Source organism: Salmo trutta, chromosome 12, assembly GCF_901001165.1.
Source record: "Salmo trutta chromosome 12, fSalTru1.1, whole genome shotgun sequence".
NCBI classification, from domain to species: Eukaryota; Metazoa; Chordata; class Actinopteri; order Salmoniformes; family Salmonidae; genus Salmo; species Salmo trutta.
In genome coordinates this window covers 4,345,990-4,590,556 of record NC_042968.1, presented here as the reverse complement: position 1 = coordinate 4,590,556, position 244,567 = coordinate 4,345,990, and the positions used below count along the sequence as shown (strand labels likewise).

General features: G+C 40.4%; 2 protein-coding genes across 5 annotated transcripts; both read right to left on the bottom strand.

The window, feature by feature from the left end:
* Positions 1–1,530: 1,530 nt before the first annotated feature.
* LOC115203843 (uncharacterized) lies at positions 1,531–55,454 on the bottom strand. Its single transcript, XM_029768874.1, has 6 exons — positions 55,142–55,454; positions 46,025–46,084; positions 24,843–24,954; positions 17,832–18,086; positions 1,695–1,943; positions 1,531–1,605 (listed from the first exon to the last, which is right to left on the bottom strand). The coding sequence occupies exons 1-6, from the start codon at positions 55,282–55,284 to the stop codon at positions 1,531–1,533; spliced, it is 894 nt and encodes a 297-aa protein (XP_029624734.1). The 5' UTR covers positions 55,285–55,454.
* A 9,966-nt stretch (positions 55,455–65,420) lies between these two features.
* Positions 65,421–241,686, bottom strand: si:ch211-266g18.10 (axoneme-associated protein mst101(2)). Of its 4 annotated transcripts, XM_029766872.1 has the most exons (86): positions 241,282–241,686; positions 233,932–234,141; positions 233,691–233,774; positions 233,505–233,597; positions 232,797–232,940; positions 232,570–232,668; positions 232,360–232,479; positions 231,729–231,848; positions 230,594–230,644; positions 230,378–230,404; positions 223,239–223,508; positions 221,787–223,085; positions 218,121–218,807; positions 209,980–210,048; positions 209,487–209,630; positions 190,955–191,056; positions 190,634–190,714; positions 189,330–189,413; positions 180,133–180,213; positions 179,962–180,009; positions 177,637–177,684; positions 177,501–177,548; positions 177,050–177,094; positions 175,003–175,050; positions 163,289–163,336; positions 160,854–160,901; positions 160,431–160,475; positions 160,259–160,288; positions 160,090–160,137; positions 158,642–158,689; positions 158,219–158,263; positions 158,047–158,076; positions 157,878–157,925; positions 156,430–156,477; positions 156,007–156,051; positions 155,835–155,864; positions 155,666–155,713; positions 154,218–154,265; positions 153,795–153,839; positions 153,623–153,652; positions 153,454–153,501; positions 152,007–152,054; positions 151,584–151,628; positions 151,413–151,442; positions 151,244–151,291; positions 149,798–149,845; positions 149,375–149,419; positions 149,203–149,232; positions 149,034–149,081; positions 147,886–147,933; positions 147,715–147,792; positions 146,594–146,629; positions 146,376–146,423; positions 145,945–145,989; positions 141,350–141,391; positions 141,225–141,272; positions 140,927–141,010; positions 136,048–136,092; positions 135,739–135,786; positions 133,908–133,955; positions 133,744–133,791; positions 127,758–127,799; positions 126,029–126,073; positions 121,757–121,798; positions 121,632–121,679; positions 121,334–121,417; positions 110,402–110,449; positions 108,470–108,517; positions 108,308–108,355; positions 101,916–101,957; positions 100,273–100,317; positions 96,462–96,506; positions 96,153–96,200; positions 94,334–94,381; positions 94,170–94,217; positions 86,969–87,010; positions 85,333–85,374; positions 81,425–81,469; positions 81,116–81,163; positions 79,512–79,559; positions 79,348–79,395; positions 75,337–75,378; positions 74,785–74,826; positions 70,898–70,942; positions 70,129–70,164; positions 65,421–69,908 (listed from the first exon to the last, which is right to left on the bottom strand). In XM_029766872.1, the coding sequence occupies exons 1-86, from the start codon at positions 241,301–241,303 to the stop codon at positions 69,823–69,825; spliced, it is 6,921 nt and encodes a 2,306-aa protein (XP_029622732.1). In that variant the 5' UTR covers positions 241,304–241,686; the 3' UTR covers positions 65,421–69,822. The 4 variants fall into 4 exon arrangements, with proteins under 4 accessions (XP_029622732.1, XP_029622733.1, XP_029622734.1 ...); XM_029766873.1 differs by lacking the exon at positions 218,121–218,807 and having other exon boundaries at positions 74,785–74,829; XM_029766874.1 differs by lacking the exons at positions 218,121–218,807; positions 221,787–223,085; positions 223,239–223,508 and having other exon boundaries at positions 74,785–74,829.
* Positions 241,687–244,567: the final 2,881 nt, after the last annotated feature.

The following is a 244,567-nucleotide window of genomic DNA, read 5'->3' as shown; positions in this document are numbered from 1 at the left end:
TTTTCTATCCAAAGCCAATAATTATATGCATATTCTAGTTTCTGGGTAGTAGTAATAACCAGAATAAATTGGGTATGTTTTTTATCCGGCCGTGCAAATACTGCCCCCTACCCTAGAGAGGTTAAAATGGAGTAAAATAGTCATATGTTTGAGAAATTGAAGTTATAGCATTTTTGAGGTATTTGTATTTCGCGCCACGCTATACCATTGGATATTGGTGAGGCATTCCGCTAGCGGAACATCTGCCCCTATTAAGAAGGCAGAGCATTGCTTATTATAGACAGACTTCTCCCCATCTTAGCTACTACTGCATCAATATGTTTTGACCATGACAGTTTCCAATCTAGAGTTACTCCAAGCAGTTTAGTCATCTCAACTTGCTCAATTTCTACATTATTTATTATAAGATTTAGTTGAGGTTTAGGGTTTAGTGAGTGTTTTGTTCCAAATACAATGCTTTTAGATTTAGAAATATTTAGGGCTAACTTATTCCTTGCCACCCACTCTGAAACTAGCTGCAGCTCTTTGTTGAGTGTTGCAGTCATTTCAGTTGCTGTAGTAGCTTACTTGTATAATGTTGAGTCATCCACATACATAGGCACCCTGGCTTTACTCAAAGTCAGTGTTATGTTGTTAGTAAAAATTGAAAAAGCAAGGGGCCTAAACAGGTATCCTGGGGAATTGCTGGTTCTAACTGGATTATATTTGAGAGGCTTCCATTAAAGAACACCCTCTGTGTTCTGTTAGACAAGTAACTCTTTATCCACATTATAGCAGGGGGTGAAAAGCAATAACACATACGTTTTTCCAGCAGCAGACTATGATCAATAATGTCAAAAGCTGCACTGAAGTCTAACAAGATCACCCCCACAATCATTTTATCATCAATTTCTCTCAGCCAATCATCAGTCATTTGTGTAAGTGCTGTGCTTATAAGCGTGCTGAAATTCTGTTGTCAATTTGTTTACTGTGAAATAGCATTGTGTCTGGTCAAACACCATTTTTTTCAGAAGTTTACTAAGGGTTGGTAACAGGCTGATTGGTCGGCTATTTGAGCCAGTAAAGGGGGCTTTACTATTCTTGGGTAGATGTCATGATCGTCAAATTGATTGGATCAAGGCACAGCGTGAGTTGCGTTCCACATCTTTATTTTAACTTGAAACTTTAGCGAAATACAAAAAAAACAATAAATGAATCAAACGAAATGTGAAGCTACTGCAGTGCTCACAGGCACTTACACATAAACAAGATCCCACAAACAGGTGGGAAAAATAACTACTTAAATATGATCCCCAATTAGAGACAATGATTACCAGCTGCCTCTAATTGAAATCATACAAAACACCAACATAGAAACTAGAACACAACTTAGAAATAAATAACATAGAACACCCCCAGTCATGCCCTGACCTACTATACCATAGAGATCCAAGGGCTCTCTATGGTCAGGGTGTGACAGTACCCCTCCAAAGGTGCGGACTCCAGCCGCAAAACCTGAAACCAAATAGGGAGGGTGGGTGGGGGGGGTGATCAGTGTAGGTGGCGGCTCTGGTGTGGGATGAAGTACCCGCTCATCCCGCGGATCCGCCAGCATCGGGGGCGGCTCTGGTGTGGAACAAAGAACCCACTCAGCTCGCGGATCCACCATCTTTGGTGGTGGCTCTGGTGTGGGCCGAAGAACCCGCTCAGCTCACGGATCCAGCCATGGACCCGGGCTGAACACTGTGCCTGGACAGGACCTCGGTGTCAAGGAAGGCTCCTGCCATGGAGCGGGACTGGACACCAGCCCTGGCCTGGACATCGGTGCCAATGAAGGCTCCTTCCATGGAGCGGGACTGGAAGCTGTATCTGAACTGAGCACCGGCACAGAAGAAGGCTCCGGCCATAGAGCAGGACTGGACGCCATGCTTGGACTGGGCAACGGTGCAGGGGAAGGCTCCGGCCTTGGAGTTGGACTGGACACCGTGTCTGGACTGGGCACCGGCGCAGAGGGAGGCTCCTGCCCTGGAGCAGGACTGGACGCCTTGTCTTGACTGGGCATCGGCGCAGAGGAGAGCTCCTGCCATGGAGCTGGACTGGACGCCGTGTTTGGAAGCCCCGGACCGTTGATCCTCGCTGAAAGTTCCGGACCGTTGACCGTCGCTGGAGGTTCCGGACCGTGGAACATCGCCGGAAGTTCCGGGTTGTGGACCGTCTCAGGAGGTTGTGGACCGTCTCAGGAGGTTCCGGACTGGGAACTGTCGCCGGAAGCTCTGGACTGGGGACCGTTGCCAGAAGCCCTGGACTGGGAACTGTCACCGGAAGCTCTGGACTGGTAACCGTCGCCGGAAGCTCTGAACTTTGAACTGTCACCGGAAGCTCTGGACTGTGAAGGCGCACTAGCATAATTCTAGCTAGTTTTCTGTCTGTTGATGCCCTTCTTTGAATTGGCTAAACATTACACGCAGCTATTGTCAATGTACTCTCCTCACATAACCTAACTTTATGCATTCTCCGTAATGCCTCTGAAAATCGGACAGCGTGGTTAGATTTAGGAGATATATCTTTCAAATGGAGGAAAATAGTTGATTATTTGATTTTTTGAAATGATTACTCTTGCAGTTTTGAATTCCCCGCCATGGTCACATGACAATGAATCCCAATACCGGGATAAGATCGGGATAAGATCCTCAACAGGTTTTAATATATATGGCAATACCTCCACCTCCACCCTCTCTGTCTGCTCTGTAGACATTATACCCAGCTAACAGAACATCTGAGTCTGGAACAGAGACACAGAGCCAGGATTCAGATACAATCATTATGTCAGCATGTGATTGTGCGACCAGTATTTCAATCAAATCTAGCATTTGGATCAAGCTTCTAGCATTCAAATGAATAATTCCTAGGCCACTATTTCGAGAGCTCATATCAGATGGAGCATTCAAGGTAATATTAGATGAGCGACGCTTCCTTGTGTAACTACTGACAGGCCTGAGTTGGATGGAGATAAGATTACTTCTAACAATATCCCTCTGCCTGGGCAAGGAAGTGGCAACACAGTACCTTGACAGTAGTGTAACAATAACATAAAGTCCATCAAAAGTTTCATCCATATTAGCAGCACCTGTAGAGCTATTTAAAGCTATGGGGGGAGCAGTAAGTATAGCCTGATGGAGAATCGACCAATTCCGAGTATCAACCCCCATGGCTATATATTGTCAATTCTCATATGCCCTGTATGAGGCTATAGTCAGAGCCAGGTTTGAGGAGAGAATGCTTGTACCATACCTATTCAGATGTAATCCATCCCGGAGAAATACATTTGGTCGATGTAGAAAAGCTGTAAAATTGTCCATATATTGTATGCTTATTGAACAACAATAACCTTTAAGCCAGATGTGTAGCTGGCGTATACGACTGAAATTATTATCCGTAGAGTGTGGAGACGGGAATGGACCTGAAATAATGCATTGTTTACCTGATTTAAGTACAGTATGAATCAGTGATTTAAAGTCGTTTTTAAGTTGCTCAGATTCCTGTAGTTTAATATCATTTGACCCTACATGGACAGTGATAGCTGAAGCAGTCGGGTGTTTACTAATGAGCAGCGGGATCATACAGTCAATGTCCTGGATCCGGGCACCTGGGTAACAGATGGTCTCTGCTATCCTAATAGAAACATTTTGGATCATAGATGAGCACACAATAAGGACAGTGGGACTGCTGCATCTCTCTTGAGTTATCTTCCTCCTAGAAGGTTGTTTGGGGCTAGTTATAGAGCTGTTTCGTTGTAAATTGTTTAGATGGCAGGGGTCCACTTGCTTCCGGGCAAAATTGTTTGTTCCTTTGGGGCCAGCGGCAGAACTCTTCTAATACCCGGTATCTGTTTCCCAGTTCCAAGGCATCACTTTGCCTTGGCGTTTTCCTGCCAAGGTTTTTTGGTTTCCGTACAGTAATCCATGGCTGCTGAGGTGGACCAGAGGGAGTGGAGCAGACCGGGTGCTCGAGCACAGCTCCCGGTAATGGCCAAGGCTCTTCCAGCGGGACCAAAGCACTTCTCACAGCCGAAGGATCCTCCGAGGCTGCGGTGACAAGCCATGGGCAAGTGACTTCGTTCACCACATTTTTGGCGGACTCAAGCAAAGAGTCAATCAGCTGTTCATCTTCATTAATCTGATGAAGAGTAGACACTCTACCCTCCAATTCAGCAATTTTCTGGGTCAGTTGTTGACAATTGACACATCCAGGGGTAAGTTTGGTCATTATTCTGAGTTGTTAGCTAGCAACGCTAACTAGCCTTGGTGTGGGGGTAGGCCCAAAATGAGCTAACACGCTAGCCAGCGTTACGGCGCTACCGCGAGTCCAATACAATTTTCTTTGCAGATAGTCTGTAACTTTAAGATTGTGACTTGATAATAGTTATCACGCCAAGTTTAAAAGCAGAAGCAACGCTTCCATATGACCTTACAGAAGTAGCGTTAATAGTTCCTTTGGCAACTGAGGCAGCGCCAGCAGCAACAGCAGCAGCAGAGGTAGTAACACAAAGGATGCAAAAACAACAAAGGCCATTGGTGGTCAAGGTGAAAATGTAAGACCTATGGCAAGATAACAAACGTAACAGTGCTTTCAACCTACTGTCATGACGTTGCCCTCTTTGGGTACAGCAAGCACCATCCCCCACTCCCTCTCTATACCCCTTTCACCCAGGCTGCTGTGGTCAGAGAGGTCGTAAATTCCCGGAGGAGACTATCTCCTCATGGCCACAGTATAGAGAGAGAGTGAGTTTCAAAGAGAAGACAAAGGAATTTCTTCCACCTCACAGAACTGGAGAACCGAATGACATTTATGTTCTGGAGAAGGTATAAAAGATCGGTGAAGAATCCAGCTACGAACTGGTCCATTTGGTACAATTTTGTGAAACTCATGAGAGACAATACGGCCACATTACCATAACGCTGTTTATCCTGTTGGGGGTAGGGGGCAGTACTTGCACGGCCGGATAAAAAACGTAACCAATTTAATCTGGTTATTACTACTGCCCAGAAACTAGAATATGCATATAATTATTGTCTTTGGATAGAAAACACCCTAAAGTTTCTAAAACTGTTTGAATGGTGTCTGTGAGTATAACAGAACTCATATGGCAGGCAAAAACCTGAGAAGATTCCTTACAGGAAGTGGCCTGTCTGACAATTTCTTGGGCTTTTTCACTCTCTTTATTGAAAACTGAGGATCTCTGCTGTAACGTGACACTTCCTACGGCTCCCATAGGCTCTCAGAAGGCGGGAAAAAGCTGAATGATGTCTTTGGAGCCCCTGGCTGAAAAACATTAGCGCCTTTGGTAAGTGGTCGATCAGAGTACAATGAGACTGAGGCGCGTGCACGAGGCGACACCATGTTTTTATTTTCTCTGTCTTTGAACTAAAACAGGGTTTCCCGGTCGGAATATTATCGCTTTTTTTACGAGAAAAATTGCATAAAAATAGATATTAAACAGCGATTGACATGCTTCGAAGTACGGTAATGGAATATTTAGAATATTTTTGTCACGAAACGCGTCGGGCGCGTCACCCTTCTTTACCCTTCGGATAGTGTCTTGAACGCACGAACAAAACAGAGGATATTTGAACATAACTATGGATTATTTTGAACCAAACCAACATTTGTTATTGAAGTAGAAGTCCTGGGAGTGCATTCTGACAAAGAACAGCAAAGGTAATCACATTTTTCTTATAGTAAATCTGACTTTGGTGAGGGCTAAACTTGGTGTGGTGTCTAAATAGCTAGCCCGTGATGGCTGGGCTATCTACTCAGAATATTGCAAAATGTGCTTTCACCGAAAAGCTATTTTAAAATCGGACATAGTGATTGCATAAAGGAGGTCTGTATCTATAATTCTTAAAATAATTGTTATGTATTTTGTCAACGTTTATCGTGAGTAATTTAGTAAATTCACCGGAAGTTTTCGGTGGGTATGCTAGTTCTGAACATCACATGCTAATGTAAAAAGCTGGCTTTTGATATAAATATGAACTTGATTGAACAAAACATGCATGTATTGTATAACATAATGTCCTAGGAGTGTTATCTGATGAAGATCATCAAAGGTTAGTGCTGCATTTAGCTGTGTTTTGGGTATTTCTGATGCATGCTAGTTGCTTGGAAATGGCTGTGTGGTTTTTTGTGTCTATGTACTCTCCTAACATAATCTAATGTTTTGCTTTCGCTGTAAATCCTTTTGGAAATCGGACAACGTGGTTCGATTCAGGAGAAGTGTATCTATAAAATGGTGTAAAATAGTCCTATTTTTGAGAACTTTGAATTATGACATTTTGTGGTTTTAAATTTGGCGCTCTGATTTGTCACTGGCTGTTGAATGGTTTGGGACGATTTCGTCCCACCTCCCCTGGATAGGTTAATATTAGACATTGCTCACCAGCTGTTATTGACAAATTGACACACCCCTTGTCTTACCAAACGTAGCTTCTCTGTCCTGCCGATGCATAGAAAATTCCACCAGCTCTATATTATCCGTATCGTCGTTCAGCCACAACTCGGGGAAACTAAATAGTGTATTACAGTTTTTAATGTCCCGTTGGTAGGATAGTCTTGATCGTATATATCATCCATTTTGTTTTTCAACGATTGCATAGAACGGATGGTATTGGAAGTTTACTCACTCGCCTACGAATTCTCAGAAGGCAGCTCGACCTCGGCCCCCTTTTTCTCTGTATTTTCTTCACGCAAATGACGGGGATTTGGGCCCGTTCCCGAGAAAGCAGTATATCTTTCACCTCGAACTCGTTAAAGAAAAAATATTCGGCCATTTCGAGGTGAGTAACTGCTGTTCTGATGTCCAGAAGTTATTTCCGGTCATAAGAGATGGTAGCAGCAACATTATGTACTAAATAAGTAAAAAAATAAGTCAAACAACACGAAAAAAAGAACAAAATAGCACAGTTGGTTTGGAGCATGTAAAATGGCAGCTTTCCCCTTTGGCGCCATTCTTATAAATGCCCAAAAGATGATTTTCGCAATGTCACTAAGCAAAAAACAAACAAACAAAACAGCAAAAGCAACTACACTGTCAAAACATGATTCAATTCAGTACCTTTTGCTTGTTTTTACGGGCCCACGACTGATGTATCGTCATTAGCTAGCTAGCTAAGATTAGCATGCTAGCGATGCCAGGATTATCTACCTAGCTAGCAAGCTCTAGTCTAGACCTGTCATGTCCTGACCAGTAAAAGGGGTTGTTCGTTATTGTAGTTTGGTCAGGGCGTGGCAGGGGGTGTTTGTTTAGTGTGTTTCGGGTTTTTGGGGCAATGTTCTATGTTAGTCTATTTCTATGTCTGTGTCTATGTATTCTATTTCTATGCTTAGTTTATTGGGTTGACCTTCAATTGGAGGCAGCTGTTCCTCGTTGCCTCTAATTGAAGGTCCTATTTAATAGGGGTGTTTTTCATTGGGATTTGTGGGTAGTTGTTTTTCCGTATAGTCATTTGTCCTTACGGGACTGTTTTTTGTCGTTGTTTTGTTCAAGTGTTTTGTTTTGTTTCTTTAATAAATAAGAAGATGAGCATACACATTCCCGCTGCGTTTTGGTCTACTCCATACGACGAACGTGACAAGACCAATGGAAATCGATGCAACCCTGCTGGCTACATGCCTAGCTAGATAACCAGTGGTGACAGTGAGGTCCATATAAGATTCATAGCTTTAAAAGTGGCATCGTGCAGAAATAAAAAATAAAATACTGTTTCATGAGCTAAGTTAGCTAGCAAGGTACAGTGCATTCAGAAAGTATTCAGACCCCTTGACTTTCACATTTTGTACGTTACAGCCTTATTCTAAAATTGATTACATAAAACAATGTCTCATCCATCTAAACACAATACCCCATAATGACAAAGCGAAAACAGCTTTTTATAAATTCCTGCAAGTGTATTGAAAAACCCCCAGAAATACCTTATTTACATAAGTAATCAGATCTTTTGCTAAATAATGGTTTTCTTCAATAATCTATAAGCAATACCCAATAATGACAAAGCAAAAACAGGTTGTGTAAATGTGTAAAGAAATATAAAAATGAAATATCACATTTACATAAGTATTCAGACCATGTTGAAGCACCTTAAGCAGCGATTACCGCCTTGAGTCTTCTTGGGTATGACGCTACAAGTTTGGCACACATGTATTTGGGGAGTTTCTCCGATTCTCTCTGCAGATCGTCTCTGAAGCTCTGTCAGGTTGGATGGAGGGAGTCGCTGCACAGCTATTTTCAGGTCTCTCCAGAGATCGGGTTCAAGTCCGGGCTCTGGCTGGGCCCCTCAAGGACATTCAGAGACTTGCCCCGAAGCCACTCCTGCGCTGTCTTGGCTGTGTGCTTAGGGTCGTTGTCCTATTGGAAGGTAAACCTTCTCCCCAGTCTGCGGTTCTGAGCGCTGTGGAGAAGCTTTTCATCAAGGATCTCTCTAAACTGTGCTCCGTTCATCTTTCCCATGATCCTGGCTAATCTCCCAGTCCTTGTGGCTGACAAATATTGTAATGGCGCAGGAGAGGATGGCTGCTGTTTTATTGGCTCTTAACCAACCATGCTAATTTGACAGTTTTTTCACATTGTTTGTACCTTATTTAATACATAATGTTGCTGCTACCATCTCTTATGACCGAAATCAGAACAGCGATTACTCACCTCAAATTGGAAGAATAATTTTTCTTTAATGAGTCGGACAAGAGAGATTTACTCCAGACACCCGAACAGGCCCTCATCCCTGTCATTCACAGGAGATGCAGACTGAGATTTTGCAGAAGGAGATCGGGGTGCCTTGTGAGGCTCAGGCCTCTGCCATCCATGCTATTGGCCAAAATACAATCGCTGGAAAATAAATTAGACTAACTAAAAGCACATATATCCTACCAACGGGACATTAAAAACGGTAATATCTTATGTTTCACTGAGTCGTGGCTGAATGACAAAATTAATAACATACAGCTTGCTTACACTGCATCGGCAGGATAGAACAGCAGCCTTTGGTAAGACAAGGGGTGGCAGTCTATGTATATTTGTAAACAACACCTGGTGCACGATATCTAAAGAAGTCTCAAGGTTTAGCTTGCCTGAGGTGGAGTATTTCATGGTAAGCTGTAAACCACACTATCTACCTAGAGAGTTTATTTGTATTTTTTGTAGCTGTCTACATACCACCACAGTCCGATGCTGGCACTAAGACCGCACTTAATGAGCTGTATACCGCCATAAGCAAACAGGAAAATGCTCATCCCGAGGCGGCGCTCCTAGTGGCCGCGGACTTTAATGCAGGGAAACTTAAATCCGTTTTACCTAGGATGTTAAAACCAGAGGGAAAAAAAACTCTAGACCACCTTTACGCCACACAAAGAGACGCGTACAAAGCTCTCCCTCACCCTCCATTTGACAAATCTGACCATATTCTCCTGATTCCTGCTTACAGGCTAAAATTTAAGCCGGAAGCACCAGTGACTCGGTCAATCAAAAAGTGATAAGATGAAGCAGATGCTAAGCTACAGGACTGTTTTGCTAGCACAGATTGGAATATGTTCCGGGATTCTTCCGATGGCATTGGGGAGTACACTACATCAGTCACTGGCTTCATCAATAAGTGCATCGATGACATTGTCCCCACAGCGACAGTACGTACATACCCCAACCAGAAGCCGAGGATTACAGGCAACATCCACACTGAGCTAAAGGGTAGAGCTGCTGCTTTCAAGGAGCGGGACTCTAACCCGGAAGCTTATAAGAAATCCTGCTATGCCTTCCCACAAACCATCAAACAGGCAAAGCATCAATACAGGACTAAGATCAAATCATACGACACCGGCTCTGACGCTCATCGGATGTGGCAGGGCTTGCAAACTATTACAGACTACAAGCAGAAGCACAGCCGAGAGCTGCCCAGTGACACGAGCCTACCAGGCGAGCTAAATTACTTCTATGCTCACTTTGTGGCAAACAATACTGAATCATACACGAGAGCATCAGCTGTTCTGGACAACTGTGGGATCATGCTCTCCGCAGCCGATGTGAGTAAGACATTTAAACAGGTCAACATTCACAAGGCCGCAGGGCCAGATGGATTACTCCGAGCACTCACTGACCAACTGGCAAGTATCTTCACTGACATTTTCAACCTCTCCCTATCTGAGTCTGTAATACCAACATGTTTCAAGCAGACCACCATAGTCCCTGTGCCCAAGAACACTAAGGTAACCTGCCTAAATGACTACCGACCCGTAGCACTCACATCTGTAGCCATGAAGTGCTTTGAAATGCTGGCCATGGCTCACATCAACACCATTATCCCAGAAACCATAGACCCACTCCAATTTGCATACTGCCCCAACAGATCCACAGACGATGCAATCTCTATTGCACTCCACACTGCCCTTTCACACCTGGATCAAAGGAACACCTGTGTTAGAATGCTATTCATAGACTACAGCTCAGCGTTCAACACCATAGCGCCCTCAAAGCTCATTACTAAGCTAAGGACCCTGGGTCTAAACACCTCCCTCTGCAACTGGATCTTGGACTTCCTGACGGGCCACCCCCAGGTGGTAAGGATAGAAAACAACACATCCACCACACTGATCTGCAACACGGGTGTCCCTCAGGGGTGCGTGCTCAGTCCCCTCATGTACTCCCTGTTCTCACTCATGATTGTACGGCCAGGCACGACTCCAACACCATCATTAAGTTTGTCGACGACACAACAGTGGTAGGGCTGATCATCGACAATAATGAGACAGCCTATAGGGAGGAGGTCAGAGACCTAACCGTGTGGATCAAGGACAACAACATCTCCCTCAATGTGATCAAGACAAAAGACATGATTGTGGACTACAGGAAAAGGCGGATCGAGCACGCCCCCATTCTCAATGATGGGACTGTAGTAGTGGCAGGTTGAGAGCTTCAAGTTCCTTGGCGTCCACATCACCAACAAACTAACATGTTCCAAGCACATGAAGAAGTCACGACAAAACCTAATACCCCTCCCTGACCAAGGTCCTTCTGACCAAGGTCCTTCTCCCCCAATTGCTCAGTTTGGCCAGGCAGCCAGCTTTAGGAAGGGTCCCGGTGGTTCCAAACTTCTTCCATTTAAGAATGATGGAGGCCACTGTGTTCTTGTGACCTTCAATGCTGCAGAAATGTTTTGATGCCCTTCCCCAGATCTGTGCCTCGACACAATCCTGTCTCGGAGCTCTACGGACAATTTCTTCAACCTTATGGCTTGGTTTTTGCTCTGACATGCACTGTCAACTGTGGAACCTTATAGATATAGACAGGTGTGTGCCTTTCCAAATCATGTCCAATCAATTTAATTTACCACAGGTGGACTCCAATCAAGTTGTACAAACATCTTAAGGATGATCAATGGAAACAGGATAGACCTGAGCTCAACTTCGAGTCTCAAAGGGTCTGACTACTTATGTAAATAAGCTTTTTCTGTTTTCGATTTGTCATTCTGGGTTATTGTGTGTAGATTGCTGAGGAAATTGTTTTATTTAATCCATTTTAGAATAAGGCTGTTAAGTAACAAAATTTGGGAAAAGTCAAGGGGTCTGAATACTTTCCGAAGGCATTGTATTTCAATATGATTGAAATAGGCCTAAAGCTTACTGTTTATATTTTAATGCAGTCATCTCGGCTTTCGTTTTAAGCATATTTCTATGTGTTGCTTGTTTGTATCAATTGCAAAAACATTGGCAACTTAGTCTTTGTAGTCAACTTTATTCTGAAGTTATTGAGATCACAGAGAGAAGGATAACCCATGTGAATCTTTGTTTAGCGGAGATCTTCTGTGTATAATGTGACGTGGGAGGGCAAAAAAACATCTAACGACGCACTTAGCTGTTCTATGAGTGGTTTTAGGCAGCTGTTAGATTACGAGCATTTTCAAGTGCAACTTTAATAATAATGGTTTTGGGAAACAGCTCAGAGATTTAAAGATGCTCCTACGAAGGTTATAAGGATGAAGTTATTATTAAAGTATAAAAATATATTCACGTCAATAAACAAATGGTTAAAACACACTGTTTTGCAATGAAGGTCTACAATAACCTCAACAGCACTCTGTAGGGTAGCATCATGGTGTAGCCGGAGGACAGCTAGTTTCCGTCCTCCTCTGGGTGCATTGGCTTCAATACAAAACATAGGAAGGAAACTCATGGTTCTCACCCCCTTTCATAGACTTACACAGTAATTATGACAACTTCAGAGCTTTTGCAGCATGAACTGACATGTTGTCCAATCAAAGGATCAGAGAACGAATCTACACTGAACAAAAATATAAATGCACAATTTCAAAGATTTTATTGAGTTCATATCAGTAAATCAGTAAATTTAAATAAATTCATTAGGTCGTAATTTATGGATTTCACATGAATGGGAATACAGATATGCATATTTTGGTCACAGATACCTGAATAAAAGTTAGGGACGTGGATCAGAAAACCAGTCAGTATCTGGTGTGACCACAATTTGCATCATGCAGCGCTACACATGTATTTCACATAGAGTTGATCAGGCTGTTGATTGCGACCTGTGGAATATTGTCGCACTCCTCTTCAATAGCTGTGCGATGTTGCTGGATATTGGCGGGAACTGGAACATGCCGGTGTAACTTGCTGACTGTATACTGTACATGATTGTAGCGGGTTTACTAACGCATTAGTTTTAATAACTAATGTTGACTATGATGCTAGCTAATATGGTGACAATGATGTAGGCTGTATTTAGAGGTTAGAAGTTATAATATGAAGGTTTGGCTTGGAAAGGTATTTTCGCCTGGTCACAGACAGTTGATGTGTTATACACTGAAGTCCACAAGCGAAGGGAAAAGGTGGAGAAGAGTCCCTAGATGCAAGAAGGAATTATACAATGAGCAAAGTGATCATGCTGTTTCTATGTGGCTGCTATGAAAGTGAACTGTGTTTGTGTTTGATTTGGGGTTGAATTCATTCCACCGATTCTGTTGAAAAACGTTTCTTAAACGGAAGCAAACGGAACGAAATGGGGATAAACATATCTGGATTTGTCCAATAGAAACTCTCGTTTGCAACTGTTGGACTAATGATTACACCCTAGATCATCTAAATGCAGGCAAGGCGGTGTTGAATGTGTCTCTGTTTGTCACCTAGATTACTAAAAATGTTCTCTCGATCTATGCACTGTCTACATTGTAAACTTTCATTCATAGGCTAGGTCAGTGTTTCCCAACTGAGGGTAGACGTACCCCCTAGGGGTACGTGGGAAGTCCCCAGGGGTACATGGGTGGATTTTCAAAAATGTGGAGAAAAAAATATTGGGAAAAATGTTAATATTAATATAAATTAATATTAAAGTTATTTCAATCTTAATAGGTAAGGAAACATTTATTGAGGTCACTGGTGTGAAACGCTACCCTCTTGGAGTATGACAAAATGCACCTAAAGGACTCGCAGACCATGAGGAACAAGATTCTCTGGTCTGAAGAAACCAAGATTGAACTCTTACTCTCTTGGTCTAAATGCCAAGTGTCACTTCTGGAGAAGACCTGGCACCATGCCTAAGGTGAAGCATGGTGGTGGCAGAATCATGCTGTGGGGATGTTTTTCAGCGGTGGGGACTGGGTGACTAGCCAAGATTGAGAGAAAGATGAACAGAGCAAAGAACAGAGAAATCATTGATGAAAACCTGCTCCAGAGGGATTTTTCTATTTTAATTAAACCTCTATTTAACTAGCGATCAGGTCCTCAGACTGGGGCAAATGTTCACCTTCCAACAGGACAAAGACCCTAAGCACAGCCAAAACAATGCAGGAGTGGCTTCTGGACAAGTCTCTGAATGTCCTTGAGTGGCACAGCCAGAGCACGGACTTGAACCCGATTGAACATCTCTGGAGAGACCTGAAAATAGCTGTGCATTGACGCTCCCCATCCAACCTGACAGAGCTTAAGAGGACTCCCCAAATACAAGTGTGCAAGCTTGTAGCGTCATACCCAAGAAGTCTGTAATCGCTGCCAAAGGTGCTTCAACAAAGTACTGAGTAAAGGGTCTGAGTACTTATGTAAATGTAATATTTCTTTTTTTATACATTTGCAAATATTTCTAAAAATCTGTTTTTGCTGTGTCATTAAGGGATGTTGTGTGTAGATTGATGAGGGAAAAAAGCAATTTAATCCATATTAGAATAAGTCTGTAACGTAACAGAATCTGGAAAATGTCAAGGGGTCTGAATACTTTCCAAATGCACTGCACATACTTATGTGAAGTGACATTTTCATTCATGACCCTAATCAAGACCAAGCACAGGAACTTGTCACCTTGTCATCACTTGTCACACCCTGATCTGATTCACCTGTCCTTGTAATTGTCTCCACCCCCCTCCAGGTGTCGCCCATCTTCCCCATTATCCCCTGTGTATTTATACCTGTGTTTTCTGTCTGTCTGTGCCAGTTTGTCTTGTTTGCCAAGTCAACCAGCAGTTATCTCCTAGCTCCTGTTTTTCCCGAGTTTTTCTCGTCCTCCTGGTTCTCACCCTTGCCTGTCCTGACTCTGAGCCCGCCTGCCTGACCATTCTGCCTGCCGCTGACCTCGAACATGCCTGCCTCCCTGTACAGTTTTGGACCCTGACCTGGTTATGAACTCTTGCCTGTCCACGATCTGCCTTTTGCCTACCCCTTGGACTATAATAAATATCAGAGCTCAAACCATCTGCCTCCCGTGTCTGCATCTGGGTCTCGCCTTCTGTCGTTATGTCACTGCTGTTGCCACCCTGCCCCCAAAGACTGACAAATCTTATGAGTGAGAGACATGGTCAAGATTCTGATTGATTGGTGAGTCCTTATGTGTCGTACACAAGCCTAGAAATATGGGTGTAGTCGGAGAATGTTGACAACATTTGATCTTTGTTTTTGTATAATTTGGCTGGACACTGAAGATGTGAACAAATCCTATAAGAAAGATTAAACTGATGTTTGTATTTGTATTTATTATGGATCCCCATTAGCTGCTGCCAAGGCAGCAACTACTCTTCCTGGGGTCCAGCAAAATTAAGGCAGTTATACATTTTTTTTAACATTACAATATTACAGATTTCACAACATACAGTGGCTTGTGAAAGTACTCACCCCCCTTGGCATTTTTCCTATTTTGTTGCCTTACAACCCTGGAATTAAAATAATTTTGGGGGGGTTGTATCATTTGATTTACACCACATGCCTACCACTTTGAAGATGCAAAATATTTTTTATTGTGAAACAAACGAAATAAGACAAAAAAAACTGAACTTGATCGTGCATAACTATTCACCCCATGTCACGTCCTGACCAGTAAAAGGGGTTATTTGTTATTGTAGTTTGGTCAGGGCAGCTAGTGGTTGTTGTCTCTAATTGGAGGCCATATTTAGTGTGTTCATTTTAACTTGTGTTTGGTTGTTTCCGGTTTAGTCTGTGCACCTTACTGGACTGTTATCGTCGTTATTTTGTTTAAGTGTGTTTACCTTCAATAATAAAGAAGATAAATATACCCGCTGCGTTTTGGTCCACCTACAACGACGCTTATGACACCCCACCAAAGTCAATACTTTGTAGAGCCACCTTTTGCAGCAATTACAGCTGCAAGTATCTTGGGGTGTGTCTCTATAAGCTTGGCACATCTAGCCACTGGGAGTTTTGCCCATTCTTCAAGGCAAAACTGCTCCAGCTCCTTCAAGTTGGATGGGTTCCGCTGGTGTACAGCAATCGTTATGTCATACCACAGATTCTCAATTGGATTGAGGTCTGGGCTTTGACTAGGCCATTCCAAGACATTTAAATGTTTCCCCTTAAGCCACTCAAGTGTTGCTTTAACAGTATGCTTAGGGTCATTGTCCTGCTGGAAGGTGAATCTCCGTCCCAGTCTCAAATCTCTGGAAGACTGAAACAGATTTCCCTCAAGAAGTTCCCTGTATTTAGCGGCATCCATAATTCCTTCCATTCTGACCAGTTTCCCAGTCCCTGCCGATGAAAACATCCCCCACAGCGTGATGCTGCCACCATGCTTCACTGTGAGGATGGTGTCCTCTGGTCATGAGAGGTGTTGGGTTTGCGCCAGACATAGCATTTTCCTTTGATGGCCAAAAAGCTCAATTGTAGTCTCATCTGAACAGAGTACCTTCTTCCATATGTTTGGGGAGTCTTCCACCTACCTTTTGGCAAACACCAAACGTGTTTGCTTATTTTTTTTTTTAGGCAATTGCTTTTTTCTGGCCACTCTTCTGTAAAGCCCAGCTCTGGAGTGTATGGCTTAAAGTGGTCCTATGGACAGATACGCCAATCTCCGCTGTGGAGCTTTGCAGCTCCTTCAGGGTTATCTTTGGTCTCTTTGTTGCCTCTCTGATTAAAGCCCTCCTTGCCTGGTCTGTGGGTTTTGGTGGTTTCTCTTGGCAGGTTTGTTGTGGTGCCATATTCTTTCAATTTTTTAATAATGGATGTAATGGTGCTCTGTGGGATGTTCAAAGTTTCTGATCTTTTTTATAACCCAACCCTGATCTGTACTTCTCCACAACTTTGTCCCTGACTTGTTTGGAGAGCTCCTTGGTCTTCATGGTGCCGCTTGCTTAGTGGTGCCCCTTGCTTAGTGATGTTGCAGATTCTGGGGTCTTTCAGAACAGGTGTGTTTATATACTGAAATCATGTGACACTTAGATTGCACACAGGTGGACTTTATTTAACTAATTATGTGACTTCTGAAGGTAATTGGTTGCACCAGATCTTATTTAGGGGCGTCATAGCAAAGGGGTGAATACATATGCACGCACCACTTTTCTGTTTTAAATTGTTTAGACATTTTTTAAACAAGTTTTTCACTTCACCAATTTGGAATATTTTGTGTATGTCCATTACATTAAATCCAAATAAAAATACATTTAAATTACAGGTTGTAATGCAACAAAATATGAAAAACGCCAAGGGGATGAACACTTTTGCAAGGCACTGTATTAAGTGTGTGCCCTCAGGCCCCTACTCTACTACCACATATCCACAACACAAAATCTGTGTTCACGTGTGTGTATAGTGCATATGTTATTGTGTCTTTGCCTATGTTTGTTGCTTCACAGTACCCGCTGTTCCATTAGGTGTATTTGTATCTGTTTTTTTATCTAATTTTACTGCTTGCATGTTAAGTGTACATGAGTGTTATTATAGTAATACATTATAATTGTTTTGCAGTTAAATAACATAGACAAATAATATTAATTTACACCTAATCTAGTAATCACATCAGTACCCAAAAAAGGTTGGGAACCACTGTGCTAGATTATAGGGAAAAATGTTGTATAATGTAGTAGCCAAACCTATCGATGTTACATTGAGCTGGGGGAATGGAATATGAATGACATTAAATGGCACCGACTACCACTGATGCACAGTCAGAAGCCTCAGTCACACACATACACAGTTGTCACACAAAAGGAGATGGGTACCAAAACAACACACTCTCTCCTGACAATCCCAGCCATTGTTTCGACCAGCACAACGCACTCACAGAGAAAAACAGACATGGTGTCTAGGGGGGTGATATCATCACAGGTTTTCCCCGCTGATTTTATACACACATATAGACTAGATACAGTAAAGAATTTCAGCTTTATCCTCACATTCTCATCCATATAAATCTATAATTTCATTCTTCCACCCCTCCATCCTTCCAGCTATCAGTATTCACTCAGCTGTGATTAACAGAGGTTAAAAACTAATAAATAAAAGGGGACAGTGAGTGCAGTCAGCCAGCGAAAGGATGGGAAGAATACTGAAGGGATAGCGGAGGGTTCATTTGGACTCACCTGAGTGTGTGGCACCATGGGGAAAAGGTTAAGGGTTGTGGGTCTCTTAGGGCGGTATATATCCATGGTTTCTAGAGTGGGGTCCTCGGTTACTGGCAAGGGTGCTGTGGAAGATGGCTTAGATGACTCCTTGTCGTCGTGGTAACCATCGGCCCCGTCAATCAGATCCAAATGGAGCATCTCGGCCTGGAGCTGGCCGACAGCACCCAGCTCCGCCTTCCCCACCACACTATTGTGGCCCCGCCTCACACAGCCCTGCAGGGATTGGACGATACGTCAGTCAGTCCAGAGAGAGAGAAAGGCAACTGAAGATACAAGCAGAGACACACAAAGGGAGATAAAGAATGAGAGAGAGAGACAGAGGAAATGGAACAAGATGAGAAGGTAGAGAGAGGGATGGAGGAAGGAGAAAATAGGGGGGATGGGGGATTGAGTTGGCCAATTAGAGGCTGATCTGACATCAGCTTGCACACTGTCACTGCCGACGCTGAGCCACTTATATCAGGGAGAGAAAAATAGAGCGGGAATAGCCAAATGGAGAGATCAAGGCAGAGAGACTATTCATAGCAGCAGTTTGTTTACTGACTGTATCTACATAAATGGATTGATGGACATGAATGCCACTACTTGTAGAGCTCAACATTACTCTTTCTCTGAGGTGCTGGAAATAACTGAAAGTACGCACACACACAAACCATACTGTAAAGTATTGTGCATTGTGGGAAAATGTTGTGGACAAGGAAATAATTGTATTTTTAATGATATTGTAATTCCACCCCACAGAATACAATACTTTTGCATGATATTATTGTTTCTGGCTCATTTACATATTTTGAGACATGCCTTGAAAAAGGCTATATTTGTTGCATCTGTTAGTCAGAGTGCAGTATCAATTTAACTGATAGGAGTGCCTCATCAATTTAAAATGTATAGGGGACTGATTGGAGTGGCAGCAAGTCATGGTTGAGCATTTTGCCATGTCCTTTTTGTATGTTGCCGTTTAGTCACTGCCAGTTTGGAAGCCTTTGCTAAAATCTCAATGCAGTCAAAATTCAGTTTTTAATGTGTTTTGTATCATATTGTACAACAGCTGATGAAACTAACACTGTAAAAAGTGTAAACATGTTATCAGTGTTATTTCCTGATAGTTGCTGATTGATATTAGTTGCACTCTACACCGGACCTTCTAATCAGCAGGTTTGCATGGGCAGGAGTTCCAGCTTACCATTGTGACATCACCATGCTGTAAATTGGTTTATAGACCAAAAACAGAGTTCCAAACCTCTCTGCCAATAACAGCAAGTTTTCAGTTTTCACGTCCCACTCAGATCACTCCCAGAATGTCCTAGGAAAATTATTGCTTGAATTTTTTTTTGGGGGGGGGAAATCTATTACAGTAAGGTACTTAATTGTTACCCAGAAACGATTATATATTGATAGAAAAACGTCTGCATTGGGCCTTTAAGGCCTCTAGAAGTGCAAGGGATATAAAAAAACAAAATATGAATTTATATATTGACCAACTCAGTGGTCTTGTGGTTTGAATGTCCGCCCTGAGATTGGAAGATTGGGAGTTTGATCCCTGGCCGTATTATACCAAAGACTGTAAAAATGGGACCCAGTGCATCTCTGCATGGCACTCAGCTTTAAGGAGCTATATTGGGGGTAAGGCCCTGCGATATGCTAGCATCCTGTCCAGGGGGTGTACTTGTAAACCAAGCTACATCACTACAGAAACAGGAGATAGGCTCCTGCTCCTGTGAGCCGGAACGGCTCACACAAGCCAAGGCTAGTGCAAGGCCTGACCCTGGTACGGGATCAAACTTATTCATTGATATGCTGTTTTGCAAGTTTTTCACTTCACCAATTTGGAATATTTTGTGTATGTCCATTACATTAAACCCAAATAAAAATCAATTTAAATTACAGGTTGTAATGCAACAAAATATGAAAAACGCCAAGGGGATGAACACTTTTGCAAGGCACTGTATTAAGTGTGTGCCCTCAGGCCCCTACTCTACTACCACATATCCACAACACAAAATCTGTGTTCACATGTGTGTATAGTGCATATGTTATTGTGTTATGCTGTAATTAATATGTAAAAACCTTACCTACCAGCCGCCAACCTGCTTGCACCAATCATGCATAATTACAGTAAAATACAAACCCCATCTCCCCTTAATGAATTGAATTAATCTATTCATGAATTACAATTACAGAAGCATTAACTATTTTACAGTACAATACAGTCAATTTGACAGTTTTGGATTGTGTGTAGTTGCTCTGATATTACAGTAACTTACAGGCAGTTAATGGCAAGTAAATTACTGTGAATATTACAGTAACCCCTTTACAGTGTACGTCAACATTATTCTTCAGTATACACATTTGCATACAAATAATAATCTAGCATACTGTTGATAAATGATAAACAGATTGGGACGGTTGCGGTAGTGTGCCCTTAAGCAGAGCATGCAGTTATCAGGAGTACCGGTAAGTAAAAAAGAAAGAGATTGTGATAGTACTGTATAACGTTTGGGTTTGCAATTACCTGGAAGTGCAGTTGACAGGCGTTGACTGTAAACCTAAAGGGCAGTCTGTATATATGTATGCCTCAGTGTTGTTTTGAAAAACAACAAAACGTGGTTCCCAACACGTTTTGGTATACAGTTGAGGGATAGGGAAATATATCCCCTCTTAAATTCATAGAAAGTGCTCCAGATGCAAGGACTGAGAATCAACTATATCCAAGAGATGTAACCATATTTTGAAGCTATACAATGTTCATTTAATTATTGTTGTTTGTTACAATGAAGTTATAAAACCTTATATTCTAGGTTATGATAAAAACAGGTGTTAGAGTAACGTCTGCTTCCAATTCACACCTAGATCCCCTGAACTCAGCTCACTCTACAGATCCCAATCACCTGAATTCTAATCACCTGTTCAAACACCTGTATGTCATTATCACACACTATTTAGTTCAGTTCTTTGCACCTCATCACTGTGAGGTATTGTTTGTTCTGTGACACACATCTTTCAGAGCGCTGTCTGTCCTGTGATTTACGCCTCTTTTATGTGATAGTTTTTGCCTGCCTCACTAACGACGCCTTTTGCCTATTCCCTGCCTGTACTTTAGCCTATCGGATTTCCTGTTATCTACCTATTGCCTGATCTCCCGGATTACGTTACTAGCCGTTTCCCTGCCTGTACTGTTGCCCTTTTGGACCCCCTGTGTATGACCTTCTACCTGCCCCTGGACCCAGCTACCTGCCTCCTCCTGTGGTCCTTTGCAATAAACACCTGCTGCGCTCTGCGCTTGAAACCAACTCTGTCTCCCCTCGTGTTCATTACAGGTAGGGTAACCTCGAGGCATTTATAGGTTATATTCTTCAATTATTGATGGGAAAATATTAAGAATTTAAATGACCACTGAACAGCTGTGCAAATCCCAGACTAGCTTTAATGGTACCCTGAAAAGAGACACCCAGCGCAGGTGTAATATGTTATGGTGTGGACGCTATTCTGCACCTACAATATATACTCCTATCTCGGAGCTATATAATCAGTCAATTGGACAGCTGGTGCTTCTGAATAGACACCTCCATCTTCAAAAAAATTGGTGATTACAATATTCAATGTCCATAGTCCAATATCGAACATTTCTGCTTTAAAATGTATAGGGTCGTGTTTTTTTTATTATTACATTTTTGGTATTTTTTACCCCTTTTTGTGATTATCGAATTGGTAGTTACAGTCTTGTCCCATCGCAGCAACTCCCGTATGGACCCAGGAGAGGTGAAGGTCGAGAGCCATTCGTCCTCCGAAACACGACCCCGCCAAGCCGCACTGCTTCTTGACACACTGTGTGCTTAACCCAGAAGCCTGCCACACCAATGTATCAGAGGAAACACCGTACAGTTTGATCCCGTACAGTGCGCCCGGCCCACCACAAGGAATCGCTAGAGCCCGATGGAACAAGGACATCCCAGCCGGCCAAACCCTCCACTAAACCCGGATGATGCTGTGCCAATTGTGCAGCGCCTCATGGGTCTCCCAGTCGCGGCCGGCTGCGACACAGCCTGGGATCAAACCAGGGTCAGTAGTGATGCCTCTAGAGCTGCTGTGCTGTAGACCGCTGCACCACTTGGGAGGCCTGTATAGGGTCCTATTGAATTACAGCAAATGACTGTCTACTCTACTCTCACAACCACCCCTCAACCCTAGTTCCCTCACCTTGTAATACCCATAAACAATTGTACTCTGTCTCAATCGGGGGAGCGTCAGACTTTTCCCTCTCTCCATCCTCCTCTCCCCACAGTGGTGATCGATATGCCCTCAGGCAGTCTAACCTTCCCCCTTGTTTTATAGTATAAATGATGTGTTGCCCCTTGTTAAAAGCTTTGTTGCTAGGAGACCAGGAGCCTTAGAAACAGGGCAGGCAGTAGTTGGTATTTGGTGGTGTTCCTGCCTGACTAGATGCGCAGGCAACCATTGGTTGATGCAAAAACAGATTGCTATATCATATGTGGTTAACTGACATCCTGCCGTTGTGAGATCTGGCATGTGTCTGCAATGTAGTTGGGCAGGAACATCACCACAGCCGGAGGATCTTGATGCCTGGCATTGCATTGGCCAATCACCAGTTTTTTGACAAAGACATAATAGTGGACTTGCTTCCATTCAGCCAGAAGAGCTTTAGTGAGGTCGGGCACTGATATTGGGCGATTAGGCCTGGCTCTCAGTCTGCATTCCAATTCATCCCAAAGGTATTGGATGGAGTTGAGGTTCAGAGCTCTGTGCAGGCCAGTCAAGTTCTTCCACACTGATCTCGACAAACCATTTCCTTATGGATCTTGCTTTGTGCACAGGGGCAATGTCATTCAGAAACAGGAAAGGGCCTTCCCCAAACTGTTGCCACAAAGTTGGAACCACAGAATCGTCTAGAATGTAATTGTATGCTGTAGCGTTAAGATTTCCCTTCACTGGAACTAAGGGGCCTAGCCCAAACCATGAAAAACAGCCCCAGACCATTATTCTTCCTCCACCAAAATTTACAGTTGGCACTATGCATTGGGGAAGGTAGCGTTCTCCTGGCATCCGCCAAACCCAAATTCATCCATCGGACTGCCAGATGGTGAAGCGTGATTCATCACTCCAGAGAATGTGTTTCTAGTGCTCCAGAGTCCAATGGTGGTGAGCTTCACACCACTCCAGACAATGCTTGGCATTGCGCAATGGTGATCTTAGGCTTATGTGCGGCTGCTCGGCCATGGAAACCAATTCCATTAAGCTCCTGACGAAAAGTTATTGTACTGACGATGCTTCCAGAGGCAGCTTCAGCACTGGCTTCGTGGCTAAGCCATTGTTTCTCCTAGACCTTTCCAATTAACAATAGCACAACAGCTTTTACATTTGACCGGGGCAGCTCAAGCAGGGCAGAAATTTGATGGAAAGGTGGTATCCTATGACGGTTCCACGTTGAAAGTCACTGATCTCTTCAGCAAGGTAATTCTACTGACAACGTTTGTACTATGGAGATTGCATGGCTGTATGCCCGATTTTAAACACCTGTCAGCAACTGGTGTGGCTGAAATAGCCGAATCCACCAATTTGAAGGGGTGTCCACATACTTTTTGCCACGTAGTGCATCCTGTATGTGTATGACCAAACACAAGCTACATAAGGAAGGTTTATCTTCATAATGCTAGAAGGTTTTTGAAATAGAAGATACCAGTTCTATTAGGAACTGGGTGGTTCGAGTCCTAAATGCTGATTGGCTGACAGCCATGGTATATCAGACATCAACACATTTCTTTGCTCTAATTACATTGGTAACCAGTTTATAATAGCAATAAGGCATCTTGGGGGTTAGTGGTATATGGCCAATATACCACTAATATACCAATATACCACGGCTAAAGACTGTATCCAAGCTAGCGGAACGCCTAGATGTAAGAAGTTAAGTGTCCACGGACCCTTCCCACATTCTCACAAGTGGACATATAGTTTCATTTTCCCATTTTGGGGATTTAGGAGTTCGGCCACGTGAAATCCTTTGTACACTCTGTGGTCTCTCTCTGCATGAAAATGAGGAGAGAGTCTCCGCCAGGAATTTACAACCTGAGATAACATAACCTGGGTGTAGGAGAGAGTGAGCGAGGGGGAATCCCCAATCTACACCGAGAAAGGGCCACATCATGACAGTGGTCTGTATATTGCCTACCTAAATCCTCCGTTAATACATTTGAAGTCCTTCAAAATATAAACTACATATCCTATGTTAAAAAGTAGAATATAAATTAGATATAGGCTACTGTTGGTGTGGTAGGCTAAATAATTACAAGTGAATTGGCCTAATTAAAAGAATAGTGATAAAGGAAATGAAAACGCTTGGCAGATCATGCCCAGAGCTTGTGGCTGAGCATTTGCAGAGCGCAATTGGAGCGGGAGAGAAGGCTGACACAATTTTTTCAATCTGCCCAATTACATTCTACCCTCACTTCACACTCACCCACTTACATGCTCTGACATTCAAAAGCAACCCTGCTTTAAGCTATCAAGAACTGTCAATTAATAATCATATCAATTGGATGGAATCAGTGGATGAATGGCTACAGCAACCATTACATGGTCTGACAAGCTGCATAACAAATGAGGCCTAATTAGACAAAATAACAATTAAGTTGTTCAAGTGAGAGTCTACTTTTTTTGCCTGGGGCTTCAGGGCCTGTGTAGCTTTCTTTACATTTCATAATTTATTAAAATGTTCTAAATATGTCAACATTTAAGACTGTAATGCAACAAAGTGTGAACATTGTTCAGTGGTTCACATACTTTTCTTGCATTGTACATGTATCACTGTTCTGATGATCTTAGAAATAGGTGGCAATACTTGCTAATACTTGCCCCGTCTGCTATTTTAGTGGTGTTCTAACTTAATCTCCAGACCATTGTGTGTGTGTGCGACTGTCATAAAGCAACTGCAGGTTTGAAGTGCTACCTTACCTTAATCTCCAGGCCATTGCAGTTGAGGCTCATCCCACACTCATCTGTGATCTCAGTGATCTCAGACAGGTCCTCATCTTCAAACTCATTCAGGCTGATGTCATGGGTCAACCTGGGGGGGGGGGGGGGGATTGGTTAGGGGGTGGGATAAAGTGAGCAGACACAGGGAAAGGAAATGTTAAACTGTCTGAACCCTCCAAAGCGCAGTATACACTGCTCAAAAAAATAAAGGGAACACTAAAATAACACATCCTAGATCTGAATGAATGAAATAATCGTATTAAATACTTTTTTCTTTACATAGTTGAATGTGCTGACAACAAAATCACACAAAAATAATCAATGGAAATCCAATTTATCAACCCATGAAGGTCTGGATTTGGAGTCACACTCAATATTAAAGTGGAAAACCACACTACAGGCTGATCCAACTTTGATGTAATGTCCTTAAAACAAGTCAAAATGAGGCTCAGTAGTGTGTGTGGCCTCCACGTGCCTGTATGACCTCCCTACAACGCCTGGGCATGCTCCTGATGAGGTGGCGGATGGTCTCCTGAGGGATCTCCTCCCAGACCTGGACTAAACTCCTGGACAGTCTGTGGTGCAACGTGGCATTGGTGGATGGAACGAGACATGATGTCCCAGATGTGCTCAATTGGATTCAGGTCTGGGGAACGGGCGGGCCAGTCCATAGCATCAATGCCTTCCTCTTGCAGGAACTGCTGACACACTCCAGCCACATGAGGTCTAGCATTGTCTTGCATTCGGAGGAACCCAGGGCCAACTGCACCAGCATATGGTCTCACAAAGGGTCTGAGGATCTCATCTCGGTACCCAATGGCAGTCAGGCTACCTCTGGCGAGCACATGGAGGGCTGTGCGGCCCCCCAAAGAAATACCACCCCACACCATGACTGACCCACCGCCAAACCGGTCATGCTGGAGGATGTTGCAGGCAGCAGAACGTTCTCCACAGCGTCTTCAGACTCTGTCACATCTGTCACATGTGCTCAGTGTGAACCTGCTTTCATCTGTGAAGAGCACAGTGCGTCAGTGGCGAATTTGCCAATCTTGGTGTTCTCTGGCAAATGCCAAACGTCCTTCACGGTGTTGGGCTGTAAGCACAACCCCCACCTGTGGACGTCGGGCCCTCATACCACCCTCATGGAGTCTGTTTCTGACCGTTTGAGCGGACACATGCACATTTGTGGCCTGCTGGAGGTCATTTTGCAGGGCTCTGGCAGTGCTCCTCCTGCTCCTCCTTGCACAAAGGTGGAGGTAGCGGTCCTGCTGCTGGGTTGTTGCCCTCCTACGGCCTCCTCCACGTCTCCTGATGTACTGGCCTGTCTCCTGGTAGCGCCTCCATGCTCTGGACACTACGCTGACAGACACAGCAAACCTTCTTGCCACAGCTCGCATTGATGTGCCATCCTGGATGAGCTGCACTACCTGAGCCACTTGTGTGGGTTGTAGACTCCGTCTCATGCTACCACTAGAGTGAAAGCACCGCCAGCATTCAAAAGTGACCAAAACATCAGCCAGGAAGCATAGGAACTGAGAAGTGGTCTGTGGTCACCACCTGCAGAACCACTCCTTTATTGGGGGTGTCTTGCTAATTGCCTATAATTTCCACCTGTTGTCTATTCCATTTGCACAACAGCATGTGAAATGTATTTTCAATCAGTGTTGCTTCCTTAGTGGACAGTTTGATTTCACAGAAGTGTGATTGACTTGGAGTTACATTGTGTTGTTTAAGTGTTCCCTTTATTTTTTTGAGCAGTGTATTTTCCCCTCTAAGACTGTACAATCTGTCTGATCAATCTAACTGGCCCTTTTAAAATATATTACTGTTGGCAACGAAACCAGATTGTTCTGACTGTGACTTTTTCTAAATATGGGATATTGTTAGAAACTAAATAACACACACTTTTACCCAGTTCATTTTGAGCACTATAATGCAACAATGCGAATGGGGCATATATACAGTCAGCAAGATGTTGATTACATTTTGCACACATTTTGATTACGTTTACATATTTTACTTACATATTACATTTTTAATAGAGTAAAAAAAAATGGAATATGACATCATACAATACGAGAAAAGAAATTGCTTGGATGTGGATATTCAGTAAACTCGTGTTTTTGCCCATTCTTATAACCAAACATACTGTAACTTAGGACACTTGTAAAACATTTAGGTAACCAGTCTGTGGAAAATATGCACAGTGAGTTTGGGAGAATTTGTGTTGACTGTGTTGACCGTTTATATGGTGCGAAGTGGCTATTGCAAAAAACAAAAACTTTTGCCTACTCATGCACCATGCATAGGGCCTTGCGTTTTGCTTGAGTTCTTTTCTACTCGGCATTTTGATCATCCAACCTCAAGATGGCGATATAGCACATTCTCACATCATGTGTGAACTAATTGTCACGTGTGCATACCATAATCATCTAAATTAATTATCCAATTAGTCCAAAATAACTTCCCAATCATGTGGATTGACTTAAAAATATGTCTGACGACACTCACAGCACCATCGTCATCAGCAGCCTACGCTTTAATGCACCAAATTATTAGGCCATCTCAAAGACATTATCAACACAAGTATTTCACTACTAATTCATTGTGTGTTTTTGTTTTGCAAGGTATACCGAACCTTCTGTACTTTTTTTATACTAGAACATTTCTGTCAAATGTGTCTCAAAAATCAACTCTGTCTATCTGCGCAGCAAATGTCCCCCTTATAGTGCGAAAGCACTGGAGTCTGGGCTGCAACATGTTAGCTTCCACTCATGCTGCACAGAAGTTAACACACTTGAATAATAAGGCATGTAGAAATGTTTAAACTGTTAATGACTGTTTGCAAAAAACAATGTCCATACAGGCTAGAACACTTTACAATGCAAGAAGATACTGGTAGCTTCCAGCTTTGTAGGTTAACTTTTCTGTTTAGCTTACAGCTGAAGCTATCATCAATTCACTACCTAGGTACTATGTTTCTGATAATATGCAAACCATAAAGCAAAATATGCTGATTTCAAAGCTGATTGCCGCTAAAACTTTATTCTTTCAGTTTCTATCTCACGTCTATTGCCTCAGTAAAGTGACTCAAGGCACCCCCACTCTTGCCTCATGAATTATGTAATTACTAATTAACACTAGAACAGCCACTGACGTGCTTACAAGCAGAAAGGTATTTAGAGCCATATTTTTAAGGAAAAAGATAAAATGGGTATTCCAGAATTACTTTTCCATTGTTCCTCAGATGCAGTGTATGGTATACAATTTTGTAGCTCTTTGTCTTTTCTTTTATCCAATGCAAAAAACACAATTTCAAATTTTGCTACATAAGACTGAATCAAGGCGGTTGGTCACATATGTGACCCGTTTCAGGAAGCTAGGCGTATGTCGCACGCCAGGACTTCACAGGAGAGAAATTAAAACTTTTTTTTAATCAAAATTCCTTTTTTGGCCAGAAATGCCTTCAGGAACGTGACATTTCATGTGCCTTAATAACAAACTTGTATTCCATCTGTAAATATGAATAAAACTGTTAAATTAAGAGCCTAGTTGGTTTAGACATGGAAAAAGACATGGAACCTTCATGCTAGTCATGATTGGCTGAGAAAATGGGTGGGCTCGACATGCCGGGAGATGAGTTTGGAATGGTCTGCCATTTAGCATGCTTCTGTCTATAACGTGAGCTGCTTAGTAAGTGTTGATAATCCTTTCTACCGTGGCTTTTTTAAAGTTATAATGTTAGCCATCGAGAACTACAAAAGTTTTCCTACTTTTCTCAAAAGCATTGATCCCTTGAATTTAGCAGGCGCTATTGACGTATCTGACAACCTGGATGGTTAAAGAATTTCTTTCACATGACCCATCAATTTAGACAGGTGTGTCTGGGTAAGCGCCATCTAATCATTATAAAATATTTTTATCTGGACCCTTTCTGTTTTTGATATTGCTACTATGCAAATATGCAAGTAACCATTTCTATGTACCATTTACACCTTCTGAATCCTGTATATGTGACAAATAAACTTAGATTTTATTTGATATAGTGTGTGTTTACCAGAGACTGTAATGTGAAGAACAACATGACCTGCACCAAAGTCAGATTAGGATATAGGCCAAGGACTAGATAAAGTGTATTTTTACCTGGAGTTTTTCCTTATCGTAAGCTACTACTTTTAGTCTTTAACTCTTTGGTTGTTTACTTCACTACTCACTCTGTTTAGCACATGGGCTTACATGTGGGTCCTTATAGAGATGGGTGTGAATGATGCTGAATGGATGAAGACAAAGAAGAGCTCTCCAGTAGATGTACCAAAACATTCAAGGTCCATTTTCTCAAAAGTGGGGTAACACGTTTGTATGATATACCATTTTGTAGCTCTGAGTCTGTACTTTTATCAAATGTAAAAAAAAAAATATTAAACATTTTGCTACATTGGACCGAATCCAGGTGGTGGGTCACATATTTTCATGAATATTTCTTCATACAATTAATCCTTTACAATAGTTTATGAACTATTTATCAAGGGTTCTATGCAAATGTTGTTAATCAGTACAATAAAATATGTCCCAAATGGAAGGGAAAACGATAGTTTTGTCATCTGTATCACCATTAAATCAGCCAAAACAAGCTCACTAACTAGATGCATGGACACTCTTATTGATTTCATGGGAATAAGCTGGGTAAATCTTGATTCGCCCAGTTTATCAATAGAGATTTACCATTCAAATAAATGATTACCATTATGTTGCTATGTAGTTGGATTGGTAAAAACAAAACAAATCAAATTGATTGTATGATTGTATAATTGATTCATTAATGCGTTCATGGCAGTCACTAAAATATGTTGAAGTAAAGAATGTAAAATGCAATGATATTAAATTTAACATAAAATGCCAAACGATTGATCAAAGCAGTACCTGAGTTTATCTGTCTGGATCAAGTGCCACTCTGTGACTTTGGTTAATATGCCTTCTTTTTTTTGCAGTGGTATCATTTTGGAATTGAGTATCGTGATGGTATTGAGAAACGTGATACTAAACCTGGTATCGTGACTTTTCCCACATTTTGTTACGTTACAGCCAGCCTTATTCTAAAATGTATTAAAAAAAATGATCATCCTCAGTAATCTACACACAATAACCCACAATAATGAAGTGAAAACAGGTTTTAAGAAATGTTTGCAAATGTCTTAAAAATAAAGAAAACATACCTTATTTACATAATTGTTCAGACCCTTTGCTCTGAGACTCGAAATTGAGCTCAGCTGCATCCTGTTTCCATTGATCATCCTTGAGATGTTTATGCAACTTGATTGGAGTTGAACATGATTTAGTAAGGCACACACCTGTCTATATAAGGTCCCACGATTGACAGTGCATGTCAGAGCAAAAACCATACCACCGGGTCAAAGGAATTGTCCGTAAAGCTCCAAGACAGGATCGTGTCATGGCACAGATCTGGGGAAGGGCACCAAACAATTTCGGCAGCATTGAAGGACTCCAGGAACACAGTTGCCTCCATCATTCTTAAATTGAAGAAGTTTGGAACCACCTAGACTTCCTAGAGCTGGCCGCCCGGCCAAACTGAGCATTTGGGGGAGAAGGGCCTTGGTCAAGAACCCGATGGTCACTCTGACAGAGCTCTAGAGTTCCTCTGTGGAGATGGGAATACCTTCCAGAAGGACAACCATCTCTGCAGCACTCCACAATCAGGCCTTTATGGTAGAGTGGCCAGACAGAAGCCACTCTTCAGTAAAAGGCACATGAGAGCCCGCTTGGAGTTTGCCAAAGGGCACCTAAATGACCCTCAGACCATGTGAACCAAGATTCTCTGGTCTGATGAAACCAAGATTGAACTCTTTGGCCTGAATGCCAAGCGTCATGTCTGGAGGAAACCTGGCACCATGCCTACCTTCCCTATGGTGAAGCATGGTAGTGGCAGCATCATGCTTTGGGGATGTTTTTCAGTGGCAGGGACTGGGAGACTAGTCAGGATTGAGGGAAAGATGAATGGAGCAAAGTACAGAGAGATCGTTGATGAAAACCTGCTCAGGACCTCAGGCTTGGGCGAAGGTTCACCTTCCAACAGGAGAATGAGCCTAAACACACAGCCAAGAAAACACAGGAGTGGCTTTGGGACAAGTCCTTGAGTGGCCCAGCAAGAGCCCGGACTTGAACCCGATCGAACATCTCTGGAGAGACCTGAAAATACTGTAACTGTACAGCGGTGCTTCCCATCCAACCTGACAGAGCTTGAGAGAATCTGCAGAGAAGAATGGGAGAAACTCCCCAAATACAGGTGTGCCAAGCTTGTAGCGTCATATCCAAGAAGACTAAAGGCTGTAATTGCTGCCAAAGGTGCTTTAATTAACAAAGTAGTGAGTAAAGGGTCTGAATACTTATGATATGAATTTTATTTTTATTTTATACATTTGCAAACATTTCTAACAACCTGTTTTTGCTTTGTCATTGCAGGGTATTGTGTGTAGATTGATAAAGACATGTTTTAATCCATTTTAGAATAAGACTGTAATGAAACAAAATGAGGAAAAAGTCAAGGGGACTGAATACCTTCTGAATGCACATAGGTTCTAAACAATGTTCCAAAATCAAGTAACTTTCTGTCCTTGTCCATAATGTCATTTAGAAAATACATTTGTTTTTCAATGAAATGTTGCCAAAAAAACATGTCCATCAATTTCAATATTTGTGTTGTACAAACTTCAAAAGGCACTCGCACATCTGAGCTATCTTTGTTGCGGGTGCATGGTGACAATCAAATAACATGAGAAAAAAGAAAAAGAGCAACAAGAGCAGTGTGCGGGTTTTCTTATTTTTTTCTAATATTACTAAAAAATTTTCAAAAATCAGGGTTTTCAGGTGCATAGAATTGGAAGTGTAACCATGATTTTATTGCCTCTTGAAGGAATGGAGATGTATTACTGAAAAGACTGTCATTTTAGTAGAGACATTTTTATGTTCAAGAAAAGGGAGTAGGTTTTGTGTAGAGATCAGAAAGGCACATTTAGTTAATTTAGCTGAAATCCAGTTTGGATTGGAATATCGTTTCTGTATCCAGAATGCTTTCAATATTTTTATTCAGGGCCTTTAAATTAGTCAATCTTATCCCACCTTCTTGAAATTAGTTATACCGATATATGTAAATGTTCAAATGTTTATATTGTTTGAAAAGTATTATCTGGTAAGGAAGAGACATAAGAAGATAATTGAATTCAGAGAGAGCTAAAGACTTTATTAAATGTGACTTTACCATGGATGAAAAGATGATTGCCTTTCCATGATTGCAATATTTTGTCAAACTTTATACATTTTGCTTCAAAATGTATTTTAACAAGGTCGTTCATATTTTCAATATATTTATTCCAATAACATTTACCGGCATGTCTGTCCATGGTAATACAAATTTGGAGTGCTTTATTGATCCCAGTCTGAGTACTTTTCACTTGTCAGAATTTGGTTTGAGACTCGATAGTCTAAATCTTTGGTGAGGGCACTTATGATGGAAGCTCGAGGACGGAGAAGGTTGTGTTTGTTATGGATCCCCATTAGCTGCTGCCAAAGCAGCAGCTACTGTTCCTGGGGTCCAGCAAAATTAAGGCAGTTAATACAATTTTTAAAACATTACAATACATTCACATATTTCAGAACACACTGTGTGCCCACAGGCCACTACTCCACCACTACCATATCTACAGTACTAAATCCAGTGTGTATGTTATTGTGTGTATATATGCCAATGTTTGTGTTGCTTCACAGTCACCGCTGTTCCATAAGGTGTTTTTTATCTGTTTTTTAAATCTAATTTTACTGCTTGCATCAGTTACTTGATGTGGAATAGAGTTCCATGTAGTCATGGCTCTCTGTAGTACTGTGTGCCTCCCATAGTCTGTTCTGAACTTGGGGAATGTGAAGAGACCTCTTGTGGCATGTCTTGCGGGGTATGCATGGGTGTCCGAGATGTGTGCCAGTAGTTTAGACAGACAGTATGGTGCATTCAACATGTCAATACCTTTCATGAATAAAAGTAGTGATGAAGTCAATCTCTCCTTCACTTTCAGCCAGGAGAGATTGACATGCATATTATTAATATTAGCTCTCTGTGTACTGTACATCCAAGGGCCAGCCTGACCGCACAATTGAACAGTAGTCAAGGTGCGACAAAACTAGGGCCTGTAGGACCTGCCTTGTTGATAGTGTTGTTAACCTGTTCGGGATAGGGGGCAGTATTTTCACGGCCGGATAAAAAACGTACCCGATTTAATCTGGTTACTACTCCTGCCCAGAAACTAGAATAGATTGGATAGAGTAGATTTGGATAGAAAACACTCTAAAGTTTCTAAAACTGTTTGAATGGTGTCTGTGAGTATAACAGAACTCATATGGCAGGCCAAAACCTGAGAAGATTCAAAACAGGAAGTGCCCTGTCTGACAATTTGTTCTCCTTCTAGGGCATCTCTATCAAAAATACAGCATCTCTGCTGTAACGTGACATTTTCTAAGGCTTCCATTGGCTCTCAGAAGGCGCCAGAAAGTGGAATGACTTCTCTGCAGTCTCTGGGCGAAAAACAGGAGGAGTTTTTGTGAGTGATCAGGCAGGGAACAATGACAATGGAGTGCGCATGCACGAGACGACTCCATGTTTTTCTTTCAGTCTATGAATGAATATAACGTCGCCCGGTTGGAAAATTATCGCTATTTTACGAGAAAAATTGCAATTTTTTTTATTTTAAACAGCGTTTGACATGCTTCGAAGTACGGTAATGGAATATTTTGAATTTTTTTGTCACGAAATGCGCCTGCGCATCACCCTTCGTATAGTGACCTCACCACACGAACAAAACGGAGCTATTTCAATATAACTATTGATTATTTCGAACCAAAACAACATTTGTTGTTGAAGTAGAAGTCCTGGGGGTGCATTCTGACGAAGAACGGGAAAGGTAATCCAATTTTTCTTATAGTAATTCTGAGTTTAGTGAGCACCAAACTTGGTGGGTGTCAAATTAGCTAGCCTGTGATGGCCGAGCTATCTACTCAGAATATTGCAAAATGTGCTTTCGCCGAAAAGCTATTTTAAAATCTGACACCGCGATTGCATAAAGGAGTTCTGTATCTATAATTCTTAAATTAATTGTTATGTTTAGGAAGTGTCACGTTACAGCAGAGATCCTCAGTTTTCAATAAAGAGAGTGTAGAAGCCCAAGAAATGGTCAGACAGGCCACTTCCTGTAAGGAATTTTCTCAGGTTTTTGCCTGCCATATGAGTTCTGTTATACTCACAGACACCATTCAAACAGTTTTAGAAACTTTAGGGTGTTTTCTATCCAAAGCCAATAATTATATGCATATTCTAGTTTCTGGGTAGTAGTAATAACCAGAATAAATTGGGTATGTTTTTTATCCGGCCGTGCAAATACTGCCCCCTACCCTAGAGAGGTTAAAATGGAGTAAAATAGTCATATGTTTGAGAAATTGAAGTTATAGCATTTTTGAGGTATTTGTATTTCGCGCCACGCTATACCATTGGATATTGGTGAGGCATTCCGCTAGCGGAACATCTGCCCCTATTAAGAAGGCAGAGCATTGCTTATTATAGACAGACTTCTCCCCATCTTAGCTACTACTGCATCAATATGTTTTGACCATGACAGTTTCCAATCTAGAGTTACTCCAAGCAGTTTAGTCATCTCAACTTGCTCAATTTCTACATTATTTATTATAAGATTTAGTTGAGGTTTAGGGTTTAGTGAGTGTTTTGTTCCAAATACAATGCTTTTAGATTTAGAAATATTTAGGGCTAACTTATTCCTTGCCACCCACTCTGAAACTAGCTGCAGCTCTTTGTTGAGTGTTGCAGTCATTTCAGTTGCTGTAGTAGCTTACTTGTATAATGTTGAGTCATCCACATACATAGGCACCCTGGCTTTACTCAAAGTCAGTGTTATGTTGTTAGTAAAAATTGAAAAAGCAAGGGGCCTAAACAGGTATCCTGGGGAATTGCTGGTTCTAACTGGATTATATTTGAGAGGCTTCCATTAAAGAACACCCTCTGTGTTCTGTTAGACAAGTAACTCTTTATCCACATTATAGCAGGGGGTGAAAAGCAATAACACATACGTTTTTCCAGCAGCAGACTATGATCAATAATGTCAAAAGCTGCACTGAAGTCTAACAAGATCACCCCCACAATCATTTTATCATCAATTTCTCTCAGCCAATCATCAGTCATTTGTGTAAGTGCTGTGCTTATAAGCGTGCTGAAATTCTGTTGTCAATTTGTTTACTGTGAAATAGCATTGTGTCTGGTCAAACACCATTTTTTTCAGAAGTTTACTAAGGGTTGGTAACAGGCTGATTGGTCGGCTATTTGAGCCAGTAAAGGGGGCTTTACTATTCTTGGGTAGATGTCATGATCGTCAAATTGATTGGATCAAGGCACAGCGTGAGTTGCGTTCCACATCTTTATTTTAACTTGAAACTTTAGCGAAATACAAAAAAAACAATAAATGAATCAAACGAAATGTGAAGCTACTGCAGTGCTCACAGGCACTTACACATAAACAAGATCCCACAAACAGGTGGGAAAAATAACTACTTAAATATGATCCCCAATTAGAGACAATGATTACCAGCTGCCTCTAATTGAAATCATACAAAACACCAACATAGAAACTAGAACACAACTTAGAAATAAATAACATAGAACACCCCCAGTCATGCCCTGACCTACTATACCATAGAGATCCAAGGGCTCTCTATGGTCAGGGTGTGACAGTACCCCTCCAAAGGTGCGGACTCCAGCCGCAAAACCTGAAACCAAATAGGGAGGGTGGGTGGGGGGGGTGATCAGTGTAGGTGGCGGCTCTGGTGTGGGATGAAGTACCCGCTCATCCCGCGGATCCGCCAGCATCGGGGGCGGCTCTGGTGTGGAACAAAGAACCCACTCAGCTCGCGGATCCACCATCTTTGGTGGTGGCTCTGGTGTGGGCCGAAGAACCCGCTCAGCTCACGGATCCAGCCATGGACCCGGGCTGAACACTGTGCCTGGACAGGACCTCGGTGTCAAGGAAGGCTCCTGCCATGGAGCGGGACTGGACACCAGCCCTGGCCTGGACATCGGTGCCAATGAAGGCTCCTTCCATGGAGCGGGACTGGAAGCTGTATCTGAACTGAGCACCGGCACAGAAGAAGGCTCCGGCCATAGAGCAGGACTGGACGCCATGCTTGGACTGGGCAACGGTGCAGGGGAAGGCTCCGGCCTTGGAGTTGGACTGGACACCGTGTCTGGACTGGGCACCGGCGCAGAGGGAGGCTCCTGCCCTGGAGCAGGACTGGACGCCTTGTCTTGACTGGGCATCGGCGCAGAGGAGAGCTCCTGCCATGGAGCTGGACTGGACGCCGTGTTTGGAAGCCCCGGACCGTTGATCCTCGCTGAAAGTTCCGGACCGTTGACCGTCGCTGGAGGTTCCGGACCGTGGAACATCGCCGGAAGTTCCGGGTTGTGGACCGTCTCAGGAGGTTGTGGACCGTCTCAGGAGGTTCCGGACTGGGAACTGTCGCCGGAAGCTCTGGACTGGGGACCGTTGCCAGAAGCCCTGGACTGGGAACTGTCACCGGAAGCTCTGGACTGGTAACCGTCGCCGGAAGCTCTGAACTTTGAACTGTCACCGGAAGCTCTGGACTGTGAAGGCGCACTGGAGGCCTAATGTGTGGGGCCGACACAGGATGTACCGGACTGGGAAGGCGCACTGGAGGCCTGGTGAGTGGAGCTGGCACAGGTGGCACCGGACTGGTGACACACACCTCAGGGCGAGTGCGAGGAGCAGGCACAGGACGCACCAGACTGGGGAGACGCACTTCAGGGCGAGTGCGAGGAGCTGGCACAGGACGTACTGGCCTGTGGAGGCGCACTGGAGTCCTGGTGCGTCGAACCGGCATCAATTGTACCGGACTGGTGACACACACTTCAGGGCGAGTGCGAGGAGCAGGCACAGGACGTACCGGACTGGGAACACGCACTTCAAGGAGAGTGCGAGGAGCAGGCACAGGACGTACCGGACTGGGAACATGCACTTCAGGGAGAGTGCGAGGAGGGGTCACAGGACGTACCGGACTGGGGAGGCGCACTGGAGGCCTGATGCGTGGGACCAGCACAAGTTGCACCGGACTGGTGACATGCTCCTCCAAAAGCCTGCGTTGCCGCATACTCCTAGCCAACTCCATTCTCCGGTATCCCTCCTCGCATTGCTCCATTGACTCCCAGGCGGGCTCTGGTACTCTCATTGGGTCGACCGACCACCTCTCTATCTCCTCCCAGGTTGTCACTGGCTCACTCCCCAGCTCCGCTGACCACCCCGTGTGCCCCCCCCCAAAAGAAATGTGACTTTCTTTTGGGTTTTCTACGTGGCCGTGAACCCCAGGGAGGGTAGGGGGGGTGATCAGTGTCGGTGGCGGCTCTGGTGCGGGATGAAGTACCCGCTCATCCCGCGGATCTGCCAGCATCGGGGGCGGTTCTGGTGCGGAATGAAGAACCCGCTCAGCTCGCGGATCCACCATCTTTGGTGGTGACTCTGGTGCGGGCCGAAAAACCCGCTCTAGAACACAACATAGAAATAAACAACATAGAACACCCCCAGTCACGCCCTGACCTACTATACCATAGAGAACCAAGGGCTCTATATGGTCAGGGGGTGACAGTAGCGGAATGACTTTAGCTTCCCATCAGGCCAGAGGGAACACGCTCTCTGTAGGCTTAGATTGAAGATGTGGCAAAATTGTCAGTTATTATCCTGTCATTTTCCATCCAGATTGTCAGACCACAGTGGCTTGTCATTGTTGATAGACAACAATAATTTTTTCACCTCTTCCAAACTGACTTTACGGAATTCAAAAGTACAATTCTTATCTTTCATAATTTGGTCCGATATACTTGGCTGTGTAGTGTCAGCATTTGTCATCCCTAAGTCATCCCTAATTTTTCTTATCTTGCCAATGAAAAAGTAATTAAAGTATACATTTATTGTTCAAGCACTCAGTTACAAATGACAGTGGGAATAGTGACGTCAACAAGAAAAACTGTCCTCTATAGCAGTGGGCAATAGCAGTGGGCTTTGTGATGAATGAGCCATCTGATTCAATTAAAAGAAGGAGCCGAGTTGGCTTTTTTTCCCCAACATTTCAATGAACGTGCTTCAAAGCTTTTTACTGTCATTCTTTTCTCATTTATCTTTGTTTCATTCGTTCATTTCTTTTTATTTAGTTTAGTCACATGATTTCTTAATTTGCAGTACGTTTGCCAATCAGTTGGGCTGCCAGACTTAATTGCCATCCCTTTTGCCTCATCCTTCTCAACCATACCATTTTTCAATTCCTCATCAATCCAAGGGAATTCAACAGTTTTACTGTCATTTTCGTAAATGGGTGCGTGCTTATTAGTAACTGGAATAAGTAGTTTCAGAAATGCGTCAAGTGCAGCATCTGGTCGCTCCTCATTACACACCACAGACCAGCAAATATTATTTACATCATCAACATATGAATCACTACAAAAGTTATTGTATGACCTCTTATACAATATATTAGGCCCAGCATTTGGAACTTTGGTTTTCCTAGATATGGCTATTATATTGTGATCACTACATCCTATGGATTTGGATACTGCTTTAAAGCAAATTTCTAATGCTGCAGTAAAGATGTGATCAATACATGTTTATGATTTAATTCCTGTGCTGTTTGTAACTACCCTGGTAGGTTGACTGACAACCTGATCCAGGTTGCAGACACTGGTTACAGTTTGACATGTTTTCTTGAGTGGGCAGCTAGATGATAGCCAGTCAATATTTAAATCACCCAGAAAATATACTCTGTTGATATCACATACATTATCAAGCATTTCACACATATTATCCAGATACTGACTGTTAGCACTTAGTGGTCTATAGCAGCTTCCCACAAGAATGGGCTTTAGGTGAGGCAGATGAACCTGTAGCCATATTACTTCTACAGTATTTATCATTAGATCGTCACATACAAAGCCCTCCACAACTTGGCACCCACATACCTCTATGCCCCCTCCTGCTCCCATCTCTCTCTTCTGGTCTCCTTGTTTCCCTCCCTTCAGCTGCTCTGCACCCAGATACCGGAATGTACTCCCTCGACACATACAACATGCAGACACAGTCATCTCATTCAAAATGTTAACTTTCACTGCTATGCGGATGACACACAGCTGTACATTTCAATGAAACATGGTGAAGCCCCAAAATTGCCCTCGCTGGAAGCCTGTGTTTCAGACATAAGGAAGTGGATGGCTGCAAACGTTCTGCTTTTAAACTCGGACAAAACAGAGATCCTTGTTCTAGGTCCCAAGAAACAAAGAGATCTTCTGTTGAATCTGACAATTAATCTTGATGGTTGTACAGTCGTCTCAAATAAAACTGTGAAGGACCTCGGCATTACTCTGGACCCTGATCTCTCTTTTGATGAATATATCAAGATTGTTTCAAGGACAGCTTTTTTCTATCTGCGTAACATTGCAAACATCAGAAATCTTCTGTCCAAAATTGATGCAGAAAAATCAATCCATGCTTTTGTTACTTCTAGGTTAGACTACTGCAATGCTCTACTTTCCGGCTACCTGGATAAAGCACTAAATAAACTCCAGTTAGTGCTAAATACGGCTGCTAGAATCCTGACTAGAACCAACCATATTAGTCCAGTGCTAGCCTGTCTGGGCTAGGGGGCAGTATTGAGATATTTGGAAAAAATATGTTCCCATTTTTAACTGCCTCCTACACCAACTCAGAAGCTAGAATATGCATATTATTGTTCAGGTTTGGATAGAAAACACTCTGAATTTTCTAAAACTGTTTGAATGGTGTCTGTGAGTATAACAGAACTCCTATGGCAGGCAAAAACCTGACAAGGTTTCAAGCAGGAAGTACCCTGTCTGACAAGGAGTCGTGCGTCTTGCATCTTTTTATTGAAAAGTAAGGATCTTAGCTGTAACGTGACAATTCCCAGGGCTCCAATAGGCTCTCAGAGCCCGCGAAAAACCTGAAGGTTTACGAGGGAGCCTCAGGTTGAAACAGATTATCGCCTTTTGTAAGTGGATGCTCAGAGGACCTTTGAATGATGCGCGTGCATGAGTCGCTCCCGAGGAGAAATTTTATTCGGCTGTTTAGGCTCAATGCATACTCCCGGTCGGAATATTATCACTTCTCTACGACATAAATGGCATAAAAATTGGTTTTAAACAGCGGTTGACATGCTTCGAAGTACGGTAATGGAATATTTAGACATTTTTGACACGCCAATGCGCCATGCGCGGGACCGTGAAGAAGCATTCTAGAACTCACGAACAAAACGTCGCTGTTTGGATATAACGATGGATTATTTGGGACCAAACCAACATTTGTTATTGAAGTAGAAGTCCTGGCAGTGTATTCTGATGAAGAACAAGCAAGGTAAGAACATTTTTCTTATAGGAAATGTGATTTTGGTGGATGCTGACCTGGGTGGGTATCTAAATAGCTAGCCCTGTAATGCCGGGCTATGTACTTAGATTATTGCAAAATGTGCTTCATCCGAAAAGCTATTTTAAAATCGGACATATCGAGTGCATAGAGGAGTAATGTATCTATAATTCTTAAAATAATTGTTATGCTTTTTGTGAACGTTTATCGTGAGTAATTTAGCAAACTGTTAGTAAATTCAACGGAAGTTTGCCGGGGGTTATGCGTTTTCTGAACGTCACATGCTAATGCAAAAAGCTGTTTTTTGATATAAATATGAACTTGATTGAACAGACATGCATGTATTGTATAACACAATGTCCTAGGTGTGTCATCTGATGAAGATCATCAAAGGTTAGTGCTGCATTTAGCTGTGGTTTGGGTTTATGTGACATGATATGCTAGCTTGAAAAATGGCTGTCTGATTTTTTCTGGCTGGGCACTCTGCTGACATAATCTAATGTTTTGCTTTCGTTGTAAAGCCTTTTTGAAATCGGACAGTGGGGTTAGATTAACGAGATTCTTGTCTTTAAATAGCTGTAAAATAGTCATATGTTTGAGAAATTGAAGTAATAGTATTTCTAACGATTCAAAAATCGCGCCACTGGAATTTCAGTAGCTGTTACGTAGGTGGGACGAAATCGTCCCACATACCCCAGAGAGGCTAGCTTCCCTACACTGGCTTCCTGTTAAGGCAAGGGCTGATTTCAAGGTTTTACTGCTAACCTACAAAGCATTTCATGGGCTTGCTCCTACCTATCTTTCCGATTTGGTCCTGCCATACATACCTACACGTACGCTACGGTCACGAGACGCAGGCCTCCTAATTGTCCCTAGAATTTCTAAGCAAACAGCTGGAGGCAGGGCTTTCTCCTATAGAGCTCCATTTTTATGGAATGGTCTGCCTACCCATGTGAGAGACGCAGACTCAGTCTCAACCTTTAAGTCTTTATTGAAGACTCATCTCTTCAGTAGGTCCTATGATTGAGTGTAGTCTGGCCCAGGAGTGTGAAGGTGAACGGAAAGGCACTGGAGCAACGAACCGCACTTGCTGTCACTGCCTAGCCGGTTCCCCTCTCTCCACTGGGATTCTCTGCCTCTAACCCTATTACAGGGGCCGAGTCACTGGCTTACTGGTGCTAATCCATGCCGTCCCTAGGAGGGGTGCGTCACTTGAGTGGGTTGAGTCAGTGACGTGGTCTTCCTGTCTGGGATGGCGCCCCCCCTTGGGTTTTGTCGTGGCGGAGATCTTTGTGGGCTATACTCGGTCTCAGGATGGTAAATTGGTGGTTGAAGATATCCCTCTAGTGGTGTGTGGGCTGTGCTTTGGCAAAGTGGGTGGTGTTATATCCTACCTGTTTGGCCCTGTCCGGGAGTATAATTGGATGGGGCCACAGTGTCTCTTGACTTCTCCTGTCTCAGCCTCCTGTGTTTATGCTGCAGTAGTTTATGTGTCGGGGGGCTAGGGTCAGTCTGTTATATCTGGAGTATTTCTCCTGTCTTATCTGGTGTCCTGTGTGAATTTAAGTATGCTCCCTCTAATTCTCTCTTTCTTTCTTTCTTTCTTTCTTTCTTTCTTTCTTTCTTTCTTTCTTTCTTTCGCTCTCTCAGTGGACCTGAGCCCTAGGACCATGCCTCAGGACTACCTGGCATGATGACTCCTTGTTGTCCCCAGTCCACCTGGCTGTGCTGCTGCTCCAGTTTCAACTGTTCTGCCTGCGGCTATGGAACCAAGACCTGTTCACTGTGATTATTATTATTTGACCATGCTGGTCATTTATGAACATTTGAACATCTTGGCCATGTTCTGTTATAATCTCCACCCGGCACAGCCAGAAAAGGACTGGCCACCCCTCATAGCCTGGTTCCTCTCTTGGTTTCTTCATAGGTTTTGGCCTTTTTATGGAGTTTTCCCTAGCCACCGTGCTTCTACACCTGCATTGCTTGCTGTTTGGGGTTTTAGGCTGGGTTTCTGTACAGCACTTTGATATATCAGCTGATGTAAGAAGGGCTATATAAATACATTTGATTTGATTTGAAAATCCTAAAAAAAACACCTCTTCAAGGATGCCTATACTGTAACATCGATAGGTTTAGGCTACTACATGATACTTACATTTTCCCTTCACCCATCATGAGGTTGCTGCAACCTAGCCTACGAATGAAAGTCTACAACGTAGGTGCACAGGTTGAGAGAAACATTTGAGTAATCAAGGTGACAGGCAGTGACACATTCAATACCCCTTTGCACACTTTTGCCTGCATCTAGCTGATCTAGGGTGTAATCATGAGGTCAGCAGTCGCTCAACCGACCCATTGCCCAGCCGCTCAACCCACTGTTGCACCACAAGACATTTGCTTCCGTTTAAGATTTTTTTTCAACAGAATCGGCAGAATGAAAACATCCCTGTTCACACACAAACACAGCTTACTTTCATAGCAGCCACATACAAACAGCATTACCACTTTGCTAGTTGTATAATTCCTTCTCGCATCTACGGGCTCTCCTCTTCTCTCCTTTTCCCTTCGCTTGTGGACTTCAGTGCAATTACACATCAGCTGTCTGTGACCAGGCAAAAAAAACGTTCCAAGCCAAACCTTCAGATCATAACCTCTACATACAGCCTACATCGGTGTCACCATATTAGCTAACATCATAGTCAACATTGCTACTAGAACTAACATGTTAGTAAACCCGCTACAATCATGCAGTACAGTGTACAGTCAAGCAAAACATTTATAAAACCAAAAGCTTACCTTGACTTGGAAGCATTCCAGTGTTGGATAGCCATAGCCAGCTAGCTAATATAGCATCCCTCTGTTTGAGCCTGGTGTTTGAGTAGGCTAAACTAGCTATCTGCATTCACTAGCTAAGTAAGTGAAAGTGAAAATAATACAACGAAATATAGCTTGCTCTCTCTCTTGCTGCTTAATTTTTCAAGGAATGAATTTGTTCAAAACTGCAACTATTGTCTTTCTCTCTCTTTGAGTCAACTACTCACCACATTTTATACATTGCAGTGCTAGCTATCTGTAACTCATGCTTTCAGTACTAGATCCATTCTCGGATCCTTTGATTGGGTGGACAGCTTGTCAGTTCATGCTGCAAGAGCTCTGATAGGTTGGACGTCACCCTCCGGAAGTTGTTAAAATGACTGTGTATGTCCTTGGAAGGGGGTGAGAACCATGAGCCTCCTATGTTTTGTATTGAAGTCAATGTAGCCAGAGGAGGACGTAAACTAGCTGTCTCTCCAGCTACACATTGGTGCTATTGTACAGAGTGCTGTTGAGGCTATTGTAGACTTTCATTGCAAAACAGTGTGTTTTAATACATTATTTACTATAGTTTTATCTAAAAAGCATAGCTTTTGTAATGTTTCACTATTTACATTTTTATGAAATTCACTGAGGTGGATGGTCTTGCTGTTACTCCTCTGAGGAGCCTCCACTGATGTACATATAACTAGCAATAAAAACTGGGTCAATGCAGATAACCAAATAGCTACCTAGACTAACTGTTTAACTAACTATTTAGCAGTCTTATGGCTTGGGAGTAGAAGCTGTTCAGGATCCTTTGGGTCCCAGACTTGGCACTGCGGTACTGCTTGCTGTGCGGTAGATGAAAGAACAGTCTTTGATTTAAATGTCTGGAGTCTTTGACAATTTTGAAGGCCATCCTCTGACACCACCTGGTATAGAGGTCCTAGATGGCTGGGTCCCAGTCCCAGTTATGTACTGAGCCGTGCGCAGTACCCTCTGCCGAGCAGTTGCCATACCAAGCTATGATGCAGCCAGTCAAAATGCTCTCAATGGTGCAGCTGGAACCCAAGCCAGTAGCACACAGTTGCTGTTCCTGATGACTTGTTAACTCCTTCCCTTTGTGTGTGTGTGTGTGTGTGTGTGTGTGTGTGTGTGTGTGTGTGTGTGTGTGTGTGTGTGTGTGTGTGTGTGTGTGAGAGAGAGAGAGTGAATGTTTTGTTTCTGCAATTCAATGTGCCATCATTATGCAGTTTTACATATTCAAAAACTTGGTCAAGTTGTCAGGTTTTCTTTTAATTTTCTACTTCAAAACATTTTCTTCATAACAATTATCAGATTATCTTGAACCATCATCATAACATGGCCTATGCATTGTTCCACAATTGAACCCTCACTTCATGGCTACCCTCACATTATTATTATTGTCAAGTTAATCATTTTTACTGATAAAAGTCCTTACAGTATAGAGTAGAATAACTTTGCCTGTAACAAAAACATCCTGCTCCTCTCTACCTAAATTTCCCTCACAGTCCCGATAGTTTGCCTGCATAGCCTACCTAAATTATCCCTCACCCATCATCTTCCTACCATTCCCAACCAATCAAAGAACTTGAAAATGCACATCTGGACATGTTTCTGAAGACTTTTTATTGTTGTCAGCAACACGAATGTCTGAATTTAATTTGCAGGGGGGGAGGGGGGGTTATATGCTGTGTAATAATAGAACTAGAACAATAAGATTCCAAGTCATTCGGATTACCACAATTATATAAACATCCTCAAATAGAAGCAGCTGTGTCTGTGTGTGTGGTGGGGACTTTTACGTGGTCTTTCTTGACGATTTAGTGACCAAGAGTTTTTTTACATGGTCCGTCATTTCTCCGGATTTAGCGACCAATAGTTTTTACATGGTCCTTGGAGATGATGGATTCTAATCTGCTATATTTGAGATGTTGAAGTACCCATAAAAGGAGTTGTTTCCACGCCGTAGGATACAGAAGAGTTATCCTGCATCCCTAAGACATATGAGATGCCTGTCACCACCCACCTCTGAGCCAACCACCACACAAAGCCATCATGCACCTGAGGAAGATGAGTTGCGAGGCCCTACACACATCTCTCATCTAAGAGACTACCACCCCTGCTCCAAAACTCCTCAGTTGGGAGCTTATGAGGGAATACGAGTACCTGCATCACATGCAGCAAGAGATCTGCCCTGCTTATTTCTCAGTCCCCTGCCTTAGTTGTTAGACAGTGGTCTATCCCACCAGGTTTATAGCCTACTGCTTTACTAGGCCCCAAATTCGTTGTACTTGGCTCGCAGTCTCCAGACATAGTTAGCCCACAGCTCTGAGGACGTTTTATTGTCGTCAGTAACACGAATGTCAATGTTGTGCGTGCATCAAAATTTAAGTTGCAGGGGAGTTTTATTCATTTTTTACATGCTGTGTAATAATAGAACCACAACAATAAGATTCCAAGTTATTCAGATTACCACAATCATATAAACATTCTCAAATAGGAGCACGTGTGTGTGTGTGTGTGTGTGTGTGTGTGTGTGTGTGTGTGTGTGTGTGTGTGTGTGTGTGTGTGTGTGTGTGTGTGTGTGTGTGTGTGTGTGTGAGGGCATTCACACCATCCAAGGATGAGGGCATACCAGCCAAACGTTTTTACGTGGTACTTTAATAATACAGAGAGGGATTGAACTGACAGTAATCATGGAATGTATTCACTAGGAAACAACATATTAATAAATGTAGCTAAGGAAGCGCAACAAATTACTTGGCTAGCTAGCAAGCACGCCTAAATGGAGCAAAAAACAGATTTTCAACAAAAGAATTAACAGACAATGTTACAATTTCTTACCTCCACACCGAATGGGAAAGAGTGATTTGTTCTGCCAAAGCATCAATTGCCATGTTTGTCCTGAAAGAAAACAGGTTGAAAAAGATCATTTCAAATCAAATCAAAATAAAATGTTATTTGTCACGTGTGCCTTACTTTGAAATGCTTACTTACAAGTACAAAAAAAAAAAAAAATGCATGAAACGTGGCCTTCCCTGTGGCTCAGTTGGTAGAGTATGGTGTGTGCAACGCCAGGGTTGTGGGTTCGTTTCCCATGGGGGGCCAGTACAATAAAAAAATGCATGAAATGTATGCATTCACTACTGTAAGTCGTTCTGGATAAGAGCGTCTGCTAAATGACTAAATTGTAAATTGTAAGCCCTTAACCAACCATGCAGTTCAAGAAATGGAGTTAAGAAAATATTTACTAAATAAACTAAAGTGAAAAAAGTAACACAATAAAATTACATAACAATGTGCAGGGGTACAGGTTAGTCGAGGTCATTTGTAAAGTGACTATGCATAGACTATGCAAGTCTTATGGCTTGGGGGTAGAAGCCGTTAAGAAACCTTTTGGTCCTAGACTTGGCGCTCTGGTACCGCTTGCCATGCAATAGCAGAGAGAACAGTCTATTACTTGGGTAACTGGACTCTTTGAGAATTTTTGGGGCCTTCCTCTGACACCACCTAATATATACTGCTTAAAAAAATAAAGGGAACACTAAAATAACACATCCTAGATCTGAATGAATGAAATAATCTTATTAAATACTTTTTTCTTTACATAGTTGAATGTGCTGACAACAAAATCACACAAAAATAATCAATGGAAATCCAATTTATCAACCCATGGAGGTCTGGATTTGGAGTCACACTCAAAATTAAAGTGGAAAACCACACTACAGGCTGATCCAACTTTGATGTAATGTCCATAAAACAAGTCAAAATGAGGCTCAGTAGTGTGTGTGGCCTCCACGTGCCTGTATGACCTCCCTACAACGCCTGGGCATGCTCCTGATGAGGTGGCGGATGGTCTCCTGAGGGATCTCGTCCCAGGCCTGGACTAAAGCATCCGCCAACTCCTGGACAGTCTGTGGTGCAACGTGGCGTTGGTGGATGGAGCGAGACATGATGTCCCAGATGTGCTCAATTGGATTCAGGTCTGGGGAACGGGCGGGCCAGTCCATAGAATCAAAGCCTTCCTATTGCAGGAACTGCTGACACACTCCAGCCACATGAGGTCTAGCATTGTCTTGCAATAGGAGGAACCCAGGGCCAACCGCACCAGCATATGGTCTCACAAGGGGTCTGAGGATCTCATCTCGGTACCTAATGGCAGTCAGGCTACCTCTGGCGAGTATATGGAGGGCTGTGCGGCCCCCCAAAGAAATACCACCCCACACCCTGACTGACCCATCGCCAAACCGGTCATGCTGGAGGATGTTGCAGGCAACAGAATGTTCTCTACGGCGTCTCCAGACTCTGTCACATCTGTCACATGTTCAGTGTGAACCTGCTTTCATCTGTGAAGAGCACAGGGCGCCAGTGGCGAATTTGCCAATCTTGGTGTTCTCTGGCAAATGCCAAACGTCCTGCACGGTGTTGGGCTGTAAGCACAACCCCCACCTGTGGACGTCGGGCCCTCATACCACCTTCATGGAGTCTGTTTCTGACCATTTGAGCAGACACATGCACATTTGTGGCCTGCTGGAGGTCATTTTGCAGGGCTCTGGCAGTGCTCCTCCTGCTCCTCCTTGCACAAAGGTGGAGGTAGCGGTCCTGCTGCTGGGTTGTTGCCCTCCTACAGCCTCCTCCATGTCTCCTGATGTACTGGCCTGTCTCCTGGTAGCGCCTCCATGCTCTGGACACTACGCTGACAGACACAGCAAACCTTCTTGCCACAGCTCGCATTGATGTGCCATCCTGGATGAGCTGCACTACCTGAGCCACTTGTGTGGGTTGTAGACTCCGTCTCATGCTACCACTAGAGTGAAAGCACCGCCAGCATTCAAAAGTGACCAAAACATCAGCCAGGAAGCATAGGAACTGAGAAGTGGTCTGTGGTACCCACCTGCAGAACCACTCCTTTATTGGGGGTGTCTTGCTAATTGCCTATAATTTCCACCTGTTGTCTATTCCATTTGCACAACAGCATGTGAAATTTATTGTCAATCAGTGTTGCTTCCTAAGTGGACAGTTTGATTTCACAGAAGTGTGATTGACTTGGAGTTACATTGTGTTGTTTAAGTGTTCCCTTTATTTTTTTGAGCAGTGTATATTGGACCATCCTCTGACACCGCCAAGTATATATTGGACCTTCCTCTGACACCGCCTAGTATATGTCAGGAAGCTTGGCCCCAGTGTTGTACTGGGCCATATGCACTACCCCCTGCAGCACCTTATGGTCAGATGCCAAGAGGTTGCCATACCAGGCGGTGATGCAACCAGTCAGGATGCATCACCGCTGCACAGCTGTAGAACATTTTGAGGATCTGGAGAGATTGTTGTCCTGGCACCGCACTTCCAGGTCTCTGACCTCCTCCCTATAGTCTGTCTCATCATTGATGAGACAATGATGAGACAGCCTATTTGCAACGTTTCTCATTAGAGTGCTAGCCAGATCACCAATTCAATATTTTAAAACTGAGCAATTCTTCCTAATTGACACATTCCTGAATTAACTAGTAAGTTAAACTTTGGTTGTGTATCTAAACAACGGACGAGATCGCATTCTAGCTATTGGTAGTGTCCAAGTTAGCTAGTTAGCTAGCTTGGCTAGTGGGCTGATGTCGAAAGCACACACTCGACGTTGCATGCCCCAATAGTTAAATTTAAATCTACTGAACTTTTAAAAATAATTTGTTTAATAAATAAAAGTGAACACTCACATTTCATGAAGTTGTTCTTTCTTCTACTAGCTAGAAAGGTGTTCTCCCAAAAAGGACACAGCCATGATGTCATCACTCTGCGCGTGAAATGACACAAATATTACCCCAATGAATGGAGATAATAGAGGACAGGACATCGACAGGAAGGATTATTTGTTGTATTCTGTAAGCACCTAAACAGATCCACAATCACTTTTTGAATGCGCAAATACACATTCCACAGTTGTAAATGTTAGGGATTTCTGAAAAGTTGCTCACAAATCATTCTACATTTGTTCAAATTGTAGATTTATTTGTGAGCTTTGTTGAGTGCTCATTGTCCTCACCAGGATCTTGACCTGACTGCAGTTTGGCGTTGTAACAGACTTCAATTGGAAAATGCTCACCTTCGACGGCCGCTGGCATGTTGGAGAAGTGTGCTCTTCATGGATGAATCCCGGTTTCAACTGATGGCAGACAGTGTGTATGGTGTTGTGTGGGCGAGTGGTTTGCTGATGTCAAAAGCATCCCAGAGTCACCTCTTCACTGTTGACGTTGAGACTGGTGTTTTGCAGGTACTATTTAATGAAGCTGCCAGTTGAGGACTTGTGAGGCATCTGTTTCTCAACCTAGACACTCTAATGTACTTGTCCTCTTGCTCAGTTGTGCACCGGGGCCTCCCACTCCTCTTTCTATTCTGGTTAGAGCCAGTTTGCGCTGTTCTGTGAACACAGCTTTGTACAAGATCTTCAGTTTCTTGGCAATTGCTCGCATGGAATAGCCTTCATTTCTCAGAACAAGAATAGACTGACGAGTTTCAGAAGAAAGGTCTTTGTTTCTGGCCATTTTGAGCCTGAAATCGAACCCACAAATGCTGATGCTCCAGACACTCAACTAGTCTAAAGAAGGCCAGTTTTATTGTTTTTTTAATCAGGACAACCGTTTTCAGCTGTGCTAACATAATTGCAAAAGGGTTTTCTAATGATAAATTAGCCTTTTAAAATGATAAACTTGGATTAGCTAACACAACGTGCCATTGGAACACAGGAGTGATGTTTGCTGATAATGGGCCTCTGTACGCCTATGTAGATATTCCATAAACAATCTGCTGTTTCCAGCTACAATAGTCATTTACAACATTAACAATGTATACACTTTATTTCTTATCAATTTTATGTTATTTTAATGGACAAATGTTTTTTCTAAGTGACCCCAAACTTTTGAACGATAGTTGTATGTAGCCTCGGAAACAAGGTTCATGAAATAGATAACAGATGACATTCAAATTCTGACTCACTTAGATAACACCTTTGATGATACAGTGGTAACAATACAAGGTTATAGCATCTACAGAAAATACAGAAATGCCCATGGGGGGCGGTGTTGCGGTCTATATTCAGAAGCACATTCCTGTAAAGCTTACAGAGGATTGCATGTGAAATATTGTTGGCTACAGGTTCATCTGCCTCACCTAAAGTCCATGATTGTGGGGTGCTGCTATAGACAACCAAGTGATAACAGTCAGTATCTGGATAATATGTATGAAATGCTTGATAATGTATGTGTTGCCACTCAAGAAAAAGCTTCAAATAGCAACCATTGCCTGCAACCTAGTTCAAGTTAGCAGTCAACATACCAGGGTATTTACAAACAGCACATGAATGAAATCATCCCCATGTATTAATCACATCTTTACTAATGCTGCAGAAATCTGCTTTAAAGCAGTATTCAAATCCAATTGGATGTAGTGATCACAATACAGTAGCCATATCTAGAAAAACATTGGCTTCAGAAACTGTCAGACACCACTCCATTCATACCGCTAGCTTCTGTTAACCCTGGACCAGAGCTATAATATGTAACTACCTCTGATCCAGGGTGTTAGTGAGATGCGCACATGCCTGTCTGTGCACAAGCTCTTGTCCAGGGCATTGCTCTGGTCCAGGGTGTTGCTCTGGTCCAGGGTGTAGCTCAGATTCAGGGCGTGAGTGCACTGTGCATATACCCATCTGCACACTAGCTCTGGTCCAGAGCATAGCTAATAGCTAGATAGCTCTCGTATTCACTAACTAGCTCTGGTCCAGGGTGTAGCTAGTAGCTAGCTATGGTCCACACTAGTTCTGGTCTAGCTTTGGCACTTACTCTGGTTATCGCATAGATAGCTAGCTCTAGTCCACACTAGTTTTGGTCAAGGGCATAGCTTGTCGCTAACTAGCTCTGATCCACGGCGTAACTAGAAGGAGTAGCTTGTAGCGTAGCTATTTCTATGTAATTTCACCACCTGTGCTGTTAAATACATACACACACAGACACGTCTGCATAGAAATGCATGTATGCAAACTCAGGCCAAAAAAAAACAAGCGCGCAAACGAAGACACACACACACACAGCTATCAACACTCGCTGACTCAGCACATCAAGAGCCAGGCAGGAGATTTTCCTAAACAGTTATAGGAAAGAGGGGAAAGTAACAAAAAGGACAAAATAATGGTGTTTGTGTATATTATTCTTCAACGCAGAGCCCTACAGTATGAAGGACAAAATGTCCTAAATCAATGCACTGGATTAAAAACGATGTGCAACCAGAGGAAAAAAAACTCTAGAACACCTTTACTACACACACAGAGACTCAAAGAAATCTCTCCCTCGCCCTCCATTTGGCAAATCTGACCATAACTCTATCCTCCAAGATTCCTGCTTACAACCAAAAACTAAAGCAGGAAGTACCAGTGAATCGCTCAATACGGAAGTGGTCAGATGACGCGGATGCTACACTACAGGACTGTTTTGCTAGCACAGACTGGAATATGTTCCGGGATTCTTATGATGGCATTGGAGTACATCACATCAGTCACTGGCTTCATCAATAAGTGCATTGACGACGTCGTCCCAACAGTGACCGTACGTACGTACATACTCCAACCGGAAGACATGGATTACAGGCAACATCTGCACCGAGCTAAAGAGCTGCCGCTTTCAAGGAACGGGACACTAATACGGTCGCTTACATGAAATCCCGCTATGCTCTTAAACAAACCATCAAACAGGCAAAGTGTCAATGCACGATTAAAATGGAATCCAACTACACTGACGCTCGTCGGATGTGGCAGGGTTTGAAAAATATTATGGATTACAAAGGGAAACCCAGCCGCGAGCTGCCCAGTGACACGAGCCTCCCAGACGAGCTCAATGCCTTTTATGCTCACTTTGAAGCAAGCAACACTGAAGCATGCATGAGAGCACCAGCTGTTCCAGACGACTGTGTGATCAAGCCACAGGACCTGATGGATTACTAGGATTTGTACTCAAAGCATGCATGGACCAAGTGTCTTCACTGACATTTTCAACCTCTCCCTGACCGAGTCTGTAATACCTACATGTTTCAAACAGGCCACTATTGTCCCTGTGCCCAAGAAAGCGAAGGTAACCTTCCTAAATGACTACCGACCTGTAACAGTCACGTCGGTAGCCATGAAGTGCTTTGAAAGGCTGGTCATGGCTCACATCAACACCATCATGCCAGAAACCCTAGACCCACTACAAGTTGCATACCGCCCAAACCGATCTACAGATGATGCATTCTCAATCCCATTCCACACTGCCGTTTACCACCTGGACAAAAGGAACACCTATGTGAGAATGCTGTTCATTGACTACAACTCAGCGTTCAACACCATAGTGCCCACAAAGCTCATCATGAAGCTAAGGATCCTGGGACTAAACACCTCCCTCTGCAACTGGATCCTGGACTTCCTGATGGGCCCCCCCAGGTGGTAAGGGTAGGCAACAAACACATCTGCCGGGCCTCCCAAATGGTGCTGTGGTCTAAGGCACTGCATCGCAGTGCTAGCTGTGCCACTAAAGAATCTGGGTTCAAGTCCAGGCTCTCGGAGACCGATGGGGCGGCGCAAAATTGTCCAAGCGTCGTCTGGTTAGGGGAGAGTTTGGCCGGCAGAGATGTCCTTGTCCTATTGCGCACTAGGGACTCCTGTGGCGGTCCGGGCGCAGTGCACACTGACACGGTCGCCAGGTGTACAGTGTTTCCTCCGACACATTGGTGTGGATGGCTTCCGGGTTACGTGTGCATTGTGTCAAGAAGCAGTGTGGATTGGTTTGGTTGTGTTTCGGAGGACATACGGCTCTCGACCTTCACCTCTCCCTAGTCCGTACGGGAGTTGCAGCTATGAGACAAGACACTAACTACCAATTGGATACCACAGAATTGGGGAGAAAAAACAACACCTGCCACACTGATCTTCAACACTGGGGCCCCTCAGGGGTGCGTGGTTAGTCCAGTTCTGTACTCCCGGTTCAACCACAGTTGCGTGGCCAAGCACGACTCCAACACCATCATCAAGATTTCTGACAACACAACAGTGGTAGGCCTGATCACTGACAACGATGAGACAGTCTATAGTGAGGAGGTCAGAGACCTGCTAGTGTGGTGCCAGGACAACAAAGGAGCTGATCGTGGACTATAGGAAAAGGAGTGCCGGACAGGCCCCATTACCATTGACGGGGCTGAAGTGGAGCTCATCGAGAGTTTCAAGTTACTTGTTGTCCACATCACCAACAAACTATCATCGTCCTAACACACCAAGACAGTTGTGAAGAGGGCACAACAACACCTTTTCCCCCTCAGAAGACTGAAAAGATTTGTCATGGGTCCCCAGATCTTCATAAAGTTCTACAGCTGCACCATCGAGAGCACCCTCACCAGTTGCATCATCGCCCGGTATGGCAACTGCTCTGCATCTGACCATAAGGCGCTACAGAGGGTAGTGCATACGGCCCAGTACATCACTGGGGCCAAGTTCCTGACATCCAAGACCTATATACAGAACGGTGTCAGAGGAAGGCCTCAAAAATTGTCAAAGACTCCAGTCACCTAAGTCATAGACTGTTCTATCTGCTACTGCACAGCAAGCGGTACCGGAGCGCCAAGTCTAGGACCAAAAGACTCTTTTAACAGCTTCTACCCCCAAGTCATAAGACTGCTGAACAATTAATCAAATGGCCAGCCGGACTATTTACATTGACACCCCCCCCCCCCCCCCCCCCCCCCGTTGACACCCCCTACTCGCTGTTTATTATCTATGCATAGTCACTTTACAAATTACCTCGACTAACCTGTATCCCTGCACATTGACTGATTACTGGTACCTCCTGTATATTGCCTTGTTACTGTTATTGACTCATTACTGGTACCTCCTGTATATTGCCTTGTTACTGTTATGTAATTTTTTTGTTACTTTTATACTTTTTTAATACTTTTTTTCCCTGGTTTATTTAGTAAATCTTGTTTGTAACTCTATTCAAATCAAATTGTATTTGTCACATACACATGTTTATCAGATGTTATTGCGGGTGTAGCGAAATGCTTTTTTCTTGAACTGCATTGTTGATTAAGGGCTTGTGACTAAGCATTTCACAGTTGTATTCGTCGCATGTGACAAATAACATTTATTTTGATTGATTTGATTTTAACGAGGATAATTCTAATCAGGGCCAGCCACACCCAAACAGAACCAACCTCGAAATCGAACATTTTATCGAACACGAATTTGAGCAAAACTCCAAACTCTGTAACACTCATAATAAACCATAACACAATGAATCTGTTTATGGTGATTTATTGAATTAACCAATTACTGACATATATATATTCTTCCTTCATTTGCTGATTAAATTATCACACTTCTGGCTTCTCCATGTTAAGCATTAGACCCATGATTGAATCATTAATACAGCCACATCTGCCTGACTCTCTCTCTTGCTAATTTACCTCTTAATCCCAAATCAGGCATATTAATAGGCTGCATTCAAGATTACCATTAATTCATCAATCTCGGCTGCTCACATTTGTTTTGCATCGTAAGGACAGTGCCATCTAATGGGTCACCTTACATCCAACACCGTACGACAACAAACACAGAGTCAGCAAGTCTGTGCTTTCAACATACCAGCATCCTGGTGATATCATCATATTCTGTATTCTTCTCCCAAGTATATTACATGTGTCCAAATGATAAAAGCTCTAGTCCTCTACCTCCACTATCTCACTGTCTTCTCTCTCTGCCTCTCTCCTACGCATCCTCTCTACTTCAAGGGCATCCCTGTCCTATGCTATAACACTGAGTGAAGCATAAGGAGCGACATATTTTCAGCAGTTACATACACACACACGCACAAGGTCACCCAGCCCTCCACTAGATTTCTGCCAGTGTGGTAAACACCTAGGATACGAAAGATAGATGCAGTATTGCCCTACCATTTCTCCCACTGGTCTTCCATCCACCCTTCCTCTCTTTCCCCTCCGGAGTCCATGCTGCAAGTGAGGGCATCCACAGAGGAGAGGAGAAGGAGAAAAGGGGGAGGAGGAGGGGTGCTCAGCTGGGTCGATAGGATAGGCATACGATTCAAAGCCCTACTCTGGTTATCCCTCCTTCCTCCTGTCGCCCTAAATGTTCCTGAGCCCAGAATGGGAATATAGGAGTATCGTCGTTAGCAGCGGCAGGAGTAGCCAGCGCAAAGTGCTATTAGGTAACCGACTCCTCTCTTCTCCTCTCCCACCGAGAGCCTTTTTTCGAATCATCAATGTTTACACTGTCCCGGATGTGCATCAGATGTACTATACGAGAGTAGAAAGAGAGAAATCATTGTAGGATGGCTTGGCTGGGCTGAGAAGAGACCTCTCCAAAACACATCCCTCTTCAATTATTCATGGAGCAGATTGATCATGCTCGGGTTATTCTCATCCTCCCTTTCTCATTATCCCTTTCCTCTTTTCCTCCTCTCTCCCTTTTTCTCTAAACAAGATGAATGAAAGGAGACAGGAGGATCTGTTTCATCTCCAGAAGGGGGGGGTGTACACGCCATTAACCCTGACCTTCATGCCACCTTCATGCCTTCTACAAAACTGTGTGTGTGTTCGTCATATTCTATTGAACACAGAAGGCGTACCAAGCACCATGTATATTGTTGAAATATTACATGTGTATAATATACCTGGTCATTGATTTAATATTTTGGTTATTAATGTGCCTTAGTGTACCTTAGTATATGGCTCCCACTTTTTCCCATTCATTGCACTGTGGCAAGTACAGAATAAATGGAGGAAGTTAGGCCTTGTGTAGGAGTCCTAGCTAGACGCAGGAGCAGCAAATTCTTTTGAAAATATAATTTCACATAATCTATGATCTATATTAATCAGAGAATACTTTTGTTTGGTTATTTAAAGGAATACAAATCTTATTTTGTTGCATCATATCCCTGGATCTCTGTGCTCTTTTCGTTTTGGGAACTTTGTAGACTGTATGCGTCAGAAACAACTTTGCTTCAGCTTGGGCAGTGACTATGTCAGCAAGGTAAAGAAGTCACTACAATCAAGTCAAAATAATCCGAAAAGGATCTTTATCGGAAGGAAGCTCCGCTACGGACACACGCTGGATACAGTTCTAACTTTCTTTTTCATTCGGAACGCAAGGACAGCTCAATGGAAAGACTTCAACTCCTAGAATTCGCTTGCCAGAAAATACCTATCCTACTGTTATGATTGTTTACACTGAGCTGCACTGGGGTTGAAACGCATGGTTACATTAAGACAGCGTGGAGCCTGCACGAGATATGGGTCGGAAACATGCCTCAATGCCAGGGTTTTTTCTGCCATTTAAACTCTTGGGCGGCCACCTAAGCATTTTTTGGGGCCGCCCAAATAAAAAAATGCTGAAAATCCGCCCACAAAAACCATATTAACTCCGTCAGAAATGATGCATAAAATGTCTTTGCAATACAGTAATCTCCCTAGCAGAAGGCGGTGCTGGTGCGCACATCATCTATGGAAAAGATTGGAAGCTACGGTAAGGTGACCATGAATACATTTGTGAATATAATGTTTATCTAAACTTCTACTTCCTTCTAATAACCCCCTGTAACTACTTTATACAATGTAAGAATTTATTATGTTTGGAAAATGAAGAGATGCTAGGAACAATATGGACAATTTTCAGCAAGTTGCAACCATGAAATATAGTTATAAACAGTTTTCAATAAACAAGGTCTAAAACATGTTTGATGCAATTGGTAGGTAAAATCTACTGCAGTACTGGGTCGTCGGGATAATAGGAACACTATGGACAATTTTCATCACTTTGCAAACATGGAATATAGTTATAAACATGGTCTAAAACATGTTTGATGCACTTTGTATGTAAAAATTAATGCAGTACTGGGTAGTCGAGATAATAGGAACACTATGGACAATTTTCAGCAAGTTGCAAATGTGAAAAATAGTTATAATCAGTTTTCCATAAACCAGGTCTAAAACATGTTTGATGCAATTGGTAAGTAAAATCTACTGAAGTACTGGGTAGTCAAGATGATAGGACCACTATGGACAATTTTCAGCAAGGTTCAACAATGAAATACAGTTATAATTAGTTTTCCATAAACAAGGCCTAAAATATGTTTGATGCAATTGGTAAGTAAAATTGACTGCAGTACTGGGTTGTCGGGACGAAAGGAGCTCTATGGACAATATTCAGCAAGTTGCAACCATAAAATACAGTTATAAGCAGTTTTCCATAAACAAGGTCTAAAACATGTTTGATGCAATTGGTAAGTAAAATCTACTGCAGCACTGGGTAGTCGAGATGGAAGGAACACTATGGACAATATTCAGCAAGTTGCAACCATAAAATACAGTTATAAACAGTTTCCATAAACAAAGTCTAAAACATGTTTGATGGACTTTGGAAGTAAAAATGAATGCAGTACTGGGGATTCGGGATAAAAGGAACACTATGGACAATTTTCAGCAAGTTGCAACCATGAAATACAGTTATAAACAGTTTTCCATAAACAAGGTCTAAAACATGTTTTATGCAATTGATAAGTAAAATCTACTGCAGTTCTGGGAAGTCGGGATGAAAGAAACACTATGGACAATATTCAGCAAATTTCAACCATAAAATACAGTTATAAACAGTTTACCATAAACAAGGTCTAAAACATGTTTGATGCAATTGGAAAGTAAAATCTACTGCAATACTGGGTAGTCGGGATAATAGGAACGCTATTGACAATTTTCAGCACGTTGCAAACATGAAATACAGTTATACATTTTTTTCTATAAACAAGGTCTAAAACATGTTTGATGGAATTGGTAAGTAAAATCTACTGCAGCACTGGCTAGTCGAGATGACCGGAACACTACAGACAATTTTCAGCAAGTTGCAACCATGAAATATAGTTATAAACAGTTTTCCATAAACAAGGTCTAAAACATGTTTGATGCACTTTGTAAGTAAATATGAATGCAGTACTGGGTATTCGGGATAATAGGAACACTATGGTCAATTTTCAGCAAGTTGCAACCATGAAATACAGTTATAAACAGTTTTCCATAAACAAGGTCTAAAACATGTTTGATGCACTTTGTATGTACAAATGAATGCACTGCTGGGTAGTCGAGATGCTAGGAACAAAATGGACAATTCAGCAAGTTGCAACCGTGAAATATAGCTATAATCAGTTTTCCATAAACAAGGTCTAAAACATGTTTGATGCAAGTGGTAAGTAAAATCTACTGCAGTACTGGGTAGTCAGGATGATAGGAACACTATGGACAATTTTCAGGAAGGTTCAACCATGAAATACAGTTATAATTAGTTGCCATAAACAAGGCCTAAAACATGTTTGATGCAATTGGTAAGTAAAATTTACAGCAGTACTGGGTAGTCGGGACGAAAGGAAAATTATGGACAATTTTCAGCAAGTTGCAACCATGAAATACAGTTATAAACAGTTTTCCATAAACAAGGTCTAAAACAAGTTTGATGCACTTTGTAAGTATAACAATGAATTCAGTGCTGGGTAGTCGAGATGCTAGGAACAATATGGACAATTTTCAGCAAGTTGCAACCATGAAATATAGTTATAAACAGTTTTCCATAAACAAGGTCTAAAACATGTTTGATGCAATTGGTAAGTAAAATCTGCTGCAGTACTGGGTAGTCGGGATAATAGGAACACTATGGACAATTTTCAGCACGTTGCAAACATGAAATATAGTTATAAACATTTTTCCATAAACAAGGTCTAAAACATGTTTGATGCACTTTGTAAGTAAAAATGAATGCAGTGCTGGGTAGTCGAGATGCTAGGTACAATATGGACAATTTTCACCAAGTTGCAAGCATGAAATATAGTTATAAACAGTTTTCCATAAACAAGTTCTAAAACATGTTTGATGCAATTGGTAAGTAAAATCTACTGCAGTACTGGGTAGTCGGGATAATAGGAACACTATGGACAATTTTCAGCACGTTGCAAACATGAAATATAGTTATAAACATTTTTCCATAAACAAAGTCTAAAACATGTTTGATGCACTTTGTAAGTAAATATGAATGCAGTACTGGGTATTCGGGATAATAGGAACACTATGGTCAATTTTCAGCAAGTTGCAATCATGAAATACAGTTATAAACAGTTTTCCATTAACAAGGTCTAAAACATGTTTGATGCACTTTGTATGTACAAATGAATGCACTGCTGGGTAGTCGAGATGCTAGGAACAAAATTGACAATTTTCAGCAAGTTGCAACCGTGAAATATAGCTATAATCAGTTTTCCTTAATTAAACAAGGTCTAAAACATGTTTGATGCAATTGGTAAGTAAAATCTACTGCAGCCTGGGTAGTCGAATTGACAGGAACACTATGAACAATTTTCAGCAAGTTGCAACCATGATATACAGTTATAAACAGTTTTCCATAAACAAGGTCTAAAACATGTTTGATGCAATTGATAAGTAAAATCTACTGCAGAAATGAGTACTCGAGATGATAGGAAGAATATGGACAATTTTCAGCTAGTTGCAACCATGAAATATAGCTATAATCAGTTTTCCATAAACAAGGTCTAAAACATGTTTGATGGAATTGGTAAGTAAAATCTACTGCAGTACTGGTTAGTCGGGATAATAGGAACACTATGGACAATTTTCAACATCTTGCAAACATGAAATATAGTTAAACAGTTTTCCATAAACAAGGTCTAAAACATGTTTGATGCACTTTGTAAGTATAAATGAATGCAGTACTGGGTATTCGTGATAATAGGAACACTATGGACAATTTTCAGCAAGTTGCAACCCTGAAATATAGTTATAAACAGTTTTCCATAAACAAGGTCTAAAACATGTTTGATGCAATTGCTAAGTAAAATCTACTGCTGCACTCCCCCGGCCGGTCCTGGCAATATGACCACAGAAACCTACGCACATCCTGGTTTACGCTCTCCACCTGCCCGTTACTCTCACGGTGAAAACCTGAGGTGAGGCTGACCGAGGCCCCCAGACGTTCCATGAACGCCCTCCAGACCCTGGACGTGAACTGGGGACCCCGATTTGAGACTATATCCTCAGGCACCCCGTAGTGCCGGAGACGTGAGTGAACAGGGCCTCCGCAGTCTGTAGGGCCGTAGGGAGACCGGGCAAAGGGAGGAGACGGCAGGACTTAGAAAACCGATCCACAACGACCAGAATTGTGGTGTTGCCCTGTGAGGGAGGAAGATCTGTCAGGAAGTCCACCGACATGTGCGACCACGGCCGTTGTGTAATGGGTAGGGGTTGTAACTTCCCTCTGGGCAGGTGCCTGGGAGCCTTGCACTGGGCACACACCGAGCAGGAGGAAACATAAACCCTCACGTCCTTGGCAAAGGTGGACCACCAGTACTTCCCACTAAGGCAACGCACCGTCCGACCGATGCCTGGATGACCAGAGGAGGGTGACGTGTGGGCCCAATAGATCAAACGGTCGCAGACAGCAGACGGAACATACAGGCGCCCAGATGGAGTGGGCTCTGTGCGTAACGCCCACTCGATGTCCGCGTCCAGCTCCCACACCACCGGTGCCACCAGGCAAGAGGCCGGAAGTATGGGAGTGTGATCCATGGACCGCTCCTCTATGTCATACATCCGGGACAGTGCGTCTGCCTTAGCATTCTGGGAACCTGGTCTGTAGGACAGAGTGAAAACAAAATGGGTGAAGAACATGGCCCACCTTGCTGGAGAGGGTTCAGTCTCCTCGCCGCCTGGATGTACTCCAGATTGCGGTGGTCAGTCCAGATGAGAAAAGGGTGTTTAGCCCCCTCAAGCCAATGTCTCCACGCCTTCAGAGCCTTGACAACAGCCAACAGCTCCCGGTCTCCCACATCATAGTTTTGGAGGCCAGGCTGAGCTTCTTCGAAAAGAAAGCACAGGGGCAGAGCTTTGGTGGCGTGCCCGAGCGCTGAGAGAGCACGGCTCCTATCCCAGCCTCAGACGCGTCCACCTCCACTGTGAACGCCAAGGAGGGATCCGGATGAGCCAGCAAGGGAGCCGAGATAAACAGAGCTTTCAGGTGACCAAAAGCCCTGTCCGCCTCAGCCGACCACTGCAGTTGCACCGGTCCCCCCTTCAGTAGTGAGGTAATGGGAGCCGCTACCTGACCAAGCCCCGGATAAACCTCCGGTAGTAGTTGGCAAACCCTAGGAACCGCTGCACTTCCTTTAACGTGGTGCGAGTCGGCCAATTACGCACGGCTGAAACACGGTCACTTTCCATCTCCACCCCTGACATCGCAGACCATGGTGGACAAGAGTAGAGATGGAAAGATCTCTTTTGTAGTAAAGGAGATATTTCCTATGTGTTCATCTTATCATATTTCTCCAATGTCAAGTCAGAGTCTGGTTAGCAATGAAACTGTCCCTGTTAGCAGATTAAATCTGAGCATGGTACTTTTAAAAGTTAGGCCTACTCCTTTCCATCCCAGACAGAGTAGTGGTTTAAACATCTTACATCAAACAGAACGTGAATAGCTTATGTAATTGTGACCATCTGCCTTGATTCAGTCTTATGTAGCAACATTTGAAATTGTATGATTTACATTAGATAACTGCAGAGATACAAAATGGTATATCATACACTGCATTTGAGAAATGTGATGAACTTGTAACCTCACTTTTGAGAAAATAGCTATTGAATATTTTGGTACCAACTTGAGAGCTCTTCTTTGTCTACACCCATTCCGCATCGTTCACACCCTCTTAAGCTTTAGCCCGACCTATCTCTTTAAGGGTTGATCTGAGAGTTCTGTACTAACAACAGCAGTCAAGCACCCAAGCTAACTGGCTAACTTGCTAGCTACTTCCAGACACAAATGAGAGAACATTACTCGCCCTAGCAAAGCTGGTTAGGCTGTTTTCAAGTTATCTAGAGCATTGGTGACGGCAACTGTCAGATTGTCCATTATGAAATTCAGAGTGTTTTGCTCTCGGAGCATTCAGAGCACACACTGGACTCTCTGGCCAATAAGTAGGGTTGATCCAAGGGTTCTGACCTCAACGGCAGTCAAGCATCCAAGCTTACTGGCTAACATTGGTTAACTTGCTAGCTACTTCCAGACACAAAGGGGAGAACACCCCACTGACCATTTTACTCACCCTAGCTGTTTTCATGTTATCCAGAGTGTTGGTGAATGTAACTGTGCTGCTGGCAACCATTTAATGATGCTTTTTTGCCGACGTTTACTGACACCGGCCATATTCAACAGGTGTTGAGCATTTGTAAATTCATCAGTTATTCTGCGCTCTGGCACACTCAGATGAGAGTGCTCTGAAATCGGAGTAGATGGCCAGACTGAATTTACGAACGCACCCGACATGGTTAACTGCATAGTGGAGTCTTTTGTTAAGACATGTAGATAGCTAGCTAGCTAGGTAAATAATTGACCATAATTTCAACTCATGACGTTACTACCCTGCATGAATCTGCAGATAGCTAACCAACCAGGTTCAATGTTAGCTAGCTAAAATTAGGCTATAACTAGCCAAGCAAATGGCTCTGAGATAAGAAAAATAAGATCATACACGTAACGTTAGCTAGAGAGCCAGCCAGCCAGCCAACGTTAGCTAGTTAGCTAACAGTACACTTTAACTTGAAATGAAAATGACTTAGTCAAAATTAGAAACGTCTAATATCTGAAAATGTAGCTAGCTAGACTATCTTACCCGCATACATCCTGGTTGGACACTTCTCCCTGTCATGGATGCCATGGTTGCCCTGAGTTTGAAGATGTAATCCGGAGACAGGTGTTTTTTCCATCTCCTTAGCTATCATACTCTAATTCCACTGATTTCAAAACTCGGTCCTCCAGAAAGTGGAGAGCAACACTTATACAGTTGTACAAAGCAATAGATTTTTTTTAAAGCGTTTAACAGGATTACCTACACATACTAACCAGCTCAAATAGACAGAAGCGTGCTAAATGGCAGACCAATCCGAACTCATCTCTCGGCATGTCCAGCCCACTCATTATCTCAGCCAATCATGGCTAGCGGGACGGTGCTGTCTTTTTCTGTGGCTAAACCAACTAGGCTCGTAATTTAACAATTGTGTTCATATTTACAGATGGCATACAGGTTTGTTATTATAAGACACATGAAAGTTCACATGTTCCAGAAGGCATTTCCTTAAATAAAAGGTAGGCCTATGGCATACACTCTCATACCCCCTCAATCCGAGTCCATTCAACAGCCGTTCAATGACATGAAGGAAGGCTATTTAAAAAGTGCATGGTGGGTGGAAGAATTGACCTACAATTCTATGGATATAGCAGCATATAGCCTAATTTTGTCTGTCAAATAGGTAGGTCTATCTCTTATTTTTTAAATAGGAAGAAATAGGCTCCAACACAAAGACCTCTTGTTGTTAGTTAAGTCTAATTAAAATGAAGATGTTTTAAATGAATTATGCCAACTCTAATTTGCCTACTTTCAGCACTATGATCTGTCCATTTCTGATTGATTGTGCCATGGCTGCTGCCTCAAGTTTCAGCACCACAATGTAAATGACTCTAATCTGTCTTATTGTGAGGTCAATAACTCTTATAAAACAGAACATCGGCAATAGGCTAGTCCATGTGCAAGATAGGGAATTTTTGGGATTAGGCCTGATCAAAAACCTTAGACTCTTCTCCTGAACTGCCACCATAGCCCTACACAGCACCGCCCTTGGTTTAGCAGCACACAACGTTTTGATCAGCAAAAGCAGAACAGGCCCAGGCTCAGAGTTGGAAAATCAATTGCAGTGTGTAATGCAGCCTAGTTTTAGTTACACCATCCCAGCAGCTAGCTTAGAAATATAACTTTGCTCTGTGCTTCTCAGAGCATCCACTTCATAGCCTATAGCCTATGGATCATTTGATTGAGACAACACTAAATATCATATAGGCGGATTTCATATTGTGCGCCCAGCGGAGAATCAGAGATGAGGGGCGGCATCGGGCACACTTTGGTATATAGCCTAATAAGCAACTAATTCTAAAACACTGAGAAAGATAGACATTTCATCAATTACAAATGACATGACCTTCCCCTGGACTAGATTAAAAAAATACTAAACCCTGCCCTTGACTGAAATTGAAAAAGCAATGACCCTCCCCCATTTTCCTCCAGGTAACCATTATGTAGATTTCGATCTGTCCCTTAGTAACCACAGAGAACTTCGTTCACCCCAGTCAATAAGGGACATAGGCTACCTCAGGAGTAGGAGTGCTAAGGGTGCTGCAGCACCCCTTAAAAAAATCTGAATTTGTATTTATTTATAATAAAAAATATGGCACCTGGCTACATTTTTGACTGTGATTGGTCCTATTTTCCCTGCCTTGGCTCTGCAACTTCCACAGGGACGAGCACCGCAAACCACGCCGCCCGGATAGAATCCATCTGCACTAGTGTTCTATGTGTTCAATTATGAAAATGCATTTACTTTCTGGCAAATGGCCACCAAGTTCTGTGTCTGTGATCATTGTTTAGAAAATGTACATTGTTAAAAAAATGACTTGTACGCAATTGAGAAGAACTGTAAATCACGGCTTATATTATACCTAACATAATGTGTCCCATTTTGAAAACAAAAACATAGGCCATGCTTCAGATCTCACTATGAGCTGATTGTGCACCGGACCTCTCCATTGTGGACCAAGCATCCGGAGAGAGACAGAAAAGAGCCATTTGGAAGTTTGGGAAAGTGTGGAGGTACTCCATGCCTTCCATGGGAGCTAAGAATGGAGAGAGAAAAAAGAATACAAAACACATTTTTGCTAACATAAGGCAGGTTCAGGTATGGCATAAACCATCCCATGGTTTATGGTGATGACCAACAGAGGGAGAGATTTCCTTTGATTTTTGGCCAAGTAAATGACAAGTAGGACCACGATGGTGGTTAGTGGCAAGTGGAAAGTGGCAATTAAATTGTAGTGTCCTGGACAGAGGTTAACAGTATTACTAGGAGTGTGTCATGTTGGCTCAGAGCTTACCAAACACACTATATTATTAATAATAAAGTACAGTGTAATGGCTATTGAATGTAGAATGTAAAGGGCAAACAATTATTGACACATTGCGTTGGCTATGAGATGGATTGTCAAAACTTGAATAATACTGGCTGTCCTGGATGCATTGAGAGAAATCAGAATCAGTTCCAATATTGAAATGAAAAAGATATCTTGGGCAATATCAACACAATTTATTATGAGTTGTAAAACCTGACATATTACAAAATCAAGACACTGGCATTTCACAAGCATGGGAACTGCCATCAACATTACATTCAAGATTATTAATATAACTGATAGTGATGAACATCTCATTCTTTTTCACACCATTTCAATATTCCACCACACTTGACCCCTGAACATGGCAACATTCAATAATTGAATTACCTAATTGTCTTTCCCAGAGTTCATGATCTGGGTTCATTTTTTTATTAAAGGGATACAGATGTGTAGTATAAAAACGTTTATTTGAAATGTTAGAAAATAGACCACTCTATAATGCCATCATCTGATCATATGTGTGTATTACAACTCAAATAGTGTGGACTGTTCAATAGCCTACCTGGAAAGGGAAAGAGGGATACCTAGTCAGTTGTCCAACTGAATGTATTCAACTGAAATGTGTCTTTCGCATTTAACCCAACCCCTCTGAATCAGAGAGGGGCTGCCTAAATCGACATCCACATCTTCGGCGCCTTTGCTCAGGGGCAGAACGACCTTCCGGTTACTGGCCCAACGCTCTAACCACTAGGCTAACTACTGGCATCAACACACAAGGAACAAGGTGAAAAGGAAAGAATACCACACATAAACTGTTACGTTTACTAATCCAATATGTATGACAAGTTGCATTAGTTAGGTTAAGCATAGGACAATACATACATTTGTTAATCTGTGGTCAAACTATTCAGGTTTAAGATCATTTTCAGCATTTGATATGATCAAATCTGTCCCGTTATCCCTTGCATCAGTGGCCTTATTATTTCCTTTCACAATGTACATTCCTGAACCAGTCAGCTCAAATACAACTTACAATGAATTATTGATGCCATACACATAATTCCAATTGAAATAGATCTGGCACTGTCATATTGATGCTCCAGCAGATCAATATATTGTTGTTAAACACCAGACAATGAACATTTGAAAGCAGAGAACATTTAAAATACTTCATGCACAATGCTTCAAAACGTTGGTGGGCCATCAGAGTACCATCCTGTCTCTGTATGGCCGCACATGTTATAAGCTTACAGTGGTTACTACTAATAATAGTACAGAACCTAACTGTCAAGATGACACCATTATGTATTCTACTAATTGTATTCTACAGTAACACTACCATTGCAGTCTATGCTAGCGACAAAATGTATTGTGGCAAATATTGTATTAATTAACTACTTTGGTAGTGAACAGATACAATCATATGCCCTTGAATAGCAAATAAGGTAGTATTTGCTCGTAAAAATTACATTTGGGAGTCTGTTCAGTCAAAACATTTAACACAAAGATTAGGAGCATTAACATGATTAGTGGAATCAGCATAAATGCACTATTTTCCAATCAGTCTTATCTTTTGCTCTCCACAAAAATATACGTGTTAACAACATTTTGTACAGGCTAAATGAGAATTTAAAGGCATTTCATGTACCAAAGTATCACATTCTTCTGCAACAAATACATGTTTTGTGCAGAGGTACCAAAACTAAAAGATGGAACAGTATCAATATTTGGCTACACTGGTACTTCACTGTCAAAATTCAAGTTGTCACTTTAATTAAAAACATAAAATTAGCCAAGACGCAATTTAACTTAAGTAGAAGTAGGTTTATGTGTTGACTGCTATCCCAACTTGTCTTTCAGAGATTATAAAGTAATCAATCTGAAATGTTATACATCTGTTCATAACATAGCACAAAAATAAATACAAGTGTCATACATGCATTATTATTACCACTATTGTTGATAATATTATAATTCTATAAATATCATAATATATTGTTTATATTACTATATTACTTGATTATATATGATTCATAAGTCACTATACGCATAACATAATGGTAAACTGGATTTGTTTATTTTTCCCACACCTTATTTCAACCAGTTTGCCAGTTGTGTAAACCCTACCAAAAGGACACTACTCTGTGACACTCATGAGCTATGCAGCTGTTCCTTTTGGTCTATCAATAAATAGATACGAGATACAAACATTGATTTTGATCATTAATATATGTATTCTCCTCTCATGTTCCAGTTAGTTTAAGGTCCTTGATGGTGTAATCCAGTGCAAGAAATGATGTCTAACTTATGTTGATACAAATGGACAACACCAACTTTAAATGAGTTCAAAATGGATTATCACACAAAATGAAATATTTCAAAGACCCTTGATTGCAACAAGTGCATTCCAATTGATGTGTTACCCATTAAAACTTATTCTTCAACCTCATTCTGAAAGATCAGACAATGGAATGCTTAGAATCAGCACCCTTATCAAAATGAGGAGCATTTTGTAGAAGTATAGATGGTTGATAAGACTTCAGAACACCATGACTGAATCTGCCACTTGTCACCTGTGGTGCAGTCAGAGGGTGTTTTATCTAGTTGATCAGAATTTGGGACCTGGGAGCTCTCATGGACATATAGGTTATGGTTATTCCTTTCCAGACATATAGTACATACAATACAAAAACAACTTCACAAACTTCGAGGCACCAGCAGAATTTCTTTTAATGTGAGTATGTCCCTACAAATTTGATGAAAAGCTTTATGCTTCCTCAAAGTTAACAAATGCAGACTGATGAAGAAGAATAGAAGAAAATTATATGATTCATATAATATTCAATAATTATACTACCTAAGATCCGATTTGGACCAAACTTTTTTCCATCAACGAGTAAGACATGAGGAATCGAAAGAATCAAAAGCCACCCACAGACACCACACACACCCTAATAAAGAGTATACAGTATTAGTTCTCTATGTCTGACGAATAGTATGGAGCTGTGACTCAGAGTATTGTTTCTTCATCCTATGTAATGTATTCTCAGTGAATTTGGTGACGTTTTTTTCTTCCTGTTCAGAGAAATTAATAATTTAAGTTAGGTCAATGTCCCATCCTACATCTTGATATTACAATGTTCTGACCACTAGATGGTGCTGTTCCTACTTGTAGTTATTTTTTTCAGAATCCCCCCTCATTGTTAAAGGGATTGTTCACCCAAATTACATATTGGTTTCCTTACCCTGTAAGCAGTTTAGGGACAAGGTATGACAGCAACCCATGTTTCGGTTTTGTTTATCTGGCCGGTGTTTGAAATTCTAACTTTTTAGCATTTGTGGCACAAATCCAACGCAAGTCAATGGTACCTATATTAGCATTCCCAAGCTTCATATCTAAATCATCTGTCAGTAACATTACAGCTTTAGATACTTCAGAATGATTTGTACATGAAGCATGAAAATGCTAATACAGGTACCATTGACTTGCATCGGAGTTGTGTCACAAATGCAAAAAAGTTTGCATTTGAATCAGTGGACAACAAAACCAACACATGGACTGGTGAATTTATTTTTTCAAAGACTGCTTACAGGTAAGGAAAGCAAAAGTAATTTCATAATTTAGGTGAACTGTCCCTTTAACATGAAGTGGTGGAGGAATTCTTTAAAAAAAGCAATCCTGGAGGTTAGGGTCTATATTAATTGAATAAAATGGCCAATTTGGGTGGAATCAATTAGCTTAATTTCCCAGAGATCAAATTATATTTCAACAAAATATTTTTGCAGGAACGCTAATCTTATCTGTTCCCTAACAGAAACAATTTCAGTATAATCTGAGATGGTGGGTGTCGAAATCCTCTTTCTTGTGCTTCTTGAGATGGAACGACCCACTGATGTCTTAGCAATGATATAGAGCCCATGTTCATGTAAATAAAGCGTAATTCAGAGTCCACAGCATCAGAGCAGCAGTCTGTAGTCAAGCCCAACCGAGCTCTTCCCCCACATTCTAGACCAACACTGCTCAGCTCCCATATGCAGCTCCCATTCAACTGACTGTGACGACAGACAGATTAATTGCTTGAGCTGCGCTGAGAATTTGAAAAGTATGAAAGCCAACGGTACAATCTGTGTTGCAGTTTGTTTAAATGTGCCATTCAATTGAGAAAACTGACAACTATCAAAGCGGGAATTGAATCAAGCAAATTAACATGGCCCTAAAAAAGGCTCACCTGCAGCAACTGATGTAAACACAGTATGCATTGATTCATTCAAATACTGATATCCTGATATAGATCAACTCATGCCATATCAGCTATCAAAAACAAAATATAACACAAACACATTTGGAAAGGAATGATGTTGGCTATCCATGAGAGCTCAATGAATTCCCTCAAAGTGCTTTGCTGTCCTAGGTTTCTGTTGAAGACCAGCTCGGGACGCTAGGCTGCAACATGGCAGTAGTGGATTCCATGGCTTGGTTTTATTAATGTTTTATTATTAACTCCACACTAAAGGTGTCGCCCATCTCATCCCATTTCTTTCTAGACTCTGTGCTCTTCACTGGGCAGGGCTCTCACATCTGGAGGGGTGAGAAAGGGTAGAAGGGATACTGGGCCTCATCTTCATCCACAAAAAAGCACTGGAAGTAGGGCATCTCATCTGAAAAGTATCCAGAGTATAATAAAAAAAGAGACAGTCCACTTCCCATCATTAACTTATAAATCATGTGTGAAGCATTTATGTTGGCCGTATACTGCACAGGGCTTATGAATGCCTTATAAGTTATACTTGGTTAAAAGTGTAACTGGTATGCGATCCATAGATGGACTGCTCTTAAAATATAATATTTGGAGTGCTACTGTGTGAAAATAATATTTACCTTCTGTGGCGAAGGGGTCTGTTATAACAGGCTCTGCTGTTGAAGAAAGAGGTCATGATTTTAATGTCACGATGATCAATGTTTCAATGAGTCTAGACGTTCATGAGTAACACAGACTTGAGCTAATTGTTTTGAGAATGGAAACTTCTGTAAGTTACGTTTTGGAAAGAAGAGGTGTGGAAAGAATGAAAAGGTAGTCAGGGTTGGCATAACTTGCAGGACTGGTATGCTGCAAGTGTCTTTGTTTTGGCATGTTTATTTTCTCTAACTTTGCCCTAATCCTAACCTTAACCACCCGCTAGCATGCTTAAACCAAACCCTAGTCTCACGTGGCTATCTTTTACAAATCTCGTCTTGTTGACACAACTATTGGAAGTTTGGACAACCCTTGCGTTTGATTGCGAGCTAGATTGTTGCAAGTCAGAATTGTTTTCAGAAACACCGCTTCTGTTTGCAGCTCCACCCATGATACATTTCTGATTGGTTTGATAGGTGGCAACGGGTCACTATCCCTTTTGACTATCTTTCTGCCAACAAATGGGTGTCAGAGGCTACGCCAACCCATAACCACTCGCTAGCATACTCAACTTAACCTCTCGTGCATGCATGTAAATTACGAATCACACAATGTTTAAGTTTCTTGTGAGATGAAATTGCTTCAGAATCACGGAGTGCCTTTAGATTTCAGTTGCTGAATAGGATAGAATAGAAATAGAATAAAATAGAGAAGACTAGAATGGAATGGAATATAAAAGAATAGGGGTATTACCCTTTGCTTTCTCTTCTTTGGCAGGCTTCTTCTCAACAGATTTTTCTATGTTAGAAAGGAATACCAATAAAACAATTGTTATGTGTTTCTGAAAATCTTCTAAACATTTTTGTGCCATTAACCAGGTTTCCATCCAAACTTGTCACGACAGAGCTGATGTAAAGAGCAAATTTGTTGGTAAAATTGGTTGGTAAACTATGTCGACAAAACAAAATACGTTAGACAAGGTGGGATCTTTTTGAGTCTGTAAAATGAATGTGAGAAATAGCAGTGGAAACGTCTTTATGCGCAAATATTGATATAATAACCATCATATTAAAGTTGGAGTCACGTGATGATATCTTGTGATACCACTACAACTACAAACATTTTTAAAGTGGCATTATTTAAGTGACTAGTGTTCCATTTATTAAAGTGGCCAATGATTTCAAGTCTGAATGTAGGCAGCAGCCTCTCTGTGCTAGTGATGGCTGTTTAACAGTCTGATGGCCTTGAGTCTATCGGTCCCAGCTTTGATGCACCTGTACTGACCTCGCCTTGTGGATGGTAGCTGGGTGAACAGGCACTGGCTCGGGCGGTTGTTGCCCTTGATGATCTTTTTGGCCTTCCTGTGACATCGGGTGCTGTAGGTGTGCTGGAGGGCAGGTAGTTTGCTCCCGGTCATGCGTTGTGCAGACCGCACCACCCTCTGGGGAGTCCTGTGGTTGTGGGTGGTGCAGTGGCCGTACCAGGCAGAGATACAGCCCGACAGGATGCTCTCAATTGTGCATCTGTAAATGTTTTTGAGGGTTTTTGGTGATAAGCTAAATTACTTCAGCTTCCTGAGGTTGAAGAGGTGCTGTTGCGCTGTCTTCACCACACTGTCTGTGTGGGTGGACCATTTCAGTTTGTCAGTGATATGTACGCCGAGGAACGTAAAACTTTCCACATTCTGTCCCGTCGATGTGGATAGGGGGGTGCTCCCTCTGCTGTTTCCTGAAGTCCACGATCATCTCCTTTGTTTTGTTGACATTGAGTGAGAGGTTATTTTCCTGACACCACACTCCAAGAGCCCTCACCTCCTCCCTGTAGGCTGTCTCATCGTTGTTGGTAATCAAGCCTAGCATTGTTGTGTTGTCAGCAAACTTGATGATTGAGTTGGAGGCGTGCATGGCCACCCAGTCATGGAAGAACAGGGAGTACAGGAGGGGGCTGAGCACGCAACCTTGTGGGGCCCCAGTGTTGAGGATCAGTGAAGTGGAGATGTTGTTTCCGACCTTCACCACCTGGGGGCGACCCGTCAGGAAATCCAGGACCCAATTGCACAGGGTGGGGTTGAGACCCAGGGCCTCGAGCTTAATAATGAGCTTAGTGGGTACTATAGTGTTGAATGTTGAGCTATACTCAATGAACATTCTTACATAGCTTTTCCTCTTGTCCAGATGGGATAGGGCAGAGTGATGGCGATTGTATTTTCTGTGGACCTATTGGGGCGGTAAGCAAATTGAAGTGGGTCTAGGGTGACAGGTAAGGTGGAGGTGATATGATCCATGACTAGCCTCTCAAAGCACTTCATGATGACAGAAGTGAGTGCTATGGGGCGATAGTAATTTATTTCAGTTACCTTTGCATTCTTGGGTACAGGAACAATGGTGACCATCTTGAAGCATGTGGAGACAGCAGACTGGGATAGGGAGAGATTGAATAAACACACCAGCCAGATTGAGGACGAGGCTAGGGATGAGCCCTGCGAGGGTTGACACATTTAAATGACTTACTCACGTTGGCTACGAAGAAGGAGAGCCCACAGTCCTTGGTAGAGGGCTGCATCAATGGCACTGTATTATCCTCGAAACAGGCAAAGAAGGTGTTTAGTTTGTCTGGAAGCAAGATGTCGGTGTCCACGGCATGGCTGGTTTTTCCTTTTGTAGTCCGTGATTGTAGGTAGACGCTGCTACATACGTCTTGTGTCTGAGCCATTTAATTGTGACTCCACTTTGTCTCTATATTGACATTTAGCTTGTTTGATTGCCTTGCGGATGGAATGACTACTGTGTTTGTATTCTGCCATATTCCCAGTCGCCTTGCCATGGTTAAATGCTACAGTCTATATGCTGATAGAATTTAGGTAGTTTTTTTCTCAAATTTGCTTTGTTACAATCCCCAGCTACAATAAATTGAGACTCAGGATATATGGTTTCCAGTTTGTATAAAGTCCAGTGAAGTTCCTTGAGGGCCGTTGTGGTATCGCCTTGAGGGGGGATATACATGGCTGTGACAATAACCGAAGATAGTTATCTTGGAAGATAATGCGGTTGGCATTTTATTGTGAGGAATTCTAGGTCAGGTGAACAAAAGGACTTGAGTTCCTGTATGTTGTTACAATTACACCATGAGTCGTTAATCATGAAACATACACCCCTGCCCTTCTTCCCAGAGAGAGGTTTATATTCCTGTCTGCGCGATGCACTGAGAATCCAGGTGGCTGTACTGACAGCATATCCCGAGAGAGCCATGTTTCTGTGAAACAGAGTACATTGCAATCCCTGATGTCTCCCTGGAAAGCAACCCTTCCCCAATTTCGTCAACTTTGTTATCTATGGACTGGACATTAGCAGGTAATATACTCGGAAGCGGTGGGTGGTGTGCACGCCTCCGAAGTCTGACTAGAAGACCGCTCCGACTCCTCCGGTGGCGTTGTTTTGGGTCGGCCTCTGGAACCAGTTTAAATGCCCTGGACAAAGGATCCACTTCGGGAAAATCATAGTGCTGGTAAGTTGACGCCGCTCTGATATCCAATAGTTCTTCCCGGCTGTATGTAATAACACTTAAGATTTTCTGGGCTAACAATGTAAGAAATAATACATAAAAAAGAAAATACTGCAAAGTTTCCTAAGGACTAGAAGCGAGGCAGCCCTCTCTGTCGGCGCCATTTTTTGTGCTATTGAAAAGCAACAGGGTAGCTATCATTTGGTAGATTCAGACCGGGTTTCAGACAAACAGAAATAAATGGCTAACTGCACTTGACTTAGCACTACAATCCTGATTAGGAGGTGTAATAGAGGAAGAAAATTCTATTCGATCAGGCCACACAAAACTATATCAATCTACTGTTCTTTAAATATCACTTTGATTCCAACTATATATGTTGTGTTAAGTTCAAAGATTCAAAATACTGATAGAAATGTTGAAAAACCTGTATAAATCACTTCATTCAAATATAAACAGAACACTTTACATTAAGTTATGGTACCCTTTAAGTGGGTTGTATAGGGTGTATTGTAGTTTTAAACAGTTAAAACTCAAACCTAAAACTCATTCAAATTGTGGATTTGTAATTTTGGTGCTTGTCCAATAGCAAGTTTATATGTCTATGTATGACTCCCTTTTGAAATGAATGTGAAATAAAATGTACTATTATTAAAGAGAGAAAAGAGAGATCCATGCGATGTCTTGTAAAAGCGGAAAATACTCTATAACTAAAGTGTGGTGAGCTTTCAGCGCCTGCCGGCTGCAGTAGCATCACCCAAGTGGGTGCTGCACAAAGTTATTGGAGTTTGCTATACGGAAAGGTGGGCAGGACGTCAGAGATGGTGAAATATACAGTACGTCCAGCGGCTCCCGACTTGTCCATGTCTGACTGACACACTCTCCGAGCAGCTACCGCAGTGCTCTCTCCGCTCAGTGACCAACGATGCACCCTTCAATTCACCTTTTATTTCCCTAAATCTAGACATATACTAATTTTAATTTAATTTTAGTCTGTATACTGCAATTAAGCTTTTAGTTTGAGAATGTGAACAAGATCAAATAAACCTTACTATGTATTTAATAAAAGCAATAATTGATTACAGTATAAACCCGTTATTTTACAGTGAAAGAAATGTGAATGACAATGCAGTAGCTACCTTTCCTGGCAGGGGCTTCCTTAGTTTCCTTAGATTCAGGTTCTGCTTAAGATAAGACAGGGAAATGATTGGCAATACAAAAGCATGTTTGTCAGTCATTGCAAAGAGACAACTGAGGTTAAAAAAGAGCACATAATACAATGAGTTGGTTTACTTCAGAAACTGCAAAATAAACCAAAGAGTGATTCATGGCTTTATAGCGAGCAAAATGTATTAAAGCACAAACTTCAACTCAAATTGCACTACCCTGAAAGTATTCCAAAAAGGCAGTCTAGAATTGATCAAACAAGTTGGCTTTGCAACGACATTCTGGAATTTCTACAGCTGCCAAACAATACATGAATACCTTTCATTACAGGGACTGATTTGGAAGCCTCTGCATTGACAGGAGAGAAAACAATCTAAAGAAATAGGACTACTCCTCGATCTTCAGACATTTCAGACTGTTCATAAACAGCATTCAGTAAAGGTAAGGATGTTATTTAGACACTGTCAATGTGTGATAATTATAATAATTAACATTGTTGCTGTGTTAATACTGGAATTACCTACCATTTTTCACAGGTCTGACCTTCTCCTTTGGAGCATCAGGCTCTTATGAAAAAAAGAGAGGCATACAGTGCCTTCAGAAAGTATTCATACCCCTTAACTTATTTACATTTTGTTGTGTGTGCTACAGCCTGAATATAAAATGAATTAAATGTTTTTTTCTCACCCATCTACACATAATACCCCATAATGACAAAGTGAAAACATGTTTTGAGAATTTTTTGCATATTTATAAAAAATGTAATACAGAAATATAGTATATCATTTACATACGTATTCACAACCCTGAGTCAATACTTTAAAGAAGCACTTTTGGCAACAATTACAGCTGTGAGTCTTTTTGGGTATGTCTCTAAGAGCTTTGCACTCTAGATTGTACAATATTTGCCAATTATTCTTTTAAAAGTTCTGTCAAGTTGATTGTTGATCATTGCTAGACAGCCATTTTCAAGTCTTGCCATAGATTTTCAAAACAATTTAAGTAAAAACTGTAACTAGGCCACTCAGGAACATTCAATTTCGTCTTGGTATGCAGCCAGCCTGAATCAGGTTTTCATCTAGGATTTTGCCTGTGCTTATAGCTGTATTCTGTTTATTTTTATCATAAAAAACTCTTTAGTCCTTGCCGATGATAAGCATACCTATAACATGATGCAGCCACCACCATGCTTGAAAATATGATGAGTGATACTCAGTGATGTATCATGTAGGATTTGCCCCAAACTTAACACTTTGTATTCAGACAAAAAGTGAATTTATTTGCAACAATTCTAGCAGTATTACTTAAGTGCCTTGCTGCAAACAGGATGCATGTTTTGGAATATTTGTATTCTGTACAGGATTACTTCTGTCAGTTGGGTTAGTATTGTGGAGTATCTTCAAAGTTGATGATCCATACTCAGTTTTCTCCTAACACAGCCATTCAACTCTGCCTCACCTAAAGCCCATTCTTGTGGGAAGCTGCTATAAACCACCAAGTGCTAACAGTCAGTATCTGGATAATATGTGTGAAATGCTTGATAATGTATGTGATATCAACAGAGAAGTATATTTTCTGGGTGATTTAAATATTGACTGACTATCATCAAGCTGCCCACTCAAGAAAAAGCTTCAAACTGTAACCAGGGCTTGCAACCTGGTTCAGGTTATCAGTCAACCTACCAGGGTAGTTACAAACAGCACAGGAATTAAATCATCATTAATTATTGATCACATCTTCACGAATGCTGCAGAAATGTTCTTGAAAGCAGTTTCAAGATCCATCGGATGTAGTGATCACAATATAGTAGCCATATCAAGGAAAACCAAAGTTCTAAAGTCTGGGCCTAATATAGTGTATAAGAGGTCATACAATACGTTTTGTAGTGATTCCTATGTTATTAATGTAAAGAATATCTGTTGGTCTGTGTGTAATGAGGAGCAAACAGACATTGCACTTGACACATTTATGAAATTGCTTATTCCAGTTGCTAGTAAGTATGCACCTATTAAGAAAATGACTGTAAAACGGTTAAATCCCCGTGGATTAATGAGTAATTGAAAAATTGTATGGTTGAGAGGGATGAGGCAAAAGGAATGGCAAATAAGTCTGGCTGCACAACCGATTGGCAAACTTATTGCAGAAATCATTGAGAAATCATGTGACTTAACTGAATAAAAAGAAGAAGAAACTACACTATGAAACCAAGATAAATTAAATAAAGAATGATAGTAAAATGTTTTCGAGCGCCTTAAGTGAAATTCTGGGAAAAAAGGCAATCTCAGCTCCATCATTCATTGAAACAGATGGCTTATTCATCACAACAACTGATATTGCCAATTACTTTAATGATTTTTTCATTGGCAAGATTAGCAAAATTAGATATAACATGCCAGCAACAGACGCTGACAATACACATCCAAGTATATCTGACCAAATTATGAGAGACAAGCATTGAACTTATAAATTCCGTAAAGTTAGTGTGGAAGAGGTGAAAAAAATTATTGTTGTCTATTAACGATGACAAGCCACCGCGGTCTGACAACTTGGATGGAAGATAATAGCGGACGATATTGCCACTCCTATTTGCCACATCTTCAGTTAAAGAATACTAGAAAGTGTGTGCCCTCAGGCTTGGAGGGAAGCTAAATTAATTCCTCTACCTAAGAATAGTAAAGCTGGCTCAAATAGCCGACCAATCAGCCTGTTATTAACCCTGAGTAAACTTTTGGAAAAAATGGTTTGACCAGATACAATGCTATTTTACAGTAAACAAATTCACAACTCACTTTCAGCATGCTTATAGAGAAGGACATTCAACAAGCACAGCACATACACAAATTGGCTAAGTGAAATGTATGATAAAAAGATGGTGGTTTCTGTTTTGTTAGATTTCAGTGCAGCCTTTGACATTATCGATCATAGTCTGCTGCTGGCAAAACGTATGTGTTATGGCTTTACACCCCCTGCTATATTGTGGATAAAGAGTTACCTGTCTAACAGAACACAGAGGGTGTTCTTTAATGGAAGCCTCTCCAACATAATCAACGTAGAATCAGGAATTCTCCAAGACAGCTGTCTAGGCCCTTTGAGGAAAGCCAGAGTTTCTATGTATGCGGATGACTCAAGACTATACATCTACTACAACGATTGAAATGACTGCAACACTCAATAAAGAGTTGCAGTTAGTTTCAGAGTGGATGGCAAGTAATAAGTTGAATAAATATTTCTAAAACTAAATGCATTGTATTTGGGACAAATCATTCACTAAACCCTAAACCTCAACTAAAGCTTGTAATAAATCATGTGTAAATTGAACAAGTTGAGGTGACCAAACAGCTTGGAGATTCCCTGGATTGTAAACTGTCATGGTCAAACATATTGACACAACAGTAGCTAAGATGGGGAGAAGTATGTCTATGATAAGGCGCTGTTCTACCTTCTTGTCAGCACTTGTCAACAAGGCAGGTCCTACAGGCCCTAGTTTTGTCGCACCTAGACTACTGTTCAGTCGTGTGGTCAGGTGCCACAAAAAAGGACTTAGGAAAATTGCAATTGGTTCAGAACAGGGCAGCACGGCTGGCATTTGGATGTACACAGAGAGCAAATATTAATAATATGCATGTCAATCTCACCTAGCTCAAAGTGGAGGAGAGATTGACTTCTTCACTGCTTGTGTTTATGAGAGGTATTGACATGCTGAATGCACCGAGCTGTCTGTTTGAACTACTGGGACACCCATGCATACCCCACAAGACATGCCACAAGAGGTCTCTTCACAGTCCCCAAGTCCAGAACAGACTATGGAAGGTGCACAGTACTAAATAGAGCCATGATTACATGGAACTCTACTCCACATCAAGTAACACATGCAAGCAGTAAAATTTGATTTAAAAAACAGATTAATAAAACACCTTATGGAACAGTGGGGACTGTGACGCAACACAAACACAGGCGCATACACACACACACACGATGGCATACGCACTATACATACTTGTACATATGGATTTTGTACTGTATATATGTGGTAGTGGTGGAGTAGAGGCCTGAGGGCACACAATCTGAATGTATTGTAATGTTTTTAAAATTGTATAAACTGCCTTAATTTTGCTGAACCCCAGGAAGAGTAGCTGCTGCCTTGGCAGCAGCTAATGGGGATCCATAATATATACGAATACAAAATACCACGAAAGACTCACAGCTGTAATTGCTGCCAAAGGTGATTCTTCAAGATATGTTAGTGAGTTGTGTTTCATATTGTTTTAGCAAATGTTAGAATTTTTCTTCCACTTTGATATTACAGCGTATTTTGTGTAGATCGTTGACAAAGAAATGACAATTAGATCTATTTTAATCTCACTTTGTAACACAACAAAGTGTGGAAAAAGTTAAGGGGTGTGGATACTTTCTGAAGGCGCTGTGCATATAGAAATCTAAGCTATATCCAGGTGTCATCAGATCCGGAGGACATGAAAACAGAGAACTAACAGAGATCCAACAGTGATTAAAATGAACAAAAACGACACCTGTACCTTTCGTTACAGTTGCTGGGTTAGCCTTCTTTTTTGTAGCTTCAGGTTCTAGGTCAAATACAGAACAGTTTTGAATGAGACCCTATCTAAATAACAGTCGAAGGGTATTGAGTTGACAGAAGACATGAATGGGTGAGCATGGAAACTAAATCCATATACTGTACCTTTCTTAAGAAGGTCTGGTTTGTCCATCTCTTTCACACCCTCAGGTTCTGAATCAAGTAGGAACAAGAAATGACATAGCATTATTACAGCACGGCTCTTAACTGAAGGTGTGATAAAAACATCAGCTTTAGGAAAAGATGATTTTGCTTGTCCTAAAGCTGATTATTTCACAAGTTTTTGTGAAATGACAAAACATTACAAAGTCATGCAAACATTACATTTGAGTTGAATATTGTGTAGTGTTGATTGACAATGTAGGCTGTGAGGGGAGGATAGCGGTTGTATATTGAAGGGAAAATATATAATTTCTCAGTATATATAAACCATATGCAATTTTCTGTACATAGTATGTACATGTAAAAACAGACCGAACACTTTCACAAAAACGTTACTTTGTAAAAAAAAAAGAAGATGAATCTGAAATAAATCAATACCTTTTGAAGGGGATTCCTGGTTTTGATTCTATTAACGCCTATTAACGTTACTTAGGGGTGGCAGGTAGCCTAGTGGTTAGAGCATTGGATTAGTAATCGAAAGGTTGCAAGATCGAATCCTTGAGCTGACAAGGTAAAAATCTGTTGTTCTTGCCCCTGAACAAGGCAGTTAACCCACTGTTCCTAGGCCTTCATTTAAAATAAGAATTTGTTCTTAACTGACTTGCCTACTTAAATAAAGGTCAAATAAAAACATTTTAAAAAATGACCGTCGAGTAGGATTGCGGCTTGCTAGGTGGATGGGCCTTCAAACTGCAGACTCCCACTCCGAGGGTCACGTATTCAATCCCAGTGCTAGGCACTATTGGTGCGCTGGTCAGCTGTTTGTTCATCTCTGCACTCTCTCGCAATTGCTAATAACCCATCTGCATCCGCCTGACTATAGTTGATAAAGTGAAAACCTGTGACCCGCACCCGACACTTACCTGCTAATATAGAAAATGTGCTGTAGGCTACAGTCAGAGACTTTATTTAAATAGGTTTCTAGGCTAGGGATCAGGGATCAAATGCATAACATTTTTATAAAAAACTGGATTTTCTGTGCAAAATCTCCAAATGACATCAGTTTAACTGGTTGTAAGGAAATTGAAAGCTGTGAAAACAACCCAAACTGTTTCTGATAAGATTTCAGTTCGGCTTGGATGCACATTTTATGTGGCTGAAATACTATCAGCTTTCATGATGCTGATAAAGACAGCAACTCCACAGTCATTTTGCATTCTCTCTGAAACAAATAAATCCTATTTCTCCGCTCCCTAGTCAAAACGTGTCCTGTGTATACTTTCACTGCAAGAAATGCTTAATTCAGTAGGAGTTCATGTTAAGACTATCAAATCAAATTTTATTTGTCACATGCGCCGAATACAACAGGTAGACCTTACCGTGAAATGCTTACAAGCCCTTAACCAACAATGCAGCTCAAGAAATAGAGTTAAGAAAATATTAATACTAAATTAACTAAAGTTAAAAAAAAATAAAGTAACACAATAAATTACGCAAATATACATATTTCACCACAACTGAATCAAAATAAATGAAAATACATGTAAATCTATCTTCTGCTAAAAAAACGTTTCCCTGAAAAACAAAACCTTGAATTGAATCAGTACCTTTCTTATGAGATACTGGTTTGGCCTTTTGGTTGGGAGCCTCACGTTCTAAACAAAGACACAAATTTAAGTACTATGTTAATAGTTATAATGGAGGTTAGGGCAGACATGAAGTACAACTAACAATTTCTATTAAAAAGGTTTCCCAAATTCAGACATCTGGGAATTGGTAATCTAATGTACTGTGTATACTGTAGACATGAATTACATGCTACCGTTACATAATAAACAACAATGAAATACAAAGGATGATAGGATTGTTATCAAATAAACTTATTAAATAAGAAAAATGGGAGTAAGTTCTATTACCTTTCTTTGCAGGGGCTGGCATGGCCTTCTCTTTCAGAGCAGGTTCTGAATCAAATGAAAAAACAATATTTTTACTGCATCCCATTAAGTTATATTATGCGTGAGGAACTGAATGGGAAAGATATTGCAATAAGAACATCAATATTTTGCTATAGCTGCTACTTTGGCTTTCCCTTTATAAGCTTTAGACTCTAAATCAAACAAGAATTTAAAACAATGAGAAGCCATGATAAGTGGAGCAGTACTCTACTAACAAACACAGCTAACAAACAAAAGATGACCATAAGTATCTAGGTATTCTACAAAAGCCCAAAACTTTTGTAGATATGGAACATCAATACCTTTCTGTATACGGACTGGTTTGATCTTGTCTTTGGAAGTATATGATTTAGCAGGAGAGGTCTGAATAAAATCTGTTTGTGTAATTCAATTTCAACATTTTCATTATGCATTACATTTCTTAAGCACCTCTATCTTCACAGTCCCCAAGTCCAGAACAGACTATAGGAGGCACACAGTACTACATAGAGCCATGACTGCATGGAACTCTGTTCCACATCAAGTAACTGACTCAAGATGTACAATTAGATTTAAGAAACAGATGAAAAAAACACCTTATGGAACAGTGGTGACTGTGAAGCAACACAAGCATTGGCACACACACACACACACACACACACACACACACACACACACACACACACACACACACACACACACACACACACACGATAACATACACACTATATACATACACATGGATTTAGTACTGGAGATATGTGGTATTGGTGGAGTAGGGGCCTGAGGGCACGCAGTGTATGTATTGTAATCTTTATAAACTGCCTTAAATTCGCTGGACCCCAGGAAGAGTACCTGCTGCTTTGGGAGCAGCTAATGGGAATGCATAATAAATACAAATACAAACTATGAAACTCCTATAAAATCCCCATTGGCCTCATGGTGAAATCCCTGAGCATTTTCCTTCCTCTCTGGCAACTGAGTTAGGAAAAATGCCTATATCGTTGTAGTGACCGGGTGTATTTATACACCATCCAAAGTGTAATTAATAACTTCACCTGCTCAAAGGGATATTCAGCATCTGCTTTTTTTATTTTTACATATTTACCAATCGGTGTCCTTCTTTGCAAGGCATTGAAAAACCTTTTTGACTTTGTGGTTGAATCTGTGCTTGAAATTCACTACTTGATTGAGGAATGAGTCCATGCAAATTATGTGATTTGTTAAGCATATTTTTACTCCTGAACTTATTTAGGCGTACCATAAGAAATTGGTTAATTTTTGTTAATTTATTTTAAAAAATTATACAAACAAAATTCCACTTTGACATTATGGGCTTTTGTATTGTATTGTTTTGTATTTATTATGGATCCCCATTAGCTGTTGCTTTGGCAGCAGCTACTCTTCCTGGGGTCCAGCAAAATTAAGGCAGTTGTGTGCAAATCAGTGACACAAAATCTAAATGGAATACATTTAAAATTCAGGCTGTAACACAACAAAATGTGGAAAACGAAAGGGGTGTGAATACTTTCTATAGACACTGTATTTCATTTTATATGAAGAGTCACTCATTCAGTGTTGGGAGCTACGTAACGTTTAAAATACATTCATTATTTGTGTGGACCCCAAGAAGAGTAGCTGCTGCTTTTGCAACAGCTAATGGGGATCCTAATAAAATACCAAAATACCAAGTTAGAGGAAGCAAGGAAGCAGACAATTTGGCCCCGACTTACAAATGCAAATGAATTGCCATTGTAAAACTTTCTCCCACATCGTTTTGCTAATTTTCAGATGCATCGAATTGTTCTAATTGGAAGCTAATAATTCACAAAATATATTTAGCATTAGTAAATCTTATGTACGTCCAAACACTACTGTACATGGATACCTTTTTTTACAGAGACTGGTTGGGCCATTCCTTTGGGATTATCTGCTTCAATAAGAGAGAGCACCATCTAACCAATCTCATTTGCTGACTAGTTTTAAACATTTCAACACTTCATGATGTAAGGAATTAATTTATAAACATATGAAACAAAACATACCGTCGCTATCTGATGAAAACCTTGTAACTCAATTTGAGCAAATCTTATTTTTTTGGACATTTTTGAAAGCAGTAACTCCCCTCAATGTACTCTGAACATTATAACTCTAGGACCAAGAACATTTATTCAAAAAAGCTTCTGAAGTTTCATAATTGTGTGTTCGTTTCCATTTCCTGAAAAGTTTCTGTTTTGGAAATAAACTAAGAGATTTTCATCAGACGTCGAGGAAATCTTGATTGTGTACAAGGTGATGCACATTTTGACAAATATAACATAGCTAAGGAGTTGTTGGTGCTGGTTCGGCCTACTCAGACTCTAGATTTGAGTATTTTCCAGTGAAACACAAATTGGATTGGTTTAATTTACAGACAGATCAGTTGAGAAATTATTTCTCAACCTTTCCTCAGAGCTGTTGGTTTGACATTGTCTTTTGTAGCTTCAGTCTCTGTGTTGTCCGTAAAAATACAAAACATTTAGAGCACAAAAATAAGAATTACACTGCAAGAATAAAATGCCAAAATCCCTTTGAGCATGTTTGAGATGCTCTGAATTGACGTGTACAACAGGGTGTTCTAGTTCCCGCCAATTTCGCACAGCCATTGAAGAGGAGTGGGACAACATTCCACAGGCTACAATCTGTTGATCAACTCTATTCAAAGGAGATGTGTCGCACTGCATGAGGCACACCAGACAATGACTGGTTTAATGATCCACAGCCCTACCTTTTTTTAAGGTATCTGTGACCAAGAGATGCATATCCCAGTCATGTGAACCCCATAGATTAGGGCCTAATGAATTTATTTCAATTGACTGATTTCCTTACATGAACTGTAACTCAGTAAAATCTTTTCAAATCTTGCATGTTGAGTTTATTTTTATTTAGTGTACGTTTCAATTATAATACTTGAATTCACTCATGAAATGGTGAATTTAAATTGTACTCAATTTGAAATGCAACAACCTGCAAGTTATGGGTTTGGAATTGTATTGATATTCGACTGTTTGAATAGGAATTCATTTGGGATTCTAAAATAATGGGATTCAATATTTGTGCATTTCCCAGTTAATAGAAAAATAACATTTAGTATAAGAAAATGTACTACAGGATTTGTTTTAAATCATTTCAACTTGTTTCCCTATATGTCCAGTATAGCTGGACAAACTGAACAGTGACATGATCAGTCTGACAGCCTGAGGGAATTGAATTCCAAATTGGAATGTGTGGAATTGCTTGGGACAATATTGAATTTGGAATTACATTTTTGGAATGTACCTTACGTTGTAATGAAGAGGAATTGAATTATTTCTTTAAGACTGACCTGGAATTTGAAATGAATTGATGGAATTTACAGGGAGATGGAATATAATTAGAATATGTGGAATTAAAACCAGCCCTAGCTACAGTGATTTTTGAAAGGGCGTAACAACTATATAACATTTGTCTTTCTTTTCAGGCACATCTTTAGCCTCTTTCCATGCCACAGGCTCTACACTCCAAGAAAACAATTGCTTATTTGGCCACCTGAAAGGGTAAAGGTCAAAGGAAATTTAAATCAAGAGGGCTGTTAGGATATGATAGTAAACCCCATAAAAACCAACGAGTCAATTGCAACCAACGGGCCGAATGTAGACCTATGCTACGCAATAAAGCTGGATTTCTTGAAACACTACTAACAGGAGATTACATGCATCGGCATGCTAAGCTAAGCTTGATTGCAATAAAAAATCCACGAGGATAAACCAGCAGATCAGTTGTTACCGTGTTGCTGCTAAAGAAGCCTAAGAAGCACTGTTGAGCATTAGAAAATTCTAAAGCATTCTTAAGAGGCCAAACACTATCAGTACCTTTCTTAACAGCTACTGGTTTGTCCTTTTCTTTGGGAGTATCTGCTTTGACAGGAGATAATAACATCTGAACAATGTACCTAATAACTTTACATTCAAACAATGTGCTGTTCATCAACATACGTGGTAGAGCATGTATTACATTACTTGCTGTAAGCATGTACAGTATATTCGGAAAGTATTCAGACCCCTTGACTTTTTCCACATTTTGTTACCTTACAGTCTTGTTCTAAAATTAAATACATTGTTTTTCCCCCCTCATCAATATACACACAATATCCCATAATGACAAAGCAAAAAGCATAGAATTGTCTTGGGTATGACGCTACAAGCTTGGCAAACTGTAGTTGGGGAGTTTCTCCCATTCCTCACAAGCTCTATCAGGGTGGATGGGGAACGTTGCTGCACAGCTATTTTCAGGTCTCTCCAGAGATGTTAGATCGGGTACAAGTCCAGCCTCTGGCTGGGCCTCTCATGCACATTCAGAAACTTTTCCCAAAGCCACTACTGCATTGTCATGGCTGTGTGCTTGGCTGTGTGCTTAGGGTCGTTGGCCTGTTGGAAGGTGAACCTTCGCACCAGTCCTGAGCGCTCTGGAGCAGGTTTTCATCAAAGATCTCTCTGAACATTGCTCTGTTCATCTTTCCCTCGATCCTGACTAGTCTCCCAGTCCCTGCCACTGAAAAACATCCCAGCAGTATAATGCTGCCACCACCATGCTTCACCGTAGGGATGGTGCCAGGTTTCCTTCAGACGTGACACTTGGCATTGAGACCAAATAGTTCACTCTCCCATAAATGCTTGATTGGTTAGTGCTGCAGAAATGGTTGTCCTTCTGAAAGTTTATTCCATCTCCACATAGGAACTCTAGAGCTCTGTCAGAGTGACCATCGGGTTCTTGGTCACCTCCCTGACCAAGGCCTTTCTTCCCCGATTGCTCAATTTGGCCGGGCAGCGAGCTCTAACGAGAGTCTTGGTAGTTCCAAACTTCTTCCATTTAAGAATGATGGAGGCCACTGTTCTTGGGGACCTTCAATGCTGCAGAATTTTTTTTGTATTCTTCACCAGATCTGTGCCTCGACAGAATCCTGTCATTGAGCTCTACAGATCATTACTTCGACCTCATGGCTTGGTTTTTGCTCTGACATGCACTTTCAACTGTGGGACCTTTATATAGACAGGTGTGTACCTTTCCAAATCATGTCCAATCAATTTAATTTACCACAGGTGGACTCCAATCAAGGATGATCAATGGAAACAAGATGCACCTGAGCTCAATTTCAAGTCTCATAGCAAAGGGTCTAAATAAGGTATTTATTTTTTGCAAAAATGTCTAAAAACCTGTTTTCACTTTGTCACTATGGGGTTTTGTGAGTAGATTGCTGAGGCAATGTATTTATTTAATCCATTTTAGAATAAGGCTGTAATGTAACAAAATGTGCAAAATGTAAAGGGGTCTGAATACTTTCCAAATGCACTGTATATATACACACACACAAACAGGAAATCACATTTTTGACTGCACTGGGCCTTTTAAGAAATTATCAAATTTTGGCAGCCCCTCAGAAAAATTGCTTTGTTACATGAAAAAGCTTAAACGCAGCTTAACGTCAGCAGTTGAACACTACGTAAATACCTGTCTTTACAGGGACATGTTTGGCCGTGTCTTTGGAAACCACTGGTAGTATAGGAAATAAATGTTAGCATACATTTCAGTCAGTGGAGGCTGCTGAGGGGTGGACGGCTCATAATAATGTCTGCAATAGAGTCAATGGAATGACATCAAACACTTCAAACATGTGGTTTCCATGTGGTTGATACTATTCCATTGATTCCCATTACAGCCATTATTATGAGCTGTCCTCCGCTCAGCAGACTCCACAGACTTCAGTGTTTGTCAAAGTTCTGTAAAGTTAGAGTTCTGCAAAGTTATCAAAAGGGGTGTGAATCTATTATGTATATTGTTTTTTTACGTTACAAAAATTGATTTCACAGTATTAAAAAACATACACAGAGAACATGCAGAACCTTCAGAAAGAATTCGCACCCCTTGACTTTTTCCACATTTTTGTTGTGTTACAATGTGAATTTAAAATGGATTAAATGTAGGTTTTTTGTCACTGGCCTACACACAATAACCCATAATGTCAAAGTGGAATTATGTTTTTTGGAATTATTATTAATTAAAAATGGAATGCTGAAATGTCTTGAGTCAATAAGTATTCAACCTCTTTGTTATGGCAATTCTAATTAAGTTCAGGAGTGAACACTTGCTTAACAAGTCACATAAGTTGCATGGACTCTGTGCAATAATAGTGTCTAACATAATTTTTTATGACTACCTTATCTCTGGGCCCCACACATACAATTATCTGTAAGGTCCCTCAGTCGAACAGCTAATTTCAAACACCGCCCCACTAGATCCACAGACCATCGCACTGCACACTGCCCTATCCCATCTGGGCAAGAGGAATACCTATGTAAGAATGCTGTTCATTGACTATAGCTCAGCATTCAACACCATATTACCCTCCAAGCTCATCATTAACCTCGAGGCCCTGGGTCTGAACCCCGCCCTACGCAACTAGGTCCTGGACTTCCTGACAGGCCACCCCCAGGTGGTGAAGATAGGAAACAACACCTCCACTTTGCTGATTCTCAACACTGGGGCGTGCCTAGCCCCCTCCTGTACTCCCTGTTCACCCATGACTGCATGGCCATGCACGCCTCCAACTCAATCATCAAGTTTGCAGACAACACAACAGTGCTAGGCCTGATTACCAACAATAACAAGACAGCCTACAAGGAGGAGGTGAGGGCTCTGGGAGTGTGGTGCCAGGAAAATAACCTCTCACTCAACGTCAACAAAACAAAAGAGCTGATCGCGGACTTCAGAAAAGAGGCAGAGGGAGCACCCCCCTATCCACTTCGACGGGACCGCAGTGGAGAAAGTGGAAAGCTTCAAGTTCCTAGGCGTACACATCACTGACAAACTGAAATGGTCCACCCACACAGACAGTGTGGTGAAGAAGGCGCAACAGCAATAGGTGCAACAGATGGCGCAACAAATGATGTATCAATACCCTCAATAACTACAAAGATACAGGTGTCTTTCCTAACTCAGTTGCCCGAGAGGAAGGAAACCGCTCAGAGATTTCACCATGAGGCCAATGGTGACTTTAAAACAGTTACAGAGTTTAATGGTTACTAATGTAATACTGCAAAGAATGTGGCAAAGCAATTTTTACTTTTTGTTCTGAATACAAAGTGTTATGTTTGGGGCAAATACGACATATTACTGAGTACCACTCCCCATATTTTTAAATATAGTAGTGGCTGTATCATGTTATGGGTATGCTTGTAATCGGACCGGGGAGTTTTTCAGGATAAAAAATAAACAGAATGGAGCTAAGCACAGGCAAAATCGTAGAGGGAAACCTGGTTCAGTCTGCTTTCCACCAGACACTTGGGGATTAATTCACCTTTCATTAGGACAATAACCTAAAATACAAGGCCAAATCTACACTGGAGTTGCTTTACAATAAGACAGTGAATGTTCCTGAGTTCCTTAAATCTGATTGAAAATCTATGGCAAGACCTGAAAATGGTTGTCTAGCAAAGATCAACAGAGCTTGAAGAATTTTGTAAAGAATAATGGGCAAATGTTGCACAATCCAGGTGTGGAAAGCATTTAGAGACTTACTGCCTGAGATACCTTCGCAATGCAAATTCACGTCACGTCATCAGAGTGCGCAGCTGAACATTGTAAACTGGAAAACACTTGGTTTGTTAATTTTGATTGAAACAAAACCGATATTCAATAAATACAAATACAGAACTAGGTTTTGATGGATTCCACGACGTGGTTAGCTTTTAACAGCAAGGGCCGCTATTTCTTGTCCTGGAATGCCTCTTAACAGACAGGTTTATGCCTGATTGACGGACACGCTAAGCTGTTAGCCATCAAGCTAACAAAGTTGGTATCAGATGAGTTTTGCAATGGAGCCCCCTTTGTCTGGAGAAATGTTTTTATGGTTCCAGCGCGGTAGGAGCTGTATCTATTTGGCACTGTTTCGGGGTAAACCGGACAACTTGGAGTTCCAATGCGGCAATTGTTTACATGCAGAGGATTTTAGGCTTGGGGTGGCTTCATTGATCATGCAGGTCGCCAGCCTAAGTAAGAAACTGGGGAAAACGTAGAGTGATAAATGTTAACATTTTCAACGCCATTGGCTGGGCTGCGTTTGCGCTTGTTGGATGCATCTCTGCCTGTTCACTGGCCGGTGTTGCCCGGAGCTCTCCCATCTGATAGCGGAGTAGAAGGAGCTCAGCAAGAGGAGCAAGACAATCAACAATGGTTGCATGTCACGAGCCGTGGAAGCCGAAGACGGCGACTTCCCACAAAGCAGTATACACTCCCAACGAGAGGCCTGGAGAGGATACAAACAGTGAATAGTTTTGCCGTCCTGGAGCCTGATCTTCCTGCACCTTCGTCGCTGGGGGTGCCTGTGTCTGCGACCGCAATGCCTACAACTACTAAGTCGACAACCTTCTGTCCCTGGATGTGGCAGGCCTCAAAGTTATCCTGCCTATCTCCTGTCCATAAAGGGTTCTCCGAATCCTGAGAAGCTTGGGAGTGGACGGATTTGCTCGTCCTTCTCGCCAGCCGTAATTCTGGGTTGCTCCATGATAAGAAATGTGACCGTTCCTTGTGCAAAAACAATGTCTTATCCCGGAGCTCGAGCAAATTACATTAGTAAGCTGCTCCCGAAAGTACTACGCCAGGACAAGGAAATCGATTCTATCGTAGTCCATGTGGGTTTTAATGACATTATGAAGGGCAATTCTGAACAGTTGAAACTGGATTTTAAAGAGTTGATTGACTATCTGCTAAACACTAACAAAAGACCCATCATATTTGGCCCTCTGCCATCTCTGAATCGCGGCATTGAAGGCTTTAGCAGGATTCTTTCTCTTCACAATTGGCTACGTGATTATTGCAGCTCAATGGGTGTAGCTTTTGTTGACAACTTCAACACCTTTTGGAAACAAAACATGTTTTATAAGGATGGAATCCACCCAAATCATTTGGGATCCTGGATCCTTTCACAGCACTATAAGGCTACGTTGAGACAATGACTTATCAATGTCTCAAACCCAGCTCAACTAATCCCTACTGTTGTGACACATAGCTGTCATAATGCTTCAGCAATTGTACATTACACTAGAGGCATCAGTAGACACAATATAAGTAAACTAATTGATGTCCCTTTACCTGCCCTGAATGCCTCTACTAATCATACAACTATTAAATGCAGTAATCATGTGCATATGAACCACATTTATACTGTTAGCACTAAGCCGGTGTGCCCTAGGAGGAAGTCCACTGTGAGCAGCTCATCCGGCACTAACATAAAGAACATGAGCACATCTACTGCTGCTAAGCTTCCCAGTAAAGCAATGAAAGCAAGTAAGCATCCCAGAAGAAAAGTGCTCAAAATAGCCCACATTAATATATGTATTTTAAGAAACAAGGTTCATGAAATCAATAATTTGTTAGCGACAGATTACATTCATATTCTGACTATTTCTGAAACTCACTTAGATAATACCTTTGACGATACAGTGGTAGCAATACAAGGTTATAACGTTTACAGAAAAGACAGAAATGGCAATGGTGGAGGTTTTGCTGTTTATATTCAGAATCACATTCCTGTAAAGGTTAGAGAGGATCTCATGTCAAATGCTGCTGAAGTTATATGGCTAACCTTAACCTTAAGCCCATTCTGGTTGGAAGCTGCTATAGACCACTAAGTGCTAACAGTCAGTATCTGGATAACATGTGTGAAATGCTTGATAATGTATGTGATATCAACAGAGAGGTATATTTTCTGGGTGATTTAAATATTGACTGGCTTTCATCAAGCTGCCCACTCAAGAAAAAGCTTCAAACTGTAACCAGTGCTTGCAACCTGGTTCAGGTTATCAGTCAACCTACCAGGGTAGTTACAAACAGCACAGGAATTAAATCATCATTAATTATTGATCACATCTTCACGAATGCTGCAGAAATGTTCTTGAAAGCAGTTTCAAGATCCATCGGATGTAGTGATCACAATATAGTAGCCATATCAAGGAAAACCAAAGTTCCAAAGTCTGGGCCTAATATAGTGTATAAGTGGTCATACAATACGTTTTGTAGTGATTCCTATGTTATTAATGTAAAGAATATCTGTTGGTCCGTGTGTAATGAGGAGCAAACAGACATTGCACTTGACACATTTATGAAATTGCTTATTCCAGTTGCTTGCAACTGGAATATGCACCTATTAAGAAAATTACTAAAACGGTTAAATCCCCGTGGATTAATGAGGAATTGAAAAATTGTATGGTTGAGAGGGATGAGGCAAAAGGAATGGCAAATAAGTCTGGCTGCACAACCGATTGGCAAACTTATTGCAGAAATCATTGAGAAATCATGTGACTTAACTGAATAAAAAGAAGAAGAAACTACACTATGAAACCAAGGTAAATTAAATAAAGAATGATAGTATAACGTTTTTGAGCGCCTTAAATGAAATTCTGGGAAAAAAGGCAAACTCAGCTCCATCATTCATTGAAACAGATGGCTTATTCATCAAAACAACTGATATTGCCAATTACTTTAATGATTTTTTCATTGGCAAGATTAGCAAAATTAGATATAACATGCCAGCAACAGACGCTGACAATACACATCCAAGTATATCTGACCAAATTATGAGAGACAAGCATTGAACTTATAAATTCCGTAAAGTTAGTGTGGAAGAGGTGAAAAAAATTATTGTTGTCTATTAACGATGACAAGCCACCGCGGTCTGACAACTTGGATGGAAGATAATAGCGGACGATATTGCCACTCCTATTTGCCACATCTTCAGTTAAAGAATACTAGAAAGTGTGTGCCCTCAGGCTTGGAGGGAAGCTAAATTAATTCCTCTACCTAAGAATAGTAAAGCTGGCTCAAATAGCCGACCAATCAGCCTGTTATTAACCCTGAGTAAACTTTTGGAAAAAATGGTTTGACCAGATACAATGCTATTTTACAGTAAACAAATTCACAACTCACTTTCAGCATGCTTATAGAGAAGGACATTCAACAAGCACAGCACATACACAAATTGGCTAAGTGAAATGTATGATAAAAAGATGGTGGTTTCTGTTTTGTTAGATTTCAGTGCAGCCTTTGACATTATCGATCATAGTCTGCTGCTGGCAAAACGTATGTGTTATGGCTTTACACACGCTGCTATATTGTGGATAAAGAGTTACCTGTCTAACAGAACACAAAGGGTGTTCTTTAATGGAAGCCTCTCCAACATAATCCACGTAGAATCAGGAATTCTCCAAGACAGCTGTCTAGGCCCTTTGAGGAAAGCCAGAGTTTCTATGTATGCGGATGACTCAAGACCATAAATCTACTACAACAATTGAAATGACTGCAACACTCAATATAGAGTTGCAGTTAGTTTCAGAGTGGATGGCAAGTAATAAGTTGAATAAATATTTCTAAAACTAAATGCATTGTATTTGGGACAAATCATTCACTAAACCTCAACTAAATCTTGTAATAAATAATGTGTAAATTGAACAAGTTGAGGTGACCAAACAGCTTGGAGATTCCCTGGATTGTAAACTGTCATGGTCAAACATATTGACACAGCAGTAGCTAAGATGGGGAGAAGTTTGTCTATGATAAGGCGCTGCTCCACCTTCTTGTCAACAAGGCAGGTCCTACAGGCCCTAGTTTTGTCGCACCTAGACTACTGTTCAGTCGTGTGGTCAGGTGCCACAAAAAAGGACTTAGGAAAATTGCAATTGGTTCAGAACAGGGCAGCACGGCTGGCATTTGGATGTACACAGAGAGCAAATATGAATAATATGCATGTCAATCTCACCTAGCACAAAGTGGAGGAGAGATTGACTTCCTCACTGCTTGTGTTCATGAGAGGTATTGACATGTTGAATGCACCGAGCTGTCTGTTTGAACTACTGGGACACACATGCATACCCTACAAGACATGCCACAAGAGGTCTCTTCACAGTCCCCAAGTCCAGAACAGACTATGGAAGGTGCACAGTACTAAATAGAGCCATGATTACATGGAACTCTACTCCACATCAAGTAACACATGCAAGCAGTAAAATTTGATTTAAAAAACAGATTAATAAAACACCTTATGGAACAGTGGGGACTGTGACGCAACACAAACACAGGCGCATACACACACACACACGATGGCATACGCACTATCCATACTTGTACATATGGATTTTGTACAGTATATATGTGGTAGTGGTGGAGTAGAGGCCTGAGGGCACACAGTCTGAATGTATTGTAATGTTTTTAAAATTGTATAAACTGCCTTAATTTTGCTGAACCCCAGGAAGAGTAGTTGCTGCCTTGGCAGCAGCTAATGGGGATCCATAATATATACGAATACAAAATACCACGAAAGACTCACAGCTGTAATTGCTGCCAAAGGTGATTCTTCGAGATATGTTAGTGAGTTGTGTTTCATATTGTTTTCACAAATGTTAGAATTTTTCTTCCACTTTGAAATTACAGCGTATTTTGTGTAGATCGTTGACAAAGAAATGACAATTAGATCTATTTTAATCTCACTTTGTAACACAACAAAATGTGGAAAAAGTTAAGGGGTGTGGATACTTTCTGAAGGCGCTGTACATATAGAAAACTAAGCTATATCCAGGTGTCATCAGATCCGGAGGACATGAAAACAGAGAACTGACAGAGATCCAACAGTGATTAAAATGAACAAAAACGACACCTGTACCTTTCGTTACAGTTGCTGGGTAAGCCTTCTTTTTTGTAGCTTCAGGTTCTAGGTCAAATACAGAACAGTTTTGAATGAGACCCTATCTAAATAACAGTCGAAGGGTATTGAGTTGACAGAAGACATGAATGGGTGAACATGGAAACTAAATCTATATACTGTACCTTTCTTAAGAAGGTCTGGTTTGTCCATCTCTTTCACACCCTCAAGTTCTGAATCAAGTAGGAACAAGAAATGACATAGCATTATTACAGCACGGCTCTTAACTGAAGGTGTGATAAAAACATCAGCTTTAGGACAAGATGATTTTGCTTGTCCTAAAGATGATTGTTTCACAAATGTTTGTGAAATGACAAAACATTACAAAGTCATGCAAACATTACATTTGAGTCGAATATTGTGTAGTGTTGATTGACAATGTAGGCTGTGAGGGGAGGATAGCGGTTGTATATTGAAGGGAAAATATATAATTTCTCAGTATATATAAACCATACGCAATCTACTGTACATAGTATGTACATGTAAAAACAGACCGAACACTTTCACAAAAACGTTACTTTGTAAAAAAAAAAAGAAGATGAATCTGAAATAAATCAATACCTTTTGAAGGGGATTCCTGGTTCTGATTCTGGTTATTACAATTAACTAAAACAAATGGTGTTTATATAAAACTATATTGATCACAGCTCTCTTGTTTGTAGGGGACTCTGATTTAATGAAACATAAAACCAGCCCATTCTCTTATGGAATACACCAGAAGGTGCCGATTCTGCAGGTACCAGATTACATTTGGACCTGGCGAAATGTGGAAGCTATACAGTCCACTAGGGGCAATGTGAGCTCCTATTAACGTTACTTAGGGGCGGCAGGTAGCCTAGTGGTTAGAGCATTGGATTAGTAACCGAAAGGTTGCAAGATCGAATCCTTGAGCTGACAAGGTAAAAATCTGTTGTTCTTGCCCCTGAACAAGGCAGTTAACCCACTGTTCCTAGGCCTTCATTGAAAATAAGAATTTGTTCTTAACTGACTTGCCTACTTAAATAAAGGTAAAATAAAAACATTTAAAAAAATGACCGTTGAGTAGGATTGCGGCTTGCTAGAGGATTGTGGATGGGCCTTTAAACTGCAGACTCCCACTCCGAGGGTCACGTATTCAATCCCAGTGCTAGGCACTATTGGTGCGCTGGTCAGCTGTTTGTTCATCTCTGCACTCTCTCGCAATTGCTAATAACCCATCTGCATCCGCCTGACTATAGTTGATAAAGTGAAAACCTGTGGCCCGCACCCGACACTTACCTGCTAATATAGAAAATGTGCTGTAGGCTACAGTCAGAGACTTTATTTAAATAGGTTTCTAGGCTAGGGATCAGGGATCAAATGCATAACATTTTTATAAAAAACTGGATTTTCTGTTCAAAATCTCCAAATGACATGAGTTTGACTGGTTGTAAGGAAATTGAAAGCTATGAAATCAACCCAAACTGTTTCTGATAAGATTTCAGTTCGGCTTGGATGCACATTTTATGTGGTTGAAATACTATCAGCTTTCATGATGCTGATAAAGACAGCAACTCCACAGTCATTTTGCATTCTCTCTGAAACAAATAAATCCTATTTCTCCGCTCCCTAGTCAAAACGTGTCCTGTGTATAATTTCACTGCAAGAAATGCTTAATTCAGTAGGAGTTCATGTTAAGACTATCAAATCAAATTTTATTTGTCACATGCGCCGAATACAACAGGTAGACCTTACCGTGAAATGCTTACTTACAAGCCCTTAACCAACAATTCAGCTCAAGAAATGGAGTTAAGAAAATATTAATACTAAATTAACTAAAGTTTAAAAAAATAAAGTAACACAGTAAATTACGCAAATATACATATTTCACCACAACTGAATCAAAATAAATGAAAATACATGTAAATCTATCTTCTGCTAAATTAACGTTTCCCTGAAAAACAAAACCTTGAATTGAATCAGTACCTTTCTTATGAGATACTGGTTTGGCCTTTTGGTTGGGAGCCTCACGTTCTAAACAAAGACACAAATGTAAGTACTTTGATAATAGTTATAATGGAGGTTAGGGCAGACATAAAGTACAACTAACAATTTCTATTAAAAAAGTTTCCCAAATTCAGACATCTGGGAATTGGTAATCTAATGTACTGTATATACTGTAGGCATGAATTACATGCTACCGTTACATAATAAACAACAATGAAATACCAAGGATGATAGGATTGTTATCAAATAAACTTATTAAATAAGAAAAATGGGAGTAAGTTCTATTACCTTTCTTTGCAGGGGCTGGCATGGCCTTCTCTTTCAGAACAGGTCCTGAATCAAATGAAAAAACAATATTTTTACTGCATCCCATTAAGTTATATTATGTGTGAGGAACTGAATGGGAAAGATATTGCAATAAGAGCATCAATATTTTGCTATAGCTGCTACTTTGGCTTTCCCTTTATAAGCTTCAGACTCTAAATCAAACCAGAATTAAAAACAATGAGATGCCATGATAAGTGGAGCAGTACTCTACTAACAAACACAGCTAACAAACAAAAGATGACCATAAGTATCTAGGTATTCTACAAAAGCCCAAAACTTTTGTAGATATGGAACATCAATACCTTTCTGTATACGGACTGGTTTGATCTTGTCTTTGGAAGTATATGATTTAGCAGGAGAGGTCTGAATAATATCTGTTTGTGTAATTCAATTTCAACATTTTCATTATGCATTACATTTCTTAAGCTCCTCTATCTTCACAGTCTCCAAGTCCAGAACAGACTATCGGAGGCACACAGTGCTACATAGAGCCATGACTGCATGGAACTCTGTTCCACATCAAGTAACTGACTCAAGATGTACAATTAGATTTAAGAAACAGATGAAAAAAACACCTTATGGAACAGTGGGGACTGTGAAGCAACACAAGCATTGGCACACACACACACAAACACACACACGATAACATGCACACTATATACATACACATGGATTTAGTACTGGAGATATGTGGTATTGGTGGAGTAGGGGCCTGAGGGCACGTAGTGTGTGTATTGTAATCTTTATAAACTGCCTTAATTTTGCTGGACCCCAGGAAGAGTACCTGCTGCTTTGGGAGCAGCTAATGGGAATGCATAATAAATACAAATACAAACTATGAAACTCCTATAAAATCACCATTGGCCTCATGGTGAAATCCCTGAGCATTTTCCTTCCTCTCTGGCAACTGAGTTAGGAAAAATGCCTATATCGTTGTAGTGACCAGGTGTATTTATACACCATCCAAAGTGTAATTAATAACTTCACCTGCTCTAAGGGAGATTCAGCATCTGCTTTTTTTATTTTTACATATTTACCAATCGGCGTCCTTCTTTGCAAGGCATTGAAAAACCTTTTTGACTTTGTGCTTGAATCTGTGCTTGAAATTCACTACTTGATTGAGGAATGAGTCCATGCAAATTATGTGATTTGTTAAGCACATTTTTACTCCTGAACTTATTTAGGCGTACCATAAGAAATGGGTTAATTTTTGTTAATTTATTTAAAAAAAAAATATACAAACAAAATTCCACTTTGACATTATTGCTTTGGCAGCAGCTACTCTTCCTGGGGTCCAGCAAAATTAAAGCAGTTGTGTGCAAATCAGTGACACAAAATCTAAATGGAATACATTTAAAATTCAGGCTGTAACACAACATAATGTGGAAAACGAAAGGGGTGTGAATACTTTCTAAAGGCACTGTATTTCATTTTATATGAAGAGGCACTCATTCAGTGTTGGGAGCTACGTAACGTTTAAAATACATTCATTATTTGTGTGGACCCCAAGAAGAGTAGCTGCTGCTTTTGCAACAGCTAATGGGGATCCTAATAAAATACCAAAATACCAAGTTAGAGGAAGCAAGGAAGCAGACAATTTGGCCACGACTTACAATATGCAATGAATTGCCATTGTAAAACTTTCTCCCACATCGTTTTGCTAATTTTCAGATGCATCGAATTGTTCTAATTGGAAGCTAATAATTCACAAAATATATTTAGCATTAGTAAATCTTATGTACGTCCAAACACTACTGTACATGGATACCTTTTTTTACAGAGACTGGTTGGGCCATTCCTTTGGGATTATCTGCTTCAATAAGAGAGAGCACCATCTAACCAATCTCATTTGCTGACTAGTTTTAAACATTTCAACACTTCATGATGTAAGGAATTAATTTATAAACATATGAAACAAAACATACCGTCGCTATCTGATGAAAACCTTGTAACTCAATTTGAGCAAATCTTATTTTTTTGGCCATTTATTGAAAGCAGTAACTCCCCTCAATGTACTCTGAACATTTTATAACTCTAGGACCAAGAAAATGCATTCAAAAAAGCTTCTGAAGTTTCATAATTGTGTATTCGTTTCCATTTCCTGAAAAGTTTCTGTTTTGGAAATAAACTAAGAGATTTTCATCAGACGTCGAGGAAATCTTGATTGTGTGCAAGGTGATGCACATTTTGACAAATATTACATAGCTAAGGAGTTGTTGGTGCTGGTTCGGCCTACTCAGACTAGATTTGAGTATTTTCCAGTGAAACACAAATTGGATTGGTTTAATTTACAGACAGATCAGTTGAGAAATTATTTCTCAACCTTTCCTCAGAGCTGTTGGTTTGACATTGTCTTTTGTAGCTTCAGTCTCTGTGTTGTCCGTAAAACTACAAAACATTTAGAGCACAAAAATAAGAATTACACTGCAAGAATAAAATGCCAAAATCCCTTTGAGCATGTTTGAGATGCTCTGGATCGACGTGTACAACAGGGTGTTCTAGTTCCCGCCAATTTCGCACAGCCATTGAAGAGGAGTGGGACAACATTCCACAGGCTACAATCTGTTGATCAACTCTATTCAAAGGAGATGTGTCGCACTGCATGAGGCACACCAGACAATGACTGGTTTAATGATCCACAGCCCTACCTTTTTTTAAGGTATCTGTGACCAAGAGATGCATATCCCAGTCATGTGAACCCCATAGATTAGGGCCTAATGAATTTATTTCAATTGACTGATTTCCTTACATGAACTGTAACTCAGTAAAATCTTTTAAATTGTTGCATGTTGAGTTTATTTTTATTTAGTGTACGTTTCAATTATAATACTTGAATTCACTCATGAAATGGTGAATTTAAATTGTACTCAATTTGAAATGCAACAACCTTCAAGTTATGGGTTTGGAATTGTATTGATATTTGACTGTTTGAATAGGAATTCATTTGGGATTGTAAAATAATGGGATTCAATATTTGTGCATTTCCCAGTTTAATAGAAAAATAACATTTAGTATAAGAAAATGTACTACAGGATTTGTTTTAAATCATTTCAACTTGTTTCCCTATATGTCCAGTATAGCTGGACAACCTGAACAGTGACATGATCAGTCTGACAGCCTGAGGGAATTGAATTCCAAATTGGAATGTGTGGAATTGCTTGGGATAATATTGAATTTGGAATTACATTTTTGGAATGTACCTTACGTTGTAATGAAGAGGAATTGAATTCTTTCTTTAAGACTGACCTGGAATTTGAAATGAATTGATGGAATTTACAGGGAGATGGAATATAATTAGAATATGTGGAATTAAAACCAGCCCTAGCTACAGTGATTTTTGAAAGGGCGTAACAACTATATAACATTTGTCTTTCTTTTCAGGCACAGCTTTAGCCTCTTTCCATGCCACAGGCTCTACACTCCAAGAAAACAGTTGCTTATTTGGGCATCTGAAAGGGTAAAGGTCAAAAGAAATTTAAAACAAGAGGGCTGTTAGGATATGATAGTAAACCCCATAAAAACCAACGAGTCAATTGCAACCAACGGGCCGAATGTAGACCTATGCTACGCAATACAGCTGGATTTCTTAAAACACTACTAACAGGAGATTACATGCACCGGCCTGCTATGCTAAGCTTGATTGCAATAAAAAATCCACGAGGATAAACCAGCAGATCAGTTGTTACCGTGTTGCTGCTAAAGAAGCCTAGGAAGCACTGTTGAGCATTAGAAAATTCTAAAGCATTCTTAAGAGGCCAAACACTATCAGTACCTTTCTTAACAGCTACTGGTTTGTCCTTTTCTTTGGGAGTATCTGCTTTGACAGGAGATAATAACATCTGAACAATGTACCTAATAACTTTACATTCAAACAATGTGCTGTTCATCAACATACGTGGCAGAGCATGTATTACATTACTTGCTGTAAGCATGTACAGTATATTCGGAAAGTATTCAGACCCCTTGACTTTTTCCACATTTTGTTACCTTACAGTCTTGTTCTAAAATTAATTACATAGTTTTTCCCCCCTCATCAATATACACACAATATCCCATAATGACAAAGCAAAAAGCATAGAATTGTCTTGGGTATGACGCTACAAGCTTGGCAAACTGAAGTTGGGGAGTTTCTCCCATTCCTCACAAGCTCTATCAGGGTGGATGGGGAACGTTGCTGCACAGCAATTTTCAGGTCTCTCCAGAGATGTTAGATCGGGTTCAAGTCCAGCCTCTGGCTGGGCCTCTCATGCACATTCAGAAACTTGTCCTGAAGCCACTACTGCATTGTCATGGCTGTGTGCTTGGCTGCGTGCTTAGGGTCATTGTCCTGTTGGAAGGTGAACCTTCGCACCAGTCCTGAGCGCTCTGGAGCAGGTTTTCATCAAAGATCTCTCTGTACATTGCTCTGTTCATCTTTATCCTCGATCCTGACTAGTCTCCCAGTCCCTGCCACTGAAAAACATCCCAGCAGTGTAATGCTGCCACCACCATGCTTCACCGTAGAGATGGTGCCAGGTTTCCTTCAGACGTGACACTTGGCATTGAGACCAAAGAGTTCACTCTACCATACATGCCTGATTGGTTAGTGCTGCAGAGATGGTTGTCCTTCTGGAAGTTTATTCCATCTCCACATAGGAACACTAGAGCTCTGTCAGAGTGACCATCGGGTTCTTGGTCACCTCCATGACCAAGGCCCTTCTTCCCCGATTGCTCAATTTGGTTGGGCAGCCAACTCTAACGAGAGTCTTGGTAGTTCCAAACTTCTTCCATTTAAGAATGGTGGAGGCCACTGTTCTTGGGGACCTTCAATGCTGCAGAATTTTATTTGTATCCTTCCCCAGATCTGTGCCTCGATAGAATCCTGTCATGGAGCTCTACAGATCATTACTTCGACCTCATGGCTTGGTTTTTGCTCTGACATGCACTGTCAACTGTGGGACCTTATATAGACAGGTGTGTACCTTTCCAAATCATGACCAATCAATTTAATTTACCACAGGTGGACTCCAATCAAGGATGATCATGGGAAACAAGATGCACCTGAGCTCAATTTCAAGTCTCATAGCAAAGGTTCTAAATAAGGTATTTATTTTTTGCAAAAATGTCTAAAAACCTGTTTTCACTTTGTCACTATGGGGTTTTGTGAGTAGATTGCTGAGGAAATGTTTTTATTTAATCAATTTTAGAATAAGGCTGTAATGTAACAAAATGTGCAAAATGTAAAGGGGTCTGAATACTTTCCAAATGCACTGTATATATACACACACACACAAACAAACATGATAATCACATTTTTGACTGCACTGGGCCTTTTAGGAAATTATCAAATTTTGGCAGCCCCTCAGAAAAAATGCTTTGTTACATGAAAAAGCTTAAATGCATCTTAACGTCAGCAGTTGAACAATACGTAAATACCTGTCTTTACAGGGACATGTTTGGCTGTCTCTTTGGAAACCACTGGTAGTATAGGAAATAAATGTTAGCGTACATTTCAGTCAGTGGAGGCTGCTGAGGGGTGGACGGCTCATAATAATATCTGGAATAGAGTCAATGGAATGACATCAAACACTTCAAACACGTGGTTTCCATGTGGTTGATACCATTCCATTGATTCCCATTTCAGCCATTATTATGAGCTGTCCTCCGCTCAGCAGTATAGTTCTTTAAAGTTATCAAAAGGGGTGTGAATCTATTATGTATATTGTTTTTTTACGTTACAAAAAATGATTTCACAGTATTAAAAAACATACACAGAGAACATGCAGAGCCTTCAGAAAGAATTCACACCCCTTGACGTTTTCCACATTTTTGTTGTGTTACAACGTGAACTTAAAATGGATTAAATTTAGGTTTTTTGTCACTGGCCTACACACAATAACCCATAATGTCAAAGTGGAATTATGTTTTTTGGAATTGTTATTAATTAAAAATGATATCTGAAATGTCTTGAGTCAATAAGTATTCAACCTCTTTGTTATGGAAATCCTAATTAAGTTCAGGAGTGAACACTTGCTTAACAAGTCACATAAGTTGCATGGACTCTGTGCAATAATAGTGTCTAACATAATTTTTTATGACTACCTTATCTCTGGGCCCCACACATACAATTATCTGTAAGGTCCCTCAGTCGAACAGCTAATTTCAAACACCGCCCCACTAGATCCACAAACCATCGCACTGCACACTGCCCTATCCCATCTGGGCAAGAGGAATACCTATGTAAGAATGCTGTTCATTGACTATAGCTCAGCATTCAACACCATATTACCCTCCAAGCTCATCATTAAGCTCGAGGCCCTGGGTCTGAACCCCGCCCTGCGCAACTAGGTCCTGGACCTCCTGACGGGCCACCCACAGGTGGTGAAGGTAGGAAACAACACCTCCACTTTGCTGATTCTCAACACTGGGGCGTGCCTAGCCCCCTCCTGTACTCCCTGTACACCCATGACTGCATGGCCATGCACGCCTCCAACTCAATCATCAAGGTTGCAGACAACAACAGTGCTAGGCCTGATTACCAACAATAACAAGACAGCTTTCAAGGAGGAGGTGATGGCTCTGGGAGTGTGGTGCCAAGAAAATAACCTCTCACTCAACGTCAACAAAACAAAGGAGCTGATTGCGGACTTCAGGAAAGAGGCAGAGGGAGCACCCCCCTATCCACTTCAACGGGACCGCAGTGGAGACAGTGGAAAGCTTCAAGTTCCTGGGCGAACACATCACTGACAAACTGAAATGGTCCACCCACACAGACAGTGTGGTGAAGAAGGGGCAACAGCAATAGGTGCAACAGATGGCGCAACAAATTATGTATCAATACCCTCAATAACTACAAAGATACAGGTGTCTTTCCTAACTCAGTTGCCCGAGAGGAAGGAAACCGCTCAGAGATTTCACCATGAGGCCAATGGTGACTTTAAAACAGTTACAGAGTTTAATGGTTGTGATGGGAGAAAACAGGATGGATCAAATACATTGTAGTTACTGCACAATACTAACCTAATTGACAGAGTGAAAAGAAGGAAGCCTACACTGAATATAAATATTCCAAAGTATGCATCCTGTTTACAAAAAGGCACTAATGTAATACTGCAAAGAATGTGGCAAAGCAATTTTTACTTTTTGTTCTGAATACAAAGTGTTATGTTTGGGGCAAATACGACATATTACTGAGTACCACTCCCCATATTTTTAAACTTGGTAGTGGCTGTATCATGTTACGGGTATGCTTGTAATCGGACCATGGAGTTTTTCAGGATAAAAAATAAACAGAATGGAGCTAAGCACAGGCAAAATCGTAGAGGGAAACCTGGTTCAGTCTGCTTTCCACCAGACACTGGGGGATTAATTCACCTTTCATAGGACAATAACCTAAAATACAAGGCCAAATCTACACTGGAGTTGCTTTACAATAAGAGAGTGAATGTTCCTGAGTTTCTTAAATCTGATTGAAAATCTATGGCAAGACCTGGAAATGGTTGTCTAGCAATGATCAACAGAGCTTGAAGAATTTTGTAAAGAATAATGGGCAAATGTTGCACAATCCAGGTGTGGAAAGCATTTAGAGACTTACTGCCTGAGATACTTTCGCAAAGCAAATTCACGTCACGTTATCAGAGTGCGCAGCTGAACATTGTAAACTGGAAAACACTTGGTTTGTTAATTTTGATTGAAACAAAACCGATATTCAATAAATACAAATACAGAACTAAGTTTTGCGTGGATTCCACGACGTGGTTAGCTTTTAACAGCAAGGACCGCTATTTCTTGTCCTGGAATGCCCCTTAACAGACAGGTTAATTGATTGACGGACACGTTAAGCTGTTAGCCATCAAGCTAACAAAGTTGGTATCAGATGAGTTTTGTAATGGAGCCCTCTTTGTCTGGAGAAATAAATTAATGGTTCCAGCGCTGTAGGAGCTGTATCTATTAGGCACTGTTTCGGGATAAACCGGACAACTTGGAGTTCCAATGCGGCAATTGTTTACATGCAGAGGATTTTAGGCTTGGGGTGGCTTCATTGATCATGCAGGTCGCCAGCCTATGTAAGAAACTGGGGAAAACGTAGAGTGATAAATGTTAACATTTTCTACGTCAGCGGCTGGGCTGCGTTTGCGCTTGTTGGATGCATCTCTGCCTGTTCACTGGCCGGTGTTTCCCGGAGCTCTCCCATCTGATAGCGGAGTAGAAGGAGCTCAGCAAGAGGAGCAAGACAATCAACAATGGTTGCATGTCACGAGCCATGGAAGCCGAAGACGGCGACTTCCCACAAAGCAGTATACACTCCCAACGAGAGGCCCGGAGAGGATACAAACAGTGAATAGTTTTGCCGTCCTAGAGCCTGATCTTCCTGCACCTTCGTCGCTGGGGGTGCCTGTGTCGACAACCTTCTGTCCCTGGATGTGGCAGGCCTAAAAGTTATCCTGCATATCTCCCGTCCATAAGATGTTCTCCAAATCCTGAGAAGCGTGGGAGTCGGTGGATTTGCTCGTCCTTCTCGCAAGCCGTAATTCTGGGTTGCTCCATGGTAAGAAATGTGACTGTTCCTTGTGAAAAAACAATGTCTTATCCCGGAGCTCGAGCAAATTACATTACTAAGCTGCTCCCGAAAGTACTACGCCAGGACAAGGAAATCGATTCTATCGAAGTCCATGTGGGTTTTAATGACATTATGAAGGGCAGTTCTGAACAGTTGAAATTGGATTTTAAAGAGTTGATTGACTATCTGCTAAACACTAACAAAAGACCCATCATATCTGGCCCTCTGCCATCTCTGAATCGCGGCATTGAAGGCTTTAGCAGGATTCTTTCTCTTCACAATTGGTTACGTGATTATTGCAGCTCAATGGGTGTAGCTTTTGTTGACAACTTAAACACCTTTTGGAAACAAAACATGTTTTATAAGGAGGATGGAATCCACCCAAATCATTTGGGATCCTGGACCCTTTCACAGCACTATAAGGCTACGTTGAGACAATGACTTATCAATGACAAACAGCACAGGAATGAAATCATCATTAATTATTGATCACATCTTCACGAATGCTGCAGAAATTTTCTTGAAAGCAGTTTCAAGATCCATCGGATGTAGTGATCACAACATAGTAGCCATATCAAGGAAAACCAAAGTTCCAAAGTCTGGGCCTAATATAGTGTATAAGTGGTCATACAATACGTTTCGTAGTGATTCCTATGTTATTAATGTAAAGAATATCTGTTGGTCCGTGTGTAATGAGGAGCAAACAGACATTGCACTTGACACATTTATGAAATTGCTTATTCCAGTTGCTAGTAAGCATGCACCTATTAAGAAAATGACTGTAAAATGGTTAAATCCCTGTGGATTGATGAGGAATTGAAAAATTGTATGGTTGTGAGGGATGAGGCAAAAGGAATGACAAGTAAATCTGGCTGCACAACCGATTGGCAAACATTGCAGAAATCATTGAGAAATCATGTGACTTAACTGAATAAAAAGAAGAAGAAACTACACTATGAAACCAAGATAAATGAAATAAAGAATGATAGTAAAATGTTTTTGAGCGCCTTAAATGAAATTCTGGGGGAAAAGGCAAACTCAGCTCCATCATTCATTGAAACAGATGGCTTATTCATCACAACAACTGATATTGCCAATTACTTTAATGATTTTTTCATTGGCAAGATTAGCAAAATTAGATATAAACATGCCAGCAACAGATGCTGACAATACACATCCAAGTATATCTGATGAAATTATGAGAGACAAGCATTGAACTTATAAATTCCGTAAAGTTAGTGTGGAAGAGGTGAAAAAAATTATTGTTGTCTATTAACGATGACAAGCCACCGCGCGGTCTGACAACTTGGATGGAAGATAATAGCGGACGATATTGCCACTCCTATATGCCACATCTTCAATTGAAGAATACTAGAAAGTGTGTGCCCTCAGGCTTGGAGGGAAGCTAAATTAATTCCGCTACCTAAGAATAGTAAAGCTGGCTCAAATAGCCGACCAATCAACCTGTTATTAACCCTTAGTAAACTTTTGGAAAAAATTGTTTGACCAGATACAGTGCTATTTTACAGTAAACAAATTCACAACTCACTTTCAGCATGCTTATAGAGAAGGACGTTCAACAAGCACAGCACTTACACAAATTGGCTAAGTGAAATTTATGATAAAAAATGGTGGTTTCTGTTTTGTTAGATTTCAATGCAGCCTTTGACATTATCGATCATAGTCTGCTGCTGGCAAAACTTATGTGTTATGGCTTTACACACGCTGCTATATTGTGGATAAAGAGTTACCTGTCTAACAGAACACAGAGGGTGTTATTTAATGGAAGCCTCTCCAACATAATCCACGTAGAATCAGGAATTCTCCAAGATGGCTGCCTAGGCCCTTTGAGGAAAGCCAGAGTTTCTATGTATGCGGATGACTCAAGACTATACATCTACTACAGCAACTGAAATGACTGCAACACTCAATAAAGAGTTGCAGTTAGTTTCAGAGTGGATGGCAAGGAATAAGTTAAATAAATATTTCTAAAACTAAATGCATTGTATTTGGGACAAATCATTCACTAAACCCTAAACCTCAACTAAATCTTGTAATAAATAATGTGTAAATTGAGCAAGTTGCAGCTTGGAGATTCCCTGGATTGTAAACTGTCATGGTCAAACATATTGACACAACAGTAGCTAAGATGGGGAGAAGTATGTCTATGATAAGGCGCTGCTCTACCTTCTTGTCAGCACTTGTCAACAAGGCAGGTCCTACAGGCCCTAGTTTTGTCGCACCTAGACTACTGTTCAGTCGTGTGGTCAGGTGCCACAAAAAAGGACTTAGGAAAATTGCAATTGGTTCAGAACAGGGCAGCACGGCTGGCATTTGGATGTACACAGAGAGCAAATATTAATAATATGCATGTCAATCTCACCTAGCTCAAAGTGGAGGAGAGATTGACTTCTTCACTGCTTGTGTTTATGAGAGGTATTGACATGTTGAATGCACCGAGCTGTCTGTTTGAACTACTGGGGCACCCATGCATACCCCACAAGACATGCCACAAGAGGTCTCTTCACAGTCCCCAAGTCCAGAACAGACTATGGAAGGTGCACAGTACTAAATAGAGCCATGATTACATGGAACTCTACTCCACATCAAGTAACACATGCAAGCAGTAAAATTTGATTTAAAAAACAGATTAATAAAACACCTTATGGAACAGTGGGGACTGTGACGCAACACAAACACAGGCGCATACACACACACACACGATGGCATACGCACTATACATACTTGTACATATGGATTTTGTACTGTATATATGTGGTAGTGGTGGAGTAGAGGCCTGAGGGCACACAGTCTGAATGTATTGTAATGTTTTTAAAATTGTATAAACTGCCTGAATTTTGCTGAACCCCAGGAAGAGTAGCAGCTAATGGGGATCCATAATATATACGAATACAAAATACCACGAAAGACTCTCAGCTGTAATTGCTGCCAAAGGTGATTCTTCAAGATATGTTAGTGTGTTGTGTTTCATATTGTTTTCACAAATGTTAGAATTTTTCTTCCACTTTGATATTACAGCGTATTTTGTGTAGATCGTTGACAAAGAAATGACAATTAGATCTATTTTAATCTCACTTTGTAACACAACAAAATGTGGAAAAAGTTAAGGGGTGTGGATACTTTCTGAAGGCGCTGTACATATAGAAAACTAAGCTATATCCAGGTGTCATCAGATCCGGAGGACATGAAAACAGAGAACTAACAGAGTTCCAACAGTGATTAAAATGAACAAAAACGACACCTGTACCTTTCGTTACAGTTGCTGGGTTAGCCTTCTTTTTTGTAGCTTCATGTTCTAGGTCAAATACAGAACAGTTTTGAATGAGACCCTATCTAAATAAGTCGAAGGGTATTGAGTTGACAGAAGACATGAATGGGTGAACATGGAAACTAAATCCATATACTGTACCTTTCTTAAGAAGGTCTGGTTTGTCCATCTCTTTCACACCCTCAAGTTCTGAATCAAGTAGGAACAAGAAATGACATAGCATTATTACAGCACGGCTCTTAACTGAAGGTGTGATAAAAACATCAGCTTTAGGACAAGATGATTTTGCTTGTCCTAAAGCTGATTATTTCACAAATTTTTGTGAAATGAAAAAACATTACAAAGTCATGCAAACATTACATTTGAGTCGAATATTGTGTAGTGTTGATTGACAATGTAGGCTGTGAGGGGAGGATAGCGGTTGTATATTGAAGGGAAAATATATAATTTCTCAGTATATATAAACCATACGCAATCTACTGTACATTGTATGTAGATGTAAAAACAGACCGAACACTTTCACAAAAACGTTACTTTGTTAAAAAAAAAGATGAATCTGAAATAAATCACTACCCTTTGAAGGGGATTCCTGGTTCTGATTCTGGTTATTACAATTAACTAAAACAAATGGTGTTTATATTAAACTATATTGATTTAATGAAACATAAAACCAGCCCATTCTCTTATGTAATATGCCAGAAGGTGCCGATTCTGCAGGTTCCAGATTACATTTGGACCTGGCGAAATGTGGAAGCTATACAGTCCACTAAGGGCAATGTGAGCGCCTATTAGGGGCGGCAGGTAGCCTAGTGGTTAGAGCATTGGATTAGTAACCGAAAGGTTGCAAGATCGAATCCTTGAGCTGACAAGGTAAAAATCTGTTGCTCTTGCCCCTGAACAAGGCAGTTAACCCACTGTTCCTAGGCCTTCATTGAAAATAAGAATTTGTTCTTAACTGACTTGCCTACGTAAAATAAAAACATTAAAAAAATGACCGTCGAGTAGGATTGCGGCTTGCTAGGGGATGGTGGATGGGCCTTTAAACTGCAGACTCCCACTCTGAGTGTCACGTATTCAATCCCAGTGCTAGGCACTAGTGGTGCGCTGGTCAGCTGTTTGTTCATCTCTGCACTCTCCCGCAATTGCTAATAACCCATCTGCATCCGCCTGACTATAGTTGATAAAGTGAAAATCTGTGGCCCGCACCCGACATTAACCTGCTAATATAGAAAATGCGCTGTAGGCTACAGTCAGACTTTATTTAAATAGGTTTCTAAGCTACATGCTGCTTCTCTTCTGTCATTTGCCTATATGTTGCCCTAGAAGACTAAATAGAGCTCACCAGAATGTCATAAATCGTCAGAATGAATGATTCAATCTAGTTGACATTGGTAAAGTTTTCTCTTTCATCTCTGCTTCTTTCGAGAAGAAAAGCCGTTTGGGGACCAGGGATCAAATGCATAACATTTTCATTAAAAAAATGATTTTTTTGTGCAAAATGTCCAAATGAAATCAGTTTGACTGGTTGTAAGGAAATTGAAAGATGTGAAAACAACCCAAACTGTTTCTGATAAGATTTCAGTTCGGCTTGGATGCACATTTTATGTGGTTGAAATACTATCAGTTTTCATGATGCTGATGAAGACAGCACCTCCACAGACATTTTGCATTCTGTCTGAAATAAATAAATCTTATTTCTCCGCTCCCTAGTCAAAACGTGTCCTGTGTATAATTTCACTGCAAGAAATGCTTAATTCAGTAGGAGTTCATGTTAAGGCTATCAAATCAAATGTTATTTGTCACATGCGCCGAATACAACAGGTAGACCTTTCCGTGAAATGCTTACTTACAAGCCCTTAACCAACAATGCAGTTCAAGAAATAGAGTTAAGAAAATATTAATACTAATTAATTAATATTAATAAAAGTTAAAAAATAAATAAATAACACAATAAATTACACAAATATACATATTTCACCACAACTGAATCAAAATAAATGAAGAGACATGTAATTCTATCTTCTGCTAAATGAACGTTTCCCTGAAAAACAAAACCTTTAATTGAATCAGTACCTTTCTTATGAGATACTGGTTTGGCCTTCGGGTTGGGAGCCTCACGTTCTAAACAAAGACACAAATGTAAGTACAATGATAATAGTTATAATGGAGGTTAGGGCAGACATAAAGTACAACTAACAATTTCTATTAAAAAAGTTTCCCAAAGTCAGACATCCGGGAATTGGTAATCTAATGTACTGTATATACTGTAGACATGAATTACATGCTACCGTTACATAGTAAACAACAATGAAATACCAAGGATGCTTTGATTGTTATCAAATAAACATATTAAATAAGAAAAATGGGAGTAAGTTCTATTAGCCTTCTTTGCAGGGGCTGGCATGGCCTTCTCTTTCAGAGCAGGTTCTGAATCAAATGAAAAACCAACATATTTACTGCATCCCATTAAGTTATATTATGTGTGAGGAACTGAATGGGACAGATATTGCAATAAGAGCCATCCATATTTTGCTATAGCTGCTTTCTTTGGCTTTCCCTTTATAAGCTTCAGACTCTAAATCAAACAAGAATAAAAAACAATAAGCCATGATAAGTGGAGCAGTACTCTACTAACAAACACAGCTAACAAACGGACTGGTTTGATCTCGTCTTTGGAAGTATATGATTTAGCAGGAGAGGTCTGAATAATATCTGTTTGTGTAATTCAATTTTAACATTTTCATTATGCTTTACATTTCTTAAGCACCTCTCACCCTATAAATTATATTTACGATAATTATCTAAATTTGTGCATGCTTTAGCCAGATATACACTACCGGTCAAAAGTTTTAGAACACCAACTTATTCAAGGGTTTTTCTTTATTTTTACTATTTTATGCATTGTAGAAGACATTAAAAATGATGAAATAACACATATGGAATCATGAAGTAAGCAAAAAAGTGTTAAACAAATCACAATATATTTTATTGTTGAGATTCTTCAGATTGCCAACATTTGCCTTGATGACAGCCTTCTCCGAACAGTGCAAACTGGCTATAACCAAAATAGAAAGAGGAGTGGGAGGCCTCGGTGCACTTCTGAGCAAGAGGACAAGTACATTAGAGTGTCTGGTTTGAGAAACAGACACCTCACATGTCCTCAACTGGCAGCTTCATTAAATAGTACCCACAAAACACTCGTCTCAACGTCAGCAGTGAAGAGGCGACTCCGGGATGCTGGCCTTCTAGGCAGAGTTCCTCTGTCCAGTGGCTGTGTTCTTTTGCCTATCTTAATCTTTTATTTTTATTGACTAGTCTGAGATATGTCTTTTTCTTTGCAACTCTACCTAGAAGGCCAGCATCCCGTAGTCGCCTCTTCACTGTTGATGTTGAGACCGGTGTTTTGCGGGTACTATTTAATGAAGCTGCCAGTTGAGGACTTGTGAGGCGTCTGTTTCAAACAGTCTTGATCGGTGCTTAGTTACTTGTCTTGGCCAGACGATGTACATCCGTCACTGTTATCTTTGGCAGCTCTTGCAAGCACCTTGTTTAAAACAGTGTCATGGTTGGTAAGGGAGGGGGGTGTTGGCTAATTGCTAGCCACCTTACTAGTTAGTGTGTTAATAGCTAGCTAGCTAAGAGACAAAAAAAGACACAGAACACATTCATCGAATTACAAAAATCACTAACAGAACGGATAAACACAATTTTCAACAAGAATGATAAAATAATGCGATAGAAATATGATTATATTAATTTACTGAGGTAATGATAAAATGAGCGACTTCGAGGCTAGTATGGCTACAATCATGCTGACAGGACGCGATCCGGACAGGAAGCTATGTATCGGGTTTGGCATGCTTACTGGCATGCTTACTGCTTACTGGCATTCTTATTGGCATGCTTACTGCAGGAATGTCAACCAGAACTGTTGCCAGATAATTTAATGTTAATTTCTCTACCATGAGCTGCCTCCAACGTCATTTTTGAGAATTTGGCAGGACATCCAACCCATCTCACAACCGCTGACCACGTGTAACCCTGCCACCCCAGGACCTCCACATCCGGCTTCACCTGCGGGATCGTCTGAGGGGAGGGGATGGGGGGGTTCTGAGGAATATGTCTGTCTGCAATGAAACCATTTTGTGGGAAAACTAATTCTGATTGGCTGGGCCTGGCTGCCAAGTGGGTGGGCCTATGCCCTCCAAGGCCCACCCATGTCTGCACCCTTGCCCAGTTATGTGAAATCCATAGATTAGTCCCCAATTTATTGATTTGCTTTTAACTCAGTAAAATCTTTGAAATTGTTGCATTTATATTTATATTTTTGTTTAGTATATTTGCCATATATTTTCAACTGTGCTGTTGTACTTCACAAAAGTTCTGAACCTATATACAGTACCACCCAAAAGTTTGGACGCACCTACTCATTCAAGGGTTTTTCTTTATTTTTACTATTTTCTACATTGTAGAATAATAGAGAAGACATCAAAACTATGAAATAACACACATGGAATCATGTAGTAACCAACAAAGTGTTAAACAAATCTAAATATATTTTAGATTTGAGATTCTTCAAAGTAGCCACCCTTTGCGTTGATGACAGATTTGCACACTCTTGGCATTCTCTCAACCAGCTTCATGAGGTAGTCACCTGGAAAGCATTTTCAATTAACAGGTGTGACTTGTTAAAAGTTCATTTGTGGAATGTCTTTCCTTCTTAATGCGTTTGAGCCAAGCCAATCAGTTGTGTTGTGACAAGGTAGGGGTGATATACAGAAGATAGCCCTATTTGGTAAAAGACCAAGTTCATATTATGGCAAGAACAGCTCAAACAAGTAAAGAGAAATGACAGTCCATCATTTCTTTAAGACATGAAGGTCAGTCAATTAGGAAAATGTCAAGAACTTTTAAAGTTTCTTCAAGTGCTGTCACAAAAATCATCAATCGTTATGATGAGAACCGTGGAAGGAAAGGAATACCCAGAGTTACCTCTGCTGCAGATGATAAGTTCTTTAGAATTACCAGCCTCAGAAATTGCAGCCAAATAAATGCTACACAGAGCTCAAGTAACAGACACATCTCAACATCAACTGTCCAGAGGAGACTGCGTGAACCAGGCCTTCATAGTGAAATTGCTGCAAAGAAACCACTACTAAAGGACAACAATAATAAGAAGAGACTTGCTTGGACCAAGACACGAGCAATGGACATTAGACCGGTGAAAATCTGTCCTTTGGTCTGATGAGTCCAAATTTGCGATTTTTTTGTTCCAACCGGTGTGTCTTTGTGAGACGCAGAGTAGGTGAATGGATGATCTCCGCATCTGTAGTTCCTACTGTGAAGCGTGGAGGAGGAAGTGTGATTGTGTGGGGGTGCTTTGCTGGTGACACTGTCTGTGATTTATTTAGAATTCAAGGCACACTTAACCAGCATGGCTAACACAGCATTCTGCAGCAATATGCCATCCCATCTGGTTTGCGTATAGTGGGACTATCATTTGTTTTTCAATAGAACAATGAACCAACACACCTCCAGGCTATGTAAGGGCTATTTGACCAAGAGGGAGAGTGATGGAGTGCGGCATCAGATGACCTGGCCTCTACAATCACCTGACCTCAACCCAATTGAGATGGTTTGGGAAGAGTTGGACCCCAGAGTGAATAATTGTTTCCTCATTAATCTACACACAATACCCCATAATTACAAAGTGAAAACAGGTTTCCAGATTTTTTTTCAAATGTATTAAAAATAAAAAACAGATACCTTATTTATATAAGTATTCAGAATCTTTGCTATGGGACTTGAAATTGAGCTCAGGTGCGTCCTGTTTCCATTGATCCTCCTTGAGATGTTTCTACAACTTGATTGGAACCCCCCTGTGGTAAATTCACTTGATTGGAGATGATTTTGAAAGGCACACACCTGTCTACATAGGGTCTCAAAGTTGATAGTGCATGTCAGAGTAAGAACCAAGCCATCGGAGGTCGAAGGAATTGTCCGTTGAGCTCCAAGAAAGGATTGTGCCGAGGCAGAGATCTGGGGAAGGGTACGAAAAAAATGTCAGCACTTTTGAAGGTCCCCAAGAACACAGTGGCCTCCATCATTCTTAAATGGAAGAAGTTTGTAACCACCAAGTGTCTTCCTTGTGCTGGCCGCCCTGCCAAACTGAGCAATCGAGGGAGAAGGGCCGTGGTCTGGGAGGTGACCTAGAACCCGATGGTCACTCTGACAGAGCTCCTGAGTTCCTCTGTGGAGATGGGAGAACCTTCCAGAAGGACAACCATCTCTGCAGCACTCCACCAATCAGGCCTTTATGGTAGAGTGGTCAGACAGAGGCCACTCCTCATTAAAAGGCACATGACAGCCCACTTGGAGTTTGCCAAAAGGCACCTAAAGGACTCTGACCATGAGAAACAAGATTCTCTGGTCTGATGAAACCAAGATTGAACTCTTTGGTCTGAATGCAAAGAGTCACGTCAGGAGGAAAGCAGGTACCACTCATCATCTGGTCAATACCATCCCCACAGTGAAGAATGGTGGTGGCAGCATCATCCTGTGGGGATGTTGTTCGGCGGCAGGGACTGGGAGACTAGTCAGGATCAAGGGAAAAATGAACGGAGCAAAGTACAGAGAGATCCTTGATAAAAACCTGCTCCAGAGCATTCAGGACCTCAGACTGGGGAGAATGTTCACCTTCCAACAGGACAACAACACTAAGCACACAGCCAAGACAAGGCAGGAGTGGCTTCGGGACAAGTCTCTGAATGTCCTTGAGTGGCCCAGCCAGAGCCAGACCCAATCGAACATCTCTGGAGAGACCTGAAAATAGCTGTGCAGCGACGCTCCCCATTCAACCCGACAGAGCTTGAGAGGATCTGCAGAGATGAATGGAGTTTCTGTGTAGATTGCTGAGGGGGGAAAACTATTTTAGAATAAGGCTGCAATATAACAAAATGTGGAAAAAGTGAAAGGGTCTGAATACTTTCAGAATACACTGTATAGACAATACCAAATCAAATGATCTAATGATTTTGTCTCTTTGTAGAATCTCTTGTGTCCCCCATACAGAAAGCATTCTAGTGGTAGCAAAACATTTTGTATAATCATTTAAATTGGAAAACTCAGAGTTTTGAATCCGCCGTTGTTTTGTGTATTAGTTCATAAACCATGTGCTATTTTTATTTATTTATTTCACCTTTATTTAACCAGGTAGGCAAGTTGAGAACAAGTTCTCATTTACAATTGCGACCTGGCCAAGATAAAGCAAAGTAGTTCGACAACATACAACAACACAGAGTTACACATGAAGTAAAACAACATACAATCAATGATGCAGTAGAAAAAAATAAGACTATATACAATGTGAGCAAATGATGTGAGATAAGGGAGGTAAAGGCAAAAAAATGCCATGGTGGCAAAGTAAATAAAGTATAGCAAGAAAAACACTGGAATGGTAGATTTGTAGTTTGAAGAAAGTTCAAAGTTAAAATATAAATAATATGGTGCAAAATAAATAAAATAAATAAATACAGTAGGGGAAGAGGTAGTAGTTTGGGCTAAATTATAGATGGGCTATGTACAGGTGCAGTGATCTGTGAGCTGCTCTGACAGCTGGTGCTTAAAGCTAGTGAGGGAGATAAGTGTTTCCAGTTTCAGAGATTTTTGTAGTTCGTTCCAGTCATTGGCAGCAGAGAACTGGAAGGAGAGACGACCAAAGGAGGAGTTGGCTTTAGGGGTGACCAGAGAGATATACCTGCTGGAGCGCGTGCTACAGGTGGGTGCTGCTATGGTGACCAGTGAGCGGAGATAAGGGGGGACTTTACCTAGCAGGGTCTTGTAGATGACCTGGAGCCAATGTGTTTGGCGACGATTATGAAGCGAAGGCCAGCCAACGAGAGCGTACAGGTCGCAGTGGTGGGTAGTATATGGGGCTTTGGTGACAAAACGGATGGCACTGTGATAGACTGCATCCAGCTTGTTGAGTAGGGTATTGGAGGCTATTTTGTAAATGACATTGCCGAAGTCGAGGATTGGTAGGATGGTCAGTTATAAGAGGGAATGTTTGGCAGCATGAGTGAAGGATGCTTTGTTGCGAAATAGGAAGCCAATTCTAGATTTCACTTTGGATTGGAGATGATTGATGTGAGTCTGGAAGGAGAGTTTACAGTCTAACCAGACACCTAGGTATTTGTAGTTGTCCACAAATTCTAAGTTTGAACCGTCCAGAGAAGTTATGCTGGACGGGCGGGCAAGGTGCAGGCAGCGATCGGTTGAAGAGCATGCATTTAGTTTTACTTGTGTTTAGGAGCAGTTGGAGACCACGGAAGGAGAGTTGAATGGCATTGAAGCTCGTCTGGAGGGTTGTTAACACAGTGTCCAAAGAAGGGCCAGAAGTATACAGAATGGTGTCGTCTGCGTAGAGGTGGATCAGAGATTCACCAGCAGCAAGAGCGACATCATTTATGTATGCAGAGAAAAGAGTTGGCCCAAGAATTGAACCCTGTGGTACCCCCATAGAGACTGCCAGAGGTCCAGACAGTAGGCCCTCCGATTTGACACACTGAACTCTGTCAGAGAAGTAGTTGGTGAACCAGGCGACGCAATCGTTTGAGAAACCAAGGCTACTGAGTCTGCCGATGAGGATGTGGTGATTAACAGAGTCAAAAGCTTTGGCCAGGTCAATGAATACGGCAGCACAGTATTGTTTCTTATCGATGGCGGTTACGATGTCGTTTAGGACCTTGAGCGTGGCTGAGGTGCACCCATGACCAGCTCTGAAACCAGATTGCATAGCGGAGAGGGTGCGGTGGGATTCGAAATAGTCGGTAATCTGTTTGTTGACTTGGCTTTCGAAGACCTTAGAAAGGCAGGGTAGGATGGATATAGGTCGGTAGCAATTTGGGTCAAGAGTGTCACCTCCTTTGAAGAGGGGGATGACAGCAGCTGCTTTCCAATCTATGGGAATCTCAGACAACACGAAAGAGAGGTTGAACAGGCTAGTAATAGGGGTTGCAATAATTTCGGCAGATAATTTTAGAAAGAAAGGGTCCAGATTGTCAAGCCCAGCTGATTTGTAGGGGTCCAGATTTTGCAGCTCTTTCAGAACATCAGCTGAATGGATTTGGGAGAAGGAGAAATGGGGGAGGCTTGGGCGAGTAGCTGTGGGGGGTGCAGTGCTGTTGAATGCAGTAGGGGTAGTTAGGTGGAAAGCATGGCCAGCCGTAGAAAAATGCTTATTGAAATTCTCAATTATAGTGGGCTTATCGGTGGTGACAGAGTTTCCTATCCTCAGTGCAGTGGGCAGTTGGGAGGAGGTGTTCTTATTCTCCATGGACTTTACAATGTCCCAGAACTTTTTAGAGTTGGAGTTGCACGAAGCAAATTTCTGTTTGAAAAATCTAGCCTTGGCGTTTCTAACTGCCTGTGTGTATTGGTTTCTAACTTCCCTAAAAAGTTGCATATCGCGGGGGCAGTTCGATGTTAATGCAGAACGCCATAGGATATTTTTGTGTTGGTTAAGGGCAGTCAGGTCTGGGGAGAACCAAGGGCTATATCTGTTCCTGGTTCTAAATTTCTTGAAAGGGGCATGCTTATTTAAGATGGAGAGGAAGGCATTTTAAAAAAATAACCAGGCATCCTCTACTGACGGGATGAGGTCAATATCCTTCCAGGATACCAGGGCCAGGTCGATTAGAAAGGCTTGCTCGTTGAAATGTTTCAGGGAGCGTTTGACAGTGATGAGTGGAGGTCGTTTGACCGCTGACCCATTACGGGTGCAGGCAATGAGGCAGTGATCGCTGAGATCTTGGTTGAAAACAGCAGAGGTGTATTTAGAGGGCACGTTGGTTAGGATGATATCTATGAGGGTGCCAGTGTTTGCGGCTTTGGGGTTGTACCTGGTGGGTTCATTAATAATTTGTGTGAGATTGCGGGCATCAAGCTTGGATTGTAGAATGGCTGGGGTGTTAAGCATGTCCCAGTTTAGGTCACCTAGTAGCACGAGCTCTGAAGATAGATGGGGGGCAATCAGTTCACATATGGTGTCCAGAGCACAGCTAGGGGCCGAGGGGGGTCTATAGCAGGCGGCAACGGTGAGAGACTTGTTTTTGGAGAGGTGGATTTTTAAAAGTAGAAGTTCAAATTGTTTGGGTACAGACCTGGATAGCAGGACAGAACTCTGCAGGCTATCTCTGCAGTAGATTGCAACACCGCCCCCTTTGGTCGTTCTATCTTGTCTGAAAACGTTGTAGTTAGGGATGAAGATTTCACAGTTTTTGGTGGACTTCCTAAGCCAAGATTCAGACACAGCTAGGACATCCGGGTTGGCAGAGTGTGCTAAAGCAGTGAATAAAACAAACTTAGGGAGGAGGCTTCTAATGTTAACATGCATGAAACCAAGGTTATTACGGTTACAGAAGTCATCAAAAGAGAGCGCCTGGGGAGTAGGAGTGGAGCCAGGCACTGCAGGGCCTGGATTCACCTCTACATCCCCAGAGGAGCAGAGAAGAATAAGTATGAGGGTACGGCTAAAAGCTATAAGAATTGGTCGTCTGTGACGTCCAGAATAGAGAGAAAAAGGAGCAGGTTTCTGGGGGCGATAAAATAGCTTCAAGGTATAATGTACAGACAAAGGTATGGTGGGATGTGAGTACAGAGGAGGTAAACCTAGGCATTTAGTGATTATGAGAGAGATATTGTCTCTAGAAACATCATTGAAACCAGAAGATATAGCCTTCCCTGTAGCTCAGTTGGTAGAGCATGGTGTTTGCAACACCAGGGTTGTGGGTTCGATTCCCCCGGGGGGCCAGCACAGAAAAATAAATAAATAAATAATGTATGAAATGTATGCATTCACTACTGTAAGTCGCTCTGGATAAGAGCGTCTGCTAAATGACGTAAATGTAAATGTAAGATGTCATAGCGTGGGTGGAGGAACTGAGAGGTTGGATAAGGTATAATGAGCAGGGCTAGAGGCTCTACAGTGAAATAAGCCAATAAACACTAACCAGAACAGCAATGGACAATGCATATTGACATTAAGGAGAGGCATGCTTAGCCGAGTGATCAAAGGGTCCAGTGAGATTCAGACAGCTAGCCGGGCCATAGGTAGCAAGCTGGTGGAAGATGGGAGGGAGGTCTGTTTTTAGCCACCTTGTGCGTTTCCGTCTGTGGGTTAGTGGGGTTCCGTGTGGAAGGGGGGACCTGTCCAAGTTGGCAAAATAGTTAGTTATAGTGGCCCAAGAAAAGTGTCCGATAGACCTATTCAGATCGCAGCCGAAAAGACAGCTAACGATTAGCCGGCCGCAGATGGGCGATCAGGTTACGTCGCGACGGAGGGGCCAGTTGGATAACTCCCTCGGGCAGATAACGTCGGTGGTCCAGTCGTGAAGACCCGATGGGGCTCCGCGTCGGCAGTAAAACGGGTCAGGATAGGTGAGTTGTAGCCCAGGAGACACTTCAGCTGGCTAGCTCAGGAATAGCCCAGAATAGCCTATTGAATCGGTATATCGAAAATCTCTTCCCAACTATTTTGGAATCTGTATGGCAAAGCTGTCCATTTTTTGGTCCTTAAATGTCGTCTTGGTAAGCAACTCCAGTGTATATTTGTCCTTGTGTTTTAGGTTATTGTCCCGCTGAAAGGTGAATTTGTCTCCCAGTGTCTGTTGGAAAGCAGACAGAACCAGGTTTTCCTCTACGATTTTGCCAGTGGTTAGCTCTATTCCGTTTCTTTTTATCCTAAAAAAAAATCCCTAGTCTTGGCCAATGACAAACATACCCATAACATGATGCAGCCACCACCATGCATGAACATATGAAGAGTGGTACTCAGTGATGTGTTGTGTTGGATTTGCCACGAACGTAACACTTTAAATTCAGGACATAAAGTTAATTTCTTTGCCACATTTTTTGCAGTTTTACTTTAGTGCCTTCAATGTTGTTGATTCTTTCTCAGATTCCTCCTATCACAGCCAGTTACAGATATTAATCTCTGTAACGTTTGAAAATAACCATTGGCCTCATGGTGAAATCCCTGAGTGGTTTCCTTCCTCTCCGGCTACTGAGTTAGGAAGGACGCCTATATATTTGTAGTTACTGGCTGTATTGACACAACATCCAAAGTGTGATTAATAAATTCACCATGCTCAAACGGATATTCAATGTCTGCTTTTTATTTTATTTTTACCCATCTACCAATAGGTGCCCTTCTTTGTGAGGCATTGGCAAACATCCCTAGTCTTTGTGGTTGAATCTGTGATTGAAATTCATTGCTCGACTGAGGGACTTTACAGATAATTATATGTGTGGGGTACAGAGATGAGGTAGTCATTTAAGAATCATGTTAAACACGTATTGCACACAGTGATTCCATTCAACTTATTATTTGACTTGTTAAGCCCATTTATACTCCTGAACTTATTTTGGCTTGCCGTAACAAAGTGGTTTAATACTTACTGACTCAAGACATTTCAGCTTTTCATTTTTAATTAATTTGTAAAAATGTCTAAAAATCTAATTCCACTTTGACATTATGGGGTATTGTTTCTAGGCCAGTGACACAAAATCTCAATTTAACCCATTTTTTTTATTCAGTGTAACACAACAAAATGTGTAAGAAGTCAAGAGGTGTGAATACTTTATGAAGACACTGTAGGTACCGTGTAAATATGTATAGGTATTAGGGACACTTGCTGGAAAGTGGGATCGTAATATCTACTTACTAATGTAAGAATTTTATATGGTTAGTAAAGAATTTTGGATATGAAAATTGTAAGAATCTCTCTGGCTCTGATTTTTAAAAAGAAAATCAGATAATCAAATAATCTTCATATTCGGTGTATAAATATTGTTGGTTTTGCCTTATCATTGTGCATTACAAGGTCTAAACAAAACAGAAACATTAAAAATATATGTTTTAGGTCTTTTCAGTCAGAAGGACAAACGTTTAAATAATGAATACAGTGGGCATAAACATGGATACTATGTTTAAGTGATGCCACTTACCATTCTTCACAAGTACAACTTTAACTCTCTCCTTTGTAAGAGAAGCATTTATGTGACTGTGATTTCTGCGACTGACTTCAGGTTCTGTCAAAAAAAGACCATTACAATCCACATAAGAATCTTTCAAGTCTTAGGATGCAAATCAAGGTAGTGAAAACGTGTCAATTTGTATTAACCCTGTTATCTCAAAGTTGTTTTATGTATTAATTCAAATACAATCTAACAATGGGTTCACTTCCCAAATTATGAAAACATTAAATGTAAAAAGAACAATGAAAAAAATGGGGGACGTTACTACCTTTGATTCCAATGTTTGGTCGTGCTTTCCCCAGTGGTGCAACAAGTTCTAAACAAATAAAACAATTTAGTATACCTTATTTATCATAGTAAATGAACAACTCCAATATCTTTGCATTGCTTTACCTTTCTTTACTGGTGTTGACTTGATATTCTCTTCTTTAGGAACTTCAGGTATTAAAAACAAAAAAGAATCAAGAAGGAAGAATTGGGTTCAAATCAAATCATTTAAGTTAAATAAAATTCTAATTTCAAAAATCTTCAAGTTATGGAACGGTAATAGAAAAAAAATAGTTTTTACTGTTTGAATTGGAATGTATTATATTTAGAATTTTATTAGGATCCCAATTATATATATAATGTACCAGTCAAAAGTTTGGACACACCTACTCATTCAAGGGTTTTTCTTTATTTTTACTATTTTCTACATTGCAGAATAGTAGTGAAGACATCAAATCTATGAAATAACACACATGGAATCATGCAGTAACCAAAAAAGTGTTAAACAAATCAAAATATATTTTAGATTTGAGATTCTTCAAAGTAGCCAACTTTTGCCTTGATGACAGCTTTGCACACTCTTGGCATTCTCTCAACCAGCTTCATGAGGTAGTCACCTGGAATGCATTTCGATTAACAGGTGTGCCTTGTTAATTTGTGGAATTTTTTCCTTCTTAATGTGTTTGAGCCAATCAGTTGTGCTGTGACAAGGTAGGGCTATCTTCTGTATGCCACCCTTATCTGGTAAAAGACCAAGTCCATATTAAGAACAGAAAAAAAAATGTACCCTTAATTTAACTAGGCAAGTCAGTGAAGAACACATTTTTATTTAACAATGACGGCCTACCGCGGCCAAACCCTAACCCGGACGACGCTGGGCCAATTGTGCACCGCCCTGTGAGACTCCCAATCACGGCCGGTTGTGATACAGCTTGGAATCAAACCAAGGTCTGTAGTGACCCCTCTAGCACTGAGATGCAGTGCCTTAGATCGCTGCGCCACTCGGGAGCCCAAATAAACAAAGAGAAACGACAGTCCATCATTACTTTAAGACATGAAGGTCAGTCAATCCGGAAAATTTCAAGAACTTTTAAAGTTTCTTCAAGAGCAGTAGCAAAAACCATCAAGCGCTATGATGAAACTGGCTCTCATAAGGACCGCCACAAGAAAGGAATACCCAGAGTTACCTCTGCTGCAGAGGATAAGTTCGTTAGAGTTAACTGCACATCAGAAATTGCAGCCCAAATAATTACTTCACAGAAACAAACCCACTGGCTCCAGGTCATCTATAAGTCTTTGCTAGGTAAAGCCCTACCTTATCTCAGCTATTGTTATTTATCCTTTTGCTCTTTTGCACCCCAGTATTTCTACTTGCCCATCATCATCTGCACATCGATCACTCCAATGTTAATGCTAAATTGTAATTATTTAGCCTCTATGGCCAATTTATTGCCTTACTTCCCTACTTTTCTACATTTGCACACACTGTACGTAAATTTTTCTATTGTGTTATTGACTATACGTTTGCTTATGTCTAACTCTGTATTTATGTGTAACTCGGTGAAATGTGCTACCTGTCCCAGACCTGCTGTTTTCAACTCGCTAGGGAGATACTCTGAATGATCGGCTATGAAAAGCCAACTGACATTTACTCCTGAGGTGCTGACCTGTTGCACCCTCCACAACCACTGTGATTATTATTATTTGACCCTGCTGGTCATCTATGAACATTTTAACATCTTGGCCATGTTCTGTATGATCTCCACCCGGCACAGCTAGATCTCCACCCGGCATAGCCTGGTTCCGCTCTAGGTTTCTTCCTAGGTTCTGGCCTTTCTAGGGAGTTTTTCCTAGCTACCGTGCTTCTACACCTGCATTGCTTGCTGTTTAAGGTTTTAGGCTGGGTTCCTGTGCAGCATTTTGTGACATCAGCTGATGTAAAAAGGGCTTTATAAATACATTTGATTGATTGTTGTTTATGTCGCACTGCTTTGCTTTATCTTGGCCAGGTTGCAGTTGTAAATGAGAACATGTTCTCAACTAGCGTACCTGGTTAAATAAAGGTGAAATAAAATTAAACTGTCTGGGCTAGGGGGCAGTATTTTCACGGCTGGATGAAAAACGTACCCAATTTAAACAGGTTACGAATCTGGCAGAGAAACTAGAATATGCATATTATTAGTATGTTTGGATAGAAAACAACTGTTTGAATGGTGTCTGTGAGTATAACAGAACTCATATGGCAGGCAAAACCGTGAGAAAAATCCAAGCAGGAAGTGGAAAGTCTGAGAATTGTAGTTCTTCTTTTGATTCTCTATCGAAATTACAGTGTCTGTGGGGTGACGTTGCACTTCCTAAGGCTTCCATTGGCTGTCAACAGCCTTCAGAAAGTGGTTTGAGCATTCTCCTGTCACTGGGCAGATAATAGGAGCTCAGTTTCTGAGTGGACTGCCTGGCAACAAAGGGATTGGATATGCGCGGTCATGCGAGCACGCCGTTCCTTCTTTTTCTTCTTGAATGAATATGCTATTGTCCGGTTGGAATATTATCGCAATTTTACGTAGAAAATACCATAAAGATTGATTTTAAACAGCGTTTGACATGCTACTAAGTACGGTAATGGAACATTTTGACTTTTCGTGTCTGGTTCCGTGCTCGTGCGTTATGCCTTTGGATAAGTGATCTGTACGCACGAACAAAGCGGAGGTATTTGTACATAAATATGGATTATTTCGAACAAAAACAATATTTCTTGTGGAAGTAGCAGTCCTGGGAGTGCATTCTGACGAAGATCAGCAAAGGTAAGAGAATATTTCTAATACTAGTTTAGGTTGCCCCGAACTTGGCGGGTGTCTGTATAGCTCGCCGTGATGGCTGACATACGTACTCAGAATATTGAAAAATGTGATTTCTCCGTAAAGCTATTTTAAAATCTGACACAGCGGTTGCATCCAGGAGTAGTCTATCTAAAATTCTTTAAATAATTGTTATATATTTTGTCAACGTTTATGATGAGTATTTTTGTAAATTGATATGCACATTCACTGGACGTTTTGGTGGGAATACATTTTCTGAACATTACGCGCCAATGTAAAATGCTTTTTTTGGATATAAATATGAACTTTATCGAACAAAACATACATGTATTGTGTAACATAATGTCCTAGGAGTGTCATCTGATGAAGATCGTCAAAGGTTAGTGTTTCATTTAGCTGTGTTTTGGGTTTTATTGACACATGTCCTTGCTTGGAAAATGGCTGTGTGATTATTTTATGTTTTGCTTTCGCTGTAAAGCCTTTTTGAAATCGGACAATGTGGTTACATCAAGGAGAAGTGTATCTTTAAAATGGTGTAAAATAGTTGTATGTTTGAGAAAGTTGAATTATGACATTTTGTTGTTTTTGAATTTGCTGCCCTGATATTTCACTGGCTGGTTCCCGCAGGTGGGACGCCCATAGAAATTAAAGGAGGTGTGATGGTGTGGGGGTGCTTTGCTGGTGACACTGGTGACACTGGATTTATTTAGAATTCAAGGCACACTTAACCAGCATGGCTACCACAGGATTCTGCAGCAATACTCCATCCTATCTGGTTTGCACATAGTGGGACGATGATTTTTTTTCAACAGGACACCACCAGGCTATGTAAGTGTTATTTGACCAAGAAGGGGAGTGATGGAGTGCTGCATCAGATGACCTGGCCTCCACATTTACTCGACCTCAACCGAATTGAGATGGTTTGGGATGAGTTGGACCGCAGAGTGAAGTCCTTCAAGACTGTTGTAAAAGCTTTCCTCATGAATCTGGTTGAGAGACTAGTCAAGGATCATATCACCTCCACCCTACGTGTTACCCTAGACCCACTCCAATTTGCTTACAGCTCCAATAGGTCCACAGACGATGCAATTGCCATTACACTGCACAATCTCATCTGGACAAGAGGAGCACCTATGTAAGAATGCTGTTCATTGACTACAGCTCAGCATTCAACACCATAGTACCCTCCAAACTCCTCATTAAGCTAGTAACCTTTCGGTTACAAGTCCAATGCTCTAACCACTATGCTACGCTGCCGCCCCATAGGGTAAAGGTCAAAGAAAATTTAAAACAAGAGGGCTGTTAGGATATGATAGTAAACCCCATAAAAACCAACGAGTCAATTGCAACCAACGGGCCGAATGTAGACCTATGCTACGCAATACAGCTGGATTTCTTAAAACACTACTAACAGGAGATTACATGCACCGGCATGCTAAGCTAAGCTTGATTGCAATAAAAAATCCACAACGATAAACCAGCAGAACAGTTGTTACCGTGTTGCTGCTAAAGAAGCCTAGGAAGCACTGTTGAGCATTAGAAAATTCTAAAGCATTCTTAAGAGGCCAAACACTATCAGTACCTTTCTTAACAGCTACTGGTTTGTCCTTTTCTTTGGGAGTATCTGCTTTGACAGGAGATAATAACATCTGAACAATGTACCTAATTCCTTTACATTCAAACAATGTGCTGTTCATCAACATACGTGGTAGAGCATTACTTGCTGTAGAGCATTACTTGGTAGAGCATTACTTGCTGTAAGCATGTACAGTATATTCGGAAAGTATTCAGACCCCTTGACTTTTTCCACATTTTGTTACCTTACAGTCTTGTTCTAAAATTGATTACATCGTTTTTTCCCCCTCAACAATATACACACAATATCCCATAATGACAAAGCAAAAAGCATAGAATTATCTTGGGTATGACACTACAAGCTTGGCAAACTGTAGTTGGGGAGTTTCTCCCATTCCTCACAAGCTCTATCAGGGTGGATGGGGAACGTCGCTGCACAGCTATTTTCAGGTCTCTCCAGAGATGTTAGATCGGGTTCAAGTCCAGCCTCTGGCTGGGCCTCTCATGCACATTCAGAAACTTGTCCCGAAGCCACTCCTGCATTGTCATGGCTGTGTGCTTGGCTGTGTGCTAAGGGTCGTTGTCCTGTTGGAAGGTGAACCTTCGCACCAGTCCTGAGCGCTCTGGAGCAGGTTTTCATCAAAGATCTCTCTGTACATTGCTCTGTTCATCTTTCCCTCGATCCTGACTAGTCTCCCAGTCCCTGCCACTGAAAAACATCCCAGCAGTATAATGCTGCCACCACCATGCTTCACCGTAGAGATGGTGCCAGGTTTCCTTCAGACGTGACACTTGGCATTGAGACCAAAGAGTTCACTCTACCATAAATGCCTGATTGGTTAGTGCTGCAGAGATGGTTGTCCTTCTGGAAGTTTATTCCATCTCCACATAGGAACTCTAGAGCTCTGTCAGAGTGACCATCGGGTTCTTGGTCACCTCCATGACCAAGGCCCTTCTTCCCCGATTGCTCAATGTGGTCGGGCAGACAGCTCTAACGAGAGTCTTGGTAGTTCCAAACTTCTTCCATTTAAGAATGGTGGAGGCCACTGTTCTTGGGGACCTTCAATGCTGCAGAATTTTATTTGTATCCTTCTCCAGATCTGTGCCTCGATAGAATCCTGTCATGGAGCTCTACAGATCATTACTTCGACCTCATGGCTTGGTTTTTGCTCTGACATGCACTGTCAACTGTGGGACCTTATATAGACAGGTGTGTACCTTTCCAAATCATGACCAATCAATTTAATTTACCACAGGTGGACTCCAATCAAGGATGATCAATGGAAACAAGATGCACCTGAGCTCAATTTCAAGTCTCATAGCAAAGGGTCTAAATAAGGTATTTATTTTTTGCAAAAATGTCTAAAAACCTATTTTCACTTTGTCACTATGGGGTTTTGTGAGTAGATTGCTGAGGAAATGTTTTTATTTAATCCATTTTAAAATAAGGCTGTAATGTAACAAAATGTGGAAAATGTAAAGGGGTCTGAATACTTTCCAAATGCACTGTATATACACACACACACACACACACACACACACACACACACACACACACACACACACACACACACACACACACACACACACACACACAAACAGGATAATCACATTTTTGACTGCACCAGGCCTTTTAGGAAATTATCAAATTTTGGCAGCCCCTCAGAAAAAATGCTTTGTTACATGAAAAAGCTTAAATGCAGCTTAACGTCAGCAGTTGAACACTACGTAAATACCTGTCTTTACAGGGACATGTTTGGCTGTCTCTTTGGAAACCACTGGTAGTATAGGAAATAAATGTTAGCGTACATTTCAGTCAGTGGAGGCTGCTGAGGGGTGGACGGCTCATAATAATGTCTGGAATAGAGTCAATGGAATGACATCAAACACTTCAAACACGTGATTTCCATGTGCTTGATACCATTCCATTGATTCCCATTTCAGCCATTATTATGAGCTGTCCTCCGCTCAGCAGTATAGTTCTTTAAAGTTATCAAAAGGGGTGTGAATCTATTATGTATATTGTTTTTTTACGTTACAAAAAATTATTTCACAGTATTAAAAAACATACACAGAGAACATGCAGAGCCTTCAGAAAGAATTCACACCCCTTGACTTTTCCACATTTTTGTTGTGTTACAACGTGAATTTAAAATGGATTAAATTTAGGTTTTTTGTCACTGGCCTACACACAATAACCCATAATGTCAAAGTGGAATTATGTTTTTTGGAATTGTTATTAATTAAAAATGATATCTGAAATGTCTTGAGTCAATAAGTATTCAACCTCTTTGTTATGGAAATCCTAATTAAGTTCAGGAGTGAACACTTGCTTAACAAGTCACATAAGTTGCATGGACTCTGTGCAATAATAGTGTCTGACATAATTTTTTATGACTACCTTATCTCTGGGCCCCACACATACAATTATCTGTAAGGTCCCTCAGTCGAACAGCTAATTTCAAACACCGCCCCACTAGATCCACAAACCATCGCACTGCACACTGCCCTATCCCATCTGGGCAAGAGGAATACCTATGTAAGAATGCTGTTCATTGACTATAGCTCAGCATTCAACACCATATTACCCTCCAAGCTCATCATTAAGCTCGAGGCCCTGGGTCTGAACCCCGCCCTGCGCAACTAGGTCCTGGACTTCCTGACGGGCCACCCACAGGTGGTGAAGGTAGGAAACAACACCTCCACTTTGCTGATTCTCAACACTGGGGCGTGCCTAGCCCCCTCCTGTACTCCCTGTACACCCATGACTGCATGGCCATGCACGCCTCCAACTCAATCATCAAGGTTGCAGACAACAACAGTGCTAGGCCTGATTACCAACAATAACAAGACAGCTTTCAAGGAGGAGGTGATGGCTCTGGGAGTGTGGTGCCAAGAAAATAACCTCTCACTCAACGTCAACAAAACAAAGGAGCTGATTGCGGACTTCAGGAAAGAGGCAGAGGGAGCACCCCCCTATCCACTTCAACGGGACCGCAGTGGAGACAGTGGAAAGCTTCAAGTTCCTGGGCGAACACATCACTGACAAACCGAAATGGTCCACCCACACAGACAGTGGGGTGAAGAAGGGGCAACAGCAATAGGTGCCACAGATGGCGCAACAAATTATGTATCAATACCCTCAATAACTACAAAGATACAGGTGTCTTTCCTAACTCAGTTGCCCGAGAGGAAGGAAACCGCTCAGAGATTTCACCATGAGGCCAATGGTGACTTTAAAACAGTTACAGAGTTTAATGGTTGTGATGGGAGAAAACAGGATGGATCAAATACATTGTAGTTACTGCACAATACTAACCTAATTGACAGAGTGAAAAGAAGGAAGCTAGTTTTGCCGTCCTAGAGCCTGATCTTCCTGCACCTTCGTCGCTGGGGGTGCCTGTGTCTGCGACCGCAGTGTCTACAACTACGTAGTCGACAACGTTCTGTCCCTGGATGTGGCAGGCCTAAAAGTTATCCTGCATATCTCCCGTCCATAAGATGTTCTCCAAATCCTGAGAAGCGTGGGAGTCGGTGGATTTGCTCGTCCTTCTCGCTAGCCGTAATTCTGGGTTGCTCCATGGTAAGAAATGTGACTGTTCCTTGTGCAAAAACAATGTCTTATCCCGAAGCTCGAGCAAATTACATTACTAAGCTGCTCCTGAAAGTACTACGCCAGGACAAGGAAATCGATTCTATCGTAGTCCATGTGGGTTTTAATGACATTATGAAGGGCAGTTCTGAACAGTTGAAATTGGATTTTAAAGAGTTGATTGACTATCTGCTAAACACTAACAAAAGACCCATCATATCTGGCCCTCTGCCATCTCTGAATCGCGGCATTGAAGGCTTTAGCAGGATTCTTTCTCTTCACAATTGGTTACGTGATTATTGCAGCTCAATGGGTGTAGCTTTTGTTGACAACTTCAACACCTTTTGGAAACAAAACATGTTTTATAAGGAGGATGGAATCCACCCAAATCATTTGGGATCCTGGATCCTTTCACAGCACTATAAGGCTACGTTGAGACAATGACTTATCAATGACTCAAGCCCAGCTCAGCGAATCCCTACTGTTGTGACACATAGTTGTCATAATGCTTCAGCAATTGTACATTACACCAGGGGCATCAGTAGACACAATATAAGTAAACTAATTGATGTCCCTTTAACCGCCCTGAATGCCTCTACTAATCATACAACTATTATATGCAGTAATCATGTGCATATGAACCACATTTATACTTTTAGCACTAAGCCGGTGTGTCCTAGGAGGAAGTCCACTGTGAGCAGCTCATCCTGCGCTAACATAAAGAACATGAGCACATCCACCGCTGCTAAGCTTCCCAGTAAAGCAATGAAAGCAAGTAAGCATCCCAGAAGAAAAGTGCTCAAAATAGCCCACATTAATATATGTATTTTAAGAAACAAGGTTCATGAAATCAATAATTTGTTAGCAACAGATTACATTCATATTCTGACTATCTCTGAAACTCACTTAGATAATACCTTTGACGATACAGTGGTAGCAATACAAGGTTATAACGTTTACAGAAAATACAGAAATAGCAATGGTGGAGGTTTTGCTGTTAATATTCAGAACCACATTCCTGTAAAGGTTAGAGAGGATCTCATGTCAAATACTGCTGATGTAATATGGCTCACCTTAACATTAAGCCCATTCTGGTGGGAAGCTGCTATAGACCACTAAGTGCTAACAGTCAGTATCTGGATAACGTGTGAAATGCTTGATAATGTATGTGATATCAACAGAGAGGTATATTTTCTGGGTTATTTAAATATTGACGGGCTTTCATCAAGCTGCCCACTCAAGAAAAAGCTTCAAACTGTAACCAGTGCTTGCAACCTGGTTCAGGTTATCAGTCAACCTACCAGGGTAGTTACAAACAGCACAGGAATGAAATCATCATTAATTATTGATCACATCTTCATGAATGCTGCAGAAATTTTCTTGAAAGCAGTTTCAAGATCCATCGGATGTAGTGATCACAACATAGTAGCCATATCAAGGAAAACCAAAGTTCCAAAGTCTGGGCCTAATATAGTGTATAAGAGGTCATACAATACGTTTTGTAGTGATTCCTATGTTATTAATGTAAAGAATATCTGTTGGTCCGTGTGTAATGAGGAGCAAACAGACATTGCACTTGACACATTTATGAAATTGCTTATTCCAGTTGCTAGTAAGCATGCACCTATTAAGAAAATGACTGTAAAATGGTTAAATCCCTGTGGATTGATGAGGAATTGAAAAATTGTATGGTTGTGAGGGATGAGGCAAAAGGAATGACAAGTAAATCTGGCTGCACAACCGATTGGCAAACTTATTGCAGAAATCATTGAGAAATCATGTGACTTAACTGAATAAAAAGAAGAAGAAACTACACTATGAAACCAAGATAAATGAAATAAAGAATGATAGTAAAATGTTTTTGAGCACCTTAAATGAAATTCTGGGGGAAAAGGCAAACTCAGCTCCATCATTCATTGAAACAGATGGCTTATTCATCACAACAACTGATATTGCCAATTACTTTAATGATTTTTTCATTGGCAAGATTAGCAAAATTAGATATAAACATGCCAGCAACAGACGCTGACAATACACATCCAAGTATATCTGATGAAATTATGAGAGACAAGCATTGAACTTATGAATTCCGTAAAGTTAGTGTGGAAGAGGTGAAAAAAATTATTGTTGTCTATTAACGATGACAAGCCACCGCGCGGTCAGACAACTTGGATGGAAGATAATAGCGGACGATATTGCCACTCCTATATGCCACATCTTCAATTGAAGAATACTTGAAAGTGTGTGCCCACAGGCTTGGAGGGAAGCTAAATTAATTCCGCTACCTAAGAATAGTAATGCTGGCTATAATAGCCGACCAATCAGCCTGTTATTAACCCTTAGTAAACTTTTGGAAAAAATTGTTTGACCAGATACAGTGCTATTTTACAGTAAACAAATTCACAACTCACTTTCAGCATGCTTATAGAGAAGGACGTTCAACAAGCACAGCACATACACAAATTGGCTAAGTGAAATTTATGATAAAAAGATGGTGGTTTCTGTTTTGTTAGACTTTAGTGCAGCCTTTGACATTATCGATCATAGTCTGCTGCTGGCAAAACTTATGTGTTATGGCTTTACACACGCTGCTATATTGTGGATAAAGAGTTACCTGTCTAACAGAACACAGAGGGTGTTATTTAATGGAAGCCTCTCCAACATAATCCACGTAGAATCAGGAATTCTCCAAGACGGCTGTCTAGGCCCTTTGAGGAAAGCCAGAGTTTCTATGTATGCGGATGACTCAAGACTATACATCTACTACAGCGACTGAAATGACTGCAACACTCAATAAAGAGTTGCAGTTAGTTTCAGAGTGGATGGCAAGGAATAAGTTAAATAAATATTTCTAAAACTAAATGCATTGTATTTGGGACAAATCATTCACTAAACCCTAAACCTCAACTAAATCTTGTAATAAATAATGTGTAAATTGAGCAAGTTGAGGTGACTAAACAGCTTGGAGATTCCCTGGATTGTAAACTGTCATGGTCAAACATATTGACACAACAGTAGCTAAGATGGGGAGAATGTCTATGATAAGGCGCTGCTCTACCTTCTTGTCAGCACTTGTCAACAAGGCAGGTCCTACAGGCCCTAGTTTTGTCGCACCTAGACTATTGTTCAGTCGTGTGGTCAGGTGCCACAAAAAAGGACTTAGGAAAATTGCAATTGGTTCAGAACAGGGCAGCACGCCTGGCATTTGGATGTACACAGAGAGCGAATATTAATAATATGCATGTTAATCTCACCTAGCTCAAAGTGGAGGAGAGATTGACTTCTTCATTGCTTGTGTTTACGAGAGGTATTGACATGTTGAATGCACCGAGCTGTCTGTTTGAACTACTGGGACACCCATGCATACCACACAAGACATGCCACAAGAGGTCTCTTCACAGTCCCCAAGTCCAGAACAGACTATGGAAGGCGCACAGTACTAAATAGAGCAATGATTACATGGAACTCTACTCCACATAAAGTAACTCATGCAAGCAGTAAAATTTGATTTGAAAAACAGATTAATAAAACACCTTATGGAATAGTGGGGACTGTGATGCAACACAAAAACAGGTGCATACACACACACACGATAGCATACGCACTATACATACTTGTACATATGGATTTTGTACTGTATATATGTGGTAGTGGTGGAGTAGAGGCCTGAGGGCACACAATCTGAATGTATTGTAATGTTTTTAAAATTGTATAAACTGCCTTAATTTTGCTGAACCCCAGGAAGAGTAGCTGCTGCCAATGGGGATCCATAATATATACGAATACAAAATACCACGATAGACTCACAGCTGTAATTGCTGCCAAAGGTGATTCTTCAAGATATGTTAGTGAGTTGTGTTTCATATTGTTTTCACAAATGTTAGAATTTTTCTTCCACTTTGATATTACAGCATATTTTGTGTAGATCGTTAGACAATTAGATCTATTTTAATCTCACTTTGTAACACAACAAAATGTGGAAAAAGTTAAGGGGTGTGGATACTTTCTGAAGGCGCTGTACATATAGAAAACTAAGCTATATCCAGGTGTCATCAGATCCGGAGGACATGAAAACAGAGAACTAACAGAGATCCAACAGTGATTAAAATGAACAAAAACGACACCTGTACCTTTCGTTACAGTTGCTGGGTTAGACTTCTTTTTTGTAGCTTCAGGTTCTAGGTCAAATACAGAACAGTTTTGAATGAGACCCTATCTAAATAACAGTCGAAGGGTATTGAGTTGGCAGAAGACATGAATGGGTGAGCATGGAAACTAAATCTATATACTGTACCTTTCTTAAGAAGGTCTGGTTTGTCCATCTCTTTCACACCCTCAAGTACTGAATCAAGTAGGAACAAGAAATGACATAGCATTATTACAGCACGGCTCTTAACTGAAGGTGTGATAAAAACATCAGCTTTAGGACAAGATGATTTTGCTTGTCCTAAAGCTGATTGTTTCACAAATGTTTGTGAAATGACAAAACATTACAAAGTCATGCAAACATTACATTTGAGTCGAATATTGTGTAGTGTTGATTGACAATGTAGGCTGTGAGGGGAGGATAGCGGTTGTATATTGAAGGGAAAATATATAATTTCTCAGTTTATATAAACCATACGCAATCTACTGTACATAGTATGTACATGTAAAAACAGACCGAACACTTTCACAAAAATGTTACTTTGTAAAAAAAAAAATGAAGATGAATCTGAAATAAATCAATACCTTTTGAAGGGGAATCCCGGTTCTGATTCTGGTTATTACAATTAACTAAAACAAATGTTGTTTATATAAAACTATATTGATCACAGCTCTCTTGTTTGTAGGGGACCTTGATTTTATGAAACATAAAACCAGCCCATTGTCTTATGGAATACGCCAGAAGGTGCCGATTCTGCAGGTACCAGATTACATTTGGACCTGGCGAAATGTGGAAGCTATACAGTCCACTAGGGGCAATGTGAGCTCCTATTAACTTTTCTTAGGGGCGGCAGGTAGCCTAGTGGTTAGAACATTGGATTAGTAACCGAAAGGTTGCAAGATCGAATCCTTGAGCTGACAAGGTAAAAATCTGTTGTTCTTGCCCCTGAACAAGGCAGTTAACCCACTGTTCCTAGGCCTTCATTGAAAATAAGAATTTGTTCTTAACTGACTTGCCTACTTAAATAAAGGTAAAATAAAAACATTTAAAAAAATGACCGTCGATTAGGATTGCGGCTTGCTAGGGGATGGTGGATGGGCCTTTAAACTGCAGACTCCCACTCCGAGGGTCAAGTATTCAATCCCAGTGCTAGGCACTATTGGTGCGCTGGTCAGCTGTTTGTTCATCTCTGCACTCTCCCGCAATTGCTAATAACCCATCTGCATCCGCCTGACTATAGTTGATAAAGTGAAAATCTGTGGCCCGCACCCGACACTGACCTGCTAATATAGAAAATGCGCTGTAGGCTACAGTCAGAGGCTTTATTTAAATAGGTTTCTAGGCTAGGGATCAGGGATCAAATGCATAATATTTTTATTAAAAAAAAGATTTTTTTGGTGCAAAATTTCCAAATGAAATCAGTTTGACTGGTTGTAAGGAAATTGAAAGCTGTGAAAACAACCCAAACTGTTTCTGATAAGATTTCAGTTCGGCTTGGATGCACATTTTATGTGGTTGAAATACTATCAGTTTTCATGATGCTGATAAAGACAGCACCTCCACACACATTTTGCATTCTCTCTGAAATAAATAAATCCTATTTCTCCGCTCCCTAGTCAAAACGTGTCCTGTGTATAATTTCACTGCAAGAAATGCTTAATTCAGTAGGAGTTCATGTTAAGGCTATCAAATCAAATTTTATTTGTCACATGTGCCGAATACAACAGGTAGACCTTACCGTGAAATGCTTACTTACAAGCCCTTAACCAACAATGCAGTTCAAGAAATAGAGTTATGAAAATATTAATACTAATAAATTAATATTAATAAAAGTTTAAAAGAAATAAGTAACACAAGAAATTTCACAAATATACATATTTCACCACAACTGAATCAAAATAAATGAAAAGACATGTAATTCTATCTTCTGCTAAATGAACGTTTCCCTGAAAAACAAAACCTTGAATTGAATCAGTACCTTTCTTATGAGATACTGGTTTGGTCTTCGGGTTGGGAGCCTCACGTTCTAAACAAAGACACAAATGTAAGTACAATGATAATAGTTATAATGGAGGTTAGGGCAGACATAAAGTACAACTAACAATTTCTATTAAAAAAGTTTCCCAAAGTCAGACATACGGGAATTGGTAATCTAATGTACTGTATATACTGTAGACATGAATTACATGCTACCGTTACATAGTAAACAACAATGAAATTCCAAGAATGCTTTGATTGTTATCAAATAAATTTATTAAATAAGAAAAATGGGAGTAAGTTCTATTACCCTTCTTTGCAGGGGCTGGCATGGCCTTCTCTTTCAGAGCAGGTCCTGAATCAAATGAAAAACCAACATTTTTACTGCATCCCATTAAGTTATATTATGTGTGAGGAACTGAATGGGACAGATATTGCAATAAGAGCCATCCATATTTTGCTATAGCTGCTTTCTTTGGCTTTCCCTTTATAAGCTTCAGACTCTAAATCAAACAAGAATAAAAAACAATGAGAAGCCATAATAAGTGGAGCAGTACTCTACTAACAATCACAGCTAACAAACAAAAGATGAGCATAAGTATCTAGGTATTCTACAAAAGCCCAAAACTTTTGTAGATATGGAACATCAATACCTTTCTGTATACGGACTGGTTTTATCTCGACTTTGGAAGTATATGATTTAGCAGGAGAGGTCTGAATAATATCTGTTTATGTAATTACATTTTAACATTTTCATTATGCATTACATTTCTTAAGCACCTCTCAACCTATAAATTATATTTAAGATAATTATCTCAATTTGTGCATGCCTTAGCCAGATATACACTACCGGTCAAAAGTTTTAGAACACCAACTTATTCAAGGGTTTTACTTTATTTTTACTATTTTATACATTGTAGAAGACATTAAAAATGATGAAATAACACATATGGAATCATGAAGTAAGCAAAAAAGTGTTAAACAAATCACAATATATTTTATTGTTGAGATTCTTCAGTAGCCAACATTTGCCTTGATGACAGCCTTCTCCGAACAGTGCAAACTGGCTATAACCAAAATAGAAAGAGGAGTGGGAGGCCTCGGTGCACAACTGAGCAAGAGGACAAGTACATTAGAGTGTCTGGTTTGAGAAACAGACACCTCACATGTCCTCAACTGGCAGCTTCATTAAATAGTACCCACAAAACACACGTCTCAATATCAGCAGTGAAGAGGTGACTCCGGGATGCTGGCCTTCTAGGCAGAGTTCCTCTGTCCAGTGTCTGTGTTCTTTTGCCCATCTTAATCTTTTATTTTATTGACCAGTCTGAGATATGTATTTTTCTTTGCAACTCTACCTAGAAGGCCAGCATCCCGTAGTCGCCTCTTCACTTTTGATGTTGAGACTGGTGTTTTGCGGGTACTATTTAATGAAGCTGCCTGTTGAGGACTTGTGAGGCGTCTGTTTCAAACAGTCCTGATCGGTGCTTCGTTACTTGTCTTGGCCAGACGATGTACATCCATCACTGTTATCTTTGGCAGCTCTTGCAAGCACCTTGTGTAAAACAGTGTCATGAGTGGTAAGGGAGGGGGGTGTTGGCTAATTGCTAGCCACCTTACTAGTTAGTGTGTTAATATCTAGCTAGCTAACCTCTCTAGGGTAGGGGGCAGTATTTGCACGGCCGGATAGAAAACGTACCCGATTTAATCTGGTTATTACCACTGCCCAGAAACTAGAATATGCATATAATTGTTTGATTTGGATAGAAAACATCCTAAAGTTTCTAAAACTGTTTGAATGGTGTCTGTGAGTATAACAGAACTCAGATTCTGTACAGGAAGTGCCCTCTCTGACCATTTCTTGGCCTTCTACACTCTCTTTATTGAAAACTGAGGATCTCTGCTGTAACTTGACACTTCCTACGGCTCCCATAGGCTCTCAGAAGGCGGCAGAATGTTGAATGATGACTTTGCAGGCCATGGCTGAAAAACAGTAGCGCATTTGGTAAGTGGTCGATCTGAGAACAATGAGACGGGGGCGCGCGCATGCACGTGAAGAGTCCATTATAGATTTTCAGTCTTTGAATGAAAACAGGGTTTCCCGGTCGGAATATTATCGCTTATTTACGAGAAAAATCGCATAAAAATTGATTTTAAACAGCGGTTGACATGCTTCGAAGTACGGTAATGGAATATTTACGGGCGCGTCACCCTTTGTTACCCTTCGGATAGTGTCTTGAACGCACGAACAAAACAGAGGATATTTGAACATAACTATGGATTATTTTGAACCAAACCAACATTTGTTATTGAAGTAGAAGTCCTGGGAGTGCATTCTGACGAAGAACAGCAAAGGTAATCCAATTTTTCTTATACTAAATCTGAGTTTGGTGAGTACCAAACTTGGTGGGTGTCAAAATAGCTAGCCCGTGATGGCGAGCTATCTACTCAGAATATTGCAAAATGTGCTTTTGCCGAAAAGCTATTTTAAAATCGGACATAGCGATTGCATAAAGGAGTTCTGTATCTATAATTCTTAAAATAATTGTTATGTTTTTTGTGAACGTTTATTGTGAGTAATTTAGTAAATTCACCGGAAGTTTGCGGTGGGTATGCTAGTTCTGAACGTCACATGCTAATGTAAAAAGCTGGTTTTTGATATAAATATGAACTTGATTGAACAAAACATGCATGTATTGTATAACATAATGTCCTAGGAGTGTCATCTGATGAAGATCATCAAAGGTTAGTGCTGCATTTAGCTGTGGTTTGGGTTTATGTGACATTATATGCTAGCTTGAAAAATGGGTGTCTGATTATTTCTGGCTGGGTACTCTCCTGACATAATCTAATGTTTTTCTTTCGTTGTAAAGCCTTTTAGAAATCGGACAGTGTGGTTAGATAAAGGAGAGTCTTGTCTTTAAAATGGTGTAAAATAGTCATATGTGTGAAAAATTGAAGTTTTCGGATTTTCGAGGACTTTGTATTTCGCGCCACGCCCATCATTGGATATTGGAGCAGGTGTTCCGCTAGCGGAACGTCTAGATGTAAGAGGTCAACCTCTCTAGGGTCGGCGGGACGAAATCGTCCCACCTACGTAACAGCCAGTGGAATCCTTTGGCGCGTTATTCAAATACCTTAGAAATGCTATTACTTCAATTTCTCAAACATATGACTATTTTACACCATTTTAAAGACAAGACTCTCGTTAATCTAACCATACTGTCCGATTTCAAAAAGGCTTTACAACGAAAGCAAAACATTAGATTATGTCAGCAGAGTACCCAGCCAGAAATAATCAGACACCCATTTTTCAAGCTAGCATATGTCACAAAAACCCAAACCACAGCTAAATGCAGCACTAACCTTTGATGATCTTCATCAGATGACACACCTAGGACATTATGTTATACAATGCATGCATGTTTTGTTCAATCAAGTTCATATTTATATTTAGCTTTTTACATTAGCATGTGACGTTCAGAACTAGCATACCCCCCGCAAACTTCCGGTGAATTTACTAAAAATTTACTAAATTACTCACGATAAACGTTCACAAAAAGCATAACAATTATTTTAAGAATTATAGATACAGAACTCCTCTATGCACTCGATATGTCCGATTTTAAAATAGCTTTTTGGTGAAAACACATTTTGCAATATTCTGAGTAGATAGCCCGGCATCACAGGGCTAGCTATTTAGACACCCAGCAAGTTTAGCACTCACCAATGTCAGATTTACTATAAGAAAAATGTTATTACCTTTGGTGTTCTTCGTCAGAATGCACTCCCAGGACTTCTACTTCAATAACAAATGTTGGTTTGGTCCCAAATAATCCATAGTTATATCCAAATAACCTCTGTTTTGTTCGTGCGTTCAAGACACTATCCGAATGGTAAAGAAGGGTGACGAGCACGACGCATTTCGTGACAAAACATTTCTAAATATTCCATTACCGTACTTCGAAGCATGTCAACCGCTGTTTAAAATCAATTTTTATTCAATTTTTCTCGTAAAAAAGCAATAATATTCCGAAAGGGGAAATCGTTTTTTAATACAAAGAGAGCGAAAGTAAAAGCATGGGATCCCCTCATGCACAAGCCTCAGTCTGATGGCCCTCTGATAGAGCACTTGCCAAAAGCGCTAATGTGTTTCAGCCTGGGGCTGGAATTACATCATTCCGCTTTTTCCCGCCTTCTGAGAGCCTATGGGAGCCGTAGGAAGTGTCACGTAACAGCAGAGATCCCCTGTTTTGGATAGAGATGATCAAGGAGGGCAAGAAATGGTCAGACAGGCCACTTCCTGTAAGGAATCTTCTCAGGTTTTTGCCTGCCATATGAGTTCTGTTATACTCACAGACACCATTCAAACAGTTTTAGAAACTTTAGGGTATTTTCTATCCAAAGCCAATAATTATATGCATATTCTAGTTACTGGGCAGGAGTAGTAACCAGATTAAATCGGGTACGTTTTCTATCCGGCCGTGCAAATACTGTCCCCAATCCCCAACAGGTTAAGAACCATGTTAAACACGTATTGCACACATTGATTCCATTCAACTTATTATTTGACTTGTTAAGCCCATTTATACTCCTGAACTTATTTTGGCTTGCCGTAACAAAGTGGTTTAAAACTTACTGACTCAAGACATTTTAGCTTTTCATTTTTAATTAATTTGTAAAAATGTCTAAAAATCTAATTCCACTTTGACATTATGGGGTATTGTTTCTAGGCCAGTGACACAAAATCTCAATTAAACCCATTTTTTTTTATTCAGTGTAACACAACAAAATGTGTAAGAAGTCAAGAGGTGTGAATACTTTATGAAGACACTGTAGGTACCGTGTAAATATGTATAGGTATTAGGGACACTTGCTGGAAAGTGGGATCGTAATATCTACTTACTAATGTAAGAATTTTGTATGGTTAGTAAAGAATTTTGGATATGAAAATTGTAAGAATCTCTCTGGCTCTGATTTTTAAAAAGAAAATCAGAAAATCAAATAATCTTTATATTCGGTGTATAAATATTGTTGGTTTTGCCTTATCATTGTGCATTACAAGGTCTAAACAAAACAGAAACATTAAAAATATATGTTTTAGGTCTTTTCAGTCAGAAGGACAAACGTTTAAATAATGAATACAGTGGGCATAAACATGGATACTATGTTTAAGTGATGCCACTTACCATTCTTCACAAGTACAACTTTAACTCTCTCCTTTGTAAGAGAAGCATTTATGTGACTGTGATTTCTGCGACTGACTTCAGGTTCTGTCAAAAAAAGACCATTACAATCCACATAACAATCTTTCAAGTCTTAGGATGAAAATCAAGGTAGTGAAAACGTGTCAATTTGTATTAACCCTGTTATCTCAAAGTTGTTTTATGTATTAATTCAAATACAATCTAACAATGGGTTCACTTCCCAAAGTATGAAAACATTAAATGTAAAAAGAACAATGAAAAAAATGGGGGACGTTACTACCTTTGATTCCAATGTTTGGTCGTGCTTTCCCCAGTGGTGCAACAAGTTCTAAACAAATAAAACAATTTAGTATACCTTATTTATCATAGTAAATGAACAACTCCAATATCTTTGCATTGCTTTACCTTTCTTTACTGGTGTTGACTTGATATTCTCTTCTTTAGGAACTTCAGGTATTAAAAACAAAAAAGAATCAAGAAGGAATCACATTTTTATGACAAAAAAATATAACTATAAGGCAGAATTGGGTTCAAATCCAATCATTTAAGTTAAATCAAATTATAATTTCAAAAATCTTCAAGTTATGGAACGGTAATTGAAAAAAAAATAGTTTGTACTGTTTGAATTGGAATGTATTATATTTAGAATTTTATTAGGATCCCAATTATATATATAATGTACCAGTCAAAAGTTTGGACACACCTACTCATTCAAGGGTTTTTCTTTATTTTTACTATTTTCTACATTGCAGAATAGTAGTGAAGACATCAAATCTATGAAATAACACACATGGAATCATGCAGTAACCAAAAAAGTGTTAAACAAATCAAAATATATTTTAGATTTGAGATTCTTCAAAGTAGCCAACTTTTGCCTTGATGACAGCTTTGCACACTCTTGGCATTCTCTCAACCAGCTTCATGAGGTAGTCACCTGGAATGCATTTCAATTAACAGGTGTGCCTTGTTAATTTGTGGAATTTTTTCCTTCTTAATGCGTTTGAGCCAATCACTTGTGCTGTGACAAGGTAGGGCTATCTTCTGTATGCCACCCTTATCTGGTAAAAGACCAAGTACATATTTAAGAACAGAAAAAAATATATAAAAAAATGTACCCTTAATTTAACTAGGCAAGTCAGTGAAGAACTAATTCTTATTTAACAATGACGGCCTACCGCAGCCAAACCCTAACCCGGACGACGCTGGGCCAATTGTGCACCGCCCTGTGAGACTCCCAATCACGGCCGGTTGTGATACAGCTTGGAATCAAACCAAGGTCTGTAGTGACCCCTCTAGCACTGAGATGCAGTGCCTTAGATCGCTGCGCCACTCGGGAGCCCAAATAAACAAAGAGAAACGACAGTCCATCATTACTTTAAGACATGAAGGTCAGTCAATCCGGAAAATTTCAAGAACTTTTAAAGTTTCTTCAAGAGCAATAGCAAAAACCATCAAGCGCTATGATGAAACTGGCTCTCATAAGGACCGCCACAAGAAAGGAATACCCAGAGTTACCTCTGCTGCAGAGGATAAGTTCGTTAGAGTTAACTGTACATCAGAAATTGCAGCCCAAATAATTACTTCACAGAAACAAACCCACTGGCTCCAGGTCATCTATAAGTCTTTGCTAGGTAAAGCCCTGCCTTATCTCAGCTCACTGGTCACCATAGCAACACCCACCATAGCACGCGCTCCAGCAGGTATATTTCACTGGTCATCACCAAAGCCAACACTTACTTTGGCCGCCTTTTCTTCCAGTTCTCTGCTGCCAATGACTGGAACGAATTGCAAAAAGCTGCACTGAAGCTGAAGTCTTATATCTCCTTCTCTAACTTTAAGCATCAGCTGTCAGAGCAGCTTACCGATCACTGTACCTGTACACAGCCAATCTGTAAATAGCACACCCAACTACCTCATCCCCATATTGTTATTTATCCTTTTGCTCTTTTGCACCCCAGTATTTCTACTTGCCCATCATCATCTGCACATCGATCACTTCAATGTTAATGCTAAATTGTAATTATTTAGCCTCTATGGCCAATTTATTGCCTTACTTCCCTACTTTTCTACATTTGCACACACTGTACGTAGATTTTTCTATTGCGTTATTGACTATACGTTTGCTTATGTCTAACTCTGTATTTATGTGTAACTCGGTGAAACGTGCTACCTGTCCCAGACCTGCTGTTTTCAACTCTCTAGGGAGATACTCTGAATGATCGGCTATGAAAAGCCAACTGACATTTACTCCTGAGGTGCTGACCTGTTGCACCCTCCACAACCACTGTGATTATTATTATTTGACCCTGCTGGTCATCTATGAACATTTGAACATCTTGGCCATGTTCTGTATGATCTCCACCCGGCACAGCTAGAAGAGGACTGGCCACCTCTCATAGCCTGGTTCCGTTCTAGGTTTCTTCCTAGGTTCTGGCCTTTCTAGGGAGTTTTTCCTAGCCACCGTGCTTCTACACCTGCATTGCTTGCTGTTTAAGGTTTTAGGCTGGGTTTCTGTGCAGCATTTTGTGACATCAGCTGATGTAAAAAGGGCTTTATAAATACATTTGATTGATTGTTGTTTTTGTCGCACTGCTTTGCTTTATCTTGGCCAGGTTGTAGTTGTAAATGAGAACTTGTTCTCAACTAGCGTACCTGGTTAAATAAAGGTTAAATAAAATTAAAATGTCTGGGCTAGGGGGCAGTATTTTCACGGCCGGATGAAAAACGTACCCAATTTAAACAGGTTACTAATCTGGCAGAGAAACTAGAATATGCATATTATTAGTATGTTTGGATAGAAATCAACTGTTTGAATGGTGTCTGTGAGTATAACAGAACTCATATGGCAGGCAAAAATGTGAGAAAAATCCAAGCAGGAAGTGGAAAGTCTGAGAATTGTAGTTCTTCTTTTGATTCTCTATCGAAACTACAGTGTCTGTGGGGTGACGTTGCACTTCCTAAGGCTTCCATTGGCTGTCAACAGCCTTCAGAAAGTGGTTTGAGCATTCTCCTGTCACTGGGCAGATAATAGGAGCTCAGTTTCTGAGTGGACTGCCTGGCAACAAAGGGATTGGATATGCGCGGTCACGCGAGCACGCCGTTCCTTTTTTTCTTCTTGAATGAATATGCTATTGTCCGGTTGGAATATTATTGCAATTTTACGTAAAAAATACCATAAAGATTGATTTTAAACAGCGATTGACATGCTTCTAAGTACGGTAATGGAACATTTTGACTTTTCGTGTCTGGTTCCGTGCTCGCGCGTTATGCCTTTGGATAAGTGATCTGTACGCACGAACAAAGCGGAGGTATTTGTACATAAATATGGATTATTTCGAACAAAAACAACATTTCTTGTGGAAGTAGCAGTCCTGGGAGTGCATTCTAACAAAGATCAGCAAAGGTAAGAGAATATTTCTAATACTAATTCTGAGTTTAGGTCGCCCCAAACTTGGCGGGTGTCTGTATAGCTCGCCGTGATGGCTGAGTTATGTACTCAGAATATTGAAAAATGTGATTTCTCCGTAAAGCTATTTTAACATCTGACACAGCGGTTGCATCCAGGAGTAGTCTATCTATAATTCTTTAAATAATTGTTATATATTTTGTCAACGTATATGATGAGTATTTTTGTAAATTGATATGCACATTCACTGGACGTTTTGGTGGGAATACATTTTCTTGACATCACGCGCCAATGTAAAATGCTGTTTTTGGATATAAATATGAACTTTATTGAACAAAACATACATGTATTTTGTAACATAATGTCCTAGGAGTGTCATCTGATGTAGATCATCAAAGGTTAGTGCTTCATTTAGCTGTGTTTTGGGTTTTATTGACACATGTCCTTGCTTGGAAAATGGCTGTGTGATTATTTTTGTCTATGTACTCTCCTAACATAATCTAATGTTTTGCTTTCGCTGTAAAGCCTTTTTGAAATCGGACAATGTGGTTACATCAAGGAGAAGTGTATCTTTAAAATGGTGGAAAATAGTTGTATGTTTGAGAAAGTTGAATTATGACATTTTGTTGTTTTTGAATTTGCCGACCTGATATTTCACTGGCTGGGTCCCGCCGGTGGGACGCCCATGGAAGTCAAAGGAGGTGTGATGGTGTGGGGGTGCTTTGCTGGTGACACTGTCAGGGATTTATTTAGAATTCAAGTCACACTTAACCAGCATGGCTATCACAGGATTCTGCAGCGATACTCCATCCTATCTGGTTTGCACATAGTGGGACTATGATTTTTTTTCAACAGGACACCCCAAGGCTGTGTAAGGGTTATTTGATCCAAGACGGGGAGTGATGGAGTGCTGCATCAGATGACCTGGCCTCCACAATTACCCGACCTCAACCGAATTGAGATGGTTTGGGATGAGTTGGACCGCAGAGTGAAGTCCTTCAAGACGGTTGGAAAAGCATTCCTCATGAATCTGGTTGAGAGACTAGTCAAGGATCATATCACCTCCACCCTACCTGTTACCCTAGACCCACTCCAATTTGCTTACAGCCCCAATAGGTCCACAGACGATGCAATTGCCATTACACTGCACAATCTCATCTGGACAAGAGGAACACCTATGTAAGAATGCTGTTCATTGACTACAGCTGACTACAACACCATAGTACCCTCCAAACTCCTCATTAAGCTTGAGACCCTGGGACTCGACTCAACCCCACTCTGTGCAACTGGGTCCTGGACTTCCTGACAGGCAACCCCAGGTGGTGAAGATAGGAAACAACATCTCCACTCCGCTGATCCTCAACACTGGGGCCCTACAAGGGTGTGTTCTCAGCCCTCTCCTGTACTCCCTGTTCACCCAAAACTGTGTGTTCATGCACGCCTCCAACTCACTCATCAAGTTCGCAGATTTGAACTTGCAACCTTTTGGTTACTAGTCCAATGCTCTAACCACTAGGCTACGCTGCCGCCCCATAGGCTGCCTACTTATTATTTAAATAAGTGGAAAATTAACAATTCAAAAATAATTTCGTACCTTTCTTTTCTGGAGCTAATTTGGCCTTTTCTTTTGCTTCAGCATCTAAATCAGATTAAAAAAAAAATAAACTATACCTTCTATCATACAACACAGTCTTACCTGATTCAGACTATCGGGCCAAGCCAAACTGAACTGTGCTCGTTTAGATATTTTCTTTTCACATTGTCCTTTCCAGCACAATTCGAGCAGCTTCAGTTGATGCGTAACTATGCCAGCCCAGTATACTGTAGGTTGGCTTGGCTCAGTAATGTGAAAACTGGTTCTGTGGTACACAAAGAATACTTTGCACCTTTCTTTGATATAGCTGCTTTGTTTTGTTCTTTGGGAACTTCACTGTCTAAAACAATCATTGGACAAGACACAACATGAATCTCAAGAATTGCGCCATTATACATTTTGAAACCAGAAAACAAATATCCTATCTGTACCTTTTTTTGCAGGTTCTGGTTTGACTTGTTCCTTAGTTTCCTTGGACTCTACTCAAACAAGAATGATAACATATACAGCAAAGGTTCAGACTGCAATTGATTCAAACCCATACTGAATAAGTGGTTAAGATAGAAATGAAGTACACTCTGTGGCAGACATCTATTTATAGGAAGGCTAACGTTTTTTGTTTAAAGTCTAAAGAAAAAGTTATCCATACCTTTCTTTGATGAAGCTGCTTTGTGAATTTCAGCTTCTAAAACAATCATTGGAGAAGACACACAATTAATCTCAAGAATTGGGCCATTTCTTTCTTTCTTTGCAATAGCTGGTTTGGTCTTCTTATTGGTAAATTCAGCTTCTAAGTAAAAATAGTGATTTTCTGTTAAAACTTGAACATTTTTTTATTCCTAACTGAATTTATATTTGTCAAAGTGAAAAGCTAAACATTAGGAAAAAAAATGAATTTCATTTACAAGGGCTGGTTTAACCTTGCATTTGATCTTTTCATTGATATATTTAGCCTCTTTTGAATTTAAAACACATTATAAATACTGAAACAAGCACAAAATATGCAGTGAATAAATAAAAATGAAAAAACACAAAAAGGCTTGTCTTTGGAAACAGTGTCTAAATGCAACACGAATGGTCCAATTTTTTTAATGAAACGCACTTAATAACACAAGCACGTGATAGTTCAAAGGAACAATAATTATAAAAACACTCGAATGCTGCTTTGCAGGATCTACTTCTTTGGCACATTCAGCCTCTATCAAGCTCTATCAAAATATATATTAACTGCAGATTTTTTTTTTTTACCTTTCTCTGAAGGGGCTGATTTCCCCTTTTCTTTAATAACTGCAGCATCTATGTAACATATTGATACGAACATACATGCAGTTTAAGATTATTTATTTGGAGTATTGTATAATCTGATATATATTATACAATAAATTATTGTACAGTATACGTATGTTCTTAAATGTAATATACTGCTTATCAATCAACACACATTATTGCAATATAACATTCGTGTGCAAAGAGAAAATACATATTTATATTGAACTAAATCATATGTAATGGCTGATTTCACCTCATAATCTTTATTTGAAATGTACAATTGTTGTCATTTAGCAGACACTCTTATCCAGAACTATTTACAGTATTGAGTGCATTTTCAATTCCTAACTCCTAATTTAGATTTGTCAAATTTAGAACAGATTATAAACAATTAGAAACAATGAAAGTAACAAAAAATGTGCAGTGAACTAAATAAAATAAAAACATAACTCAAACAAATGTTATAACAAATGACTAATTACATACTAACCACATTCTTACCTTTTTTTGCAGGGGCTGATTTGACCTTTTCTTTAATAACTGCAGCATCTGAATCAAATGCAACATAATTGTGTTTCCCTTTGAATATAGCAAGAGAAAAAAAAATCTATGAGACCATCGACTGTCTATAATATTATATTGGTTGTGGAAGAAATCAATACATTCTGTTACCTTCATTTGTAGGAGTTGCTTTGGCTTTTTCTTTAGAAACTTCAGCTTCTAAGTTCACATACAACAGTCCTTACAATAAGATCTTGATAGAATGTTTTATAAATAGCATAAAATGGACACATAGGCTGCCTACTTATTATTTGAATAAGTGGAAAGTTAACATTTCAAAAATATTTTTGTACCTTTCTTTTCTGGAGTTAGTTTGGCCTTTTCTTTTGCTTTAGCATATATATCAGATTTAAAAAAAATAAACTATACCTTCTATCATACAACACAGTCTAACCTGATTCAGACCATTGGGCCAAGCCAAACTGAACTGTGCTCGTTTAGATATTTTCTTTTCACATTGTCCTTTCCAGCACAATTCAAGCAGCTTCCGTTGATGCGTAACTATGCAAGCCCAGTATACTGTAGGTTGGCTTGGCTCGGTAATGTGAAAACGGGTTCTGTGGTACACAAAGAATACTTTGCACCTTTCTTTGATGTACAAAATATGCGGTGCATGAATAAAAATAAAAATAAAACACAAAAGGCTTGTCTTTGGAAACAGCATCTAAATGCAATGCGAATGGGCCAATTCTTTTTAAGAAACTCACTTTATAATACAAGCATGTGATAATTCAAGGGAACAATAATGAATGCTGCTTTGCAGGATCTACTTCTTTGAGACATTCAGCCTCTATCAAGCTCTATCTGTCACACCCTGATATGTTTCACCTGTCCTTGTGCATGTCTCCACCCCCTCCAGGTGTCACCAATCTTTCCGATTATCCCCTGTGCATTTACACCTGTGTTTTCTGTCTGTCTGTGCCAGTTCGTCTTGTTTTGTCATGTCAACCAGCGTGTTACGCCGAGCTCCTGCTTTTAACTTAGTTTTTTGCTAGTCCTTACAGTTTTGACCCTTGCCTGCCTTGACTCTGAACCTGCCTGCCTGACCATACTGCCTGCCCTGACCTCGAGCCTGCCTGCCACACTGTACCTCCTGGACTCTGACATTATTATGATCTTTTGCCTGTCCACGACCTTTCTCTTGCCTGCCCCTTGGATTATAATAAATATCAGAGACTCGAACCATCTGCATCTGGGTCTTGCTTGAGCCCTTATACTATCAAATTACATAGTAACCACAGATTTGAAAACATTCTTACCTTTCTTTGCAGGGGCTGATTTCACCTTTTCTTTAATAACTGCGACATCTGAATCAAATAAATCATAAATGTGTTTCTCTATGAATATAGCAAGACAAACATTTTTCTCTATGATTATGTACTGTCTTTAATATAATTTTAGTTGTGGAAAGCCAATAAATTCTGCTACCTTCATTTGCAGGAGTTGGTTTGGCTTTTCCTTTGAAAAAAGTCCACATACAACAGTCTTTACAATAAGATCTTGATAGAATGTTTTATAAATTGCATAAAACTGACACATAGACCTGCCTTCTTATTATTTGAATAAATGGAAAGTTAACTATTAAAAAATAATTTGTTACCTTTCTTTTCTGGAGCTAGTTTGCCCTTTTCTTTTGTTTCAGCATCTAAATCAGAAAAACATATTTCATGAAGTATACCTTCTATCATACAAAACAGTCTTACCTGATTCAGAATATAGGGCCAAGCCAAACTGTACTGTGCTCGTTCTGATATTTTATTTTCACATTGTCCTTTCCAGGTAGGTTCCAGCAACTATGTTTGACTAGGCCAGACCAATATACTGTAGGTTGGCTTGGCTCAGTAGTTTTAAAAAGGGTTCTGTGGTCCACAACGATTACTTTGCACCTTTCTTTGATGTAGCTGCTTTGTTTTTTTCTTTATGAACTTCAGCTTCTAAAACCATCATTGGACAAGACAAAACATCAATCTCAAGAATTATGCCATTATTCATTTGATACAAGTTAAAAACATCCTATCTGTACCTTTTTTTGCAGGTTCTGGTTTGGCTTGTTCCTTAGTTTCCATGGGCTCTAAACAAACAAGAATAGTAACATATCTTAATGATGGCGCCGGACGAGATGGCAGCCATTTCACGGGCTCCTAACCAATTGTACTATTTTGTGTGATTTTTCAAGTTATTTGAAGCTTATTTTGTACATAAGGTTTCTGCCACTGTTTCTTATGACTGAAAAGAGCTTCTGGATATCAGAACAGCCATGAAGATATTTACAAATATGTTTTCTTTAACGAGGCGGACACAAAGGATGTACTTCAGACCCTCGACAAGGCCCGAATCCCTGTCATTCGCATGAAGAAGAGATGGAGATATCGGGGACGTAGGTCGCAGTGCACTGTAAGGATCTGACGGTGAGTGAGTAATCCCCCTCTACCATCAGTCCTATTAGCCAACATGCAATCAATGTATGAGCTCCAATCAAGACTATCCTACCAACGGGACATTAAAAACTATAATATCTTATGTTTCACTAAGCTGTGGCTGAAAGACGACATGGATAACATACAGCTGGCTGGGTTTTTGGTCCAACGGCAATATAGAACAGATGCCTCTGGTAAGACAAGGGGTGGCGGTCTGTGTCTATTTGTAAATAACAGCAGGTGCATGACATCTAATATTAAGGAAGTCTCAAGGTTTTGCTCGCCTGAGGTAGAGTATCTCATGATAAGCTGTAGACCACACTGTTTACCAATAGATTTTTCCAAGAGAGTTTTAAAACACATTAGAAACACTGAAACAAACACAAAATATACAGTGAATAAATAAAAAAGAAATACAAAAAAGGCTTGTCTTTGGAAATAGCATCTAAATGCAACACTAATGGGCAATTTTTTCAATGAATCTCACTTTGTAATACAAGCACGTGATAATTCAAGGGAACAATAATTATAAAAACACTTGAATGATGCTTTGCAGGATCTACTTTTTTGGCACGTTTAGCCACTATCAAGCTCTATCTGTCACACACTGATCTGTTTCACCTGTCCTTGTGCTTGTCTCCACCATCTCCAAGTGTCACCCATCTTCCCCATTATCCCCTGTGTATTTACACCTGTGTTTTATGTCTGTCTGTGCCAGTTCATCTTGTTTTGTCAAGTCAACCAGCGTGTTACGCTGTGCTCCTGCTTTTTACTCGTTTTTTTGCTAGTCCAACCGGTTTTGACCCTTGCCTGATGTGACTCTGAACCCACCTGCCTGACCATACTGCCTGCCCTGACCTAGAGCCTGCCTGCCACTCTGTACCTCCTGGACTCTGACCTTGTTATGATCTTTTGCCTGTCCACGACCATTCTCTTGCCTGCCCCTTGGATTATAATAAATATCAGAGACTCGAACCATCTGCATCTGGGTCTTGCTTGAGCCCTTATACTATCAAATTACATAGTAACCACAGATTTGAAAACATTCTTACCTTTCTTTGCAGGGGCTGATTTCACCTTTTCTTTAATAACTGCGACATCTGAATCAAATAAATCATAAATGTGTTTCTCTATGAATATAGCAAGACAAACATTTTTCTCTATGATTATGTACTGTCTTTAATATCATTTTAGTTGTGGAAAGTCAATAAATTCTGATACCTTCCTTTGCAGGAGTTGGTTTGGCTTTTCCTTTGAAAAAAGTCCACATACAACAGTCTTTACAATAAGATCTTGATAGAATGTTTTATAAATTGCATAAAACTGACACATAGGCCGCCTTCTTATTATTTGAATAAATGGAAAGTTAACTATTAAAAAATAATTTGTTACCTTTCTTTTCTGGAGCTAGTTTAACCTTTTCTTTTGTTTCAGCATCTAAATCAGAAAAACATATTTCATGAAGTATACCTTCTATCATACAAAACAGTCTTACCTGATTCAGACTGTAGGGCCAAACCAAACTGTACTGTGCTCGTTCTGATATTTTATTTTCACATTGTCCTTTCCAGGTAGGTTCCAACAACTATGTTTGACTAGGCCAGACCAATATACTGTAGGTTGGCTTGGCTCAGTAGTTTTAAAAAGGGTTCTGTGGTAGACAACGATTACTTTGCGCCTTTCTTTGATGTAGCTGCTTTGTTTTTTTCTTTATGAACTTCAGCTTCTAAAACCATCATTGGACAAGACAAAACATCAATCTCAAGAATTATGCCATTATTCATTTGATACAAGTTAAAAACATCCTATCTGTACCTTTTTTTGCAGGTTCTGGTTTGGCTTGTTCCTTAGTTTCCATGGGCTCTAAACAAACAAGAATAGTAACATATCTGAATGATGGCGCCAAACGAGATGGCTGCCGTTTCACGGGCTCCTAACCAATTGTACTATTTTGTGTGATTTTTCAAGTTATTTGAAGCTTATTTTGTACATAAGGTTTCTGCCACTGTTTCTTATGACTGAAAAGAGCTTCTGGATATCAGAACAGCCATGAAGATATTTACAAATATTTTTTCTTTAACGAGGCGGACACAAAGGATGTACTTCAGACCCTCGACAAGGCCCGAATCCCTGTCATTCGCATGAAGAAGAGATGGAGATATCGGGGACGTAGGTCGCAGTGCATTGTAAGGATCTGACGGTGAGTGAGTAATCCCCCTCTACCATCAGTCCTATTAGCCAACATGCAATCAATGTATGAGCTCCAATCAAGACTATCCTACCAACGGGACATTAAAAACTATAATATCTTATGTTTCACTAAGCTGTGTCTGAAAGACGACATGGATAACATACAGCTGTCTGGGTTTTTGGTCCAACGGCAATATAGAACAGCTGCCTCTGGTAAGACAAGGGGTGGCGGTCTGTGTCTATTTGTAAATAACAGCAGGTGCATGACATCTAATATTAAGGAAGTCTCAAGGTTTTGCTCGCCTGAGGTAGAGTATCTCATGATAAGCTGTAGACCACACTGTTTACCAATAGATTTTTACCAAGAGAGTTTTAAAACACATTAGAAACACTGAAACAAACACAAAATATACAGTGAATAAATAAAAAAGAAATACAAAAAAGGCTTGTCTTTGGAAATAGCATCTAAATGCAACACTAATGGGCAATTTTTTCAATGAATCTCACTTTGTAATACAAGCACGTGATAATTCAAGGGAACAATAATTATAAAAACACTTGAATGATGCTTTGCAGGATCTACTTTTTTGGCACGTTTAGCCACTATCAAGCACTATCTGTCACACACTGATCTGTTTCACCTGTCCTTGTGCTTGTCTCCACCATCTCCAAGTGTCACCCATCTTCCCCATTATCCCCTGTGTATTTACACCTGTGTTTTATGTCTGTCTGTGCCAGTTCATCTTGTTTTGTCAAGTCAACCAGCGTGTTACGCTGTGCTCCTGCTTTTTACTCGTTTTTTTGCTAGTCCTCCCGGTTTTGACCCTTGCCTGATGTGACTCTGAACCCGCCTGCCTGACCATACTGCCTGCCCTGACCTCGAGCCTGCCTGCCACTCTGTACCTCCTGGACTCTGACCTTGTTATGATCTTTTGCCTGTCCACGACCATTCTCTTGCCTGCCCCTTGGATTATAATAAATATCAGAGACTCGAACCATCTGCATCTGGGTCTTGCTTGAGCCCTTATACTATCAAATTACATAGTAACCACAGATTTGAAAACATTCTTACCTTTCTTTGCAGGGGCTGATTTCACCTTTTCTTTAATAACTGCGACATCTGAATCAAATAAATCATAAATGTGTTTCTCTATGAATATAGCAAGACAAACATTGTTCTCTATGATTATGTACTGTCTTTAATATCATTTTAGTTGTGGAAAGTCAATAAATTATAATACCTTCCTTTGCAGGAGTTGGTTTGGCTTTTCCTTTGAAAAAAGTCCACATACAACAGTCTTTACAATAAGATCTTGATAGAATGTTTTATAAATTGCATAAAACTGACACATAGGCCTGCCTTCTTATTATTTGAATAAATGGAAAGTTAACTATTAAAAAATAATTTGTTACCTTTCTTTTCTGGAGCTAGTTTGCCCTTTTCTTTTGTTTCAGCATCTAAATCAGAAAAACATATTTCATGAAGTATACCTTCTATCATACAAAACAGTCTTACCTGATTCAGACTGTAGGGCCAAGCCAAACTGTACTGTGCTCGTTCTGATATTTTATTTTCACATTGTCCTTTCCAGGTAGGTTCCAACAACTATGTTTGACTAGGCCAGACCAATATACTGTAGGTTGGCTTGGCTCAGTAGTTTTAAAAAGGGTTCTGTGGTAGACAAAGATTACTTTGCGCCTTTCTTTGATGTAGCTGCTTTGTTTTTTTCTTTATGAACTTCAGCTTCTAAAACCATCATTGGACAAGACAAAACATCAATCTCAAGAATTATGCCATTATTCATTTGATACAAGTTAAAAACATCCTATCTGTACCTTTTTTTGCAGGTTCTGGTTTGGCTTGTTCCTTTGTTTCCATGGCCTCTAAACAAACAAGAATAGTAACATATCTGAATGATGGCGCCAAACGAGATGGCTGCCGTTTCACGGGCTCCTAACCAATTGTACTATTTTGTGTGATTTTTCAAGTTATTTGAAGCTTATTTTGTACATAAGGTTTCTGCCACTGTTTCTTATGACTGAAAAGAGCTTCTGGATATCAGAACAGCCATGAAGATATTTACAAATATTTTTTCTTTAACGAGGCGGACACAAAGGATGTACTTCAGACCCTCGACAAGGCCCGAATCCCTGTCATTCGCATGAAGAAGAGATGGAGATATCGGGGACGTAGGTCGCAGTGCATTGTAAGGATCTGACGGTGAGTGAGTAATCCCCCTCTACCATCAGTCCTATTAGCCAACATGCAATCAATGTATGAGCTCCAATCAAGACTATCCTACCAACGGGACATTAAAAACTATAATATCTTATGTTTCACTAAGCTGTGGCTGAAAGACGACATGGATAACATACAGCTGGCTGGGTTTCCGGTCAAACGGCAAGATAGAACAGCTGCCTCTGGTAAGACAAGGGGTGGCGGTCTGTGTCTATTTGTAAATAACAGCAGGTGCATGACATCTAATATTAAGGAAGTCTCAAGGTTTTGCTCGCCTGAGGTAGAGTATCTCATGATAAGCTGTAGACCACACTGTTTACCAATAGATTTTTACCAAGAGAGTTTTAAAACACATTATAAACACTGAAACAAACACAAAATATACAGTGAATAAATAAAAAAGAAATACAAAAAAAGGCTTGTCTTTGGAAATAGCATCTAAATGCAACACCAATGGGCAATTTGTTTTATGAATCTCACTTTATAATACAAGCACGTGATAATTCAAGGGAACAATAATTATAAAAACACTTGAATGATGCTTTGCAGGATCTACCTTTTTGGCACGTTTAGCCACTATCAAGCTCTATCTGTCACACACTGATCTGTTTCACCTGTCCTTGTGCTTGTCTCCACCATCTCCAAGTGTCACCCATCTTCCCCATTATCCCCTGTGTATTTACACCTGTGTTTTATGTCTGTCTGTGCCAGTTCATCTTGTTTTGTGAAGTCAACCAGCGTGTTACGCTGTGCTCCTGCTTTTTACTCGTTTTTTTGCTAGTCCTCCCGGTTTTGACCCTTGCCTGATGTGACTCTGAACCCGCCTGCCTGACCATACTGCCTGCCCTGACCTAGAGCCTGCCTGCCACTCTGTACCTCCTGGACTCTGACCTTGTTATGATCTTTTGCCTGTCCACGACCATTCTCTTGCCTGCCCCTTGGATTATAATAAATATCAGAGACTCGAACCATCTGCATCTGGGTCTTGCTTGAGCCCTTATACTATCAAATTACATAGTAACCACAGATTTGAAAACATTCTTACCTTTCTTTGCAGGGGCTGATTTCACCTTTTCTTTAATAACTGCGACATCTGAATCAAATAAATCATAAATGTGTTTCTCTATGAATATAGCAAGACAAACATTTTTCTCTATGATTATGTACTGTCTTTAATATCATTTTAGTTGTGGAAAGTCAATAAATTCTGATACCTTCCTTTGCAGGAGTTGGTTTGGCTTTTCCTTTGAAAAATGTCCACATACAACAGTCTTTACAATATGATCTTGATAGAATGTTTTATAAATTGCATAAAACTGACACATAGGCCTGCCTTCTTATTATCTGAATAAATGGAAAGTTAACTATTAAAAAATAATTTGTTACCTTTCTTTTCTGGAGCTAGTTTGCCCTTTTCTTTTGTTTCAGCATCTAAATCAGAAAAACATATTTCATGAAGTATACCTTCTATCATACAAAACAGTCTTACCTGATTCAGACTGTAGGGCCAAGCCAAACTGTACTGTGCTCGTTATGATATTTTATTTTCACATTGTCCTTTCCAGGTAGGTTCCAACAACTATGTTTGACTAGGCCAGACCAATATACTGTAGGTTGGCTTGGCTCAGTAGTTTTAAAAAGGGTTCTGTGGTAGACAAAGATTACTTTGCGCCTTTCTTTGATGTAGCTGCTTTGTTTTTTTCTTTATGAACTTCAGCTTCTAAAACCATCATTGGACAAGACAAAACATCAATCTCAAGAATTATGCCATTATTCATTTGATACAAGTTAAAAACATCCTATCTGTACCTCTTTTTGCAGGTTCTGGTTTGGCTTGTTCCTTAGTTTCCATGGGCTCTAAACAAACAAGAATAGTAACATATCTGAATGATGGCGCCAAACGAGATGGCTGCCGTTTCACGGGCTCCTAACCAATTGTACTATTTTGTGTGATTTTTCAAGTTATTTGAAGCTTATTTTGTACATAAGGTTTCTGCCACTGTTTCTTATGACTGAAAAGAGCTTCTGGATATCAGAACAGCCATGAAGATATTTACAAATATGTTTTCTTTAACGAGGCGGACACAAAGGATGTACTTCAGACCCTCGACAAGGCCCGAATCCCTGTCATTCGCATGAAGAAGAGATGGAGATATCGGGGACGTAGGTCGCAGTGCATTGTAAGGATCTGACGGTGAGTGAGTAATCCCCCTCTACCATCAGTCCTATTAGCCAACATGCAATCAATGTATGAGCTCCAATCAAGACTATCCTACCAACGGGACATTAAAAACTATAATATCTTATGTTTCACTAAGCTGTGGCTGAAAGACGACATGGATAACATACAGCTGGCTGGGTTTCCGGTCAAACGGCAAGATAGAACAGCTGCCTCTGGTAAGACAAGGGGTGGCGGTCTGTGTCTATTTGTAAATAACAGCAGGTGCATGACATCTAATATTAAGGAAGTCTCAAGGTTTTGCTCGCCTGAGGTAGAGTATCTCATGATAAGCTGTAGACCACACTGTTTACCAATAGATTTTTACCAAGAGAGTTTTAAAACACATTATAAACACTGAAACAAACACAAAATATACAGTGAATAAATAAAAAAGAAATACAAAAAAAGGCTTGTCTTTGGAAATAGCATCTAAATGCAACACCAATGGGCAATTTGTTTTATGAATCTCACTTTATAATACAAGCACGTGATAATTCAAGGGAACAATAATTATAAAAACACTTGAATGATGCTTTGCAGGATCTACCTTTTTGGCACGTTTAGCCACTATCAAGCTCTATCTGTCACACACTGATCTGTTTCACCTGTCCTTGTGCTTGTCTCCACCATCTCCAAGTGTCACCCATCTTCCCCATTATCCCCTGTGTATTTACACCTGTGTTTTATGTCTGTCTGTGCCAGTTCATCTTGTTTTGTGAAGTCAACCAGCGTGTTACGCTGTGCTCCTGCTTTTTACTCGTTTTTTTGCTAGTCCTCCCGGTTTTGACCCTTGCCTGATGTGACTCTGAACCCGCCTGCCTGACCATACTGCCTGCCCTGACCTCGAGCCTGCCTGCCACTCTGTACCTCCTGGACTCTGACCTTGTTATGATCTTTTGCCTGTCCACGACCATTCTCTTGCCTGCCCCTTGGATTATAATAAATATCAGAGACTCGAACCATCTGCATCTGGGTCTTGCTTGAGCCCTTATACTATCAAATTACATAGTAACCACAGATTTGAAAACATTCTTACCTTTCTTTGCAGGGGCTGATTTCACCTTTTCTTTAATAACTGCGACATCTGAATCAAATAAATCATAAATGTGTTTCTCTATGAATATAGCAAGACAAACATTTTTCTCTATGATTATGTACTGTCTTTAATATCATTTTAGTTGTGGAAAGTCAATAAATTCTGATACCTTCCTTTGCAGGAGTTGGTTTGGCTTTTCCTTTGAAAAATGTCCACATACAACAGTCTTTACAATATGATCTTGATAGAATGTTTTATAAATTGCATAAAACTGACACATAGGCCTGCCTTCTTATTATCTGAATAAATGGAAAGTTAACTATTAAAAAATAATTTGTTACCTTTCTTTTCTGGAGCTAGTTTGCCCTTTTCTTTTGTTTCAGCATCTAAATCAGAAAAACATATTTCATGAAGTATACCTTCTATCATACAAAACAGTCTTACCTGATTCAGACTGTAGGGCCAAGCCAAACTGTACTGTGCTCGTTATGATATTTTATTTTCACATTGTCCTTTCCAGGTAGGTTCCAACAACTATGTTTGACTAGGCCAGACCAATATACTGTAGGTTGGCTTGGCTCAGTAGTTTTAAAAAGGGTTCTGTGGTAGACAAAGATTACTTTGCGCCTTTCTTTGATGTAGCTGCTTTGTTTTTTTCTTTATGAACTTCAGCTTCTAAAACCATCATTGGACAAGACAAAACATCAATCTCAAGAATTATGCCATTATTCATTTGATACAAGTTAAAAACATCCTATCTGTACCTCTTTTTGCAGGTTCTGGTTTGGCTTGTTCCTTAGTTTCCATGGGCTCTAAACAAACAAGAATAGTAACATATCTGAATGATGGCGCCAAACGAGATGGCTGCCGTTTCACGGGCTCCTAACCAATTGTACTATTTTGTGTGATTTTTCAAGTTATTTGAAGCTTATTTTGTACATAAGGTTTCTGCCACTGTTTCTTATGACTGAAAAGAGCTTCTGGATATCAGAACAGCCATGAAGATATTTACAAATATGTTTTCTTTAACGAGGCGGACACAAAGGATGTACTTCAGACCCTCGACAAGGCCCGAATCCCTGTCATTCGCATGAAGAAGAGATGGAGATATCGGGGACGTAGGTCGCAGTGCATTGTAAGGATCTGACGGTGAGTGAGTAATCCCCCTCTACCATCAGTCCTATTAGCCAACATGCAATCAATGTATGAGCTCCAATCAAGACTATCCTACCAACGGGACATTAAAAACTATAATATCTTATGTTTCACTAAGCTGTGGCTGAAAGACGACATGGATAACATACAGCTGGCTGGGTTTCCGGTCAAACGGCAAGATAGAACAGCTGCCTCTGGTAAGACAAGGGGTGGCGGTCTGTGTCTATTTGTAAATAACAGCAGGTGCATGACATCTAATATTAAGGAAGTCTCAAGGTTTTGCTCGCCTGAGGTAGAGTATCTCATGATAAGCTGTAGACCACACTGTTTACCAATAGATTTTTACCAAGAGAGTTTTAAAACACATTATAAACACTGAAACAAACACAAAATATACAGTGAATAAATAAAAAAGAAATACAAAAAAAGGCTTGTCTTTGGAAATAGCATCTAAATGCAACACCAATGGGCAATTTGTTTTATGAATCTCACTTTATAATACAAGCACGTGATAATTCAAGGGAACAATAATTATAAAAACACTTGAATGATGCTTTGCAGGATCTACCTTTTTGGCACGTTTAGCCACTATCAAGCTCTATCTGTCACACACTGATCTGTTTCACCTGTCCTTGTGCTTGTCTCCACCATCTCCAAGTGTCACCCATCTTCCCCATTATCCCCTGTGTATTTACACCTGTGTTTTATGTCTGTCTGTGCCAGTTCATCTTGTTTTGTGAAGTCAACCAGCGTGTTACGCTGTGCTCCTGCTTTTTACTCGTTTTTTTGCTAGTCCTCCCGGTTTTGACCCTTGCCTGATGTGACTCTGAACCCGCCTGCCTGACCATACTGCCTGCCCTGACCTAGAGCCTGCCTGCCACTCTGTACCTCCTGGACTCTGACCTTGTTATGATCTTTTGCCTGTCCACGACCATTCTCTTGCCTGCCCCTTGGATTATAATAAATATCAGAGACTCGAACCATCTGCATCTGGGTCTTGCTTGAGCCCTTATACTATCAAATTACATAGTAACCACAGATTTGAAAACATTCTTACCTTTCTTTGCAGGGGCTGATTTCACCTTTTCTTTAATAACTGCGACATCTGAATCAAATAAATCATAAATGTGTTTCTCTATGAATATAGCAAGACAAACATTTTTCTCTATGATTATGTACTGTCTTTAATATCATTTTAGTTGTGGAAAGTCAATAAATTCTGATACCTTCCTTTGCAGGAGTTGGTTTGGCTTTTCCTTTGAAAAAAGTCCACATACAACAGTCTTTACAATAAGATCTTGATAGAATGTTTTATAAATTGCATAAAACTGACACATAGGCCTGCCTTCTTATTATTTGAATAAATGGAAAGTTAACTATTAAAAAATAATTTGTTACCTTTCTTTTCTGGAGCTAGTTTGCCCTTTTCTTTTGTTTCAGCATCTAAATCAGAAAAACATATTTCATGAAGTATACCTTCTATCATACAAAACAGTCTTACCTGATTCAGACTGTAGGGCCAAGCCAAACTGTACTGTGCTCGTTCTGATATTTTATTTTCACATTGTCCTTTCCAGGTAGGTTCCAACAACTATGTTTGACTAGGCCAGACCAATATACTGTAGGTTGGCTTGGCTCAGTAGTTTTAAAAAGGGTTCTGTGGTCCACAACGATTACTTTGCACCTTTCTTTGATGTAGCTGCTTTGTTTTTTTCTTTATGAACTTCAGTTTCTAAAACCCTCATTGGACAAGACAAAACATCAATCTCAAGAATTACGCCATTATTCATTTGATACAAGTTAAAAACATCCTATCTGTACCTTTTTTTGCAGGTTCTGGTTTGGCTTGTTCCTTAGTTTCCATGGGCTCTAAACAAACAAGAACAGTAACATATTTGAACGATGGTGATGGCTGACGTTTTTTGGGCTCCTGACCAATTGTGCTATTTTGTGTGTTTTTTTAAGTAATTTGAGTGTTATTTTGTACATAAGGTTTCTGCCACTGTCTTATACGACTGAAAAGAGCTTCTGGATATCAGAATAGCCATTAAGATTTTTAAAATATTTTTTCTTTAACGAGTCGGACACAAAGGATGTACTTCAGACCCTCGACAAGGCCCGAATCCCTGTCATTTGCATGAAGAAGAGATGGAGATATCGGGGACGTAGGTTGGGGTGCATTGTGAGGATCTGATAGTGAGTGAGTAATCCCCCTCTACCATCAGTCCTATTAGCCAACATGCAATCAATGTATGAGCTCCAATCAAATCTATCCTACCAACAGGACATTAAAAACTGTAATATCTTATGTTTCACCGAGTCGTTGTTGAAAGACGACATGGATAACATACAGCTGGCTAGGTTTTCGGTCCATCGGCAAGATAGAACAGCTGCCTCTGGTAAGACAAGGGGTGGTGGTCTGTGACTATTTGTAAATAACAGCTGGTGCTTGAAATCTAATATTAAGGAAGTTTTAAGGTTTTGCTCGCCTGAGGTAGAGTATCTCATGATAAGCTGTAGACCACACTATTTACCAAGAGAGTTTTCATCTATATTTTTTCGTAGTTGTCTATTTACCACCACAAACCGATGCTGTCACTATGACGGCACTCAACAAGCTGTTTAAGTTCGTAAGCAAACATGAAAATGCTCATCCGTAGGCGGGGCTCCTAGTGGCCGGGGACTTTAATGCACAGGGAAACTGAAATCCGTTTTACTTCATTTCTACCAGAATGTTACATGTGCAACCAGAGGGAAAAAACTCTAGACCACCTTTACTTCACACACACAGAGACGTGTACAAAGCTCTCCCTTACCCTCCATTTGGCAAATCTGATCATAACTCTATTCTCCTGATTCCTGCTTGCAAGCAAAAACTAAAGCAGGAAGTACCATTGACTCACTCAATAAGGAAGTCGTCAGATGACTCAGATGCTAAGCTACAGGACTGTTTTGCTAGCACAGACTGGAATGTGTTCAGGGATTCTTCCGATGGCGTTGAGGAGTGCACCACATCAGTCACTGGCTTCATCAATAGGTGCATCGATGACGTCATCCCCACAGTGACCGAACGTCCATAGCCCAAACAGAAGCCATGGATTACAGGCAACATCCACACTGAGCTAAAGGGTACAGCTGCCGCTTTCAAGGAGCGGGACTCTAACCCGGACAGTTATAAGAAATCCTGCTTTGAACCATCAAACAGGCAAACGCATCAATACAGGACTAAGATTGAATCGTACAACACCGGCTCCGACGCTCGTCGGATGTGGCAGGGCTTGAAAACTATTACGGACTAGAAAGGGATGCACATCCAAGAGCTGCCCAGTTTCACGAGCCTACCAGACGAGCTAAATAACTTCTATGCTCGCTTCGAGGCAAGCAACACGGAAGCATGCATGAGAGCATGAGCTGTTCGGGACAACTGTGTGATCATGCTCTCCGTTGCTGATGTGAGTAAGACCTTTAAACAGGTCAACATTAACAAGGCCGTACGACCAGACGGATTACCAGGATGGGTACGCCGAGGATGCGCTGACCAACTGGCAAGTGTCTTCACTGACATTTTCAGAGGAAGGCCCTAAAATCTGCCAAATACTCCACCCAAGTCATAGACTGTTCTCTCTGCTACCGCACGGCAAGCGGTACCAGAGTGGCACGTCTAGGTCCAAAAGGCTTCTTAACAGCTTCTACCCCAAGCCATAAGACTCCTTAACAGCTAATCAAATGGCTACCTAGACAATTTGCTTCCCCCACCCCCATTTTTACACTGTTGCTACTCTGTTTTTTACCGATGCATAGTCACTTCACCTCTACCTACATGTACATACTACCTCAATTATCTCAACTAACCTATGCCCCGCGCACATAGACTCTGTACCGGTACCCCCTGTATATAGCCTCGCCGCTGTTATTTTATTTCTGCTCCTTAATTATCTGTTGTTTTTCTATTTTTCTTCTTTGTTATTTGTATTTTTTATTTAATTTATTTCAGTTTATTTTAGTAAATACTTAACACTTTTTTTCTTAAAACTGCATTGTTGGTTAAGGGCTTGTAAGTAAGAATTTCACTGTAAGGTCTACAGCTTGTGACAAATCAAATTTGATTTGTTTTACAGCAAAGGTTCAGACTACTGTTCAATTAAACCTATACTGAGTATTTGGTTGAGAGAGATAAAGTACACTCTGTGGCATACATCTATTTTCAGTACGAATCATGTTGTTTTTTTAAGTCTAAAGAAAAAAGTTATCCATACCTTTCTTTGATGAAACTGCTTTGGCTTTTTCTTTGTGAACTTCAGCTTCTAAAACAATAATTTGACAAGACACAAAATGTATCTTAAGAATTGGGCCATTTCTTTCTTTCACTGCAAGAGCTGGTTTGGTTTGCTCATTAGTAATTAATCAGTTTCTAAGTAAAAATAGTGATTTTCTGTTAAAACCAGAACAACATTTTTTGATTGCAAACTCTGAATTTATATTTGTCAAAGTCAAAAGCAAAACATTTGAACACAATAATTTACTCTATTTATAAAGGCTGGTTTCACCTTGTATTTGACCTTTTCACTGATATGTTTAGCCTCTGAATTTAGAACACAATATAAAAACTGAGATGAACACAAAATATGCAGTGAATAAATAAATAAAAAACAAAACAAAAAACTATTTTCTTTGGATTCAGCATTGAAATGCAACACAAATGTTTTTTTCAGAGTATTTCACTCTCTGAGCATTCAGAGCGCACACTGGATGCTCTGGCCAAGGAGCAGGGTTGATCCGAGCATTCTGACCAAACAACAGCAGTCAAGCTCCCAAGCTACTTCGAGACACATGAGAGAATATCTCACTCTCACCATTTTACACACCCTAGCTTGTTGGGGATAGGGGGCAGTATTTGCACAGTCGGATAAAAAACGTACCCAATTTAATCTGGTTACTACTCCTGCCCAGTAACTAGAATATGCATATAATTGTTTGATTCGGATAGAAAACACCCTAAAGTTTCTAAAACTGTTTGAATGGTGACTGTGAGAATAACAGAACTCATTTGGCAGGCAAAAACCTGAGAAGGTTTCATGCAGGAAGTGGCCTGTCTGACAAGGTGTTGTTGTTCTTGCTTCTGTTTATTGAAGAGTCAGGATCTTAGCTGTAACGTGACACTTCCTACGGCTCCAATAGGCTCTCAGAGCCCGGGAAAAACCTGAACGCTGACGAGGCAGCCTCTGGCTGAAACACATTATCGCCAAGTGGCCCATCAGAGGACAAAGGGCTTAGGCTCGTGCCCGAGTCGACCCAGTGATATATTTTCTTTCGGCTGTTTACCTAATTGCAGATTCCCGGTCGGAATATTATCGCTTTTTTACGAGAAAAATGGGATAAAAATTGATTTTAAACAGCGGATGACATGCTTCGAAGTACTGTAATGAAATATTTAGAAATCTTTTGTCACGAAATGCGCCTTGCGTCGTGCTCGTAACCCTTCTTTACCATTGGGATCGTGTCTAGAATGCATGAACAAAACGTCGCTGTTGGAACATAACTATGGATTATTTTGGACCAAACCTACATTTGTTATTGAAGTAGAAGTCCTGGGAGTGCATTCTGACGAAGAACAGGAAAGGTAATCAAACTTTTCTAATAGTAAATCTGACTTTGGTGAAGGCTAAACTTGGTGGGTGTCTAAATAGCTAGCCCTGTGATGCCGGGCTATCTACTTAGAATATTGCAAAATGTGCTTTCACCGAAAAGCTATTTTAAAATCGGACATATCGAGGGCATAGAGGAGTAATGTATCTATAATTCTTAAAATAATTGTTATGCTTTTTGTGAACGTTTATCGTGAGTAATTTAGTAAATTGTTAGTAAATTCGCCGGAAGTTTGCGGGGGGTATGCTAGTTCTGAACGTCACATGCTAATGTAAAAAGCTGGTTTTTGATATAAATATGAACTTGATTGAACAAAACATGCATGTATTGTATAACATAATGTCCCAGGTGTGTCATCTGATGAAGATCATCAAAGGTTAGTGCTGCATTTAGCTGTCTTCTGGGTTTTTGTGACATTATATGCTAGCTTGAAAAATGGGTGTCTGATTATTTCTGGCTGGGTACTCTGCTGACATAATCTATTGTTTTGCTTTCGTTGTAAAGCCTTTTTGAAATCGGACAGTGTGGTTAGATTAACGAGAGTCTTGTCTTTAAATAGCTGTAAAATAGTCATATGTTTGAGAAATTGAAGTAATAGCATTTCAAAGGTATTTGAATATCGCGCCACAGGATTCAACTGGCTGTTACGTAGGTGGGACGAATTCGTCCCGCCGGTCCTAGAGAGGCTAGCAGAGCTGGTTAGGGTGTTTTTATGTTATCCAGAGCGTTGGTGACTGTAACTGTGCTGCAGGCAACAATTGAATTACGCTGTTTTGCCAACGTTTCCTTACACAGGGGATATTCAACGGGTGTTGAGTGTTCGTAAATTCATCAGTTATTCTGCTCTCTGACACACTCAGACAAGAGTGCTCTGAAATCGGAGTAGATAGCCAGAGCGAATTTACCAGCTACGTCTATGGACAGTTGTTGCAGTGACATCATGAACATTCTATTGAAATGGTTACCTGGATAGTGGAGTCTTTTGTTTAGACATGTAGCTAGCTAGCTAAACAATGAACCATAATCCCAACTCATAACGATACTACCCCACAACCACGTTCAATGTTAGCTAGCTAACGTTAGGCTATAACTAGCAATGGAAATTGTTCTGCGATATGAATACTATTGCTACACAGATCATACCGTAACATTAGCTAGCGAGCCAGCCAGCTAACATTAGCTAGCTACCTAACAGTACACTTTATCTTGAAATGAAATGATTATCTGACAAAATTAGAGGCGTGTAATATCTGAAAATGTAGCTAGCTAGGCTAACTTACCCATATATATGGATGGATGCTTCTCCCTCTCTGTCACGGATGCCATGGTTGCCCTTAGTTTGAAGATGTTATCCGGAGACAGGTGCTTTATACAGCCTTCTGTGTGTTCTCTTTTCGACTCCCTCTGCATATTTGTAATCAAAGGCCAGAATTTTCTCTATCTCCTTAGCTATCATACTCCATTTCCACCGGGCCTTCCACTGATTTCAAAACTCAGTCCTCCAGAAAGTGTAAACCCTTTGCAACACTTTTTCAGTTTTTTGTGATATCTTAAAAACAAGTGTTAGAAAGGGTTATCTAAACATACTGAGCAGCTCATGTTATAGACAGAAGCGTGCTACATTGCAGACCAATCCGAAATCATCTCCCGGCAATGCTCCAAGTGCTAAAATTCTCTGTTAGAATGCCCTGCTTTTATTTCGTCACACTCACAACCATAAGCTTTTTTCTGTAATTAGCTTGCCATTAACGTGTAAATAATGATCTTGTTGTGAGTTTATTTTCCTGTAATAATGAATACAAATGAGTTAAAGTTAAGACTTTGTCAGCCACTATATATGATACAGTCATTGTTTGAACTGGCTAGCCAGCTAACTTAACATTAGCTAGCTAGCTAACAAGATAGAAACTAACCAAAACATTGTTTAGAAAGTTACTTTTAGTTGCTTGGTTTGCTACAATGGCATGTTAAAATACACCAGCTATGCTATTTTGGACCACCGGGCTGCTGATGTCATGCAGCCTGTTGTTTTTGTGTTCATATTTTTTCATGACGACAACGACAAGTTTGATGTCGGACGACAATAGAATGTTCATGACATCACTGCGACAACTGTCTACAGACATGTCATTAGACGTAGTATAAACCAGCCTTTATTCTTGAAATCTTTGGTTGTTTAGTAGACTACCAAACTCACTCTGTTTAGCACATGGCCTCACATGTGAATCCTCAAAGAGATGGGTGGGGCTAAGGCTTAAGAAGGTGTGAACAATGCTGAATGGGTGTAGACAAAGAAGAGCTCTCCAGTAGGTGCACCTTTCTCAAAAGTGGGGTTACAAGTTTATCAACTTTCGAAGCAGAATAACTTTCCCATTGTTCCTCAACTGTAGTGTATGATATACTGTTTTCAAGCTCTCAGTTTCTACTTTCATCCAATGTAAAAATCACAATTAGACATTTTACTACATAAGATTATCTTCCCCAAATTTGTAACTCACGCGCTACACTGTATGCCAGTTAGGCTCTACACCCGTTGTAAAGTGGATTAATATTCTTACATTTTAAGTTATTGGGCCACTTTAGTTGTGATACAAACCTTATCAAAACATGTGGGCCTATGGGTTAGGCTACATGAGGTGTGTGATTTGAAAAAGGCATGCACTGTTTTTTGCCTTACTGCACACAAGTTTGGCATCATTCACCAGTGATAGGCTAATATTGTCACCCATCAGACTATTCTTGATATAATCTTGTCTTTACATATACTAAATAATATATATGTGTGAAATATGTTTTGATTTACAATGGACCATGCACCTGTCTCGAAGCAGGGGCAGGGGAATTAATACATGTTTATTTTATTTTTATTTCACCTTAACCAGGTAGGCTAGTTGAGAACAAGTTCTCATTTGCAACTGCGACCTAGCCAAGATAAAGCGTAGCAATTCGACACATACAACAACACAGAGTTACACATGGAATAAACAAAACATACAGTCAATAATACAGTAGAACAAAAGAAAACAAAAAGTCTATATACAGTGAGTGCAAATGAGGTAAGTTAAGGCAATAAATAGGCCATGGTGGCGAAGTAATTACAATATAGCAATTAAACACTGGAATAGTGGATGTGCAGATGATGAATGTGCAAGTAGAGATACTGGGGTGCAAAGGAGCAAGATAAATAAATAAATACAGTATGGGGATGAGGTAGATAGATGGGCTGTTTACAGATGAGCTATGTACAGGTGCAGTGATCTGTGAGCTGCTCTGACAGCTGGTGCTTAAAGCTAGTGAGGGAGATATGAGTCTCCAGCTTCAGAGATTTTGTGCAGTTTGTTCCAGTCATTGGAATGGAAGGAAAGGCGGCCAAAGGAGGAATTGGCTTTGGGGGTGACCAGTGAGATATACCTGCTGGAGCGCATTCTACGAGTGGGTACTGCTATGGTGACCAGTGAGCTGAGATAAGGCGGGGCTTTACCAGGCAGAGACTTGTAGATAACCTGTAGCCAGTGGGTTTGGCGACGAGTATGAAGCGAGGGCCAACCAACGAGAGTGTACAGGTCGCAATGGTGAGTAGTGTATGGGGCTTTGGTGACAAAACGGATGGCACTGTGATAGACTGCATCCAGTTTGTTGAGTAGAGTGTTGGAGGCTGCTTTATAGATGACATCACTGAAGTCGAGGATCGGTAGGATGGTCAGTTTTACGAGGGTGTGTTTGGCAGCATGAGTGAAGAATGCTTTGTTGCGATATAGGAAGCCGATTCTAGATTTAATTTTGGATTGGAGATGAGTCTGGAAGGAGAGTTAACAGTCTAACCAGTCTAACCCAGGTATTTGTAGATGTCCACGTATTCTAAGTCAGAGCCGTCCAGAGTAGTGATGCTGGACGGGCGAGCAGGTGAAGGCAGTGATCAATTGAATAGCATGCATTTAGTTTTTCCTGCGATTAAGAGCAGTTGGAGGCCACGGAGGGAGAGTTGTATGGCATTGAAGCTCGTCTGGAGGTTAGTTAACTTCTTGGTGACAGAAATTCAGATTAATAACATGCCCAAATTAAACTGCCTGCTACTCGGGCCCAGAAGGTAGGATTTGCATATTATTAGTAGATTTGGATGGAAAACACTATTACGTTTCTAAAATTGCTTGAATGATGTCTGTGAGTATAACAGAACTCATATGGCAGGCAAAAAGCTGATAAAAAATCCAACCAGGAAGTGACTTGAAGTTTTTCTATCTAATCCCTTTTCAAACTTCAAACAAAACGGAGGTATTTGGACATAAATATGGAGTTTACCGAACAAAACGAACATATCTTGTGGAAGTGGGAGTCCTGGGAGTGCATTCCGACGAAGATCAGCAAAGGTAAGTGAAGATTTATAATACTAATTCTGAGTTTAGTTGACTCCAGAACTTGGCGGGTAACTGTATAGCTTGCTTTGATGGCTGAGCTCTGTACTCAGAATATTGAAAAATGTGCTTTCGCTGTAAAGCTATTTTAAAATCTGACACAGCGTTTGCATTAAGGAGAAGTGTATGTATAATTCTTTCAATAACTGTTGTAAATTTTAGCAATGTTTATGATGAGTATTTTTGTAAATTGATGTGCTCATTCACCGGCGCCAATGTCAAATGGGGTTTATGTATATAAATATGAACTTTATCAAGCAAAACATACATGTATTGTATAACATTGAGTCCTGGGAGTGTCATCTGATGAAGATCATCAAAGGTTAGTGATTCATTTTAGCTGTATTTCTGGTTTTTGTGATGCCTCTCCTTGCTTGGAAAATGGCTGTGTGGTTTTTCTTGTTTAGGCGCTGTCCTAACATAATCTAATGTTATGCTTTCACCGTAAAGCCTTTTTGAAATTGGACACTGTGGTTGGATTAACCTCTATGGGCTAGGTGGGACGCTTGCGTCCCACCTACTCAACAGCCAGTGTAATCCTGTGGCGCGATATTCAAATACCTTAGACATGCTATTACTTCAATTTCTCAAACATATGACTATTTTACACCATTTTAAGGAGAATCTTATCTTTAAAATGGTGTATAATACTTGTATGGTTTAGAAATTTGAATGATGAGATTTTTGTTGTTTTGAATTTGCCGCCCTGCTATTTCACTGGCTGTTGATAGTGTGTACCGCGGGTCGGACGCTAGCGTCCCAGATGTCCCAGAGAGGTTCGTGTCCAAAGAGGGGCCAGAAGTATACAGAATGGTGTCGTCTGCGCAGAGGTTGATCAGAGAATCACCAGCAGCAAGAGCAACATCATTGATGTATATAGAGAAGAGAGTTGGCCCGAGAATTGAACCCTGTGGCACCCCCATAGAGACTGCCAGAGGTCCGGACAACAGGCCCTCCGATTTGACACACTGAACTCTATCAGAGAAGTAGTTGGTAAACCAGGCGAGGCAATCATTTGAGAAACCAAGGCTGTCGAGGCTGCCAATAAGAATGTGGTGATTGACAGAGTCAAAAGCCTTGGCCAGGTCGATGAATACGGCTGCACAGTAATGTCTCTTATCGATGGCGGTCATGATGTCATTTAGGACCTTGAGTGTGGTTGAGGTGCACCCATGACCAGCTCTGAAACCAGATTGCATACCAAGGACTATATCTATTCCTAGTTCTACATTTTTTTGAGTGGGGCATGCTTATTTAAGATGCTGAGGAAGGCACTTTTAAAGAATAGCCAGGCATCATCTACTGACGGGATGAGGTCAATGTCATTCCAGGATACCCCAGCCAGGTCGTTTAGAAAGGCCTGCTCGCAGAAGTGTTTTAGGGAGTGTTTTACAGTGATGAGGGGTGGTCGTTTGGTCGCAGACCCGTTACGGATGTAGGCAATGAGGCAGTTATCACTGATGTCTTGATTGAAAACAGCAGAGGTGTATTTCGAGGGCGACTTACTTATTAGTATGACATCTATGAGGGTGCCCGTGTTTATGGATTTGGGGTTGTACCTGGTAGGTTCATTGATAATTTGTGTGAGATTGAGGGCATCAAGCTTAGATTGTAGGATGGTCGGGGTGTTAAGCATGTCCCAGTTTAGGTCACCTAGTAGCACAAGCTCAGAAGATAGATGGGGGGCAATCAATTCACATATGGTATTGAGGGCACAGCTGTGGGCAGAGGGAGGTCTATAGCAAGCGGCAACAGTGAAAGACTTGTTTCTGGACAGGTGAATTTTTAGAAGTAGAAGCTCGAATTGTTTGGGTACAGACTTGGATAGTAATACAGAACTCTGCAGGCTATCTTTGCAGTAGATTGCAACACCGCCCCCATTGGCAGTTCTATCTTGCACTTGTCATCTATGCACTTAAATAGCGAATGGAGGACGCTTTTCCCGTGATTTATTTCCATGCCAGCCAGGTAGGCTATACGGCTATTGTGAAGAGAAGCAATGTGCTTAATATTAGGAAAATTGAGAAATAAATATAGTAGGCCTAGCCTATAGAAAGCTGATGGGATCCTGCTCTTTTTAATAGAGGCTGTAACGCAATTACATAGCCTATAGAAATGATGCGCAACATGAACTTATGGGCTGTCATAAATTATTTGATTAGATTTTCAATTACATTTGCATTGGTGTCAGAGTGATTGGAGGGACAATAGAGTGCTGAGTACCAGGCTGTTAGCAAGTTTGGTAAGCTAGAAATTACCATCAGCAGCATCAGAGCTGGGAGAAGCGTAATTACCGTGACTAAACGTTCACGTGGAATTTGACTGCATTCATGACTCATGACCGCCTGTGTGGCGGTAATACAGTCCCCGTAACAGCACTACTCTCATGCAATGCAAATTATATTTTATTAGCTTTTGTTAATAACAGTCAGTACACATCAATTCACGTACTGTAGCTATGAGCGAGCATGTTGTAAATTAGCTAGCTAGATGTGTCAGCATCTCCATTAGCTATATATCTTGATATCACATAAATAATCCATATGAAAAAATATTTCTCAATACATTGCACATTAGTCCACAATTTCTCTGACATACATGGTTCTTGCACAAGAAAAAAGTAGAGACAGTTTAAAGGCACCTACTAGATCACAACAAACAGTGAATAGTGAGGGGGAGATAAAAACGATGGTTAGGGAGAAACCAACCGTACAACCACTAGGTGTCAGCATATACAAATTGATTTCAACAGTACGTGATAGAGTTCACTAGCTTGCTGCACTGGTGTAAAATGTCACTAATCTGGGACATTTTGAAGAAAACGTATGGATACATCTATGTATTTTCTCTATAAACTGATTTGACAACTGCCTTGCCTTTCTGTGGTGAGTTGGGGCTTACTAAATGAGAAATAGCAATCCAGGAGAATCCAGCCTTCTTACATTACAAGATGGGATGTAACGAAGCTCAAATGAAACCATTCATGAAGACAAACTACCTAAAGTACGTAGGCTCCTACCTGCTGAGCGAAAAAAATTAAGATTATTATTGATACCCCAAAATTGAATGGGCTTATCATTTCACACAGCACTGATGAAAAATCAAGTGCATTAAATATGGATATGAGGATATCTAGTGGCCACCGGGTTTTCATCCTTGGTCACTATTTATCATAAATGTGTATCCCCTTGACAAGCTTGATGTTGGCTGAGTCCCCTTTCCTGTGAAAAAAAACAACTAGAGATCTTATGCACTAGCATGCAATGCAATGAGATATTGCATGACCAAAAGTAGGTGGACACCTGCTCATCGAACATCTCATTCCAAAATCATGGGCATTAATATGGAATTGATCCTCTTTGCTATAACAGCCTCTACTCTTCTGGGAAGGCTTTTCACTAAATGTTGGAACATTGCTACGGGGACGTGCTTACATCCAGCCACAAGAGCATTAGTGAGGTTGGGCACTGATGTTGGGCGATTAGGCCTGGCTTGCAGTCGGCGTTCCAATTCATCCCAAAGGTGTTCGATGGGGTTGAGGTCAGGAGTCTGTGCAGGCCATTCAATTTCTTACACACCAATCTCGACAAACCATTTCTGTATGGACCTCGCTTTGTGCATGGGGGCATTGTCATGCTCAAACAGGAAAGGGCTTTCCCCAAACTGTTGCCACAAAGTTGGAAGCACAGATGTCATTGTGTGCTGTAGAGTTTATGTATGCTATTTCTCTTCACTGGAACTGAGGGCCCTAGCCCAAACCATGAAAAACAGCCCAGACCATTATTCCTCCTCCACCAAACTTTACAGTTGGCACTATGCATTGGGGCAGGCATCCGCCAAACCCAAATTCGTCCGTCGGACTGTCAGATGGTGAAGTGTGATTCATCACACCAGAGAACGCATTTCCACAAGCTCCAGAGTCTAATGACGGCGAGCTTTACACCACTCCAGCCGACGCTTGGCATTGCGCATGGTGATCTTAGGCTTGTGAGCGGCTGCTCGGCCATTTCATGAAGCTCCACAGTTATTGTGCTGACATTGCTTCCAGAGCAGTGGTGTAAACTACTTAAGTGGTTGTTTGGGGTACCTATACTTTACTTTGCTATTTATATTTTTGACAACTTTCATTTTTACTTCACTACATTCCTAAAGAAAACAATATACTTTTTACTCCATACATTTTCCCTGACACTAAAAAGAACTCGTTACATTGTGAGTGCTTGGTAGGACAGAAAAATTGTCCAATTCACACACATATCAAGAGAACATCCCTGGTCATACGTATTGCCTCTGATCTGGCGGACTCACTAGACACAAATGCTTTGTTTGTAAATTATATCTGAGTGTTGGAGTGTGCCCCTGGCTATCCGTCAATAAATAAAAAAAACAAGAAAATGGTCCTATCTGGTTTGCTTAATATAAGACATTTTGAAACAATTTATACTTTTACTTCTGATACTTAAGTATATTTTAGCAATTACATTAACTTTTGATACTTAAGTATATTTAACACCAAATACTTTTAGACTTTTACTCAAGTAGCATTTTACTGGGTGACTTTCACTTTTACTTCTGTCATTTCCTATTAAGGTATCTTTACTTTTACTTAAGTATGACAATTGGGTACTTTTTCCACCACTGTTCCAGAGGTAGTTTGGAACTCGATAGTGAGTGTTGCAACCGAAGACACATGATTTTTAAGCAATATGTTCTTCAGCACTCGGCGGTCCCGTTCTGTGAGCTTGTGTGGCCTACCACTTTGCGGCTGAACCATTGTTGCTCCTAGAAGTTTCCAATTCACAACAACACTTACAGTTGACCAGGGCAGCTCTAGCAGGGCAGAAATCTGACTAACGGACTTGTTAGTATGGTGCAACGTTGAAAGTCACTCAGCTCTTCAGTAAGGCCATTCTACTGCCATGTTTGTCTATGGAGATTGCATGGCTGTGTGATCAATTTTAAACACGTCAGCAACAGGTATGGCTGAAATAGCCGAATCCACTAATTTGAAGGGGTGTCCACATACTTCTGTATATATAGTGTATTTGACGCAGGTATTTACTTTGCAACATGTATTGTCATTGACTGGAACAAAATGTAATTGTTTGAGCTATGCAACTGATTTTGTACCCCTTTACTCGCTAGTTAGATGGGGCTGTCCAGTCTCAGAGAGGCAGTCCGTTCTGCATGCCTTCTTGACTTCGATAGAATGTGTTGTCAAGCATTTGTGCATGCAAACTGATAACTGTCACAGCTATCTTACCATCTAACTTAGCTAGCTTGCTCATCAATCAGTATTTTCTTTACGATTTCTGCACAATGGCACTTGTTAAGGACCTCACTTTCACCACTGGTCATCTACCTAGCCACGTAACCAGCAGGATAGCATCGGTTTCCATTGGACTAGAGCTTGGTAGGCTGGCTAGTGAGGTAGCTAATGCTAGCTAGCTAATGCAAGCTAATTATTATATAGCAGCATATGATGACTAGCGTTGCAAGCATGCTAACGTTAGCTAGCTAATGTCGATACACTGTAGTCGTGGGCTCGCAAAATCAAGCAAATTGTACTGAAGTCATGATTCAACATTTTAGTGGCTATTGATGTGTTTGTTTCTTGCTTAGTGATATTCTTAGTGACATGCAAATATAATCTTTTTGACATTTAACTGACATTAGAAAATTTGTGATCCAAATTCCAGAGAAATACTGCGAGAATTTGCGCATTCAAGCAAACAGAACCTCAGAAATAAAGATAATAAAGACTAGGAAGAGCCACATATAAAAACATTTTAATATTGCTTTGCAGGAACTACTTATTTGGCAAGTTCAGTCTCTATCAAGCTCAATCAAATTACAAATGCTTTAAAAAATTACAAATTGCGTACTAACCACAGATTTGAAAACATTCTTACCTTTTTTTCCAGTGGCTGATTTCACCTTTTCTTTAATAACTGCAGCATCTGAATAAAATACAACATAAATGTGTTTCTCTATGAATATAGCAAGACCAACATTTGTCTCTATGATTATGTACTGTCTGTAATTTTTGTGAAAAAAGTCTAAATATATTGTTTCCTTTATCAATATTTTAATGTGTGCATATACAGTGCCTTCGGAAAGTATTCAGACCATTTGACTTTTTCCACATTTTGTTACGTTACAGCCTTATTCTAAAATGGATTACATTTTAAAAAATCCTCTACAATCTACACATAATGCCCCATAATGACAAAGTGAAAACAGGTTTTTTATTTTAAATAATAAACAGAAATACCTTATTTACAGTGTGCAGACCCTTTGCTATGAGTCTCGAAATTGAGCTGAAATTGAGCTGCGCTGCATCCATTGATAATCCTTGAGCTGTTTCTACTGTACACCTTGATTGGAGTCCACCTGTGGTAAATTCAATTGATTGGACATGATTTGGAAAGGTACACCCCTGTCTATATAAGGTCCCACAGTTGACAGTGCATGTCAGAGCAAAACCCAAGCCATGAGGTTGAAGGAATTGTCCTTTGAGGTCCGAGACAGGATTGTGTCGAGGCACAGATCTGGGGAAGGATACCAAAACAGTTCTGCAGCATTGAAGGTCCCCAAGAACACAGAGGCTTCCATTATTCCTAAATGGAAGACGTTTGTAACCACCAAGACTCTTCCTAGAGCTGGCCACCCAGCCAAACTGAGCAATCGGGGGAGAAGGGCCTTGGTCAGGGAGGTGACCAAGAACCCAATGGTCACTCTGACAGAGCTCTGGATTTCTTCTGTGGAGATGGGAGAACCTCTGCAGCACTCCACCAAGCAGGCCTTTATGGTAGAGTGGCCAGACGTAAGCCGTTCCTCAGTAAAAGGAACATGACAGCCTGCTTGGAGTTTGCCAAAAGGCAGCTAAATACTCTCAGACCATGAGAAACAAGATTCTCTGGTCTGATGAAACCAATATTGAACTCTTTGGCCTGAATGCCAAGTGTCACATCTGGAGGAATCATGTCGCTATGGTGGTGGCAGCATCATGCTGTAGGGATGTTTTCAGCGTCAGGGACTGGGAGACTAGTCACGGTTGAGGCAAAGATGAACGGAGCAAAGTACAGAGAGATCCTTGATGAAAACTTCTTCCAGAGCATTTAGAACCTCAGACTGGGGTGAAGGTTCAACTTCCAACAAGACAACGACCCTGAGCACACAGCCAAGACAAGGCAGGAGTGGCTTCAGGACAAGTCTCTGAATGTCCTTGAGTGGCCCAGCTAGAGCCCAGAATTGAACCCTGTTGAACATCTCTGGAGAGACGTGAAAATAGCTGTGCAGCAACGCTCCGCATCCAACCTGACAGAGCTTGAGAGGATCTGCGGAGAAGAATGGGAGAAACTCCCCAAATACAGGTGTGCCAAGCTTGTAGCGTCATGCCCATGAAGACTCGAGGCTGTAATCGCTGCCAAAGGCTCTTTAAGAAAGTACTAAGCAAAGGGTCTGAATACTTACGTAAATGTGATATTTCAAAAAAATATATATATAAATGAGAAAAAATGTCTAAAAACTTGCTTTTGCTTTGCCGTTATGGGGTATTGTGTGTAGATTGATGAATAAGGCTGTAATGTAACAAAATGTGGAAAAAGATAAGGGGTCTGAATACTTTCCGAATGCACTGTGTATGTGTATAAATACACAGACACACACATATATATATGTATATATATATATATATATATATTGTTTATATTGTATTATACAGGGAACGTTTGGAAAAGAGATCTATGTCTCTGTCTCCTCTGTTAAATTAAAGGTAACTTTTTTTTCAAGAGTTGGTTTGGCCCTTTCTTTTAGAAAATTCAGCTTCTAAGTTCAAATACAAGTCTTTACAATAAGATATTGATATAAGATTTAATAAATACCATAAAACAGAGACATAGGCCTACTTATTATTGGAATAAATGGAAAAATAACAATTCAAAATTAATTTGACACCTTTCTTTGCTGGAGGTAGTTTGGCCTGTTCTTTTGCTCCAGTATCTAAATCAGAATAAAAAAAATTATACATTTTTGTCATTTAGCAGACCCTCTTATCCAGAGCAATTTACAGGAGCGATTAGGGTTAAGTGCATTGCACAAGGGCAAATTTACAGATTTTTCACCTCTTCAGCTCGGTGTCTCGAACCAGCGACCTTTTGGTTCCTGGATCAATGCTCTGCTAGGCTACCTGCCGCTATTGTATCATACATTACAGTCTTACCTGATTCAGACTATAGGGCCAAGCCAAAACGTACTGTGCTCGTTCAGATATTTTCATTTCACATTGTCCTTTCCAGCACAGTTCCAGCAACTATGGTTGATGTGTATCTAGGCCAGCCCAGTATACTGTAGCTTGGCTTAGCTCAGTGTGAAAAAGGGTTCTGTGGTAAACAAAGACTACTTTTACCTTTATTTGATGTAGCTGCTTTGGTTTTTTCTTTGGGAACTTCAGCTTCTAAAACAATCATTGGATGAGACACAACATTAATCTCAGGAACTGTGCTATTATACATTTGATGCAACAAAAACAATCATATCTGTACCTTTTTTTGTAGGTTCTGGTTTGGCTTGCTCTTTAGCTTCCTTGGGCTCTAATCAAATAAGAACAAGACAATTTACTGCAAAAGTTCAGACTGCAATTCAATCTGAGTAAAATAAAATATTGTTTGAGAAATAAATCAAGTTCACTCTGTGGTACAAAAATAGGCCTACTTACTGTAGACAAAAGTGTTAAAGTGTAGTTAATTAACCTAAACCTCGCCCTAACCTTAACCCTTATTGCCAAAAGGTTGCTGGTTTGAATCCCTGATCCAACTAGGTGCAAAATCTGACAATGTGCCCTTCAGCAAGGCACTTAACCCTAATTGCTCCTGAATGTTGTCTGCTAAAATGTAAATACTCTTCTTGTGTCAGAGGTCTTCCTGCTACTTATTGTAACATATTGCTGGATATATCTTTAACCTTTAATGCAACTAGACCATATGTGTTAATATCATAATTGTTTTGATTGTAGACGTCAAATAACTAACAATTAACCTTGCTTTACAGGAGCTGGTTTGACCTTCTCTGTAGCAACCTGGATGCCAGGCTTCCCCAAAAAATAGATCAAGAATTTATTTTTGATTTAGTCTCTCTTTGTTTCTTAAATGTCCTTCAATTTGCAAGAGGCTGAATGTATCTCACCGGAGAAAGTATCAGAGCGAACGAAACAGCGCCCACTCTGTCTCAATATGTGTAGCCCATCTATCTGATGCGGTCTGGTCCAAAAGAGTATGACACTATTGTCGCCCGTAGCATTGAATGCACGGGAAGCCAACGAGCATTTGGCCTCCCTTGATTAAAAAAAAGTGTAAAATAATAGCCAATCAGCATTGAGCTAAATTGAATGAGCTCAGCTGTGAATGGTCCTGGCACACAAAAAATGTGTCAAGGGAAGCCAGTTTGGATTTGGCTTCACACCAATCACATCACATTGTCATTTTTACTCCTGTGGCTAGCTAGCTAGCTAAAATCATCCCTTTCCTATATTAGCCATAGATGGAGATAGGGATTTGGACTTGTGGTTTTACATTAACTTACTTGACCATGCTGTAGGTCATGTAACTGTTTGTAGGTCATGTAACTGTTTGTTACATACAACATGTTTTGTGGACTTCACTGGACAGATGTTGCCTTCTGGTTTTGTGATGAAACAAAGGTGTGGTTGAATTGATTCTGCCTTAGGTTTATATATCACGTTGTTTAATTTTTATAAATGTTTATATATCACGTTGTCAAGGCATATGAACTAACAGGTTACAGAGCAAACAATGCATTTTGATAGGATAGTAGGATGTGAGATGGGAATAGACAATGGAGGAGGAGGAATAGGTAAGAAGGGCACAGAGAGTTGGCCAAACAGAGGCATTTTCATCGGGGAATGTGTGGTCCAGAGTTGGGAGCGTTACTGCTGCTCCAGACTCCGGCACATCAAATATTGTTTAGTGACATAAAAAATGTACCTGTGGAAAAGACCACCTTTTGTGTTTCTGACTTTTTAAAACTTCAGTCAAGAATACAGTAGCATACATATGCAGAACATATACACTGAGTATGCCAAACATTAGGAACACTTTCCTAATATTGAGTTGCCCTTAAAACAGCCTCAATCTGTTGGGGCATGGACTCCACAAGTTGTCGAAAGCATTCCACAGGATGCTGGCCCATGCTGACTTCCTATAGTTGTATGAAGTTGGCTGGATGTCCTTTGGGTGGTGGACCATTCTTGACATAAACGGGAAACTGAGCATGAAAAACCCAGCAACGTTGCAGTTCTTGACACAAACAGGTGCGCCTGGCACCTACCACCATACCCCTTTCAAAGGCACTTTTGTCTTGCCCATTTATACTCTGTATCACACCCTGATCTGTTTCACCTGTCTTTGTGATAGTTTCTAGTTTTCCCAGTTTTGACCTTTCTGCCTGCTGTGACCCTGAGCCTGTCTGCCGTCCTGTACCTTTGCCCCATTACTCTGGATTACCGACCTCTGCCTGACCTAACTCTGAGCCTGTCTGCCATCCTGTACCTTTGCCTGCCCATGTTCGATTTCATAAACATTTGTTACTCCGACACTGTCTGCACCTGGGTCTTACCTTCAAACTCTGAAACTCTGAATTGCACACATACACAATCCATGTCTCAAGGCTTAAAGATCCTTATTTAACCTGACTCCTCCCCTTCATCTACACTGATTGAAGTGGGCTTAACAAGTGACATCAATGAGGGATCATATAATTCACCTGGTTAGTCTATGTCATGGAAAGAGCAGTGTATAAGAGCAATGTATATGGAGCAGTGTATATAAGTTAAAGATGAACAAATTGGTTACCTTTCTTAACAGCCACCAGCTTAGCCTCCTCCTTTAGAACCTCAAGTTCTATTAGAAATACACAAGAACAGTAGAGTAGTGTTACACATTATTCATGTATCAGACTTCATCCAATGCAGATTTCTATGTTAAAAATTTCCAAGTCAAGAATGAGTCAGAATAATATTTTACCTGTTTTTTTTACCTTTACTTTTTTGTCTGGTAGTTTAGCTGTCTTTTCTTCCTTCACCTCTTTGACAGGTTTCTTTTTGCCTGCAAAATGTGACAAAACATTAATTTAACAGGCTATTTAACATATGTATAGCTGTCAAAATGTGTTATACCATGTGTTGGTGTTACAGGGCAAGTATATTCCACCTAGTATCAGTCCTAAAAATAACATACGAATACAGCAAGATGCCCAATTCATTAGTAGTAATTTCTATAGTCTATGCTTGCTCTAACCAGCTGCTTACGGTGTCACATAAGCTTTGAAAGTTTGAGCAATCTACAATCTACAATATGTATTGCTGTTTAATGGTAATTTCAGTTCATTATACATAACAATTAATTCATGCAGAAAATGTTTAACTCAATTGGCTGTAAACAATATTTTTTTAAACTATCAATATATGGCTTCAAAATGTTTGAATATATTTCTCCAGCCAAATTCCTCAGCTTTTTAGCAAGTGGCAGGGCTGTCGTTTGACTGAAAAATGAATTAAGGATTGTGGCTTAACGCTAATAAATCTAAATCTAAATTAAATGAATACATTTACATTTTAGTCATTTAGCATTTTGAAGAAAATGACCTGTTAAACTTTGAGCCGCAGCTACTCTGCAGCTACTCTTCCTGAAGTCCAGCAAAATTAAGGCAAGTTTATACCATTTTAAAACATTAAAATACATTCACAGATTTCAAAACACACTGTGTGCCCTCAGGCCCCTACTCCACCATTACCACATATCTACAGTGCTAAGTCCATGTGTATGTATAGTGCGTATGTTATTGTATGTGCGTGTGTGTGTGTGTGTGTATGTGTATGTGCCAATGTTTGTGTTGCATCACAGTCCCCGCTGTTCCATAAGGTGTTATTTATCTGTTTTTTAAATATATTTTTATTGCTTGCATCAGTTACTTGATGTGGAATAGAGTTCCATGTAGTCATGGCTCTATGTAGTACTGTGTGCCTCCCATAGTCTGTTCTGGACTTGGGGACTGTGAAGAGACCTCTTGTGGCATGTCTTGTGGGGTATACATGGGTGTCCGAGCTGTGTGCCAGTAGTTTAGACAGACAGCTTGGTGAAATCAACATGTCAATACCTCTCATAAATAAAAGTAGTGAGGAAGTCAATCACTCCTCCACTTTCAGCCAGGAGAGATTGGCATGCATATTTAATATTAGCTCTCTGTGTACATCCAAGGGCCAGCCATGCTGCCCTGTTCTGAGCCAATTGTAATTTCCTAAGTCCTTTTTTGTGATACCTGGCCACATGACTGAAAAGTATTGAATGTGTGACAAAACTAGGGTCTGTAGGACCTGCCTTGTTGATAGTGCAGTTAAGAAGGCAGAGCAGCGCTTTATTATGGAAAGACTACTCCCCATCTTAGCTACTACTGCATCAATATGTTTTGACCATGACAGTTTACAATCTAGTGTTACTCCAAGCAGTTTAGTCATCTCAACTCAATTTCCACATTATTTATTACAAGATTTAGTTGAGGTTTAGGGTTTAGTGAGTGTTTTGTTCCAAATACAATGCTGTTAGTTTTAGAAATATTTAGGGCTAACTTATTCCTTGCCACCCACTCTGAAACTAACTGCAGCTCTTTGTTGAGTGTTGCAGTAATTTCAGTCACTGTAGTAGCTGACATGTTTAGCATTGAGTCATCCGCATACATAGAAACTCTGGCTTTACTCAAAGTCAGTGATATGTCGTTAGTAAAAATAGAAAAAAAGCAAGGGGCCTAAACAGATAACCTGGGGAATTCCTGATTCTAACTGGATTATATTTGATAGGCTTCCGTTAAAGAACATTATAGCAGGGGGTGTAAAGCCATAACACATACGTTTTTCCAGCAGCAGACTATGATCAATAATGTCAAAAACTGCACTGAAGTCTAGCAAGCAGCCCCCACAATCATTTTATCATCAATTTCTCTCAGCCAATCATCAGTCATCTGTGTAAGATCTGTGCTTGTTGAGTGTCCTTCCCTATAAGCATGCTGAAATTCTGTTGTCAATTTGTTTACTTTAAAATACCATTGTATCTGGTCAAACACAATTTTTTCCAGAAGTTTACTAAGGGTTGGTAACAGGCTGATTGTTCGGCTATTTGAGCCAGTAAAGGGGGCTTTACTATTCTTGGGTAGCAGAATGACTTTAGCTTCCCTCCAGGCCTGAGGGCACACACTTTCTAGTAGGCTTAAATTGAAGATGTGGCAAATAGGAGTGGCAATATCATCTGCTATTATCATCAGTAATTTTCCATCTAGATTGTCAGACCCTGATGGCTTCTCATTGTTGATAGACAACAATCATTTTTTCACCTCTTCCACACTGACTTTACAGAATTCAAAAGTACAATTCTTGTCTTTCATAATTTGGTCATATGTATTTGGATGTCAGCGTTTGTTGCTGGTGTGTCATCCCTAAGTTTGCTTATCTTGCCAATGAAAAAGTCATTAAAGTAGTTTGCAATATCAGTGGGCTTTGTGATGAAGGATAAATGAAGGAGCCGAGTTGGCTATTTTCCCTAAAATTTCATTTAAGGGCCCCAAATCTTTTTACTATCATTCTTTGTATAATTTATCTTTGTTTCATAGTGGTTTCATTTTATATAGTTCAGTCACATGATTTCTTAATTTGCATTACGTTTGCCAATCAGTTGGGCTGCCAGACTTAATTGCCATTCCGTCTGCCTCTTCCTCTCACCCATGCAATTTTTCAATTCCTCATCAATCCAAGGGGATTTAACAGTTTTAACAGTAATTTTCTTATTGGGTGTGTGCTTATTAATAACTGGAATAAGTAGTTTCATAAATGCGTCAAGTGCAGCGCCTGGTTGCTCCTCATTACACACCACAGACCAGCAAATATTCTTTACATCATCAACATATCAATCACTACAAAACGTATTGTATGACCTCTTATACACTATATTAGACCCAGCATTTTGAACTTTGGTTTTCCTAGATATGGCTACTATATTGTGATCACTACATCTTAGGATTTGGATATTGCTTTAAAGCAAATATCTGCAGCGTCAGTAAAAATGTGATCAGTATATGTTCATGACTTAATTCCTGTGCTGTTTGTAACTACCCTGGTAGGTTGACTGACAACCCGATCCAGGTTGCATGTACTGTTTACAGTTTGAAGTTTTTTTCCTGATAGAAAATATACTTCTCTGTTGATATCACATACATTATCAAGCATTTCACACATATTATCCAGATACTGACTTGGTGGTCTATAGCAGCTTCCCACAAGAATGGGCTTTAGGTGAGGCAGATGAACCAGCAGCCATATTACTTCAGCAGTATTTAACATTAGATTGTCTCTAAGCTTTACAGGAATGTGGTTCTGAATATAGACCGAAACACCGCCTCCTTTGACATTTCTGTCTTTTCGGTAGATGTTATAACAATGTATTGCTCATTGCCTTCTTTGGGTACAGCGAGCACCATCCCCCTCTCCCTCTCTATACTCCTTACACCAGGCTCTGTCAGAGAGGTCATAAATTCCTGGAGGAGAACCTCTCCTCATGGCCAGAGTTTAGAGAGAGCGTGAGTTTTCATAGAGAGAACAAAGGAATTTCTTCCACCTCACAGAACTTGACAACCGAACAATATTCATGTTCTGGAGAAGGTATAAAAGATCAGTGAAGAATCCTACGAACTGGCACGTTTGGTACAATTTTGTGAAACTCATGAGAGACAATACAGCCACATTACCATAATCCTGTTGATACAAAAGTCTCAGTTATGAGGCTTACATCTAATTGTTGTATAGAATGAATGAGTAAAGATGGAACTATTTGTGAAATTATGTAATGTGATTTTAGACTGTTTAATGAGGGAAACTCCAATTCCCTTTGGAGTTTAACTGAGTCAGAGGATCGCCCATGAGCACAGTTCTGATCTGGCGTCATGGGGCAGCCCTTTTCTATGTTCTGAATAAAACCCCCACCTGGGTTTTCTATCACCAGACCGAGCTTACATCAGTTACGAGAGGGCCAAGGTTTGAGACCAGACCAGTACCTCTATCACAGAGGGAAATAAGGTTTAAGTAGATTGCTGAATCTTTTAACCATCCCACGTGGTTAAACTCTTAGACTATCGATACCGACAGAATAAGAACAAGTCTTTGATATTAATTACTAGTCTGCAGCTAGGAATTCGGTATCATTGAACGCGAAGACTGACAACCGCCGAAACATCTATCTAATACAACAATTCTGAATGGGACTCTGAAGTATCCATTCTAACCACGAAAGACGGGCGGATGAACTTCCAACAGAAAGAAGGATGATTCCAACAGAGATCACGTGACACACTGAGCGTAAATATATATATTGATTGCAATTATTCCCGAATGAGTGAGCGTTCATGTGCAAAGGGTTAGCATTTCAATTGTAATAATTATCAACTTTGTAGTGTCTTTTATCTTTCGCGCCCCTCAGTCTTTTGTCCACCAAGCCGCCATGCCGGTTTAGCCCACTAGGGCACATTCCCCTATCATTTCCTTGTAACCATACATACTGTTTGTTATGCATTTCTGTCAATCACTTAGTTAGTAAATAAAGGATTTAAGACTATTGATGTATGGATGACTCATAATGAAGACTGTGTTCGTGCAGATAACCAACAATTTACGACGTTTGGAATGAGACTAACGTGAGGTAAATAATAATTCATTAATTCGAAGACTAATTGATCAGATATTAAAATATCTGAAAGTTATATTAGGGAAATTATAACTTTGTAATCTGAATATTTTCCTTGGTGCCCCGACTTCCTAGTTAATTATAGTTACATGATTAATCAGTTTAATCGCGTAATAATAATTACAGAGAGTTATTTGATAAATAAGTCTTTAGTTTTAATGATGCCAAAGACACGACACACTGTATCATCAAAGGTATAATCTAAGTGAGTTTCACAGATCAGAATATGAATGTCATCTGTTACAAGCAAGTTATTGACTTCATGGACCTTGTTTCTTAGGCTACACATGTTAATATGGGCAATTTTTTAGCACTTTTCTGGGTTGCTTGATTGTTTTTAATGTTTTACTGGGAAGCTTATCAGAGGTAGACTTACTCATGTTATTTACATTGGAGCTGATAGTGCAGAGTGAGCTTGTCACACTCTGACCTTAGAGATCCTTTTAATTCTCTATTTGGTTAGGTCAGGGTGTGACTAGGGTGGGCAATCTAGTTTTTCTATTTCTTTGTTGGCCTGGTATGGTTCCCAATCAGAAGCAGCTGTGTATTGTTGTCTCTGATTGGGGATCATACTTAGGCAGCCTTATTCCACCTTTAGTTTGTGGGATCTTGTTATGTTTCGTTTGTATTTATTTTGCAATTAGGGGAACATAAATTAAATTACTTACATTGTGTTTGCCAATGCCCCTAAGATCATGTACATTGGATGCAGCATTATGACAACTCATTGTCACAATGTTAGGGATTAACTGAGCTGGTCTTGGATCATTTACCAGTCATTGTTTCAACGCAGCCTTGAGCCTTGAGTGGACAGAGTCCAGGAGCCAAGATGATTTGGATGGACTCCGTCATTCCTGTAGAGTATCTTCTGTTTCCAGAAGGTGTCAAAGTTATCAATAAAAGTGACTCCAGCAGAGCTACAGTAGTATTTTAGCCAGATGTGTAATGCCAGCAGTCTGCTGAATCTTTCACACCCGCGGCCCAACGATGGTACTGGACCTGAAATTATTGGCTGTTTTTTGGAGTCTTTTAATGCTAAAATCAAATCTTCCATTTTCAAATGTTCCCGAACTAGCCCTCCTGATATTGTTTGACCCAACATGGACTACGACAGAGTCAGCTCCCGGCATCTGTGGTAGAACAGTCGGAAGCAGCCTTGTTATGTCCTGTACTTGTGCTCCTGTGTAGCACAGGGTTTTTGCCTTGGGGACCGAGATGTTTCTCACCACCATTTCTCACCATCTCGCCAATGATGACAGCTGTTGATGTTGAATGGGCCGGTCTTTCAGACAGCCTCACGGTCAGGAACCCGAGGTAGAAGCCACCAGAGAGGGAGACAGAGCCGAGGACAAAGACGCACGTACCTCCGGATGCGATCTTGATTGGGAAGCCACCACAGATGAAGGCGCCGGAACCTCTGGATCCAGGGCGGCAAAGCTGTTTCTGGTCTGTGTCAGTTCCGGGTTCAACATCTCCATGAAGACCCCTGTTGCCAGAGGATGCCTTCTTCAACTTCCTCGGCGAGTGACGTACCTCCATGGCTGGTTGGTTGGGTCGAGATCAGCTCCACACTCCAGGGAAGGAGGAGATCCCTTCGGGGATGGAACCCTGCCTAGCACCGGCCAGTCAGCTATGAAGAGCCGACACGGCAGCGAAACTTCCACCAGACCAGAGCGGCATCCAGCTACTGGGGTGGAAAAAAAAGAAAAAGTAGGCGGGTGTGGGTTCCCCATTAGCTCATGTAGGTGTGCTACTTGCTTGCTAAGAGATGCTACTTTGCTCCTGTAGTCCTCCGCAAGCAAGCAGTTGCTACATTGAAAGTCAACGTGGTCCACATTGTCCCGGAACAAAGTAAACGCAGCTCCTGCAACGTTAGAAACGTTCAATAGTGGCCTCCATTTGAGCCCGCAGAGCCAGCTAGGCTAGCTGGTCTTTCGCGTTTCTCCCCCTATACGGAATCTGGCAGGATCCCGGGACAGATAGCAGCGCTTACAGCAATTGAGCCCAACAGAGCCGCAGGATTCAAAATACAAGTATATAAAAACACTGTCAGCTTTTAAACCGAGGTCTTTAGTTCAGGATTCAGTTTCGACGTTCGACAGGTTTCAGTTTCAACGTTCGACAACATCCACATGCGCTATCATTCACTTACAATAGGAAAAGTGAATGGGAAAATGAGTTTGAAGTTTCCTCACCTGTCTGTGTCTTATTTACAAAAAAATATGTAATTTTAGGTGAAAATTGTCAAAAGTCACACTGAAGTCTGACAAAAAAGCCCCCACAACCTTTTCATCATCAATTTCTCTTAGCCAATCATCAGTCATTTGTGTAAGTGCTGTGCTTGTTGAATGTCCTTCCCCATAAGCATGCTGAGTCTGCTATTTCACTGTGAAATAGCAGTGCATGTCAGCAGTGTATGTCAGAGCAAAAAAAAGGCAATAGGTTGAATGAATTGTCCGTAGAGCTCTGAGACAGGATTGTGTCAAGGCACAGATCATGGGAAGGATACCAAAATATTTCTGCAGCATTGAAGGTCCACAAGAACACTACGGCTTCCATCTTAAATTGTAGAAGTTTAGAACCATCAAGACTCTTCCAAGAGCTGGCCATACGGCCAAACTGAGCAACCGAGGGAGAAGGTCCTTGGTCAGGGAGATGACCAAGAACCCGATGGTCACTCTGACAGAGCTCTAGAGTTCCTCTGTAAAGATGGGAGAAACTTCCAGAAGGACAAATATCTCTGCAGCACTCATCCAAACAGACCTTTATGGTAGAGTGGCCAGATGGAAGCCACTCCTCAGAAAAAGTCACATGACAGCCCGCTTGGAGTTTTCCAAAAGGCACATAAAGCACTCTCAGTCCATGATAAACAAGATTCTCTGTTCTGATGAAACCAAGATTGGACTCTTTGGACTGAATGCCAAGCGTCACGTCTGGAGGAAACCATGACCTCAGACTGGGGCGAAGGTTCACCTTCGGGACAAGTCTCTGAATGTCCTTGATTGGCCCAATCAGATCCCGGACTTGAACCTGATCGAACATCTCTGGAGAGACCTGAAAAAAGCTGTGCAGCTACGCTCCCCATCCAACCTGACAGAGCTTGAGAGGATCTGCAGAGAAGAATTGCAGAGAAGAACTCCACAAATACAGATGTGCCAAACTTGTAGCGTCATATCCAAGAAGTCTTATGTAAATGTGATATTACAGTTTTTTTATAAATTAGCAAGCATTTCTAAAAACCTGTTTTTCCTTTGTCATTATGGGGTATTCTGTGTAGATTAATTAGGGGAAAAAAACGATTTAATCAATTTTAGAATAAGACTGTAGCGTAACAAAATGTGAAAAAGTCAAGGGGTCTGAATACTGTATATCAGTATTCAGGCACTGTATATCATTCCTGTAAGACAAAAATAATGAAGGCATGAGAGGTTGCACAAGCCCTGCGCTTTTAATATAGCTGTGTTCCTATGGGATTTTGTGTATGTTTAGAGCGCCACCACTGAAACCGTATTTGGCTAAATTTGATTTCAAACCTAGACTTTCAAATCTCTTATTCCCAAACATGGAGAAAAAAGAAAAAAAACCGGTGAATATTGTGTTCGTAGGAGGGTAGTTTACAATATTATACGTTGTTGATCAAATGCCACCAGAGGGTGTCAGAGTTTAACTCGTAAATTCCTTTTGAGCTTAGTTCAACTGTCATACCCCATCAGACCCCAAATATAAGCTTGTTTTACTCCAATGTTTGTAAACATAGTAAATGTAAACAAACACTATATAGCCTCAAAACATGGTTAAAACGATCATTTTGATATCATGGATGGTCAGTCCTTGCATCCTTAGCTCTGTCTATGAATTTGAGAATGGTTACATTGTTTTGTCCTGCTCCCATCAGACGTTTCGACTCACACAAGCCTTGGCTTGTGCAAGGCTACTTGTGTTATGTCTTATAGATCAAATTAAGTTTTACCGGTATAAAGAATACTTTTCATTTGCTGAACCACTAGCATCTTGAAACTACAGTCTTTTCCATTTCTGATATTTACCCACATCACATCAAATGAAATTGTATTGGTCACATACACATGGTTAGCAGATGTTATTGCGAAAGTAGCAAAATGCTTGTGCTTCTAGTTCTGACAGTGCAGCAATATCAACAAGTAATCTAACAATTCCACAACAACTACCTAATGCACACAAATCTAAGTAAATGGATGGAATAAATACTTATGTACATACTGTATTTATTGTTTACCACCAACAAGAATTTAAACAACGTACATCTTCAAAAAGGTTAAAATGGTGTATGACATGGACTGTCAGTCCTATGAATATGAATGTCTATGAATTTGAGGGGTTACATCTCCCAATGTTATTGACCTTATTTTTTTGTTTTTCGAATAACAGACTAGTTTTACCTGTCCCGTAATAGCCATTACCTTCTTTATTAACATCAATATGTTCTTTTTTCATGGTGGACTCTTCTGTCTTCACCACCTTGACAGGGTTCTTGGATTCATCGTCTGAAAATAAAGGCAATGCGATATTAGATAATGGATTCATTCAGTTTCACATGTCAGTAATTACTTCTTCTATGCTAAGCCATTGCATGGGTTGTTAGAATACATCAAACTTGGTGCAACATGATACTGTACTCCACAGCAAAGCACTCAGGAAATTGAAGCACTGGAACTTAACTTATGTGTTTAATGTTCTTAAGGGGCATTTCATTCAAAAAACATTTTACATTTCTTGGCAGTCCACCGTTAAGTTGTGTATTATTGTGTGTCAGATAATGGGTTCAGTTTATCATGTAAATTATACTAGAGCTTTATAACTATAGCTATAGCCAGCTAACATTAGCTAGTTAAAAGAAAGGCATTTGGCATCTTGTGGGGTTTATGCAGTGTAGCTACATGATGCTATTGTTAGATTCCTTTGAGTACAAAACAATCAGAATACAGAAGATGTTAGCTAGCTAGCTAAGTAGCCATGTTAGCTAGCATGAACATTGAGCACACTAAGGTTAGCAGCTAACGTAACACTTACCTACCAGTCCATTCTCATGGACTGGTAGGTAAAATTCATTCCAATGTTTATCCGGCTTGGGTATGAACCATGTTTTTCTTGCTTCTTTTTATCTTTTGGGGATCGAGTTGATTTAGAACTGAGAATGATGCTTGTTTCTTTTGTCCCTGCTACAAGGGCAGTTTATCTGCAAACACATTATCTAGCTTGTTGGCTTTGTCTGCTCTGTGTTTGTTTCTGGTGGCTGTAAAGTTAGCTAGCTTGCAAGTTTGGGGCCATGGCAGCAGGGTCATTCGGGTAGGCAGGATTTAACGCAAATATGTTTTTTTTGCTCCCGAGTGGCACAGCGGTCTAAGGCACTGCATCTCAGTGCAAGAGGTGACACTACAGTCCCTGGTTTGAATCCAGGCTGTATCACATCCGGCCATGATTGGGAGTTCAATAGGGCGGTGCACAATTGGCCCAGAGTCGTCCGGGCTTGGCCATCATTGTAAATAAGAATTTGTTCTTAACTGACTTGCCTAGTTAAATAAAAGTTAATTAAATTTAAAAAATAAAAAATCTTACGCAGAAAGCCAGTCCAAGGCAGCTCAGGGCTCAATGCCCTTGTTTTCGTTTGATGTAAAAACACTACACAAGACCTGCGCATTCCTGCTTTAAATGACATGCTCAATGGGGTTACAAAGATATGTAACAAAGAATAACAGTGGCATACCAGATTTCCAAAGAGTTGACTCAACATCCTTCTTTGTCTCCTTCACCTTTTTGTCCACCTTCTTTTTGAGTTCCACCACAACTTTAATTAAAGCATGATTGAGTCATGTTAATAAACTTTCCAGTTTCTATCTAGAAATTACAATATTTGTGTCATGTATTGTACACTAACATAAAATATGTGATATATTTTAAATCCAAAGTTACCCAAATATACATAACTCACATGCTTGACATTTTACTTTTGACTGTATAACTTATCACTTAGCCTACAAACCCCACAGATTTGACATTTCACAGGAATAAACAAAGTAGGCTATACCGTTCTTGTTGAAAAAGTCATGGATGACTTTCTTCTTCAAAGGTTTAGTCTCCTTTTTCATCTCTTTCTCCTCTCTGGCAGTCTTCTTTTTGGGCTCTTCTTCTAAATGTAGTGATAACATACATTTTTGAGTAACATTGTCATTGGATCCCTGAAACTTCTCAAGTTAACTTTTTGACACTAGATCATACAGATTCTATGTAAATGTCATGGCTCCTGAATGCCGCAGCGGTCTAAGGCACTGCATCTCAGTGGAGAGGTGTCACTACAGACACCCTGGTTTGAATCCAGGCTGTATCACAAACGGCTGTGATTGGGAGTCCCATAGGGGGGTGCACAATTGGCCCAGTGTTGCCTGAATTTGGCTGTCATTGTCATTGTAAATAAGAATTTGTTGTTAACTGACTTGCCTGGTTCAATTTAAAAAAGTTATGACATATTGGGGAAAGGGGTGACAACGTTTTTGTATGCATTTGCATAGTCACTAGAAAGTTCTTCATCATTTCACTACAATGAAATATGAACAGAAAGTTGTAATGATATGCAGTTATCTTGCAATTTGTTATTCTACCACTAAGTGTGAGCGGTAGAATTGGTATTGAACAACAACAGTGCTTTACAACAGTTGAAAGGTCATGTAAACACTAAACTTTAATAAATGATAAATAAAAAATGTATAGCACAAGCTAGCTGTTCATTAAGAGTATGCTTTCTTATTGAAACCTGCTGAACATTACAGTGCCTTCAGAAAGTATTCACAACACTCAACTTTTTTTTCTACAATTTGTTGTATTACAGCCTTAAATTTAAAATTGATTACATTTAGATTTCTCTTCACTGGCCTACACACAATACCCCATCATTTCAAAGTGGAATTTTTTACAAATTCATAAAAAATGAAAAGCTGAAATATCTGGAGTCACTAATTATTCAACCCCATTGTTATGGCAAGCCTAAATAAGTTCAGTAGTAAAAATGTACAAGTCACATAATAAGTTGCATGGACTCACTCTGTGTGCAATAATAGTGTTGAACATTACTTTTTTATCCCACACATATACGTATCTGTAAGGTCTCTCAGTTTTTCCAGTGCCTCGCAAAAAGGGCACCTATTGGTGGATTGGTTAAAAAACAAGAAAAAAAAGACATTGACTATCCCTTTGAGCATAGTGAAGATATTAATTGCACTTTGGATGGTGTATCAATACACTCAGTCTCTATAAAGAAACAGGTGTCCTTCCTAACTCAGTTGTCAGAGGGGAAGGAAACCGCTCAGGGATTTCACCACGAGGCCAATGATGCCTTTAAAAAAGTTACTCAGTTTAATGGCTGTGATAGGAGAAAACTAAGGATGGATCAACAACATTATAATTACTCCACAATACTAATTGTGGAGTAATTTACAGAGTGAAAAAAAAAAGTATTCTAAAACATGCATCCTGTTTGCAACAAAGCACTAAAGTAATATTGAAAAAAAAATGTGGTAAAGAAATTAACTTTTTGTCCTGAATAAAAAGTGTTATGTTTGGAGTAAATCCACTACAAAACATTACTGATTACCACTCCATATTTTCAAACATAGTGGTGGCTGTATCATGTTATGGATATTCTTGTAATTGTTAAGGACTGGGGAGTTTTATATGACAAAAATGAAATGGAATGGAGCTAAGCACAGGCAAATTCCTAGAGGAAAACCGTGTTCAGTTTGCTTTCCACCAAACACTAGGTGATTAATTCACCTTTCAGCAAGACAATAACCTAAAACACAAGTTGCTTACCAAGAAGACATTGAATGTTCCTGAGTGAGCGAGTTACAGTTTGACATACATTTGCCTTTTGAAAAGAACAATGGGAAAATGTTGTACAATCCAGGTGTGCTAAACTCTTAGAGAATTGCCCAGAAAAACAGCTGTAATCTCTGCCAACAGACTCAGGGTTGTGAATATTTACAGTATGTCAATGAGATATTTCTGTATTTCATTTTCAATACATTTGTAACATTTCTGAAAACATGTTTTCACTTTGTCATTATGGTTTATTGTATGTAGATAGGTGACAAAAACAACTATATTTCATCAATTTTTAATTCAGGCTGTAACACAACAAAATGTGGAATAAGTCAAGGGGTATGAATACTTTCTGAAGGCACTTTTTTTGGTACCAGTCTCTGTTTAACTTTGTAAGACTCGACATTGATACGACTCATTGATACGACATTGCTACAACTCACGGAAAATGTCGACTGCAATTGGATAACTTTCTAACAGCATTTCCAGCAGTACATGGCAGCCATCAGGATGAAAAAAAACAGATGCAAGGAAAACAGTGTTTCTACTGACAATAGCAGGGCCACAAGTCATCAAAGTCTTCAACACATTTGCGTTTGCTAATGCAGATGACACAACTGGAGGAGAGTGATGTTTTGTTCACTGATACAGCAACAATCAAAGACTTTTGATGTCTTTTCACAGATCTGAAGCTGATCATAAATATCCAATGATTTGTGACCAGAGTGTATTTGGTATCGATGACAATAAAGTCAGCGAAAGGCTACTAAGGAAAACTGAAATTAATTAAGAGGATGTTGTAAAAATATGACATGGAAGTGATCTAGCTCAGTAGCATGCAAAGACTTTTGAATGCAGCAGCAGTCAATGAGAAAAGCGGCCGGCAGAGCTGTATCAAAAGGAAAGAAACGTGGACAACAATGACGAAACAGCAGGAGGAAGGCACATTTAGCTGCAAACGCTTTGGTCTTTAGCATCAGCCAAGGCAATGCTCTGCCTTTGGTAAACAATGCACAAAATGTTAAGGAAAAAATCACTTTGCCAAGCAATGCTTTGCAAAGGGCAAACAGAAAGGAGAAAATGTGAATGTGGGTATGGTTACATGTGACAGAATGCGCTTCTATTCAGGTAAAGGTCTAATGAAACCGTTTCTATTTCAACAATGATCATTTATTGGTAACAATTACTGTGATTGTTTTCAATTAAAATTGCAAAAAATTCAAAATCGCTTCTTAACAAAGAGCAATTTTCAAGCAAAAATGTTGCTAGGACTGTCTGGGAGTGGTCTGAGTAGGGAGGGGAAAACGGAAAACTAGCTGGTTTGGAACTCTCTTTCTTATGGCCTATTAACCAATTTACTGACAAAACAGGCTGACATTTCAGGCAGTCTTTAAAAACAGCTCTTACACTAAAAGGGCATTATCATAATTTTCACAATTTCACAGTATTATTCCAACTTCATAGTGTGGAAATATATATAAAACACAGGAAAATCACGTTTTTGACTGCACTGGGCCTGTAGCCCTTTACACTCGTACCCGTACATGGGTTGAAAATGGCACATTGGGGCACTGATAAATGCCTACATCGGAACGCAGTGGCTGTATAGTAACATGCTATACTGTATATGACGTCAGAGCTCTGGCTCTGCGTTTCAGAGCGCTGTATGGGTTTTAACTGACAGCTGTTCTAAACTTGAGGACCTAGCATGACAAGAAGATGCCCCTATCCCTCCCGCTAATTGGACAACTTTTTGTTGTCTGAGTGAGGGAAATGCTCTAAATTAAGAGGACTCTATGTATTTTGAAATATGAGAAGTTGAGGATTATAATAAATACTGCTTTGATTTCATAAAAGCAAGCCAAGCACCAAATGTGCACTTTACATTTCCTTATCATAAAACTCATGTCATATACACTGTCAACGTTTATGATCACTATGTTTTATGTTCAGTTACAAGATGACATGGCATCATACCCTGGGTTGTTCTGAACAGAATGAGTCAATGACAAACATAGGCAACTGAATGCACACATGACTATGCGCACCAAAATTATAATCCATTTCCCTCAATTGCAATGTGAAAACCTAACACTGTAATATCGTGTTTTGTAACTGTTGGCAATAGAACAAGCTTTCAAAAGATCCTACCTGTCCCAGATTGCAATTTACAATGGACCATTTAATCAACTATAAGGTGCTTTTTTTTTAGCTCTCCGAGCTGTGCCATTGAGGAACTAGAGCAAGCACACTTGTAGTTGTTTTGTTTGGAACACAACCCTGCATCCACACCATCACACAATTACTGTTGCCTCTTCTTTGAGTCATAAAAGTGCATTGAAATTACTTAGGAACTGTGCACACTTTAGAGAGTTGTGTGGCCACTTGGAGACACCAGCTAGTCCTCTCACTGAAACCCTTGTAATTTATTTGTCTTATGTGTCACCTACCCCACATTTTCCAGGTATATTCTTATCATGTTACTGAATGTATCCACAAATGCGTTGAAAAGTACAGTAACTGTAAAATGCACATGAAATCAACAGTGTAATGTTTGGATTCAGTCTTGAGTCAGGTGAACTGTTGTGTCCTCACCTTTGGTCTAATAATTTTCCCATAATCTCCAAACTGTTCCCTTTCAATTGCTACCATGGTTGTGCATATGCTTTTCATATTATTTCTGTAAGTAACATTTAAATTTAGCACTATCCACACAGGCCAATTCCCACGAGTGTAAATGGTTAAAGAAAATACTCAACAGACACAGGTAAATGCAGTATTGGAGGACAAATGGATAGTACCACTACAGGTTAATGTGGTAACTTAATCAATGCCATCAAAGCAATGACAGAAACACAAAAAGACAGTGCCAATGAAGGTGTATAACGGATAGACCATTGACACATTTTACATACATTACATTTTAGTCATTTAGCAGACGCTCTTATCCAGAGCGACTTACAGCAGTGAATGCATACACTTCATAGATGTTTTTTTCCCCCCCGTACTGGTCCCCCGTAGGAATCGAACCCACAACTCTGGCGTTGCAAACACCATGCTCTACCAACTGAGCCACACGGGACCGTGTGCTGACTCCAGGTGGATATGAATATGCTGACTCCAGGTGGTTGTTAAAGGGAGAGTACACCGTGTCATCTTTGTTGTTGTTCCAGATGGACACGATTATATGCTAAGAGACAAACATTACATCACTGGGCCCGAACTCCCTGCCATCCAGGACCTCTAAATTAGGCAGTGTCAGAGGAAGGCTTGAAAAACTCCAGCCACCCAAGCCGTAGACTGTTCACTCTGCTATTGTCCAGCAAATGGTACTGGAGCATCAGCTCTCGGACCAACAGGCTCCCAAGCCTTAAGACTGCTAAATAGCCTGATAATTGTTAATTAACGGTTACCCGGACTATCTATGACAACACAAACACACATACACACACACAAACACAAACATACTGACACAACACACACTTTTACACTAATCATATGCTAGTGTTACTCAGTTCTTTCTTTTATTGTTATTATTTTCTATCCTGAGGCCTAGTCACTTTAACCTTCCTTCATGCACATATCTACCTCAAATACCTCATACCCTTGCACATTGATCTGGTACTGGTATTCTTTTTTTACTCTGCATCATTGGCAAGGGCTCATAAGCAAGCATTTAACGGTTAGAGTCTACACCGGTTGTATTCGGCGCATGCGACAAATAAAATTGTATTTTATTTGACAAAGCATGTGAGGATCCGGAGCTGGTAAAGAGAGTCTACCCCATCAACAGTTCCAGTGCAGCAGCAGATGCCAACTCTGCAGATGAAATAGTGCAGAGATTTACTGTCTTATCGTTCACCTACAGTAATTCCTCCTTTAAAAGTTGCGTCATACTGCGGCACACCCTTAGGTGCTGCTGCAGCATTCTGTGGCACGACATTTAATTCTCAGCCATTTCTTCTATTACTGGAAGTTATTGCTAGTTTGACCACCAGAGGGCATCTTTGAGAAGCATTTGATAGTATTCCGTAATGGCATTACCTAGAATTTAAAACCTTTTTTGTAATAAAATAGTATATGGGATTGATTTTAAGAAATTTGGCATAATTAATTTGATTAATATTATGGTGTTTCCATTCAGAGAAAAATTGCCAGTTTGTAAATTCAGACCGTTTCGCTCTTGGAGCGCACACTGGATTTTCGGGCCGAGGAGTAGGGTTGATTTGAACATTTTGGCCTTACAACGGCAGTCAAGCACCCAAGCTAACGTTGGCTAGCTACTTCCAGACACAAATGAGACCACTCTGACCATATTACTTGCCCTAGCAGAGCTGGTAAGGCCGTTGTTTTGGTGCAATCGCGAAAAAACAGGCCTTTTTTAGTGCATTTTTCACCCTGCCAGCTCCTATTAGTTCTATTGAGCACCGTGGCACCAACTCGCCTTCCGAACGTTCTATTCCCAGCTTATTGTTCAACGTCACAATGCCTGCTTCGCTATTGTTGGCAATGAGACCTGCTCATGTTGTTTAATAGTTCAAATGTAAACAACAAAATGTATTCAACAAAAATAATATTGGAAATCTGCGGTTTCCTATGGGGGAAATATAGGCATGTCTGTCTATTTCGCCAAATGTCTCGCAATGTGTATATTTAGATTTTTTTCAAGTCGGGTGTAACCGGTGAAAAATGGCTAGCTAGTTAGCGGGGTGTGCCCTAATAGCGTTTCAATCGCTGACGTCACTTGCTCTGAGACCTGGAAGTAGTTGTTCCCCTTGCTCTGCAAGGGCTGTGGCTTTTGTGGAGCAATGGGTAACGATGCTTCAAGGGTGGCTGTTGTCTATGTGTGCAGAGGGTCCCTGGTTCGGGACGAGGAGAGGGACAGAAGCTAAAACTGTTACGCGGGCACCATTTTAATCAGGAGAATCTCCTCTTGTAATTATGTAAGTCTGGGCAGCGAGCTCATTTGTCATCGATCGCTAGACCAGAAATATGTTTTTATTTTTTCCCAACTTTTTCATTACGAAGACATAAGACCAGTTGACACCATCAAGGTGCGGATGTTTACATCCTACACAGTTTCACCCGACGAACAGATGTAGTGTAGTGGTAAAATAAAAAGGGATACATTTTTTATGGAATTCTAAGCATCACTCCAGTCAAAATAGGTTCTGCGAATGTTTGATTCCATTAATTTGCCATGGGCTCGCGCTAGTGTTCCAGTCTAGCCAACTTTTTTAAGCCGTTTTTCAGCCTTGGGTGAATGTTGTCTCATTCTATTGTCCAGCCTACAGGTAGCCAGAGCGAATTTACGAAAGCACCCGAATGTCCATTGAGAAAGCACAAAGACTTTACCATTTAGCTAAGCTAAGAATGACGAGAATAATCAAGTCAATAAACATTGTGTAGTTAGTTAGCCTGTAGTGGATATACTGGCAAGTTTGATGTGTAACTTCTAACGTTAGGTAGCTAAGCTAACATACCGGTATATACTGCTGTAATGATATGCTATGTGGTTCGTAAGGACAGCGTAGCTAACAAATTGTCAGCCAACATAACGTGTAAGGTAACTTATTTGAAAAGTCATTACTTTATTACATCGAGATGCATGCTGCCCCTTGGTCGTTAAGGCAAATCTGGTCTGTGATAGGAGGGAGGATTTTCACACCTTGCTAGGCTATTAGACTATTCTTTAGTAAAGGTTGAATAGTCTATTGTTCCGCTATTAGCCCTCCTCCCCAACTTGCAACAAATTGCTGTTCCTTTCTCATTCCATTCCCTCTTCCACACGTCATCATTCTACTCCTGAGTGGCTTGCTTGTGGGCCATGGCCTGGAAGGATATGGCAGCATTTTTGGTTGTGTGTCAAGAATTTTGCATACAGTAGCACTTTTGTATGAAGGTGTGGTTATTCAAAGGCAAATTGTTGCATGCAATGGAGGTACATTTGTGTCTTTTTGGCGATAACAAAACCTTTTTTATTTTCTATCAAAAATAATTGTTCTGAAAGCAACTTTATTCCAACACAAAGGAAGTCAAAGCGGACACCTACGAAGATGGCATCTCAGGTAAGCAGCACTGGGCTGTATTGACGTATCCTACAAATGACATCTGCTGCTTTAGATTGAACGGTCATATCTCAGTTATTGTTTTCATGTCTATAAAAAATAATCCGTTTTCTTTACTATCAGAGAGCGAGCTGACCAAGGGATTGAAAATGTAGATATTGCCAGATGTTCACTGTCCAAGGAACAGGCCGTGGAAGCTTTATTGCTGGCAAAAGTGTCCATAACCAGAGATAATTAAACTGTTCTGTGTTCTTTTCTCCATCTCTGCTTGTCTTGTTGTACATGGAACCTGTCTCACATGCATTTAATAACAAAATCCTTTAGATGTCAGCTGCTAATTTTCAGATTTACACCACATAAACACAGCTGTTTTCACTGGACTATCTGTTGCTGCCAAGTCATGATTTCCCTGGGGGTTAGCCTTGCAATGACCAAGTGGTGAGACACATAGCACTCTATATTTAAATGTTTCAGGTACACTCTGATAGGTGTCTGCGTCACATACAGTATCTTCTATTGACATTATCTTCTATTGTTTGTCCTCATGTCTGTTTTTCAGCATGAAGTACTCTGTAGCCACTTATTGTGGACACAAGGTGAGACCACACACACACAATAACAGTCTCTCTTCTTCACTTCATCCCTCTCCCCCTTCTCCCTAAATCCTCTGGGTTATATCGCCTGTTTTGGTGAACCCCTCCCGCATCTGAACTGGCTGACATGGAAGGCACAGCATCGTAGGTGAGATGTCACTTGGTCGGGTCAACAGGAAGTATTATTAAAGAGATGCTTTACATTGAAATACAGACAGAGATGTAGAAGTCCCAGAGTTAATGATCCAAGGTCAGTTTCGCATTTCACCTCCTGATTTAAGATTACAATTATAATGCATTTATGTGTTTATAACACCTGGATAATGAACTTCTTTCAATGAAGCGTTTCACATTCTCCACTGGTTGAAATTAAGTATCTCATTGAAATATTATCCTGTGTCCTCAGATTAATGCAGATGAAGGGAGTTAGATATGCATAGTTTTCTTTCTGTATATATGAATTACAAATCAATCATGTTTCTAGTCTATTGCATAGTTACAATGTGTAATCATTGATGTCCCAGGAGAAGGAGTGGTAAACACTGTTGTGTATAATTGTGTATAATTGTAATACATACATGCAGACACAGCATCATTCAAATAATGAGTTTGATATGACTGAAAAATTATGTCTCAGAGATTCATACCTGATCTGCACCTTTATATACGAAGGAAGAGTACATGATCAGTGAATACATTAAATGTACAGGCTACAATGTGGGAATCTCATGCGTGGTAATAACTACAGTACATGTGTATATAGGACTTGCATCCTTGGCACAATAAAGTTATTATTTTCTACTCTATCCATAGGCTTCATTAATGCCATTCAGACTTGAAGTTGATACAACAACTATGATAGCTGAGGTTCATAGATTGGTATGAATTTTAGTTCAGAACCTAACGTTTTAGGGTCCATATACAGATCGGCTATATACTGTAGCTAGCTACACATCCATAGGCATGCAGTTATTTTTATCCTCCACCACACAATATACAAGTAAATAGTTAGCTAGCTATGTTACTTCAGCTGCATTGCAAGGCAAGCTTACACAATTGTACATTCAATTTGCAGTAAATGCTTTAGCTAGCTAGATTCTTTACATCCACTGTCTCACAAGACGACAGCCTGGTTTTCTCATGAGTTCCTAAAACATTAACAACACAAATTACATATTCATTCCCCTAACACTAGCTAGCTGGCTAATGTTAGCTAGTCAGATAACTTGGATAAATTGCAATTTTCGTAAATTAACTTTATGACAAAAAAAATATGCACAAACGTTTGTCTCTACATTAACTAACATATTCCTCTCAATTGTAATTATTTAGCTTGACTCGTTTTGACGTTATAAGAACTTACATCTGGTTCCACCGTAATGTTTTGTCAGCCATCTTTGTTGAAGAACGCCACAAGGCAAGGATAGCTAACGTCAAAATTCGTCATTGGAACCACTCAATATGATTGGTCATATAAAAACCTTGGGACCCAAATACATAATGAGTGCTCTAACTCCCTCTTGTGGTGGTCTGGAGCAATGAAGCCGTGACGCTGGGTACCTCTAAGTCCTGTGGTGCAAGCTCACAACTTTTAAAGGAGGAACCACTTTACAAGACCCAGTTTAAGGATGACGCACAGCCTGTGGTTCATGCTCCACGGAGAGTTCCAGCACTGCTGCTTGTGCACCTTACGAGTTGGACAAGATGTCAGCAATGGATTTTTTCCCCAAAGTCGATGGACCAACTCAATGGTGGTTGTAAAGAAAAATAATGGTTAACTAAGATTATGTATGGATACTAAGGACTTGAATGCAAAATAAAACGAGAACACAACTGATCCTAAAACTAGAAGAAATCGCAAGTTACATGTCAAGAGCAAATTTCTTCACAAAGCTCAAGGCTTTACGCAGCTGAAGTGCAATGGGTGAGTGTTGTATGAGCTAGGGAGTGAGGATGCGGGGTGGTTGGGAGGGGAAGTGAAGGGCCGGGGGGCTCATTCGGGTGCCATTTTGGGAAGGTGGCGGGTGGACTTTCTTTTCTTTCTTATTTTTTATTGCATGAGGTCTGTGATCTTTCCATTTTGATTGATGTCCGTTGTTTTCATATACAGTATGTAAAAAATGAAGCCCGCATCTCTGTTTAATTGTTTGATTGAATAAATGCTCCAACAAAACATTTTAAAAAATGCTGCCATTTGTGACTCGTTTCAGGAAACTAGGCGTATGTCGTGGTTCACTACTTCACAGGAGCGCCATTTGAACGTAAACTTTTTTTCTTTATCAAAATGTGTTTTTTGGCAGAAATGCCTTCTGGAACGTGAGCATTCCTGTGCCTTTAATAACAAACTTGTATGCCATCTGTAAATACGAATGAAATTGTTAAATTATGAGCCTAGTTGGTTTAGCCACCGAGTTTAGAAATCTGTGGAATTTGAATATGATAGCTAAGGAGATGGAGAAAATCTGGCGTTTGATTGCAAATATGCAGACAGAGTCTAAAAGAGAAAACACAGGCTGTTGTATAAAACACCTTTCTCCTTATTACATCTTCAAACTAAGGGAAAACCATGGCATCCATGACAGAGAGGGAGAAGCATCCATCCATGTATACGTATAAGAGAGTCTAGCTAGCTACATCTTCAGATAATACACATTTCTAATTTTGTCAGAAAGTGGTTTTCATTTCAAGTTATAGCCTAATGTTAGCGAGCTAACATTGAACCTGGTTAGTTAGCTACCTGCAGATTCATGCAGGGTAGTAACGTTATGAGTTGGGATTATGGTTCATTGTTTAGCTTGCTAGCTACATTTCTAAACAAAAGAATCAAATATGCAAGAAACGATTTCAATAGAATGTTTATTATGTCACTGCTACAAATGTCAATAGACATAGCTGCTAAATTCGCTCTAGCTATCTACTCCGATTTCAGAGCAGTCTCATCTGAGTGTGCCAGAGTGCAGAATAACTGACGAATTTACGAACGCTCAACACCCGTTGAATATGGCCGGTGTCAGTAAACATTGGCAAAAAAGCTTAATTAAATTGTGGCCAGCAGTACAGTTGCAGTCACCAATGCTCTGGATAACATAAACACAGCCTAACCAGCTCTGCTAGGGTGAGGAAAATGGTCAGAGTGAGCTGTTTTCTCATTTGTGTCCTGAAGTAGCAAGCAAGAAAGCCAACGTTAGCCAGTTAGTTAGGGCGCTTGACTGCTGTTGTTGCTGTTGTCAGAACGCTGGGATCAACCCTACTTTTCGTGTGAGCTCTGAACGCTCCGAGAGTGAAATGTTTACGAACGTCGAGAGCACACTGGCACTCCAGATTAAATTTACGAACACACATGTAGTATAAACCAGCCTTTAGTCTTGAAATATGTGGTTGTTTAGTACATAGTGTCACATGTGAATCCTTAAAGATATGGGTGGGGCTAAAGCTTAAAAGGGTGTGAACGATGCTGAATGGATGTAGAGAAAGAAGAGCTCTACAGTAGGTACCAAAATATTCAAGGCCCATTTTCTCAAAAGTGAGGTTACAAGTTTATCAACTTTCAAAGCAGAATGACTTTCCCATTGTTCCTCAACTGTAGTGTATGATATAAATTTTTTAGCTCTGAGTCTCCATTTTTATCCAATGTAAAAAACACCATTTCAAATGATGCTACATAAGACCGAATTGAGCCGGTCAGTCACATTTGGGATTAAATTGGCCTCTGAGATCTTCTTCCAAGCGATCAAATCAAATTGTATTGGTCACATACACATGTTCATCAGATGTTATTGCGGCTGTAGCAAAATGCTTGTGTTTCCAGCTCCAGGAGTGCAGGAATATCTAACAAATAATATCTAACAATTTCACAACAATACACCCAAATCTAAATAAAGGAATGGAAATAATACTAAGATAGAGTACAATAAAATAGAATACAGAATATACTCATGACATGAGTAATAAAATCAAACAAAATCAAATTGTATTGGTCACATACACATGGTTAGCAGATGTTATTGCAAATGCAGTGAAATGCTTGTGTTTCTAGTTCCGACAAGTGCAGCAATATCAACAAGTAATTTAACAATTCTACAAAAACGACTTACAGTTGAAGTCGGATATTTACATACACTTAGGTTGGAGTCATTAAAACTCATTTTTCAACCACTCCACACATTTCTTGTGAACAAACTATAGTTTTGGCAAGTTGGTTAGGACATCTAATTTGTGCATGACACAAGTCATTTTTCCAACAATTGTTTACAGACAGATTATTTCACTAATAATTCACTGTATCACAATTCCACTGGGTCAGAAGTTTACATAGACTAAGTTGTCTGTGCATTTAAACAACTTGTAAAATTCAAAAAAACGATGTCATGGCATTAGAAGCTTCTGATAGGGTAAGTGACATAATTTGAGTCAATTGGAGGTGTACCTGTGGATGTATTTCAAGGTCTACCTTCAAACTCATTGCCTCTTTGCTTGACCAAAGAAATCATGCAAGACCTCAGAAAAAAATATTAGACCTCCACAAGTCTGGTTCATCCTTGGGAGCAATTTCCAAACGCCTGAAGGTACCACATTCATCTGTACAAACAATAGTACACAAGTATAAACACCATGGGACCATGCATCCATCATACCGCTCAGGAAGGAGTTCTGTCTCCTAGAGATAAACGTATTTTGGTGCGAAAATTGCAAATCAATCCCAGAACAACAGAAAAGGACCTTGTGAAGATGCTGGAGGAAACGGGTACAAAAATATATATATCCATAGTAAAACGAGAAATATATCGACATAACCTGAAAGGCCGCTCAACAAGGAAGAAGCCACTGCTCCAAAACCGCCTTTAAAAAAGCCATACTACGGTTTGCAACTGCACATGGGGACAAAGATTGTACTTTTTTGGAGAAATGTCCTCTGGTCTGATGAAACAAAAATAGAACTGTTTGGTCATAATGACCATCGTTATGTTTGGAGGAAAAAGGGGGAGCCTTGCAAGCCGAAGAACACCATCCAAACCGTTAAGCATGGGGATGGCAGCATCATGTTGTGGGGTGCTTTGCTGCAGGAGGGACTGGTGCACTTCACAAAATAGATGGCCTCATGAGACACCGAAATGATGTGGATATATTGAAGCAACATCTCAAGACATCAATCAGAAAGTTAAAGCTTGGTCGCAAATGGGTCTTCCTAATGGACAATAACCCCAAGCATACTTCCAAAGTTGTGGAAAAATGGCTTAAGGACAACAAAGTCAAGGTATTGGAGTGGCCATCACAAAGCCCTGACCTCAATCCCATTGAACATTTGAGGGCAGAACTGAAAAAGCGTGTGCGAGCAAGTAGGCCTACATACCTGACTCAGTTACACCAGCTCTGACAGGAGGGATGAGACAAAATTCACCCAACTTATTGTGGGAAGCTTGTGGAAGGCTACCTGAAACGTTTGACCCAAGTTAAACAATTTAAAGGCAATGCTACCAAATACCAATTGCGTGTATGTAAACTTCTGACCCACTGGGAATGTGATGAAAGATATAAAAGCGGAAATAATTCATTCTCCCAACTATTATTCTGACATTTCACATTCTTAAAATAAACTGGTGAAAAAACCCTCTCTAGGGTAGGGGGCAGTATTTTCACATCCGGATAAAAAAAACGTACCCGATTTAATCTGGTTATTACTACTGCCCAGAAACTAGAATATGTATATAATTGTTTGATTTGGATAGAAAACACCCTAAAGTTTCTAAAACTGTTTGAATGGTGTCTGTGAGTATAACAGAACTCATATGGCAGGACAAAATCTGAGAAGATTCTGTACAGGAAGTGCCCTCTCTGACCATTTCTTGGTCTTCTACACCCTCTTTATCGAATACAGAGGATCTCTGCAGTAACGTGACACTTTCTAAGGTTCCCATAGGCTCTCAGAAGGCGCCAGAACGTTGAATGATGACTTTGCAGCCCATGGCTGAAAATCAGTAGCGTATTTGGGTAGTGGTCGATCTGAGAACAATTATTTTTTGTAATTTTCAAAGCTGTTTAAAACCTCTTGACGCACTGATCCCGTAACCGGGATCAACATCCAGCGAAAAATCAGAGCGCCATATTCATAACCAAATCTAATAAATTCTCTTTCTCAAACATAGGACTATTTTACACCGTTTTATAGATACACTTCTCCTGAATCGAACCACATTGTCCCATTTCAAAAAGGCTTTACAGCGAAAGCAAAACATTACATTATGTTAGGAGAGTACATCGACACAATAGCCACACCGCCATTTTCCGACCAACCACATGCATCACAAATAACCAAAACACAGCTAAATGAAGCACTAACCTTTGACAATCTTCATCAGATGACACTCCTAGGACTTCATGTTACACAATACATGCATTCTTTTGTTCGATAAAGTTCATATTTATATATAAAAATAGCATTTTACATCGGCGCGTGATGTTCAGAAAATATTTTCCCTCAAATGCTTCAGGTGAAATAGCGCTACAATTTACTAAATTACTATTTGAAAACATTGGTAAAATATAATATTGTCATTCAAAGAATTATAGATTAACATCTCATGAATGCAACCGCATTGCCAGATTTAAAAATAACTTTACTGGGAAATCACACTTTGCAATAAACGAGGTGCTATGCTCAGAAAAATAGGCTAGGCGATACAGGTTAGCGCTATCTTGGAACCATCTAAAATCAAATATACTATTGTAAATATTTCCTTACCTTTGATTATCTTCATCAGAAGGCACTTCCAGTAATCCCAGGTCCACAACAAATGTAGTTTTGTTCAAAAAAGTTAATCATTTATGTCCCAATAGCTCCTTGTTAGCGTGTTCCGAAGGCTACTCATAATGTACGAGGCGCGCGGGACTTGTCGTCACGAATGTGCAAAAAAAATGTATTTACGTTCGTTCAAACATGTCAAACGTTGTATAACATAAATCTTTAGGGCCTTTTTCAATCAGAGCTTCAATAATATTCAAGGCGGACGATTGCATTGTCTTACTAAACGTTTCGGAACGAGAGAGTACCCACGGGCACGCGCGTCATAGTAGGATTGGCCCTCCCCCTATGACCAACTTTCCAGGTCTCTCGTTCGGTCAGTTTTTACCAGAGAAGACTCAAACCACTTTGTAAAGACTGTTGACATCTAGTGGAAGCCTTAGGAAGCTACATGAATCCTAACTCATGGTGTGTTTCATAGCCAAAGGCTTGAAAGTGATTTCACAAAACAGATTTCCACATCCTGCATGGAATCTTCTCAGGTTTTGGCCTGCCATATGAGTTCTGTTATACTCACAGACACCATTCAAACAGTTTTAGAAACTTTAGAGTGTTTTCTATCCAAATCTACTAATTATATGCATATCCTAGCTTCTGAGTTTGAGTAGGAGGCTATTTAAAATGGGCACGTATTCTTTTCAAAATTCGCAATAGCGCCCCCTGTCCTTAACGTGGGTCAAGAGGTTAAAGGCACAGTCAACTTATTGTATGTAATCTTCTGACCCACTGGAATTGTGATACAGTGAATTATTAGTGATATAATCTGTTTGTAAACAGTTGTTGGAAAAATTACTTGTGTCGTGCACAAGATAGATGTCCTAACTGACTTGCCAAAACTATAGTTTGTTAACAAGAAATGTGTGGTGTGGTTGAAAAACAAGTTTTATTTACTCCAACCTAAGTGTATGTAAACTTCCGACTTCAACTGTAAGTGCCGAGGCTATATGACTGCGCCATCAACTTGATTATTTAGCAAACATCACTTGGTGCTTATATTCAGTCAACATATATATCTTAAGAATATCATGGAATATATACATATATATATTTTTTACAGCTTCCAAATGCATAATCAATGATCTAACTTCCCCTTGCGGTGGTCTGGAGCAATGAAGCAGTGACGCGGGGTAACATACTAAACCACAAATTACCGGTAAATCCGACGGCATAATCTCAAAACTTTTAGTTGAGGTAACACTGCACACCCCAACCCTTCTTCTTCCCGGAGAGATATTTATTCCTGTCTGCCTGATAAACTGAGAACCCAACTGGCTGTAAGGACTCAGACTGTATATCCAGAGAGAGCCATGTTTCCATGAAAAAGAGTATGTTACAATCCCTGATGTCTCTTTGGAAGGAACTCCTCGCCCTGAACCTGTCAACTTTATTATCCAGAGACTGAACATTAGCGAGTAATATACTCAGCAGTGGTGGGTGGTGGGTGCGCCTACTTAATTAGACTAGAAGTCCACTCCGAATACCTCTTCTCTGCCGGCGTTGTTTTGGGTCAGCCTCTAGAATCAGTTCAATTGCCCTGGGGGGTACGAACAAAGGATCCGTTTCGGGAAAGTCGTATTCCTGGTCGTAATGCTTGTAATGCTGGTGAGTTACCGCTGCTCTGATATCTAAAAGTTCTTCCCGGCTGTAGGTAATAACACAAAACATGTTCTGGGCTAATAATGTAAGAAATAACACATAAAAAAACACAATACTGCAAAGTTGCCTAGGGGCTAGAAGCACGGCTGCCCAATCTATCGGCGCCATTTTTCTATCATAGAAAGTGCATCATAGAAAGTACGAATGGCGTCAGGGTCTACGTAGATGATGTCATCATGTGGGAGTTCACACTACAAGAGCACGACAAAAGGCTGACAAAAGTGCTACAGAGCATACTGCGAAATTGATTGAAACAGAACAAGACACAGTGTCAGTTTGGCATCAAGGAAATCATAGTCCTTGAAGACAGGTTGTTTGTTGAAGAAGTAGAGCCAAATGAGACCAAAGTTCAAGCCATACTGGGCAAACCCCAACCCAATGACATGAAAGGGCCTCATGGGGATGAGCACCTTAATCTGCAAATTCTTACCAAACTTGTCATTCAAAACAGCCGGCCTAAGAGAGTTGTTACACAAAACAAATGAGTTTGCATGGACTACAAAACATGAGCAGGAATAGAAAAAGCTCAAAACAACACTTAACTCAGAGCCAGTTCTCAACTTTTTCGACCCGATAAAAATAACAAAGATATCAAAAGACGCATGGAAAAATGGCATTGTCTTGGTTCCACTACAAGTGGAAGGAGAAGATTGAAAGCCAGTAGTCTATGCTTTGAGAACAATGACTGAAACCGAGTGTCATTACACCCAGGTAGAAAAGGAATGTCTAGGCATGGTGTTTGGATGTGACAAGTTCCAGGGCTTTGTCTACGGCTTACCTACCTTCACAGCTAACACCGAGCATAAGCCATTATTGATAGTCATCATCAAAATAACTTAAACAAGATGTTGCCTAATATACAAGAGCTCATGATGAAAATACAACTGCAGATGCACTATCCCTGGCACCCGCAGTGAGCACAGTGAGTAATGTGATCACTACAGATGATTATATTGATGTTCATGTGAATATGATGGCTGCTTCTCTTCCTGTGTCAGACTCTAAATCAAAACAGAGTACAGACGAGAGCAAAAGACACAATGCTGCAGACAGTCAACGCAAACATACATCATAGCTGGCCCATAGGTTTGTGTTCACAATACTACCAGATCAGGTCAGAACTTAGTGTTGTAAACAGACTGCTGCTCAGACAAGAGAAAATGCAGATGTTGTGACAAGAAACGCTCGAAAGGATACACTAAGGCCACCTCAGTATCAAAAAATGCAAAAGGAGAGCAAGGGATACAGTCTACTGACCAGAAAGAAACATGGACATTGAGAGAATGATAGGGAAATGTGAAACCTGTCAGAAACATTACTACAAGGAAGTGAAAGGCAATGAGAATAACATTGATAGTGTAACATGAAGCTAGGACCGTATGTCCAAGATAGTCTATTTACATATAGGGAACGCTAACTGACAATTATTAATTAATTGACCCTATGGGCCGTTCCTTGTCCAAGGCTTGCTTACTTATTAATTCACTGTCCCACAGGCTACTTATGGTATGTTTATTGTGGTTAAGAATAATGTAAATGTAAGGAAGGCTTGATTTTCTATAGATATGTAAATTCCATTATAATTTGGTAGAAGCCATAGAGACAAACAGTACTGCAAGCCTAGCTTACCTTTGGGTCCTGTCTTCTCTGCTTTCTTCACACTGGGCATTGCCTCAGGCTTTGCTTTCTCCATGGCCTGCTCCTCTTTCTTTTCCGTCTTGTCCTCCAATTTCTTATTTTCTACGTCTTTCATGGATTGTGCATCCCTCATCGCTGTAAGTAAAGACATGATCCTGTGAACAAATGCCTCCTTCTCTTCATGTAAAATTAGAGCACAAATCCGGTTGGGTGGTTTCCCGGACACAGATTAAGCCTAGTCCTGGCCTAAAAAGCGAACTCAACGAAAAATCTAACTTTTTAGTCCAGGAAACCATCCCACACTGTTCACAGATACAGTAGGTTTTTATTTCATATGCCAGCCAGGGAATTAGGAAATTAAGTTTGGGCTTATTTTGGGGTATTATTGAATTACTAATTACATCAGTACATCAATCCCTCCCAACTGTAAAAAAGGACGTAGATAGATTTGAATTGAAATTAAAAAGAAAAAAACATGATTTACCTTTAAGGACCACTTCTACCTCTTCTACTACTTCTTCTCTTGCTTGCCTCTCCTTGGATTGTCTGAGAACTATCACACAAAGAAATATTATATTTTGCAATTGTTCCTAGAAAATGAAAGGTAGTGAGTGCATTACAGTGATGGTAATTAGGTAGTTGTGACAGTTAAGCATGCATTAGTTACATAAAAAAAAATGTAATAGCATATTTAGCCGGTGATATGGTGGGGTGGTGGTAACATGGTATCATGGTTTTGTGTGACGAGACCGATTTTTCTAAATATTGTACTTAATATTGTAATTTTCCCATTATGCAGAACTACTGCATGTCATTTTCTGGTTGTAAACTGGTTTCCTGTAGAAACATGTAAAGATGTATATTTCATGATTAGATTAGGAAGGACATCATATTTAGGTTCTTATCTAGTCAGATAGAATTATTTATCTGGTAACTAAGAAGGCGTTAACAAAACCAGTATACAACCTGACCATGACGTCATTTGAAAAGTAACTTTAGAACCTACACTGAGTGTGAAAAACATTCAAAATACCTTCCTAATATTGAGCTGAACCCCAGTTTTGGGTAGTACACTATTCTTGATACACACTGGAAACAGTTGAGCGTGCAAAACCCAGCAGCGTTGCAGTTCTTGACACCAACCAGTGCTGCTGGCACCTACTACCCGTACCCCGTTCAAAGGCACTTAAATATTTTGTCTTGCCCATTCACCCTCTGAATGGCACACATACACAATCCATGTCTCAATTGTCTCAAGGCTTAAAAATCCTTCTTTAACCTGTCCCCTCCCCTTCATCTACATGGATTGAAGTGGATTTAACAAGTGACATCAGTCTATGACATGTTGTGTACACTCAGTGTATAACCTCAGAGGTCGGTTGAGCACTCAAAATCCAAATGCACCATTAGGGACAGTTAAAAATTTCCCCAACGTAAAAAATATTTTCACATCATAACCATAACCTGTTGACAAATATTACGCCTTTTATATATCCATTGTGGGTGGATAAGGGTGTGCATACCTTGCGAAACATATACAGTATAATGATATGGAGCTAATATCTTTACAGGACCTCAAACAAATATATTCACTTCCAGGCTTTTCATGGTTCCTTAACCTACAGTTAAGAGCTTTGTCAAAAGCTTTTGGAGCCCCAGTAACATCCCACATAATGCTTACATGGATTGACCCTTCATGTAGTCTAGTGGTTAGAGTGTTGGGCCAGTAACTGAAAGGTTGCTAGATCGAATCCTTGAGCTGACAAGGTAAAAATTGTTTGTTCTACCCCTGAACAAGGTAATTAACTGACTGTTCCTAGGCTGTCATTGTAAATAAGAATTTGTTCTTAACTGACTTGCCTGGTTAAATATGAAAATGAAAAATGTATTTCTAAAATGTTATATGGCACTTATGATTCCCTGCTGTGTGTTAAATGCTCTACATTGGGTGTCACTCTAGTATGGAACTGTGAAATGGAGAGGTTGGGGCAAGACCTGAACTGGGATACCATTTGGGAAAATTGGCTAACCCAGCACACCCGCTTATACAATAAAGTTGTGCGACCCCATTTAGACATTTTAAGATGAAGCTGATTCCCACTCCAATCTCTCCATTTGGTGTCACTCGAGAATGGATGTGATAGACGCAGTATGAATGCCATTGGCACATGTTTTGGGAATGTCCTGTTGTGTCCCAGTTCTGGTCACATGTTTCAGATTTTGTCATAAACGTTATGGGTTTCCCTGTGAACAAGGACCTGCCTTGATTTTTGATGAATGATGACTTTACATCTGCACTGAACTGGTTCAGAAAATAATAATTTATGTACGGTTAACAGTAAAATATGTTATCCATAGTGCTTGGATTACCCCTACAATACTCTCACCTCCTCAAACATCGCTCTCATATTTTCAAGATATTGTTCATACCGAGCGATAAGTGGCCGTGATAAACAAATACAATTGAAGCATGGGATGTACTATGTAAAACTCTAACAGATATTAACAACTCTTGACCCTAAACAATGGACCTACATGTTAAAGGTGCGGGGGGCATTTCCTTTTCTGAGAATACCATAAAAATATTGTTTCGTAAACTGTACTTCCTCTCTGGATAATACATTTTGTGTACTCAAATAATTATGACTTCTGGCAGTACAAATGTCACGACTTCCTCCGAAGTCGGTCCCTCTCCTTGTTCGGGCGGCATTCGGCGGTCGACGTCACCGGTCTTCTAGCCATCGCCGATCCACCTTTCATTTTCCATTTGTTTTGTCTTGTTTTCCCACACACCTGGTATTCATTCCCTCATTACATGTCATGTATTTAACCCTCTGTTCCCTCTATGTCTGTGTGTGTAATTGTTTATTGTTGAGGTTGGCACGCTTCCGGCTGGTTTGCGCCGGGTTTATTTTATATCCCGTGCTTTGTGGCAGCCTGTACCCTGTACTTGTGTTTTTGTACTTTGTGCTGCCTCACTGGTTCATTGGGCATTTGTTTTGTGACGCAGTTGCGTTCTGTGCAAATGATTGCCTTAGTAAAGTGCTTTGTCCACTCATCTCTGCTTTCCTGCGCCTGACTTCGATACACCAGCTACACTCACCTCTTGACAACAGTATGTAAATAGTTCTATTGTATGTTTGTTTGTTTGTACAAATGTTTGTTTTGTTTGTATTGTCATGACGGATAATATTTGTAACGTGATCCTCCGTTATATGTGTATTGTATAAAGTGGAAGATAAATAGAAATGTTGATCACATCCAAAACATATTTTCACATGACCCTCCCATTATACTGTAAAATAAGTTGCACACCCTTCCCACTCATACAAATAATGTTTACGACCACAAATAACAACTGTAGCAACCTGGTGTTTATAAATGTGGATATCGACTTTGCCCCTTCAGTATGCTTTTGTGGCACGGTCGATGCCACTCAGGGCTACGGGACAGAAAGGTTGAGGGTTTGCCGACCACCACGGACGAGCTCCCTCTCCCTGCCTGTTTCATTACACTACGATCAGAGCCGGCTGCAGACAATGATCAGCTAGGTGGAAATCTGATTTTCAACATTTTGATGCCATATTTATAAATATATAAAAAATATGCAGCGAATATTCCACCAACAGGTTTCTGTGCCAATGCACCACACAACCAATAAACAAAGCACACCAACTTCGGCACATCAATATTATGGTTTGCATTTTCAACACCAGAATAAATGGACAATGAAAATCTCGACAAACAGAAAATACATCCCTCCTTACTTTATAGGCCTACCCAGTATCGAATGCTTGGCTTGACAATCTCCGAATGTCATTAAACTTTTTGGTGTGTTGTAACAGATGTTTCTTTCCATTCATCAAATGGCCTATGCATAGTTTGGATTGATTGTTTTATTTGTCAGTAAAAAAACACTATATATACAGAAGTATGTGGACAGCCCTTCATCTTAGTGGATGTGTTGTATAAAAGTGTATAAAATCGAGCACACCGCCATGCAATTTCCATAGACAAACATTGGCAGTAAAATGATCGTACTGAAGAGCTCAATGACATTCAACGTGGCACCATCACAGGATGCCACCTTTTCAACAAATCAGTTCGGCAATTTGTACCTTGCTAGAGCTACCTCAGTCAACTGTAAGTGCTGTTAATGTGAAGTGGAAACGTTTAGGAGCAACAACAACTCAGGCACGAAGTGGAAGGCCACACAAGCTCATAGAACGGGATTACCGAGGTCTGAAAAACGTAGCGTGTAAAAATTGTCTGTCCTCAGTTGCAACACTAACTACCTAGTTCCAAACTGCCTCTGGAAGCAACGTCAGCACAAGAACAGTTCGTCAGGAACTTCATGAAATGGGTTTCCATGGCCGAGCAGCCGCACATAAGCCTAAGATGCGCAATGCCAAGCGTCGTCTGGAGGGGTGTAAACCTCGCCACCATTGGACTGGAGCAGTGGAAACGCATTCTTTGGAGTGATGAATCACACTTCACCATCTGGCAGTCCGCCGGACGAATCTGGATTTGGCGGATGCCAGGAGAACGCTACCTGCCCGAATGCATAGTGCCAACTCTAAAGTTTGGTGGAGGAGGAATAATGATCTGGGGCTGTTCATGGTTTGACCTAGGCCCCTTAGTTCCAGTGAATGGGAATCTTAATGCTACAGCTTACAATAACATTTTAGACTATTCTGTGCTTCCAATATCGTGGCAACAGTTTGGGGAATGCCCTTTCCTGTTTCAGCATGACAATGTATTTTTTTTCCTTCGATCAGTGTGGAAGAACTTGACTGGCCTGCACAAAGCCCTGACCTCAACCCCATTGAACGCCTTTGGGATGAATTGGAACGCCGACTGCAAGCCAGGCCTAATCGCCCAATATCAGTGCCCGACCTCAGTAATGGTCGTGGCTGAATGGACGCAAGTCCCCACAGCAATGTTCCAACATCTAGTGGAAAGCCTTCCCAGAAAAATGACGGCTGTTGTAGCATCAAAGCGGGGAACAACTCCATATTAACCTGTTTAGGATAGGGGCAGTATTTTCACGGCCGGATAAAAAACGTACCCGATTTAATCTGGTTATTACTCCTGCCCAGAAACTAGAATATGCATATAATTATTTTATTTGGATAGAAAACACCCTAAAGTTTCTAAAACTGTTTGAATGGTGTCTGTGAGTATAACAGAACTCATATGGCAGGCCAAAACCTGAGAAGATTCCATACAGGAAGTGCCCTCTCTGACCATTTCTTGGCCTTCTATAGCCTCTTTATGGAAAACAGAGGATCGATGCTGTAATGTGACATTTTCTAAGGCTCCCATAGGCTCCCAGAAGGCGCCAGAACAGGGAATGATGACTCTGCAGTCCCTGGGCGGAAAACAGTAGGGGATTTGGATAGTGGTCGATCTGAGAACAATGACACAGGTGCGCGCGTGCACGTGAAGACACCATTTTCTTCTTTCAGTCTTTGAAGAAAACAACGTCTCCCGGTCGGAATATTATCGCTATTTTACGAGAAAAATCACATAAAAATTTATTTTAAACAGCGTTTGACATGCTTCGAAGTACGGTAATGGAATATTTAGAATTTTTTTGTCACGATACGCGCCCCGGCGCGTCACCCTTCGGATAGTGTCTTGAATGCAAGAACAAAACGCCGCTATTTGGATATAACTATGGATTATTTGGAACCAAAACAACATTGGGTGTTGAAGTAGAAGTCCTGGGAGTGCATTCTGACGAAGAACAGCAAAGGTAATCCAATTTTTCTTATAGTAAATCTGAGTTTGGTGAGTGCCAAACTTGGTGAGTGTCAAAATAGCTAGCCATGATGGCCGGGCTATCTACTCAGAATATTGCAAAATGTGCTTTCACCGAAAAGCTATTTTAAAATCGGACACCGCGATTGCATAAAGGAGTTCTGTATCTATAATTCTTAAAATAATTGTTATGTTTTTTGTGAACGTTTATCGTGAGTAATTTAGTAAATTCACCGGAGGTTTTGGTGGGTATGCTAGTTCTGAACGTCACATGCTAATGTAAAAAGCTGGTTTTTGATATAAATATGAACTTGATTGAACAAAACATGCATGTATTGTATAACATAATGTCCTAGGAGTGTAATCTGATGAAGATCATCGAAGGTTAGTGCTGCATTTAGCTGTGGTTTTGGTTTATGTGACATTATATGCTAGCTTGAAAAATGGGTGTCTGATTATTTCTGGTTGGGTACTCTCCTGACATAATCTAATGTTTTGCTTTCGTTGTAAAGCCTTTTTGAAATCGGACAATGTGGTTAGATAAAGGAGAGTCTTGTATTTGAAATGGTGTAAAATAGTCATATGTTTGAAAAATTGAAGTTTTTGGATTTTTGAGGAGTTTGTAATTCGCGCCACGCTCTATCATTGGATATTGGTGAGGCCTTCCGCTAGCGGAACATCTAGATGTAAGAGGTTTTTAATGCCCATAATTTTGAAATGAGATGTTCGATGAGCAGGTGTCCACTTATTTTTGGTCAGTGTACATATACACTGAGTGTACAAAACATGCTATTTCCATGACATAGGCTGACCAGGTGAATCAAGGTGAAAGCTATGATCTCTTATTGATGTCACTTGTTAAATCCACTTCAATCAGTGTAAATGAAGAGGAGGAGACAGGTTAAAGATGGATTTTTAAGCCTTGAGACAATTGAGACATGGATTGTGTATGTGTGCCATTCAGAGGGTGATTGGGCAAGACCAAAGATTTACAGTAAGTGCCTTTGACCTGTCTAGGTGCCAGGGCACACCAGTTTCAGTGTGTCAAGAAGTGCAACGCTGCTGGGTTTTTCAAGCTCAACAGTTTCCCATATGTATCAAGAATGGTCCACCACCCAAAGGACATCCAGCGAACTTAACACAACTGTGGGAAGCATTGGAGTCAACATGGGCCAGCATCCCTGTGGAACACATTCCACACCTTGTAGAGTCCACGCCCCGACTAATTGTGGCTGTTCTGAGGAAAAATATTAGGATGTTTTGTGCACTTAGTGTACACACAGCACAAAGTGTTTTAAAAATGACCGGGATTGCACAATTAAGTCTGGTACTTATTTCCATTGTGGTAAATGTTTCTTTTTTACATCAATAGACACAAAAAAGGCTCAATTTCCATTCAATTTGCGACAGATTTTCATGCGAATATTCTAAAATCTGCACATTTTACCATCAGAGTTGTATTTCCATCAAATACAATTCTGCGCTTATGTAAATAATTAGTGCACATAAAAACAACTTTGCGGTTAAATTCCAATGTACCGAATAAAAAATAAAAATTAAATGGGTTTCCATTGCATATGTGTGGTATGATTGTTAGTTAGACTATTGCAGATCTGGGCAATTGACCCACCTACCGGGGTGGCAGGTAGCCTAATGGTTAGAGTGTTGGGCCATTAATTGAAAGGTTGCTAGATTGAATCCCTGAGCTGACAAGGTAAAAATCTGTTGTTCTGCCCCTGAACAAGGCGGTTAACCCACTGTTCCTAGGCTGTCATTGTGAATAAGAATTTGTTCTTAACTGTCTTGCCTAGTTAAAATTAAAAGAGCAAATGTAAACCAGGGGAAAAATGCACTACCCTTCCCTGTGCCCAATAATAAAAAACACACACAACCCTCCCCAAAGCATCAAAAATAAGTTTGAGAACCCTCCCCTATTTTGGACCACCCAAGTAAATTTCTGTCCCTTTCTCAAATGACATTTACTCAAGTAGATGGAAAAGTAGCCCACTTGAGAAAAGTACAAATTCCACCCGGTGCCTACACCCTTGCACAGTTTTCACATTTTGCTGCCTTAAAATTTTATCTCAAAAGTTAATAAATTAGATTTTTTTTCTTATCGATCTACACAACCGACTTCACATTTTAAAAGTTGAAGAGAAGTTAACACAACAATTGAGCCTTTTCTTCTTAAAATAAACTGTTTAGACAATTCAGAAGCGAGGTTGTTGATTCTGCTCATCACAAGTCCTCAGTGTCAGTTCCCCAAAATAACACTGGTGCTTACAGAGGGAAAATGATGCGAGAGGGACCCAGTCCAGATGGAAGTGTCCACCCTCAGAATGCAGAACAGCAGCACACACACCCCCACGCAGCCCTATTATCTTTATTTTTATTTTTTACGGAAAGTAGATATTGGACTAAGCCTTGAGGGGGCTTAGTTCAATAGGCTCAAGGCTTAGTCCAATATCTACTTTCCATACTGATATGTATCTAATAAGCTTCTGTTCTAAATAAAATGGCTTCAGACAAGGAATCAAAGCCACTAACCACTGGAGTCCCCTATGTCAGTTGTCCCATTTGTGTCAGTTGTCCCAAGTCCTGCAGGTCATTACAGATTATAAGTGCTAGATGTAGGAGTGAAATTTAGAGAACTGAAAATCATGCAGTGTACAGATGACTCCTCATGAAGGTATTATCTCAAATCGTTAGTCATATTGCATAGGCCCTAATGTACTACATTGCTGCTAAATAAGAATAAATTCTTGTTTTATATAGCTAATAGAAAGATAAATAAGTAATGCTAACCATTCTACAGAAAGTTAAGAAGATAAGTGGTGAAAATACGTTCGTCAGTATTAATACCTCTGGCACGTTGAATGCCTTTGTCTTGGTCATCTTTATCCTCGGGCTCCCCATCATCTTTAAGGTGGGCCCTCGATCCCAGTCTTTTAACCATCTTAAAGGGAATTGGAACATTTATCTTCCTTTTGACACCAGCTTTCTTGCTCTCACTGTTGTTGTTGTTTTCATCATCATCATCATCATCATCAACAATGATTTCCGAGTAATCCCCATCAGTATCAGGAAGTTGGGCAATTTCTTCAATGTCAGCCACTACATCAAGAACATCAAGCTTTTCAGCTACACTGACATCAATATATTCATCTTCATCAATTGACTGTTTCAACTCCTCTTTTTCTTCCTCTTCCTCATCTTTTACATAATCTTCATGATCTTCGTCACCAAGTTCAATACTGGCATTAGATCCCACTTTTCGAAACAACTGTTTTTGGATCAGCACATTTATTTTGGTGGTGTATGTCTTGGCTCCAACTGAACTATCTTCATTGTCAATGTCTTCTCCATCTTCAACATCTTGATCTTTGACGTCAAAGTCATGGGTATCACCCTCCTCTTCATCTACCTCTAAGTGATGAACCTTCTCCTCTTTCTCTATCTTCTCTTCTTTTCCCTCCTCCTCATGGCAATCAACAATGATTACCTCACCATCCATCGTTTGTTCATGGTCAAGTTCTTCAACATCTCCATCTACATGTGTGACGTAATTTTAACAAATTAAGGTGTTTTTCAAGTCTTACATTATTTTCATTAGCAATTTAGGGGCGAGTGGTGGAAGTTGAGCCAATTGTTACATTCAGCATCACTCAGTCAAGAGAAATATAGTATTCTTTCTAACAAAGATATCTACAGTGCCTTAGGAAAGTATTCAGATCCCTTGACATTATCCACATTTTGTTACGTTACAGCCTTATTCTAAAATATATTAACCTCTTATGGCTAGGGGGCAGTATTTTCACGGCTGGATAAAAAACGTACCCGATTTAATCTGATTATTAGTCCTGCCCAGAAACTAGAATATGCATATAATTATTAGCTTTGGAGAGAAAACACTCCAAAGTTTCGAAAACTGTTTGAATGGTGTCTGTGAGTATAACAGAACTCCTATGGCAGGCAAAAACCTGAGATGGTTCTGTTCAGGAAGTACCCTCTCTGACCATTTATTTTCTTTCTTTGACATCTCTTCCAAAAACTAAGGATCTCTGCTGTTACGTGACAATACCCACGTCTCCAATGGCCTCTCAGAGCCCGGGAAAAACAGGAATGACGTAATTCAAAGCCCTGGCTGAAACAAAGGAGAGCAAAAGCTAAGTGGTCTCTCAGTGGGGAAATGCCTACGCTCGCGACATGCCCCGCCCCCGGCTTTCGGTTTTTTCCTCAGTTTACAGACAGGCAGATTCCCGGTCGGAATATTATCGCTTTTCTACGAGATAAATTGCATAAAAATTGGTTTTAAACAGCGGTTGACATGCTTCGAAGTACGGTAATGGAATATTTAGAAATTTTTGGTCACATTCTGCGTCATGCTCGTGACCGAGATTTAGCGTTGGGATAGTGTCTAGAACGCACGAACAAAACGCCGCTGTTTGGATATAACGATGGATTATTTGGGACCAAACCTACATTTGTTATTGAAGTAGAAGTCCTGGGACTGCATTCTGACGAAGAACAAGCAAGGTAAGAACATTTTTCTTATAGGAAATGTGATTTTGGTGGAGGCTGACCTGGGTGGGTGTCTAAATAGCTAGCCCTGTGATGCCGGGCTATGTACTTAGATTATTGCAAAATGTGCTTCATCCGAAAAGCTATTTTAAAATCGGACATATCGAGTGCATAGAGGAGTTCTGTATCTATAATTCTTAAAATAATTGTTATGCTTTTTGTGAACGTTTATCGTGAGTAATTTAGTAAAATCACTGGAAGTGTTCGGTGGGAATGCTAGTTCTGAACGTCACATGCTAATGTAAAAAGCTGTTTTTTGATATAAATAAGAACTTGATTGAACAGACATGCAGGTATTGTATAACATAATGTTCTAGGTGTGTCATCTGATGAAGATCATAAAAGGTTAGTGCTGCATTTAGCTGTGGTTTGGGTTTATGTGACATTATATGCTAGCTTGAAAAATGGGTGTCTGATTATTTCTGGCTGGGTACTCTGCTGACATAATCTAATGTTTTGCTTTCGTTGTAAAGCCTTTTTGAAATCGGACAGTGTGGTTAGATAAAGGAGAGTCTTGTCTTTAAATAGCTGTAAAATAGTCATATGTTTGAAAAGTGGAAGTTTTCGGCTTTAGAGGATTTTGTATTTCGCGCCCCGCCCATCATTGGATATTGGAGCAGACGTTCCGCTAGCGTATTTTTGTAAATTGTTGTGCTCATTCACCCGAAGTTTTGGAGGCAAAATATTTTCTAAACATCACGCGCCAATGTAAAATGGGGTTTTGGATATAAATATGAACTTTATCGAACAAAACATACATGTATTGTGTAACATTGAGTCCTAGGAGTGTCATCTGATGAAGATCGTCAAAGGTTAGTGCTTCATTTTAGCTGTATTTCTGGTTTTTGTGACGCCTCTCCTGCTTGGAAAATGGCTGTGTGGTTTTTCTTGTTTAGACGCTCTGTCCTAACATAATCTAACTTTATGCTTTCACCGTAAAGCCTTTTGGAAGTCGGACAATGTGGTTGGATTAAGGAGAAGTGTATCTTTAAAACGGTGTAAAATAGTTGTATGTTTGAGAAATTTGAATTATGAGATTTTGTTGTTTTGAATTTGCCGCCCTGATATTTCACTGGCTGTTGATAGTGTGTACTGCGGGTGGGACGCTAGCGTCCCACGTAGCCCATAGAATTTAGAAGGGAATGCCAAGAGTGTCCAAAGCTTTCATCAAGGCAAAAGATGGCTATTTGAAGAATCTGAAATGTAAAATATATTTTGATTTGTTTAACACTTTTTTGGTTACTACATGATTCCATATGCGTTATTTCATAGTTTTGATGTCTTCACTATCACTCTACAATGTAGAAAATAGTAAAAATAAAGAATAACCCTTGAAGGAGTAGATGTTCTAAAACTTTTGACCCGTTGTGTATATATAATTTTAAGCATATTTTAACACAAGCTTAACACCTAACGAACACTGTACTTTTTTGAAAACACCTTCAACATTGGCCAGGCCCTGGTGTTACCATATATTTCAGCAATAATACTTCATTTTTCTCAACTTGCCATTGGCTCAACTTACCCCATGGCCATTGGCTCAACTTACCCATAGGCAAACATTTTGACTATATTAGCCCACACAGGTACAAGGATGCACTTTCATGCTAAATTTAAGACCTCATATTGAATGGTATAAAGACTCCAGCTGATGTGTAGAACAATCTTAAAATGCTCTACTTTTGTTTAGATAAAAGCATCATGACTAACACAATAAATTGATTTGACTTGGTGAAAACCAATGTTTTGGACCTAACTTGCTTACCACTTCTTCCATGTGGTTTCTTCCTTCATAGACTCCCTAAATATTTGGACAAATTATATATTGTGTGTATGGTTTCCTAGAAACAAGGGGTGACTCAACTTACCATTACACTCAATTTACCCCACTTTTCCCTACTTTGATATGTTTTATGATAATATTATATTTTAAATATTTCCAAATACCTTGTTGGTCTTTATCCATAGCCTCAGGAAGAACCTCTCCAGCTCTTAGATGGGCCCTAGATCCCACTTTTCTAACAGTCTGTTTTTGGATCCGCACATTTATTTTGGTGGTGTATGTCTTGGCCCCCGCTGAACTGTCCTCATCATCAATATCTTCTCCATTTCCAACCTCTTGATCTTTGACATCAAGGTCATCTGTATCATGATTGTCCTTATCAGCTTCATATTCTTCTTGATCACCTTCACTAACAACTTGATCTTTAATGTCAAGGTCACTGTGATCATCATTTTTATACTCATCATCAATGTCTTCCTCTGCCTCCTCCTCTTCCTCCTCCTCTCCATCATCTTCATGATGTTCATCACCAACTTCAATATTGGCCCTAGATCCCACTTTTTTGACCATCTGTTTTTGGATCAGCACATTTGTTTTGGTAGCGTATGTCTTGGTCCCCTCTGAACTGTCCTCATCGTCAATGTCTTCTCCATGTTCAACCTCTTGATCTTTGACATCAAGGTAATCTGTGTAATGATTGTCCTCATCAGCTTCATCTTCTTCATGATCATCATCCCCAACGACTTGATCTTTAATGTCAAGGTCACTGTGATCATCATGTTTATTCTCATCAATGTCTTCCTCTGCCTCCTCCTCCTCTCCATCGTCTTCATAATGTTCATCACCAACTTCAATATTGGCCCGAGATCCCACTTTTCTGACCATCTGTTTTTGGATCCGAACATTTATTTTGGTGGCGTATGTCTTGGTCCCCTCTGAACTGTCCTCATCGTCAATGTCTTCTCCATGTTCAACCTCTTGATCTTTGACATCAAGGTAATCTGTATCATGATTGTCCTCATCAGCTTCATCTTCTTCATGATCATCATCAACAATGACTTGATCTTTAGTGTCAATGTCACTGTGATCATCATGTTTATACTCATCATCAATGTCTTCCTCTGCCTCCTCCTCTCCGTCATATTCATGATGTTCATCACCAACTTCAATAATGGCCATAGATTCCACTTTTCTAAGCATCGTTTTTTGGATCTGCACATTTCTTTTGGTGGTGTATGTCATGGCCCCCTCTGAACTGTTTTCATTGTAAATGCCTTCTTCATCTTCAGCACCTTGATCTTTGACGTCAACCTCATGGGTATCACCCTCCTCCTCCTCATCTAACTCTAAGTGATGATCCTTCTCCTCTTTCACCTCCTCTTCTTTCCCCCCGTCCTTGCTAACATCCATGATTTCTTCATCATCCATTGTTTGTTCATGGTCAAGCTCTTCAACATCACAATCTACATCAGTGATGTAATGGCAACAAATTAACGTATTTTCCCTATCTTTAATTATCTTTAATAGCAATTTACTTTGATATGATGACTATCCTATCATAAATGAAAATCACATTTTGGACATTGTAGCTAATGATATGAAATATTTCCAAATACCTTGTTGGTCTTCATCCATATCCTTAGGAAGTACCTCTCCAGCTCTTAGGTGGGCCTTAGATCCCATGACTCTAAGCATCTGTTTTTGGATCCACAAATTTTTTGGAGTGGTGTATTTCTTCACCCCCTCTGAACTGTCATCTCTACTGTCCTTGTCTCCTTGCTCTTCTTCAGCCTCTTTGACATCATCATCCTTCTCCGCCACAACTGGAGTGATGCTTATTTCAGGTGTAGGGTCACCGTCCTTTGTAGTGCCTATCAATTCTGCAACTGTGTCACCAAGCCACTTTGTCTTTATTATTGACTTTACCATCTCAACATCTCATTAGCATTCGTCAGAGGTGAGTTGGTGCAGATACAAACACGCAAACATTAAGACATTGACAGAGTTATGGAAATTAAATGGCAACACATTCCAACATTCGTCATATTCATTCAAGATACACCACATGCTGCACTCTGACAGATTTCATGTTTTATCTAGCCTGCAATTATATGCACTTGACACATTTTTATCTAAAGGGTTGGGTTGACTGTCTATCATTTGTTGCTTAGATGAAAACTGTTCCAGACATAAAATCTCTAAGCAGTCACCCATTAAATAATCCCTATTGAAATACGATGCCAACCGTTTATATTTTTCCTTGGTGGAATGTAGACTACATCTATTTACTTTAACCAGTAGTGAATACTTGAATTGCAACATTTAGTCAGTGGTCAGTCAATCAAACAGATAACGCAGAAACAATGCAAGAGGGGTACAAGACAACATGGAAGAAGAGAATGCATCTCCTAAACCAATAGATTTCCATTTCAGAGACACCTCATGCTTTACAAACTTCAGTAAATCAAATATTTGATAGGGGAACAATATGAACACAAATAAGGATGAATGAACACATGACAACAGAAACACAAACTGTTACAACGAAGGAACTGTCAGTGTGTGCATTTACAATTAGAATGGGGAAATAAAATGCAGTCAATCACCAATTCCAAAACCACAATGGCATTTTAGTTCAGACATTTATTGAATCATTAATAAAGGCCTAATATGATGAGCATGAAATATTAACATTTTCCCATTAAACATAATTATTGTCTCATTAGTAGTCTACATACATTAACTTAAATTATTCATACCCTGTGGCTTATTCCACATTGTGTTGTGTTACAGCCTGAATTCAAAATAAAAATCTCACCCATCTACACACAACACCCCATGATAAATGTTTTTAGAAATGTTCGCACATTTATCGAAAATGAAACACAGAAATAGCTAATTTACATAGGTATTCACACCCCTGAGTCAATACTTTGCAGAAGCACATTTGGCAGCGATTACAGCTTTGAGTCGTCTTGGGTATGTCTGTATCAGCTTTACACATCTGGAATTGGGGATTTCCTTAAGCTCTGTTAAGTTAGATGGGGGTGGCGGTGAACAATATTCTTCAAGTCTTCCCACTGATTTTCAATGGGATTCAAGTCTGTGTTTTGGCTGGGCCACCCAAGAACTTTCATATTCTTGTTCTGAAGCCATTCCAGCATTGCTTTGGCTGTATGCTTGGGGTAATTGTCCTGTTGGAACGTATACCTTCACACCAGTTGTTTGCACTCTGAAGTAGGTTCTCATCAAGAATTTGCTTTTATTTGGCTCCATTCATTATGCACTCTATAATTACCAGTTTCTTAGTCTCTGCTGCTGAAAAGCATCCCCATAGCATGATGCTGCCATGACTATGCTTCAGGGTAGGGATGGTGTTAGGCAGGTGATGAGCTGTGCCTGGTTTTCTCAAGACATAACACTTTGCGTTCAAGCCAAAGAGTTCAATTGTTGTCTCAGCAGACAACAGAATCTTTTGCCTTATGCTCTCTCAAGTATATTTTTGCAAACTCCAGCCGTGCTGTCATCTGCCTTTTTCTCAGAAGTGGCTTCCGTCTGCCCACTCTCCTATAAAGCCCAGATTGGTGAAGTGCTGTAGAGACCGTTGTCCTTCTGGCAGGTTCTCCCATCTCAGTCTAGGAACTCTCTAGTTGGGTTCTTGGTAATTGGGTTCTTGGTCACCTCCCTGACCAAGGTCCTTCTTGCCCCGGTTGCTCAGTTTGGTCGGATGGCCAGCTCTAGGCAGAGCCTGGGTAGTTCCATATTTTTTCAATTTCCCAATGATGGAGACCACTGTGCTTTTGGAAACGTTCAAAACTCTAGAAATGTTTTAAACCCTTCCCCAGATATAATTATATCTCAGAGATCATCGGACAGTTCCTTGGGCTTGATGGTATAGTTTCTGCTCTGACATGCACTGTCAACTGTGGGAAATTATATAGACAGGTGTGTTTCTTTCTAAGGTTGCAAGATAGAATCCCCGAGCTGACAAGGTAAAAATCTGTCATTCTGCCCCTGAACAAGGCATTAACCCACTTCCTAGGCCATCATTGAAAATAAGAATTTGTTCTTAACTGACTTGCCTAGTTAAATAAAGGTTAAAAAAAATAAAAAATAAAAATAATGTCCAAACAATTGAATTGGCCACAGGTGTACTCAAATCAAGTTGTAGTAACATCAAAAAAAATATCAAAAGAAAATGGATGCACCTCAGCTCAATTTGGAGTGTCATAGCAAAGGTGTGTGAATACTAATGTCAATGAGTTATTTCTGTATTTCATTTTCAATACATTTGCTACGAATCGTACTACACCGGCTCTGACACTGGACGGAGGTGGCAGGGATTGCAAACATTACAGACTACAAAGGGAAGCACAGCTGAGAGCTGCCCAGTGACACGAGCCGACCAGACGAGCTAAACTACTTCTATGCTTGCTTCAAGGCAAATAACACTGAAACATGCATGAGAGCACCAGCTGTTCCAGAAGACTGTGTGATCACGCTCTCCGCAGCCGATGTGACTAAGACCTTTAAACAGCTCAACATTCACAAGGCCGCAGGGCCAGACGGATTATCAGGACGTGTACTGCGAACATGCGCTGAGCAACTGGCAAGTGTCTTCACTGACATTTTCAACCTCTCCCTGTCCGAGTCTGTAATACCAACATGTTTTAAGCAGATCACCATAGTGCCTGTGCCCAAGAACACTAAGGTAACCTGCCTAAATGACTACCGACCCGTAGCACTCATGTCTGTAGCCATGAAGTGCTTTGAAAGGCTGGTCATGGCTCACATCAATACCATTATCCCAGAAACCCTAGACCCACTCCAATTTGCATACCGCCCCAACAGATCCCCAGATGATTCAATCTCTATTGCACTCCACACTGCCCTTTCCCACCTGGATTAAAGGAACACCTATGTGAGAATGCTATTCATTGCCTACAGCTCAGCGTTCAACACCATAATGCCCTCAAAGCTCATCAATAAGCTAAGGACCCTGGGATTAAACCCCTCCCTCTGCAACTGGATCCTGGACTTCCCATAGGCTCCCATAGGCTCTCAGAACCCGGGAAAAAGCTGAATGACGTAATTCCAAGCCCTGGCTGAAAAGCTTTAGCGCATTTGCTAAGTGGTCTTTCAGCGGACAATGGGACTCATGCTCGTGCACGAGACGACCCCATGTTTTTATTCTATCGTCTTTGAACGGATACAACGACTCCCGGTCGGAATATTATCGCTTTTTTATTTTAAACAGCGGTTGACATGCTTCGAAGTACGGTAATGGAATATTTAGAATTTTTTTGTCACGAAATGCGTCGTGCTCGTAACCCTTCTTTACCATTCGGATAGTGTCTTGAACGCACGAACAAAACGCCGCTGTTTGGATATAACTATGGATTATTTGGGACCAAACCAACATTTGTTATTGAAGTAGAAGTCCTGGGAGTGCATTCTGACGAAGAACACCAAAGGTAATAACATTTTTCTTATAGTAAATCTGAGTTTGGTGAGTGCTAAACTTGCTGGGTGTCTAAATAGCTAGCCGTGATGGCTGGGCTATCTACTGAGAATATTGCAAAATGTGCTTTCACCGAAAAGCTATTTTAAAATCGGACATAGCAAGTGCATAGAGGAGTTCTGTATCTATAATTCTTTAAATAATTGTTATGTTTTTTGTGAACGTTTATCGTGAGTAATTTAGTAAATTCACCGGAAGTTTGCGGGGGGTATGCTAGTTCTGAACGTCACATGCTAATGTAAAAAAGCTGTTTTTTGATATAAATATGAACTTGATTGAACAAAACATGCATGCATTGTATAACATAATGTCCTAGGGTTGTCATCTGATGAAGATCATCAAAGGTTAGTGCTGCATTTAGCTGTGGTTTTGTTTTTTGTGACATTATATGCTAGCTTGAAAAATGGGTGTCTGATTATTTCTGGCTGGGTACTCTGCTGACATAATCTAATGTTTTGCTTTCGCTGTAAATCATTTTTGAAATCGGACAGTGTGGTTAGATAAAGGAGAGTCTTGTCTTTAAAATGGTGTGAAATAGTCATATGTTTGAAAAATGGAAGTTTTCGGATTTTAGAGGAGTTTGTATTTCGCGCCACGCCCATCATTGGATATTGGAGCAGGTGTTCCGCTAGCGGAACGTCTAGATGTAAGAGGTTAATTACTTGTTACTTTTATTTCTTATTCTTATCCGTATTTCTTTCAAACTGTATTGTTGGTTAGGTAAGTAAGCTTTTCACTGTAAGTACCTGTTGTATTCGGTGCATGTGACTAATACGATTTTATTATATTTTTTTTAATGAAGAAAAACATGTTTTCACTTTGTCATTATGGGGTATTGTGTGTAGATGCAACTGTTCGGGATCTGACCGTATGGCGCTACAGAGGGTAGTGCGTATGGCCCAGTAGATCACTGGGACCAAGCTTCCTGCCATCCAGGACCTATAAACTAGGTTGTGTCAGAGGAAGGCCCAAAAAAATTGTCAAAGACTCCAGTCACCCTAGTCATAGATTATTCTCTCTGCTACCGCATGGCAAGCGGTACCAGTGCACCAAGTCTAGGACCAAAAGGATCCTTAACAGCTTCTACCACCAAGCCATAAGACTGCTGAACAATTAATCAAATGGCCACCATTTTTTACATTGACCCCCCCCCCGTAATGGTACCCCCTGTATATAGCCTCGTTATTGTTATGTATTTTTCTTGTGTTACTTTTTTTAAACTTTAGTTTATTTAGTAAATATTTTCTTAACTCTGTTTCTTGAACTGCATTGTTGGTTAAGTAAGCAAGTAAGCATTTTGTAAGTAAGTAAGTAAGTAAGCATTTCACAGTAAGGTTGTAACCTGTTGTATTCGGCGCATGTGACAAATACAATTTGATTTGATTTGAGATGGGTGAGAAGAAAACATATTTTTAATTCAGGCTGTAACAAAACAAAATGTGGAGTAAGTCAAGGGGTGTGAATACTTTCTGAAGGCACTGTGCAAAATTAGATTATGAAATAGTGAATAAAAGGTTCAAGCCGCAACCTACTTCCCTTAAATAATAGTTAATGCTGAAGTGTTTCACAGCCAGCTCCATTGTCAGAGCATTATTACAACTCAGTAACCACATTTCGATCCAAGTCATACTGTCAAAAAAAAAATTATCACGACAGCTATGATGGAAACAGGACATTTTTAGGTGTCTATAAAATTAATTATGCGAGAAATGGCAACGGAAACTATGGTGGCAAAATTGCAAATTATGTTATAATACTTTTATTGCATCAAATGGTTGTTTTATTCAACATAATAGAGTATTCTTATAGCTATTGTGTGTGTTTGTTCTACTGAGGATGATTTACGATGTCTTTGGGTGATAAAACCTAAAGAGCATACCAGAGCATGAGTTAATGTTTCTGTTCTATATGGTACCAGAGAGAGATGGTTCCAGTTTGGAGTCGGAGGGCCAGACACTGGTCTATACAATGAAAATGTTCATACAAATCTTAACCTTGTGACCCATTCTATATATCTGTTGTTCGTCATGTAGGTTGAAAGGGGTATATCTATGCTATAAAAGATCTCAGTAGCCTTTGTGTCACCGCTCTCAACGGATCATCAGAGACGGTGGTGATTCGTTGACAAGCCATTGCTATTGCAAAGCTCTCACTATTAAAGATTTAGTTTAAGTATAACTCTGACTTGTGTGATAACTTTGTCTCTCCTCATTTGATAGTAAAGAAATGAACCACCACAAAACGCCTTTATGCGCAAATATTGATATAATAACCATCGTATCAGAGTAACGTTGGAGTAACGCGATGATATGGTGTGTGGTCCTCCTCCCATAACGAATCGGGAAACCATACAGTTTATTAGGCTACAGATGAAACTAGTTATGATGAACTTCACAGGGTGGTGAATGTGCACTGTGATGTTGATGCGCCCTTCCAATAAATATCGAGGGTCTTATTCTGGTGACATGATGATCGATGCTTGACTGCTGTTTGACAAATACTAATATTCTCGCTCTTATCCATAATAATCTCATCATGCAGACTATACCTGCACAGCCTACTGTTGGCTAGAGTGCATGTGCCAAGACAAGAGTAGGAACATTTGCTATTCAATGCAAACATTTTTGTGAAGAAACTATCGGTATAGTTGAAAATGCAATGGAAACATGTTGAACTTTAGATTTTTTATTTTAATTTTGTGTGCACTACATCACGCACTGATTTTTTTCTTATGCGAATTCTCGTGTATGGACATGAAAATCTGTCGCCAATTGGGTGGAAACCAAGCAAGTGTCAGAATGTTACAAATACACATCAATTTTGCAAGGCAACAATGGTTAGTACAGGCAGCCACACCTTTGCACACTGAATGAGATTGGCTGATTTTAACACGGGAAACCGAGATTTTCAAATTGTCTCAACTATTGGCATGGATGATACAAACCAAAAATATTCTGTAGATAATTTTGTAATGAGGAAAATCTTATAACTGATCACATTCAAAAATATTATGTGACAACCTCAGTCGCCCCTTATAACATATAATAAAACTAGATTTACCCAACAAACAAAACAAAAACATTTCAAGTCATCAAACAACATCACACCACATGAAAGCAGAATTCCACAGCCGGATCAAATGAGTTGACAATTGATGAAACTCTACATTTGTTACTGTATTAACATCATCCTTTGGTAGCGGTGACAATTGGTGTACGAACGATTGTTACGTACCTTTTTCCAGGGGTGGCAAAAACTGTCCTAGGATTGGAAGTAGGAAAAACATTGATTTGATTGAAAATCTATTGATGAAATGAAAGGGAAGAGATTTCATCAAACAACCTAATAGTAAATCTACAGTATCGTGAGCGTTTTCTTAAAAATCAACCTCAACAAATTCTAAGAGAGTTTGGTAATTATTAACTAACTGAGAAATAAACAAAAACCAACCTTTCTTCCTTATCACATGCATCACGGATGCTGGTATAGTACTAGGTTCATCTACACCCAAAAGAAAACAGACATGTGGGAGTCAATGTCTTGAAACATACTGTACATGTACGTGTTATTCCTAATTTCATATGGGAAAATCATGTGCTTATGTCAAGAGATTTGCATACATTTGAGTAATTTGAGCAGTGTTGGGAAATACACTGAGTGTACAAAACATTAGGAACACCTTTTGCCATCAGAACAGCCTAAATTCGCCAAGGCATGGACTCTACAAGATGTCGAAAGCATTCCACAGGGATGCTGGCCCATGTTGACTCCAATGCTTCCCACAGTTGTGCCAAGTTGGCTGGATGTCCTTTGGGTGGTGGACCATTCTTGACACACACGGGAAACTGTTGAGTGTGAAAACCCAGCATTGCAGATCATGACACACTCAAACCAGTGCGCCTGGCACATACTGCCATATCCCGTTCAAAGGCACTTAAATCTTTTGTCTTGCCCAATCACACTCTGAATGGCACACATTCACGATCCATGTCTCAAATGTCTCAAGGATTAAAAATCCTTCTTTAAATTGTCTCTTCCCCTTCATCAACACTGATTGAAGTGGATTTAACAGGTGACATCAGTAAGGGATCATAGCTACATCTGATTTCACCTGATCAGTCTATGTCATGGAAAGAGTTCCTAATGTTTTGTACACTCAGTGTATAGCCAGAACAGTATCATTAATGAGATGGTACATTATTGATGTCAGGTCCAAAATGATTGGCACCCTTGATAAATAATACAAATACTGAGCAATCTTTGTCAATGGTGCCAATTTATTTTTTTTACCTTTATTTAACTAGGCAAGTCAGTTAAGAACAAATTCTTATTTTTAATGACAGCCTAGGAACAGTGGTTTAACTGCCTCGTTCAGGGGCAGAACAACAGATGTGTACCTTGTTGGCTCAGGGATTTGATCATGCAACCTTTTGGTTTCTAGTCCAACGCTCTAACCACTAGTCTATGCTGCCGCCCCATCCAATAATCTTGGACCTGACTGTATGTCATATGTCACATTATCTATGTCCTATTATTGTTCCTATGTCATAGAATGCATATGATGGTCACACATAAACAGGTATACCTTTATCATCCATAAGCATGTTGGACAGATAATCCATGATCATGTTTTTCCCATCTGCAATCTCAAGCACTGCATCTGTGACCACTTTCATAGGGTCAAAGTCCATCTCAGGAAGGACCCCTAAAGATACAAAAAGACCATTAGCTGGTGTTCCATTATGATATGAAAAGAAGAATTGGAATGAAAGAACTGGATTTTTGAAAAATACATTTTCTTCGTCCTAATATTAAGTTCAGTGGTAGTCTTGTGTTCCCAGACACACCCTGAACCAAGAATGGCTAGAGGCAAGGCTTGTTCAATGGTAATTTCCAGGACATGACATACAGTAACACAGCTTCATAGCAATTGAATAAGCAAATTCATACATTATTATTACTGTTCCCTGAAAATACCCACTAATACAGGGGTGTCAAACTCATTCCACCGAGGGCCGAGTGTCTGCAGGGTTTTGGTTTTTCCTTTCAATTAAGACCTAGACAACCAGGTGAGGGGAGTTCCTTACTAATGAGTGACCTTAATTCATCAATGAAGTACAAGGGTGGAGCGAAAACCCGCAGACATTTCCGTGAAATGAGTTTGACATGTGCTCTAATACAAGCTACTTTCTAAGCTTGTTGCTATTTATAAGTACCTTGATCGCCTATTAGCAAGTTGGAGACATAGTCCACAAGCATGTTCTTCTGCTCAATGACAATCCCAAACATTCTTCTGAGAACCAGTATGGGATCGACGTTTACTTCTTGAGGGATACCTGTTCATAGGAGAGATGAAATGAAAAGTCTGATAATCCATGCATTGATTTGAACTATTTTGCAGTAAATTGCTCTACAGAAGTGTATACCTGGCAGCAGGTCCCATATGTAGGTTCCAGTAGAACTTGTACAGTCAGTGATAACATGCACTACGTCTACTGCATTGATGCTCACTGCATGGAGAAGGGCTGAGCATAGAAGAAAATATGGAGAGCTCATCACATGTATTAAGGACATTTACTTTTTATCCATACCAACAAAGAAATAACAGAATATTTATAGAAAATAATGTTGTGTAATAAAAATGTGGACATACCCTGCAGGATATCCAGTATGGCATCCAATAGAACACAGAGTGTGCCTTGTATGTAACCCACGACTCCACATATAGAGTTATTGGTGACATTGAACACACCTCTGCCAATAATCACCGGGTCAACATAGCTCAGGTAAAAGTTTCCTGAGAAAATAAACATTTTCAAACATGCCATATTAATTTACTAGTCCAATGTAGTAATATCTAAATAGTTGCAGAAGTTATGTGTATTTTGGTGTTTTAAATTAATACAGTGGGGGGGGGGCACAGATTACTAATATTGCACAGCACTTGACATAGACGTAGAACGTGTAGATTATGTGTCGTAGGTGGATCTACGGAAAAATCACAAAGCCTATTAAACAAAAATTGTTCTACCATTTTTATTCTATTATAATCAGGTTGTGCAACTTTTCTATTAGCATTTTGAATGCTTGAACATGGCATATAATGTTGGAATCAAATATAGATTTTCAGAAGAGTTGTGTTTTTGTGATGCATTTCCGTGATAGGAAGTTACAACTACTAATCAAGATTGCAGTGCAAAGTCAAGTACAGTGCAAAATCATTCATCTGTGTTGCTTTGAATCACAGCCTAACATTCATTAAAATAAGAAAACAAAAAACTAATTTAACGTCCCCCCCAAAAAATTCCAAAAACATTTCAAGAACATAAGACTACTTTAACACCATTGGGCATCCTTATACCGTCATCATCAGAGAGGAAGTCCACAAATAAATCTTTTACATCTTTGACAGCATTCATGGGGTCCAAACTCAAATGAAGAGCAAATGCACATTCTGAGGACACAGTAAGAAAATGTATATTGCTTTACACAATTTTTAAATTGGACAGGATTCTGCGTAAAAATATTACAAGATACATATAGCTACCTTGAGCCTCATAGAACATGTTGGACATTCCCTCTACAGCATCATTAGCAGCTTTCATGGGATCCAAAACTACGTCTTGAATATCTGCAAAAAAGCATTGGGACAAACATTGGGGACTAGGGTTAGGGTAAGGGTTTGGGAAAAAACATAAATAATACGGTTTAACATGAAATACGTTCAAATATTCTCAAACGAATGGTCTCCATAAGACTTAACAAATGTCAAAGAAAGATAGACTTACCAGTAACCCCTTTATATTCTACAACGTCAAACATCATGAAGCCTGCAGTAATCCAGGAGAGAAGGAGGCTGATAGTCACCACTAACTCTACAGAAAAGGTTAGTTTCTTGAGTATTCCAAACCCTTGGGCCTTAGGAGGGGATGATGGGGGCACCACATTCCCATTCAGCCCATCGGCTACAGCAGCTGAGATGGACTCCACCGCTGCACCTGGAAGCATGAGAAAGCTTTAAATTGCTGCCAGTAGTGCATGATAGTCATACTTACTCTATACTAGTGATTCATCTTAGGTTGAGTGAGGAGTAGCAATTCAACAAATCAGGTAGCTATTATGTCAGTGATATTTCCTATTATAGAAGTGATATCTTTAAATATGCCACAAAGTTTGTAATATGTACACGTCCTGTTAAGTGCATGGCAGTATAATTGTTTTCAATACCCAATTAACACAAATAAATACAACACAAATAGTTTCACATTCAATAGGTTATTTACTGTCCTCTAGATGGATAAATCCTCAGGTATTTTTGATACCCTTATTATACACTCTAAAAGAAAAATGCTACCAGTATTATCCCTCAGCTGTCATAAGACAGCTTTAGCCACGTGTTTGTTGTGGTTAATAAGTCTAAGGCCCCATCCAGACAGGGACGGACCTCACTTTGTTGTAGTGATGCCAGTGACTCGGATGTGCAAACTTGACTCAGTCAACTTCTGGGGTTGCTGCAGAGGAGGTCAAAGGGAGGTGGATGTAGTTGATGGTTTTTAGCGTTACCTATTCTGGGGTGGTGCCAGAACCAGTTGGACGGGCATTTGATTTTCATATGGGGGCATGTTTTCTTCATGGGTGATTAAAAAAAAGAGTTTTATCGTAAAGCCATAATTTAACTGTAAAAATGTATTACCAACTCATCTTGGGTATGTCTATCAGCTTTCCACATGTGGATTTGGGGATTTTCTCCTTTTCTCAATCTCTGTTAACCTGTTGGGGCTAGGGGGCAGTATTTGCACGGCCGGATAAAAAACATACCCGATTTAATCTAGTTACTACTCCTGCCCAGTAACTAGAATATGCATATAATTGTTTGATTTGGATAGAAAACACCCTAAAGTTTCTAAAACTGTTTGAATGGTGTCTGTGAGTATAACAGAACTCTTTGAACGAAAACAACCACTCCCGGTCGGAATATTATCGCTTTTTTACGAGACAAATGGCATAAAAATTGATTTTAAACAGCGGTTGACATGCTTCGAAGTACGGTAATGGAATATTTAGAATTTTTTTGTCACGAAACGCGTCGGGCGCGTCAACCTTATTTACCCTTCGGATAGTGTCTTGAACGCACGAACAAAACGCTGCTATTTGGATATAACTATGGATTATTTGGGACCAAACCAACATTTGTTATTGAAGTAGAAGTCCTGGGAGTGCATTCTGACGAAGAACACCAAAGGTAATCAAACTTTTCTAATAGTAAATCGGAGTTTGGTGAGTACCACACTTTGTGGGTGTCAAAATAGCTAGCCTGTGATGGCTGGGCTATCTACTCAGAATATTGCAAAATGTGCTTTCACCGAAAAGCTATTTTAAAATCGGACATAGCGAGTGCATATAGGAGTTCTGTATCTATAATTCTTAAAATAATTGTTATGTTTTTTGTGAACGTTTATCGTGAGTAATTTAGTAAATTCACCGGAAGTGTTCGGTGGGAATGCTAGTCACATGCTAGTCACATGCTAATGTAAAAAGCTGGTTTTTGATATAAATATGAACTTGATTGAACAAAACATGCATGTATTGTATAACATAATGTCCTAGGATTGTCATCTGATGAAGATCATCAAAGGTTAGTGCTGCATTTAGCTATGGTTTGGGTTTATGTGACATTATATGCTAGCTTGAAAAATGGGTGTCTGATTATTTCTGTCTGGGTACTCTGCTGACATAATCTAATGATTTGCTTTCGTTGTAAAGCCTTTTTGAAATCGGACAGTGTGGTTAGATTAACGAGAGTCTTGTCTTTAAAATGGTGTAAAATAGTCATATGTTTGAGAAATTGAAGTAATAACATTTCTAAGGTATTTGAATATCGCGCCACGGGATTACACTGGCTGTTGAGTAGGTGGGATGCAAGCGACGCAAGAGAGGTTAACATGTTGTCTGTTTGAACTAATGGCACACAGCTCGGACACCCATGCATACCCCACAAGACATGCCACCAGAGGTCTCTTCACAGTCCCCAATCCAGAACAGACTATGGGAGGTGCACAGTACTACATAGACCCATGACTACAACTGATGCAAGCAGTAAAATTTGTTTAAAAAGCAGATACAAATACACATTATGGAACAGCGAGGACTGTGAAGCAACACACAAACATAGGCACAGACACATGCATACAAACACACGATAACATAAGCACTATACCCACACGTACACATGGATTTTGTGTTGTAGATATGTGGTAGTAGAGTAGGGGCCTGAGGGCACAGGAAGAGTAGCTGCTGTCTTGGCAGCAGCTAATGGGAATCCAAAATAAATACATATTCTGTTTGGCCAAAAAGAGTATGTCATGCCATACTGTTTTTGGCCAGACAACATCAGATACGTGGGCTACACATACTGAGACAGAGAGGGCGCTGTTTCGCTCGCTCTGATGCTTTACGTGAGATTGGTGAGTCTTTCTGTCCATGCTCGGTCAAAATAAAGTATCAATATTTAAATATTGTCACAGATTATGTCGTGGTGTTGTAGAGAGGACCAAAATGCAGCAGGGTTGTGGATACTCATTTTCTTTTAATTCAAAAAAGAGGAGTAAGGCATCCACTGGAAAAACAATACACTAAATGATACTCACGACAGGAACAGTCTCACAGGCATACAAAAACGCAGTGCAAGAACAACTACCCACAAAACCAAGTGACAAACATACTCCTACATATATGACTCCCAATCAGGAACAACGATCCCCAGCTGTTCCTGATCAGGAGTCACAAGACCAACACAGAACATTTACACACACAAGACTGCCACGTCCTGACCCCAAAACTACTACAACAGCTCCATCTGCTGGTCAGGACGTGAGAAATATTTTATTTATTTATATGGCCCGCCCATAATCCGTCCATTTCTTCCTTACCCTGGATGCTAACCCGGAACCCTTTGCACAATACTACAACATACTCCAGAGAAGCACTGTTCATACAACTGACCCAGAAGAGTCAAGGCATTTTTGGGTGCGGAACTACATTACTAAATGACTCAAATGTAATGTCAAAAATGTTGCCCTCTGATAGACGTGGTGAACATTTTGCCATATTGCTTAGTTTATACCTATCCAATCCTTCAGAATTACATAATTGCCTAGGGGTTATTTCTGGATGGGACCTTAGACTTATTATCCACAAACATGTGGCTAAAGCTCTCTTATGACAGCTGATTAATATTACAGCTGGAGCCCAGAGATTTGAGTACAACAGAGCTCATCATATGGCATCAAACCATAGGCGAAATTCCCACAGAACAGGTCGATTCGTCCTCAACAATAATTTATATCAACTAAATTTAATTTGTAGGATAGCATTATAAGACTGCACATTTTTCTCTCTGCCCCATGGCAAAATGTGTTGAAATGCAGGAAGTTAGCTGTTTTCCTAAATAAATCTGTTTAAACCCCTCAAAAAAATGTATATATTTTGGGCAGGTTGGGGGGCTCTCTTGAGGTAGGTGCCCGGGGCCCAAAATTAGTTAATCCGACTCTGTTTGGACGCACTGGGTCTCCTCTGCTCAGCCGCTCAGATTGTTCATTCATTTCGGGTTTTTTTCATTGGTTGAAATACATTTTTTGGCTGCTCCATCAAGTTTAACGAGATGAAAAACGCCGCTGGCACTGACCCCTGTTAGGCTAAAACAAACACACCAAAACAGTACCACATCTTCAACTTTGTTCCTGTCATTTAAAGAAAATCTTCCAGAATGACGAGTGGATGCTGACAGAATACGGTCAGGCGAGACTCTTGAGTCGGGATCAACATTCAATGGTATGTTCACACTCTATTATTAAATACCACGTGACCAAAAGTATGTGGACACCTGCTCGTTGATCATCTCATTCCAATATCATGGGAATTGATATGGAGTTGGTCCCATCTTGGCTGCTTTAACAGCTTCCACTTTTCTGGGAAGGCTTTTCACTAGATGTTGTCACATCTGCTCCCACTACGCCATCTGGTGTTCATCTCTCTCTCTCTCTCTCTCTCTGTCTCTCTGTCTCTGTCTCTGTCACTCTCTCTCTCTCTCTGTGTGTGTGTGTGATTGGAGACAGGTGTGCTGGAGTCAGAGCAGATCCCTACCAGCTGCAAATCAAACCTCTACATATACTCATTCCTGCCAGATCGTAATCTCTGCTCAGTCAGTTGTTATCCTAGCCTTTTGTTAGTTATCAAGATCCTATTGCTCTGCTGTGCTTGTTTCCCTGCATAACACAGTTTTGTCCTCTCGTTGCAGTTACCGCTCTCTCTGGCTCCTGTCTCCTGTACCACATCTCACCCAACCACCTTGCTCTGGACTTCACTCACCACCACTGCCTTGGATTCCCCTCAGGACCTGTTTACCCTGTTCAACTCAGTCAACTCCAACCTCACTCTACACTTCTGTTTTTTTTGTAACTCATCTGAGCTACCCCGGTTCTGCACTCCTCATCTCTCTGTGTACAATAAACATTTTGATTCATTCATCCCTGCTTCTGCATCTGAGTCCGCTCTTGGGTTCCCATGTGTTCGCTCCACGTAACAGATGTTGAAACACAGCCACTAGAGCATTAGTGAGGTCGGACACTGATGTTGGGAGATTAGGCCTGGCTCGCAGTCGGTGTTCCAAATCATCCCAAAGGTGTTCGATGGGGTTGAGGTCAGAGCTCTGTGCAAGCAAATCAAGTTCTTCCACACCGATCTTAACAAACCATTTCTGTATGGACTTCGCTTTGTGCACAGGGGAATTGTCATGCTGAAACCGGAAAGGGCCTTCTCCAAACTATTGCCACAAGTTGGAAGCACAGAATCATCTAGAATGTCATTGTATGCTGTAGAGTTAAGATTTCCCTTCACTCTAACTAAGGGACCTAGCCCGAACCATGATAAACAGGCCCAGACCATTATTCCTCCTCCACCACCAAACTTTACAGTTGGCACTATGCATTCGGCTGGTAGTGTTCTCCTGGCTTCCTCCCAACCCAGATTCGTCTGTTGGACTACCAGATGGTGAAGCGTGATTCATCACTCCAGAGAACGCGTTTCCACTGCTCCAGAGTCCAATGGCGGCGAGCTTTACACCACTCTAACCGACGCTTGGCATTGCGCATGGTGATCTTAGGCATGTGTGCGGCTGCTCAGCCATGGAAACCCATTTCATGAAGCTCCCGACAGACAGTTCTTGTGCTGACGTTGCTTCCAGAGGTTTGGAACTCGGTAGTGATTGTTGCAACCGAGGACAGACAATCGCTGCACGCGTCAGCACTCTGCAGTCTCGTTCTGTGAGCTTGTGCAGCCTACCACTTCGCGGCTGAGCCATTGGTGCTCCTAGTTGTTTCAACTTCACAATAACAGCACTTAAAGTTGACCAGGGCAGCTCTAGCAGTGCAGAAATTTTACAAACTGACTTGTTAGAAAGGTGGCATCCTATGACGGTGCCACGTTGAAAGTCACTGAGCTCTTCAGTAAGGCCATTCTACTGTCAGCAACGGGTTTGGCTGAAATTGACGAAATTTACAGTTCAGTTAGAATAGTAGAATACACGTGTAATTTCGAAATTTGTTGCGCATCATCAGTTTTTCTGCAGTCATGTCAGTCACTGACAGTCACTTAATGTCAGCTAACAATTGATAAGTTAGTCTAGCCAGCTATCTAAACTTGTAGTAATAATGGCCGAATACCAACCGAGCACGCAGGGCATGTGCCCAGAGGCCCTGACCTCCAGGGGGCCCCCATTTATTTTGTTAGTCACTCTCACTCATATCATTAACATGGCATAAGTCTTGGCAAAATGTGTAGAATTGCAGCCAATTTGCTTTAAAACTTCAAAAATGTCTCAAAACCCCTTGGAAAAATTGGTAGAATTGCGGGAAATTAGCTGTAAAACAAACAAAGAAATTATCTCTGCCCCATGGCAAAAATTATGTTTTAGATATTGGAGGGGATGAACAGTTTAATAGGGGGGGGGGGAGGGGGGGTACGGAGATCCTGTTAGGGCATAGGGTGGAAAGCTTGTCACGCACACATACAGTAAACGTTGGCAAAAAACGTTGTCAATAAATTGTTTCCAGCAGCACAGTTACAGTCACCAGCACTCTGGATAATATGAAAACAGCCTAACCAGCTCTGCTAGGGTGAGTAAAATGGTCAGAGGGAGGTGTTCTTTATTTTGTATCTGGAAGTAGCTAGCCAATGTTAGCTAGTTAGCTTGGGTGCTTGACTGCTGTTGTGAGGTCAGAACACTCGGATCAACTCTACTCCTCAGCCAGAGCGACGCTCCAAGAGCTCTGAACTTACAAACGGACAATCTGACAACTCTCTGTATTTACGAGTGCCCAGAGCGCACTCTGGCACTCCAGATTGAATGAAAAAAAATTGTAAAATGTCTAGCTAGTCATTTATTCTGCTAACAAGCTAGCAAGAGGTTGCATAGCATCAGCATCAACTTCCGGTAGACAGGCGAAGCGCTAGCACACTCAACTGAAAGGATACTGTTCGTTTACACTATACTAAAATGAACAAATTTTATGTAGTATATACTCATTAAGTATGTAGTATACAGCATGTTAGTATGGGTATTCGACCACAGCTCATGTATTGCATGATTCACTTCCTCCAATAAAAAATAAATGAAGGAGGGTGAATGAATAACTACACACCACACACTCAACTGAGCAATACAGACCTTTTAAATATTCACAGTTGGTGACACTTGTGATACAATGCTAGGAGTCACTGACACATACTGCGTCACACATTATATTCAAACACTAAGTCCTGGAGACTTTATTTAGCACCCATAGTTAAATATGAACCTTTTTTCTGTGTTACATAAGGTGGAGAAAGACGTTAAATACTATCATAAGATGCTTTATAGCCTTGAAACAGCGGGCACTTCAGCTGTCATGTTACAGGGGCAAAACTGCTAATACTATATGCAGTATTTTTAGCAATCAACTTTCAACACATTTCCTCATCATGAGACACCAGAGAAACAAAAGTAATCCAAACAGTACATTGCTTTAATGATGCAAACTATGTTTTAGCAAACAATTCTGCTCCACACAAAGTGAACATGCAGAACGCTTTGAAAGACGTACCTTCAGGGGCTGCTTCAGGCATGTTGATATGAAAACTTAATTTCAAGTATGTCGTTGGGAAAGCTTTTATTCAAGAGGTTAGCAATGTCTTTCAAATCGAATTGGAATCCACTGATTAAGGAAATTGTGACCGTATCAATGAAGGTAGTGCCCCTTATTTTTACCAATATAATCCACAGGTTGAATTTATCGGAAAAAGTAGTTTTTTTAAAGTTTAAAAATGAGAAGGTGATTGGAATTTCAAAGCTGCCTGTTTTGAAGCATTGCAGAAAAGGTATGATGGCGAAGGAGAGAAAAACAGGAGTGGGGAAAGCCAAGAATAGGGCAGGGGAGAGACTGCAGATCCCTGCTGAAATGCCCACCCAGTATTATTGGTGCCTCACATGGGTATAGGTCAGAACAGCACAGCGGGGCTTCAAGGTAACCTTATCCCACCACAGCCTAGTTTATTCTTAGTCAGGGCTCAATACAACAGTCGCTCTCTCAGGCCTTTTTTGGCTGTTGGGGGTTGTGCTCAGTGGTCTGACGGGGTAGAGCTCAATTGGTAGGGGGATCACACGTGTTGTAGATGGACTCAGATGGACTCAACGTCAGAGGTTAAGTGACAGCTACTAAGGAAAGGAAACGACAACACTGCAGCATAAATGGTAGGGAAATCAAAATGTGATGCCTTCCCAATCATCACTCTTTAATTCAATCTGTGAATATGTAATACAATGATCGTTGGTTTCATATGACAGCTTCAAAATAAACATGCATTAGCAGCTATTCAAACCTTACTTACCACTGAGTCTGCAGAGAGAATTTTCCACTGTCTGTAAGGATTATGGTAAGGCATGTGCACTTAAATACAGCCATCTTGTGTTCACATTAGGGCCCTACAGCAGAGCCACTGTTATTTGCAACCATTTGGTGTGTACAGTACAGTATTGGTACACTCCCCTGCCTCCTTTTGAATATGGGTGTGGATAGTACACATACAGATACACAAGTCTACACACAGAGTTTAATGAGATTTGCACACAGTGAAGCAGGGTAGGGGTCAATTCGAATTGAAATTAGTCAATTCAGGAAGTAAACTGAAATTCCAATTCAATAATTGAAAAAATGACATCTATTTTCAATGATTTCTCAATAAACTTAAATGTAAAAGCTATTTATTTCAAATGTTTTTCCCTTTTTGAAGTTTAAATTCAAATCACTTCCTTTATTAATTGCCTTCAGTTCGAATTGGGCCCAACACTGCTGTGAAGGCCACATCTGCACTGCATAACAAAGCTGACTATGACTATCGAGGCATCATTTTTTTAATAGTTGGCCAAATCCAAGCCTGAAACTTCATGACTGCTTTGAAATTGCTGTTCAGTGAGTGTGAATGTCATGGTATGCCACATACATCGTAGACCTAGATAATACACTATTGTGGCAGTGACTTATAGCACAACATAATTGTGATGTTAAGAAAGTGGTTAAAGCTGGAATCCTTAGTTGCTACATCCATTTTAGGAGTGCAATCGGAAAGTATTCAGTCCCATTCACCTTTTCCACATTTTCTTACAGCCTTATTCTAAAATGGATAAAATATTTTTTCTCCTCATCAATCTACACACAATAACCAATAATGACAAAGCGAAAACAGGTTTTTAGACATTTTTGCAAATGTATTAAAAACAGAAATACCTTATTTACATAAGTATTCAGACCCTTTGCTATGAGACTCGAAAATGAGCTCAGGTGCACTCTGTTTCCATTGATATGTTTCTACAACTTAATTGAAGACCACCTGTGGTAAATTCAATTGATTGGAAATGATTTGGAAAACTACACACCTGTTTATAAAAAGGTCCCACAGTTGACAGTGCATGTCAATAGAGGAATAGAGCTCTGAGACAGGATACTGTTGAGGACCAGATCTGGGGAAGTGTACCAAAACATTTCTGCAGCATATACAGTCCCCAAGAACACAGTGGCCCCCATCATTCTTAAATGGAAGAAGTTTGGAACCGCCAAGATTTTTCCTAGAGCTGGCCGCCCAGCCAAACTAAGCAATCGAGGGAGAAGGGCCTTGGTCAGGGAGGTGACCAAGAACCCGATGGTCATTCTGACAAAGCTACAGAGTTCTTCTTTAGAGATGGGAGAACCTTCCATAAGGACAATCATCTCTACAGAACTCCACCAATCAGGCCTTTATGGTAGAGTGGCCAGATGGAAGAAACTCCTCAGTAAAAGGCACATGACAGCCCGCTTGGAGTTTGCCAAAAGCCACATAAAAGACTCTCAAAGCATTAGAAACAAGATTCTCAGGTCTGATGAAACCAAGATTGAACTCTTTGGCCTGAATACCAAGTGTCACATCTGGAGGAAACAAGGCACTGCTCATCACCTGGCCAATACCATCCCTATGGTGAAGCATGGTGGTGACAGCATCATGCTGTGGGAATGTTTTTCAGCAGCACGGATTGGAAAACTAGGTCAGGGTTGAGGGAAAGATGAATGGAGAAAAGTTCAGAGAGATCCTTGATGAAAACCTGCTCCAGAGCACTCAAGACCTCAGACTGGGGCAAAGGTTCACCTTCCAACAGGACAATGGCCCTAAGCACACAGCCAAGACAATGCAGGAGTTGCTTTGGGACAAGTCTCTGAATGTCCGTGAGTGGGCCATCCAGAGCCCGGACTTGAACCTGACCGAACATCTCTGGAGAGGCCTGAAAATAGCTGTGCAGCGACAGTCCCCATCCAAACTGACAGAGCTTGAGAGGATCTCCAGAGAAGAATGGGAGAAACTCCCCAAATACAGGTGTGCCATGCATGTTGCGTCATACCCAAGAAGACTTAAGGCTATAATCTCTGCCAAAGGTGCTTCAACAAAGTAATGAGTAAAGGGTCTGAATAGTTCTGTAAATTTGATATTTCAGTTTAATTTTTTATACATTAGCAAATGTTTCTAAAAACCTGTTTTTGATTTGTCATTATGGGGTATTAGATTGATTGAAAAAACGATTTAATCCATTTTAGAATAAGGCTGTAACGTAACAAAATGTGGAAAAAGAGAGGGGTCTGAATACTTTCTGAATGCACTGTATACCCATTGATTCTTGAAGAATCTAATTTATAAGCTTCATGAGCTTAGTTCAACTGTTCCATCAGAACCCAAAACACAAGCTTTTTTTACTCCAATGTTTGTAAAAATATATAATATGTTAACAAACACTGTATTGCTTGGCTAAAACAATTTTATATTATGGATGGTCAGTCCTTGCATTCATAGCTCTGTCTTTTCCTTTCC

What these genes read in the sequence shown, in the direction of transcription:
- LOC115203843 (XM_029768874.1), bottom strand. Translation starts at nt 55,284, where the DNA reads ATGCCTATCCTATCGACCCAGCTGAGCACCCCTCCTCCTCCCCCTTTT. An exon ending in CCATGGTGCCACACACTCAG is followed by an intron (nt 1,944 to 17,831) that starts GTGAGTCCAAAT and finishes TCCAACTCCAAG; the next exon opens with GCCGGAGCCTTCCCCTGCAC. An exon ending in CCGGGTCCATGGCTGGATCC is followed by an intron (nt 1,606 to 1,694) that starts GTGAGCTGAGCG and finishes GTTCCACACCAG; the next exon opens with AGCCGCCCCCGATGCTGGCG.
- si:ch211-266g18.10 (XM_029766872.1), bottom strand. Translation starts at nt 241,303, where the DNA reads ATGCCTGAAGCAGCCCCTGAAG. An exon ending in ACCAGAACCTGCAAAAAAAG is followed by an intron (nt 145,990 to 146,375) that starts GTACAGATAGGA and finishes AATCTGATTTAG; the next exon opens with ATGCTGAAGCAAAAGAAAAG. An exon ending in ACCAGTATCTCATAAGAAAG is followed by an intron (nt 79,560 to 81,115) that starts GTACTGATTCAA and finishes TACTTGATTCAG; the next exon opens with AACCTGAGGGTGTGAAAGAG.